Source organism: Marmota flaviventris, chromosome 10, assembly GCF_047511675.1.
Source record: "Marmota flaviventris isolate mMarFla1 chromosome 10, mMarFla1.hap1, whole genome shotgun sequence".
Classification (NCBI taxonomy): domain Eukaryota; kingdom Metazoa; phylum Chordata; class Mammalia; order Rodentia; family Sciuridae; genus Marmota; species Marmota flaviventris.
In genome coordinates, this window is record NC_092507.1 from 72,820,540 (window position 1) to 73,101,568 (window position 281,029).

The window sequence follows — 281,029 nt, forward strand, 5'->3', positions numbered from 1 at the left end:
CACCTTCAGCCTGTGTATGTCTTTTCTTATCATATGAGTCTCCTGAAGGCAGCATATTGTTGGATCTGTTTTTTTAATCCAGGTTACTAGCCTATGTCCTTGATTGGTGAATTTAAGCCATTAACATTTAAGGTTACTATTGAAATATGGTTTGTACTTCCAGTCATGTTTATTTATTTATTTATTTTAGTTTGGCTAGTTTTTCCTCTTTGGTTATTTTTCTCCCCCTTTACTGAGATACCTCCCACTGTTAGTTTTGGGCGCTATTTTTCAATTCCTCTTCTTGTAGTATTTTGCTCAAAATGCCTTGCAGTGCTGGTTTTCTGGCTGCAAATTCTTTTAACTTTTGTTTATCGTGAAATATTTTAATTTCATTGTCAAATCTGAAGCTTAATTTTGCTGGATACAGTATTCTTGGTTGGAATCCATTATTTTTCAGCGTTTGAAATACGTTGTTCCAGGATCTTCTCGCTTTCAACGTCTGTGATGAAAAATCAGCCGTTAACCTATTTGGTTTACCCCTGAATGTAATCTGCCTTCTTTGTCTCGTAGCTTTTAATATTCTCTCCTTGTTCTGTATGTTGGATATCTTCATAATTATGTATCTTGGAGTTGGTCTATTACGGTTTTGAATGTTTTGGGGTCCTGTAGGCTTCCAGGATTTGGTAATCCATTCCATCTTTCATATCTGGGAAGTTTTCTAGGATTATTTCATTTAATAGGTTGTCCATTCCTTTGGTTTGAACCTCTATACCTTCTTCTATTCCAATGACTCTCAAGTTTGGTTTTTTTATGACATCCCATATCTCTTGGATAGATTGCTCGTGAGTTTTAAGCATCCTTTCTGTGTTGACTATATTCTTTTCAAGTTGATAAACTTTGTCTTCAGTATCTGATGTTCTGACTTCTACTTGATCTAGTCTATTTGTAATATTCTCGTTTGAGTTTTTAGTTTGGTTTATGGTTTCCTGCATTTCTAGGATTACTGTTTGATTTTTTTTTTAAATCTCTATCTCCTGGTAGAGCTGGTTCTTTGCCATTTGAATTTGTGTATTTAATTCGTTTTCAAAATATACTTTCATTGCTTGGACTTGCTGTCTCATGTCTTCTCTAATATTCCATTCCATCTGAGTTAGGTATGCCTTGAGTTCTTTCTCTGTCCATTTTTCTGATGCCTCTAGGTCCTCCTGTAGATTTAAGTTGTCCTGCATTGTTTGTAATCCTTTTTTCCCTTGTTTTTTCATGTTGTTCACGTTACTTTCCAACTCTGTTTAACTGCTGTGTTTCTGCTTTCTCCTATAAATTTGTTTTGGTTTTGTATATCTCTGTTGTCTCTCCTTTGTGGTGGGAGACTATGCCTAGAAATGTTGGGCTTTATTGTACTTTAAAGCTGATTCATTCAATTCATAAAAGGCTTCCAGATTCTGTATGCATATAGTGATTTGTTGTTTGTTCTTAGGACTTTATGTTTAGGTTAGGTGCTATGATGGTATGCGGGTTAGTATGTCTTGGCTACTTTAGAAGATTGCTCTACTGAAGGGGAATACTAACAGGCAATTGGATCAGGGTGCTTGGTAGTAGCTAGGTATTTAGGAGCCCTATAGACAGCCTCGAAACCATTCACCTATTTGCATTTAGACAATTACACGTAATGGAAGACGTAATGCTTGGGATGAAAATTGGGGGGTAGGGGAAGGAAGGTGCTCTTAATAAGAAAGAAGGAGAGAGAGAGAGAGAGAGATTAGAGGAGAATGGAAAGAACAATAAAACTTGAAACGGGAAAGAAAGATAGAAGGAAAAGGGGAGAAAAGAACAAAGAGAGAAGAAAAAAGAAAGAAAGAAAGAAAAAATTGAAGTCTTAGAGATCCATTTTCTTCTCTTCCTGTACGTGGAGCTGTGCCCTCCGAGCCAAGCTTCTGCCCTCTATGTGCCGACAGCAATCCCTGTAAGGCGGCTCCTGGGAGTCTCTCAATCCTGTTAGTCCAGAGCCGTTTCACTTCTCAGGCCCCTCCCCCCTTTCCTCCTGCCATCCATCCAGCCAGGTCCTGTTCACCGGGGGCGGTTCCCCAAGGATCTGGTTACACTTGTAGCCCCACTGCGTGTCCTATTTCCCAAAGGACTGAGCACTCTCTCTGTCATTCATCTAAGCCCCAGTGCTGTGGTGCGGTGATCTGGGAACCAACAGTTTAATTTTTCCGGACCCCTTTGGTGGGCACGCCCCCGGAAACTGGTGGCTAAGACCTTAGGTGTCGCCACTGGTGGTAAGGGGAGTTGGGGATCGGGAATCCCCTCTGCTTCCCTACAGACACGCCCCTGGAGAGATTCCCGAGGTTTCCTGTCTGCTTGTATCTGGAGGGGGTGGGAGTCACACACCTGCTAAAGTGGATTCCGCTGGGAAGGCATTCCGTCGGCCGAACTCCGGTGACATCACCTCTCTGCTATGGCGGGCCCCAGGCTCCTTGCCGAGTGTCCGAAGGGAGGGGTGGGTCTGGTCTGTCTCTGGTTGGTTTTAGTTCCCGGTTCGCTATTTCATGAAGGCTTGGCTAGAGACCTCTTCCTAGAGTCCCTGCGCCGCTCCTGGTGAGCTGCGCCTCATAGGCTAGCCGGCCGCGGGCGGGCAGGTGACGGTCGCCGAGTCGCGCAGGCAGCGGCTGGCAGGTCTGGACCTCTGCGCCGCGTGGCGGAGATTCACTCGTCTGGGGCAAACTGTCACCTCCAAAAATCTTACTAATTCCCGGCCGGTCTCTCTTCAGTGGAATTTTGCTAGGAGTTTCTCAGCAGGTAGAATCTAAGTGTATCAATGTGTCTCTCTGACCCTGTTATTGAGGAGGTACTGAAAGTGCTGCCTCCCTGCCCGCCGCCATGTTGGATCTCTCTGGTCAGGTCTTTGAGTTGCAACAACAAAAAAGCTGGCTAAAACATTATGTAAAACAGTTTAAAATGCAGATGTAAGAACATTTAAATTGTTGAATACACAATGTGTGTTTTGTAGCTAATACATTCATGTGTGTACTTTGTTTTGCAAGAACAATGAAAACACAGCACAAAACTGCCTCAAATATCTTCATTTCACTTTTATGTTTATATTCTAACAATGCTCTCTACCTTTGGTTTACTGGTGGTGAGGAAGGGTTGACAGGAAAGAGAAAAATGGGTTGTTCTGTCTTTCTCCTTCCTTCTATGTCTTCATTGTTTAAAGTAGTTGGCTGACAGGGGATGGGGGCAGCGGGTAACACAAATAAGAAAAGATAGAGAGAACTCCTCAGTCATTTATGTTTCTTAGAATGCCACTGCATACTTTCTGTGCTTTAAGGAAGTTCTGTTTTGAGCTGGAAGCATGGCTTCTCTAGCTGGCAGGGAGCCTGCTTTCCCCATCCAGGACTGATATGCTTGCCTGTACTCACTCCAGGTCTCTCTGAACTCCCATGCATTGAGGGCTTACCTGAATTCTGTGCACATGCAGCATCTGAACCTACATACAAATGACACAACAAGGAACCGCAAACACGTAAACACGTAGCTCTAATTATGCCATGAGGCTTCCTTTATAAACTGAAAGTTCAGCAATTAAGTTATTAAAAATTTCCAGACAATACCTTCACTATAGATATAATTTCTTATCATTTAGCCTAAGTTCCATATGCAGGAATCCTTCATTTGCAGAAAAAATTTTACATTTAATGTTTCCATACACAAGAAACATTTTATGAAGTTCCAAATGAGGAAACACTTTATATTTCTCCGGATGTCCCTTGTACCTTTCTTATCTATTTAAGATAAAAACCACAAACCAGGAAATAAAGGGAAAACCCCACTGACTCACAGAAGGGACTGTTTCAACACAGCTATTAACTTCAGTACTGTGTGTCAATCAAATCTGCTAACAACATGCATGGTTGATTGCCTACCTTGTTTGTTTTGCTTTGTTTGTATGCTGGGTACTGTGTCAATGCAATTTGTTAATTTAGCATAACATAGTTTTCTAGTTTGTTTGTTTTGTTGCTCTGTTTTGTTTCTAGAGTGGATCAAAACTATGTGGAAACCCATGCATCAAATATGACTACCTAGTTGTGAATCAGTGGCCCTGAATAATAAGCAACCACAAAGGTAACCAAGAATAACAAACAGAAGATCCTATGGACTAGCAGTGATGTTAGTTCATTTGCTTTCTTCATCTGAGAGTAAGAATATCTTCTAGTCCTAATTTCTGTATGCTATGAACAATCTCAATGTTTAACAACTACAACAAAATTATATTACCCAATTAATTTATGTTTACTTTTCTAACTAACAAAGGTAGCTTTAGTGTAAATACTAGTTAGTGTGCTGAGGGACATGCTCTCACATGGACTATAAATGAGCACTGTCTTTCTAAAAAGCAATTTATAATGTTAACAGCCATAAAAACACTTACCCCTTCACATATAGTTTATGTCGAGATACATATCACAAAGAAATAACCAAATTGTTAATGAATATGTTCATAACATTATTTGGAAGATGCCAAATTGAAAATAATCTCAATATTTGACTATAATCATATATTTTGATGTGTTTGTGTGATGAAATTCTAATCAATCGTTTAAATGGGATTTATTAAATAATTTACTGACATAAAATGCTTTAAAATAAATATCCACTCACTAGTTATATAACATTAGGCAAGTTAACTTATTTCTCTGTGCTTGGCATAGAGGAAGCACTAAGTCAATATTCATCATCTCATCACTTCTTTCATCGTCTATCTCATCATTCTCATTCTGAAACAGTCTTTGGTGGATTTCTTTTAATATAATGTCCAATTTTTAAATGATTGAATATATAGTTTAGTCTTGATGGTTTAAGGAAAAGAGTGTGTGTGTGTGTGTGTGTGTGTGTGTGCGCGCATGCATGTGTACATATAAAATAATAGGTAATTAACATTTCTTTCTTTAAACTTTACAATGTTTTCCAATTTTTTTTTTACAAACAAGTATTATTTATTATCAGAACTTTTTAAAAAAATATTTATTTTTTAGTTGTAGTTGGACACAATACCTTTATTTATTTATTTTTATTGGTGCTGAGGATCGAACCCAGGGCCTAGCACATGCTAGGTGAGCACTCTACCACTGAGCCACAACCCCAGCCCAGAACAAATATTTTTACATAAAACAAAGAAAGAACCTACATAGTACAAAGGCCAAAACATGTTGAGAAACAGAAAATTTTTCTGATATTTTCTTTTAGAAAGATAGCCATAAAGACAGTTTCCAGACTAAATGACTTATCTGGAAAATTCAGTGACATTGTTTATTCCTTATTAATTCCAGACAATGAGGCTACCACACATTCATTTAAATGGTAACAAGGAGTAACAGATAGGCTGAATGCATTTCTCTGCCAACAGCAGACTGATGTTTGACAACCAGCATGCTTTTCGCCTAGGACAGTCTCAGACTTCAGAAAATCAGTCACTGAATTGTTTCAGAATTTGGTCTAGATTGAAAAAGTTGCAGCAAAACTGACTTGATATTGGTTCCTGGATAATCTGCAGTCTAGGTTGATCCTGAGTTCTTTCAAGGATTTACTTCTAAACAAGAAACAATTTAGCTGCTGTCCAGTAAATCTTTGGAGCAAAAAAGAGGGCACCTGGTTACTTAGTTCAAATGGATAGCTGTTACTTGGAAACAGTCCAAGCATGTATTCAGAAAACGAAAGGGAAATGTTTCAGCAAAGACGCCCAACAGTTAGCTATGTTCCTTTAAATTACTAGAGAAAATTACAGGTCATATAATAATTCAGCCAAGCTCAATGGCATTACGTTGATCTGTTCTTTGCAATATGGAACCTCTGTTTATCATTTCTTACTTTCCATGAAGTGTCCTGTAAGTCATGGATTCAATGGCACTCAAATGAGAAGAGGAGAATCAGTTGGGACTCACCTGGCAGGCCAACTTCCTTTTCAGGGTATTGGCAATTTCTTTCTGAAGTGACACAAAGTATTTGGTAGTTATGATCTTTAGATAGGGCAGGAAAAACTGGAGAAGACAGATGCATAATCTCTCCTTTATCACAGTGTAGAAGTCTGTTTCATTATCCAGAGAAACTCTCAATTCATTTTTCTTTGCATATAGATAAATACTCTGAGAATTCTTCTGTATTTAAAACTGATTAGCCTAACTAACTCTATCTTCCTCCATAAAAATATGTTAAATAAAGTTACATTAAAGAAACTATTCTCAAATCAGGAGACCTGGCATCTTGCCAAATCCTTATCATTGTCGGTTGAAGGTTTAAGAACCTAATGAGATTTTAATCTGAATCCCAAAAGTGATTTCAGATACTTTAATTTCTTACCCTTCCTCTGTCTTAAAAAAAATCACCTAAAAGGATTACATTAACCAAAAAGTAGCACTACAAGGAAAAAAATTATACTTTAATTCATTAATTATAAGTGGTATAAACAACTCTTTGTAAAAAGTCAATGTTCCTTTGTAACTGTCCTTTAATTCTTCGGAGTCTGTCATCAATCTTTGTTTTTGACTAGTAGCAAAGACACAATCTGATTTTTTAAAATTCCCATATGTAAAGAATATAAAGAGAATGACTGATTCTTGGAAATATTTCTTCCATTCAACCAAAGAACAAATTCCTTCCTGTCAATAAGAATTTTCTAGACTTTACCTGGAATGCACTGGAAGAGAAGATTGGTAAATATAAGAAACCTGTTACTAACTTGATACACAAGCAAATTATTCCCTTGTTCTTCCCAGGAAAAGCTTCCACATCAATGGGTACAGCCCTTAGTACAGATGAACCCGAGTCTCACATTTGCTGACTTGTTGACATTGGTCATTCTTATACAAGTCCAGAGGTGTATTGATACTGCCATGGGGCCTCCAGGTAGATTTCACAATCAATGTCCAACTGTGTAATCAACATCATCTGGGGAAAACATAGTGAGTGTGGGGCCTGAGGAAGAAGCAACTCATTGGTATAGAAATGAGGATTTCTAGGAGTCAGATGAGAGTGTGAGATAAAAGTAGGTGAATGGGTCATGAAAACGACAGAGGAAGTTGAAATGTCTGTTTCTTTGCATATGTGACTATCCCAGAGAAAATTAGTGACTATTTCTCTGTATAATTTCCTACAAGAAAACATTCCAAAACATTCTAGAATAGTTTGTTTTAAACACTTAAAAAGAACTTGCAACCATTTCCTTGCAATACTTCCTGATACAACCTAAAACCAGTCCTACAGCTTTGTATGAAATAATGAACAGCTGCTTCTTGGACTTTTATGTGCACACAAATCACCTGGGGGAACCAGTTAAAATACACATTCTAGATCCAGGGCCCCAAGATTATTCATTTTGAATGAGCCTCAGATAATTCTGAGGACCTCATCTAAGGAGCAAAGTTTGAAATCAACCCCATATTCATATCTGTGGCAATCTGACTCTTCTATCCATGCTTCAGTAGATTAACCTAGGGTAGGCACCTGAGGCAAGCAGATAAGAGTCTTATCCTGGTGACAGTTGATTCAGAGTGAGTATCTGACTCAGAACAGGCTTATCAGTGCTCTTCTCCAGGAATTTCTGAACAAGAACCAGGGAAGAAAATCAACGTCTCTCTGACAGCAAAGCAGTGTGGTGTGAAGTTCAGGTCTGGTCTCCATTGAAAGGGGAACCCCTAGGGTAAGGCCAATAGACCAAGAGATGGGCAGATACCTGGCTGTATTCATTCCCAGATTTTCCTAGTTCTCACTGAACTTGAGCTTAACAGGCAGGCTTGCCTTTGCAATACCATGTGAGACATGCCCAATACCCTTTATAGATGCATATACTTACTTGAGTTGGTTTTCTTGTATGTGCAATCAAGAGTGCTGCCTAAATACAATATTCACCCAATGTAATTAACATTTCAGAAAATAACTTCATTCCTTCTTGGAGCTAAATAAACTATGCACAAAATATTTCCTAAATTTTTGTTCCTTATCTCTTGTTCAGCATTTAGCAGTGTCCAGCACCAAGGACATGATATTTGTTGACAAGTTTATCCATCAAATATAATTTGTACTATATGGCAGGCACCATGCTGAAGACTGGTTTCGCTTGGTACCTGCTCTCCCAATGGCTTACAGTTTAGTAGGGGAGACTGACTAACAAGCAAAGTAATCTCACCCTATGTGATATATCACTGGAGCCAAAAGGAGAAAGCATTGTGGAGGAGGTGACACCTCATCTAAGTCTTGAAGGATACACAGAAAGAGAAGAAAGATATTTTAGTCAGAAAGAGCCAAGAAGGCATTAAAAGTGAAAGCTAGAATTTAGAAAAGTGTAAATATTTTGTCTCCAAGCATGAAGAGAAGGCAGGAAATTCAAGGGTAAGGAGACAATAGGGAAATAGCCAAGATACAAATCAAGACGATTTGAATAATATGTGATATATACAATGTGTAATGATAGCCAAAAGCAGCAACAAGACAAGATTATGTTTGAAAGATTGTGCTGCAGACTATATCGAGAGAAATCAAAATAGAGACAAAGTTCTGTTGAGACAGAGGAAAATCTTTAAGCTAGTGAGCTACTGTGCAAAGTTAAAACAAGGCAAAATAAATTTTCTCAGGGTCAACTAATTTTTGTCATTTTATTTCTTGTTACCAACATCCCACCTCTCTAACAATTTGTTTTACACATATATAATTTTGTAATTGCTATAACATTATTATTTTAAATGCCTTTATGAGCAATGTATTACTGCATCTTTTTAAAATCTTAGAGTCTCTATCTTACTAAATGTGACTTGAACCAATTCAAGGAAATATTTCTGCCATCTTATTTCACATTTTCTATTTATTGAATTACAGCTGGGCATAGTAATATACATCTTTAATCCCAACAACTTGGGAGGCTGAGGCAGGAAGATCTCAAGTCCAAGGCCAGCCTCAGCAACTTAAACCCTTTTCTCAAAATAAAAAGAGCTGGGGATGTGGCTCAGTGGTAAAGCTCCGCTAGGTTAAATCTTTAATACCAACACAAAACAAAACAACAACAACGAAATAAAGAACAACCCCCTCCCACACACAATTATGTGGATTTCCTTTCTGTTTCTTCTATTTCCTTTCTTTCCTAATTTCCATTGAACAGATTGAATTTTACTCTGCTGGTTTGAAAATCACACAATGTGATTTTATCCTTCTGGTGACTTCCTCAACTTATGATGTAATCTTATATTTATTATTCACTTATTTATTTTTGTTAAAACAGAATTCTAAAGCTCATCAATAGCCAATTTTCTCTTATCCTCTTATTTCCAATAAAAATGCTTTAATAGTCTCTTAGCTCTCTCTGGACTGTACTACCAATCTGCCTCATGTTGGTAGTTTTTAGAGTTTTAACAATTTATTTAAAAATTTATTGTCATATTTGTTCATTGATTATTTAGACAAAAAAATTACTGTTATTTACTGACATTTAAATTTTTATCACATCTTATTGATCCTTCTTAGATTTATTTTGTTGCTTTCTGGAGAATTTCCTCCAAGAGTGTTTTTTCATAGTGATTCAAGGGCTGGGGATTGAACCCAGAGCCTCAGGCCTACTGAGCACACACTCTACCACTGGCCTGGAATCCAGGTCCCAAAATACTTTTAGCATGTGTGTTAGGTCATATGAGGCTAAAATATCTGACTTATTTTTACTTAACCCTAATATTTAAGTGATAATTAAAGATGCTAGATCTCACTGTTTCTTCTTTCAACACTTCAAAAGTACTATTCCATTGCCTCTTGCAGCAAGGGTTGCTGCTGAGAAGTCCAGGCTGGACGTGAAGTTGGTCATCATCAGCTTACAAAGGACAATGGAAACATGAGCCAGAGTGAAATAAACAACTGCAACAAGAGAGGGAGGCAAGCAGGGAGCCAAGAATCAATTCTTGAGCAAAGCTGACCTTTAAGGAGGTGGTCAAGAGGGGGCATTGTGAACTGGACTGAAAAAATACAGCCAGAGATTTACAAAAGGTAAAAAGGAGGAAGCTGTGTATATGAGCAATCTGGAAGAAGGGTGCTAGCAGCTTAAAAGAAATAGATGTGAGTGGAATTCTGATTCATCCAAGAAGTCTAACTGCAAGAATTAATTAATTAATTAACTAATTAAGAATTTTTAAAATTTTGTATAGGGGTGAATATTATCAGTTAACCAATAATTGATAAGAATTAGTGAATGTGATCCTGATAAATTAATAGAACTTAAGAACTGAAAAGGAATTCAGGATCATCTACTCTAATACTTTCTTTTGCTACATCATATTATAGAAGCCCAGTGAGGTGGCAAAGTTAGACCCAGAATTCAGCTCTCCAGATTCCTAACCTAGTGGTCCCTCTTTTTTTTTCTAGTGACACTCAGTGAATTCTACATAATAAATAAATCAGTAAGCACTTGCTAAAAATTCTTAATTATAAAAGAGGGGAAACTATAAGGCATTACTAATACTTCCAAGCAACAGTGGGATATAAGCATACTGAGGATATAAAACATGTGTACCATATAAAAAAATGATAGTAGGTAACTTCAGGTTACATTCTTTCTGGAGGAGACAAGTATCCTTCATCTAGATCTCTGTTACCTTGGAAACTATCCTTCTTTCATGGTCCCCTCATTCTGGTCATCGTTGATTGCTTTAGGGATTGGCATTTGATCCAAATGAGACAATCTTGTTATCTCCCTCCCACCCAGTTGACTGTTAAAAGAAACTTTAAATAATAAAATTCAGTTCCTGTTATTGTCTCTGTTTATTGCCATATGGACAAGGTCAACCTTTATAAGAAGAATGAACATGCCTGAAAGAAGTAGAAACAAAGGAAGGAGAAAGAGTATTTATATGCCTGATTTGTATTGTTTCTGAAATTAACTGCATCTTAATCTGACCTTTCCCTGCTTCCCAACAAGTGAACACACTTTTTACTTTTCTTTTGATTCACTGAGTCAATAACTTCTACTCAATTTCTTGAATCAATTTTAATTTCTATTTGTTATAACCAAGAGGATTGATAAGTTAATGTGTGACTAGTGCAAATGAACAGGCCTGATAAAAGCACTCCAGTAATTTAGAAGAGACAGATTTCTTTGAACTAGGAGATTAAGGAAGATTTTATAGCCTTTCTTGGGGTGGGACAAAGACTAAGTCAGAATTTGGAGAGACAGGTAAGCAAACATCATGATAAAATGGAGAGATATTTAAACATGGAAAGTGAATGAACGCTATTATGGTTTGGATAGGAAGTGTCCCCTAAAGACTCATGTGTTATAGGCTTGGTCCCCAATGCAGCAATGTTCAGAGGTGGAGCTTTGGGAAAGTGATTGGATCAGGAAGGCTGTAACCTCACCAATGGATTAATCCATTGACAACTGAATGGATTCTGGGAGGCAATGGAAGCTGTAAGATGTGAGACTTGGATGAAGGAAGTATGTCACTGGGAATGTTATACTGCTGGCTTTGAAGACAGAGGAAGAAGCAATCAGCCAAGGAATTCAGTTTATCTTTAGAAATTAGAAGAGGCAAGGAAATGATTTTCCCCTGGATCCTCCAAACCAGTCCCAAGGACACTTTAGGCCAATGAAACCCATTTCTGACCTCCAGAATCATAAGATGATAAATTTGCATGATTCTAAGTTACAAAGTTATGATAAAAAGTTATGACAGAAAGAGGAGACAATACAGTGGGACACGAGTGACAATGTTATATCTCTCTCTGAATCATATTTAATTCTGGTTGTGAATGTGCAGACTTTGAGACCTGAGTCAAGATGCCATACATGTCCATTGCCAAGAATTTCACCTATCCAACTTTCAACACAGAGCCTGACTCATCGAAGGAACTAAATAAACATTTTTTTATAATCACACATATATACCACATTCTAGCCTAATTAATCCAGATCTCTGTTTCTGGAACCTTTTCCCAAAAAGTACACACACACATATTTATTTACATGCTTACTGATTTTGTAAATGTATGTGTGTGCTCATGTGTATAATTGGATAGACAGATAGATAAGGTCTCTTCTACCTAGATGTTCCTTTGATGTCTCAAACTCAGCTCATTTAAAACTGAATCACCAAATATGTTTCTTCCTCTCTCTTCTTACTGTTCTTCTTACTTTCTTCCTTGAATGGGTAGGGCTAGGGATTCCCAACATTCTACCTCCCTACGCAAACTATCAAGCTGAGAATCTGCATTTCTAACAAACCAACAGGTGAGGCTAAGGGATCTGGCCCATAGGCCGTCCTTTGAATAGCATGATGTACACAATCAGAAGGTCTAGCCAATTATATCCAAGTTGACATCTTATGGAGATTTGGGTCAAACTCTTGCTTTTCTAATGAAAGAACAGACATTGTTGGGGCCACCACATTCCTGTGGAATAGTATAGATATGGGGTCTGTGGCTGCAGCAGTCACCTTGTGATTGTGAGTAAAAGCCACCAATCCAAGGTTGATGGAGAAGAAATTTGGAAAGAAACTGTGTCTTTAGTGCAATCATTTTGCCACTGCACCAGCCCTGAACTGCCATGTATGGATAATAAATCAATATTTGAGTAAGCCACTATGAATTTGATTTTATAACTGAAAACACTCCTAATGAGTACATATAGGCCTTGGTACTAATATGTGAAATACAGACAAAAAAGCTAGCAAAATGGGGAGAAAGAAGAAGAGTAAAGGACCTGGGTAATCCAAACCAAGATAAGCTTCTTCAGGTAAATAAGAGCCTGTTATAGAATAGTGATCCCTAACTTAATATATATATATATATATATATATATATATATATATATATATATATATATATATAATTAATTTATTTATTTCACAGCAAATATTATTAATTTATTTATTTCACAGCAAAATTGAGAGGAATGTCTAGACATTTCTTATACATCCACTGCCTCAACACATGTATGGCCTCCCCATAAACAACATCCCTCACCAGAGTGGTATATTTGCTCCAATTGGTGACCTTCCATTGACACATCATTACCACCTGAAGACCACAGTTTACATTAGGACTCAGTCTTGATTTTGTACATTCTAGGGGTTTTAACAAACATATAATGCCATGTGTCTACCAGTATAGTATCATACACAGTAATTTCACAGCCTAAAAATCCTCTGTGCTCTGAACTATTCATCTCTTTCCTGAAATAACCCCTGAAAAATCTATGTAATATGTAATATATGTAATACCTCCACAATTTTGCCTCTTCCAGAATGTCAATGATTGGAATTATACAATGATTGGAATTACATCTAGTGATACAGTATGTATGTCGTTTGTCCTATAGTCCTTGGATATTCTCTTCTTTTTTTACCTTTTTTTTTGTTCATTTTCTTTTTGTTTGTTCTCTCTAGTTTTCAGACTTGGAGATTTGTATTGATATAGCCTTAAATTCAGAGATTCTTTCCTTAGCTGTGTCAAATCTACTTATAAATCCACCAAAGACATTCTATATTTTGGTTATACTGTTCTTGACCTCTAGCATAACATTTTTATCTTTTCTCAGAATTTCAATCTGATTACATTGCTCTTCTGTTAACACATGTTGTCTTCTTTATCCTCTAGATCTTTTAGCATAATAGTTGTTTTAAATTTCTGACCTGATAATTCCCATATTCCTGTCATATCCGGTTCTCATGCTTCTTCTGTCTTTTCAAATTGTTTTTTGCCTTTTATTATGCCTTGTAATTTTTTCTTGATAGATTGACATGATGTCCTGGATAAAAGGAACTAACATAAATAGGTGTTTAGAAACATAGTGGTGAGGTATATAGGGCGAGATGTTCTATAATCCAATGATTAGGCCTCAGTCTTTTAGAACCTATCTCTGACTCTAGATTGTGAATGTCACAAGTGTGTCTCAGCCTTTTTGTCCCCCACCATTGTTGGGACAGGATAGCTAGAGTGAGCTGAGTTGTGTATTTCCTTTCTCCATGTCAAAGGCTAGGCCTAACCTGAATTGGGTGTTGTCCTTTCTTCCTGACAGGCTAGGACAAGATTTCCAGCAGGGTAGGCTCTGGATAACTAGTTTCTCCAGAGGGCACACCTTATTAAGAAAAAGTGCTTTAGCATATTCCAAAATGGTGTTTCCCCTCCTCCTACTAGAAGCACCAGGTATTTACTGTAAGAACTTGGTCAGAGTCCCTAAGGCAAAATTTGCAAAAGTGTGGGTCAAACTCTGATTGGCTGACCCAGGAGTTTTTGATTGTCAGACTTAGCCATACTGAGCTTCCAGTACTTTGTCAATTACAGTTCAAGTTTTCCCACCTTGCCATCAGTTTGCAAGGTGTTTTGCACTCATCTCTGCTCCAGTAAGAAGACTCCCCGTGTGGCTTTCCCTATTTGGGACACCAGTTTACTCTGTGTTCTCCTCTGTCAGACAGAGCCAAGAAGAATTGTTGATTTTCTAGTCTATTCAGCATTCTGTTAACAACTGGCAACTTCCAAAGTCCTTGTATGCAGAATCATAACTGATGTCAATCTGTAGCTCTTTCAGAAACAATCTAGTAATTTTTCAATGTAAAAAAAAAGATGGTTATCTATTTCCCCAACTCATAATAGTAACAATTGGTATTCATTGAGCACTTACTACAGTGTTCTGTTTTATATTTAATTTGTTTATATTTTAAAACTCTTTGAAGCAGGATTTATAGTTCCCATTCTCTTGATGAGGAAACTGAAGCACTCAGACCCTGGAAAATAAGTTTGGGTTCCCAGCAGGTGGAAGAAGATGCCAGGCACAGTTGGGATAGTAGACATGCTTTATTCAGAGGTAGTAATAGTCCCCTAATTTCCAATGTTCTGTTACCCAGCCCTCTGAGTCTTTCCATAAGCCCCTTTTATATGCAGGCCAAAGAAAGCAAATTGCCATCAGGTTATATAAATGGGCACATGCTCACAGCAAATGTTTCTGACCTTAAGTACATATGCTGAATCAGGTGTTCATGACCTTGGCTACATACTAAAAATTTACCCTGCTGGAAGCCTCAGTAAGGGTGCCGAACTATAGCCATCTTGGGCCTGCCATACAGTAACTTAGATAAGTTTGCCTTTTTACTAAGTGATGGAAATGGAATTTGAACTCAGACCACACAACTTTAAATCCTGTACTCTCAACTGCTTTGTCTTATTGCTATCCTACAATATGAGAATTCTAGTATCTTTAACTTGGAAAAGGAGTCACACATGCATAGGCTAAACTCAATAAACTTGAGTCTCCCAGGTTCTCTTAATCCACAGGCTGGAAATCACTCTCTTTTATCCACTCTTGCCATAAACAGTTCCAGCTTCTCATCTCCATATTAGAAACATTTGAAAATTTAAAACCTCAATTTTAGGATCACACATTCGATATAGCTATAAATAACTATGAACATAAGCAATCACTACTTGGAAACAAACATGCTAATTATACAATTATTCTGAGTCATTTTAAAAACTACAGTGACTCTGCCCACGATAGCAATCAATCAGAGAAAGAAGCACTGCTCTTGCACTCATCAAAGGAAGTACTTGGGAATATATATTTTTGTTTTACAAATTTAATTTGGAGAAGTAGACCTATGGGCCATTTTCTAAATCTGTCATTTTGGTCCCTCTTTCAAGTACAATTCTGGTACTGTTCTTCTTTCATAAAAAAATAGAACAATAAAATACTTGATAAACTACCCAAATCCTGTCTACTCTTTATGACCCAGCTTAAATCATCATTTCTCAACTTTATCACCAGTTCTGACTCACCCAAGGAATCACTAGGGTGTGAATCCTTGTTCCATTCTCCTTGCTGTTATAGCTTTTTATTATGGTATTCATCAGTTTATATGATAGGTCTTTGTAGTCCAGATTCCTCCACCACATTGGAGATTTCTTAAGGGAAAGAACGTTTTATCTTCTTAGCTTATTGTAGAATATATGCTGCATAAATATTTAAGGGATTAGTCTAAAGCCCACATGACCTGTTATATATGTTTTCCTCAGACAAGAATTCTATTTCTTCTGAGTTACAAAACACTAGATCTTCTGGATCTGGAAAAAAATGTAAAATTGTGAGAATTTGGTTTTTTTTACACTGGAATTTTAATAATTTGTTTTTAATATTCTTCCTCAGATTGACGGTATGACCAAATATGAATTGGACTCCTTACCAGGAAAAATGATGTGTACTCAAGGAATGCAGAATAAGGGATAAAAGATGACTTTGTGTCAGACGAGAATTTCCATTTGGTTCTAACAACTACTGTCTGTATGACTTTAAGCAAGTTTTCTCATTTGTAAAATGAGAGATATTGTCCACTTCTGAGATTGTTTGAGGGATCAAATGAGTTAACACTTGCACAGTGCTTGGCATACATTAAATGCTTAATAAATGTCATTCTATATTTTAAAACTCAACACCCTATCTTAGGTTGAGGTCAGCAGAAGCAGACTTTGAGACAAGAATTTATGTATAGCAATTTACAAAGGAAGTTTTTAGGGGAAAAAATAGGGAGTTAGGGGAAAGGGCAGTAAAAAAGAAACAGTCAGGCAGAGATGTGATTACAAAGTCCTACTGAGGCTGATCCACAGGGGTCTCTGTCATACCTTAGAACTTGTTCTAATCTAAGAAAAGGCACTGAGATTTCCTATCCCTGCACTCTCTGGCATTGGTTAAGGACCACCTCTATGGAAGTAAGCTACTTCTAGCTCTCCACATGAAGTAATGTCAGTAGCCTGAGGGTTATTGTCCAAAGAAGAGTTGCAGGTGTGGACCCTTGGAAGAAAATGCATATTTAAGCAGGGAGAAGTACACAGGAACAGGAAAGAGGATACGAGGGGACTTGGGCAGAATACCATACCCCAAGGTATAACTGTCAGGCATAATGTAACTATTTAATAGATAGCATAGAGACAGATAAATGGGTTCAGATCCCATCTCCTCCACTTTCCTGGACAAACTTGGATAGTTCACTTAACATCTCTGAATCTTTGTTCCACCATTTACAGAAAAGGGTAGATGACACCTATGAAAACTAAATGAATTAATAATGTAAAGTGACTATCAGAGTATCTGACATACTCATGTAGGCTCAGTAAATATTAGTTCTCTCTATCCTTTCAAGATTCTTGATCTAGCCCAAGAATGGATTGGAGGGATCATGGTGAATAAATGAATTTGTAAATATTCACTCCTGGTATAAATTTCTTCAGACAAACTCTGTCTGAAAGCAAGTTTGTTCAAAGGTTATTTCTCCTATGACTTCTTCATTCTTTTGATTATATGAAGAAAAATTCTTTAAGACTCATGTGTCATAATATTTCTATTAGTATCCTCTAAGTTTACAATTTCTAAGAAGAAATGAATGTCCTGAACTCAGATACAGCAGGTGTAACAGAATTAGCAAATGAGAGTGACCAGGGAAAATCAGGAGGAGCTTTGCATCACTAACCAGCAGGAAGCCATGAGAGGAGATCACACTGGGCTAAAGGTCACAAGTCTCCAGTCTAAGTTTTGGTATTAAGTTAGTCATTCCTGGGACATCTGGGCTCTCAACTTCAAGTCAGTGTTTGCACTAGAAGCTCTCTCAGATAATTTCTAGTGCTAAAACTTTATCATGTGTCTTTTCAAAACCTCAACTCCTTACCTGAATCTAGGGGATTTCTCTGTAGAAAAATCCCTTTATGGTATAAATGATACAAGTTCAGGGAAGGGGAATGATAGCCTGGATTTCTCAGAAAAGTTCATAAGGGATTAGAACTTGAGCTGGTTATTGAAAAGAAATCAGCATTGCAAATATGGTTATGTTTGAGGACATATAGTGGAAAAAATTGTGAAAATAAAAAACATTAATATATCAGGAGCTATGACAGGAGGGTGAGGCTTACTATATGTAGTATTTTGAGATAATCATGGAAATATAACTTGGAAGCAGATTATGATGGGTTCTGAATAGCAAGTAAGGAATTGTGACAACCTAAAGTAATGATACGCTCTTGAAGAATTTGAAAAGCAAAGGTGGTATTGTACATGATACCACTGGATGATGTGTAAGATAGGTCAGAGCCATAAAATATTGCTGGCTAAGAAATCTTTTAGAAGGCTGCCACATTGCCCGGTTATACATGAAAAACCTTTGAAACTTGAGATTTTTGTACCATTCAGTTAATAATGTATAAAGATATTGGTTAACCAGAGCACACTCAACCAAAAGAGAGAGAAAATGCAATCACCTCCAACAGTCCATTCCCACAGAGAGAACCTACAGGAAGTTGGATTTCCTTTGTTTATGTAAGACTATGTGGCCCTTTGTAAGTGTAATCACCTCCCCTTGTATTTGAGGGTGAAAGTTTGGGAGGAACAGGAAAGAGCTAAACTATAGCTTTGTAGAATAGATAGAAAGTATTTGAAATGTAGCAATCTAAGAAATAAGAAGAGAATAAAGGGAGTAGGGGGAAATGGACAGTAAGAACGATGTGATTTCACATTGTTCCTTATGTTAGTGAATTGGGGCTTTAAACTGGCAAGAACAAAGCACAACCATTTTCTTTCAGAGTTTGGAACTAATTTGGAAATAGACCTAAGAGTCAGGCAAATGATCAAAACATTAATTGTATATATAGTAAACTTCAATTAACAAGTGTGGTTTGATCTAAAGCCACAGTTGGGGTTTCTAATGCTTTCCTCATGTCTGAAAATCACGAAGACACTTTCTTTACCACTCCAAAGGCATTGTCTGAAAGGCAGATGCTCATCTCACTATGTACAAAGGGAATCACACCTCATGCTAATTGTGCTCTGGTGAGATAAAGAAAAACTGGTTTCCAGATCTGCCTCTTGAAGGTGGACCCTGACCATGTATGTGCAACCCACAGAATCCAGAGCAGGAGATATACACTGAGGATGGACAGATCCAAATAGAAAGAGGAAGAAACTAAGTTTCCTAGATAAATTCCAGATTATTTATATCCCAGGTTCTGTATTAATGGTGAATAACTTATAATAACTGAAATCCATATCACTTTCAGAAAGTGTAGAAGGGTGAGTAACTAGGCTTTGCAAATAGAAGCTCTTCCCATTTTTAAAAACTAACAATCTCATAAATATGATTCCTTTAGGAGATGAAAATTGAAATCACAGACCACATGCCTACTTCAATAAAAATATAAATCTTTCTGTCATAATGAAAGAAAGTGGCTCTTACTCTCCTAGAATGTGACTGATCCATGATTTTAAAGTCCCATGACAGAAGATCCCTCTGTCACCATGATAATCAAAAGTTCTGACTCTCCCAGGAGAATTCAGTGTTGTTCATCTGAAAAAAAAAAAAAAAAAAAAAAAAACCTGGAATAGGATGTTAAAAACAAAACAAAAAAGAAAAACTAGCATCTCATTTTCTGTACTTGGCATTTCCATTCTCCCTTTGAGGAATATATAAGCAACTTCTCTGAAGATAAATGTAACATGGGAAAGTACCAATAAGTTTATTTTATGGCTATTGAAAAAAAAGTGTTATTGAGTCAATAAAATGTCTGTTAGAGATATAAAGGGAGTAGAAAATTATTAACACAGCAAAGGTAAGTTTTCCTAATATCTTGAATGTTCACCCAATCTGTCATTATTGTATCACAGAATCTGTTACTCACGGAAATCAGTTTCCCTTTTATTTTGTATTAACACACACTAGTTGTACATACTAATGGATTTCACTGTGATATTTCCATACATGCATATAGATTGCATTGAGCATACTGAAATCAATTAATTTAACATTTATACTGATTACCTTTTTGAGTTATGATCTGATAAATAAATAAAAATGTATTTTAAAGTTGAATCAATAGATTAGACATAAAAGATTTTTTCATAGGAAAATGTATAGTATTTATATTTAAAAAATAAAACATTTACCAATTTTGTAATGGTGTACTTATAAACTTAAAGATAATATTGAAGGTAAAATAAAAATGACCACAACCAAAACTAAATTTATGTATGATATTCAAGGACACTGGGAGGATTTTAGCAAAAATAATCTCAGCATTAAATGCACCAAACACCCCAAGTCTGGTGTAGAATTAGAAAATCAAAATTGAAATTCATCTTAAAAACTATGTGGAAACAAACGTTAAGTATATTAGTTGAATAAAAAAGACTGTCTACACTGGAACATGTTCTACTTGGGGGGATGTGCCTCCCCGCCAAGTAAAAAACTTGAGGGATGTGGCCAAAATAGTATTCAGTGTACTTATTTTAACATTTACTCCTAAATAACAATAAAATAAACAAATAAGCTAATTAATTAACTTGGGAAAGCAGCTAAAGAATTACAGAAATCATAAAGTAACAAGAGAAATAATTAATAATAAAAGAAAAATTAATGAAATGTAAGCACCACCAATAACAACCAAAACCTCCAAATTTTTCTTTTTAGATACATAATTTCTGGGATGAGCAAAGGCATGGGGAAAGCTTTCCTTACATTTTATAATTCACTGAATGCAGATAAATGTTCATCAATAATAGATTCTTAAATTATAGTTAATTTATATTACAAAATTGTGTTCAATGTTTAAAATTGTACATACAATTCTATATGTACAACCAGTGACCACCATTGCTACCATTGTGACAATGCTCCTATAACCATTGGTACTATTTTCCTAATATTTTCTTTAACTCTATTTATTTTAAAAGAAAATAAAAACAAACTTGATGTCATTTTACCAGAAGTATCTGTGGAAACACAAGTTTGATATGTTGGGTACATTTTTCTGTCACACATGAAAATGAATTGAAAAAAAAAATGACACTTTCAAAGCCCTTCCTTGACCCAGTCAGAACAAGAAAATCCAAGCCTCTCAAGTGATGCTAGCCAATCTGTTTACCTAAGTTGGATCTGGTTCTGACCCACTAAGCACAGTCCTTTATAACTTGTGAGGAGCTGGCCTCTGCCTGAATGCCTTCCTGAGCTGGGTCTGATGGAGACAGTGGGCTTGTAGCTAAACCAACCACTCGGGAATATGTAAGAAGTGGACTAGTCATGGAAAGGGATGCCTTGGGGGACACTGGAGCAGTTCCCCACTTCCCTCTCTACCAAGAGAATAGAACTCAGCCAGGGAGATGGATGGAAAATAAGTCAAGTCTAATTCAAAGTTTCCTGAAATATGAGGAACTAGTGGAAGGGGATTGTTAGAAATATTCGCCAGGCTGCACATGCTCAGAACCAGTGCTCAGAGGAAGAATTTTCCAACAGCTTTGACAAAGAAGTCTATCCCTTATGAACATATTACAAAGACCTTCCCAAATTTATTGAGGAGGTAATAGCACTTCCTCAATTTAACTAGATAATTCACCAAACACTGGAGAGGATCCAAGTGCCCCAGGTGTCTCCAGTGTTCCAAAGACCTTGGACAAGATTATGTTTAAGCATTGTGATGTGTTGTTATTTTTGGCTTTACTGATAGTCATTCAGGCAACCACTTAGCCGAAACAATTCCCTAAGCACCAATTCCATAGGCTCAGATTGTGCCTGAATTGCTTGAAGCAAGTTGAAAGAGAGGTGGGGAGTAATAAGAAGGCAGCTCAGGGAGGTTACCAGGGCAAGCCTGCATAGGATGTATTTGTTAACACCCTATCCTCTACCTACATCACAGTTTCCCTGAGGTTGCCACTGCAAGAGCTCTGGCCAGAATCTTCAACAACACAGTATATCTGTGAATGTAGAAATATCCTGCCAGATTCCCAAGGAGATAGAAGGACGGCACAGGAGCCACCTGAGAAGGCAAATTCTGGGCAATATGACAAAGCCCATATCTTGGGAATGTCACCAAGAATCCAACATTGTATCCTGTATACATTGTATCCTGTATCCAAACTTTGGAGGGTATTCTGATAGTAACATACAATAAAACTGTTGTGTAAATTGATGTCAAATATTTTCCCATACATGTATTCTCTCCTAGTCTATTTTCAGTCCTCTTTTGGGTTCTGATGTATCCTGGCTCTTTCAACTTCAGGATAAGACTTCTGGATTTATCATCATAACTCTGATTCTGACCCCTTTTCTCCTTTAAAAAAAACTTATTATAGTATTTGCCTTATAAAACCATATTGCCTCATTATGGAGTGACTAGATCCCTGGTACCTGGTATAAGAATGCTGGGTTTAGGTCCTGATTCTGAAATTACTTGGCTCTATGATCTTGGCAAGATTTAAACTCTATATGCCTCAGATTATCCATATATAAGATACTATTTGTATTTACATTAGAAAGTTGACTAAGGGAATGAATCTGTGCCTTGGTAAACAATGAATAAATGTTAATTATTAATGTTATTTATCTGCCAAAATAGTAACCAGCAAATTACCAGGTGTTTTTATATGTTTGGATTAGAACATTCTTTTCATTTTTACTGGAAAGGATTTTTTAGTTAATACTAATAACTGATTTTATCAAATCTTCAGTTTATAAAAGTCATTAATATCTTTAATTTGAGTTTCAAATCTATTTTATCTAATTTGGGGTTATTTAAATTTAATGCCTTAAATTTTCTTCCATTATTTACACCATTATTATTTAGATGATAAACAATCCAGATAATTCTGTTCCTCTGTAGCACTAAAGAGTAGCATTAACACTGCAGGGACTGCTCATTTTATTATGAGTTTTTATGAATATTCACATTCCACTTGACAGAATATATAGTTTATGTCTATATTTAGGAAATTAACCAAAATTAGGAAGAATAAAAATGTGTCTTAAGAGGAAAGTGTGCAGTGCACTTTGTAGAAAGATCTCATTTCTATTATGATTCTTTAAAAAAAAATTTTGTTAATTATTAATGGACCTTTATTCATTTATTTGTTTGTATTTGGTGCTTAGAATCGAACCCAGTGCCTCACTCATGCTAGGCAAGTGCACTACCACTGAGCCACAACCTCAGCCCCTCTATTATGATTCTTGATCACTCTGATAGTAACATACAATAAAACTGTTGTGTAAATTGATGTCAAATATTTCCCCATACATGTAATATTGACCTTTAAACAGTCAACATCCCACAGTAAGTCAACACTGATAATTTTTAGAGGTATATATAGATGGAGAGACACAAGATGAAAGAAACCTTTTGAAGAACCAGGGAGGAACAATGGGGTTATTCAGAGGTTTGGTCTCCCTCTTAGTCCTATTCCTGCTGCAGAGGTCAAACACTTCCCTTGTGAGGCTGAATGACAATGGTTATGAAGACCTGGTCATTGCTATAGATCCTGGTGTGCCAGAAGATGGAAAACTAATTGAACAACTAAAGGTAAGATAGATAGAATTTCTTCTGTTTGAATTATGGTAAAGAAAAAATGTTAATGGTGAATAATTGTTACAGAAACTCTGAATGCTCCATGAAGGTCAATAGCAGAAAGGTGCAGTGGGGAATGTTGGGATGTGCAGAGAAAGGTGGAGGTTCTAGACGGAGTTCTTCCCAATCTTACCACAACACCTACAATAAGGCACAGGGCCTCCCTGATCCTCAGTGTCCTCCTCTGTAAATCAGTAGTTGTACTTATCTCTTTTTAAATAAGTGTTTAACTCATGGTATGCTAGAGGAAAGAGCAGTAAATAAAAGAAAAAAAGCCCCTGGTCTCATGGAGTGTATATTTTTTTCAGAGATCTAATTAATAAAAATTAGTAATTTAGCAAGCAGGTCAGGTGTTAGCAGGTTGCTGTGGAATACACCAAATCCAGAAAGGGAGTTTAGAGTGTGGGTGGGACTGGAATCAGGGGAGAATTTTAGTTTCATGTATGATCATCATGGAAGACCTCAGTGATGAGGTGATGTGTCAACAGAGATGGAGGTAAGTGAGGGAAGAGTCCACTGACAACCTGTGAAATCGGCACAGCATGGAGGTGAGAGGATGCTTGCTGTGACCAAGGAAACCATATGGATGAACAGAGTTAAGCAAAGGGCTCTCTGAAGTTAGAGAGGAAGCAGGGCTCAGACCACAGGAAAGACTTTGGCATCTTCTCTGAGATGAGAATCCATGGAAGAGTTTGTCCAGAGGAGGTGTACACTCTCCTACATGTTCTGGGATGGCTCTGGCTGTGGTATGGAAGAAATGGAGAAAGGCTTGCACTTGTCACTCAATTGTGTATGAATGCTATTGTAGCATAGAGGTATAAAAGGACCCAGGTAGAAAGTTGTAGCAGGTGAGTAGTGATAGTGATGAGGACAATTAGACTGTGGTAAAGAGAGTTACTGTGTATGATTCTGAACATACTCTGAGGGCATCATAGACAATATTTCCTGATGGTTTAGATGTGTGTGAGTAGGGGAAAGTAAGAAAGAAATGTAAGAATCAAGGAAGGCTCTACACTTTTGCCTAAATACTTGGAAGGGTGGGAGTTTTATCAATTGGGAAGGGGTAAGTGGGAAAGTTGTTAGGAGATCTGGAGTTAGTTTAGAGTATTTTGAAATTAAAATGCTTATTAGACATCCAAGTTAAAGAGGCAGGAAACTGAAATTAGTATAAAAATTTGTGTGTATGTAAAAGTTTGAGGGTCCTCAGTGTGTAAATTAAATGAGTTACTGGGTGGGTGCAAACAGAAGAGAAAGTCTCCAGTACCCTGATTTTAAATGAAGGACTTTGATTTTCTAAAGTTTTTCTCAACCGTAAAATCTCACATAGTACAGAGATTGGGCTTACTGTGATGTGAGTTTTTCTCTGTACATGACATCTATATGTACTTATTCCTCGTATTTAATTTCCAGGACTGTGTCCTGATGCTACTTTTGAAGCCTTCTTTGGTGATTCTATGGTTGCTATTTATTGTTCATTCTCTATAAATTCTGTTACAGTTAGAGGTGTTTGCTTATTGGTACTTTTTGAATTCCAGAAAACGTAAATATTCTTTTTTATTAGGGAATATGGGTTAGACCAGATAGCACAGCTAATTATTAATGATAGGTTCTTAGTGTTCAGGGCTAATTGAGACTCCAACATAAATGCAATCCCTTGAAGCTGTACAATGCCCTACCCACACAATCAAACACAGCAACCCTGTTCAATATATAACTCAATTTGAACCAGTAAATACATTTTCTTCTTGTATGCAAAAAGAGCCATCACTTTGAGCAGAAGGTAGAAATCTATTGGGACCTAAGTATCATATCCCCGCAACCTTCACCCCCCCCCCCCAAAAAAAAAGGAGTTAAGCATCCTTAGAAAACACAGATAATTCTTTCATCTGAATTTTAAACATTTCTGAACTCAGAAATCAGTATTTGATAAACTGTTTTGTTGGGATAAAAATTTCTTAACCATGGTCCTCTATTGAACACCAAAATGGTAAATTCAATACCTTGCAGACAAGCCTAGATTTCACAATGTTTTTTGACATTTTCTCAGCCCTCAACAAAGTTCATACATTTATAGCAAGCAACTCTGTGAAACATATCCACATTACACAGAAAAATAAAACTGGGGTTCTGAAAAGATAAGTAGCTTTTCCCAGGTCATACTAAATACAATCAGAACTGAGATCCTGGTCATGAGCTTTGAAGACTGATAGATCTGGGTTTAAATTCTGACTTGAATAAAATGGCAAAAACCCAAACCCAAATACTCTTTCCTAAAAACTTATAAACCAATGTGGTCTTAAATCTATTCTTAGGGATACCTGAGATGTTCAATTTTCAACTTACTCTTTTCTGTGTTTTTAAATATTTCTTCTTAGTTTGAGAGTAATTACTTTTGCAAACACTGGTACTTTCATCGTCTGGATTCAACTAGGTTATTATAGGAACTCTGAGAAATAATGTAGAATATTATTAAGGAATATTATGGGGGGGTTTGCTTCCAAAAACTCAGTGTCCAATTATTAGTTATTCCAGGATACTCTGGGGATGACAGTCATCTAATAGAGTCTCTGACACCACTCTCAGACCTCAGAGCCCACCATTATCCAAGACACCCCACTTGGACTATTGAGACACCAATATAAATGCAATCCCTTGGAGATGTACAATGCCCTACACACACAATCATACACAGCAACCCTGTTCAATATATAACTCAATTTGAACCAGTAAATACATTTTCTTCTTGTATGCAAAGAGAGCCATCACTTTGAGCAGAAGGTAAAAATCTACTGGGACCTAAGTATCAACTCCCCCAATCCTCCATCCACTGCCAAAAAAAAAAAAAAAAGGAGAGAAAAAGGAGAGAAGCATCCTCAGGAAACACAGATAATTCTTTCATCGGAATTAAGTCAGCAAATCAACTCTGCAGCTCTCCAAAGCCAGTTTTCCTAATTCTCAGCTGGTCCACTGGGCCTTTAGTTCTCTGAATCCTGGCCTTCTGACTTACCATGGTTATGAACAAATAAGGTTACTGACTTCTTATAGTACCTGTGAGTCAGCACATTGGACTCTCTTACAGATAGCCAGGAAGAAGCCCTCAAATTCCTGAGGAACAGTTCTATTGTAGCTTTATGTTAAAGCAGAAATAATCACAGAGGAGCCTGTCTTGAAAAACAAACAACACTGATGACAGGGATATTTCAAACTGATGAAAAAGCTGACATTACCATTCATTACCCAGGATTTTGGAATTATTCAGGGTCTTGATCATGTAGAATAAAACACCTTAAATGTGTTTTACCCATCAATTTCTCCCACTAGAGAGTAAAGTCTGTGGAGAGACAACTTCTTTTATTAATCATTGTAACTTTGGGCTTCGTAACTTTGGGCTTAGTAACTTTATAACTAAACATTAGGTGAAATTATTTCAGGTTAATGGCAGAGCCACAATTTCACAATCAAAATTTTACCTCTACTATGGATTTTTCCATAACCCTACCCATTGACACCCAATCCTGTTACCTTCCCTATGGATAGGGTGGGGAAAGAATTCCTCCATGCAACTCTAACATCAGCCTGAGAATGTTTAAAAAGATCATTAAAACACGAAGAACAGAAATGATAATATTCCTATAGACTGTCCTCCTTAGCTTGCATCTATTAAAGCTGTTCTTGACTCAGATTTTTAGTAATGATATCAAGCAATTTTAGGGTTGCTTGTGGGCACAGTACTTTTAATTCATCCCATCTTTATGACAACCCTAAAGATAGGTATGTAGCAACGGTCCATTAAAGAGGTGAGGAAATTGAACTTCAGAACACTATATAAATCAACCAAGATCTGTGAACCAAAAAGTACTAACACCAGTACTGGGACCAAGAAAATTACCCCAAAGTCCATGTGCATATTCATATTAATCAGTTCCTTTACACAAAATGCATAAGCACTCGCCTTTTGGGGTAAGAGAAGAGAAGACTGAGAAGCCTTTCAATGTGTAGGACAAAGCATTAGTTTGAGTTTGAAAGGTTGCAGAAATGGAATGGTGTGGGTAATCATCAAGCAGGTGCTTTTGTGTTGACAGGTACTGGGGGAGATGTCAGAGATAAGCTCTGCTCTGTCAGTCCATTCTTGCTCAGCAATACTCACATATTGTTTTTCATTGAAATAGGACATGGTCACTACAGCATCTACCTACTTGTTTGAAGCCACACAGAAAAGATTTTTTTTCAAAAATGTTTCTATATTAATTCCTGAGAATTGGGAAAGAAGTCCTGAATACAAGAGGCCAAAACATGAGAGCTACGATCAGGTAAGTGTTGAAAACTTCTCTAAGAGAAAAAGAATATTTTCAGATGTTTCCCAGTTTTGCCACAAATTGATTGTTTCAGAGTCTAACTAAATATTGCCATTTGTGTTCTTCATGTTTTAATGATCTTTTGAAATATTCTCAGGCTGATGTTAGAGTTGCAGCACCAGCCCTCCCAGGCAGAGATGAACCCTACACCAGGCAGTTCACAGAATGTGGAGAGAAAGCAGAGTATATTCATTTCACCCCTGACTTCATACTGGGAAAAAAACAAAATGAATATGGACCATCAGGTAGGAAATTTGGCTTAAACATCTCATTTTAAACAAGCATCTCTGTTCCTGGGTTTAATGAACCAGCCTTGGAGCAGAAGTCTTTAGGTTCACATCCTGGCTCTTCTGTTTATTTGCTGTGTGTGAACTTAAACAAGTGACCACATACTGTGTGCTTATGTCTGGTGAAATGGTGAACAGTGGAGTTTTTGATCTTGTGGAAATATTATGAATATTAAAATAGAGAATTCATATAAATGTACAAAATACAGTAACAAGAATTTCTTCAGAAATTTGGACAGAGCACATAAAAAATTTTTTTTTTATGTCATACTTTTAAGATTTCGATTTTCCAGTTCTCTACATTTGGATATATATTTTTAAATTTATTTATTTATTCTAATTTGTTATACATGACAGCAGAATGCCTTTCAATTCATAGTACACATATAGAGCACAATTTTTCATGTCTCTGGTGGTACACAAAGTAGAGTCACAGCATTCTTGTCTTCATACATATACTTAGAGTAATGATGCCCATTTCATTCCAACATCTTTCCTTCTCTCATGCTTCCTCCGTTCTCCTCCCTCCCTTTTGCCCTATCTAAAGTTCCTCCATTCCTCCCATGCTACCCACTCCCACGCTACCCACTCCCACCCCCATTATGAATCAGCATCCACATATCAGAGAAAATATCGGCCTTTGTTTTGGGGGGATTGGCTTACTTCACTTAGTGTAATATTCTCCAGCGCTGTCCATTTACCTGCAAATGCCATAATTTTATTCTCTTTTAATGCTGAGTCATATTCCACTGTGTATATATACCACAGTTTCTTTATCCATTCGTCTATTGAAGGGCATCTAGGTTGGTTCCACAATTTAGCTATTGTCAATTGTGCTATTATAAACACTGATGTGGCTGTGTCCCTGTAGTATGCTGTTTTTAAGTTCTTTGGGTATAGACGGAGGAATGGAATAGCTGGGTCAAATGGTGGTTTCATTCCAAGTTTTCCAAGGAATCTCCATATTTCTTTCCATATTGGTTGTACCAATTTTCAGTCCCACCAGCAATGTATGAGTGGACCTTTCTCTCCACATCCTCACCAACACTTATTGTTTGTATTCTTAATAGCTGCCATTCTGACTGAATGAGATAAAATCTTAGTACATATATAGAGCACAATTTTGATTTGCATTTCTCTAATTGCTAGAGATGTTGAACATTTTTTTCATATATTTGTTGATTGTATATCATCTTCTGATCAGTTCCTTGGCCTATTTACTGATTGGGTTATTTGTGTTTTTTTGGTTTTAAGTTTTTTGGGTTCTTTGTATATCCCAGAAATTAGTGCTTTCTCTGATATGTGTGTGGTAAAAATTTGCTCCCATTCTGTAGACTTTCTGTTCACCTCACTGATTGTTTCTTTTGCTGAGAAGAAGTTTTTCAGTTTGAATCTGTCCCATTTATTTATTCTTGATATTATTTCTTGCACTATAGAAGTCTTATAAAGGAAGTGAGGGCCTAATCTGACATGATGAAGATTTGGGACTACTTTTACTTCTATTAGATGCAGGGTCTGTGGTTTAATTCCTAGGTTCTTGATCCACTTTGAGTTGTTTTGTGCGTGATGAGAGATAGGGGTTTAATTTCTTTTTGTTGCATATGGATTTCCAGTTTCCCCAGCATCATTTGTTGAAGAGGCTATCTTTTCTCCAATGTATGTTTTTGGCACCTTTGTCTAGCATGAGATAACTGTATTTATGTGGGTTTGTCTCTGTGTCCTCTATTTTGTACCATTGGTCTACAAATCTATTTTGGTACCATACCATGCTGTTTTTGTTAACATTGTTCTGTAATATAGTTTGAGGTCTGGCATAGTGATGACACCTACTTCACTCTTCTTGCCAAGGATTGCTTTAGCTATTCTGGGTCTCTTATTTTTTCAGATGAATTTCATGATTGCTTTTTCTATTCTATGAGGAATGTCATTGTGATTTTGATTGGGAGTGCATTAAATCTGTATAGTACTTTTGGTAGTATAGTAATTTTGACAATATTAATTCTACCTATTCAAGGACAAGGGAGATTTTCTATCTTCTAAGGTCCTCTTTAATTTCTTTCTTTAGTGTTCTGTAGTTTTCATTGTAGAGGTCTTTCACTTCTTTCATTAAGTTGATTTACATTTGTATATTAATCAATTACACATATGTTACTTGGAAACCTGATGTGTATCAAGCTGGAGAGAGCCATGATACCACTTACTGATCAAGAGAAAAATGTATAGGCTATTAGTTGATGATATTATCATTTAACTATTTGCTTGCACCAGATGAAACTGTCTATAGTTGATCATTTGGCCTATTAAAAATGGAAATTTCATCTAGTTCAATCTAAATGTTAAGATAATTTGTTCAGATGAATGAAATAAATTATTTTACAGGCAAAAATGAAAATTACTGTTAAAGGAGAGTCCAATTCATAGGTCACTATTCAATGAAAAGTTTTATGAAACCCGAAGACTCAGAATTGCCTTTCCCTCTCCTATTGCCTGTTCAGTGAGTGTTCATTAAGTCTTCATGTCTGCCAACACAGCTGCCTTAGTCATCAATATCTGGACCACTTTCCTACTCTAATTGTGAAAGCTCCATAATACTCTCCATCCCAATCTCATCTCTCTCCCATATGTTATCCTGACAAGAAGTGCCCTCTTTGGCCCTTCTAATCTTTCTCATCTTTCTAGATGTTCCTTCTTTCTACCCTGGCATGTCCAGCAAACCTAGTCACTTCAACCACCAGCACAAATAGCTCAATTCTCCAGCCACTCTTATCCTAATTTACATCTCCTATATTGTATGATCTTGCCTCTTTTTTGCTTCTATTACACGTTTCCCAGACTGTTTAAGTGTAACATTAATTGGCATCATTACAAACACACAGTTTCTAAGCTCAGTTATGCTCTCAAATCTATTTAACAATATTCTTACTTGGCTTTTCTCAGTTCCCTTTCTCATTTCCCATAGTAGCTGTTTTAAAGAATCCACCATTTTTCTCAAGATCTCTAGCCACTCCTCTCACTCCAATTTTCAGATGCCTTAATGAGCAACTGAAGTCTCTATTTTTTGTTTGGTCATTCAAACTCATGTCCACTTTCCACCTCCTCTATATAGTTGCAATACAAAAGAAAAACTTTTACAATTTTTACATCCAATTTACCCATTTCAGCTCTTGATCCTTCCTTATATCCTATAATCTAGACCTATTCCATTACTGACAGTCCTACCTATCCTGTCAGACAGTTCTTTGTTATGTAATTTGATATAAGTGTTTATAAAAAGGAAATTCACACTCTCTAAACCATCCTCTAAAAACAACAAGGCTTTTGGGAAAAAAGATTAGAAAGACAGCCCTCAAAATCTACATAATTTCATACCAACAACAGTAGTATAGTGTCTATAAAGATCATTTGGACTAGGCAGCAACTTGATAAGGCTAGAGGCTGCCATAGCAGATATTAAAAATGCTCATATGTACACATACACACACACACACACACACTCAGTAGAATTCTATTAGAAATGAGAGCAAAGTAGGCTGAAATGACATGATTTTAATGGTAATGGAATTTTAAGTCAGAAGGGCTGCTTTTTCAGGTGGGTGCGGGAAGCAGAGCAACCTGAGGAGGGTAGAAGTCAAATAGTGGACCTGTCTAAGAAGACAGTCACAGATGCAGGAAGTTTTAATTTTTAAAAAAATTCACCAAATGTCTTTAGTAGCACTTGATATGAGGGCTTTTCTCTCCCTTACTGAAGGTTATAATTCCATTCCCACTAACCAGGTCCTATTTTCCCACATCTCAAACAAGCAATTTTAAAGTTTAATGTGTAAAGAATAACTATTTCTCAATATTTTTATTACCACTTTCTCAAGAGTATTTTTAAACAAAATTCTCCTAATTACATCTCATGGCATCTTAATACAATAGTATTACTGTATGTCTGATTACATTGTTGGTAGAGTTAAAGTTTGAGGAGCCATAAGCCGTTGTACTATCGTTTTACTCATAAACTACCAATATCCAAATCTTCATTGACTTTGACCATAGCATATACTCCTTAAAAGTTTTGTTGATTTAACATATAGGACAATAAAAATACAATATACTATTTAACAATATACTCATTAAATGCCATAAGCTCTTTTTAGAAACAAAAATGTTAGGAGTTATGGAGATCCTCAATCTAAATATAATTTATAATGAGAAGACCTTAACATTTTTTAGATATAAAATTTGTCACTTGAATTATGATCATGCATTTGAAATATTTTCCTACAGGTAGACTGTTTGTCCATGAGTGGGCTCATCTCCGCTGGGGAGTGTTTGATGAGTACAATGAAGATCAACCTTACTATAGTGCTAAGTCAAAGAAAATTGAAGCAACAAGGCATGGCTATTTATATTCTCTTAGATGACCTCGGGCTTTTAACTAGTTGATTTTCCTATTTCACATTCTTTCAAATGATAACTATTTATTTTTGTCTCAATGAAAATACTAGATGCTACACTACAAAACTGCCTCTTTTTAAGGGAAATTTATCTTAGAGTAGTTGGTTGACTTTCTAAAATACACATAACTTTGATGGCAATTATTTGACTGATATTTTGATGTATTTTACACCTATCTACCATAACTTCTAGAACTCATTTAGACTAAGAGTGTACACTGCATAGATGGACTAACTACATGTTGATCAAAATTATTTCTATTGTATAAGTTTAAACAAAAATGAATACATACTGCTAAATGTGGGCTGAGCAAGAAAGAAAACACTCCAAGAAACCAACTAGTAACTTCTTGGAGATAAATAAAGGTTATTTTGGAATATCAGTGTAGCATGGTAGTTAATAATAGACTATTCTCTTGATTCTGAGATTAGGAGAACAAAGTGGCTGGGGGAATCCACTTAAAATTGAGTGTGTTATCAATGATTAATGTCCTGCTAGAGATAGGGTCTTGTAACACAAGTACAAACTGTTAATGACTAATTTGCCTCAAAATGAACTGTCACATATTTTTCAGGTGTTCCACAGGTATCACTGGCAAAAATAGAGTTTATAAGTGTCAAGGAGGCAGTTGTATAACTAGATCATGCAGAACTAATTCTACAACAAAATTGTATGAAAAGGACTGTCAATTCTTCCCTGATAAAGTTCAAACAGAAAAAGCATCCATAATGTTCATGCAAAGCATTGATTCTGTAAGTATGTCAATCATTATTTTCAGAATTTATAATCAAAGGGCATTTCTAGTTTTATTCATTTTTATTTTTATTATTTTGTGATGCTGGTGGTCAAACCCAAGGCCTTATACATGCTAACTGAGTACTCTATCCATTGAACTACATCCTGAGCCCCACATACCCTATTTTAATATATCTGTCCAGGTGACATAAGGATTAGATATATTAAGAAAGAATTCTTTGAACATTGGTTGACATATGTAAAGAACTCAGATAATGTTATCCGTTATCATTATCACTATTGTGGTAAAGCTACTTGATTCTCATTCATTATATTTTATTCAATAAAAGAATATTTTCAGGGTGTATTTTAAATTTCTTCCAGTTTTGTAGTTAGGCTTTTTTAGTGCAGGGTATAGTAAATTATTTTTTCATTTTATTAATCCTTTAGGTGTTGGAGTTCTGTAATGAAGAAAACCATAACCAAGAAGCTCCAAGTTTACAAAACATTAAGTGCAATTTTAGAAGTACCTGGGAGGTAATCAGCAATTCTGAGGATTTTAAAAACACCCCACCCATGGCAGCACCACCTCCTCCACCTGTGTTCTCATTGTTGAGGACCAGTGAAAGAATTCTGTGCTTAGTTCTTGATAAGTCTGGAAGCATGTCTGTAAGTTCATGGGTCCTTTTTTTCTCAATGTGGGCATGGAAGTAATTAAATGCTAATAACACACTGAACTCTACCTGTACCTGGGTTATTCTAAATCACATGGTGACATAAAACACCATCACTTCCTATAATCATGACCTCATTTGTTGCAGCAAAATATTGTAACCAAATCAAGATGTCAGTAAAGAACTAATCTGAGGATCTCTAGTTTTTTTTTTCCAGAAAATGGATGGGTTTTTCTAGAAACTGGAAAAGCTCTGAAATCCTTTAATCAAGCTTTATTTGAAAAGTTAGAGCTAGAGATTGAAAGATGAAATTATTTTTAACCATGGTCCTTGTACTGAAAATGCTTCAGAGATGTGAAGATAGAGTGGATTAGTAGATACTATACCCCATTCCAATTCAAAGAATAAAAGCTTTCAGCAGAATTCTGAACAGGCCTTTATTTTATTTGTATCAACTATACAAGTTACCTCTTTATGCTCAAAAACACAAAGAAAAATCATTATAAAGAGTATCTATCTAGAGGCAGCCATTCATTCCATTATATTTTGGTGAATGGAAAGCATTGTATTTGGCTCTGAGAATATATGTCCATGTTATCAGAAGTTCAGAGTCCAACATAAAAATTTTCTCTCCCTTTTCTCATTACCTGAACAAGTTATATTTATTCTACAAAATTGAGGCACTCACCCAGGAGATGCTCTGGGTTTATAGGCTGCTGTAGGCCTATCCGTTGATTCCCAACACTGCCCTATGCATACTTCTATTACTGTGTATTATATTGAAATCACACATGTCTTTTCCAACTAGCTTGGGAGTTCTTCTAGGAAGTGGAATCTTGTCTGAAGCACCTTCCCCCTTAGCTTATAACAGAGTTAATCACATAAGGTGATAAATAATAATTGTTGAAATTAATTGACTAAAACAAGAAGATGCAATGTGATAAAGCACCCAGAACATATGTTCTGCATATTTGAGGCAGAACAAAGCATGCTGAAGGACAGGAATAAAAGCTTCAGCAAATGGAATATGGGTGGTTATTGAAAAAGGGCAGAGAAAGACACAGATTAATGAAATAAACCACAATAACACACAGTTTCAGAGAGAGCAGCAAAGTGCTAGACAGTAGCCCATGAAGTGGTCAGGAAATGTCACTGAGGAGAGAAGAGGTTACCGATTGGCAGATGAATAGTCTCCCATAGACAGGTTTCTGGCAAATTCAGTGTTAATGTCAAAGCAAAATGGTGGAGAGCACTAAAATTGGGGGGTATAGTAGTTTTTTTCCTATAATTTGGTCAGGAAGTTCAGAGGGAAAGTTGGGTATGAGTTTGGAGGAGGAAGGATGGTGATGAGGGATGGAAAAAACAAATGTATATATCCTTGGAAATCCAATGCCAGGGAAGAAGGATGTAAGTACTGAAGGGTTACCAAAAAACCAATTCCAATTGATCCATTGTCAAAGAAGTGGTGGGAAAGGTTTGGAGAAAAGGAAAGGAGGGGGGTTAGGACTGGGCTTCTCGGTATTTAGCTTTAGCTCAAGGAAGTTTCACATTTTGGGTAGAATAGTCCCCAATGAATGGACCATTTCAGTTCCTGGGTGGAAGTCAAGATAGTTTGTTGGATTTGTGAATTCTGGGGTGTGATTTCATCCTAGGACAACAGGCACAGAGACTCCCAGGAGTAATTAGAGAGGCTCTGAAATGTGTATCATCACTAGCAACTCAATCAACCTCCCTAGCTTCCATCTCTAACTTGAATGTTTAGCTGCAGGAATCAGCTCTAGTTAAAAAAATATGAGCTCCTTACTCTACTGTATGAGTTCCATAATACACATAGTCATATTTTTCAATTTTACTAATTGAATAATTGCTTTCTTCAATACTACCAGTTAATATTGGTAGAGATTTCTTACCAATAAAGTTCATGCACTCATTTTGTATTATTAGCTATTATTTCATTTGAAAACCACTTGTTTGTTTTCTTATCCTTTTTTATTCAGACTTCCAGTCGCCTCAATCGAATGAATCAAGCAGCAAAATATTTCCTACTACAGACTGTTGAAAATGGATCCTGGGTAGGGATGGTTCACTTTGATAGTGTAGCCAGTGTTAAAAGTGAGCTAATCCAAATAAAAAGTAACAGTGAAAGAAACAAGCTCTTGGAGAGTTTACCTCCGCAAGCTTCTGGAGGAACTTCTATCTGCTCTGGAATTGAAGCTGCATTTCAGGTGAAAAGCATACCACAAATACATTTTGTTCTTTTTTGGTTATTTGTTTTCAGAATATTTTCATGTGAAGTGCTGCTGCATATATGTGCAGCCTAATTATGACATAATTAATCTTAGGAGACATAGGACCACAGAAAAAATTCTTTTGATTTTTAATGGATTGGCAAATCAATGAATAAAATGTGGGGGAATAAATAAGTATAAAAATGCCACTACTTTATACACCCAATAAGTCAGGGACTTTGCTTTTGTTACAATAGGAGAGTTGGTGCTAAATACGTCAGTTAAGTAAATAAAAAATGTGGCATATATACACAATGGAATACTACTCAGCAATAAAAGAGAATAAAATCATGGCATTTTCAGGTAAATGGATGGAGTTGGAGAAGATAATGCTAAGTGAAGTTAGCCAATCCGAAAAAAACAGATGCCGAACGTTTTCTCTGATATAAGGAGGCTGATTCATAGTGGGGTTGGAAGGAGTAGCATGGGAGGAATAGATGAACTCTAGATAGGACAAAGGGGTGGGAGGGGAAGGGAGGGTGTGTGGGGGTAGGAAAGGTGATGGAATGAGAAGTACATCATTACCCTAAGTACATGTATGAAGACACGAATAGTGTGAACATACTTTGTATACAACCAGAGATATGAAAAATTGTGCTCTATATGTATAATATGATCTATAATGCTTTCTGCTGTCATATACAACAAATTAGAATAAAAAAATTTAAAAATTGCAAGCAAAAAAGAGTATATGGACAGAAAAGTCATCAACTTTGGGGACAATGAAGCAAAATACTTGGTGTGATTCCACTTTAGGCCAATTCTCCTTTTTGTTTATGTGGCATTCGGACAGAGCAAAGTTACACCTATCTATTAAAGCAGACGGAGTATACTGACTATTAATCCTATCTAGTGTAAGCCTGGAAGTTAGGGTATGAACTTTCATGTCAGAGTACTGGCTTGGCCACTTACTAGCTTTGTAATCTTAGGCAAATGTTTTGGTCTCTATAAATTAGAGGACATGGGAATGCCAATCTCATAAGATCATTTTGAAGATGAAGTGAAGTTTTTCAGTTACATACTTATAATGATCTTTACTGTATTATAGAGTAAATTTTGTGCAAATTGTCATCTTTAACACAGCATTAGTATCAATTGTCACTTCCCTAATTAGAAACACTCTCTACTCCTTCACAGTCTATAAATTGTCTGAATTCCTCAGTCTGAAGTTTCTCCAAGTCTACAAACACTAAGATTGCCCTCTTTTATCTCCCAGCCTTTTTTCTCTGTTTTCCCCTCCTGATGCTCTATATCCCAAGAACTTACTGTGCACATTTTTCTCCAATCCTCACTGTATGCTAGCTGTCCCTGTACCTATAAACATGCAAATCCTCTACCTAAAATGCATCCTTCTTTCCCACATTGACATGTTAAAATTCTACTAGTTCTTCAAAATCTCTCTCCTTGTAGCTTTTTCTGCCCCTCACAACCCTATATAGTCTCTTTTATGAATTACATGGAATTTTAAGTGTAGATTTATCAAATGAAGGTCTGCATTCAAATCAATTGTCACTATTAGCTTTGTACCCTAAACATGATTCTTGACCTCTCTAGTCCTTCAGTTCCTCATTAGTAAAATGGGATAATTAAAGCCAGCACATAAGGTTGTTTATGTTTTCATTTATTCAACATGTATTTAATGTCTAGCTGGTATGGGCCAATCAAAGCTGCTTCCCTCTGTGGTATTTGCTGTATAGGGAACAGATTTTACCATATAGGTGAATACAAACAGTAATGCACATTATGGAGACAGTGTTGTGAAAGAACCCAACAAGGTGATTTTGAGTAACTGGGAAAGGAGGAATCACTGCAGAAAAAGAGGCCATTGAGGCTTTCCTAAAAAGTGACATATAAACTAAGACTTGAAAGATGATGTTTCAAATCCTTCAGTAGCATCTGTTGTGCTTAAAACAAATTACAACTCTCTTATATTTTTTGAAGCTTTGAATTATTTAGCCATCATCTAATTTTCCAACCATATTTCATACCTCCTCCTTTGCAATTCTCCAGTGCCACCAGATTCTATCATTTCTTAGAATAATCCAGTTTTTCCTCACCTCTTTCCAAGGAACTTTATGCTTTCCTTATATGTTAACCATTGGCTCCTTCTCATCTAATTTCCCTTTTGTCTTTTGGATCTTGGATGGTAATTGTGTTCTGAATTATGCTTGCAGGTGATTCAAAAGCTAAACCCCCAAATAGATGGATCTGAAATAGTGCTGCTGACAGATGGGGAGGACAAAACTACAGGGAGATGTGTTGATGCTGTGAAACAGAGTGGGGCCATCATTCATTTAATTGCTTTGGGGCCATCTGCTGAACAAGCAGTAATACAGATGAGCACTGAAACAGGTAAAACATGACCTGTACATTCTAGACCTTTAATATCAATGTATATAAAGAGGCTGACAACTCAACAACTTCTCTTAAACTCCTAGTTTGCAAGTCCTGGGCCAGGAGTTGGAAACCACAGTCAAACCAGACCCAATCTCTGTTCTCACAGTACTCAGAATTCAGTTGTATGGAGAGGCAAATAAAACTGCAAATTAGATCATAATCATATAATATTCCTTCATAACAGTAGGACTATCCAAGAATAAAATTCTGTGTGTGCAGAGGAAGCCATCAATTCTCCCAAGGTTGTAGAGTATAGGGGCAAGGAGGTCTCAGCAACTAGGTGACTTCTGAGCTAGACCTTGAACAAGGTATTAAATTTCCCTGGGAAGGAAAGAGGGTAAGAGAAGATAATCAGGCAATGAACCAAAAAAATCATGTTGGAGGACAATGTGATGGAAGCAATGATATTTCCTTGAGGAAGCAATGGTATTCCTGTGAGGCCAGAGCATAGGTGCCCATCTGTGAAGCAGGCTGTGAGGTAGGAAGCCACAACTGACATTAGCTCAGCCAAAAGATCCAAATAAGGAGAAATTTCTAGATAAATATTAACAATAGTAGCTGTTATTTTAGATACAAAGATGTGATGAAAACAGATTATGTTTCTAATATCTTCTAAACATAACAGAAAAAATATAATTCACAACATGAGTGCTAAATATTTTATCAAATTGGCTTTAATGGCACAAATATAAGCTTGCTGTTAGTTGTATAAACTCATCATTTTAAGGTGTTTCTGTTTTGTTTTGTTTGTTTTTGGTGTTTTGTTTGAGACAGATCTCTAAAGTTGCCGAGACTGGCTCCAAAATTGTAATTCTCCTGCTTCAGCCTCCCAAGTAGCTAGTTTTACAGGCCTGAGTTGCCATGCCCATCCAAAGTGCTTTTATAGCAAATGCAAAATTTAAATCACTTCCAAGTATTCCATTGAGTAGTAGTACCTTTTGAACTTGTCTTTACTGCTTACTTTTCTTCTATCTCCTGTCAATGATTGTCAGGATACCTTAGTACATAATATCTTTCTAATTTATATATTATCTTCTAATTTTCTGTTTGATCTACTCTGTCTGCAATATCTAAAAACCACTTTGATAGAACTATATCCTAAATAAAACTGAATAATTCCCCAAAAGGGTTGTGTAAAGACTGCAAGCTTAACCACGTGGAACTGTAACATTTTCTTTCATCATCCATGATTATTTGATGTATTTCAGGTAGCTGATATTTTGATGTTGAGGTATTAAAGTAGCTTCTGCTTCCTAGTTATATTTTTAAATTGGCATTTCAGAATTAAATCTTATAGCTATCTGACATTAGTCTATTTTAATAATATGTACTGAAACTGATTTTGTTTAAACTGTTACCTTATTAATCACTAAATGTACTTATTTTCTAGAAAGCAAACTAACTAATGCATTTACATTTTAGGAGGAAAACATATTTATGCTTCAGATATTGCTGAGAACAATGGCCTCATTGATGCTTTTGGGGCCCTTACATCAGAAAATGCTGATCCCACCCAGAAGTCATTTCAGGTCAGAGTTCCCACTACTGGGGCTTTTCTGCTTGCATTTACCATAACTGAAAAGAATTTGTAGTCTTAAGTTTTGAGTTCTATGTTTATCTCAAAGTAAATTTCTAATTAAAATCAAAACTTTTGCCAGAAATAGAAATTATCCTAGAAATAATCAACCCAATTGAGTGCTAAAATCAGAGGAAAATACCAGAAAAAAAAAAGAAAGAAAAAGAAAGAGCAGAATTGGGAAAAAAATATAATAAACCTTTGAGGAAAATGAAAAAAAAGAGTAAAATAAATGGTAAGAGAGCTTAGATTTTTTTTCATATTCCCATAGAATTTGGTTAAGAAATAATATTAAAACCTAATTACATACATTTTCCATCAAAGGACTTCATTTAAAAAAAGCAACCATTTTAGAATGAATGTATTTTTTAAAAAAACTCATGTTTTTAAGCTTTCCTTATCCTTCACTCTTATAAAATAAATTTAGACAAATGAATTCAAGTGCCTAATTTGGAAACATAAGAAGTGTATCTTGGAAATAAACAGGAGAAAGAAAGGGTGAAAGATCATTCTGTATCTACAAGGCTAGGGCTTCTCCCACCTTTTCAACCACATTTTTTTGCTGGCATTTTATTTTACTCACCTCTCTTCTGAACTCAACTCTTTTTCTCATCTATGTTACAATAGCACCATCATTTTTTGTAACTTAGATTCAAGAACTTTGATTAAGCAATTGTTCTTTAATTCAGATCCCATCTATGATGTCAACATAGGCTATTTCCATCAAAATCTTAAAAAAATTCTCTTCTTTCCAAAAGTCTATATCATACCTCCTTATGTCAAGACTTCCGTGTTCAGTTTTTCTATTCATCATGTTACTCTCTACATTAAAACTTATCATGATCACCTAGACATACCTATTTTCCAACAATAAGTAGAGCATAGATGCTGTAGCCTGTGGCTACATTTTGGTTTGGAGATTTTACAGCATAATAATACTTTCTTAAATCAAAGACATATTCACTTAACAGGAGATGAAGATTTTTATAACAATGATGCTTCAAGTAGAATCCACTCACTTTTATCAGCATGAGGGTGTGTTTTGTTGTGGAGTAAGTTGAAGTAGAGATGAGATTTCTTATTGTTCTGAAAAGGCTCTACTTAGGAAGCATGTAGTGAATGGATCAAGTTGGACCTTCTGAGACTTTATGTTACCTGAAATGAGCCAGGCCCAGAAAGACAAAAGTGTATGATCTTAAATAGTTGAACTCAGAGAAGCAAACAGTAGAATGATCATTATCAACAACTGGTAGAATGTAGGAATTGGAGAGATGTTAGACAAGGATACAACATTTCAGTTAAATAGAAATGAGTTCAAAAGATCTATCATACAAACATGATGATGATACTTAATAACATAAATGACATCCTCATTGAGAGGACTTCAGTCCTTTCACAAACACACACACACACAAAATGACAAGGATGTGAGGTAATGCTCATGTAAATTAGCTTGATTTAGCCCTTCCATAATGTGTACACTTTTCAAAACATCATGTTGTACATGATAAACTTATACAATTTTTGTCACTTTAAAAAATAGTAATTAAGCAAAAGAGGGCTCTCCTAGACTATGTGCTACCCACAAAGACTTGAATAGCTTCTTAAAAGTTCCTCCTTGAGATGGTCCTACATTTTACTTGGTCTTGTCTCAAGATTCCATCCTGTACACATCAGTTTCCCCTTTTGTGTTTGCTGTCCAAAGCTTCACTCTCTATCCTGTATGAAAAACTATTTCAAGATTTCAGATCAGGAAAATATCCATGAGAGCATTTCCCCAATGATTTATGGTCCTTATTTGTAAAGCTCTCACTCTCTGTCAAATGCTCGAATGATCCATAAACATCATTTCTTGGATCATCATGAAAATGGGTAAACTAAGGGTAATCAAACATGCATGCACACAAACACACACACATACATACCCCCAATAGTCCTTCGCTGTCTATAGTACCCTTTAATAGTAAAGACTAGTATGGAACTGGGAAAAAAATAATCACTTCCTGTCCCCAACTGTAATTTCATTCTCCTGATCTACAGCTCTTTTATATCCTGTTTTTCTCTCAGATCCTCTATTTCCACACATTCTAGCTAACAACTGCTACATATCAATGAGTTTCAGAAAGATCCCAAGAGTAAGGTGGCCATATATAAGATTGTATTTAGATGAGAAATTGAGACTGATCTTTAAAAGAAAAAGAATAAAATTATTCTATTCTACAATCATTGATTTTTAAAATATATCTAAACAGCTCGAAAGTAAGGGATTAACCCTGGACAATGATCTCTGGATGAATGACACTGTAATAATCGATAGCACTGTGGGAAAGGAAACATTCTTTCTTGTCACATGGGAAAAACAGCCTCCCAGTATTTCTCTCTGGAATCCCAGTGGGACACTGACAGAAGCTTTCACACGGGACACTCTTTCCAAAATGGCCTATCTCAGCATTCCAGGAACTGCACAGGTAAGTAATCAGTTTTTAGACTTCCTCTGAATTTTTGAAAGCTGAAAATAAATTGTTTAATGTCATAAGTGTGAGTATTTATGATCATATCATCTACAAAATTATTTTGTGATTCACTCTCCTTGACTTTGTGACCCTAAAGACTATAGTAGGTAGCAGGAAAATGAAATACAGAACTCTTGCATCAGGAGAAAGTCTAACAAGAACTCTCAGGAAAAACTATGGGAAGACTCTGTGCAGTTAGTGTGCAGACTGCTGTTGAGGTCAATGAATAAGACCAAAGGCAGACTGTCCAGTAATTACTTTTTCCAGATGAGGATGTCATAAAATACAGACACCATACATGACAATAATCAGAGTACCTGCCTGAACCCCAACTCACACCATTTTAAAACCTCAAGCCATCAAAACCCTGTTTATCATACTTCATACTTCTAAAGATTTATTGTAGATTTGAATAATAGAAACCAGAATATGATTTTACTCTGGAAACTTACTATCTTTCCACTGGAAATTTTAGGTGGGCACGTGGACTTACAGTCTTCAGGCCAAAGCAAACACAGAAATACTAACCATGACAGTAACCTCTCGGGCAGCAAATTCTTCTGTGCCTCCAATCACAGTGAATGCTAAAATGAACAAAGACACAAACAGCTTCCCCAGCCCAATGATCGTCTATGCACAAGTTCTCCAAGGGTATCTCCCCATTCTTGGAGCCAGTGTGACTGCGATCATTGAATCAAACAGTGGAAACACACAAGTTTTGGAACTTTTGGACAATGGTGCAGGTAATTCACTGGTTTTATGAATAAGCCTATATTTTCAAAACTCAGGATATGGTAAGGGTCCTGTGTCAAAATGGGGCAGTAAGATAGATACCCAAGGAATGGAGAAATAGCAGAACCTGCAGGGAATTCTATCAGATAAAACCTGTAATCAATGTTGACAATAAATGTTATTTGTTGTTATTATTATTGGCCATCACCATTTAAGTAGATCTCATTCAGACAGTTGAGGACAGCATCAGCAATGCCAGGCAAGTGTTTCATAGGGGAACATCATCAAGAAAGTCTGCTTAGAGACGGTTAAGCACAAGCAGTCAGATGAGATCTAGTGGTACTACCTGGGCCCCTGGTAGGAAAAGGGAGAGAAGCAAGAGTAACTGCCAACAACTGAAAAAAAAATGACAGAGTTTTGAGAGCTGAGGTGCAGGGGCAGCAGGAGCTACCTGAAGAAAGGAGGGCTCCTCACTGGGGCATCAGATACCAGGTGTTACAAGTAGGAAAGAAGGAACTGTGCTGGCTTCTGATAAGAGGTCAGTGAGCAAGGAAAGAAGCAATTTGATTCACATCTGAATTATTACAGATTTGAATCAGTACCTTCCACAATGTAATTTATTCACTTTTTTGATAATACTGTCTTCAACTAGAGTTGGCTAATTATTCTTACGTGCAACTCAATTCCTTCTTCAGGGACCACTGTCCTTTGCTTTTTCTTTCCCTTTCCACAAAACTATCTGCAGTATATAAAACCTATCTATATCTTGTTTGATTTCTTAGCATTTTATCAGATGAATATTTAGCTAATTGGGAAGTATCTAGTTTGAAATGCCTTCACTTAAGAAGACATTGGTGATTAACAATGGCTTAGTGTAGGCATTCTCAAACTTTAGCATACAGGGAATCATCTGGAGAGTTTGATTAAAATATGGAATGCCAAGGCCCTTCCCTAGGTAGTATGAGAAATTTACATGTCTAAATATCTTTACACTTATAGAGATACAGATAATGGTGGTTCAGGGACCTCACTTAGTACCCTCTGAATTAGAATTTATACTCCACAAGATACATGTTTTGCAATATAACAGGTGCCAGGAATGCTAGTGTTATCAAGAAGTATACTTATGATATAGTGTTCCTGAAATCCTCCAATTTTTATTCCAATAGCAGATGGGATTTTTCTATGTCAGAACAGAAAATTAATGGATCAGCAAAGACCAGAGAAAAGAAAAAGGAAGAGTTGTTGAAGATAAAGCAAAACAAATAATTGTACTTGGCTTGAGTGAGAATTAGATGCTACACAAAGTCACTTTTTTTCCTATTGTGGACATTTTTTTTATTTAAATACAAGGATGACATATGACTAGATAAATTAATATGACCAGATAAATTAAGGTGAAAACAAAGCAAATGGCAGAGAAATGATAAGAGTAGTACCATAAAATATATTTAAACTGATAAATGATAAAAATATGAGGTATTTATATTTATTATACATACACAAATTTAAATGTGTGTATATGTGGTATATGGATATAAAGGTACAAAAATAACTTGAGTATCAATTCAACAATATTTTGAGCTGACAGAGTATAATGGAAATATTCTCCAGAAGGTCAAACCCTAAATATGAAGCTTGGTTGAGAGGACATGTTATAGAGGCCACAGCTTGTTGTTTTGGAAAATGCATGAATTTCTCTTTGTATTTACAATCATTTATTTCTTCATTTCTATGATAAGGTGCTGATTCTTTCAAAGATGACGGGGTCTACTCCAGGTACTTTACATCTTATTCAGAAAATGGCAGATATAACTTAAAAGTGCGGGCTCACGGAGGAACAGACTCTGCCAGACGAAGCTTGCGGCACCCACTGAATAGAGCTGCCTATATACCAGGCTGGGTGGTAGATGGTGAGTAGCTCATGGTGTCTGAATTCATGCATAGATAGAAGAACAATATTGGGGGTTTGGTATAATTGAGGCTTCAAACATCTTACAACTCAAAATATAGCTTTTCCCACTTCTAGAATAAAGTTCTTAGCTAATTGTCTCCAAATTAATCTAGGCTTTAGAATAATGCCTGGCAACTGGTAAACACTTAAAAACTGTTAGCTAGCATTATGTCAGTTTGAGAAACCTTCATGATATCAATAAAAATATGCCAAATTTTTAGCTCAGGACATGAAAACAAATCAATATGTTATGAGCCTAAGTATAAGCAGAATTTATCCCTCAGATTACATGTGCTATTAAAAATAAACATTTATTTGTAATGGTGTTTTCTGGTTTGTTTGCTTTTAAACTGCTTTTATATTTTAAAAGTTAATATGCACATTATAGGAAACAGAAAAACACAAGCAAAGAACAAAGTCATGGAGTCACAAGTAGCTTAGCTGGACATGTCCTTTCAGAACCTGCATGTCCATATACAACATCTCATTTTGTGGGATTGAAATCATAGTGTGAATCAGGCTTTTCTGTGTATCATGAATATTCACCAGTTTAAAATCCCTAAGCTACATGAGTATTTTTGATAACCAAGAATACACTACGGCAATACCTTCTGTTAGAAAAAAATTGCAATCCTGCCTTTCCTGGGACAAAATTTTCACTCAAGGCAGAAATGATAACAGGTCTCTAGATAAATATATTGGCAAAGTTACAACTACAATAATCCATTCCTTTAATGCTCAATTTAAAATGAGACATAAAGCAACAGAATACACCAAGCATGTTTCTCAGAAGGTTCACTGTCAGATTTCTACTACTAAAATACTAGCAAGAAAGCATGTTCCCAGTGAATTGAAGTATTCCTACAGTACAGCCAGAAGTTGTACACACATCAGTAGCTCACATCAAAATGAAAATCAGTGTTTGCTCCCATGATAGTGGAATGCATTACAATTCTTATTATACATATACACTACGATTTTTCATATCTCTGATTGTATATAATTTATGTTCACAATAATTCGTGTTTTCATACATGAACTTTGAATAATGATGTCCATCACATTTCACCATCCTTGATAACCCCTGAACCCTCCCTTCCTCTCCCAGCCCTCTGTCCTATCTAGAGTTTATCTATTCCTCCGATGCTCCCCCTCCCTACCCCACTATGAATCAGCCTCCTTATATAAGAGAAAACATTTGGTATTTGTTCTTTTTAGGATTGGCTAACTTCACTTAGCATTATCTTTTCCAGCGTAATCTATTGACCTGCAAGTGCCCTGATTTTTTCTCCTTTATTGCTGAGTAATTTCCATTGTGTATATATGCCACATTTTTTCTATCCATTCATCTATTGAAGGGCATCTAGGTTGGTTCCACAGTTTAGCTATTATGAATTGTGCTGCTATAAGCATTGATGTGGCTGTGTCCCTGTAGTATGCTGTTTTTAAATCCTTTGAGTATAGACCAAGGAGAGGGATAGCTGGGTCAAATGATGGTTCCATTCCTAGTTTTCCAAGGAATCTCCATACTGCTTTCCATATTGGCTGCACCAATTTGCAGTCCCACAAGCAACGTATGAGTGTGCCTTTTTCCCCACATCCTTGCCAACACTTATTGTTGTTTGTCTTCACAATAGCTGCCATTCTGACAAGAGTGAGCTGATATCTTAGAGTGGTTTTGATTTGCATTTCTCTAATTGCTAGAGATGATGAACATTTTCTCATATATTTGTTGATTGATTGTATATCCTCTTCTGAGAAGTGTCTATTCATGTCCTTGGCCCATTTATTGATTGGGTTATTTGTTTCTTGGTGTTTAAATTTTGAGTTCTTTATATACCCTAGAGATTAGTGCTCTATCTGATGTGTGAGGGGTAAAAATTTGCTCGTAAGATGTAGGCTCTCTGTTCACCTCACAGATTGTTTATTTTGCTGACAAGAAACTTTTTAGTTTGAATCCATCCTATTTATTGATTCTTGGTTTTAATTCTTGTGCTATAGGAGTCTTATTAAGGAAGTTGGGGCCAATTCCCACACGATGGAGATTAGGGCCTACTTTTTCTTCTATTAGACACAGGATCTCTGGTTGTATTCCTAGGTCCTTGATTCACTTTGAGTTGAGTTTTGAATATGGTGAGAGATAGGAGTTTAATTTCATTTTGATGCATATGGATTTCCAGTTTTCCCAGTACAATTTGTTGAAGAGACTATCTTTTCTCCAATGCATGTTTTTTGGTGCCTTTGTCTAATATAAGTTAATTGTGATTTTTGTGGGTTGGTCTCTGTGTCCTCTATTCTGTACCATTGGTCTACCAGTCTGTTTTGGTGCTAATACCATGCTATTTTAGTTACTATTGCTCTGTAGTAGAGTTTAAGGTCTGGTACAATGATGCCACCTGCTTCACTCTTCCTGCTAAGGATTGCTTTAGCTATTCAGGGTCTCTTATTTTTCCAGATGAATTTCATGATTGCTTCTTCTATTTCTATGAGGAATGCCATTGGGATTTTGATTGGAAGTGCATTAAATTTGTATAGTGCTTTTGGAAGTATGGTCATTTTGATAATATTAATCCTGCCTATCCAAGAGCAAGGTAGATCTTTCCATCTTCTAAGGTATTCTTTGATTTCGTTCCTTAGGGTTCTGTAGTTTTCATTGTATTGATCTTTCACCTCTTTTGTTAAGTTGATTCCCAAGGGTTTGTTTTCTGTTTTTTTTTTTTTTGCAGCTGTTGTAAATGAGGTAGTTTTCCTCATTTCCCTCTCAGAGGATTTGTCACTGATATACAGAAATGCCTTTGATTTATGGGTGTTGATTTTGTATTCTGCTATTTTGCTGAATTCATTTACTAGTTCATGAAGTTTTCTGGTGGAACTTTTGGGGTCTTCTAGGTATAGAATTATATCATCAGCAAATAGTGCCAGTTTAAGTTCTTTCCCTATACATATCCCTTTAATTTCTTTCATCTGTCTCATTGCTCTGGCCAGTGTTTCAAGAACTATGTTAAATAGAAGTGATGAAAGAGGGCATCCCTGTCTTGTTCCAGTTTTTAGAAGGAGTGCCTTCATTTTTCTCCATTTAGAATGATGGCCTGGGGCTTAGTGTAGATAGATAGCCTTTAGGATGTCTAGTTGTAAATTCTTTTAACTTTTGTTTATCAGGGAAGGTTTTTATTTCATTGTCAAATCTAAAGCTTAATTTTGCTGGTTACAAGATTCTTGGTTGGCATCCATTTTCTTTCTGAACTTGATCTATGTTGTTCCAGGATCTTTTAGCTCTTAGGGTCCAGGTTAAAAAATCTGCACATAACCTGATTGGATTTCCCCTGTATGTAATCTGATTCCTTTCTCTCATGGTTTTAAGTTTCTCTCTTTAATCTGTATGTTAGGCATTTTCATTATAATGTGCCTTGGTGTGGATCTGTTGTGATTTTGTACATTTGGTGTCCTGTACGCCTCTTGAATTTGGTTTTCCAATTTATTTTTCATGTTTGGAAAATTTTCTGATAGTACTTCATTGAATAGATTGTTCATTCCTTTTGTTTGGAACTCTATGCCTTCCTCTATCCCAATAATTCTTAAATTTGGTCTTTTTATGCTATCCCATATTTCTTGAATGTTCTGCTCATGGTTTCTTACCATTTTCATTGTGCAGTCTACATTCTTTTTCAAGATTATATAGTTTGTCTTCATTGTCTGGGGTCCTGTCTTCCAAGTGGTCTAATCTGGTGGTAATGCTTGCAATTGAGCTTTTAATTTGGTTTATAGTTTCTTTCATTTCAAGGATTTCTGTTTGGTTTTTCTTTAGAACCTCTATCTCCCTATTGAAGTAAACTTTTGCTTCCTGAATTTGTTTATGTAACTCTTTGTCAAAATGATCTTTTGCTGCTCATATTTGCTCTCTTATATCATCCTTTAATTCACAGAACATTTTAATTATGTGCAGCCTGAACTCCTTCGCTGTAATTTCATCTGTTGTTCTGGCCATGGATTCTAACAATGTGGTATCTTGATTTGTTTGGGGCAGTTTTTTCCCTTGTCTTTCCATGTTGCTCGGGTATCTTCCTTTCCAGCTCTGTGGATCTGAGGCATTCCCATGTTTACCCTATAGGCTTGTAGTGCCCTGTAGGGTTCCAATACCTCACCTTTGAGGGGAAGGACAATGTTAACAGATCCCAATATAAACAAAATACCACCTGGTTATCTGATGTTCTAAACTGGTAGTTGCCGCAACTAAAGATGGTTATGGAGGCCCAGCAGAATGCATTTCAATTTATAGTACACATATAGAGCACAATTTTTTATGTCTCTTATTGTATACAATGTAGAGTCACACCATTCGTGTCTTCATATGTGTACTTAGGATAATGATGTCTATCTCATTCCAACATCTTTCCTACCCCCAAAACTCCTCCCTCTTCTCCCTCCCCTTTGCCCTATCTAGAGTTCCTCCATACTTCCCATGCTCCCCCATCCATCCCCATTATGGATCAGCAACTACATATCAGAGAAAGTATTTAGACTTTGGCTTACTTCACTTAGCATAATATTCTCCAATTCCATCATTTACCTGCAAATGCCATGATTTTATTCTCTTTTAATGTGGAGTAATAATCCATTGTGTATATATACCACATTTTCTTTATCCTTCATCTACTGAAGGGCATATAGGTTGGTTCCACAATTTAGCTATTGTCAATTGTGCTGCTTTAAACATTGATGTGGCTGCTTCACTGTAGTATGCTGTTTGGGGGTATAGACCAAGGAGTGGAATTGCTGTGTCAAATGGTGGTTCCATTCTAAGTTTTCCAAGGAATCTCCATACTGTTTTTCATATTGGCTGCACCAATTTTCAGTCCCACTGGCAATGTGTGAGTGTGCCTTTTCCCCCAGATCCTTTACAACATATATTGTTGTTTGTATTCTTAATAGCTGCCATTCTGACTGGAGTGAGATGAAATCTTAGGGTAGCTTTGATTTTCATTTCTCTAATTGCTAGAGATATTGAACATTTTTTCATATATTTGTTGATTGATTCTATATCATCTTCTGAGAAGTGTCTGTTCAGTTCTTTGGACCATTTACTGATTGGGGTTTTTGTTTTGTTTTGTTTTGGTGTTAATATTTTTGAGTTCTTTATATATCCTAGAGATTATATAATCTATCTGATCTATCTGATGTGTGTGTGGTAAAAATTTGCTCCCAAAATGTAGGCTGTCTATTCACCTCACTGATTGTTTCTTTTGCTGAAAAGAAGCTTTTAAGTTTGAATCCATCCCATTTATTGATTCTTGATTTTATTTTTTGCACTACAGGAGTCTTACTAAGGAAGTTGGGACCTAATCCAATATGATGGAGATTTGGGCTTACTTTTTCTTCTGTTAGGCACAGGGTCTCTGGTTTTATTCCTAGGTCCTTGATTCACTTTGAGTTGAGTTTTGTGCAAGGTGAGAGATTGGGGCTTAATTTCATTTGGCTGCATAAGGATTTCCAGTTTTCCCAGCACCATTTGTTGAAGAGGCTATCTTTTCTCCAATGTATGTTTTTGGCACCTTTGTCTAATATGAGATAATTGTATTTATGTGGGTTTCTCTGTGTCCTCTATTCTCTACCACTGGTCTACAAGTCTATTTCGGTAAAAACAATCCTTCCTATGAGTTTTAACACAAAGTGTATTCAGAGTGTTATTTAACTAACTGTCCTTTTGTCATTAATGTTTTCATTAAATCAAAAGAAAAAATGTGTACAACAAGGTGATGATAAGCATGAAGAATTTATTCTTTGCTAACTTTGCTTTGCATAGTTACTTATCTTGTGACTTTTAGGGGCTGTTTCTTAGCAATTAGAATACCATCATAAATATTATTCCTTAGCACTTGCAGCGTGGAGTGGTTGGAAGGAAACTGGATTTTCCCAGGTATATTCCAGCCTGAAGATAATTTGAGAAATAAAGCAACACTTTTTTAAAGGCATATATTGAATTATTGAATTATTATATAGCTTTATTCTTGTTTAGTGTAGTCCTCATTTTAGAACAATTTTTTATCCTAAAGGATACTAAAACGTGAATTATCCCAGCAATTGGTGCTTATGATTCTGTCAGAAGACTTAGTAAAAATTTGACTATACATATGAAGAGGGGAAAAACCAGTGGGATGAAGAAGGTGATTTGTTTGCTAACTTTGAACTAGTGAATTTTTAATGCAGGGGTAATTGAAGTGAACCCACCAAGACCCGAAACTAATGAGGATACTCAGACAATATTGGAGAATTTCAGCAGAACAGCATCTGGAGGTGCATTTGTGGTATCAAATGTTCCAGGCCCTACAAATGCTCCCTTGCCTGACCTGTTCCCTCCAAGTCAAATCACAGACCTTGATGCCACATCTGAGCGGGATCAGATCAACCTAACATGGACAGCGCCAGGAGATAATTTTGATGTCGGAACAGGTAAGCATAAAGTATCATGTGGTTTCAACTTAAGTTAAAGGTGCTCATTGCAAAAGCAAGGGTGTATGGGCAGGTTAGGGAAGAACAGTTTTTGACTGACAGCTCACTGAACTTTTAATTTTATAATCTGATATTTTTCAATCAATCAAACAGGAGATATTTTAACATGGTTAAAATATAGTAGCATTTGGCAGAGCTTAAAAGTCAGAATTCAGGTTTATTTAAAAAGCAGTAACTTTTTTGTGAGTATATACTATGCATAAGTAAACAACATTTTTGAGAGTAAATGGAAAGAAATTTATATGGTATCTATGCTACAGTTACTAAACTGCCTGTAACTCTTTTCTTAGTTCGACGGTATATCATAAGAATAAGTGGAAGTATCATTGATCTAAGAGACAATTTTGATGATGCACTTCAAGTGAACACTACCGATCTATCACCAAAAGAGGCGAACTCCAAGGAAACCTTTGCATTTAAACCAGGAAACATCTCAGAAGAAAACATAACCCATATATTCATTGCCATTCAAAGTGTAGACAAAAGCAATTTGACATCAAAAGTATCCAATATTGCACAAGTGGCTTTGTTTATCCCTCAAGCAGATCCTGGTCCTGATGAAGGCCAACCAAATCCTAATCCTGGTGAAAGTCATCCTAATCCTAATTCTGGAGTAAATATTTCTACAGTGGTGCTATCAGTGGTGGGGTGTGTTGTGGTTGTTAGTATTATTTTAAGTACCACTATTTGTATCTTAAAGAAGAGAAACTATTCAAAAAGACCTACAACTGAGTTTTAAAAAAACAAAAACATATAAGTAAAGGATATTTTTTAAATTCTAAATTCAGCCTGTATGAATTTACACTTATAAAAGATAAGTTTAAGAGGTCTCAAAAGAATACTATGATTAAATATAAACATGCATGAATTTGTGAAAAACTGTCAATACTAAAGTTAATACTTTTATTCAATCATTTGATTTTTCATATGTAGTGATAAATAAAGACCTTTTTCTTATTGATGCCCCAGCTGTGTATTATTTTTCTGATGCAAAATGTTCAGAAATAATATTTTCAAATTTCCTGACAAAGTTAAATTTGTCAATTTAAGTAGTTTTTTAATAATTACAAAAAATCAAATAAATGATATTTGTGGAAATTCACTGGTTTTGGTGCCATTGGTATAAACTGATGGCATTATACCTAAAAGCTCCACTATAGCACTGAAATATCTATAATCATATTTGTTGCAATTCATGATATATGGAATGTAGCAGTTAAAAAAATCAGATACCACCTGTCAAACAATAGTTTTTTTCTGATTTCAGTTCAATATAAACATACGCGTCTTTTTCCTTAAAAAGCCATACCTACCCATGTATTGTTTCTTTCATCATAGGAATTATTGAAGCTACTGTGTATTGATTGTTTTCAGAGAAAAAAACTAAAATATGTAAAAAAACAATTTCATTCATAACTCAGAGTCACAAGGTCCCAAAAACAACTGTAGGGGAAGAAAACTTTACTAAGGGCTCATGGTTTCAGAGGTCCCAGTCCATGACAGCAGGCTCCATTCTCTGGGGCTCAAAATGAGGCAGAACATCATGGTGGAGTGTGTGGCAAAGGGAAGTGACTCACATGGGTCAGGAAGTAGAGAGAGAGGTCTCCACTTGCCAGATACAAATATATACCCCAAAGCCATACACCCCAATTCCCACCACCTCCAGCTTCACCCTACCATTTCAGTTTCCACTCAGATAATCCCTATCAGGGGATTAATTCACTAATTTTTTAAGACTTTCACAACCCAATTATTTCTCCTCTGAACCTTCTTGCATTCTCTCACTTGTGAATGTTTTGGGGACCTCACATCCAAACCATAACAAGAATTGTGTTGTTGAGGAAGAACAAATATTGCAGTCTTACTCCTTCTTGCAGGTTAGCACCTGTTCAACTACTGCTAATAGGTAGAGAGATATAGGTCAATGTGGAGAACATAGAAAAGGCCTGTTACACTTTGGAATTTTACAAAGAGGGGAATGAAGGCCTGAGATTCTGGGTTAGCAATAGTGATACTACTGTATCAGACTTTCTCAGTATCCTTCCCACCCAGCCACCCCATACCTCTGAAGGCAAAGCTTATTGGCATGGTTATTTCCCTTTGTGATGCTACAGTACAATAACTAGGCACAGGCAGATCCCTATATTGGGCTATTCCCATCAAGATCTAGCTCTGAATTAGTTCTATTACCAGATCTCTATAAGTAACTAGTTGTTAATTAGTTAGAATTAGATAACCAAATGATTGTTATTATTATGGTCAGGACAGGTAAATAACTTATGTTTCCCAGTATGAAATGAAAACAAGAGGCCTCTGTTTAAAAATTATTGAGAATTTCAAGACAACAGCAAAATTTCAAGCAATGACAAAAACAATGAAACCAAGTTCAAAGCCCTGCTGAGCACAAAGCTCTGAACAAATGCATGGACCCCATACCCACAAAGCCACCCTTACCTATGCTGCAGGAAAAACTAGTAACAGCACCAGTTGTGTAGGGACTCCGTATGGTCCATTAAAACCACAAAGTACCCTCCATGGTCTCATAGTAGGTCTCGTTAATCAAGAAAAAGTATCAGATTTGGGTAGAGACACGTAGACCCATCACCTCTGATTAGGAATCTAGAAACAGAAAGTAAATCTAAGTTTCCAAGTAACGAAAAGAGTCAGCCCTATGTGGGAAGGAACAGCTACTGTACCAACTTCAGAGAATCAGCTCTCTGAAGGGTTCCTGAATAGAAAAAAAAACCTGTCGCAGCAGTCATCCAAGTGGATGATGCCCTGGAGTTAGCCAGTCACAGTGTCACAAGTTAAATACCCGCCCTCAGAGATTTACACAAGCCTCTAGATGTTTTTCCATTTGTAATCACTAGACTTCAAGAATAACCAGCAAACAAATCTTCCATTTAATCCCAGTCAACCAACATAATCATGGAGAAAATATAATTATTGTTTTAAGCTACTAAATTTTGGCATAATTTAGTCCATAGCACTAGATTAGCAAAACAGCCAATTCCTGTTATTAGTCCAGATTCCATTAGGGAAACAGAACCAATATGAATACTACAGAGCAAAGAACTTCTCACCAGTTTTACCCCAGAATCACATAGTTTCTGCCAGATGCAGTTTCGATACATCCAAGTTGCCTGAGCTAAGCCTGTACAATCACAGAAATATGCGATCATGCCACATGGTGTAATCACAAGGAATTTCCTCATGTGGTAGTGAGTGGTCCTTGTCCTCAGCCTAGTAATTTTAATAGGCAGAAAGCTGAAAGCTATGAGCTCTTGTGACATGGTGACACTCACTCCACATTGGTGGCACTGATTACAGACTTCTGGCCCAATCCCCTATTGTACTGCAGAGTCATGTGTCATTGTCTATGTATTTACTTTAATCCAATCTTGTACATCTTCTGTAATGCTTGTTTGTTGGTTCAGTAAGGAGCCCAAGTAAAAACAATTTCAGATGAATTGAAGTTGCCATTTTCATACACTAATAGATGTATTTTGAGATTGAATAGGGAGGAAGAGCTGTCCCTTGACTTATCCCCACACCCAACAACAACAACAAAAGGCTAGGAAGGACTTCTGAAGACAACTGAGATTTTCCAAGACTGTGGGGTCATAGGCAGAACAGGAAGCAAGCACAAAGGAGCAAGTGATTGTTGTGATTAATGCTGAGAAATGGACAGTGAATTTAGCAACACAAAGTGATCAGTGAACTTAATAAATGCAATTCTCACAAAGAAATAATGAAGAGAGTAAAGAGAATCTTGACTGTGAAGTACAGTATAGAGAAGTGGAAATTAGAAGAATTTGTATGTTTGAAGCCAAGAGAGGCTTTATTTGTAGAGTAATTGTTACATTCTATTATAAGTATTATATAACTATTATATATTTTAAACCTTGTACATATGAAATGGAAAAAAGTTTTTAAAAATTTAAAAGAACACTTTGGATTCAGACTTACAATATTGTAATCTGCAAACTGGGACAATTGAGCCTACCTCCAAGTATTTTGTGGATTCCATTAAATAATGGCAGATTTTGAGTCCTGTTCCTATATGTACCTAGTGCTGAATTCATGGCAGCTCTCATGTTTAGAACTTGCTAACTCTGAAGCTCAAGGATCTTAGCATTGAGGACTATCTGCCCATCTTAGCCCAACTGACCTATTTATCAGACATTCAGCACTAAGTGCTGAAGTAGAGAGGCGAATGAAAATAGAGCCTCAGAATGGAAGGAAAAAAATTAAAAGCCATTTTTAAAAAAATTATAAGGCAAAGTAATAATAATAAAAATGATGATTCTAAACATTCTCCACTAACAGTTGTTCCTTCTTAATTAATGAGTGTTTCATCCTTCCAAGTATTTAGACAAAAGTTTAGATTTACTTTCCTTCCAAATTCCCCAATCCCACACCCATCTATACCATCAGGAACTATTGTCCATGATACCCTCAGACTATGTTCAGAATTACACACATTAACTATCTTTTCCACAATATCTCTGTCCTTGTCACCATCACTGCTCACCTGCCACAGCTTCCTACTTGGGTCCTTCTATACCTCTGTGATACATCAGAATTTACACAGTATGGGTGACAAGTGCCAATCCTCCACCATTTCCACCACACCATATTCAGAGCTATCTCAGAACATTTAGGAGAATGCACAACTCCTCTGCTCAAACTTTCTTGTGGATTCACATCTCAGAATAGCTACCGAAGTCTTTCCAGTGGTCTGGGCTCTGTTTTGCCTCCAGTTTCAGCTAGTCACACCCTTCCTCCTATTCATCCACAATTTTTCCTTGGTCATTACAAGCATGCTGTCACCTCCATGCGGTGCACAATTTACAGATTGTTAGTGGGTTCTTCCCTCACTCATCTTGGTTTCTCAGATTTAAAGTGGGCAAGGGATCTGATTAGGCATTTCTCAAAGAAAAACAATGGGATGGTGGAAGATGGAAGAGTAGACAGTAGCAACAGTTCTTGTAGCTCCAAGGACAGGGGATTCAAACATCCACAACACTGCTTCTCTGGGTAGTAAGTGAAAGAGATTTCACTAAAACTCAATAGCCGACAGCCAGAGTGCCTTAGAGACATAAATTTGGGGATCATTAAACAAGGAAAAAGTGACAAAAGTAGGAATGAAAAGATTTGGAGTTAATTTAGGGCATTTTGAAATTTAGACACTATTGGACATCCAAGTAGAGGATGCAGGAAACTGAATTTATGGTTAAAATTTGTGTGTAGGTAAAAATTTGAAAGTCCTCAATGTAAAGGATACAAGTCCACTAGCTGAGTACAAACGAAGAGAAAGACCAGGATCTTAAATGAAAGACTCTAATTTTCCAAACTTACTCTCAACCATAAAATACAAGACAATACAGAGATTGGACTTACAGTAATGTGAGTTGTTTCTCTGTACCTGACTTCTACATGTACTCATTTCTTTTATTCAATTTCCCGATGATATAAAAGATGATATATGAACTGATGCTCACTTTTGAACTTTTTGATTCCAAGGCTACTATTTATTGTTCATTCCCTATAAATTTTCTTGCAGCATACAGGTGTTTGTTTATCAGTACCTTATGGATTCTAGAAAAGATAATATTCCTTTAACTTGAAAATATGGGTTCAAAGAGCAGATAGCACAACCAAATTTTAATGATCAGTTCTTAGTATACAAAGCTAAGCATTCAATTTTAAACATTTCTGAACTAAGAAATTAGTATTTGCTAAAATTCTTTGATGAGGTAAAAAGTTTCTTAATATGGTCCTCTTTTGAAAACTAAAAGGTAAATTAAATTCCTTGTAGACATGTCTAGATTTCACATTGGTTCTTGACATTTTCTTAGCTCTTTACAAATTTCTTACTTTTATATTATCAGATAACTTAGTAAAATACTATTATCCACATTACACAGGAAAAGAAAACTGGGGTTCTGAAAAGATAGATGATCTTTCTCAGGTTACACTAAATACAATCAGAACTGAGATCTTTCTCATGAGCTTTGAAGACTGATGGACTTTGTTTTGAGTTCTGACTTGAATAAGAAGGCCAAAACCCGAACCAAAATATTCTTTCCTAAAAACGTATGAACCAAAGTGGTTTTAAACCTATTCTTAGAGATACCTGAGATGTTCAATTTTCAAGTTTCCTTTTTCTATGTTTTAATATTTATTCTTGGTTTGAGAGTAATTACTTCTGCAAACACTGAAATTGTCATCTTCTTCATCCAACTAGGTTATTATAGGAACTCTGAGAAAGAATTTAGAAGAAATATTATGGATATCCTGCTTCCAAATCTTAGGGAACAATTATTAGCTATTCCAAGACATCCCAGGGGGTGGCAGTCATCTAAGGGTCTCTGGAACCCCTCCTCACCACTATCCAAGACAGTCCACTTGGACCATTGAGACTCCAACATAAATGCAATCCCTTGGAGCTGTACAACGCTTTACCCACACAATCACACACAGCAACCCTGTTCAATACACAACTCCATTTGAACCATCAAATACACTTCCTTCTTGTGACTATTTCTCTGTAAAATTTCCTCCAAAAAACATTCTAAAACTTCCTAGAATAGTTTGTTTTAAACACTGCAACCATTTCCTTGTAAAACTTCCTGATGCAACTTAAAACCAGTGCTACAGCTTTGGATGAAATAAAGAACACCTGCTTCAGATTAAAGTGTCCTGTCCTGTACCATAAAAATGCTTTAATAGTGTCTTATCTCTCTATGGACTATACCACCAATCTGCCTCATGTTGGTAGTTTTTAGAGTTTAAGCAATTCATTATACATTTGTTGTCATGCTTATTTAGACAAAAAAAAATTACTGTTATTTACTGACATTTAATTTTTTATTACATCTTATTGATCCTTCTTAGAGTTATTTTGTTGCTTGCTGGAGAATTTCCTCCAAGAGTGCTTTTTTGGAGTGGTGCCGGGACTGGGGATTGAACCCAGAGCCTCAGGCATACTGAGCACACACTCTACCACCTGGCTGCAATCCAGGTCCCAAAGTACATTTAGCATGTGTGTTTGGTCATATGAGGCCTAAAATATCTGACTTATTTTTATTTCACCCTAATATTTAAGTGATAATTAAAGATGCTAGATTTCACTGTTTCTTCTTTCAACACTTCAGAAGTATTATTCCATTGCCTCTTACAGCAAGGGTTGCTGCTGAGAAGTCCAGGCTGGACATAAAATTGGTCATCATCAGCATACAGAGATAGTGGAAGCAGGATCCAGAGTGAGATAAGCAACTGGAATAGAGAGGGAGGCAAGAAGGGAGCCAAGAATCAACTCTTGAGAAGACCTGACCTTTAAGGAGGTGGTCAAGAGGAGGCATTGTGGACTATACTGAAAAAATACAGTCAGAGATTTATAAATATAATAGAGAACATGTCGCAAAAACCAAGAGAGGAGACATTTTCAAAAAAATAAGAAATTATCAACAATATCAGGTATTACAAGGAGGTCAAGTAAGATAAGTACACTAAATTATTCATTGCTTGAAACAATATATCCAGGTCATTGGGTTTTTCCTTTAAAGATGAGAAAAATCTGTATTATTTTCAAATGCTGATAAGAGGAGTAGGAAGCCAGGAGAGAAGAAGCTACAAAAACTTAAATTAAAATTAAAAAAAGAGAGAGAGAACAGTGCATCTTCTAAATACTAGAAGACAATGTTGGAGAATACAGAGAGAGATTAACTGTTAAAAATGTAATATGTGGTGTTCCTGAGGCTTGAGAATAGAAATGGTCCAAATGAAGACACATTTGTAGATGTGAAGGCAAGAATTTGATGAAATTCACATCTAGGTGTTTCTATTTTCCTTGTGAAACATCAAGAATCAATTTTGCTGATAGGTAAGGAATGAGGAGAGTTGATAGCATGAGTAGCACTGTAACTTTAATAATACCAGTAAACAGCTCAGTAGCAATGTGCATCCCTTCAGATTAGACCAACGTATGGAAATGTTTGCCTAGAACATAAATGGATTTCATGTATTCCCAGGAACTACAAACCAGACTAGACTAAGAGAAGAAATGGTGCTTCAATTACCCTTGAAAGTTATTTAACAGAAATGTAATGCTTCAAATGCAGGTTTAAGAACCAATTACATTTTCCTTTTAATGTTATGAGAAAAGTTATTAGATGAGGCACTGTTTTTTTTTTTCTCAGAAAAATTTTGGTTTCAACTCTGATTTTCATAATTCTAAGTCCTATAATTAAGGCAAAAATCAGTTAATAAAGTTTAAAAAGTTAAAGAATGATGAGGAGCAAAATGTTAGTCCTTCTATTTCTATGCTACTGCAACAAAGTACCAAAAACTGCATGGAAAAAATTTATAGACTCAGTTTTGGAGACTAGCATTCAAGATTAAGGTGTCTGCAGAATGGTCCCTTCTGGGTGCCATGAAGGAGAATCTGTTCTACACCCATCTAGTGGTTCTCCAGCAATATTTGCCACTGCTTGACTTGTAGACACAACATCCAATCTCTCATTTTTATAATGTTCTGGTGTTCCCCCTGTTTGGGGATCTATATCTAATTTTCCCCTTTGTATAAGGACACCAGTCACATTGGAATAGGGAGCCACCCTAGGCCAGTATGATTTCATCTTAACTAGTTACATTTGCAATGGCTCTTTTCCAAGTAAGGCAATATTCTGAGTTACTAAGAGTTGGACTACAGCCTGTGAATTTGGGGAAAACATGGTTAACCCAGACAGTACATTTTCAAACTTCCAAAGAGGTTTCCAAAGACCTTTTTCAAACAGTCCCTTTCAAAATTTTTCAGATTGTGAAAAGTCACCTATGGGATTTCAAACTTTCAATCTATGATTATTATCTTTGTTTTTGTTTCTACTTTTCCTCTGCTAATAGGAAGAAGGCAAAGGTAGAAAGGAGGAAGCTAAGTATATGAACAACCTAGAAGAAGGGTGCTGGCAGCCTGAAAGAAATAGGTGTGAGTAGAATTCCAGTCTATCCAAGAAGTCTAGCTGCAATTTAAGAATCAAAAATTTTTTTTTGTTTGGGGGTCAAAATTATCAGTTAACCAATAATTGATAAGAATTAGTGAATGTGATCCTGATAAAAATTAATAGAACTTAAGAACTGAAAAAGAATTTAAGGATAATCTATTCTAATACCCTCTTTTGCTACACTCACAAGCACACACACATTTATTTACATGCTTATTTATTTTGTAAGTGGATATGTGTGTAAGTATATAAGTGTATACATGGATAGATAGAGAGAGAGAGATTATAGATAGACAAATAGATAAACAGGTCTCTTCTACCTACATGTCCCTTTGATGACTCAAATTCAGCTCATTCAAAACTGAATCAATAAATATGGTTCTTCCTCCCTCTTCCTAATCTGGTCTTCTTACTTTCTTCCTTGAATGAGTAGGGCTAGGGAGTCCCAACATTCTACCTCCCTAGGAAAACTATAAAGCTGAGAGTCCTCTCATGGCTTTCTTCACCCTCAGTCACAAAGTTCTAGAGAATATGTACTGTAATGACCTATAAAATTCATAGCTCTCCTTTCTATCCCCATCAACACCCCTTAGTTTGGGTGTTATGTTCTTTTGTCTGGATTAGAGCAAACCCTTCCCTCTGTTTGCTCTCTAGTCAGCACCATCAGAAGCTTGTCCCCTCAGCCCCTGCCCAGTGCATCCTCTATCTCCTGGCAGAGTTACATCTATCATACACTCTGATCAGGTTGTAACATTTATTAAAAGATTTCCAACTCTTTATGAAGTCAATGCCACAGTTTTCTCCATAGTTGACTCCATAGTCTAATCCTCACAGGATGGCATTTCAGGTCATTCATATAAGATCCCAAAGACTAGAATAGTAGTCACTGCAATCCAAGCATCTGACACAGTGTCAGGAAGGCAAATTACTAAACTAAATATCTCACAATAAACTTATCTATTATTCTAGTCACATCTTGGACCATTCCTCACCTCATTCATTACAACCTGAAAATACTACACGAATGATTGCTCCTCAGATAGTCCATGCTACTTCACCTCCATGGCTATCACACTGCTCTGTCAGGAATGCCTGTTCCCTCCCTCCCACTGTTTCATGGCAAATTTATTTATCTATCACATTCCTGTTGAGGTATTACTTCTTCTAACCACCTACCCACTTGGCCCCCAAACTCTTCTTTCTTTAATAGTTCTGAACCTCATTTTCCTCAACTGTAAAGTAATAACATTTCTTTATATGTGTCATATAATCTCCTGATCATTGAGGATTCAGTAGTGGGGAAAAAAGAAGACAAAATCGCTACCTTATATCCTTCTACTACTATTGCCTTGTAAGTGGCTAAGGCTGATCCTTGCTAGATTTAATAAACATTTACTAGATCCAAGCACTGTTTTCATATTTTTATGATATGAACTCATTTAATCCTCACAACAAGTCTATGAGAATGGAATCATTATTACCTGAATTTTATAAATGAGAAAAGTGAAGCACAAACATATCTATCAACTTGCTTAGGATCATAGTACTAGTGAAAGTAATTAAGCCAGGATAGAACATGCATTCTCAACTACAGTGATATATATATTTCTGCTATGTGTTAGTCAGGTTTCTATTGCTGTGACAAATTCTTCCGGTAGAAGAAGATGCTAGGCACAGTTGGGATAGTAGACATGCTTTGAAGAGGTTGCAGTAGACCCCAAGCCCCCAGTTTTCAACCATCCAGCCTTCTGAGTCTTTCCATAAGCCTTTTTTATATGCAGGCCAAAGAAGGCACATTGCCATCAAGTTACATATGTGAGCACATGCTCACACGCAAATGTTTCCGACCTTGAGTACATATGCCGAACCAGGTGTTCATGACCTTAGCAATATATTGAAATGTAACCTCAGTAAGAGGGCCTAAATATAGCCATCTTGGGCCTGCCCTTACAGTAACTTAAATAACTTTGTTCATTTACTAAGTGATGGGGATGGGATTTGAACTCAGACAGCACAACTTTAAACCCTGTACCCTCAACTGTTTTGTCTTGTTGCTATCCTACAACATAAGAATTCTAGTATCTTTAGCTTGGAAAAGGAGTCACATATGCATATGAATTTGGATACCAATCTCAATAAACTTGACTTTCTCAGGTTCTCTTAAACCACTGGGCTGGAAATCACTTTCCTTTATCCATGTTGCCATTAACATCTTCAATTTCTCACCTCCATATTAGAAACTTTTGAAAATTTAAAACATCAATTTTAGGATCACCCATTAGATATAGCTATGAATAACTATGAACATAAGCAATCATTACTTGGAAGCAAACATGTTAATTGTAAAATAATTAATTCTCAGTCATTTTAAAGACTACAGTGACTCTGCCCACTCTAGCAATCAATCAGAGAAAGAAGCACTGCTCTTGCACCTATCAAAGGAAATACTTTGGAATATAGATTTTTTTGTGTTGCAATTTTAGTTAGCAGAAGTAGAGATATAGGCCATTTTCTAATTCCATCATTTTGGTCTCTCTTTCAAGTAAAATTTGGGTATTGTTCTTCTTTTATAATAGAATAAAATAGAATGATAAAACACTTAATAAAATAAAATGTTAAAATCCTGTCCACTCTTTATAACCCAGCTTAAATCATCATATCTCAACTTTATCACTAGCTCTGACTCATCCAAGGAATCACTGGGGTGTGAATCTTTGTTCCATTTTCCTTGCTGTTATATATTTTTATTATGGTATTCATCAGTTTATATGATAGGTCTTCATAGTCCAGATCCCTCTAGTAAATTGCAGATTTCTTAAGGGAAAGAACTTTTTATCTTCTGAGCTTATTGCAGAACATACTCTCCATAATTACTCAAGGGTTTAGTCTAAAGCCCACATGACCTCTTATATATATTTTCCTCAGACAAGAATTCTATTTCTTCCTAGTAACAGAATTCTAGATCTTCTGGATTAGGGAAAGAAAATTATAAAATTTTGATAATTTGGTTTTTATACTGGAATTTTAATAATTTGTTTTTAATATTCTTCCTAAGATAGAGGGTTTGACTAAATATGAATTGGAATCCTTACCAGGGTAAATAATGTGTCCTCAAGGAATGCAGCACAAAGGATAAAAGATGACTTTGAGTCAGACTAGGATTTTTATTTGGTTCTGACAACTACTGTCTGTATGACTTTGAGTAAGTTTTCTCATTTGTATCATGAGAGATGGTGTCTACTTCTGTAGTTGTTTGAGAGATCAGATGAGTTAAAACTTGCAATGTCACATGGTGATTGGCATACAATAAGGGCTTAATAAATATTATTTTATTTCTTAGAAAATGACACCCTATCTTAGATTGGGGTCACTAGAGGCAGGCTCTGAGATAAGGATTTATGTATAAACAATTTACAAATGAAGTTTTCAGGGAAAAATTAGGGAGTTGTAGGAAAGGGCAGTAAAAAAGAAACAGTCAATTAGAGATGTGATTACAAAGTCCTACTGATCCACAGGGATCTCTGTCACACCTTAGAACTTGTCCCAACCCACAGGAAAGGCACTGAGATTTCATATTCCAGCACTCTCTGGCATTGGTTAGGGACCACCTTCATGGAATTAAGCTACCTCTGGTTCTCCACATGAAGCAATGTCAGTAGCCTGAGGGTCATCATACAAAGAAGAGCTGCAGGTATGGATCTTTGGAAGCAAAAGCATATTTAAGCACAGAGAAGGAGCACACAGGAACAAGAAAGAGGATATGAAAGAACTTGTGGGGAACACCATACCCCAAGGTATAACCAACTGGACATAATATAACTAGCCATAGCATGGCATAGGGACAGAAAAACAGGTTTAGATCCCATCTCCTCCACTTTCCTGGATATACAAACTTGGATAGTTGACTCAATATCTCTGAGTCTGTGTCTCACCATTTATAGATAGGGGAATAATTAATGAAAACTAAATAAATTAATAATATAAAGTAACTATGGAAGTATTTGACATACTCAGGTAGGCTCAGTAAATATTAGTTCTCTCTAATCCTTGCAAGATTCTTAATCTATCCCAAGAATGGATTATAGTGATCATGGTGGATAAATGAATTTGTAAGGTACTCACTCCTGGTGTAAATTTCTTCAGACAAACTCTGTTTAAAGCAAGTTTGTTCAAAGGATATTTCTCCTTAAGACTTCTTCATTCTTTTGATTATTTGAAGAGAAATTCTTTAATACACACATGTTACAATATTTCTACAGCATCTGCTAAGTTTATAGTTTCTAAGAAGAAATGAATGCCCTGAACTAAGGGTTCAGGAGGTATACAAATAGAAGGAGCAAAAGAGCAGCCAGGGAGAGTCAGGAGGGGCCGGCACAGCAATGACCAGCAGGAAGCCATGAGAGGAAACCACACTGGGCTAAAAGTCACATATCTCCAGTCTAAGTTTTGCTATTCAGTCAGACACTTCCTTGGACATCAGGATTCTCAATTCCAAGTCAGTGTTTGCCCTAGATGCCTCTATGGTGGTTTATAGTTCTAAAACTGTATCATGTGACTTTTCAAAACCTCAAATCCTTATCCAAAATCTCGAGGATTTCCTCTGTGGAAAAATTCCTTTATGGTACAAAGGGTACAGAAGTTTAAGGAAGGGAAATTACAGCCTAGATTGCTCAGAAAAACTTCATAGGGAAGTAGAACTTGAGCTGGATATGGAGAAGAAAGCAGAATTACAAACATGGGTGTGTACAATGACATTACAGTGGGAAATTTTTTAAAAATTCACAAAACATGAACATACCAGGAGGTTTAATGACAGGAGGGTAAGGTTTATTATATGTAGTATTCAGAAATAAACCTGGAAATTATAAGTTGGGGCCAGATTGTAATGGGTTCGGATAGCATGTAAGGGATTGTGACAACCTAAAGTAATGATATGTTCTTGAAGAATCTGACAAAGGAAAGGTGGCATTGTACACAATACCACTAGGTGATATGTAAGATAAGTCAGAGCCAGAAATTACTGCTAACTAAAAAATCTTTGATAAGTCTGCCAAATTGCCTAGTTATAAATGAAAACTCTTTGAAAGTTGAGGTTTTTGTACCATTTCGTTAATACCAACAGAGAGAGGAAAAAATGGAATTACCTCCAATAGTCCATCCCCTCGTAGAGAACCTACAGGAAGATGGGTTTCTTTTGTTTTATGTAAGACTATACAGCTCTTTATAAACATAATTACCTCCCATTGATGGATTTGGAGGGTGAAAATTTGGGAGGAAAGGTAAGAGCTAACATATAGCTTTGTAGGTTAGAAGAAAAGTAATTGGAGTTCCAGGAATTTATCAATCCAAGAAAGAAGAAAAGGATAAAGGAAAGAGAGGGGGGAAATGGACACTAAGAATAATTTGATTTCACATTGTTCCCTGTTTTGGTGTATTGGAGCTTTCAACTAGCAAGAACAAAGCACAGCCATTTTCTTTCAGAGTTTGGAACTAATTTGGAAATAGACATAGGGGTCAGGCAGATGATCAAAACAGTAGTTGTACATATGGTGAAATTAGACTAAAATTGTGTGGTATGATCTAAAGCAACACTTGGGATTTCTTTTTTCTTTGTAATCTTTTAATTTGTTTTAATTAGTTATACATTCTATATATACATTCTATATATAGAATGCATTTATGCACTTTGATATATCATACATAGATGGAATATAATTTCTCACGTTTCTGAGTGTACATGTTGCAGAATAATATTGGTCATGTAGTCACATATATACATACAGTAATAATGTCTGTTTCATTCTACTATCTTTCCTATCCCCACATCCCCTCCCCTTCCCTCCCATCACTTCCCTCTACCGAATCTAAAGTAATGCTATTCTTCCCTAGTGTCCCTCACCTTGTTGTGAATTAATATCTGCATATTAGAGAAAATATTCAGCCTTTGGTTTTATGGGATTGGCTTATTTCACTTAGCATGATATTCTCCAACTCCAACCATTTACTGGCAAATGCCTATAATTTCACTCTTCTTTAAAGCTGAGTAATAGTTCATTGGGTATATATACCACACTTTCTTTATCCACTCATCTATTGAGGGAAACCTAGGTTGGTTCCATAGTCTAGCTATTGTTAATTGAGGTGCTATAAACATTGATGTGGCTGTGTCACTATAGTATGTTGATTTTAAGTCCTTTGGGTATAAACCAAGGAGTGGGATAGCTGGGTCAAGGGGTGGTTCCATTCCCAATTTTCTGAAGAATCTCCATACTGCTTTCCATATTGGTTGCACCAATTTGCAGTCCCACCAGCAATGTATGAGTGTGCCTTTTCCCCCACATCCTCACCAACATTTATTGTTGTTTGTCTTTATAATAGCTGCCATTCTTATTGGAGTGAGATGATATCTTAGAGTACTTTTGATTTTCATTTCTCTAATTGTTAGAGATGTTGAATACTTTTTCATATATTTTTGATTAATTGTATTTCTTCTTCTGTGAAGTGTTGTTCAGTTCCTTAGCCCATTTATTGATTGAGTTTTTTAGGTTATTTTGGTGTTAAGTTTTCTGAGTTCTTTATATATCCTAGAGATTAATGCTTTACCAGAGGTGCATGTGGTAAAGATTTTCTCCCAATCTGTAGGCTCTCTCCTTACATTATTAATTATTTTTTTGCTAAGAAGAAGCCTTTTAATTTGAATCCATCCCATTTATTGATTCTTGATTTTACCTCTTGTGCTTTAGGAGTCTTATTAAGGAATTCATATCCTAGGAATTAGGAAAACTACTCCATTCACAATAGCCTCAAAAAAAATATCTGGGAATCAATCTAACAAAAGAGGTGAAAGACCTCTACAAGGAAAACTACAGAACACTAAAGAAAGAAATTGAAGGAAACCTCAGAAGATGGAAAGATTTCCCATGTTCCTGGATAGGCAGAATTAACATTGTTGAAATGGCCATACTACCCAACGCATTATACAGATTTAATGCAACTCCTATTAAAATCCTAATGACATTCTTCATAGAAATAGAAAAGGCAATCATGAAATTTATTTGGAAAAATAAGAGATCCAGAATAGCTAAAGAAATCCTTAGCAAGAAAAATGAAGCAGGAGGCATCACAATATCAGAGCTTAAACTATACTACAGAGATATAGTAACCAAAATGGCATGGTTTTGGCACCAAAATAGACTTGTAGACCAATGGTACAGAATAGAGGACACAGAAACTAACCCACATAAGCACGGTTATCTCATACTAGACAAGGGTGCCAAAAACACTTATTGGAGAAAAGATGGCATATTCAACAAATGGTGCTGGCAAAACTGGAAATCCATATGTACAAAAATGAAATTAAACCTCTATCTCTCAACCTGCACAAAAATCAACTCAAGTGAATCAAAGACTTAGGCACCAGAACAAAGACTCTGTGGCTAAAAGAAGAAAAAATAGGCCCAGATCTTCACCAGAGTTGGGATTTCTAATACTTCTTCTCATGTCTGGAAATCATAAAGACACTCCCATTATGACTCCAAAGATATAGTCTGATTGGAAGGTGCTTATCTGACTAGGTACAAAGGGAATCATACCTTACATTAATTGGACTCTAGTGGGGAGAGAAACTGGTTTCCAGATCTGCCTCTTTAAAGACAGGACAGGACTCTGACCATGTGTGCTCAGCCCAAGGAATTTTGGAGCAGAAGGCACACATTGAGAATGGACAGATTCAAATGGAAAGAGGAAGAAACCAAGCTTCATAGATAAATTCTAGCCCACTAATATCCCAGGTTCTGTGTTAAAGGTAACTTATAATAACTAAAATCCAGTATCACCTTCAGAAAATGTATAAAAGGAGTAACTCGGCTTTGCAAAAGGAACCTCTTCCCATTTTTTAAAGCTAGCAATCTCACAAATACGAGTTCTTCCAGGAAATGAAAAGTGAAATCATAGACCACATACCTACCTCAATAATAATATAAATCTTCCTGTCATAATGAAAGAAAGTGATTTTTACTCTCCTAGCATGTGACTGATCAATGATTTTAATCTCATGACAGAGGACCTTCTGTCGCCATGATAATCAAAAGTATTTACACTCCCTGGAGAATTCAGTGTTCATCTGAAGCCCCAGAGAAGAACCTGGAATAGGAGGTCAAAAATAAAAAGAGAACAAAAAAGTAGCACCCCACTTTCTGTATTTTCTGGCATTTTCATTATCCCTATGAAGAATATATAAGGAAATTCTCTCAAGATAAATTTAACATGGGAAAGTCCAAATATGTTTCTTTTATGGTTCTTGTTTAAGAAAAAGTGTTATTGAGACAATAAAATGTCTGTTTGATCTACAAAGAGAGTAGAAGAGAGAATTATTAACACAGTAAAGGTATGTTCTCCTAAGATATTAAATGTTCATCCAATCTGTCAGTACTCTATGACAGAATCTTTTATCCACCAAAATTAGTTTTTCTTTCTTTTTAAATTAACATACATTAATTGTACATATTAATGGGACTCACTGTAATATTTCCATACATGCATATAGATTGCCTTGATTACATTGAAATCAATTATTAATTTAACTATATGTATTATTTCCTTTTTGAGTTATGATCTGATAACTAAATTGAAAAAAATATTTTGAAGTTGAATAGATTATATATAACAAAAGTTTTATATAGGAAAAATGTTCAGTAATTATATTTGAAAAATTAAACATTTACCAATTTTGTAACTTGTACTTATAAACCTAAACATACTATTAAGGGTAAAATAAAGATGAGCTCAACCAAATCTAAATATGTACATGATATTCCAGGACCCTGGGAAAATTTTAGCAAAATAGGCTCAACATTAAATGTACCAAATACCCCAAATCTGGTGTAGAATTAGAGAGGAAATCAAAACTTAAATTCATCTTATAAACTATGTAGAAACAAATGTTAAGTGTATCAGTGAACAAAAGAGACTATCGACACTGGAATACACTGTGCTAAAACTTGTGGAATGTGGCCAAAATAGTACTCAAGGTATTTGTTTAAAACTTATTCCTAAACAACAATAAAACAAACACAAATAAATTAGTTAAGTAATTAAATTGGGAAAGCAGCTAGAGAATTACATTATAAATCAAAAAGTAACAAAAGCAATGACTAATAAAGAAGAAATTAATGAAATGTAAACAACACCAATAACAACCAAAAGCTACAAAAATAATTTTAAATATACAATTCCTAGGACTTGTAAAGGCATGGGGAAAGCTTTTCTTACATTTATGATCCCCTGAATTGTAAACATGAATACAGATAAATGTTCATTATTAATGGAATTTGTAAATCATAATTAATCCATATTATAAAATTACATATTCAATGTTTAAAAAATAGAAGATGATTGCATGTGTACCATGATGAACTAACATCATGCCTACACATGCCAACCTCAGGCATACTCTTGGATCCACTACACTATTTCCCTAATATTTTCTTTTCTTGTTTTTTATTAGTTGCTCAAAACATTACAATTATCTTGACATATCATATATCATACATTTGATTCAAATGGGGTATGAATTCTTATTTTTCCCACGTGTACAGATTGCAGGATCACATTGGTTATTGATATACAGCCACATTTATACATACTGCCATACTAGTGTCTGTTGTATTCTGCTGCCCTTCCTATCCCCTTCCTATCCCCCCTCCCTTCCACTCTCCTCCCATCACCTAATATTTTCTTTAAATAAACATCCTTTAAAAGAAAAACACAGGAAGGACTGGCTGCAACAAAAGGAAGAAGTCCTCTCACTCCGGGCCTATGCTGTCTTCTATGGTTTACCAGTGTTCCCCCAGTGAGTTATCCAGTGACTGGTGTGTCTCTTCCTCCAGGACCTCATGGCAGAGGTGAAGGTGAAGGTGCAGCTTCCCCAGTGTGGATCCAGTCAAAATAGAAAACAGGGTTATAGAACGATGCCAATTTCCTCATGGAATCACTGACCAAGTAATTCAAAATGAAATGCCTCATATAGAAACCCAATAGCAGGCAGTGGCCATCCATAGACTGTTGTCCATGGGTCAGTTGAATCTCTTAAGGAGAAATACAGGCCCCCTTTCTTTCTTTCTTTTTCTTTTCTTTTTTTTTTTTAATTAGTTCTAATCAGTTATACATGACAGTAGAAAGCTCTTCCATTCATTGTACACAAACAGAATAGAACTTTTGTTTCTCTGGTTGTACATGAAGTAGAATCACACCATTCGTGCAATCATACCTATGCCTAGGATAATGATGTCCATCACATTTTACCATATTTCCTAATCCCTTACCTCTGCTCCTCCCCTTTGCCCATCCAAAGTTCATCCCAGTGGAACTTTGTTCCACTGTGCCCCACCCATTATGGCTTAGCATCTGCTTATCAGAAAAAAAACATTCAGCCCTGGTTTTGGGGGATAGGCTAACTTTGCTTAGCATGATGTTCTCCAACTCCATCCATTTATCTGCAAATGCCATAATTTTATTCTCTTTTAATGTTGAATAATATCCCACAGTTTCTTTATCCATTCATCTAAGGGCATCTAAGTTGGTTCCACAGTTTAGCAATTATGAATTGTGCTGCTATAAACATTGAAGTGGCTACACCACCAAATATGCTGTTTTTAAGTCCTTTGGGTATAGAATATAAGCCTTTTATACAGAATAAAAAACTCTTAGAATGCTGGTAAAATAAAGGGCTCAGACAACCAAGAAAAACTACTATATGAAATTATAGAGGATGCAGGAAATAAAGGAATATGGAGCAGAGATATTTGATATAAAAGTAACTTATCATTAACAGAAATCAACAAAATTCTAAAGAATTCAGAAAGTAAAAAGCTTATCAAAGTTCTTAAGTCTGTAGCAGCCTCCAAAAAAGAAAGTATATATGCTCTGTAATCTGAGCCAGACCAGTCTGTGACTGGTAGAGCCTGGTACACTGATCAGGATTTTGAATCTGAATTTGTACAAGTGCTTAAGAGTGTTTCAAATTCCTACAAACCAAGGCAGAAACATCATGAGAAAGCAAACAGAATCCAGTGATACAAAGAAATAGTTCATTTCCTTCATTATATGAAGTATGGAAATCTATCTGCGAACTGGGAATCAGTAAGGTAGAATTGTCCATGAAGAACATTGAAACGAGCTTAAATACACTTATTTATGATGAGTAAAGTAGATAAGACTTTTATTGCTACAAAAGAAGGCACAGTTGACAGCGTAGACAGACATATGAAACTGTACAGGGCAGTCAATCCAATCATCCCACCCATGGGTTTAATCCGATGACCCTGCAGGCTCTGCCGGGTTTTTGATGACTGCCACGAAGGTGGTGAGATTTCATCATCTAACTGTATTTACATGACAGAATGGCTCAAATTTTGATGCAGAGTGATGAACTTTACTGGCATGCAAATGAAATTGCGTGGAGAGCATTTTAATTCATGATGGAATATCAAATTTCCTTGAAAGCAGATTCACAGTAATGGATACAGACTTGCTGCTGTGAAAACTTTTTTTTTAATCTATGAAGACTAAATTTATATTGGTAGAGTGGCCATCAGAATATGAAACAGATGAGGTTAGTACTGAAATCTATTCTTCAATAAATAAAATACTTTGAAGCCCTGGAGGAAAAAGAAACCAACAAACCCATATTTGCCAAGTACCATGGCTAGAGCACAAATATGTTCATTTTAAAGTTATTGATTAAGGTCTTCATTGAAATTTTTTTTTATGTCTGCCTCATTACCACCATCTTTGTTTTCTGTTTTCTCAGCGGTTTCATTGAGAAGAAATTAAAAGTGGTGAAGACAAGAACAGCATAAGAGTGAATGAAAATTTAAGGAAACATTAAGTGAGGGAGAGTAGAACATTCCTTTTTTACACAATATTGATTCCTTCCTGTATCAGTAATATTCTTTGGAAGGATTATGCTAATGTACCTCAAAACAAAGGATAAATATTGTCGAGGATATTTCAGTGTGTAAATATTATCATTTTCATCATAAAAGGAATATTTTCACTGTTCTTTTGTTAAAGCCTTACAAGCTTCATTCATTGACTCAAGTGTATTTTTCACCACAATTTCCTTGAATTCTTATATAATGTCTAAAATGTTTGTGTGTTTAAATCCTTCCACTCCCACAGATTCAGATGTTAAAATACAACCCACAATGTAATAGTATTTGAGGCTTTTGGAAGGTGATAGTTTAAGGGTGGAGTACTCATGAATGGAATTTGTGCCCTTTTAAAAGAATCCAGAGAGCTCTATTGCACCTTCTGTGGTGTCAGTACACAGGGAGAAGAAAACCATCTGTGAACCAGGAAGTAGTCCTTGCCAGACACCAAATCTGCCAGTGCCTTCATCTTGAACATCCCAGGCTAAAGAATTGTGAGAAATAAATTTGTTGTTGATAAAACACCAGTCCATAGTATTCTGTATAGCACACAGAAGGGACTAAGACAATGTGTATCCATTTAACTAAAATTAAAACTGAACAAACCAAAAAAGAAAACAACAAACTTGGTGTCATTCTACCAGTAGTATCTGGGGAAATACAAGTTTTATATGTTGGATACATTTTTCTGTCATACACAAGAATGAAGCCATAACACATGACTGTTTCAAGGTCTTCCTTGATCCAATCAGGGCAAGGAAACCCAGCCCTCTCCAATGTTGCAATTGAGCCTGTTTACCTAAGTTGTATCTGGTTTACACCCACTAAGCACAGTCCTTTCTAACTTGTGAGGAGCTGGCCTCTGCTGGAATGAGACAATGGGCTTGTAGCTGGACCAGTCACCTGGGAGTGTGTCAGAAGTGGATCAGTCATGAACAAGAATGTGTCAGAGGGCCCTGGAGCAGCTCCCCACTTCCTTCTGTACCAAGAGAGTAGAAATTCAGCCAGGGAGATGAGTCGAAAATAAGTCAAGTCCAATTCAAAGATTCCTGAGATAAAAGGAATTTGTGGAAGTGGACTGTTGTAAGTATTCACTAGGCTTCATATGCTCTGTTCCAGACTTGAAGGGAGATTTTCCAAACAGCTTTGGCAAATGGAAAATATCTCCCTTCGTTTTTATTACAAAGACCTTCTCAACTTTATTGAAGGGTAATAGCACCTTCTCAAATGAACTAGATAATCTACCAAACAGAGAGGATCCACATCCCCCAGGCATCTCCAATGTTTCAAAGACCTTGGACAAACTTCTATTTAGACATGGGGATGTGTTGTTATTGTTGGCTTAAGTGATATCATTTACTAATTCAGTCAATCCACTGGTCAAAACAATTCCCAAGCACCAACTCCATCGGCTCAGAACATGTCTGGTTTGCTTGAAGCAAGTTAAGAGAGAGGTAGGGAGTAAAAGGAAGGCAGCTCAGGAGGAACACAGGCAAGGCCATGTCATATGTATTTGTTATTAACCCTTCTACTTATATCACAGTTTCCCTGGGGCTGCTGCAACAGGGCCATCCAGAAACTTTCACAGCAGAGTAATTCTATGAATGTAGAACTATCCAGCAGTATTCCAAGGGGATGGAACAAGGGCATGGGAGCTACCTGAGAAGGCAAAGCCAGGGCACACATGACAAAGCCTCTATCTTGGAAATGTGGCCAAGAATCCAACATTGAATACTCACATTCATGAAGGTGTTCTTTGCTAGTCTATTTTCAGTCCTCTTTTGGGTTCTAATATGTTTGGCTCCTTCTACTTTAGGACAAGACTTCGGGATTTATTATTGAAACTCCTAACCTGACCTCTTTTCTCCTTTAAAAAAACTTATTGTATTATTTGCCTTATAAAACCACATTGCCTCATTATGGAGTGATTTGATCCCTGGTACCTGGTATAACAATGCCGGGTTTAAATCCTGATTCTGAAATTCCCTGGCTGTGTGATCTTCACAAGTTTTAAACTCTATATGCCTCAGATCTCCATACTATAAGTATTTACATTAGAGAGTTGCCATGAGGACTAAGGGAATGAATCTGTGCCTTGGTAAACAATGAATAAATGTTAACTATTTGTCTTTCAAAATAGTAACCAGCAAAGTACCAGGTCTTTTTTTATATGCTAGGATCAAAATTAATTCTTTTCATTCTTTACTGGACAAGATTTTAAAATTTCATGCTAATAACTTCATTTAATCAAATCTTTAATTTATAAAAGTAATTAAGCAACCCTGGTTTCAATCCCTGGTATCAGGAAAAAAAGTCTTTAAGATCTTCAATTTGGGTTTTAAGTCTATTTTACCTAATTTGGGATCATTTACATTTAATGATCTTACATTTTATTCCATTATTTACATCATTTATTCCTAGATGATAAATGGCTCAGATAATTCAGTTGCTCTGTAGCACTGAAGAGCAGTGTTAGCACTCTGGGAATTGCTTGTTTTATTATGAGTTTTTATGAATTTTCATCCTCCACTCTACAGAAGATATAGTCTATGTCTATATTTAGGAAATTAACCAAAATTAGGAAGAATAAAAATGTGCCTTAAGAGGAAAATGTGCAGTACACTTTATAGAAAGACCTGATTTCTATATTATGATTCTTGATCACTTTTACAGTAACATACAATAAAAGTGTTGTGTAAATTAAAGTCAAATGCTTTCCCATATATGTAATATTGACCTTTAAACAGTCAACATCCATAATTTTTAGAGGTATATATAGACAGAGAGAGACAGGGTGAAAGAAGCCTTTTGAATAACCAGAAAGGAACAATGAGGTTATTCAGAGGTTTGGTCTCCCTCTTAGTCCTATTTCTGCTGCAGAGGTCAAACACTTCCCTTGTGAGGCTGAATGACAATGGTTATGAAGACCTGGTCATTGCTATAGATCCTGGTGTGCCAGAAGATGGAAAACTAATTGAACAAATAAAGGTAAGATAGATGTGATATCTTCTGTTTTAATTATGGAAAAGAAAAAATGTTAATTAAAGTTAATAACTATCATGGAAACTCTGAAATCTCCAGAAAGTTTAAAAGCAGCATGGTGCAGTGGGGAAAATGTTGGAATGGGCAGAGGGAAGTAGAGGTTCTAGATGGGGTTCTAGCCCACCTCACCACAGTACGAACAATATGGCATTGGGCCCCCTGATCCTCAGTTTCCTCATCTGGAAATTAGTATTTGAACTTATCTGTTCTTTGGTAAGTTATTTATTGAATGCTTATGGCATGCTAGAGGAGAAAGCAGTGATTTAAATTTTAAAAAGCCTTTGGTCTCATGGAGTGTATGTTTTTTTTTTCAGAGATCTAATTAATAAAAATGAGTAAATCAGCAGGTCAGATGTTAGCAGGTTGCTGTGGAATACACCAAATCAGGAAAGAGAGTTCAGAGTATGGGTGGGAGTAGAATAAGGGGAGAATATTAGTGTCATGTAGGATAGTCAGGGAAGACCTCTCTGATCAGTTGACATCTCAAGGAGACAAACATGAGTGAAAGGAGAGCCCACTGACAATCTGTGGGATGGGCACAGCATGGAGATGACAGCATTCTTCCTGTGACCAAGGAAATGACATGGATGAAGAGGAGGAAGAGTGAGTTTAGCTGAAGTTGAAGAGGAAGCAGAGCACACACCACTGGAAAGCCTTTGGCTTCTACTCTGAGTATCTATTAAGGAGTTTGTTAGGGGAGGTGTGCACTGTACTTCATGTTCTAGGATTGTTCCAACAGTGCTGTGGAGGAAATGGTGAAGGGTTGGCACTTGTTGCTCATTGCCGCAGTCTGGCTGGGCACAAAATCACGAGCCACCACACAGCTGGTAGATTCAAACAGCAATTCTTTATTCCCGAACTCACACCAGCCGTCTACAATCACGTTCTGGGGAAATCCATGTTCTCTGCCCAAATCCACCTCCACTGGGCTTCTGTCTCCCAAAAAATACTGTCTGAATCCCGTGAGAACTCAAGGGGAACTCAGGCAGCAGGATACGCCCTATTCCCAGCAGGAATAATCTTAAACCTTAAACCTGGAACCTAAACTGGGAACGCCCTAAACCCGATTATCTTAAACCGGGAACACCCTAATCCGCCTTGGTCCTTGAGCAAGGTCACCTACATTCAATGTCACTGCAACATGGGGTACGCTGGCAAGGAAATTGTCATACCTACTTGGCTAATGGCTCCCAGCATCTCCCCCCTTCTGATTAATTAAACAACAAGCAATGTGGCTTAAGGACCTTGCCTGGTAGGTTGTCCAATTCAACATATGGTTCTTACCCGTCATCGGAAAACTGACCTTTAGGCGTCAGCCTCCTGTCTTAGGTTGATACCACTGCAATTGAATCATACCCGTCACTGACTACCTGTCCAGCATACAGCCATACTTGTGGATAGGTCTATGCACCAGTGGGGGGGTGAGGTTCTTTGCCTCACCTCTGTTGGCCCCCAAATTTGGCCTTGGTGCCAGTGGGGGAGTGAGGTTAATGTGGCTTAAGGACCGTGCCTGGTAGGTTGTCCAATTCAACATATGGTTCTTACCCGTCATCGGAAAACTGACCTTTAGGCGTCAGCCTCCTGTCTTAGGTTGATACCACTGCAATTGAATCATACCCGTCACTGACTACCTATCCAGCATACAGCCATTGGCCCCCAAATTTTAGACCATCACTAGCAGAAGGGAGGAGGATACAGAAATGCCACAACACCAAGCCAATTGATGGCTCCTTGGGAAAAATTGCATCACTGGTGACACCATCAGCAAAGATATGCCAGCACTACCACAATTAACATGGGGTGCGCTGGCAAGGAAATAAAAATTGCATCACTGGTGACACCATCAGCAAAGATATGCCAGCATTACCACAATTCGCTGCACCAAACGATAGTTACATAGTCCAGGCAAGTTCTGCAAGCAGTTCAAAGCGGAGGAATCTATTAATATGTCCATTTTCTCCCAAAATCCGTTTCCTCCCAAAGTAAGTTAACTCCTTGATTGAGCATTACTTGTTGAGTTATATTCATTGATGCATCAGTTTATACAGTTTACTGTGATAGCTATCATAGAAGCTGTAGTTTGGTTTTATCTTTGTCTTCACCGGCACTGGGATGAAGATAGGAATTCTGGCAATGATGCTAAAGAGACATTATCCTGAAAAGAATTATTAAATATAATGAAAAGGAAAGGTGAAAGTAAACAAACAGATCTGTTAACCACCTTTAAAAACAATCCTTAACAGCTGTTTACCTAATTTAAATTAAACCATTTAAATCACGTGAATAAAAAAAATAATAATAATTCGGATCCATTTTTTCATGAGCGCTCCTCATATAAGAAATATGGACATACGCACATACAGACATACAACACAAAACACAAGAGTGCACACAAACGTACAACACATAAGAAAATAGTAAAGGCCTTGTAGCTTTACCTGGGTGAAATCTCCATTGCAATGTTTAAAAACTCCTCAGTCAAAAAATAAAACTGATCAGAAAAACATTAACCTAGGTTTGTATGAGCTCAAAAAATTAAAATAGAACCTTATGATGTGGAAAATGCAATAATAAAATAGCTATTGAAAAAAGCATCCTGGTTGATCACTGTCGCAGATGTAAGAATGGCCAAGCTGGAGTTCTGGATATCAGCTGTTATGGATTTGAGTCAAATCATCTTCTTTTCGATCCATAGAAATTGTTTTAGTTAATCTCTCTGGAATCCAAATCGGCTGCTGTTCTCCCTGTGGAAAAACACAAACAGACACCCGACTCCAGACAATCACTGGGTCAGGACCTTTCCATTGTCCTGTTAGAATATCTTTCCAAAGTACTTTAGGCTTATGTACATTTTTTGGATACATGTGTCTTTCCGCAGCACTAAGTCCTGATGAATCCAAATTTTAATTTTAAATTTTAAAAGTTTAGAGTAAAAAGGGTTATCTTTTATATCTTTGGGGGATATATACCCCTTTCCAATTCCCTCTTTTTGCTTTAATAAGTATATGTCTGTATCTAATAGTTGTCTTAGCTTTTTGTATTTTCTATCTGAAATACCTTTACTTGACATTTTCAACCATTTTCTATCTTATTTCTATCTTCTAGTTTTTTTTTCTAAGGTTTGTATATTTACCCTTAGTTGCTTATTTTCCTCCTAGTTTTTTTTTCTTCCTATTTTGTGGGTTTAAAATTATTGTCTTCCTACATCTTTTTTATCTTCCTACATCTTTTCTATCTTTTTTCTTTTTAACTTTATATACTTCTGTCTTTAAAGTTTTTCACTTCAAATTTTTAATCTTCTTTATCTAAGTATCTTTTATCCTATTATCTTCCCATTTTTTTTATGTAATGCCTTTACGATTAACTAGGCTTCGAATGACGCAATCTTTCCTCCATCATGAAGGCATTTTAACCACCTTCAATTTAGCCTTTTAAAGCCTTTTGCAACTTACTTAGACATTTTACCACTTTTTACTTTACCACACAAAGATTTTCACTCATCTAGAAACATTTCTTTTTCTTTTAACCTTCCATATTAAAATATACTTCCACATCTTGAATCTTTTTATATCTCTTTTTTCTTTTTTCCGCCATGAATGTATCTCGACCACCTTCAATTTAACCTTTTAAAGCCTTTTAATTATCATCTATACTGTACTTTTAAATGTACTTTTTCACCACCTACAACTTCACTCTTTTAAACGAGGCTTAGATTCTGTTTAAATCGCTTTAATGTTAGTTTACATGGCTGCCCTTCAACCAAAGGCTTTTTTTTTTAAACTCCATTGAGAAGCTTTGTCTCAATCTGCCATGTACAAATATCTTTTTCTTCTTTCTTCCTTTCTCAAGCTTTTAAATTAAGTCTAGTTTCCTCAAAATCTTTTTAAATGGCATTTTACAACTTTTTACTTTACCACACAGAGATTATCTCATCTAGAAACATTTCTTTTTCTTTTAACCTTCCATATTAAAATATATTCCCACATCTTGAATCTTTTTATATCTCTTTTTTAACTGTTAACCCTTTTTATAAATTTACGTTCTGAAACAACTCTTATAAAATTTCTGATTTAGACAAATTACTCCACTTTAATAAGATGAAAGACTTTCATGTTTTTTATGATACTATAATGCAATATTAAACCTTTTTCCATTTACCAATTTATGAAAACACACATAATGTTTAAATATATTACCTTATGGAACTTAATAAGTAAAGAGTACTTGATTTCATATTTAGTGGTTGATATTTTAACACTTTAGCTTTGTAAATTAATCAGATGTCTGTAAAAACCAAGATCTTAGACAAGTGTAGTAAACAGAACTAGCCATCTCTTTCTTGTTGAAGAAAAATCCTTCTACAGGATACCATGATGGTCTCATTAATATACTTAATAACTCATCTTTAAAAAGCCATGGGCTACATTTTTGTATTGTATCAACATATGTCCTAACTGTTCTTGGTCTTACTGGGGTGCCTCTTTCCTCTAACAATTTTTCTTCCTCGGAGGCGAACAACTTCAAACCTTGAGTCAACCATTTTCCCCAGTTTGCCTGAGAAAGTTCTAGGAACAGGCAACTTGAAATAAAAACAAAATAAATCAAAACAGGAACACATTGTTTTTTTTGAAATGGTCACCCATTCTTTTGCTCTTCCTCAGGGACGAGCAATTTCACTTACCTCCAAGCTTCAGAAGTTCCCCGCACGGGACGCCAAATGCCGCAGTCTGGCTGGGCACAAATGCCGCAGTCTGGATGGGCACAAAATCACGAGCCACCACACACCTTGTAGATTCAAACAGCAATTCTTTATTCCCGAACTCACACCAGCCGTCTACAATCACGTTCTGGGGAAATCCACGTTCTCTGCCCAAATCCACCTCCACTGGGCTTCTGTCTCCCAAAAAATACTGTCTGAATCCAGTGAGAACTCAAGGGGAACTCAGGCAGCAGGATACGCCCTATTCCCAGCAGGAATAATCTTAAACCTTAAACCTGGAACCTAAACCGGGAACGCCCTAAACCCGATTATCTTAAACCGGGAACACCCTAATCCGCCTTGGTCCTTGAGCAAGGTCACCTACATTCAATGTCACTGCAACATGGAGTACGCTGGCAAGGAAATTGTCATACCTACTTGGCTAATGGCTCCCAGCAGCTCAGCCTGTATGAATGCTGTTGCAACACAGGAGTACAGGTATAAAGCTGTGGCAGGTGAGCAGTAATTGTGACAAGGACAGTGGTATTGTGGTAGAGATAGTTAGTATGTGTGATTCTGAACATGTTCTGAGGGTATCATGGACAATACTTCCTGATGATTTAGATGGGTGTGTGATAGGGGAAGGTAATAATCAAGACAGGACCTAAACTTTTGCGTAAACACTTGGAATGATTATATTCTCATCAATTGAGAAGGGTACAACTGTGAGTAAGGAAGTTTGGCAGTTTGGAGATCTGGAGTTAGTTTAAGGGTTTTGAAATTAAGATGCTTATTAGATATCCAAGTAGAGAAGACAAGAAACTGAATCTAGGATGACAATTTGTGTGTAGGTAAAAATTTAAGATTCATCAATCAGTGTGTGATGATTTGAATGCATGAGGTAAGTGCAAACAGAGAAGAGAAAGGCATCAAGACCCTGATTTTCCAGTTTCTCTGAACCATAAAAATCCCACATAATGCAGAGATTTGGGCTTACAGTGATGTGAGTTGTTTCGATCTATCTGACATCTACATATACTCATTCCTTATATTCAATTTCCACAACTGTGTTGGGATGTTCACTTTTGAAGCCTTCATTGGTGATTCTGTGGCTGCTATTTATTATTTATTCCTATAAATTCTGTTGCAACATAGAGGTCTTTGCTTATTGTACCCTTTGAATTCCAAAAAAGATAAATATTCCTTTTGCTAAAAAGTATGGGTTATAAGAGCAGATAGCACATCTAATTCTTAATGATAGTTTCTTAGTGTTCAGGGCTAATAGATCAATTGTAAACATTTCTGAACTCAGAAATCAATATTTGATAAAATGTTTTGTTGGAGTAAAGAGTGTCTTAACATGGTCTTTTATGAACACTAAAAGTGTAAATTCAATCCTTGCACACATGCCCAAGCCTAGATATCACAATATTTCTTGGTATTTCCTCAGCCCTCAACGAATTTCTTACATTTATAACTTATAATGGTATAAAATACTATCATTCACATTACACAGAAAGAGAAATCTGGGGTTCTGAAAAGATAGATGACTCTTCCCAGGTCATATAAAATAAACTCGGAATTGAAATCCTGCTCATGAGCTTTAAATGCTGATAGACCTGGGTTTTAGTTCTGGCTTGAATAAGAGGGCAAAAACCCACACCAAAATATTCTTTCCCAGACTGTTTTCCTGAGCTTGCATCCATTAAAGCTTTTCTTGACTCAGATTTTTAGTACTGATATCAAGCAGCTTTAGGGCTGCTTATGGACAGAGTACTTTCTAATTCATCTAATCTTTATGACAACCGTCAAAATAGGTGTGTAGCAGTGATTCATTGAAGAGGTGAGGAAACTGAACTTCAGAACATTATATAAATCAACCAAGATCTGTGAACCAGAAAGAACTAACGACCAGTACTGAGACAAAGAAAATTAACCCAAAGTTCATGTGTATATTCATATTAATCAGTTCCTCTAAACACCAACAAAAGCAATTGTCTTTTGGGGTAAGAGAACAGAAGACTGATAAGCCTTTCAATATGTAGGACAAAGCATTAGTTTGAGTTTGACAGGTTGCAGAATGGTGGGCAATCATCAGGCAAGTGCTTTTGTGTTGACAGGTACCAGGGGGAGATGTCAGAGATGAACTCTGCTCAGCAATACTCACATATTGTTTTTCTTTAAAATAGGACATGGTCACTACAGCATCTACCTACTTGTTTGAAGCCACACAGAAAAGATTTTTTTTCAAAAATGTTTCTATATTAATTCCTGAGAATTGGGAAGGAAGTCCTGAATACAAGAGGCCAAAACATGAGAGCTATGAACAAGTGAGTGTCAAAATCTTCTCTAACAAAAACAAAGTATATTTTCAGATGCTTCTCAGGTTTGCCACAACTTGTCTCAGAGTCTTTCTAATTAAATATTATCATTTCTGTTCTTCTTATTTTAATGATCTTTTGAAACATTCTCAGGCTGATGTTAGAGTTGCAGCACCAGCCCTCCCAGGCAGAGATGAACCCTACACCAGGCAGTTCACAGAATGTGGAGAGAAAGCAGAATACATTCATTTCACCCCTGACTTTGTACTGGGAAAAAAACAAAATGAATACGGACCATCAGGTATGAAATTTGGCTAAAACCACTCATTTTAAGTAAGCATTTCTGTTCCCAGTTTTAGTGGACAGATCTTGGAGCCAAAGTCTCTAGTTTCAAATCCTGGCTCCTCTGTTTTTTGTTGTTGTTGTTGTTGTTGTTGTTAGGTGTGATGTTAAACAAGTGACCCACCCTTTCTGTGCTTATTCCTGACAAAATGGTGACTAGATGAGTTTCTACCTTGTAGAATTTTTGTGAACCACAATCTAGAGAATCCATGTAAAGGTATACAATATAGTGTCAGTAATGTTTCAGAAATTTTGACACCAGAATTAATAAATGTTTTCTAAGGCATACTTTTTAGATTTCAGTTTTCTAGTTCTCCATATCTGTTAATCAATCACATGTAAGTTCCATAAAAACCAGATGGGGAACAAGCTGGAGAGAGCCATGATGCCAGTTACTGATCAAGAGAAAAAGTCATAGGCTATTATTTGCTGATATTATTATTTAAACTACTTGCTTATATCAAATGAAATTGTTTGTAGTTGATCATTTGGGCCTATTAAAATGGAAATTTCATCTAATTCAAAATAATGTTAAGATTATTTATTCAGATGAATGAAAGCAATTATTTTCCAGACAAAAATGAAAATCACTATTAAAGGAGATTCCAGTTCACATGTCACTATTCAGTAAAAACTTTCATGCAACCCCATACCCTATAATTGCCTCTCCCATTGCCTGTTCAGTGAAAGTTCATTAGTCTCTGTTTCTGCCAACACAGCCAGAGATAGTTATCAATACCTGGACCAATTTCTCTCTCCAACCTTGAAAGCTCCATCATCCCCTCCATCCCAATCTTACCTCTCTTCCACACATTATCCTGACAAAAATTGCTCTCCTTGGTTCCCCAAAATGTCACACCACCCTAAGTGCAATTTCTTTCTACCCTGACATGTCCAGCAAATCTAGTCACTTGAGCCACAAATACAAATAGCTCAATTCCCCATCCACTCTTATCCTTAACTTCCATCTCCTGCACTATATGCTCTTGTCTGTCTCTTTTTGGCTCCTGTTACCTGTTTCCCGACTGTTTAAGGAATACATAACACTAACTGGCATCATTACAAACACACAGTTTCTAAGCTCAGTTATGTTTTCAAATCTATTTAACATTATTCTTACTTGGTTCTTCTCAGTTACCTTTCTTATTTCCCATAGTAGCTATTTCAAAACTTCTACCATTTTTCTTAAGATCTCTAGTCACTCTCCTCATCTATTATCAGAGGCCCAGAGTGAGAAAACTGAAGCCACTACCTTTTTTGTTTTATAATCCAAATTCATGTCCACTTTTACCTCCTCTACCTATACTGGTCATAGAAAAGACTTCCAATTTTCCCCATCTCGGATCTTGATCCTTCATCATATCCCATAACTTAGACCTATTCTATTACTGACAGTCCCACCCTTCCTTTTAGACAGGAGTTTGTTATGTCATTTGATGTATGTATTTATAAAAAGAAAATTCACATTCTCCAAACCTTGCCCTAAAAACAACAGGCTTTTGGAAAAATAGGATGAAGAAGAGAGGCCTCAAAATCTACTTATTTTCATACCAACCACAATGGTAATATGGTATCTAGACAGATCATTGGGACCTACCAGGCAGCAACTCAGTATGGCTGGAGGATGCCCTAGCAGATATTAAAAGTACACATGTGTGTGTGTGTATATATATATATATATATATATATATATATATATATATATATATATACACATACATATACACACACACACACACACACAGTAAAATTTCTGTTAGAATTGAGAACAATGCAGGCTGAAATGACATGATTTCAATGGCAATAAAATCCTAAGTCAGAAGGGCTGGTTTTCAAGTGTGGATGGGAGATAGAGCAACCTGAGGAGGGCAGAAGGCTGCGGGTGGAACTTTCTAGAAGATAATCACAGATGAAGGGAATTTTAAATTTTCTTAGTAGAGGATAGTAAAGGTAGCAGAATACAACAGTTACTAATAGGGCATTATGTAAAAATGTGGATGTGTAACCGATGTGATTCTGCAATCTGTATTTGGGGTAAAATTGGGAGTTCATAACCAACTTGAATCTATTGTATGAAATATGATATGTCAATAGCTTTATAATGTTTTGAACAACCAATAAAAAAAATAAATTAATAAAAAAATAAAATAAAATTTACCAAAATCCTATAGTAGTACTTGATATGAGGGTTTTCCCCTCCACTGAAGGTTATAATTCCACTCCTACTAATCAGGTCTCATTTGCCCAGAAAATCATAAAATTTTAAATTTTAAAGATGATTGCATAAGCAATAACATAGAGATATTGTTAAAATCTAGACTTTGACTTAATAGGTTTAGTAGGTTTAGAGTGAGATTCTGCATTTCCAGCAAGCTCCCCAGTGATGTTGATGCTGCTGGTTCAGGACCATATTTTGAGGTCTATATTTTTCATTTTTTAGGTCCTTAATATTTTGAGGTCTTTATTTATTAAATACCCAATATTGCATTCAATGTATATAAATAAAAATAATAATTATTTTATATAATTAATGCTTACATATATCATAAATGTATCAGTTTATTTTGACACCCCCAAAATTCTCTGTGGTCTATAATACTGTTTCCCAGTCTCTTCATTACCACTCTCTTAAGAGATTTTTAGACAGATTTTCCTGATTATATCGAATGGTATCTTAATACAATAATTATTATATATCTGATTGTATTGTTGGTGGAGTTGAAGTTTAGAGAACCATAAATCATTATATTATGTAATGTCTTTTGCTCTCAAGCTACCAAACCCCAAATATTTGTCTACTTTGATGATAGCATATGCTCCATAAATGTTTCATTGATTTAACATGTTGTGGAATAAAAAGATAATATACTATTTAACAGTATAGTCATTTAATACCATGGGGTTTTTAGAAACAAAAATGTTAGGAGTTATGAATATCTTCAATCAAGATATATGTTGTAATGGAAAGATCTTCTTAAAATTTTTGAGATACAAAAATTTTCACCTGAATTATCATCATGCATTTGAAATAATTTCCTACAGGTAGATTGTTTGTCCATGAGTGGGCTCATCTCCGCTGGGGAGTGTTTGATGAGTACAACGAACAGAAGCCTTTCTACAGCGGCAAATCAAAGAAAATTGAAGCAACAAGGCATGGATATTTATATTCTCCTAATGACCTCAGGCTTTTAACTGTTTTTTTTTTTTTACTTCTTTCAAATCACAATTATTCATTTTTGTCTCAATGCAAATAATAGGCGCTATATTACAGAACTGCCTCTTTTTAGGGAAATTTATCTTAATGCAGTTGGTTTTCTATTTAAAATACACATAACTTTCATGGCAATTATTTGATTGGCATTTGGCATTTTGGTGTATTTTACACCTGTCTACCACAATGGCCAGAACTCATTTAGACTAAAATTGTACATTACATAGTTGGACTAACTACAAAATTGATCAAAATTATTTCTGTTTGTATAAAAGTAAACAAAGATGGTTAAGTACTTCTAAGTGTGGGCTGAATAAGAAACCAAATGCTCTAAGAAGCCAATTAGTAACTTCTTGGAAACTAATAGAGGTCATTTTAGAATGTCAATCTAGCATCATAGTTAATAAAAGACTGTCCTCTGGATTCTAAGATTAAGAAAACAAAGTGGTTGGGGAATCCACTTAAAATTGGGTGCCCAATCAATGATACATGTCCACCTGGGGAGAGGAACTTGTCACACAAGTGCAAACAGTAATAACTAAATTGCCTCAAAATTAACTGTCACATATTTTTCAGGTGTTCCACAGGTATCACTGGCAAAAATAGAGTTTATAAGTGTCAAGGAGGCAGTTGTATAACTAGATCATGCAGAACTAATTCTACAACAAAATTGTATGAAAAGGACTGTCAATTTTTCCCTAATAAAGTTCAAACAGAAAAAGCATCCATAATGTTCATGCAAAGCATTGATTCTGTAAGTATGCCAATCATGATTTTCAGAATTTATAATCAAAGGGCATTTCTAGTTTTATTCATTTTTATTTTTATTATTTTGTGGTGCTGGGTGTCAAACCCAAGGCCTTATGCATGTTAGATGAGCACTCTATCCATTGAACTACATTCCCTGCCCCACATACCCTATTTTAAATTATCTGTCCAGGTGAAGTAAGGCTTAAATATAATAACATAGAGTTCTTTGAACATTGGCTGGTGCATGGTAAGCACACAAAAAGTGTAATCTGTTATCACTATCACTATTGTGGTAAAATTACTTGATTCTCATTAATTACATTTTATTCAGTAAAAGTATATTTGCAGAACATATTTTAAATTTTTTCCAATTTTATACTTAGGCTTTTTTAGTACAGGGGATAACAAATTATTTTTCATTTTATTAATCTTTTAGGTGTTGGAGTTTTGTAATGCAGAAAACCATAACCAAGAAGCTCCAAGTTTACAAAACATTAAGTGCAATTTTAGAAGTACATGGGAGGTAATCAGCAATTCTGAGGATTTTAAAAACACTACACCCATGGCAGCACCACCTCCTCCACCTGTGTTCTCATTGTTGAGGATCAATGAAAGAATTCTGTGCTTAGTTCTTGATAAGTCTGGAAGCATGTCTGTAAGTTCATGGGTCCATTTTTTATGAAGGGTGGGAATGGAAATAATTGAATGCTAAGAACACACTGAACTCTACCTGTACCTGGGTTATTGTAAATCACATGGTGACATAAAATACCATCACTTCCTGTGATCATGAGATCAAGGTGTAGCAAAAAAATATTGTAGCAAAAGATGATATCAGCAGAGTTAAGAAGACCTAACCTAAGGATCTCCTTCTTTGTCCCACAGAAAATGGATGGTTACTAGGAGAAGATGTAGGACTTTAGTTGGAAAATTAAAACTAGACATTGAAATACAAAGTTGTTTTTAATTATGGTCCTTGTACTGAAAATGCTTAAGAGACATGCAGATAGAGTGGGTTAGCGGATGCTAAACCCCATTCCAGTTCAAGGAACAAAAACAATCAGCAGAATTCCTAACATGGCTTTCTCATATTTATACCAACTGTACAAGTGACCTCTTTATGCTTAAAGACACACACACACACACACACACACACACACACACACACGATATATAGCTAGATGCAGCCATTCATTCCATTATATTTTGGTGAATGGAAATCATTCTGTTAGGCTCATGTCCATGTCATTCAGATGTTCAGAGTCCAATACACAATTTTCTATCCCTTTTCTCACTACCTGAATGACTTATATTATTCTACAAAATTTGGGAGAGGCACTCACCCATAGATGGGCTAGGTTTATAACATGCTGTAGGTTCTTCTGATCCTAACACTGCCCTGTGCTTATGTCCATTACTATGCATTAAATGGAAACTACACATGTCTTTCCCAACTAGCCTGGGAGCTCTTCTAGGAAGTGGAAATTTATTTGATGCACCTTTTTATCCGATGGCCTAGAACAGAGTTTATCACGTAGGGACAGTCAATAAAAATTTGTTGAAATGTATGGACTACTAACAAGCAGATGCAATGTGATAAAGCACCCAGAGGATGACACATTTGAAGCAGAACAGAGCATGCATGCTGCAGGCCAGGAATAAAAACTTCAGCAAATAGGGAAAGGGTAGCTATTAAAAGGGCAGAGAAAGATACGATTAATGAGATGAACCACAGTAACACAGAGTTCCAGAGAAAGCAGCAAAATGCTATACAGCAACCCATAAAGTGAACAGTAAATGTCACTGAGGAAAGAAAATGCTCCTGATTGGCAGCTGAGGAGTCTTCCCGAGACAGGGTGTTGGCAGATCCAGGGTTAAAGGCAAAGTAAAGCAGCAAAGTGGTGGAGAGTACTCAAATATGGGGGTATAGAAGTTTTTCCCTGTAACTTGTTCAGGAAGTTCAGAGAGAAACTTGGTTGTGGTTGTGGAGAGGAACCCTCTGAGTGTGGTGAGGAGGGATGGAGAGGACAAATTATGAAGAAGTATACATCCTCAAAAACCCAATACCAGGAAGAGGGATGTGAGTCCTGAAGTGTTACCAAAGAACCAATTCAAATTAATCCATAGCTGGAGAAGTGGTGGGGAAGGTTAGGAGAAGAGGAAAGGAGGGAGGGAGGGACTGGGCTTCTCAGCATTTACTGCAGCTCAAGTAAGTTTTGCATTTTGGGAAGACTAATCCCCAGTAGTTGAACCATTTGAGTTCTGGGTGGAGGTCAAGATAGTCTGGTTGGATTGAGAGTTCTGGGATGTGATTTCATCCAAGGACAACAGGCACAGAGGCTCCCAGGAGGAATTAGAGAGGCTCTAAAATGTGTATCATCATTTGCAACTCAATCTCCTCCCTAGCTTCCACCTCTAACTTGGGTGGTTAGCAGCAGTAATCAGTTCAAGTTGAAAAATATGTGCTCCTTAATATACTGTATGTGTTCCATAACACACATAACCATATTTTTCAATTTTACAAATTAATAATTGCTTTCTTCAACAATACCAATTAATATTTATAGAAATTTCTTATCAGTAAGGTTTATCCACTCATTTTGTGTGATCTGCTATTATATTCCAGATGAAAACCACTTGTTGTTTTCTTGTCTTTTTTTTTTTTAATTCAGCTTTATAATCGCCTCAATCGAATGAATCAAGCAGCAAAATATTTCCTACTACAGACTGTTGAAAATGGATCCTGGGTAGGGATGGTTCACTTTGATAGTGCAGCCAGTGTTAAAAGTGAGCTAATCCAAATAAAAAGTGACAGCGAAAAAAACAAGCTCTTGGAGAGCTTACCTACTGTAGCTCTTGGAGGAACTTCCATCTGCTCTGGAATTGCAGCTGCATTTCAGGTAAAACACATATTTACAAATATGTATTTTTTCTTTTTTGTTAGTTTTTAGGACATTTTAATACAAAGTGCTTCTACACATGCTTTCTGCCTAATTTTAACATAATTTATCCTAAGAGGCACAGAATATACAAAAAAAAATTCAGTTCATTTTTAAATGAATCAGTGAATCAATGAATAAATATAGGGAAATAAATAAGTATAAAAATGTCATTACATTGTATGTCCAAGAAGGCCAGATATTTTGCTCTTGTTCGCATAGAAGAGTTGGTGAGAAATAAATGTCAGTTAAGTAAATAATAGTGTGTGGGCACAAAAGCCATCAACTTTGGGAGCAGTGAAGAAAATTACTTGGTGTGATTCCACTTTTGCCAGTTCTCCTTTTAGTTTATGTGGCATTCAGACAGGGCAAACTGATGCCTATCTATTAAGTAGGGACTATTAATCCTATCTAGTGTAAGCCATGTGAGTCAGGGCATGACCTTTCGCATCCGAGTACTGGCTCTGTTTATTAGCTTTGTAACCTTAGGCAAACTTCTTGGTCTCTATGGATTCCATATGCCTTATCTATACAATAGAGGACAGAGGAATGCCTACTCATAGGATTATTATGAAGATGATGTGAACTTATACAGTTATATACTTGGAATGATCTTTGCTGTATTATAGAGTAAATTTTATCCAAATGGTCATATTGAACACATCATTAATATCAACTGTCATTTTTCTTTTGTTTAGAAACCCTCCCTATCTCCTCACAGTCTATAAAATTAAGTCCAAATTCCTCAGTCTGAAGTTACTCCAAAGTCTCCTGAGGCTAAGATTACCCTCTTCTATTTTCCAGCCTTTTTCTCAGTTCTCCACTCCTGATGCTCTATGCCCCAAGAACTTAATGTGCACATTGCTCTCCAAGCCCCCTGTGTGCTAGCAGTCCCTGTACCTATCCACATGCAATTTCTCTACCTAAAATGCTTCCTTCTTTCCCATCTTGACATGTTAAAATTCTACTAGGTCTTCAAAATCCTCTCTCTTTTTAGCTTTTACTGCCCCTCCACCACCCTATAGAGTCTCTTTTATGAATTACATGGCCTTTTAAGTGTAGGTTTATAAAATGAAGACCTGCATCTAAATCTCAAATGCCACTATTAGCTTTGTGACACTAAACATGATTGACCTCTGAGTCCTTGAGTTCCTCCTTTGTAAAATGTGATAATGAAAGCCAGCACATAAGGTAGTTCATGTTTTCATTTATTCAACATGTATTTAATGTCTAGCTGGTATGGGCCAATCAAAGCTGCTTGTCTCTATCGTGTTTGCTGTGGTGTTTGCAAACAGATATTACCTCTAGGTGAATACAAACAGTAATGCACATTATGGAGACAGTGTTGCAAAATAACCTAGCAGTGTGCTATGATTCTGAGTAACTGGGAAAGGAGGGAATCACTTCAGAAAAAGAGCCGACTGAGGCCTTCCTTAAAAAGTGACATCTAAACTAAGACTTGAAAGATGAGAAGAAGCCAATGGTTTATGTCGAAAAAAGAGCACAAAGTTCCTTGGGAAGAGTTGGATAAAAACTGGATTATTCCAAGAAATGGTAAAAGCTGGTGGCACTGGAGAATAGCAAGTGAGGGGGTATGAAATGTGGTTGAAAAATTAAATGATGGCTAAGCATTCAAAACTTCAAAAATATATAAGAATTGTAATTTGTTTTAAGTACAACAGACAGCTACTAGGGCTTCTGCCAGAATCTGATTATCAATTTATGTTTTAGGAAGGTGATCTGGTTGCCCCACGTAAAACCAAGTGTAGGGAGCAAGAATGGTAATAGGCAGACAGTTCAGGAGATTGGGCTTCATAAATTACATACTGTGTAAAACATCAATGTTCAATAAATGGCAACTCTGTAATATGTCATCTCTCTTAAACTACAGAGTACTCTGTTATAGTATTTGTTGTATTTTTTCTTACTCATGTCTACATTTTCTCAGTCTCAAGACACAAAACTCAGTAGGGATTATTAAATTGAATTTAATTATTTCCATGAATGTAGGAACTATGTAGTTCCTACTGAATTTCCACACAGTGGCTGACCCATGGCAAGTGCTCAGTAAGTAATACAAAAGATGAAGATGTAGAGAACGATGTAGATGTAGAGAGATGAAGGATAGAGAACGCTACTTCATCTTTGGGTCTTTGTTTTGACTTTGTGTGGGGGATATGATTTTGGAATGCTGTACAGATGTCATAAGTGTATAAAAGTCTTCCTCTTCAGTTGATTTCAATGTATGTCAGAGAATATTTCCCATGTATTAAAATATATATAAGTTGTTTTGCCTCAAGCCACAGGCAAATTGTAATATGGGTGGTAATTTTTCCCCTGATACCAGTTCTATTAGGGATTTCTATATTCTCAAACTTTTTCTGTACACATGTCTCTACTCCTTGAGCAAAGAAGCCACTGATAATCTGACATTTTTTTCCCTTGCTGGCTGGACTCAGTTTTCCAAAATGGTGCTCAAAGAAGCCACTACTAATTAAAACTGACAGAGAAGTTGAAATAGAATTGCTCTCCCAGGCTAAGTTCTCTTTTTCCTCTACCACAACCATCTAGATTCAGAATTCTAAGGTTCAAACTGCTAGACTTGTAGGAAAGCAATTCAATTGCAAATAGAAATCAACAAATATAGTTCATGTTGTCTTTGAATACCACTAATATGGTTAGATCTGTGCCAGTTACTATTAAAAGTAAAATAAAGTTATACAAGATCCCTAGCTCTGCCATGCTTAGAATTTAACATATCTTTTAAAAAAATATGATAAGAGTTTTCTAATTTGAAATCAAGACTTTTATTTTGAGTGCACTCTTTTTTTTCATTTGTTCATTTCAGTTATATAAAATATTAGGGTTCTTTTTGACAAAATTATACAAGGATGATATATAATCTGCTCCTAATTAGTCCCCAGTATTTTCCTTTTTCCTCCCCCCTGTTCCCTTTAGTGAGGTAGATTCTTAATGCATTTATCTGAATATACAACAGACATTATACACTGAATTTTGTTGCAAGATAGTCCAGTCAAAGAAAGCAGTAAATATTACTTCCATATTACACAGTTAAATTTTAGGTGTCTGGTTGACTTTAATTTCCCAGGCTGAGACACCACTGCCATTTGGTCCAGGCAGCATTTTCCAATGTCAGATAGCTTTAGGTTTTAACTCTGAAATGCCAATTTAAAAATGGTATCAGAAGGTATTATATTTGAATAAATATTCTCTTCAATGGGCAGGGGTCAGGAGGCAGGAAAAGGTAATGTTTAAATTTCCCCAGGGATTGTTGATTTCTATGATTTTATAAGAAACTATCTCCTCTATTCTTCACACTATTGTTTATTCCTCTATTTTTTTTTCTAATTTCCCTTTGGTCTTTTGGATCTTGGATGGTAATTGTGTTCTGAATTATGCTTGCAGGTGATTCAAAAGCTAAACCCCCAAATAGATGGATCTGAAATAGTGCTGCTGACTGATGGGGAGGACAGAACTACAGGGAGCTGTGCTGATGCTGTGAAACAGAGTGGGGCCGTCATTCATTTAATTGCTTTGGGGCCAAATGCTGACTCTGCAGTAACAGAGATGAGCATTGAAACAGGTAAAACATGATCTGTACATTCTAGACCTTTAATACCAATGTATATAAAGAAGCTGACAATTCAACAACTTCTCTTGAGCACCTGGTTTTCAGGTGCTGGGCGAAGAGTTGAAAACCCCAGTCAAACCAGATGCAATCTGTGTTCTAACAGTACTCAGAATTCAGTTGTCTGGAGTGGGAAATGAAACTGCAAATCAGATCACATAAGATGATAACATTCCTTGACAACATGCGAAATATCAAAGAATAAATCTCTATGTGAGAAAAGAAAGCCATCAGTTCTCCCAAGGTTGTAGAGAATAAGGGCAAGGAGGTCTGAGCAACGAGGAGATTTCTTTGCTGGGCCTTGAACAAGGTGTTAAATTTCTCCAGGAAGGAAAAAGGGAAATAATCAGGCCATGAGCAAAAAAAAAATCATTGTGGAGTGACAATGTGAGGCAATCTATGGAAACAGTGGTATTCCTGCTGTGAGGTGCTTATTTGTGAAGCAGGCCGTGAGGTGGGAGGCCATGTTGGACAGAAGCTCAGCCAAAATATCCAAATAATAGATATTAACTATGGTAGCTGTTATTTTAGGCACACAGATGAATGATTCAGATTAAATGTTTCTAATGCCTTCTAAATAGCAGACAAAACATAATTCATGAGTACAAATTACCAAAATGGCTTTAATGTCACAAATATAAATGTGCTTGTAGTTGTACAGACTCATCATTTTAAAGTGTTTCTGTTTTGTTTTTGTTGTTTTGTTTTGTTTGAGACAGGGTCGCTTAAGTTGCCAATGCTGGCTTCAAATTTATAATTCTCCTGCATCAGCCTACCAAGTAGCTAGGATTACAGGCCTGAGTTGCCATGCCCATTCAAAGGGCTTTTATAGCAAATGTCTAATTTAAATATTTTCCAAGTAGTACTTTTTAAACTTGACTCCACTGCTTACTTTTCTTCTATCGACTGTCAATGATTGTCAGGGTACTGCAGCATCTTTCTAATATCTTTGTAATTTGTATATTATCATTCTAATTTGCTGTTTGATCTATACTTTGTAAAATCTAAAAACCGCTTTTTTTTAGAATTATATCCTATATAAAAGTGAATAATTCCCCAAAAGCCTGTGTAAAGACTGCAAGCTTAGCCACATGGAATTGTCACATCTTCTTTCATAGTCCATAATTATTTGATGTATTTCGGGTAGCTGAGATTTTGATGTTGAGATATTAAAATAGCTTCTGATACCATTTTTAAATTGGCATTTCAGAGTTAAAACCTACAGCTATCTGACATTGGTCTATTTTACTAATATATTCTGAAACTGATTTTATTTAAACTGTTACCTTATTAACCACTAATATGTACTTATTTTCTAGAAAGTAAACTGATTAATGCATTTATATTTTAGGAGGAAAGCATGTTTTTGCTTCAGATGAAGCCGTGAACAATGGCCTCATTGATGCTTTTGGTGCCCTTACATCAAAAAATGCTGATCCCACCCAGAAGTCACTTCAGGTCAGAGTTGCCACTCTTGGGGTTTTTGTGTTTGCATTTACCATAACTGAGCAGAAGAATTTGGTAGTCTTAAGTTTTGAGTTCTATATTTATCTCAAAGTAAACTTTTAATTAAAATCAAAACTTCTGCCAGAAATAGAAATTATTCTTTAGCTATAACCAAATTAAGTGCTAAAATGAGAGTAAAATAAATGGTGAGATAGCTAAGATTGTTTTTCATATTCCCATAGAATTTGATTAAGGGATAATGTTAAAATCAAATTACATCCATTTTCTTTTTTTTATTTGTATTTTTTGTATTTTATTTATTTTTTTATTGGTTGTTCAAAACATTACATAGCTCTTGACATATCATATTTCATACTTTAGATTCAAGTGGGTTATGAACTCCCATTTTTACCCCAAATACAGATTGCAGAATCACATTGGTTACACATCCACATTTTTACATAATGCCATATTAGTGACTGTTGTATTCTGCTACCTTTCCCATCCTCTACTATCCCCCCTCTCCTCCCCTCCCATCTTCTCTCTCTACCCCATCTGCTATAATTTAATTCTCTCCCTTGTTTTTTTTTCCCCTTTCCCCTCACAACCTCTTATATGTAATTTTGTATAACAATGAGGGTCTCCTTCCATTTCCGTGCAATTTCCCTTTCCTCTCCCTTTCCCTTCCACCTCATGTCTCTGTTCAATGTTAATCTTTTCCTCCTGCTCTTCCTCCCTGCTCTGTTCCTAGTTGCTCTCATTATATCAAAGAAGACATTTGGCATTTGTTCTTTAGGGATTGGCTAGCTTCACTTAGCATAATCTGCTCTACTGCCATCCATTTCCCTGCAAATTCTATGATTTTGTCATTTTTTAGTGCTGCGTAATACTCCATTGTGTATAAATGCCACATTTTTTAATCCATTCATCTATTGAAGGGCATCTGGGTTGGTTCCACAGTCTAGCTATTGTGAATTGTGCTGCTATGAACATCGATGTGGCAGTATCCCTGTAGTACGCTCTTTTAAGGTCTTCAGGGAATAGTCCGAGAAGGGCAATAGCTGGGTCAAATGGTGGTTCCATTCCCAGCTTTCCCAGGAATCTCCATACTGCTTTCCAAATTGGCCGCACCAATTTGCAGTCCCACCAGCAATGTACAAGAGTACCCCTTTCCCCACATCCTCGCCAGCACTTGTTGTTGTTTGACTTCATAATGGCTGCCAATCTTACTGGAGTGAGATGGTATCTTAGGGTGGTTTTGATTTGCATTTCTCTGACTGCTAGAGATGGTGAGCATTTTTTCATGTACTTGTTGATTGATTGTATGTCCTCCTCTGAGAAGTGTCTGTTCAGGTCCTTGGCCCATTTGTTGATTGGGTTATTTGTTATCTTATTGTTTAATTTTTTGAGTTCTTTGTATACTCTGGATATTAGGGCTCTATCTGAAGTGTGAGGGGTAAAAATTTGTTCCCAGGATGTAGGCTCTTCTACATCCATTTTCTTCATCTAAATTAAAGCAACCATTTTGAATGAAAAACAACAAAAAAACCTCACCATATTTCCAAGCTTTCTTTACACTTCATTGTTACAAAATAAATTTAGACAAATGAACTCAACTGCCTAATTTGGAAATGGAAGAAATGTATCTTGGAAATAAATACGAGAAAGAAGGGTGAATGATTATTGTATCTACAAGGCTAGGGCTTCTCCCATATTTTCAACCACACTTTTCACTGGCATTTTATTTTACTCACCTCTCCTCTGAACTCAACTCTTTTTCTCATCTATATCACAATGACAGGATCATTTTCTGCAACTTAAATTCAAGAACTTTGATTAAGCTCTGGTTCTTCAATTCAGATCCCATGTACAATGTCAACAAAGCCTGTTTCCATCAAAATATATTTTTTAAAAAATCTGTTTATCTTCTTCCCAAAAGTCTATGTCATGCATCCTTATGTCAAGACTCCTGTGTTCAGTTTTTCTATTCATCAAATCACTATATACATTAAAACTTAGCATGATCACCTGGACAGACCTATTTTCCAACAATAAAGAGAGCATAGAAGGAGAGCCTGTGGCTTAGAATATGTACATATTGGTTTGGAGATTTAACTCAATAATAATAAACTAAAGATATATTTACTTAACAGGAGATGGAGATTTTTATAACAATGATTTTCAAAGTAGCAATCTGCTCACTTTTATTAGCATGAAGGTATTTTGGGTTATGGAGTAAGTGGAAATATAAATGAGATTTCTTATTCTACAGAGAATGCTTCACCTAGGAAGCATGTAGTGAGTGAATTAAGTTGGATATTCTGTGACATTATGTTACCTGAAATAAGCCAGGCCCAGAAAGACAAAAGTGCATGATTTTACACAGTTGAACTCAGAGAAACAAAGAGTATAATGATGATTACAAGCGGCTGGTAGGATGTTGGGCTTGGAGAGATATTAGACAAGGATACAACATTTCTGTTAGATGGGAGAAATGAGATCAAGATATCTATCATACAAACATGGTGTTGATAGTTAATAACATGCATTATTTCCTTGAAAATTGTTCAGCATGAAATTAAGTCCTTTCACCATAAAAAAATGACAAGGATGTGAGGTAATACTCATATAAATTAACTTGATTTAGCCCATCTATAACATGTATACTTTTCAAAACACCATGTTGTATATGATAAATTTATACCATTTTTGTCACTTTAAAAAATAATAATAAAGCAAAAGAGTTGAATCTCCTAGACTAAGTGCTATCCACAGAGATTTTAATAATTTCTTTAAAGTTTCTCTCTGAGAAGATCCTATCTTTTATTGGTCTTTTCTCAGAATTCCATCCTGTACACATTAGTTTCCTCTTTTGTATTTACTGTCCAGAGCTTCACTCTCTATCCTGTGAAAAACTATTTCAAGATTCCAAATCAGGGAAATGTATCCATGAGAGCTTTTCCCCAGTTATATGGTCCTTATTTATAAAGCTCTAATGACACATAAACATTATACTTTGGATCATCATGAAGAGGGGGAAACTGAGGATAACCACACACATACACAAAAACACAAACACATACACACCCCCAATAGTCCATCTCTGTCCATAGCACCTGTTAATACTAAAGACTGGCATGGGTGTTTATCCAAAAAACTGAAAAAAAAAATAATAATGAGTTCATGCCCCCCAACAGTACATGGCTCTTTTATATGCTGTTCTTCCCTCAGACCCTCTTATTTCCACATTTTCTAGCTGACAACTGCTACATACCAATGAGCTTTCAGAAAGAGTCCAAGTATAAGGTGGCATGCCATATAAAACATCGTATTCATATGAGAAATTGAGATTGATCTTTAAAAGAAAAAAAATAAAATTATTCTATTCTACAGTCATTGATTTTTAAAATGTATCTAAACAGCTCGAAAGTAAGGGATTGACCCTGAACAATGATACCTGGATGAATGACACTGTAATAATTGATAGCACTGTGGGAAAGGACACATTCTTTCTCATCACGTGGGAAAAACAGCCTCCCAGTATTTCACTCTGGAATCCCAATGGGACACTGACAGAAGCTTTCACACAGGACACTCTTTCCAAAATGGCTTATCTCCGCATTCCAGGAACTGCACAGGTAAGTGATCAGCTTTAAGACATTCTCTGAATTTAAAAGCTGAAAATTCATTGTTTAATGTCATAAATGTGAGTATTGATGATTATATCATCTACAAAATTATTTTATCATACACTCTCTTAGACTTTGTGATCCTAAAGACTGTGGTGGATAGCTGGAAAAAGAAATAAAGAACTCTTGTATCAGGAGAAAATCTAACAAGAACCCTCACGAAAAACTATGGGAAGACTCTGTAGTTAGTGTGAAGATTGCTGTTGAGGTCAATGAATAAGACCAAAAGCAGACTGTCCAGTAATTACTTTTTCCAGATGAGATGTCACAAAATACAGACACCATACATGACAATAATGACAGTACCTGCCTGAACCTTAACTCACACCATTTTAAAACCTCAAAACCATCAAAAACCTGTGGATCATACTTCACACTTCTAAGATTTATTGTAGATTTGCATGGTGGGAACCAGGATATCATTTAACTCTGGAAACTTACTATCTTTCCACTGGAAATTTTAGGTGGGCACGTGGACTTACAGTCTTCAGGCCAAAGCAAACACAGAAATACTAACCATGACAGTAACCTCTCAGGCAGCAAATTCTTCTGTGCCTCCAATCACAGTGAATGCTAAAATGAACAAAGACACAAACAGCTTCCCCAGCCCAATGATCGTCTATGCACAAGTTCTCCAAGGGTATCTTCCCATTCTTGGAGCCAGTGTGACTGCAATCATTGAATCAAACAGTGGAAAAACACAAGTTTTGGAACTTTTGGACAATGGTGCAGGTAATTCACTGGTTTTATGAATAAGCCTATATTTTCAAAACTCAGGATATGGTAAGGGTCCTGTGTCAAAATGGGGCAGTAAGATAGATACCCAAGGGATGGGGAAATAGCAGGATCAGTAGGGAATTCTACCAGATAAAACCTACAATCAATGATGTTGACAATAAACGTTATTTGTTGTCATTATTATTGTTTGTCATTGGTCAGCCAATGATTGTCACCATTTAAGTAGATCTCATTCAGGCAGTTGAGGATAGCATCAGCAATGCTGGGCCAGTGTTTCATAGGGGAACATCACCAAGAAAGTCTGCTCAGAGACAGTTAAGCACAAGCAGCCAGATGAGATCTAGTGGTACTACCTGGGCCCCTGGTAGGAAAAGGGAAAGAAACAAGAGAACTCCCAACAACTGAAAAAATGACATGAGAGCTAAGACCCAGGGGCAGCAGGAGCTACTTGAAAAAAGGAGGGCTCCTCGCTGGGGCATCAGATACCAGTTGTTACAAATAGGAAAAAAGGAACTGTGCTGGCTTCTGGGTAAGAGGTCAGTAAGCAAGGAAATAAACAATTTGATTCACATCTTAATTGTTACAAATTTGAATCAGTACCTTCCACAATGTAATTTATTCACTCTTTTGATAACACTGTCTTCAACTAGAGTTGGCTAATTATCCTTACATGCAACTCAATTCCTTCTTTAGGCATAATGATATTTACACAACTGTCCTTTGCCTTTTCTTTCCCTTTCCATAAACCCATCTGCACTATATTAAACTTACCTGCATCTTGTTTGATTTCTTTGCATTTTACCAGATGAATATTTAGCTAATTGGAAAGTAACTAGTTTGAAATGTCTTCAACTAAAAAGGCATTGGTGATTAAGAATGGCTCAATGAAGGCATTCTCAAACTTTAGTGTACAAGGGAATCATCTAGAGAGTTTGGTAAAATATTGAATGCTGAGGCCCTTCCAAAGTAGTATGAGAAATTTACATGTCTAAAAATCTCTAGATTTTTAGAGATACAGATATTGGTGGTTCAAGGACTTCACTGTAATACACTGTTTTAGAATTTTAAACTATGGGAAATTGTTTGGCAATTGAACAGGTAATGCCAATGCTTATCAAGAAGTATACATATGATATAATATCCCACAAATCCTCCAATTTTTTTTCTAATAGCAGATGAGATTTTCCTCTGTCAGACCAGAAAGTTAATGGATCAGAAGAATAAAGGCTGGAGAAACGAAAAAGAAAGAGTTGTTGAAGATAAAGCAAAACAAGTAATGTAGTCAACTAGAGTGAGAAATAGATTCTATACAAAGTCACTATTTTTTCCTAGTGGGGACCTTTTTTGATTTAAACACAGGGATGACATAATATGACTAGATAAATTAAGGTAAAATTGAAGCAATTGGCAGAGAAATGGTAAAAGCACTATAAAATATATGTAAATAGATTAAGGACAGGAATATGAGGTATTTGTTTACATATACAAATATAAATGTGTTGTATATGTGCTATATGGATATAAAGATATCAAAACAACTCTAGTATCAATTCAACCCTAGTATCAATATATTGAGCTGACAGAGCATAATAGAACTAGTCTCCAGAAGGTCAAACCCTAAATATGAAGCTTGGTCTAGGGGGCATGTTATAGAGGCCAAAGCTTGTTGTATTAGAAAATGCATGAATTTATCTTTGTATTTACAATAATTTATTTCTTCATTTCTATGATAAGGTGCTGATTCTTTCAAAGATGACGGGGTCTACTCCAGGTATTTTACATCTTATTCAGAAAATGGCAGATATAACTTAAAAGTGCGGGCTCACGGAGGAACAGACTCTGCCAGGCGAAGCTTGCAGTACCCACTGAATAGAGCTGCCTATATACCAGGCTGGGTGGTAGATGGTGAGTAGCTCATGGCATCTGAATTCATGTATAGATTGAATAATATTTGGGATTTGGTATAATTGAGGCTTCAAACATCTTACAACTCAAAATATAGCTTTTCCCACTTCTGGAATGAAGTTCTTGGCTAATTGCCTTCAAATTGATCTAAGCTTTAGAATAATGCCTAGCACCTAGTAAACATTTAAAAACTGTTAGCTAGTATTAGATCAGTTTGAGAAAACTTCATGATATCAACAAAAATATGCCGAATTTTCAGCTCAGGACATAAAAACAAATCAATATGTTATGAGCCTAAGTATAAGCAGAATTTATCCTTCAGATTACATGTGCTATTAAAAATAAACATTTATTTGTAATGTTGTTTTCTGTTTGTTTGCCTTTAAAGTATCTTTTATATTTTAAAAGTTAATATGCACATTAGAGGAAACAGAAAAACACAAGGAAAGAACAAAGTCATGGAGTCACAAGTAGCTTAGCTGGACATGTCCTTTCAGAACCTGCATGTCCATATATAACATCTCATTTTGTGTGGTTGAAATCATAGTGTGAATTGGGTTTTTCTTTGCATCATAAATATTCACCAGTTCAAAATGCCAAAGCTACATGAGCATTTTTGATAATCAAGAATACTATACTACAGCAATACCTTCTGTTAGAAAAAAAATCGTAATCCTGCCTTTCCTGCGACAAAATTTTCACTCAAGGCAGAAATGGCAACAGGTCTCTAGATAGATATATTAGCAAAGTTTCAACTACAATAATGTATTCCTTTAATTCTCAATTAAAATGAGACTTAAAGCAACACAATACACCAAGCATAATGTTTCTCAGAAGGTTCTCTATCAGATTTCTACTACTAAAATACTAGCAAGAGAACATGTCCCCAGTGAATTTAATTATTCCTACAGTACAGCCAGAAGATGCACACACATCAGTAGCTCACATCAAAATGTAAATCTTTCAGTGTTTGCTCCCATGTTTACTTATGTGCTTCCTTCTGCCCCTCTGCTGCTAGCCTAAGGAATAAGTCCTGAAAAACATTGCTCAGAGATAAAAATAATTTCATGTCCAAGATGCATCTTTCCTATCAATTGTACCAAAAAGATATTTACAAGTTGGCTAATTCACTAGGTTTAATTTTTATGATATACTATCACCTTGGGCATCTAGAAAATTTAGATGTTATGAAATTTATGAAATAAAGTATGAACTTTGTACACAATAAGCACAAGTACATTACAAAAAAAAATGCACATATAGATTTATGATTATGATCTAAAACAGACTTCCAGATATGGAGATGCTAGCAAATAGTCATTCCCCTTACCCTTCCTCCTATCCCTTTTCAGTGACTAAGTACAGGACTACCACTAGGTTTAAGAGGTAAGCAAACAAAGGTCACTCCCAGAAGATAGTTCTTCCTTAAAGAATAATAATAATAATAACAAAAGGATAATCACATAGAGATTATTTTGCTACTTCTAATATAATTTTTGGTATTAGGACTTATCCTTTAATACCCGGAAATATTAACTAAATTATACATTTAACAGTAGCTAGAGAATCTGAACTAATATAAGGGGAACAGAAGAATTCTTGCTCCATACTTTCTTCTCTCTCCACCCCGCACCCAGTGAACAGTCAACACACTCTCCAAAACATCAAGTTTAATAACTCCATTCCCCTAAATTCCAACCATTCCTATACAGTAACAAAAAATATATAAAGGGCATTATTTCAGCCCTCTACTTTTGCCATAGGTTTTGTACTTTTAAACATCCAGAAAGACTAGATGTTTCCAATAAAGTACTTAAGTTTCCCACGAAACATACACTAGCACTGAATCAACCACACACACTTATTTAACACAGGCTAGACTTTAAAGCAAAGGAACAGAAATGAGAAAAAAAAGACCTTTTTTTTTTTTAAAGGTTAGAATGTGAAAGTGACTTCCAAACAGGAACATTATGGCCTGGAACCTCTCTCCTCATCTCTTATCAAGGCAGGGGTCAGATATATGCATCTGTAATGCTTAAAGAGAACTCTAATGATTTCAATTCCTAAGGGGTTTTAAGAACAATCCTTCCTATGAATTTTAACACAAAGTGTACTCAGGATGTTAGTTAACTAACCATACTTTTGTCATATACTGGAATGCTTTTTTTAAGTCAAAAGAAGAAATGTGTAGAGCAAGGTGATGATAAGCATGAAGAATGCATTCTTTGCTAACTTTCCCTTGCATAGTCACTTCTCTTGTGACTTTCAGGGGCTTTTTCTTAGCAATTAGAGTACAATAAGTATTATTCCATAGCACTTGCAGCATGGAGTGGTTGGGAGGAAACTGGTTTTTCCCAAGGTATATTCCAGCCTGAAGATAATTTGAAATGTAAAGCAAACTTTTTTGAAGGTATATATTGAATTTGTAGATAACATTATTCTCATGTGACAGTCTTTACTCCAAAGCAATTTATTATCCAGTTTTATCCTAAAGGAAACTAAAAGATGAATTATCCCACCAATTGGCACTTATGATTGTGTCACAGGCCTTACTAAAAATTTGACTATACACATGAAGAAAAAAAGGGAAAGACTAGTGGGATGAAGAAGGTGATTTATTTGCTCACTTTAAACTAGAAAATTTTTAATGCAGGCAAAATTGAACAGAATACAACAAGACCTGAAACTACTGAGGATACTCAGACAATATTGGAGAATTTCAGCCGAACAGCATCTGGAGGTGCATTTGTGGTATCACAAGTTCCAGACACTACAAATGTTCCCTTGCCTGACCTGTTCCCTCCAAGTCAAATCACAGACCTTGATGCCACATCTGAGGGGGATCAGATCAATCTAACATGGACTGCGCCAGGAGATAATTTTGATGTCGGAACAGGTAAGCATAAAGTATCATGTGGTTTCAACTTAAGTTAAAGGTGCTCATTGCAAAAGCAAGGGTGTATGGGCAGGTTAGGAAAGAACAGTTTTTGACTGACAGCTCACTGAACTTTTAATTTTATAATCTGATATTTTTTAATCAATCAAACGAGATATTTTAACATGGTTTTACTTCTCATGCAAAGATAGTAACATTTGGCAGAGCTTAAAAGTCAGAATTCAGGTTTATTTAAAAAGCAGTAACTTTTTTTGTGAGTATATACCATGCATAAGTAAACAACATTTTTGAGAGTAAATGGAAAGAAATTTGTATGGTATCTATGCTACAGTTATTAAACTGCCTGTAATTCTTTTCTTAGTTCGACAGTATATCATAAGAATAAGTGGAAGTATCATTGATCTAAGAGACAATTTTGATGATGCACTTCAAGTGAACACTACCGACCTATCACCAAAAGAGGCGAACTCCAAGGAAACCTTTGCATTTAAACCAGGAAACATCTCAGAAGAAAACATAACCCACATATTCATTGCCATTCAAAGTGTAGACAAAAGCAATTTGACATCAAAAGTATCCAATATTGGACAAGTGGCTTTGTTTATCCCTCAAGCAGATCCTGGTCCTGATGAAAGCCAACCAAATCCTAATCCTGGTGAAAGTCATCCTAATCATGATTCTGGAGTTAATATTTCTACTGTGGTCTGTCAGTGGTGGGGTCTATTGTGCTTGTTGTGGTTGTTAGTATTATTTTAAGTACCACTATTTGTATCTTAAAGAAGAGAAACTCTTCAAGAAGACCTAGAACAGAGTTTTAAAAACAAAAGCAATATAAGTAAAGGATACTTCTGAATTTTTAAATCCATCCTGTGTGATTATAAACTTATAAAAGATATTTAAGAGGTCTAGAAAGGATATTGTGATCAAATATAAACATGCATGAGTTTGTGAAAAACTACCAATACTAAAGTTCAATAGTTTTATTTACTCATTTAATTTATCATAAGTAGTGATAAATAAAGACTTTTTTCATGTTGTCGCCCCAGTTGTGTATTATTTTTCTAATTCAAAACTTTCAGAAATATTTTCAAATTTTATGAAGAAGTTAAAATTATCAATTTAAGTATTTAAAGTACAAAAAGTAAATAAATGATAATTGTGAAAATTGGTTGGTTTGGTGCCATTGGTATAAATTGATGGCATCATACTCACCTAAAAGCTCTACTATAGCACTGAAATTTCTACAATCATGTTTGTTGCAATTTATGAAATATGGAAGGTACTGGTAATAAAAAAAAAATCAGATACCACCTATCTAACCATAGTTTTTCCTAATTTAGTTCGATTTAAAAATATACCTCTTTGGGACTGGGGCTCAGTAGTAGCGCACTTGTTGGCATGTGTGAGGCACTGGCTTCAATTCTCAGCACCACATATAAATAAATGAAATAAAAGTCTATCAACAACTAGAAAAAATTAATATATATTTTTTTTTTAATTAACTACCACTATTTGTATCATATATATATATATATATATATATATATATATATATATATATATATATTTTTTTTTTTTTTCCTTAAAAAGCCATGCCTACCCATGTACTATTTCTTTTTTCATAGGAATTATTGAAGCTACTGTATATTGACTTTGTTTTCAGAAAAAGAAAATAAAATACATTAAAAACATTTTCATTCATCACTCAGAGTCACAGCCTAGGAGTTGAAAACATATTGATGAATAAAACCAATGAAAGTGACAATGTAGGCTGAGAAGGGCAGGTTCCACATATTCAGAAGCCTATCATGAGTCCACATTTACAAGAATAGTTTCCTTATCGCCCAACTGATGTTTTTCTCACATTGCACATTGAGTTTTACTGCCATAATTCGGCAACCAGAGGAACTTGAGAGAAACTAAGGTCATATCCATTCATTTACATCCTTATCTCACATAGCTTTGGCAAGAATTATTTGCTGATGTGGAAGCTAACTAAAATGAAAGTCATATAAGCTGAATCCAGGAGTCACTCCTAACAATCTTTGAACATCAACTAGACTTTCTGACCTGGCATAATTTATTTGGTCTGATTAACAAGGATGACAAAAGAAGGGCCTTTGATTTAAATTGGGTACAAAAGATCAAGGGAGGATAAAATAGGCAGAAGTCTCCTGATTACTGAAAAGGTTTGATTTACTCTAATGGCATTAAGAGGAAAATGAGTTGTGCAGCAGGGCACATGGGAACTGTTTTAGTCAGCTTTTTTGCCCATGTGATGCAAGGACCCAACCAGAACAACTGTAGCTGAGGAAAAGTTTATTTAGGGCATCACAGTTTCAGATGTCTCAGTCCCTGGGCAGCAGGCTCCATTCTTCAGGGCTCAAGGTGAGGCTGAACATTGAGGCTGAGTGTGTGGCAGAGGGAATCAAAGAGCAGTCTCCAGTTGCCAGATACAAATATATACCCAAAGCCACACCCCCAATTCCTACCTCCCCCACCCACACCCTATCACTTCAGTTACCACTCAGTTAATCCCTATCAGGAGATTAATTCACTGATTGGGTTATGATTCTCAAAAGCCAACCATTTCTCCTCTGAACCTTCTTGCATGTCTTGTCTCACATGTAAGCTTTTGGGGATCACCTCACATCCAAACCATAACAGGAGCTATGCCGTTGAGAAAGAACAGCTATTGCACTGGGAATTCTTCTGGAAGGTTAGCATCTATTCAACCAGTTCTAATGACTAGGGAGATACAGGTCAATGTGGAGAAAATGTAGGAAAGGAGTGTTGGACCCCTGGACTTTTAGAAAGAGAGGAATGAAGGTCTGATATTCTGTGTTAGAAATTGTGATATTATGTAATAATCAGACTTTTCCCATTTTCCTTCCTACCCAGCCACCTGATAGCTCTGAAGGCAAAGTCTATCAACATGGTTATTTCCCTCTCTAATATGACAGTACAATTACTAGGCTCAGGTGGGTCCTGTCCTGGGCTATTCCCTCCAAGATCAGGCTCTGATTTAGTTCTATTATCAGATCTGCTTAAGTAATGGGTTGTTAATTAGCAAGAATAAGAAAACAGAATGATTGTTGTTATTATTATAGTCAGGCCAGGAAAATAACTTATGTTTCCCAGTACAAAATAAAAACAAGAGGCCTCTGCTTAAAAATTATTGAGAATTTCAAGACAACAGCAAAATTTCAAGTAATGACAAAAACAGTGAAACCAAGTTCAGAGCCTTCTAAGCACAAAGCTCTAAACAACTGCATGGACCCCATACCCACAAAGCCAGCCCTACCTATGCTGCAGGAAAAACTAGCAATAGCACCAGTTGTGTAAGGTCTCTATATGATCCATTAAAACTATAAAGCACCCTTCATGATCTCATGGTTGGTCTCCATAATCAAGAAAAAGATTCAGATTTGGGTAGGGATCCATAGGCCCATCATCTCTGATTAGGAATCTAGAAAGAAAGTAAATCTAAGTTTCCCAGTAACGAAGACAGTCACCCCTATGTGAGAAGGAGCAGCTTCTGTACCAACCTCAGAGAATCAGCTATCTGAAGGGTTCCTGAATAGAAAAAACCTGTAGCAGTAGCCATCCAAGCGGATGATGCCCTGAAGCTGGCCAGTCACAGTGTTACAATATAAATACCTGCCCTCAGAGGACTGCACAAGCCTCTAGATGTTTTTCCATTTGTAGTCATTAAACTTCAAGAATAACCAGCAAATGAACCTCCCATTTATTTTTTATTTATATATGACAGCAGAATGCATTACAATTCTTATTACACATATAGAGCATAATTTTTCATATCTCTGGTTGTATGCATAGTACATTCACACCAATTCATGTCTTTGGAAAATAATGCCCATCACATTCCACCAAAATTTATAACCCTATGCCCCCACCCTTCCCCTACAAGCCCTCTGCCCTATCTAGAGTTTGTCTATTCCTCCCATGCTCATGCTCCCTATCCCACTATGAATCAGCCTCATTATATCAAAGAAAACATTTCGGCATTTGTTATTTTGGGATTGGCTAACTTCGCTTAGCATTATCTTCTCCAACTCTATCCATTTACCTGCAAATGTGATGATTTTATTCTCTTTTATTGCTGAGTAATATTCCATTGTGTATATATGCCACATTTTTTTAATCCATTCACCTATTGAAGGGCATCTAGGTTGGTTCCACAGTTTAGCTATTGTGAATTGTGCTGCTATAAACATTGATGTGGCTGTGTCCCTGTAGTGTGTTGTTTTTAAGTCCTTTGGGTATAGACTGAGGAGAGGGCTAGTTGGATCAAATGGTGGCTCCATTCCAAATTTTCCAAGAAATCTCCATACTGCTTTCCATATTGGCTGCACCAATTTGCATTCCCGCCAGCAGTGTATGAGTGTACCTTTTCCCCCACATCCTCGCCAACATTTATTGTTATTTGTATACATAATAGCTGCCATTCTTACTGGAGTGAGATGAAACCTTAGAGTGGTTTTGATTTCCATTTCTCTAATTGCTAGTGATGATGAACATTTTCTCATATATTTGTTGATTGATTGTATATCATCTTCTGAGAAGTGTGTGTTCAGGTCCTTGGCCCATTTATTAATTGGGCTATTTGGGTTTTTATGTTTGTTTGTATTTTGTTTTGGTGCTTAGCTTTTTGAGTTATTTATATATCCTAGGATTAGTGCTCTATCTGATGTGTGAGGACTAAAGATTTGCTCCTAAGATGTAGGCTCTCTATTCACCTCAAAGATTGTTTCTTTTGTTGAGAAGAAACTTTTTAGTTTGAGTCCATCCCATTTATTGATTCTTGGTTTTAATTCTTGCACAATAGGAGTCTTATTAAGGAAGTTGGGGCCTAATCCCATATGACGGAGATTAGGGGCTACTTTTTCTTCTATTAGATGCAGGGTCTCTGGTTGTATTCCTAAGTCCTTGGTCCATTTTGAGTTGAGTTTGTCTATTATGAGAGATAGTGATTTAATTTCATTTTGTTGCATATGGATTTCCAGTTTTCTCCGCACCATTTGTTGAAGAGGCTATCTTTTCTTCAGTGCTTGTTTTTGGCACCTTTGTCTAATATAAGATAATTGTAATTTTGTGAGTTAGTCTCTGTGTCCTCTATTCTGTACCATTGGTCTACCAGTCTAATTTGGTGCCAATAACATGCTGTTTCTGTTATTATTGCTCTGTAGTATAGTTTAAGATCTGGTATAGTGATGCCACCTGCTTCACTCTTGCTGCTAGGAATTGCTTTATCTATTCTGGGTCTCTTATTTTTCCAGATGAATTTCATGATTGCTTTTTCTATTTCTATGAGGAATGCCACTGGGATTTTGATCAGAATTGCATTAAATCTCCATAGTGCTTTTGGTAGTATGATTGTTTTGATAATATTAATTCTGCCTATCCAAGAGCAAGGTAGATCTTTCCATCTTCTAAGGTCTTCTTTGATTTCTCTTTTTAGGGTTCTGTAATTTTCATTATATAGATCTTTCACCTCTTTCATTAAGGTGATTCCCAAGTTTTTTTTTTTTTTTTTGAGGCTATTGTAAATGGGATAGTTTTCCTCATTTCCCTATCTGAGGATTTGTCACTGATATACAGAAATGCCTTTGATTTATGGGTGTTGATTTTATATCCTACTACTTTGCTGAATTCAGTTACTAGTTCCTGAAGTTTTCTGGTAGAACTTTTAGGGTCTTCTAGGTATAGAATCATATCATCAGCAAATAGTGCCAATTTGAGTTCTTTATCTATGTGTATCCCATTAATTTCTTTTGTCGGTCTAATTGCTCTGGCTACTGTTTCAATAACTATGTTAAATAGAAGTGGTGAAAGAGGGCATTCCTGGCTTGTTCCAGGTTTTAGAGGGAATGCCTTCAATTTTTCTTCATTTAGAATGATGTTGGCCTGGGGCTTAGCATAGATAGCCTTTATTATGTTGAGATATGTTCCTGTTATCCTTAGTTTTTCTAGTGTTTTGAACATAAAGGGGTGCTGTATTTTGTTAAATGCTTTTTCTGCATCTATTGACATGATCATATGATTCTTATCTTTAAGTCTATTGGTATGATGATTTACATTTATTGATTTCCATTTGTTGAACCAACCTTGCATTCCTGGGATGAATCCCACTTGATGGTGGTGCACAGTCTTTTATATGTCTTTGTATTTGATTTGCCAGAATTTTATTGAGAATTTTTTGCATCTATGTTCATTTGAAGTTTTCTTTTTTTGATGTGTCTTTGCCTGGTTTTGGAATCAGAGTGATATTGGCCTCATAGGATGAGTTTGGAAGTGCTGCCTCTTTTTCTATTTCCTGAAATAAATTGAAGAGTGTTGGTATTAGTTCTTCTTTAAAGGTCTTGTAGTACTCAGCTGTGTATCTGTCTCGTCCTGGGCTTTTCTTGGTTGGTAGACTTTTGATGGTGTCTTCTATTTCATCACTTGAAATTGATTTGTTTAAATTGTGTATATCACCCTGATTCAATTTGGGCAAATCATATGACTCTAGAAATTTTTCAATGCCTTTGATATTTTCTATTTTATTAGAGTACAAGTTTTCAAAATAATTTCTAATTATTGTCTATATTTCTGTAGTGTCTGTTGTGATATTTCCTTTTTAATCATGTATGTTAGTGATTTGAGTTTTCTCTCACCTTCTCTTCCTTAGCATGACTAAGGGTCTGTCAATTTTATTCTGTCAATTTTTTCATTGTTTCTTTTGTTTCTATTTCATTGATTTCAGCTCTGATTTTAATTATTTCCTGTCTTCTGCTGCTTTTGGTGTTGATTTGTTCTTCTTTTTCTATGGCTTTGAAATGTAATGTTAAGTCATTTATTTGTTGACTTTTTCTTCTTTTAAGGAATGAACTCCATACAATGAACTTTCCTCTTAGAACTGCTTTTATAATGTCCCAGAGATTTCAATATATTGTATCTGTGTTCTCATTCACATCTAAAAATTTTTTAATCTCCTCCCTGATATCTTCTGTAACCCATTGTTCATTCCAGTAGCATATTATTTAGTCTCCAGGTGTTGGAGTGGATTTTATTTCTTATTTACCATTGATTTTTAATTTAATTCCATTATGATCTGATAGAATGAAGGGTAGTATATTTACTTTTTTATATTTGCTAAGAGTTGCTTTGTGGCATAGTATATGGTCTATTTTAGAGAAGGATCCATGTGATGCTGAGAAAAAAAGTGTATTCATTCATTAAAGGATGAAATATTCTGTACATGTCAGTTAAGTCTATGTTATTGATTGTATTATTGAGTTCTATAGTTTCTTTGTTCAGTTTTTGTTTGGAAGATCTAGTCAGTGGTGAAAGAGGTGTGTTAAATTTCCCCAAAATTATTGTGTTGTGTGTGGTCTATTTGACTCTTGAACTTGAGAAGAGTTTGTTTGATGAACAAAGCTGCTCCATTGTTTGAGGCATATACGTTTATAACTATTAAGTCTTGTTGGTGTATGGTTCACTTGAGCAGTATGTAGTGTCCTTCTTTATCCTTTTTGATTGACTTTATTTGAAGTCTACTTTATTTGATATGAGAAAAATCCTTGCTTGCTTCCACAGTCCATGTGAGTTGTATGATTTTTCCCAACCCTTCACCTTCAGTCAATGGATGTCTCTTTCTATGAGATGAGTCTCTGGTAGGCAGCATATCAGTGGGTCTTTTTTTTTTTTTAATCCAATATGCTAGTCTATGTCTTTTGATTGCTGAGTGTAGGTCATTAACATTCAGGGTTATTATTGAGACATGATTTGTATTCCCGGCCATTTTTGCTTATCTTGGTACTTAACGGAACTTGGTTTCTCCTCTAATTAGATTTTCCTTTAGTGTAATCCCTCCCTCTGCTGATTTTCATCATTGTTTTTCATTTTCTCTTCTTGGAATATTTTGCTGAGGATGTTCTGTAGTACAGGCTTTTGGAGTGGGTGGATCTGTGCTGCTGGGCTTGACCTCCCTCTTTAGTCTGTTGGTTGGAAGGGGCAGTCCTGTACCAGAGGCTATGCTCTGGTGGGTGTCTGCCCCACCCAGGGGTGTACCGGGCCTACTGTGCACCTGAGATGGACACAGGCTGGTGTGGGTGGATCCGGGCCACCAGGCTTGACCTCCCCAGTAGTCTGCTGGCTGGAAGGAGTGATCCTCCACCAGAGGCTAGGGTCTGGCGGGTGACTGCCCTACTCGGGGAGGGATGAACCGGGCTTCCTGTGAGCCTGGGTCCTACGCAGGCTGGTGTGGATGGTTCTGGGCCACCAGGCTTGACCTCCCTGTGGTAGTCTACTGGTCAAAAGGGGCGGTCCTGCACCAGAGGCTAGGCTCTGGTGGGTGTCTGCCCCGCATGCTGTGCGCCTGGGACCTGCACAGGCTGGTGTGAGTGGATCTGATGAACCTCCCATTTAAACCCAGTCAATAACCAGAATCATGAAGAAAATACAATTATTGTTTTAAGCTACTAAATTTTGGCATAATTTAGTCCACAGCACCAGATTAGCATAATAGCCAATTCCTTTTATTAGTCCAGATTCCATGGGGAAAACAGAACCACTATGAATACTACAGAGCATAGAACTTCTCACCAGTTCTACCCCAGAATCACAGTTTCTGCCAGATGCAGTTTCGATACATCCCAGTTGCCTGAGCTAAGCCTGTACAATCACAGAAATATGCAATTATGCCACATGGTGGAATCACAAGGAATTTCCTCATGTGGTAGTGAGTGGTCCTTGTCCACAACCTAGTAATTTTAATAGGCAGAAAGCTGGAAGCTATGAGCTCTTGTGACATGGTGACACTCATTCCACACTGGTGGCACTGATTACAGATTTCTGGCCCAATCCCCTATTGTACTGCAGAGTCATGTGTCATTGTCTATGTATTCATTTTAATCTCAATCTTGTAAATCTTCTATAATGCTTGTTTGTTGGTTCAGTAAGGAGCCTAAGGAAAAACAATTTCAGATGAATTGAAGTTGCCATTTTCATACACTAATAGATATATTTTGAGATTGAATAGGGAGGAAGAGCTGTCCCTTGACTTATCCCCACACCCAACAAAAACAACAAATGGCTAGAAAGGACTTCTGAAGACAACTGCGATTTTTCAAGAGTGTGGGGTCATAGGCAGAACAGGAAGCAAGCACAAAAGAGCAAGTGACTGTTGCGATTAATGCTGAGAAATGGACAGTGAATTTAGCAACACAAAGTGATCAGTGAACTTAATAAATGCAATTCTCACAAAGAAATAATAAAGAGAGTAAACAAAGATTCTTTCAGAATCTTGACTGTGAAGTACAGTATAAAGAAGTGGAAATTAGAAGAATTAGTATGTTTGAAGCTAAGAGAGGCTTTATTTGTAGAGTAATTGTTAAATTCTATTATAAGTATTATAGAACTATTTTATATTTTAAACCTTGTACATATGACACTAAAAATGTTTTTAAAAATTTAAAAGAACACTTTGGATTCAGACTTACAGTATTGTAATCTGCAAACTGGGACAATTGTGCCAACCTCCAAGTATTTTGTGGATTCCATTAAATAATGGCAGAGTTTAGGCCCTGTTCCTATATGTACCTAGTGCTGAATTCATGGCAGCTCTCATGTTTAGAACGTTTGTCTTACTAACTCTGAAGTTCAGGGAACTTAGCACTGAGGACTATCTGCCCATCAGTGAACTGACATATTGAATCCTGCTATTTTACCAGACTAAGTGCTATGGTAGAGAGGTAAATTAAAATAGAGCTTCAGATGGAAGAAAAAAATTAAAAGCCACATGGAAGAAATGGAAAGAAAGACTGTTGACAGTTGGGTACAGACGGGGAACATATATTCTCATTGACTTTTTTGTCCGCTGCAATGTAAACAGTCCCTTAATTTTGAATCATTTCTTTTTTGTTGTTGTTGTATTTTGGAATTTTTTTCTTAGCATGCTGAATAATTCATGGATATTTATACATATACATATTTGTTTCTGTTTTTTCATTTCTTGCATTTGAAGTTAGTCATTTTTCCTTGCTCTGCCGAGGGTTAGGGTATTTGATTAGTGTATTTTGATTTTGTGTTGTATTGTCTTTTTCAAAATTCTGTTCCTCTTGTCTCTCTTTCTCCCTCTTCTCTTGCTAACAGTCAAGTTCTATTGTTCTTTTCTTATTCTTCTTTTAATTTTTTACTTTTATTTCTCCCTCATCCCTCCACCTAATTTTCATGTTCTACATCACTTTTGCACTTTCCACATTCGCCTATTGAAATTTCGAACTTTTTTCTGCCCTCCCATGCCTTCATCATTCCTCTTAATTAACTCTATTCTTAACATCTTAGTGCTAATTGGTGTATATGATGCCAGACCACACCAGTAAGGCTGTAGTTCTAAGTAATACTACAGAAGCCAGAGATAACACCTATGGTGTGCTTTTATGCCAGATATATAATACATGATCACTTACTGATGGAAATCAATGATCCTACCATTTCTGTTTATTGTGAAAATTAACATTATAGATGTCATAATAGGAACAAAGCACTTAGTTTATTGCTATGTATTGTTTACATAGGTTGCTGTATTACTTGGCTCCCCCTAAACTGTGAGGTACTAGAAACCAAAAGGGACACTATAAGTTTATAGTGTAGAAACTCTGCTGCTTCAGATACATTCAGATAGAGGGTAGACAGACAAACAATATTAAAAAGCAAGGGAACAAACCATTTCAAACAACCCAAAATACTCCTACATTATGGAGACAGAGGGCTTGTAGCTAGACCAGCCACTCGGGAATATGTGAAAAGTGGACTAGTCATGAGCAGGGATGCCTCTGAGGGCACTGGAGCAGCTCCCCACATCCCTCTCTACCAGGGAGATGGATGGAGCATAGGTGAAGTCCAATTCCAAGTTTCCTGTGATATGAGGAATCAGTAGAAGGGGCCTATTATAAGTATTCACCAGGCTTCATATGCTCAGGGCCGGTGCTCGGAGGGAGATTTCTCCATCAACTTTGGCAAAGAGGAAGTCTCTCCCTTCCAAACATATTACAAAGACTTTCTCACATTTATTGAGAAGGAAATAGTACCTCCTCAAATAAATTAATCCACTAAACATTGGAGAGAATTCAAGTCCTCCAGGTGTCTCCAGTGTTTTAAAGACCTTGGATAAGCTTCTGTTGAGGCATTGTGATGTGTTGTTATTTTGGGCTTATATGATAAGTCATTTAGTAATTCAGTCAATCCACTGGTGGAAACAATTTCCTAAGCACCAACTCCTGAGGCTCAGAATGAACCTGGTTTGCTTGAAGTAAGTTGAGAGAGATTTGTGGAATAATTGGAAGGCAGCTCAGGAAAGGACCAGGGAAAGAATGCATAAGATGTATTTGTTAATACCCCATCCTCTACCTACTTCAAAGTTTCCCTGGAGTTGCCACTGCAACAGCTCTGACCAGAATCTTCTACAACACAGTAATTCTATGAATGTAAAATTATCCTGCCAGATTCCCAAGGGGATGGAAGGAGGGCACAGGAGCCACCTGAGAAGTAAAAGTCTGGGCATACATGACAAAGCCTCTATCTTGGGAATGTGACCAACAATCCAACATAGTATCCTGTATCTGAACTATTGAAGGTAGTCTATTTCAGTCTTTTTGCGGGTTCTGATATATTCTAGCTCCTTCTACTTTAGGACAAGACTTCTGGATTTATCATCATAACTCCTAACCTGACCTCTTTTCTCCTATTTAAAAAAAAAATTACTGTATTATTTGCCTCATAAAACTACATTGCCTCATTATGGAGTGATTAATGGTATAAGAATGCCAGGTTTAGATCCTGCTTCTGAAATTCACTGGCTGTGTGATCTTAACAAGTTTTAAACTCTATACGCCTCAGATTCTCCATACATAAGATAGTGTATATATTTACTTTAGAGAATTGTCATGAGGATGAAGAGAATGAATCTGCACCTTTGGTAAAGAATAAATAAATATTTATAATTAATATTATTTTCCCTGTAATTAAGTAATCAGCAAAGTACCAGGTCTTTTTTGTATGCTTGGATCAAAACAAATTCTTTTCATTCTTTACTGGACAGGATTTTTAAATTTCATGCTAATAACTTGACTTTATCAAATCTTTAATTATAAAAGTCTTTATAATTAAAATTTAAGTTCTTTAATTTGGATTTCAAATGTATTTTACTAATTTGTGGTTATTTATATTTAGTGATCTTATATTTTCTTCCATTATTTACACTATTATTCCTTGATGATAAATAACCTAAATAATTCAGTTGCTCTGTAATACTGAAGAGCAGCATTAGTATTTCAGTGTCTGCTCCTTTTACTGAAAATTTTTATGAATTTTCACACTCCACTCCACATAAAATATAGTCTATGTCTATATTTAAGAAATTAACCAAAATTAGGGAGAATAAAAATATATCTTAAAGGAAAATTGGCAGTGCACTTTATAGAAAGATCTGATTTCTATTATGATTCTTGATCACTTTTACAGTAACATACAATAAAACTGTTGCGTAAACTGATGTCAAATATTTTCCCATATATGTAATATTGACCTTTAAACAGTCAACATCCCACAGTAAGTCAACACTGATAATTTTTAGAGGTATATATAGATGGAGAGACACAAGATGAAAGAAACCTTTTGAAGAACCAGGGAGGAACAATGGGGTTATTCAGAGGTTTGGTCTCCCTCTTAGTCCTATTCCTGCTGCAGAGGTCAAACACTTCCCTTGTGAGGCTGAATGACAATGGTTATGAAGACCTGGTCATTGCTATAGATCCTGGTGTGCCAGAAGATGGAAAACTAATTGAACAACTAAAGGTAAGATAGATGGAATTTCTTCTGTTTGAATTATGGAAAAGAAAAAATGTTAATGGTGAATAATTGTTACAGAAACTCTGAATGCTCCATGAAGGTCAAAAGCAGTATGGTGCAGTGGGGAATGTTGGGATGTGCAGAGAAAGGTGGAGGTTCTAGATGGGGTTCTTCCCAATCTTACCACAACACCTACAATAAGGCACAGGGCCTCCCTGATCCTCAGTGTCCTCCTCTGTAAATCAGTAGTTGTACTTATCTCTTTTTAAATAAGTGTTTAACTCATGGTATGCTAGAGGAAAGAGCAGTGAATGAAAGGAAAAGGCCCCTGGTCTCATGGAGTGTGTATTCTTTTCTGAGATCTAATTAATAAAAATGAGTAAATCAGCAGGTCAGATGTTAGCAGGTTGCTGTGGAATACACCAAATCAGAAGAGGGAGTACAGAGTGTGGATGGGACTAGAATCAGGGGAGCATGTTAGTTTCATGTATGATCATCATAGAAGACTTCAGCGATGAGGTGGCATCTCAGCAGAGATGGAGGTGAGTGAGGGAAGAGCCCACTGACAACCTGTGGATTGGGCACAGCATGGAGGTGACAGTATGCTTGCTGTGACCAAGGAAAAGATGTGGATGAACAGGAGGAAGGGTGTAGCTAGCTGAAACTGGAGATGAAACAGAGCCCAGACCACTGGAAAGACTCTGGTAACTACTCTGAGATGTGAATCAACAGGAAAGTTTGAGCAGAGGAGTTGGCATTCTCCTAAATGTTCTAAGATAGCTCTGACTGTAGGGTGATGGAAATGGTGGAGGATTGGCACTTGTCACTCATCCTGTGTAAATTCTGATATATCACAGAGGTATAGAAGGACCCAAGTAGGAAGCTGTGGCAGGTGATCAGTGATGGTGACAAGGAAAGAGATATTGTGATAGAGATAGTTAATGTGTGTGATTCTGAACATAGTCTGAGTGTAAAATGTACAATATTTCCTGATGGTTTAGATGAGTGTGGGATAGGGGAATTTAGGAAGGAAAGTAATACTCAAGAAAGGTTCTAGACTTTCGTCTAAACACTAGGAAGGATGAACTATCATCAATTAGGAAGGAACAACTGTTAGTGGAGAATGGTCAGCAATGGGGAGATCTGGAGTTAGTTTAGGGCATTGTGAAATTAAGATGCTTATCAGACATCCAAGTGGAGAAGGCAGGAAACTGAATTTATGGTTAAAATTTGTGTGCAGCTAAAAATTTGAGAGTCCTCAATGTGTAAAGGATATGAATCCACTAGCTGAGTGCAAACAGAAGAGACAGATCCTAATCTTAAATGAAGAATAGCAATTTTCTAAACTTTCTATCAACCATAAAATACCACATAATATAGAGATTGGGCTTACAGGTGATGTGAGTTGTTTCTCTCTTTCTCTGACTTCTACATGTACTCATTCCTTGTATTCATTTCCAGGACTGTGTCCTCATTTTCATCTTTAAAAGTCTTCTTTGGTGATTCCGTGGCTACTATTTATTGTTCATTCCCTATAAATTTTGTTGCAGCATACAGGTGTTTGTTTATTGGTACCTGGTGAATTCCAGAAAAGATAAAAATTCCTTTTAGTTGAAAATATGGGTTGGAAGAGCAGATAGCACAAGTAAACCTTAATTGTAAGGTCTTAGTGTACAGAGCTAAACTGTACATTCAATTTTAAACATTTCTGAACTAAGAAATCAGTATTTGATAGAATGCTTTGATGAGTTTAAAAAGTTTCTTAACATGGTCCTCTTTTGAAAACTAAATGGTAAATTAAAGTCCTTGCAGACATGCCTAGATTTCACAATGGTTCTTGCCTTTTCTTAGCTTTCTACAAAGTTCTTATTTTTATATCATCCAGTAACTGAGTGAAATACTATCATCCACATTACACAGAAAAGAAATCTGGTGTTCAGAAAAGATAGAAAATTTTTCCCAGGTCACACTAAATATAATCTGAACTGAGATCCTGCTCATGAGCTTTGAAGACTGATAGACCTGTTTTTGAGTTCTGGCTTGAATAGGATGGCAAAAACTCAAACCAACATGTTCTTTCCTAAAATCTTATAAACCAATGTGGTCTTAAACCCATTATTATGGATATTTGAGATGTTCAATTTTCAAGTTTCCTTTTTCTGTGTTTTAATATTTATTCTTGGTATGAGAGTAATTACTTCTGCAAACACGAGATTATTGTAGGAACTCTGAGAAAGAATTTAGAAGGAATATTATGGGGCTCCTGCTTCCAAATCTTAGGGAACAATTACGAGCTAGTTCAGGATACCCCAAGGGGTGGCAAGTGTTCCCCTCCATAACCTCAGAGTCCACCACTATTCAAAACAGCCCACTTGGGCCATTGAAACTCCAAAGTAAACACAATCCCTTAGAGCTATGTAATTCCTGACTCACACAATCATACACAGCAATGCTGTTCAATCCATAACTCAATTTGAACCAACAAATATACTTTCTTCCCATATGAAAAGAGAACCATCATTTGAACAGAATGTGACAACCTGCTGAGACCTAAATATCACACCACCCACTAAAAAAGCGGGGTGGGGGTGGGGCAACAAATGCAGAGAAGCATCCTTAGGAAACACAGACAATTCTTTCATCTGAATTAGGTCAGCACCTACTCTTCAGCTCTCCAAAGCCTGTTTTCCTAATTCTCAGCCAGTCCACTGGGCCTTCAGTTCTCTGAACTCTGGCCTTCTGACTGATCCTATGGTTCTGAAACAATCAGGTTGCTGACTTCTTACAGTACATGTGAATCAACACATTGGACTCTCTTACATAAGAAAGCCAGGAAGGAGCCCTTGAATTCCTGAACAACAGTTCTTTTGTAGGCTTATGGTAAAGGAGGATGAATCACAGAGGAACCTGTCCTGAAAAAAATGACAGTGAGAATGGGGGTCCTTAGAGCTGATAAAGAAGTTGCCATTACCATTCATTACTCAGGATTTTACAATTATTCAGGGGCTTGGTCATGTCGAATTAATCACCATAAATGCGTTTTACCCATTGATTTCCCCTCTGTGGAGAGGCAATTTGTCTTATTAAGCATTGTAAATTTGGGATCATGTTACTAAATATTAGGTGATATTATTTTCAGGTTGGTGGAAGAACCATAGTTCCACAATCAAAAATTTACCACTACTATGGGTTTCTCTGTAACCCCATCCATTGACACCCAACCATGTTGCTTCCCCATGGATACGGTAGGGAAGGAAACCTGCCCCATACCAATTCCTACAGACTGTCCTCCTCAGCTTCATCCGTTAAAGATGTTCTTGTCTCGGATTTTTAGTAATGATATCAAACAGTTTAAGACTGCTTATGGGCAGAATATTTTCTAATTCATCCCATCTTTATGACAACCATCAAGATAGGTGTGTAGCAAAGGTTCGTTAAAGAGATGAGGTAATTAAACTTCAGAGTATTACATAAATCAACCCAAACCTGTGAACCAGAAAGTACTAACAACAGTACTGAGACAAAGAAAATTACTCTAAAGTCCAGGTGCATATTCAAATTAATCATTTCCTCTAAATACCAAGCATAAGCAATTGTCTTTTGGGGTAAGAGAATAGAAGACTGAGAACACTTTCAATGTATAGGACAAAGCATTAGTCTGAGTTTGACAGGTTGCAGAAATGGGACAGTGGTTAGAGACAATGTTCATCGGACAAGTGCTTTTGTGTTGAAAGGTACAAGAGAGGGATGTCAAAGATAAGTCCTGCTCTGTCAGTCCATTCTTGCTCAGCAATACTCACATATTGTTTTTCTTTGAAATAGGACATGGTCACTACAGCATCTACCTATTTATTTGAAGCCACACAGAAAAGACTTTTTTTCAAAAATGTTTCTATATTAATTCCTAAGAATTGGGAAGGAAGTCCTGAATACAAGAGGCCAAAACATGAGAGCTATGAACAAGTAAGTGTCAAAATCTTCTCTAACAAAAACAAAGTATATTTTCAGATGCTTCCCAATTTTACCACAAATTGATTGTTCCAGAGTCTTTCTAACTAAATATTGTCATTTGTGTTCTTCATGTTTTAATGATCTTTTGAAACATTCTCAGGCTGATGTTAGAGTTGCAGCACCAGCCCTCCCAGGCAGAGATGAACCCTACACCAGGCAGTTCACAGAATGTGGAGAGAAAGCAGAGTACATTCATTTCACCCCTGACTTTGTACTGGGAAAAAAACAAAATGAATACGGACCATCAGGTATGAAATTTGGCTAAAACCACTCATTTTAAGTAAGCATTTCTGTTCCCAGCTTTAGTGGACAGATCTTGGAGCCAAAGTCTTTGGGTTCAAATCCTGGCTCCTCTGTCTTTTGTTTTTGTTTTTTGCCAGGTGTATGTTAAACAAGTGACCCACCCTGTCTGTGCTTATTCCTGGCAAAATGGTGACCAGTTGAGTTTCTACCTTATAGAATTTTTGTGAACCACAATCTAGATAATCCATGTAAAGTTATACAATCTAGTGTCGATATGTTTCAGAAATTTTGACAGCAGAATTAACAAATGTTTTCTAAGGCACAGTTTTTAGATTTCAGTTTTCTAGTTCTCCACATCTGTTAACCAATCACATGTAAATTCCATGAAAACCAGATGGAGAGAACCATGATGCCAGTTACTGATCAAGAGAAAATTTCTTTTTTTTTATTGGTTGTTCAAAACATTACAAAGCTCTTGACATATCATCTTTCATACATTTGATTCAAGTGGGTTATGAACTCCCATTTTTACCCCAAATACAGATTGCAGAATCACATCGGTTACACATCCACATTTTTACATAATGCCATATTAGTGACTGTTGTATTCTGCTACCTTTCCCATCCTCTACTATCCCCCTCTCCCCTCCCCTCCCATCTTCTCTCTCTACCCCATCTGCTGTAATTCAATTCTTTCCCTTGTTTTTTTTCCCCTTTCCCCTCACAACCTCTTATATGTAATTTTGTATAACAATGAGGGTCTCCTTCCATTTCCATGCAATTTCCCTTCTCTCCCCCTTTCCCTCCCACTTCTCGTCTCTGTTTAATGTTAATCTTTTCCTCATGTTCTTCCTCCCTGCTCTGTTCTTAGTTGCTCTCCTTATATCAAAGAAGACATTTGGCATTTGTTTTTTAGGGATTGGCTAGCTTCACTTAGCATAATCTGCTCTAATGCCATCCATTTCCCTGCAAATTCTATGATTTTGTCATTTTTTAGTGCTGCATAATACTCCATTGTGTATAAATGCCACATTTTTTTTATCCATTCATCTATTGAAGGGCATCTAGGTTGGTTCCACAGTCTAGCTATTGTGAATTGTGCTGCTATGAACATCGATATGGCAGTATCCCTATGGTACGCTCTTTTAAGGTCTTCAGGGAATAGTCCGAGAAGGGCAATAGCTGGGTCAAATGTTGGTTCCATTCCCAGCTTTCCCAGGAATCTCCATACTGCTTTCCCAATTGGCCGCACCAATTTGCAGTCCCACCAGCAATGTACAAGTGTACCCTTTTCCCCACATCCTCGCCAGCACTTGTTGTTGTTTGACTTCATAATGGCTGCCAATCTTACTGGAGTGAGATGGTATCTTAGGGTGGTTTTGATTTGCATTTCTCTGACTGTTAGAGATGGTGAGCATTTTTTCATGTACTTGTTGATTGATTGTATGTCCTCCTCTGAGAAGTGTCTGTTCAGGTCCTTGGCCCATTTGTTGATTGGGTTATTTGTTATCTTATTGTTTAATTTTTTTGAGTTCTTTGTATACTCTGGATATTAGGGCTCTATCTGAAGTGTGAGGAGTAAAGATTTGTTCCCAGGATGTAGGCTCCCTATTTACCTCTCTTATTGTTTCTGTTGCTTAGAAAAAACTTTTTAGTTTAAGTAAGTCCCATTTGTTTATTTCAAGAGAAAATTTCATAGGCTATTAGTTGCTGAAATTATTTAAACTACTTGCTTGTATCAAATGAAATTGTTTATAGTTAATCATTTGGGCCTATTAAAATGGAAATTTCATCTAATTCAATCTAAATGTTAAGATTATTTATCCAGATGAATGAAAGCAATTATTTTCCAGACAAAAATGAAAATCACTATTAAATGAGAGTTCAGTTCTCATGTCACTCTTCAGTGAAAACTTTCATGTAACCCCATACCCTATAATTGCCTCTCCCATTGCCTGTTCAGTGAAAGTTCATTAGTCTCTGTTTCTGCCAACACAGCCAGAGATAGTTATCAATACCTGGACCAGTTCCTCTGTCCAACCTTGAAAGCTCTATCATCCCCTCCATCCCAATCTTACCTCTCTTCCACACATTATCCTGACAAGAATTGCTCTCATTGGTTCCCCAAAATATCACACCATCGTAAGTGTAATTTCTTTCTACCCTGACATGTTCAGCAAATCTAGTCACTTGAGCCACAAATACAAATAGCTCAATCCCCCAGCCACTCTTATCCTTAACTATATGCTCTTGTCTGTCTCTTTTTGGCTTCTGTTACCTGTTTCCCAGACTGTTTAAGGAATACATAACACTAACTGGCATCATTACAAACACACAGTTTCTAAGCTCAGTTATGCTCTCAAGTCTATTTAACAGTATTCTTACTTGGCTCTTCTCAGTTACCTTTCTCATTTCCCATAGTAGCTATTTCAAAGCTTCTACCATTTTTGTCAAGAATCTCTAGCCACTCTCCTTACTCCCATCAATTATCAGACGCCTGGAGTAAACAAACTCATTGAAGCCACTAACTGCCGTTTGTTAATTAATTTTTTATTTATATATGATAAATCACTACCTTTTTTGTTTTATCACCCAAATTCATGTCCACCTTATACTGGTCATAGAAAAGACTTCCAATTTTTACATCCAGTGTCCCCATCTCAGTTCTTGATCTTTCCTCATATCCCATAATTTAGATCTATTCTATTATTGACAGTTCCACCCTTCCTCTTAGACAGGAGTTTTTTATGTCATTTGATGTATGTGTTTGTAAAAGAAAATTCACATTCTCCAAACCTTGCCCTAAAAACAACAAGGCTTTTGGAAAAATAGGATGAGGAAGAGAGCCTTCAAAATCTACATAATTTCATTAACAACTACGAAAGTATAGTGTATAGAAAGATCATTTGGACCAACCAGGCAGCAACTAACTCAGTATGGCTGGTGGCTGCCACACAGATATTGAAAGTGCAAATGTGTATACACACACATGGGGAAGAAGAGAGAGAGAGAGAGAGAGAGAGAGAGAGAGAGAGAGAGAGAGAGAGAGAGAGAGAAATTCTATTAGAAATAAGAACAATGAAAGCTGAAATGACACATGTCACTGGCAATGGAATCCTAAGTCAGAAGGACTGTTTTTAAGGTGTGGATGGTACGTAGAGCAACTTGAGGAGGGTAGAAGGCTGAGGGTGGAATTTTTTAGAAGATAGTCACAGATGCAGGGAGTTTTAAATTTTCTTAAAATTCACCAAAATCCTGTAGTAGGACTTGATATGAGGGCTTTTCCCTCCCACACTGAAGGTTATAATTCTACTCCCACGAGCCAGGTCTCATTTCCCCAGAAAATCATAAAGTTTTAAATTTTAAAGTTTATTGCATAAACAATAATTTAGGGATATTGTTAAAATCCAGACTTTGATTTAGTAGGTTTAGTAGAATGAGTAGAATGAGATTCTGCTTTTCCAACAAGCTCCCCAGTGATGTTGATGCTACTGGTCCAGAACCATATTTTGAGGTCTATACTTTTCATTTTGTAGGTCCTTAATTTTTTGAGGTTTTATTTTTTAAATACTCAATATTTCATTTAATGTATATAAATAAAAATAATAATTGTTTTATATAATTAGTGCTTACATGTATCATAAATGTATCACTTCACTTTGACACCCCCAGAATTCTCTGTGGTCTATAATACTGTTTCCAAGTTTTTTCATTACCACTCTCTCAAGAGCATTTTTAGACAAAATTTCCAGATTATATCATATGGTATCTTAATACAAACTAATTATCATATATCTGATTGTACTGTTGGTAGAGTTGAAGTTTAGAGAACCATAAATCATTACATTATGTAATATCTTTTGCTCCCAAGCTACCAAACCCCAAATATTTGTCTACTTTGATGATAGCATATGCTCCATAGATGCTTCATTGATTTAACATGTTGTAGAATAAAAAGATAATATACTATTTAACAGTATAGTCATTTAATACCACTGGGTCTTTTATAAACAAAAATATTAGGAGTTATGGAAATCCTCAATAAAAATATATGTTGTAATGGAAAGATCTTCTTAAAATTTTTGAGATACAAAATTTTTCACCTGAATTATCATCATGCATTTGAAATAATTTCCTACAGGTAGATTGTTTGTCCATGAGTGGGCTCATCTCCGCTGGGGAGTGTTTGATGAGTACAATGAAGAGAAGCCTTTCTACAACAGCACATCAAAGAAAATTGAAGCAACAAGGCATGGATACTTATATTCTCCTAATGACCTCAGACTTTTAACTGGTTTTTTCCTTCTTTCAAACCACAATTATTCATTTTTTCTCATTTTTGCAAATAACAGGTGCTATATTACAGAACTGACTCTTTTTATGGAAATATATCTTAGTGCAGTTGGTTTTCTATTTAAAATACACATAATAACTTTGATGGCAATTATTTGATTGGCATTTTGGTGTATTTTACACCTGTCTACCACAATGGCCAGAACTCATTTAAACTAAAATTGTACACTACATAGTGGACTAACTACAAAATTGATCAAAATTATTTCTGTTTGTATAAAGTAAACAAAAGTACTGCTAAATGTGGGCTAAATAAGAAACCAAATGCTCTAAGAAGCCAATTAGTGGGGTAAAAATGGGAGCTCATAACCCACTTGAATCAAAGTGTGAAATATGATATATCAAGAACTATGTAATGTTTTGAACAGCCAACAATAAAAAATTAAAAAAAAAAAAGAAGCCAATTAGTAACTTCTTGGAAATGAATAGAGGTCATTTTAGAATGTCAATCTAGCATCACAGTTAATTAAAGACTATCTGCTTGATTCTAAGATCAAGAAAATAAAGTGGTTGGGGAATCCACTTAAAACTGGGTGCCCAATCAATGATACATGTCCACCTGGGGAGAGGAACTTGTCACACAAGTGCAAACAGTAATAACTAAAATGCCTCAAAATTAACTGTCACATATTTTTCAGGTGTTCCACAGGTATCACTGGCAAAAATAGAGTTTATAAGTGTCAAGGAGGCAGTTGTACAGAGAACTTATGCAAAATTAATTCTACAACAAAATTGTATGGAAAGGACTGTCAATTCTTCCCTAATAAAGTTCAAACAGAAAAAGCATCCATAATGTTCATGCAAAGCATTGATTCTGTAAGTATGCCAATCATGATTTTCAGAATTTATAATCAAAGGGCATTTCTAGTTTTATTCATTTTTATTTTTATTATTTTGTGGTGCTGGGTGTCAAACCCAAGGCCTTATGCATGTTAGATGAGCACACTATCCATTGAACTACATTCCCTGCCCCACATACCCTATTTTAAATTATCTGTCCAGGTGAAGTAAGGCTTAAATATAATAACATAGAGTTCTTTGAACATTGGCTGGTGCATGGTAAGCACACAAATAGTATAACCTGTTATCATTATCACTATTGTGGTAAAACTACTTGATTCACATTAGTTACATTTTATTCAGTAAAAGTGTATTTGCAGAACATATTTTAAATTTTTTCCAGTTTTGAAATTAGACTTTTTTAGTGCATATAATAATAGTAAATTATTTTTTTATTTCATTAATCTTTTAGGTGTTGGAGTTCTGTAATGCAGAAAACCATAACCAAGAAGCTCCAAGTTTACAAAACATTAAGTGCAATTTTAGAAGTACCTGGGAGGTAATCAGCAATTCTGAGGATTTTAAAAACACTACACCCATGGCAGCACCACCTCCTCCACCTGTGTTCTCATTGTTGAGGATCAGTGAAAGAATTCTGTGCTTAGTTCTTGATAAGTCTGGAAGCATGTCTGTAAGTTTATGGATCCATATTTTCTCAATGTGGGAATGGAAATAATCAAATGCTAAGAACACACTGAACTTTATCTGTACCTGGGTTGCTCTAAATCACATAGTAACATAAAATACCATCACTTCCTGTAATCATGAGCTCATGATGTTGCAACATTATTGTAGCAAAAGAAAGATGACAAAAGAGTTAAGAATATTCTAATAACCTAATAACATAAGAATATCCATTTTTCCCCAGAAAATGGATGTTTACTAGGGGAAGATATAAGGCTTTAGCTGGAAAATTAAAACTAGACATTGAAATATGAAGTTGTTTTAAACCATGGTCCTTGTACTGAAAATGCTTGAGACATGGAGATAGAGTGGGTTAGTGGTTGCTAAACCCCATTCCAGTTCAAGGAACAAAAACAATCAGCAGAATTCTGAACACGGCTTTATCTTATTTGTATCAACTGTGCAAATGACCTCTTTATACTTGAAGACACACACAAAAAGCATCATATAGGAGTGAGGGCCTGCTTCCTTCTCTGCCTGCAGTTGGCTTCCACCTGGCCTATGTGTGCTGCTTCCTGGGAGCCCAGCTTTTCCTCTGGTACTTCTCTCCCTCTGGCTGCCTGATTCTCTTCCACAACCAGTAGCTCATTTAGGCCCCTTTTCACCCTGCCAGCATACCACAGGGGCCTTGATTGCCGCTCATTCAGATTGAGTTTGCTGTTGTCCTGACCTGCTGGGCTGTTTCCACTCGTAGGAGTGTATAGGGCACTTGTGACCAGTCCAAGTTGAGACCCTTTTGTTTTGCCATGGTTATGTGTTCTCTAGTCCTACAGGAGTTCTGTGAAGCAGGCCATCTAGTTCTAATAGTTGCAAAATTTACTTGAGCTGCAGTAAATGCTGGGATAGACTAGTCCCCGGTAGATGTACCATTTGAGCTCTGGGTAGAGGTCCAGATAGTCTGGTTAGGCTATCTAGTACTAATAGTTCTCCTGGGGCAATAAAATGTATTATCATGTGGGGAAAAAAAGAATATATAGCTGTAGCCATTCATTCCATGATCATTTGGTGAATAGAAAGCATTGTATTGGACTCCGAGAATATATGTCCATGTCCTTCAGAAATTGAGAGTCCAATAGAAAAAATTTGTCTCATTACCTGGATTACTCATATTTATTCTACAAAATTTGGGAGAAGCACTCACTCAGGAGATGGGCTGGATTTATTGGCTGTTATATGCTCTTCTGATTGCAACACTGCCTGTGAATACGTCTGTTTACTATATATTATATTGAAACTAATGTGTAATGTGTCTTTCCCAACTAGCTTGGGAGCTCTTCTAGGAAGTAGAACCTTATCTGATGCATCTTTGTATCCCCATGGCCTAGAACAGAGTTTATCATGTAGGGTTAGTCAATAAAAAAATTGTCGAAATGAATGGACTATTAATAAGCAAATGCAATGTTATAAAGCACCCAGAGGACAGCAAGTTTGAAGCAGATAGAGCATGCATGCTGCAGGCCAGGAATAAAAACTTCAGCAAATAGGGAAAGGGTGGCTATTAAAAAAGGGCAGAGAAAGATACAGATTAATGAAATGAACCACAATAACACAGAGTTCCAGAAAGAGAGCAGCAAAATGCTATACAGCAGCCCATAAAGTGACCAGAAAATGTCACTGAGAAAAGAAGAAGCTCCTGATTGGCAGCTGAGGAGTCTTCCCTAAACAGGGTGCTGGCAGATACAGGGTTAAAGTCAAAGCAAAGAAACAAAGTGGTGTAGAATACTCAAATATTGGGGTGTAGAAGTTTTTCCCTGTAATTTGTTCAGGAAGTTCAGAGAGAAACTTGGGTGTGGTTGTGGAGAGGAACCCTCTGAGTGTGGTGAGGAGGGATGGAGAGGACAAATTATGAAGAAGTATACATCCTCAAAAACCCAATACCAGGAAGAGGGATGTGAGTCCTGAAGTGTTACCAAAGAACCAATTCAAATTAATCCATAGATGAATAAGTGGTGGGGAAGGTTAAGAGAAAGGGAAAGGAGGGAGGGAGGGACTGGGCTTCTCAGCATTTACTGCAGCTCAAGTAAGTTTTGCATTTTGGGAAGACTAGTCCCTAGTAGATGGACCATTTGAGCTCTGGGTGGAGGTCGAGATAGTCTGGTTGGATTGGGAGTTCTGGGGTGTGATTTCATCCTAGGACAAGAGGCACAGAGGCTCCCAGGAGGAATCTGAGAGGCTATAAAATGTGTATCTTCACTTGCAACTCAATCTCCTCCCTAGCTTCCACCTCTAACTTGGGTGGTTAGCAGCAGGAATCATTCCTAATTGAAAAATCTAAGCTCCTTACTATTCTGTATGTGTTCCTTAACAGACATAACCATATTTTTTAATTTCACCAATTAAATAATTGCTTTCTTCAACAATACCAATTAATAGTTATAGAAATTTCTTACCAATAAAGTTTATCCACTCATTTTGTGGGATCTGCTATTATATTCTATATGAAAACCACTTGATTGTTTTCTTGTCTTTTTTCAGTTCTCCTCTCAGAGTTCTACTCGCCTCGATCGAATGAATCAAGCAGCAAAATATTTCCTACTACAGACTGTTGAAAATGGATCCTGGGTAGGGATGGTTCACTTTGATAGTGCAGCCAGTGTTAAAAGTGAGCTAATCCAAATAAAAAGTGACAGCGAAAAAAACAAGCTCTTGGGGAGGTTACCTACTGTAGCTCTTGGAGGAACTTCCATCTGCTCTGGAATTACAACTGCATTTCAGGTGAAAAACATACTGCAAATATAGTTTTTCCTTTTTTCTTTGTTTATTTTCAGCATGTTTTACCACAAAATGCTGCTGCACATACATTTTGCCTAGTTTTAACATAATTTATTCTAAAAGGCACAGAACACACAGAAAAAAATCCACTTGGTTTTTAATGGATCAGTGAATCAATGAATAAAATATAAGGAAAAAAATAAGTATAAAAATGCCACTACATTATATGACCAATAAGACCAGAGATTTTGCTCTTGTTTGCATAGAAGAGTTGGTGTTAAATAAATGTCAATTAAGTAAATAATAGTTTGTGGGCACAAAAGCCATCAACTTTGGGGACAATGAAGCAAATTACCTGGTATGATTCCTCTTTGGGCCAGTTCTCCTTTTAGTTTATGTGGCATTCAGACAGGGCAAACTGATGCTTATTTATTAAAGCAGATGGAATAGGGACTATTAATCCTATCTAGTGTAAGTATCAGAGTACTGGCTCTGTTTATTAGCTTTGTAACCTGAGGCAAACTTTTTGCGTCTATGGATTCTATATGCCTTATCTAAACAATAGAGGACAGAGGAATGCCTACTCATAGGATTATTATGAAAATGATGTGAACTTATATAGTTACATACTTAGAATGATCTTTGCTGTATTATAGAGTAAATTTTATCCAAATGGTCATATTGAACACATCATTAATGTCAATTGGGTCATTTTCCTTCTTAGAAACCCTCTTCATCCCCTCACAATCTAAAAAATTTAATCTGAATTCCTCAGTCTGAAAATACTCCATAGTCTCCTGAGGCTAAGACTGCCCTCTTCTATCTCCCAACCTTTTTCTCAGTTCTCCACTCCTGATGCTCTATGCCCCACAAACTTATAGTGCACATTTTTCTCCAAGCCCCCTGTATGCTAGCTGTCCCTGTACCTATGCACATGCAATTTCTCTACCTAAAACGGTTTCTTCTTTCTCATCTTGACATGTTAAAATTCTATTTCTTCAAAATCGTCTCTCTTTTTAGCTTTTACTGCCCCTACACAGCCCTATAGAGTCTCTTTTATGAATTACATGGCTTTTTAAGTATAGGTTTATCAAATAAAGGTCTGCATTCAAATCACAATTGTCACTATTAGCTTTGTGACACTAAGCATGATTCTCGACTCTTCTAATCCTTGATTTCCTCCTTAGTAAAATGGGATAATGAAAGCCAGCACATAAGGTTGTTCATGTTTTCATTTATTTAACATGCATTTAATGTCTAGCTGCTTCCCTCTGTGGTGTTTGCTATATCCATGGGGAACAGATTTTACCATATAGGTGAATACAAACAGTAATGCACATTATGGAGACAGTGTTGTGAAAGAACTCAACAGGGTGATATGATTTTGAGTAACTAGGAAAGGAGGGAATCACTTCAGAAAAAGAGGCCATTGAAGCCTTCCCTAAAAGTGACATCTAAAGTAAGATTTGAAGGATAAGAAAGAGCCAATGGTTCATGTAGAATGGAGAGTACAAAGTTCTTTAGATAGAGTTGGAGAAAAATGGATTATCGCAAGAAATGGTAGAAGCTGGTGGCACTGGAGAATAGCAAATGAGGGGGTATGAAATGTGGTTGGAAAATTAGATTATGGCTAAACTCAAAGCTTCAAAAGTATGAGAGATTTTTACATTTTTTTTTTTTTACAATAACAAACAGCTACTGAAGAGCTTGAAACATCAGAATCTGGTTATCAATTTATGTTTTATGAAGGTGACCTGTTGCCCCATGTAAAACCACGTGTAGGGAGCAAGAGTGGTAATGTGGAGACAGTTTGGGAGCTTGGGCTTGAAATTACATAAATTACATAACATATAAAACATAGTTAACACATATTTAATGTTCAGTTAAAGGGATATCTCTAATATTTTGTCATCTTTCTTGAACTACAGAGTACTCTGTTGAACATATTTGTTGTGTTTATCTTACTCTTCTTTACATCTCCTCAGTATCAGCAACTCTGTAAATATTATTGAATTGAATTGAATTTTTTCTATGAATGCAGGAGCAATAGTTCCTATTGAATTCCAGCATAGTGGCTGACCCACTGCAAATGCTCAGTGAATATACTAATTTAAAAAAGGAGAGATGAAGAAGAGAGAATGTTACTTCATCTTTGGATCTTCATTTTGCATTTACTTGTGAGGGAGTAGTGTGTTATGAATGCAGTATAAATACCATAAATGTATATAGCCTCCTCTATTCTTCAGTTTCATTTCAATGCATATCTGAGTATATTTTTCATATATTACAATATGTATAAGTCTCTTTGACTCAGAATCTGAACAAATCGTAATGAGGGTGGTGATTTTTCCCCTTGATATGAACTTTATTAGGGATTCTACATTCTAAAACCTATTCTATAAATCTATGCATACCTCCACTCCATGAACAAGAAAGCCACTGATAACCTGACTTTTTTTTCTTGAAGTCTACTCTCAGTTTCCCAAAATGGTGCTCAAAGAGGCCACCACTAATTAAAGCTGTCACAGAAGTTGAAATATAATAGTTATCCCAGGCTAAGTTCTCTTTATCCTCTTACACAGCCATCTACATTTAGAGCTCCAAGGTTCAAACTGTTGGACTTTTAGGAAAGCAATTCAGTTGCAAATAAAAATCAACAATTATTATTCATGATGTCTTTTGAATACCACTAATATGTTTAGTTCTATGCCAGTTACTATTAAGAGTAAAATAAAGTTATACAGCGTCCCTAACCTCAACATGCTTATAATTGAACATATCTTTTTGAAAAGTACGCTAAGAGTTTTCTAATTTGAAATTAAGACTCTTTATTTTGAGTGGACACTATTTTTCAAATTAGTTCATTTTATTTTTTTTTTTTTTTTTTTTTATTGGTTGTTAAAAACATTATAAAGCTCTTGACATATCATATTTCATACATTAGATTCAAGTTGGTTATGAACTCCCAATTTTACCCCAAATACAGATTGCAGAGTCACATCCGTTACACATCCACATTTTTACATAATGCCATATTAGTAACTGTTGTATTCTGCTACCTTTCCTATCCTCTACTATCCCCCCTCCCCTCCCCTCCCATCTTCTCCCTCTACCCCATCTACTGTAATTCATTTCTCTACTTGTTTATTTTCCCATTCCCCTCACAACCTCTTATATGTAGTTTTGTATAACAATGAGGGTCTCCCTCCATTACCATGCAATTTCCCTTTTCTCTCCCTTTCCATCCCACCTCATCTATCTGTTTAATGTTAATCTTTTCTTCCTGCTCTTCCTCCCTGCTCTGTTCTTAGTTGCTCTCATTATATCAAAGAAGACATTTGGTATTTGTTTTTTAGGGATTGGCTAGCTTCACTAAGCATAATCTGCTCTAGTGCCATCCATTTCCCTGCAAATTCTATGATTTTGTCATTTTTTAGTGCTGCGTAATACTCCATGGTGTATAAATGCCACATTTTTTTTATCCATTCATCTATTGAAGGGCATCTGGGTTGGTTCCACAGTCTAGCAATTGTGAATTGTGCTGCTATGAACATCGATGTAGCAGTATCCCTGTAGTACGCTCTTCTAAGGTCTTCGGGGAAAAGTCCAAGAAGGGCAATAGCTGGGTCAAATGGTGGTTCCATTCCCAGCTTTCCCAGGAATCTCCATACTGATTTCCAGATTGGCCGCACCAGTTTGCAGTCCCACCAGCAATGTACAAGGGTACCCTTTTCCCCACATCCTCTCCAGCACTTGTTGTTGTTTGACTTCATAGTGGCTGCCAATCTTACTGGAGTGAGATGGTATCTTAGGGTGGTTTTGATTTGCATTTCTCTGACTGCTAGAGATGGTGAGCATTTTTTCATGTACTTGTTGATTGATTGTATGTCCTCCTCTGAGAAGTTTCTGTTCAGGTCTTTGGCCCATTTGTTGATTGGGTTATTTGTTTTCTTATTGTTTAATTTTTTGAGTTCTTTGTATACTCTGGATATTAGGGCTCTATCTGAAGTGTGAGGAGTAAAAATTTGTTCCCATGATGTAGGCTCCCTATTTACCTCTTTTATTGTTTCTCTTGCTGAGAGAAAACTTTTCAGTTTAAGTAAGTCCCATTTGTTGATTTTTGTTATCAACTTTTGTGCTATGGGTGTCCTATTAAGGAATTTGGAGCCCGACCCTACAATATGTAGATCGGAGCCAACTTTTTCTTCTATCAGACACAGAGTCTCTGATTTGATATCTAGCTCCTTGATCCACTTTGAGTTAACTTTTGTGCATGGCGAAAGGAGGGGATTCAGTTTCATTTTGTTGCATATGGATTTCCAGTTTTCCCAGCACCATTTGTTAGGGTTCTTTTTGACAAAATTATATGAGGATGAAATAAAATTTGCTCCAATTTAGACTCTAGTACTTCCTGTTTGTTCCCTCTGTTCCCTTTCTTGAGGTGGATTCTTAATGTATCCATCTGTATATACAATCGGCACTATACACTAAAGGTTTCATGTAGGATAGTCAGTCAAAGAAAGCAGAAAAATATCACTTCTATATTCCACAATTATATTGTAGGTGTCTAGTTGACCTGAATTTTCCAGGCTGAGATACCACTGTCATTTGGTCCAGGCAGGATTTTCCAAAGCCCTTCTCCCGGCTACCTACATTTGAGTAAATATTCTCTTCAATAGGCAGGGATGGAGGTGGGGCAGGAAAAGGTAATGTTTAAATTTCCCCAGGGATTGTTGATTTCAGATTCTATGATTTTAAAAGAGACTAACACCTCTATTCCTTACACTATCATTTATTCATCTGAATTTTTCTCTAATTTCCCATTGGTCTTTTGGATCTAGGATGGTAATTGTGGTCTGAATTATGCTTGCAGGTGATTAAAAAGCTAAACCCCCAAATAGATGGATCTGAAATAGTGCTGCTGACAGATGGGGAGGACAGAACTACAGGGAGATGTACTGATGCTGTGAAACAGAGTGGGGCCATCATTCATTTAATTGCTTTGGGGCCAGATGCTGAAAAAGCAGTAATACAGATGAGCAATGAAACAGGTAAAACATGATCTGAAAATTCTAGACCTTTAATACTAATGTATATAAAGAGGCTGACAATTCAACAACTTCTCTTGAGCACCTGGTTTGCAGATGCTGAGCCAAGAGTTGAAAATCCCAGTCAAACCAGATGCAATCTCTGTTCTAACTCAGAATCCTGTTGCGTGGAAAGGCAAATGACACTACAAATCAGATCACATAAGCTGATAACATTCCTTGACAACATGAGAAATAACAAAGAATAAATTTCTATGTGGGAAAAAGCCATAAGTTCGCCTAAGGTTGTAGAGAATAAGGGCAAGGAGGTCTGAACAATGAAGTGACTTCTTTGCTGGTGCTTGAACAAGGGTTAGAGAAGATAATCAGGCCATGAGCAAAAAAAAAAAAAAAATCATGTTTGAATGATAATGTGAGACAATGTGATGGAAGCAATAGTGTTCCTGTAAGGTCAGAGCATAGGTGCCCCTCTGTGAGGTGGGAGGTCATGACTAACAGCAGCTCAGCCAAAATATCCAAATAACAATAAAGTTTCTAGATAAATATTAACTAGGTAGCTATTATTTTAGATACACAGATATGATGTAAATAAATTACATGTTTTAATGCCTTCTAAAAATAGCGAAGAAAACATAATTCATGAGTACCATTTTATCAAATTGGTTTTAATGACACCAAATATAAACCTGCTTTTAGTTGTACAAACTCATTGTTTTCCGGTGTTTTGTTTTGTTTGTTTTTGGTGTTTTATTTTGTTTTGAGACAGAATTGCTTAAGTTGCCAAGGCTGGGCTCAAAATTGTAATTTTCCTACCTCAGATTCCCAAGTAGATGGGATTAGAGGCCTTTGCTACCATGAATGTTCAAAGTGCTTTTATAGCCATTGTAAAATTTATTCCTCTTCCAAATATTCCATTCAGTAGCACTACTTTTTAGGATTTGTCCCGACTGCTTACTATTCTATCTCTGGTTAGTTATTACCAGGATACATCAATATCTTTCTAATTTATTTACTATCTTTCTAATTGACTAATTCTGATATAATGTTTGTAAATCTAAAAAACAACTTAATTACAACTATATCTTAAATAAAAGTAAAAATTACCCTAAAGGGGTATGTAAAGTCTGTGAGCTTCACCATGTGGAATTGTAACATCTTCTTTCATAGTCTTTGATTATTTGATGTATTTCAGCTAGCTGAGATTTTGATTTAGAGGTATTAAAGTTGCTTATGCTTCCTCGTGATAACATTTTTAAATTAGCACTTCAGAGTTAAATCTTATAGCTATTTGACATTGGTCTGTTTAAATAATACATACTGAAACTGTGATTTTATTTAAAATATTATATTATTAATCACTAAAATTTACTTATTTTCAAGAAAGCAAACTAGCTAATGCATTTATATTTTAGGAGGAAAGCATGTTTTTGCTTCAGATGAAGCCGTGAACAATGGCCTCATTGATGCTTTTGGTGCCCTTACATCAGAAAATGCTGATCCCACCCAGAAGTCACTTCAGGTCAGAGTTGCCACTCTTGGGATTTTTGTGTTTGCATTTACTATAACTGAGCAGAAGAATTTGGTAGTCTTAAGTTTTGAGTTCTATATTTATCTCAAAGTGAATTTTTAATTAAAATCAAAACTTCTGCCATAGATAGAAATATACTTTAGCTATAACAAAATTAAGTGCTAAGATAAGAGTAAAATAAATGGTGAGATAGCTAAGATTGTTTTTTCATATTCCCATATAATTTGGTTAAGGGATAATGTTAAAACCTAATCACATCCATTTTCCACCAAAAGACTTCACCCAAAATAAAGCAACCATTTTGAATGAAAAACTAAAACAAAACTCATGTTTCCAAGCTTTCCTTACACTTCACTGTTATAAAATAAATTTAGACACATGAACTCAAGCACCTAATTTGCAAATAGAAGAAATATATCTTGGAAATAAACACAAGAAAGAAAGGCTAGGGATTCTCCTATCTCTTCAACCACATTTTTCGCTGGGATTTTATTTTACTCACCTCTCTTCTGAACTCAACTTTTTTATCATCTATATCACAATAGCACCATTATTTTCTCATTTCTCACTTCTCCCATCTAACAGAAATGTTGTGTCCTTGTCTAACATATCTCCAAGTCCTACATCCTACCAGCTGCTTGTAATTATCATTATACTATTTGCTTCTGAGTTCAACTGTTTAAGATCATGCACATTTGTCTTTCTGGGCCTGGCTTGTTTCAGGTAACATAATGTCACAGAAGATCCAACTTGATCCACTCACTACATGTTTCCACATTTAGATACTTAGATTCAAGAAGTTTGATTAAGCTTTGGTTCTTTAATTCAGATCCCATGTACAATGTCCACATAGCCTGTTCCCATCAAAATGTTTTTTAAAATATCTGTTTCTCTTCTTTCTCCATTTACAAAAGTCTATTTCATACCTCCTTATATCAAGACTTCTGTGTTCCGTTTTCCTATTCATCAAGTCACTGTCTATATTAAAACTTACCATGATCACCCAGACAGACCTATTTTCCAACAATAAGAAGAGCATAGATGCTATCGCCTATGGCTTAGAATATGTACATACTGGTTTGGAGATTTAACTCAATAGTAATACTTTCTTAAATCAAAGACATATTCACTTAACAGGAGATGAAGACTTTTATAACAATGATGCTTCAAAGTAGAATTCACTTACTTTTATCAGCATGAGGGTATTTTGGGTTGTGGAGTAAGCTAAAGTAGAAATGGGATTTCTTGTTGTTCTAAGAAGGCTCCACCTAGGAAACATGTAATGAGTGGATCAAGTTGGATCTTCTGTGACATTATGTTACCTGAAACAAGCCAGGCCCAGAAAGACAAAAGTTCATGATCTTACACAGTTGAACTCAGAGAAGCAAATAGTATAATGATGATTATAAGCGGCTGGTAGGATGTTGGACTCAGACAGATGTTAGACAAGAATACAACATTTCTGTTAGATGGGAGTAATGAGCTCAAGAGATCTATCATACAAATATGGTGATGATAGTTAATAACATGTATTTTATCCTTCAAAATTGTTCAAAATGGAATTAAGCTCTTTCAACGAATACACACACACATACACACACACACACACACAAACAAAATGACAAGGATGTGAGGTGATGCTCATGTAAATTAGCTTGATTTAGCCTTTCTATAATGTGTACACTTTTCAAAACTTCATGTTGTATATGATAAATTTATACCATTTTGTCACTTTAAAAAATAATAATTAAAGCAAAAGAGTTGGCTCTCCTAGACTAAGTGCTATCCACAGAGATTTAAATAATTTCTTTAAAGTTTCTTTCTGAGAAGATCCTATGCTTTATTGTTTTTTTCTCAGGATTCCATCCTGTACACATTAGTTTCCCCTATTGTATTTACCCTCCAGAGCTTCATTCTCTATCCTGTGTGAAAAACTATTTCAAGATTCCCGATGAGGAAAATATATCCATGAGAGCTTTTTTTCTAATGATTTATGCTCCATATTTATAAAGCCCTCACTCTCTCTGTCAAATACTCTAATGACACATAAACATTATATCTTGTATCATCATGTAGATGGGGAATTGAGGATAATCACACACATGCACAAACATTCATACACATATACACCCCCAATAGTCCATCTCTGTCCATAGTACCCATTAATACTAACGACTGGCATGGGTGTTTATCCAAAAAAAATGAAAAAAAAATTAATTGGTTCATGCTCCCAACTGTAAATTCATTCTCCTGCTCTATAGCTCTTTTATACCCTATTCTTTTCTCAGACCCTCTATTTTCAACATTCTAGCTAACAACTTCTACGTACCAATGATCTTTCAGAAAGATCCCAAGTCTAAGGTGGCATGCCATGTATAAGATTGTATTCAGATGAAAAATAATGGATGATCTTTAAAAGAAAAAAATAAAATTATTCTATTCTATAGTCATTAATTTTTAAAATATATCTAAACAGCTGGAAAGTAAGGGATTAACCCTGAACAATGATACCTGGATGAATGACACTGTAATAATTGATAGCACTGTGGGAAAGGACACATTCTTTCTCGTCACGTGGGAAAAACAGCCTCCCAGTATTTCACTCTGGAATCCCAATGGGACACTGACAGAAGCTTTCACACGGGACACTCTTTCTAAAATGGCCTATCTCAGCATTCCAGGAACTGCACAGGTAAGTGATCAGCTTTTAGACATTCTCTGAATTTTTGAAAGCTGAAATTGTTTTATGTCATTCTCTGAATTTTTGAAAGCTGAAATAAATTGTTTTATGTCATAAATGTATTGATGATTATATCATCGACAAAATTAATTTGCCATGCAGTCTCCTTGCCTTTGTAATCCTAAAGATCGTGGTGAATGGCAGAAAAAATAAATAAAGAACTCTTACTTCAGGAGAAAAATCTAACAAAAACTTTCAGGTAAAACTATGGGAAGACACTATGCAGTTAGTGTACAGATCGCTGTTAAGGTCAATGAATAAGGGCAAAGGCAGACTACACTATCCGGTAATTATTTTTTTCAGATGAGATGTCACACAATATAGACACCATGCATGACAATAATCAGAGTACCTGCCTGAACCTTAACTCTCACCATTTTAAAACCTCAAACCACCAAAAACCTGTTCATCATACTCACACTTCTAAGATTTATTGTAGATTTGCATAGTGGGAATCAGGATACCATTTGACTCTGGAAACTTATTATCTTTCCACTGGAAATTTTAGGTGGGCACTTGGACTTACAGTCTTCAGGCCAAAGCAAACCCAGAAACACTAACCATGACAGTAACTTCTCGGGCAGCAAATTCTTCTGTGCCTCCAATCACAGTGAATGCTAAAATGAACAAAGACACAAACAGCTTCCCCAGCCCGATGATCGTTTATGCACAAGTTCTCCAAGGGTATCTCCCCATTCTTGGAGCCAGTGTGACTGCGATCATTGAATCAAACAGTGGAAAAACACAAGTTTTGGAACTTTTGGACAATGGTGCAGGTAATTCACAGGTTTTATGAATAAGCCTATATTTCATAACTCAGGATATGGTAAGGGTCCCTGTGGCATCATAGGTCAGTAAGACAGAATCCTATGGAATGAAGGAACAGCAGGAAATTGTATCAGATAAAGCCTACAATCAAAATGTTGACAACAGATGTTATTTGTTGTTATTATTATTGTTTGTCATTGGTTTATCAACCAATATCTGTCATCATTTAAGTAGATCTCATTCAGAAGGTTGAGGACATCGTCAAGAAAGTGTGCTCAGGGAGGGTGAAGCACAAGCAGCCAAATGAGATCTAGTGGTAGAACCTGGGCTCCTGGTAGGAAAAATTCCCAAGAGCTGGGAAAAAAAGTCAATCTTTAGAGCCAAGGCCCAGGGGTTATCAGAGTTACCACAAAGAGGAGGGCTCACCACTGGGGCATCAGATACCAGGTCTTAAGGACAGAAAACAGGGAACTTGCGAGTCATTTTCTGTCTCCCTGGTTCATATCGGTGTGTGGTGCTTATAGATCCTTTCCAGAGTCTGGATGGTCCTAGACAACAGAACCTTCTGGTAAGAGGTCAGTGAGCAAGGAAATAAGCAATTTGATACACATCTGAATTATTACAGTTTGTATCAGTACCTCTCACAATGTAATTTTCAGTCCTTTGATAATACTGTATTCAACTAGAATTGGCAAATTATTCTGACATGCAACTCAATTCCTTCTTCAGGCATGACAATATTTACACCACTGTCCTTTGCTTTTTCTTTCCCTTTCCACAAAACTATCTGCAGTATATAAAACCTATCTATATCTTGTTTGATTTCTTAGCATTTTATCAGATGAATATTTAGCTAATGGGGAAGTATCTAGTTTGAAATGCCTTCGCCTAAGAAGACATTGGTGATTAACAATGGCTTAGTGTAGGCATTCTCAAATTTTAGCATACAGGGAATAATCTGGAGAGTTTGATTACAATATGGAATGCCAAGGCCCTTCCCTAGGTAGTATGAGAAATTTACATGTCTAAATATCTTTACACTTATAGAGATACAGATAGTGGTGGTTCAAGGACTTCACTTCATACCCTCTGATTTAGAATTTATAGCCCACAAGATATGTGTTTTGCAATATAACAGATGACAGGAATGCTAGTGTTATCAAGAAGTATACTTATGAAATAGTGTTCCTGAAATCCTCCAATTTTTATTCCAAAAGCAGATGGGATTTTTCTGTGTCAGAACAGAAAATTAATGGATCAGAAAAGACCAGAGAAAAGAAAAAGAAAGAGTTGTTGAAGATAAAGCAAAACAAGTAATAGTAGTTGGCTTGAGTGAGAATTAGATCCTGTACTAAGTCATTTTTTTTTCCTACTATGGACATTTCTTGATTTAAATACAGAGATGACATATGACTAGATTAATTAATATGACTAGATAAATTAAGGTGAAAGCAAAGCAAATGGCAGAGAAATGGTAAGAGTAGTACCATAAAATATATTTAAATTGATAAATGATAAAAATATGAGGTATTTATGTTTATTATACATACACAAATATAAATGTGTGTATATGTGGTATATGGATATAAAGGTATAAAAATAACTTGAGTCTCAATTCAACAATATTTTGATCTGACAGAGCATAATGGAAATATTCTCCAAAAGGTCAAACCCTAAATATGAAGCCTGGTGGAGAGGACATGTTATAGAGGCCACAGCTTGTTGTTTGGGAAAATGCATGAATTTCTCTTTGTATTTACAATCATTTATTTCTTCATTTCTATGATAAGGTGCTGATTCTTTCAAAGATGACGGGGTCTACTCCAGGTATTTTACATCTTATTCAGAAAATGGCAGATATAACTTAAAAGTGCGGGCTCACAGAGGAACAGACTCTGTCAGACGAAGCTTGCGGCACCCACTGAATAGAGCTGCCTATATACCAGGCTGGGTGGTAGACGGTGAGTAGCTCATGGCAGCTGAATTCATGCATAGAATGAATGAATAATATTTGGGGTTTGATATAATTGAGGCTTCAAACATCTTACAACTCACAATATAGCTTTTCCCACTTCTGGAATGAAGTTCTTAGCTAATTCTCTCCAAATTAATCTAGGCTTTGAAATAATGCCTGGCGCCTAGTAAGCACTTAAAAACTGTTAGCTAGAATTATGTTAGTTTGGGAAACCTTCATGATATCCACAAAATATGCCAAATTTTCAGGTCAGGAAATGAAAACAAATCAATATGTTATGAGCCTAAGTATAAGCAGAATTTATCCTTCAGATTACAAGTGCTATTAAAAATAAACATTTATTTGTAATGGTGTTTCCTGGTTTGTTAGCTTTTAAACTGCTTTTATATTTTAAAATTTAATATGCACATTATAGGAAACAGAAAAACACAAGCAAAGAACAAAGTCGTGGAGTCACAAGTAGCTTAGCTGGACATGTCCTTTCAGAACCTGCATGTCCATATACAACATCTCATTTTGTGTGATTGAAATCATAGTGTGAATCAGGCTTTTCTGTGTATCATGAATATTCACCAGTTCAAAATCCCAAAGCTACATGAGCATTTTTGATAACCAAGAATACACTACAGCAATACATTCTGTTAGAAAAAAAAATTGCAATCCTGCCTTTCCTGGGACAAAATTTTCACTGAAGACAGCAATGGCAACAGGTCTCTAGATAGATATATTAGCAAAGTTACAACTACAATAATGTATTCCCTTACTGCTCAATTTAAAATGAGATATAAAGCAACAGAATACACCAAGCATAATTTGTCTCAGAAGGTTCACTATCAGATTTCTACTACTAAAATACAGGCAAGAGAGCATGTTCCCAGTGAATTGAAGTATTCCTACAGTACAGCCAGAAGATGCACACACATCAGTAGCTCACATCAAAATGAAAATCAGTGATTGCTCCCATAACAGCAGAATGCATTACAATTCTTATTAAACATATACAGCACAATTTTTCATATCTCTGATTGTATATAAATTATGCTCACACCAATTCATGTTTTCATACATGTACTTTGAATAATGATGTCCATCACATTTCACCATCCTTGATAACCTCCTGACCCCTCCCTTCCCTTCCCACCCCTCTGCTCTATCTAGAGTTTACCTGTTCCTCCCATGCTCCCCCTCCCTACCCCACTATGAGTCAGCCTTCTTATATAAGAGAAAATATTTGGTATTTGTTCTTTTTAGGATTGGCTAACTTCACTTAGCATTATCTTCTCCAGCGTCATCTATTGACCTGCAAGTGCCATGATTTTTTCTCCTTTATTGCTGAGTAATATTCCATTGTGTATATATGCCACATTTTTTCTATCCATTCATCTATTGAAGGGCATCTAGGTTGGTTCCACAGTTTAGCTATTATGAATTGTGCTGCTATAAGCATTGATGTGGCTGTGTCCCTATAGTATGCTGTTTTTAAGTCCTTTGAGTATAGACCGAGGAGAGGGATAGCTGGGTCAAATGGTGGTTCCATTCCCAGTTTTCCAAGGAATCTCCATACTGCTTTTCATATTGGCTGCACCAATTTGCAGTCCCACCAGCAATGTATAAGTGCCTTTTTCCCCACATCCTCGCCAACACTTATTGTTGTTTGTCTTCATAATAGCTGCCATTCTGACAAGAGTGAGCTGATATCTTAGAGTGGTTTTGATTTGCATTTCTCTAATTGCTAGAGATGATGAACATTTTCTCATATATTTGTTGATTGATTGTATATCCTCTTCTGAGAAGTGTCTATTCATGTCCTTGGCCCATTTATTGATTGGGTTATTTGTTTTTTGGTGTTTAACTTTTTGAGTTCTTTATATACCCTAGAGATTAGTGCTAATGTGTGAGGGGTAAAAATTTGCTCCTAAGATGTAGGCTCTCTGTTCACCTCACAGATTGTTTATTTTGCTGACAAGAAACTTTTTAGTTTGAATCCATCCCATTTATTGATTCTTGCTTTTAATTCTTGTGCTATAGGAGTCTTATTAAGGAAGTTGGGGCCAATTCCCCCATGATGGAGATTAGGGCCTACTTTTTCTTCTATTAGATATAGGGTCTCTGGTCATATTCCTAGGTCCTTGATTCACTTTGAGTTGAGTTTTGAATATGGTGAGAGATAGCAGTTTAATTTCATTTTGATACATATGGATTTCCAGTTTTCCCAGTACAATTTGTTGAAGAGACTATCTTTTCTCCAATGCATGTTTTTGGTGCCTTTGTCTAATATAAGATAATTGTAATTTTGTGGGTTGGTCTCTGTGTCCTCTATTCTGCACCACTGGTCTACCAGTCTGTTTTGATGCCAATACCATACTGTTTTAGTTACTATTGCTCTGTAGTAGAGTTTAAGGTCTGGTATAGTGATGCTACCTGCTTCACTCTTCCTGCTAAGGATTGCTTTAGCTATTCATGGTCTCTTATTTTTCCAGATGAATTTCATGATTGCTTCTTCTATTTCTATGAGTAATGCCATAGGGATTTTTATTGGAAGTGCATTAAATCTGTATAGTACTTTTGGTAGTATGGTCATTTTGATAATATTAATTCTGCCAATCCAAGAGCAAGATAGGTCTTTCCATTTTCTAAGGTTTTCTTTGATTTCTTTCCTTAGGGTTCTGTAGTTTTCATTGTATTGACCTTTCACCTCTTTTGTTAAGTTGATTCCCAAGTTTTTTTGATTTTTGTTTGTTTGTTTGTTTTTGCGGCTGTTGTAAATGGGGTAGTTTTCTTCTCAGAGGATTTGTCACTGATAAACAGAAATGCCTTTGATTTATGGGTGTTAATTTTGTATTTTGCTACTTTGCTGAATTCATTTACAATTTCTTGAAGTTTTCTGGTGGAGCTTTTGGGGTCTTCTAGGTATAGAATCATATCATCAGCAAATAGTGCTAATTTAAGTTCTTTCCCTATACATATCCCTTTAATTTCTTTCATCTGTCTCATTGCTCTGTCCATTGATTCAATAACTATGTTAAATAGAAGTGGTGAAAAAGGGCATTCTTGTCTTTTTCCAGTTTTTAGAGGGAATGTCTTCAATTTTTCTCCATTTAGAATGATGTTGGCCTGGGGCTTAGCATAAGTAGCCTTGAGGATGTCTAGTTGTAAATTCTTTTAACTTTTGTTAATCAGGGAAGGTTTTTATTTCAATCTCAAATTTAAAGCTTAATTTTGCTGGTTACAAGATTCTTGGTTGGCATCCATTTTCTTTCAGAACTTGATCTATGTTGTTCCAGAATCTTTTAGCTTTTAGGGTCCAGGTTAAAAAATCTGCACATAACCTGATTGGTTTTCCCCTGAATGTAATCTGATTCCTTTCTCTCATGGCTTTTAAGATTCTCTCTTTATTCTGTATGTTAGGCATTTTCATTATAATGTGCCTTGGTGTGGATCTGTTGTAATTTTGTACATTTGGTGGCCTGTAAGCCTCTTGAATTTGGTTTTCCAAATTATTTTTCATATTTGGAAAATTTTCTGATAGTACTTCATTGAATAGATTGTTCATTCCTTTGCTTTGGAACTCTATGACTTCCTCTATCCCAATAATTCTTAAATTTGGTCTTTTTATGCTATCCCATATTTCTTGAATGTTCTGCTCATGGTTTCTTACCATTTTCATTGTGCAGTCTACATTCTTTTTCAAGATTATATAGTTTGTCTTCATTGTCTGGGGTCCTGTCTTCCAAGTGGTCTAATGTGTTGGTGATGCTTTCAATTGAGCTTTTAATTTGGTTTATAGTTTCTTTTTTTATTTTATTGGTTGTTCAAAACATTACAAAGCTCTTGATATATCATATTTCATACATTTGATTCAAGTGGGTTATGAGCTCCCACCCCGTAGTTTCTTTCATTTCGAGGATTTCTGTTTGGTTTTTCTTTAGAACCTCTATCTCCCTATTGAAGTAAACTTTTGCTTCCTGAATTTGTTTATGTAACTCTTTGTCAAATGATCTTTTGCTACTCATATTTGCTCTCTTATATCATCCTTTAATTGACAGAACATTTAAATTATGTGCAGCCTGAACTCCTTCGCTGTAATTTCATCTGTTGTTCTGGCCATGGATTCTAACAATGTGGTATCTTGATTTGTTTGGGGCACTTTTTTCCCTTGTCTTTCCATGTTGCTCGGGTATCTTCCTTTCCAGCTCTGTGGATCTGAGGCATTCCCATGTTTACCCTATAGGCTTGTAGTGCCCCTGCAGGGTTCCAATACCTCACCTTTGAGGGGAAGGACAATGTTAACAGATCCCAATATAAACAAAATACCACCTGGTTATCTGATGTTCTAAACAGGTAGTAGCCCCAACTAAAGATGGTTATGGAGGTCTAGCAGAATGCACTTCAATTTATAGTACACATATAGAGCATAATTTTTTATGTCTCTTATTGTATACAAAGTAGAGTCACACCATTTGTGTCTTCATATGTGTACTTAGGATAATGATGTCTATCTCATTCCACCATCTTTCCTACCCCCAAAACTTCTCCCTCCTCTCCCTCCCCTTTGCCCTATCTAGAGTTCCTCCATACTTCCCATGCTTCTCCATCCATCACCATTATGGATCAGCATCTACATATCAGAGAAAATATTCAGATTTTGGCTTACTTCACTTAGCATAATATTCTCCAATTCCATCATTTACCTGCAAATGCCATGATTTTATTCTCTTTTAATGTAATATTCCATTGTGTATATATACCACATTTTCTTTATTCATTCATCTACTGAAGGGCATATAGGTTAGTTCCACAATTTAGCTATTGTGAATTGTGCTGCTATAAACATTGATGTGTCTGCTTCACTGTAGGATGCTGTTTTGGGATATAGACCAAGGAGTGGGATTGCTGTGTCAAATGGTGGTTCCATTCTAAGTTTTCCAAGGAATCTCCATATTGCTTTCCATATTGTCTGCACCAATTTTCAGTCCCACTGGCAATGTGTGAGTGTGCCTTTTCCCCCACATCCTTGACAACATATATTGTTGTTTGTATTCTTAATATCTGCCATTCTGACTGGAGTGAGATGAAATCTTAGAGTAGTTTTGATTTTAATTTCTCTAATTGCTAGAGATGTTAACATTTTTTCACATATTTGTTGATTGATTCTATATCATCTTCTGAGAAGTGTCTGTTCAGTTCCTTGGACCATTTACTGATTGGGGTTTTGTTTTGTTTGGGTGTTAATATTTTTGAGTTCTTTATATATCCTAGAAATTAGTGCTCTATCTGATATGTGTGTGGTAAAAATTTGCTCCCAAAATGTAGGCTCTCTATTCACATCACTGATTGTTTCTTTTGCTGAGAAGAAGCTTTTAAATTTGAATCCATCCCATTTATTGATTCTTGATTTTATTTTTTGCACTACAGGAGTCATATTAAAGAAGTTGGGATTTAATCCAGTATGATGGAGATTTGGGCCTACTTTTTCTTCTGTTAGGCACAGGGTCTCTGGTTTTATTCCTAGGTCTTTGATCCACTTTGAGTTGAGTTTTGTGCATGGTGTGAGATTGGAGCTTAATTTCAATTGGCTGCATAAGGATTTCCAGTTTTCCCATCACCATTTGTTGAAGAGGCTATCTTTTCTTCAATGTATATTTTTGGCACCTTTGTCTAATATGAGATAATTTTATTTATGTGGGTTTCTCTGTGTCCTCTATTCTCTACCATTGGTCTACAAGTCTATTTTGTTAAGAACAATCCTTCCTGTGAATTTTAACACAAAGTGTATTCAGAGTGTTATTTAACTAACTGTCCTTTTGTCATACACTGAAATGTTTTCATTAAATCAAAAGAAAAAATGTGTACAGCAAGGTGATGATAAGAATGAAGAATGCATTCTTTGCTAACTTTGCTTTGCATAGTTACTTCTCTTGTGACTTTTAGGGGCTGTTTCTTAGCAATTAGAATACCATCATAAATATTATTCCTTAGCACTTGCAGCGTGGAGTAGTTGAAAGGAAACTGGCTTTTCCCCAGGTATATTCCAGCCTGAAGATAATTTGAGAAATAAAGCAACATTTTTTAAAGGCATATATTGAATTATTGAATTATTATATACCTTTATTCTTGTTTAGTGTAGTCCTCATTTTAGAGCAATTTGTTATCCCATTTTATCCTAAAGGATACTAAAACGTGAATTATCCCAGCAATTGGTGCTTATGATTGTGTCAGAAGACTTAGTAACAATTTGACTATACATATGAAGAGGGGAAAAACCAATGGGATGAAGAAGGTGATTTGTTTGCTAACTTTGAACTAGTGAATTTTTAATGCAGGGGTAATTGAAGTGAACCCGCCAAGACCCGAAACTAATGAGGATACTCAGACAATATTGGAGAATTTCAGCCGAACAGCATCTGGAGGTGCATTTGTGGTATCACAAGTTCCAGACACTACAAATGCTCCCTTGCCTGACCTGTTCCCTCCAAGTCAAATCACAGACCTTGATGCCACATCTGAGGGGGATCAGATCAACCTAACATGGACTGCGCCAGGAGATAATTTTGATGTTGGAACAGGTAAGCATAAAGTATCATGTGGTTTCAACTTAAGTTGAAGGTGCTCATTGCAAAAGCAAGGGTGTATGGGCAGGTTAGGGAAGAACAGTTTTTGACTGACAGCTCACTGAACTTTTAATTTTATAATCTGATATTTTTTAATCAATCAAACAGGAGATATTTTAACATGGTTTTACTTCTTATGCATTTGGCGGAGCTTAAAAGTCAGAATTCAGGTTTCTTTAAAAAGCAGTAATGTTTTTTATGTGAGTATACACTATGCATAAGTAAACAACATTTTTGAGAGTAAATGGAAAGAAATTTACTATGGTATCTATGCTACAGTTACTAAACTGCCTGTAACTCTTTTCTTAGTCCAAGAGTATATCATAAGAATAAGTGGAAGTATCATTGATCTAAGAGACAATTTTGATGATGCACTTCAAGTGAACACTACCGACCTATCACCAAAAGAGGCGAACTCCAAGGAAACCTTTGCATTTAAACCAGGAAACATCTCAGAAGAAAACATAACCCACATATTCATTGCCATTCAAAGTGTAGACAAAAGCAATTTGACTTCAAAAGTATCCAATATTGCACAAGTGGCTTTGTTTATCCCTAAAGCAGATCCTGGTCCTGATGAAGGCCAATCAAATCCTAATCCTGGTGAAAGTCATCCTAATCATGATTCTGGAGTTACTATTTCTACAGTGGTGCTATCAGTGGTGGGGTCTGTTGTGGTTGTTAGTATTATTTTAAGTACCACTATTTGTATCTTAAAGAAGAGAAACTCTTCAAGAAGACCTAGAACAGAGTTTTAAAAAACAAAAGCAATATGAGTAAGGATACTTCTGAAGTTTTAAATTTATCCTGAGTGATAATAAACTATTAAAGATAACTTTAAGATGCCTGGAAAGGATAGTTTGATTAAATATAAACTGCCAATACTAACGTTTAATAATTTTATTCACTAAATTTATCATAAATTGGGATGAATAAAGACCTTTTTTATATTAACCTCCAGTTGTGTACTATTTTTTGTAATGCAAAACTTTCAGAAATAATATTGTCAAATTTCATGAAGAAGTTAAAATTGTCAATTTAATCAGTGAAAACACAAGTGCAAAAACCAAATAAATGATATTTGTGGAAAATGACCTTGGTTTGGGTGCCATTCATATAAATTAATGGCATTATATTCACCTAAAAGCTCTGCTATAGCAGTACAATTGCTAAGATCAGGTTTGCTATAATTCATGAATATGGAATCTACCAGTAAAAAAAAAAAGAAAATCAGAACCACCTGTCAACCATAGTTTTTCCTGATTTCAGTTCAATATAAATATATACCTCTTTTTGCTTAAAAAGCCATACCTACCCATGTACTATTTGTTTCATCATAGGAATTATTGAAGCTACAGTGTATTGATTTTTTTTCAGAAAGAAAATAAAATACATTAAAAACATTTTCATTCATTACTCAGAGTCACAGCCTAGGAGTTGAAGTCATATTGATGAATAAAACCAATAAAAGTGACAATGTAAGCTAAGAGCAGGTTCACATATTCATAAGCCTGTCATGACAAGTTTACAAGAACAGTTTCCTTCCAACTGATGATTTTCTAACTTTGCACTTTGAGTTTTACTGCCATAAGGAAATGGAGAGAAACTAAACCTTATCCACTCATTTACATCCTTATCTCATGTGGCTTTGGCAGGAGTTATTTGCTGATATGGAAGTTAACTAAAATGAAATTCTTATAAGCTGAGTCCATGGGTCACTTCTAACAATATTTGAACATGGACTAGACTTTCTGACCTGGCATAATTTATTTGGTCTGATTAGCAAGGTTGACAAAAACGGGCCTTTGGTTTAAATTGGAAGTCACAAAAGATTAGGGGAGAAGGAAATAAGCTGAAATGTCCTGATTACTGAGAAGGTTTGATTTGCTTTAATGGCATTAAGAGGAAAATGAGTCATGGAGCAGGGCATTTGGGAACTGTGCTGTTCAGGCAGAAGTTCTATTGGCACATTTAGTTTTTCTAGAAGGTTAGCACCTGTTCAGCCAGAGCTAATGGCTAAGCAGATATAAGTCAATGTGAAGAAAGTGTAGGAAAGGGGTGTTTAGACACCTGGCCTTTTACCAAGAAGGGAATAAAGGCCTGAGATTCTGTGTTGGCAATAGTGATACTATGTAATACTCAGACTTTCCCTGTGCCCTTTCCACCCAGTCACCCCAGAGTTCTGAAGGCAAAGCCTATCAGCATAGTTATTTCCCTCTCTGATGCTACAATACAATTACTAAGCTCAGGTGGGTCCCTATATTGGGTATTCTCTCCAACATCAGGCTCAGACTTAGTTTTACTACCAGATCTGCATAAGTAGCTAGTTGTTAATTAGTAAGAATAAGGAAAGTAAATGATTGTTATTACTGCAGTCAGGACAGGCTACATAATCTGTTTCCCAGTACGAAACGGAAACAAGAGGCCTCTGTTTAAAATTATTGAGAATTTCAAGACAACAGCAAAATTTCAAGCAATGACAAAAACAATGAAACCAAGTTCAAAGCCCTGCTGAGCACAAAGCTCTGGACAACTGCATGGACCCCATGCCTACAAAGCCAGCCCTACCTATGCTGCAGGAAAAACTAGCAATAGCACCAGTTGTGTAGGGTCTCTGTATGGCCCATTAAAACCACAAAGCACCCTTTATGGTCTCATGGTTGGTCTCAATAATCAAGAAAAAGTATCAGATTTGGGTAGGGACACATAGATCCATAACCTCTGACTGGGAATCTAGAAACAGACAGTAAATCTGTTTCCCAGTAAGGAAGAGAGTCGGCCCTATGTGGGAAGGAACAGCTTCTGTACCAACCTCAGAGAATCAGCTGTGTGAAGGGTTCCTGATAGAAAAAAACCTGCAGCAGCAGCCATCCAAGTGGATGATGCCCTGGAGTTGGCCAGTCACACTGTCACAAGCTAAACACCTGCCCTCAGAGGACTGCTCTGAGCATCCAGTTCCCACTTGTCTTTCCATATCCTTCCCTCCAATAGTAAATACTTGTGTTCATCTCTTCAACATCCATTCTCCCTATTTCAGGTAAAAATCAGTCATTTTCCATGCTAGACTTCTTGGCAAGCCCTTTTCTGCATCCCCAGTCTTCCCCTCTGACCTTCACCCCCTATTTCTGATGCCCAAAATGGCTTCTTCCCTTGGGTTGGGATTATTTCTACCTTGTCTTTCCACATAGTCCTAACTCTTACCTAGACTACCACATCATACAACTGTACAGAATTCTATAACACCTTAGATGAATCTCATCCTTGGAGTTTTACAGTTCACAGTCTCTGCATTCTCATGTGGTGACCCTCCCCGTTAGATCTTACATATGAAAAAATACATATTTTGGCTTCATATCCATCTATAAAGCTTGAAGTTGTCCTACTTCATTTTAGTAAAAATGCATCTGTTTATGTAACATGTTACAAATGATTATTTGGTTTATTATTCATTCCAGTACCTTATTTTCTTTAATAATCTATGTGATAATCAGCACATTGGTTCCTGTACATTTGTCCCCAGTAGGAACACAATCAAAGTTCTAAACACTGTATGTCTTGCTATCTTTTGTCAGCTTATCTTTAGGAAATAAGGGAATGCCTTTTACAAGAAGATTTTGTAAGAGCCTATAGAAAAGACTGAACAGTAGGAGTTTGGTGGCATGAATGCAGATCCATAACTTACTCCATATTTTGAAACTCTAGTAGTAAGTAGCAGCTATACAAACATTATAGGTTTCTCCAAACGATCATCCATCCACAGTCTCTCAAATGTAGACCTATATAGACCCTTGATTAAGCATCCTTCCTAGAAGTAAAACAGGACTTTCCAGATTCTTGAGAATCTTATATCAGGAATAATGCTCTCACAAAAAGCCCACTGTTGAGTATGTGTTCTACACTCAACATCTTCACCACATCTGTGATGAATGTTACATATATACACACATGCAATTTTAACCAAAACTAGACATATGGGTTTAGAAATATGATTTAGTGAGCTATTTGAACAGAAGCTTATCAATTTTTGTGAGAAAAGAGTACAATTCTAAAAATTCATTCTCTTTATCCATACCTTCTTCTGGATTTCCATCTCAGTAAAAGAAATGTACCTCACTACCCAGTCACTCAAATCAGATTTGAGAAGTCCTCTTTAATTCTTATCTCTTGTCCCACTTCAGCAACACTGCCACAGTCAATTTCCCTCTACTGCTGGAAAATATTGTCCCTACCTGGTCTCTGTCTTCAGCCATGTTCCACGTTGAACCCAGAGTAATCTGAGGAAAACTAGCAAAGTTCCCATGTGGACTTGTTGATAATATCTAATTAAATTGACATGTATCTGTGGCAGACACATTGCCTGTTTTATTCATCACATTTATCCAAGTTTTCTGATGAATCTCCATTCTGCTTTCCATAGTGGTTGCACCAATTTGCAGTCCCACCAGGAATATATGAGGGTACCTTTTTCTCCACATCTTCACCAACACTTATTATTGCTTGTATTCTTGATAATTGGAAGAATGAATTTTAAACACAAGACCCAACTCTATGTTGTTTGTAAGACACTCATCTTATGGCAATGATAGCCACAAACTGAAAGTAAAAGGATGGAAATTGATATACCATGTGAATGAAACCACAAAACAAGCAGGATTAGCTACTTTTATACCTTACAAAGCAGAATTCAAGTCAAAATTAACCACAAGAGAAAAATAAGATCACTTCTTAGTGGTAAAGAGAACAATCCCGCATAAAGCTATGATAGTAAATATTTATGCCTCAAATGTTATTATTGCTTTAGAATCATACATAGTAATTGTATGAATTTGGTAGTTCCTATTTTATGTAAAATTTGAGGCATAAATATTTACTATCATAAATATTTACTATCATAAATATTTACGTATTTATATATAAAGTGACATGGAAGAGGGGAGGGAGGATAAGAATAAAAATGAGGAGGCAAAAGGGAGAGGATCGTAAATTTGTTGGGATGAACTCAATTACTATGTATGATTCTAAAGCAATCACCTCACATAGGCCCCAGTAAAATAATAGTGGGTAATTTCAATACACCTCTCTCACCAACAGATGGGTCATCCATACATAAACCAGTAAGTCTCTTTAGACCAAAACAATTTTATGAATCAAATGGACTTAACAGACATCTACGTAATATTTCATCCAACAAAAACTGAATATTCTTATATGTTCTTAGTTGCTTGTGGAACTTTCTCCAAACTAGCTTGAATTTTAGGCTACAAAGCAACTCTTAGTGAATACCAAAAAAAAAGATATGATTTCTTGCATTTTATCACATCATAATGAAATGAAACTGGAAAAAAAAATACCAAGAAACCCTACAGAAAATATAAACAGATGGATATTGAACAATACCCATTTGATGGTTCTGGGTAATCTGAATAACTATATGTAGAAAAATAAAATTAGACCCCTATCTCTCATCCTGAATAAAACTTAAATGAAAATGGATCAAAGACTTAGGAATTATAGAAGAAACTTTATAACTTCTTAAAGAAAACAGGGTCAATACTCCATCATATAGGTGCTGGCACTGACTTTCTCAAAAAAAAACCCCAAAATGCCTACATAAGAAAATCAGGAAGATTCTAAATAAACAAACTAGTGATGCATCTCAAAGCCCTTGAAAAAAGAAGAACAAATCAATTTCAAAACCAGTAGAAGGAAGAAAATAATTAATATAATAGACAAAATCAATAAAATTGAGGATTAAGAAAACAAAGAATTGATAAAATGAAGAGTTGGTTCTTTGAAAAATAAAAATGGTTGTTAAGCCTTAGACCTACCAGCCAAAAGAAACAGACAGAAGACCCAAATTAATAAAATTAAGAGATGAAAAAGAAGAAATCACCAAAGAAATCCAGAGGATCATTAGGGACTATTTTGAAAACTTATATTCCAGTAAATTGGAAAACCTAAAAGAAATGGATACATTTCTAGACACATATGATCTACCAAAATTGAATAAAGAGGACATGAAAAATCTAAACAGGCCAATAACTAGCAATGAGATAGAAACAATAATAAAAAGCCATACAACAAAGAAAAGCCCAGGACCAAATATATTCTCAATGGAATTCTATCAGACTATTAAAGAAGAACTAATGCCAGAGCTCCTCAAATTGTTCCATGAAATGAAAATTTCATTCTATGAAGTCAATATCATACTCTTATCAAAACTAGATAAGAGCACATAAAGGAAAGAAAATTACAGACCAATAAATAAATAGATGTATTGTGTCCATCTACAACCAAAATACATTTTTAAAAAATTAAAATAAAATAAACTACCTAGGAATAAATCTAACCAATGAGGTGAAACACCTCTACACTGAAAATTATAGATTTATCTCTGATACACTTAGATTCAAAAATCCTTAGTAAAATATTAGCAAATAATATCAACAACATATTAAGAAGATTATATATTAGGACTAAGTTGGTTCTATCCCAGGGACTTCAAGGATGACTTAACATGCATAAATGAATAAATTTAATCTATCATATAAATAGAATTAAGGATATCAATAGATGCAAAGAATACCTTCAACAAAATTCAGCACCTATTTAAAATCAAAACATAAAGAAGCTAAGGATGGAAGAAACCTACTTCAATATCAAAAAGCTTACATATGAAAAACCCAAAGTCAACATCATAATGAATGGGGAAAAACTAAAAGTACTTTCTTTAAAATCTGAAACAAGACAAGAATGTTTACTCTACTCTTACCACTCATATTTAAAATAGTGCTAAAAATTCTAGCCAGAGCAATTAGGCATGATAAGGAAACAAAAGGGATAAAAATAGGATAGGAAGAAGTCAAAGTATCACTGTAGATGACATAATCCTATACCTAAAAGATCCAAAAAAGCTCCACCAAAATAATACAAGAGCTAATAAGCAAATTCATGAAAGTAACAAGTTACAAAATCAATAAACAAAAATGAATAACTTTCCTATACACTGATAATGAATCTGTTAAGAAAGAAATCAGGAAAATAATCCCATTCACAATAGCTTCAAAAAATAAAACAGGGGGATGGGATTGTGGCTCAGTTGTAGAATGCTCGCCTATCATGTGTGAGGCACTGGGTTTGATCCTCAGCACCATATATAAATAAGTAAATACATATGTGTCCATCTACAACTAAAAGACATTAAAAAATAAAAATAAAATAAACTACTTAGGACTAAATCTAACCAATGAGATGAAACACCTCTACAACGAAAATTATAGAATACTGAAGAAAGAAATTGAAGACAAGAAGATGAAAAGACCTTTCATTCTCATAGATAGGCACAGAATTAATATTGTTAAAATGGCCATATTACCAAAAGCAAAATACTGATCCAATGGAATCCCTATCAAAATATCAATGAGGGGCTGGGGTTGTGGCTCAGTAGTAGAGCGCTCGCCTAGCATATGCGAAGCCCTGGGTTCGATCCTCAGCACCACATAAAAATAAAGAAAGATATTTTTTAAAAAAATCAATGATATTCTTCACAGCACTAAAAAAGCATTCTTCAAAATCCTTTTAAAAGAATAAAGGACCCAGAATAGTCAAACTAATTCTAAGCTGATAAAACAATGCTGGAGGCATAACAATACCTGACTTCAATCTATACTACACAGAATAGTAACAAAAACTGCATAGTACTGGCATAAAAATAGACACATAGATCAATGGTACAGAATAAAAGACACAGAAATAATGTACTTAGAAGCAGTCTTTGACAAAGGTACCAAAAACACATTGGAGAAAAAGACAATCTTAAACAAATGATCCTAGGAAATATGGTTAATCAAATGTTGAAGAACGAGACTAGACCCTTATCTCTCACCCTGCACAAACATCAATTCAAAATTGATCACAGATGTAGGAATTATACTATGCAATTTATAGAAAACATAGAGTTGACATTTCAACATACAGGCAACAACTTTCAAAGCTCAGAAAATAATGGCATGCTAATAAATGAATGGCATCAAATTCAGAAGCTTCTGAACAGCAAAGGAAATAATTAAAAATATGAAGAGAGAATAAGAAAAAAATCTTTGCAAGCTATTCATTTGACAAATCATTAATATCCAGAATATGTAAAGAACTCAAAAACTTAACAAAAAATCAAATAGGGCTGGGGTGTGGCTCAGAGGTAGAGCGCTGACCTAGCATGGGTGGGGCACTGGGTTCAATCCTCAGCACCACATAAAAATAAAATAAAGATATTGTGTCCACCTATAACTAAAAAATAAATATTTTTTAATTCAAATAACTCAATTAATAAATGAGTTTATGAACTAAATAGAATGAATACAAATGGCCAAAAAAATATGAAAAAATGTTCAACATCATTAGCAATTAAAGAAATGTAAATAAAAACTATTCTGAGATTTCATCTCAATCCAGTCAGAATGGCAGCTATCAAGAATACAAACAATAATAAATACTGGAGACAATGTGAAGAAAAAGGAACACTTTTACACTGTTGGTAGGATTGTAAATTAGTACAATGAATATTGAAATCAGTATGAAGATTCCTCAAAAGACTAGGAATGAAACTATGATATGAATTAGCTATTCTACTCTTCAGTATTTATCCTAAAAAATAAAAGTTAACATACTATAGCAGTACATGTATACCCATGTTCAGAGCAGCATGATTCACAATAGTCAAACTATGGAACCAGCCTAAGTGTGCATCAGTAGATGAGCAGAAAAAGAAAATGTGGTGTATATATACACAATAGAGTTTTATTCAGCCATAAGTAAAACTGAAATTTTGTCATTTGCAGGAAAATGGATGCAACTTGAGAGAATTGTGCTAAGCAAAATCCAGAAGGATAAGGGGTTGCATATTTTCTCTCATATATGAAAGCTACAGAGGAAAAAGTAAAAGAAAGATAGAGGGTGTCTCATAAAAATTGAAGGAAGATCAGAAAAGTAAATAAAAAGGACCCAGGGAGAGGGAGAAGAAAGGGAAAGGAAAAACATTTGGAAATGATATTGGCTAAATTATATTATTATATTGTGTGCACATACAAATATGTAACAACCATTATTTACAACTATAATACACCAATTAAAAACTATGAAAAATAAAAAGAATTTGTTAAATGATCTGCTGTTCAAAGGAAACGAGTTTAAGAGAGCCCCAACAGAATGGGAGAAAGTATTTGCCAGTTGCACTTCTAACAGGGAATTAATGTCCAGAATGCATAAAGAACTCAAAAAACTTAACATCCTGGGCAAAAGAATTAAAAAGACATTTCTCAAAAGAAGAAATACAAATGGCCAACAAATATGTGGGGGGAAAAAGTGTTCAACATCCCTAGCAATCAAGGATATGCAAATCAATTCTACACTAATATTTCATATTACTTCAGTTAGAATGCAATTATCAAGAACACAAATAATAAATGCTGGCAAGGATGTGGGGGAAAGGTACATACTCACACATTATAAGTGAAACTGCAAATTAGTATAACTACTCTGGAAAGCAGCATGGAGATGCCTCAAAAAATTAAATGGAACCACCATATGACTCAGCTATGCTACTATTCGGCATTTATCCAATTGAACTAAAATAGCATACTATAATGACACAGCCACATCAATGCAACTTTATAGCAGTGCAACTCACAATAGTCAAGTATAGAACCAGCCCAGGTATCTTTCAATAGAAAAAATGGATTAATGAAGTGTGGCATATATACATAATGGAGTTTTACTTTGCCATAAAGAAAAATGAAATTATGACATTTGCCAGTAAATTGATAGAACTAGAGAACATCATACTAAGTGAAATAAGCCAGACTCAGGAAGTCAAGGGTCAAATATTTTCTCTCCTATTCAGAAGCTAGAGAAAAGTAAGGAAAAATTGTGGGGGAAGGAGTATTCTGAGGATAAAAGGAAGACCAATAGAGTATAAGAAGGAAATTGAGTGATAGGGAGGAGGAATGGGAAAAGGAAGAAAATGTGGAATGAATGTGACAAAAATACTCTATGTTCATGTTTTAGCCAGTTTTTTAATGATTGTGATGAAAATATATGACCAGAACAATTATGGAGAGTGTAAAGTTTATTTGGTACTCATGGTTTCATAGGTCTCAAACCATAGATAGCCAATTCCATTGCTTTGGGCCAGAGGTGAGGCTGAATATCATGTCAAAAAGGTGTGGAGGAGAAAAGCAGCTTAGTACTTAGAACCAGGAAACAGAGAAAGACTTCTCTGCTCAATACAGACGAAACGTAAGTCCCAAAGGCATACCCTTAGTAACCTACATCTTTAGCTATACCCTACCTGCCTACAGTTACCATCCAGTTAATCCCTATCAGAAGACTAATGCACTGATTAGGTTGAAGCTCTCATAATCCAATCACGTCATTTGTAAACTATCTTGCATTGTCCCACACATGAGCTTTTCAGGAACACTTTATAGCTAAACCATAACTTTTGACCCCTTTCCCCCCAAAGCTCATGCCCATCTCACAAAACAAAATAGTCCATTTTCAAGCATCCCTACAGTCTTAACAACTCTAGCCTTATCAAAAATACAAGTTTCCGGGCTGGGGATGTGGCTCAAGTGGTAGAGTGCTTGCCTGGCATGCGTGTGGCCCAGGTTCAATCCTCAGCACCACATACAAACAAAGATGTAGTGTCCGTCGAAAACCAGAAAATAAATATTAAAAAATTCTCTCTCTCTCTCTCTCTCTCTCTCTCTCTCTAACTCTCTCTTTAAAAAAAAAAAAAAAAAAAAAAAAAACTACAAGTTTCCTCTGAGACTCAAGGCAAACTCTCAGTATGATCCTCCATAAAAATCAAAAGCAATTTACATATGTCTTCTACATGAAGACCCAGAGTAAACGTATCCATTGAAAAGGAAGAAATAGAGGCATAGAAAAGGGGATGGAAGCAAAGCAAGACCAAAATTTCAGTGGGGCAAACAAGTTCCATAGGACCACGTCCAGTGTCTGGAGCACAAGGCGTCATGCTATTCTTTTCAAAGGGCTTATATAGGTCCACCCCTATTGCCTTGCTGGTTTTAGCCCACATGGCCTCTCTCTTGGCTTATCTGTACTCTATTTCTCCAGATTTCCTCAGCACATGTTTTGCACTACTGGCATTTCTTAATTTGAGGGTCTCCACAGCAGCTTCAGGTTCCTTCTCACATTTTCACATATTGCCCCCTCCTGGGCTGCCTGCAGGGACTCCAACCCTGCTGCACTTTGATTGGCTTCCTAGGCCTTCTTTTGAAATCTCAGTGGAAGCCTTCATTACCTTCTAGCTCCCGTATCCTGTAATCCTGCAGAACTAGTATCATATTGTTTATGTCAACGTCTGCTGCCATCTCTAGCAGTAGACAAACCTCCTGGAACCAGGGCTCCAGTAGCCTCTGAGTGCCTGGGTGGCTGAACTGATGAAACAACTTCCTGCCCATCCTCCCTCATGCAAGTAGGGTACCCCAGTGGTATTTTCTCAAAGGAATTTTTACTTTTACATCCTTGTGACTCAGATGGGTGTGATCTTGCCAATTCCTCAGATGCCCTCAAGCCATCCTGGTGTCTTTGGGTAAAGTATTTAGAATCACCTTAGTGATTATAAAGTCTTCAACGACTACAAAGTACTTAGCCCTAGTTTTACACTTATCTAGCTGAACTTCAAGTTGTTCAAATCTTTCTGCTCTGCTTTCTGCTCCTGCTCATCACAGTAAACTTTGCTAAAAGCTGTCAGCAAAACTCATGCAACTACCTGAATGCTGTGCTTCCTAGAAACTTCTTTTCTCAGATTAATTAGTCTATCAGGTTTAAAGTCAGCCCCACAGAAAGTTTTAAGACTTTAAGAGAGAACATTTTCTTAGGGAAAATGTAGACAACTTCTTTGCTAAAATGTAACCTGAATGGCCTCTAGTCCAATTTCCAACAGAGACCTCTTCCTCCTCTGAAACTTCACAAACCCAGTCTACTGTCCACAGTTCTGTCAGCATCTTGGACTTTTTTTTTTTGTATCAAGGATTAAATCCAGGGGTGTTTAACCTCTGAGCCCCATCCCAACTCTGTTTTTATGTTTTATTTTGAGACAGGCTTTCACTAATTTTATCAGAGGTTGGCTTTGAATTTGTGATCTTCCTGTCTCAGCCTGCCAAGCCGATGGGATTACAAGCATGCACCAGAACAACCAGCTCATCGTGGACTTCTGAACTCCCACAGGAATCATCCATTAAGTTCCACTTACAACAATCTAAAACTTTTCCTGTGTGCATCCCTAAATGTCTCAAAATTTCTCCCACAAATTCCAAAAAGATCCAAAAGTTATGAACCACATGGTCACGTTAGTTACAGCAACGACCCCACTCCTGGTACTCATTTCTGATTTAGTCAGTTTTTTATTGTTGTGAACAATTTTAGAGGATGAAAAGTTTACTCAGGACTCACAGTTTCAGAGGTCTAAGTTCATAGATGGCCAACTCCATTGTTTTGGGTCCTATGTGCATCAAATCATGACAGAAAGGTGTTGAGGAGGAAACAGTGTCATACTTGGAACCAGGAAACAGAGACTTCTCTGCTCAACAAGAACAAATATAAATCCCAAAGACACACCTTCAGAGACCACATCTTCAGCTACACTCTACCTGCCTACAGTTACCACCCAGGTAATCCCTATCAGAGGATTAATGTACTGATTAGGTTAAAACTATCATAACCCAATCATTTCACCTTTAGCCTTTCTTGCATTGTCTCACACATGAGCTTTTTGGGCACACCACAAATCCAAACTATAACAATACATGTATAAATATACCACAGTTAATCCCACCTTCATGTTTATATTTATAATGCACCAATTAATAATGAATAAATAAAGAATACTTGTGGAAAAAATACCAGTGCAATAAAAGAAAGGGAATAGTGGGAAGGGAAGAAGGATGAGTTAGGAGATGGTCAATAGACAGAAATGGAATAAATTAAGTTCCATAAATGTATAATAATATCAAAGTAAACCCAACTATTATGTATAACTATAATACATAATAAATGCATTTTTAAATGTTCTAAAAGAAAAGAAAAAAATAACTGCTTTTGAGTAATTAAAGTATATATTCAATGGTCAGTGGACATTCCCTGATCACATGATGATTCCTACCATTCTGCCAGCCCTCTACAAATCCCTTGTATCTGTGTCTTCTCATATCTTTATATTCTCAACCTTGTGTAGCATTCTGATTTTATTTTATGGAAGAAAAATTGGGTCAGAGAGGTTAATGGCTTGATGACCACCAAACACAGTTCAAGTTTGTTATGGTTTGAATAAGTGTTTTAAAGGCTTTGAGGCACTATTGGCACTATTGAGAGGTAGTAAATCCTTTAAAATGTTAGTCCTAGTGGGAGGTCTTTAGGTTATTGGAGGCTTACCCTTAAAAAGGGGATACTGAGACCCTGGCCCCTCCTCATTCTCTCTTTTGCTTCCCAGACATAGAGTAAGAGGTTTTATCCATTAAGAACTACTACCATGGGGCTGGGGATATAGCTCAGTAGGTAGGGTGCTTGCCTCACATGCACAAGGCTCTGGGTTCAATCTCCAGCATCATAAAATTAAAAAAAAAAAAAAGAACTACCATGATGTACTGTCTCACCATAGGACCAAAAGCAATGGAGCCAACTGTTCATAGACTGAAACATTCAAAACTGTAAGCCAAAACAAACCTTTTCTCTTATTTAAAAGTTAATTATCTCAGGTATTTGTTAGAGTACAAAGAAGCTAACATAGAGCAAAGATGAAGACATTGTATAATGGTAAAACACATGTGCTTTACCAAACAAAAAGACTGAGTTTATATCCTGGCTTTGATAAAATGTCAAAATGATTCTGTGTAAATTGGCGAACCAATTTTTGGTCTTTACTTTTAGGAATACTATCTTATTAAATTGAAAGTTATAATAAATTGGCTCAAGTTATGATCTGAAATATTTAATTTTAATTTTTCTTATTTCTTGAATTTATGTTTCTCAGTGGTTTGAGAGTATTTACTTTTTGAAATGTTGTTATCTTAATCACCTTTATTAGTATGGCCATTTTAACAATACTATTTCTACCTATCCAAGAATGGGGGGTCTTTCATCTTCTAAGCTCTTCTTCAATTTCTTTTTTTATTTTTCTATAGTTTTTAATGTAGACTTCTTCACCTAATTTGTTAGATTGATTCCCAAACACTGGGGGTTATTTTTTTTTAGGCTAGTATGATTGGGGTACCTTTCCTAATTTCTTCTTCAACAGATCCATCATTGGAATATACAAATTGATTTGGGGGTATTGATTTTTGTATCCTGCTACTTTGTTGAATTCATTTATGAGTTTTAGAAGTTTTCTGGTGGAGTTTTTTTTTTTGATCTTCTATAGGATCATGTCATTGGCAGAAATAATTTGAGCTCTTCTTTTCCTATTTGTATCCCTTTAATTTCCTTCTCTTGCCTAATTGCTCTGGCTAGAGATTCAAGGACTATGTTGAATAGGAATAATGAAAGTTGTCTTTTGTGTCTGTTTCCTGCTTTTAGAGGGAATGTGCTCAGTTATTCTCAATTCAGAATGATGTTGGCTTTGCGTTTGTTGTGTATAGCATTTACAATGTTGAGGTATGTTCCTTCTAACCCTAATTTTTCTAGTGTTTTAAATACAAATGGATGTTGAATTTTGTCAAATGCTTTTTCTGCATCTATTGAAATAATCATATGATTCTTGTCTATAAGTCTATTGATGTGATGAATTAAATTTATTGATTTGTTGATATATTGATATGTTGAACCAACTTTGCATCCCTGGGATGAAACCCACTTGACCATGATGTATTATCTTTTTAATGTTTTTGTATGTAATTTGCCAGTATTTTATTGAGAATTTTTGCACCTATGTTCATCAGTGATATTGGTCTGAAGTATTCTTGATGTGTCTTTGGTTTTGATATCAAGGTGATACTAACCTCATAGAATGAGTCTGGAAGGGTTCTCTCCTTTTTTATTTCATGGAATAATTTGAATGGAATTGATGTAAGTTCTTCTTTGAAGGTCTGGTAGAACTTGGCTTAGAATCCATCTGGTCCTGGGCTTTTCTTTATTGATAGCTTTTGATGATTTCCTCAATTTCATTTTCTGAAGTTGATCTGTTTAAATTGTTTATATCCTCCTGGATCAATTTGGGTAGGTCATGTTTCTAGGAATGTGTTGAAGTCATCAAGATTTTTCTAGTTTATTGAAGTATAATTTTCAAGTTTCTGGTAATTTCTTTATTTCAATAGTATCTGCATTGATATTTCCTTTTTCATCAGACATTCTAATAGCTTGAGTTTTCCCTCTTTCTTTCCATTAGCTTGGCTAAGGGTATATCAAATCAATTTTGTTAATTTTCTCAAAACTATTTTTTCCATTGATTTTTTTAATTTTTAATTTTTTATTTGTTTTTTTAGTTATACATGAGAATAGAATATTTTTAATTATTTTTTTTATTTTATGAGACAGTGTAATGCATTAAAATTCTTATAACATATATAGAGCACAATTTTTCATATCTCTGGTTGTATACAAAATATATTCACACCAATTCGTGTCTTCATACATGTACTTTGAATAATGATGTCCATCACATTTCACCATCCTTGATAACCCCCTGACCTTTCCCTTTCCCTCCCATCCCTCTGCCCTATCTAGAGTTCATCTATTCCTCCCATGTTCCCTCTCCCTATCCCATTATGAATCAGCCTCCTTATATCAGAGAAAACATTCAGCATTTGGTTTTTGGGGATTGGCTAACTTCACTTAGCATTATCTTCTCTAACTCTATTCATTTACCTGCAATTCTCTTTTATTGCTGAATAATATTCCATTGTGCATATATGCCACATTTTTTATCCATTCATCTATTAAAGAGCATCTAGATTGGTTCCACAATTTAGCTATTGTGAATTGTGCTGCTATAAGTATTGATATGGCTGTGTCCCTGAAGTGTGCTGTTTTTAAGCCCTTTGGGTATAGACCAAGGAGTGGTATAGCTGGGTCAAATAGTAGTTCCATTTCAATTTTTTCAACGAATCTCCATACTGCTTTCCATATTCGCTGCACCAATTTGCAGCCCCACCAGCAATGTATGAGTGTGCCTTTCTCCCACATCCTCACCAACACTTATTGTTGTTTGTCTTCATAATAGCTGCCATTCTGACTGGAGTAAGATGAAATATTAGAGTAGTTTTGATTTGCATTTCTCTAGTTGCTAGTGATGATGAACATTTTTTCATATATTTGTTGATTGATTGTATATCATCTTCTGATGATATACAGGTCCTTGGCCCATTTATTGATTAGGTTTGTGTGTGTGTGTGTGTGTGTGCTTAGCTTTTTGAACTCAGTAGAATATTTGTAAAAAAAAAAAAAAGACTTTTCTAGTTGTAAATGTATCTTTTATTATTTATTTATATGTGGTGTTGAGGATTGAACCCACATATGCCAGGTAAGCACTCTACCACTGAGCCACAACTCAGTGAATTTTGACATTTCATATATATATGGAGTATAAATTCCCATTTTTGTGGTTGTACATGATGAAGAGACCCTATGATCATTTATTCACATTTGAACAATGGAAAGTTATATCCAATTTATTCTATTGTCTTTCCATCCCTATTCCCCTTTATTTGCCCTCCATTTGGCCATGTCCAATCCAGTGAACCTCCTCTTCTCCTCCCCTGCCTGTTGTGAGTCAGCATCTACATATCAGAGAGAACATTTGGCCTTTGTTTTGCGGGGGTTGGCTTATTTCATTTAGCATGATAGACTCCAGTTCCATTCATTTACTGGAAAATGCCATAATTTTGTTCTTCTCTAAGACTGAATAATATTCCATTGTGTATACGTACCACATTTTCCTTATCCATTTATCTATGAAGGGCACATATGTTGGTTCCATAGCTTATCTATTGTGAATTGAGCTGCTATAAATACTAAGGTGGCCATACCACTGTAGTATGCTGATTTTAAGTCCTTTGGATATATGCCAAAGAGTGGGATAACTGGGTCAAATGGTGGTTTCATTACAAGTTTTTAATTTTTTTAATCTCAGTTATATTTATTTTGTCTCTGATTTTAATTATCTTCTGTTTTCTACTGACTTTCATGTTGGTTTATTCTTTTTCTAGGACTTTGAGATGTGATGTTAGCTTATTCATTTGTTATCTTTCTATTCTTATAATGTATGAGTTGAACACTATGAACTTTCCTCTTAGAACACCCTTTATAGTGTCTCAGAGATTTTGATATGTTGTATTATTATTCTCATTTGCCTCTAAGTATTGTTTTATTCTACCTCTGATTTCTTCTGTTATCCTTTCCATCATTCAAAAGTATATTATTTAGTCTACAGGTGTTAGAGTGGTTTCTATTCTTTACCTTATCATTGATTTCTAATTTCATTCCATGATGATCTGATAGAATGAAAGCTATTATCTCATATCTCTATTTTGTTTATTTGCTAAGATTTTCTTTGTGGCCTAAAACATGTCTATTTTCAAAAATGTCCCATGTGCTACTGAGAAGAAAGTGTATTCAGGCATTTATGGATGAAATATTATATATATATATATATATATATATATATATATATATATATATATATATATAAAGTCTAAATTATTAATTGTATTTTTTAGTTTTGTAGCATCTCTGTTTAGTTTTTGTATGTATGACCTATTTAGCAATGTATGAGGCATGTTAAAGTCACCTAGTATTATTGTGTTGTGGCCTATTTTATTCTTAATATCGAGAAGGGTTTGTTTGATCTATGTAGACACTCCATTGTTTGAGGCATTAATATTTACAATTACTTTTCTTAAGCAGTATAAAATGACCTTTTTTGTCTCTTCTGATTAATTTTGGCTTGAAGTCTACTTTATCTGGTATGAGAATAGTAAGATGTTGTTTTTGAGATCCATGTAAATGGTATATTTATTTTTTCCCATTCTTGCACCTTCAGTCTGTGATCCAGAAACAATTTTGAGAAGGAATCTACAAGGAACAGTCTAGGAATTCTGCTTGGAAACCCTCATTAGCCAACTACCTAGCCCCAGAGGATCAGTCATCTAATTAAAGGACTTGCAAAATAAATCCTGACATGAGAACATATCATTTCAGTGATTTCAAAGTAAATGGCATCCCTTGGACTTGTACAGTGCACAACCAGAACAATCATGTATTATCAATTGTTCCCTTCTCATCCAAACCTCAGTTCAAACCACCAAATACATCTTTAGTATATAACATACAGACAGTATTGCTTCAAAAAAAAAGTGATAATCTATTGAGACATAAGCATCTTTAAATGTCTAAAAAAGGAGAGGGATCCTTAGGAACAGAACTCTTTCATCTGCATTAAGCCAGCAGTGAAATGACTGCTATTGGAATTCCTGTTGTGATTTTCTCAGATCCCAGCCAATGCTGTCAGTCTTCAGGCCCCTTAACTCTAGCTTCTGACTGATCCCATGACTGTGAACTCAATTAAACTATTTTCTCACTTCATCAGTAACAATATTTAGCATACTAGACCCTCTTCAAGAAAATAGACAAGTAAGCCTTAAAATTCCTGAAGAACGATCTACTGTGGGCTTCATTAGGTCAAAAAGCCTCATGGAAGAAAAGGACTACAATGAAGAAAATAGCACTACAGACTGAGGTTGCTAGCAAGATGAAGAGATTGACTCCATCATCCAGCATCTTCTCAACAATTCAGTGGGTTTGATTATGTAGAAGTGATCAACATAAGAATTTTTCACCACTAGATCGTAAGCTGTATTCTGGGACTATTAACCTTATACATCATTTATCCTCAGGCTTCCAAACACTAGAATATAAAGTGATAGAATTTTTGAAGTTGTTTTGCAGAATAACAAGGTTACCAGTCATGTGATTTTTTCAATCACTCATCCTCCAACCCCAGACTCCAAATCCAGCTTCTTCTCTGTTGTCATTATGTAACTCAGAGACTTCTTTGTCCAAATGATACAGACTGTCCTCTTTAGCTTACATCAACTAATGTTTTTCTCTTTGAAGGTTTTTTGAAAATGATAATGCTATTGATCAATTTCATTGAATATGTGCACAGTACTTTATAATTTATTCTATGATTTAATTAACCATAGATTAAAAATAGTCCATTTATGTAACAAGGGAACTAAACCTCAGAGCAGTTATATAAATCAGCCAAGATTTAATAGGCAGAAAATATTAAGTCAGGGTTAGAACCAACTCTAGATGACCCTAGAGTCTATGTCTTTTATCTTATTGCCAGGTACTTGCCTTTGATAAAGGATGTAGAAGACTGGGAAGCTTTTCAACATGCAGGATGAAGTGGTAGATTGTGACTGATGGGCGAAAGAGTTGGAATGGTTGGCAGAGACACTCCTCATCAGGCAGTTACTTTTGTAATGACAACAAAAGATAGGAATGCCTGAGATAAGCCCTGCTCCATCAGTCCATTCTCACTTAGTCATTCTCACATATTTTTTTCTTTGATAATAGGACATGGTCACTATAGCAACTACTTACTTGCCTGAAGTGACTGAAAAAAGATTTTCTTTCAAAAATGTTTCTATATGAATTCCTGAGAATTGGGAAAGAAGTTCTGAATACAGGAGGCTGAAAACATGACAGCTACAAACATGTATCAATATCTTCTCTGAAAAAAAAAAAAGAATGCTTTTTTTTTCAGAGAAAAAAGAATTCTAATGCTTCTCAGTTTTGCCACAAATTGATTGCATCAGAGTCTTTCTAACTAAATATTAAATTTTCTGTTCTGATGTTTTAATGATCTTTTTAAACATTCTTAAGTTCATTTTGGAGTTACAGCACCAGTCCTCCTCCCAGACAGAGATGAACCCGACACCAGGCAGTTCACAAACTATGGAAAGAAAGCAGAACACATTCATTTCACCCTCAACTATGTACTTGGAAAAATACAAAATGAGTATGGGCCATCAAGTAGGAAATGTGGTTTAGATATCTCATTTTAACAAACATCTCCGTTCACAGTTTTAAGTGCATACACTTTTCAAAACATGCTGTACATGATAAATTGATACAATTTTTGTCACTTTAAAACAAAAATTAATTAAGCAAAAAAGTTGGCTCTTCTAGACTAAATGCTAACCACAGAGATTTAAATATCTTCTTTAAAGTTCCCTTCCAAGAAGTCCCTATCTTTTACTTTGTCTTTTCTCAGGATTCCATTCAGCACATGTCAGTTTGCAATTTTGTTGAATCTATTTAGTGTCCAGAGCTTCACTCTCTATCCTGTATGAAAAATTATTTCAAGATTCTAGATCAAGAAAATATCCATGAGAGCTTTTCCAATGATTTACTGGTCCTTATTTCTAAGGCCCTTGCTCTCTCTATTCAAATATTCTAGTCACTCATGAGCAGTATCTTTTGGATATCATCATGAAGATGAGTAAACTGAGGGTAATACACCAACACACACACATACACACACACACACACACACACCAGTTCTTCTTTGTCGATTCTTGCCCATGTCCAGTGCAGACGATGGAATTGGGATCCCTCTTTGTGGAGTGGGCTGGCTGTGGAATAAAAGCTAATAAAGATAAAACAGCAAAAAAAAAAAAAAAAAAAAAAAACACAGTACTTGGGAAGTAATTTTGAAAAGCGGGGGCAGGTCGGCTCTTTGACCTTAGGGATTGAGCTTCCACTCTGGAAAGAGATATCAATGGAGCCTACACTTGCTTTATTTTATGGGGGGACATCAAAGGTTTCCAATGGAATGTTTTTTGCCAAATAAGGTAGGAGGTGGACTGTCCAGTTCCCAATGGGTTACGCCCAACTCCAGAGCCACAAGAGTTGTCTCACTAGTAAAGCAAAGACAGAGATCTCATGCCTTGGGTGGTCTGGTATGCATGAAAAAGCCAGGATATTTCCCAAGGAAAAATCCTAAGTCCCCATGGCTCAGTATTGAGTAAAGACCCCTCAAGTAGCTCATGAGTGGCTTTCCCACAGTCTTATAGCACCCTTTAATACTAAAGACTGGCATGGGTATTTACCCAGAAAACTAAAATAATAATAATAATAATAATAGAATCATGCCCTCAACTATAAATCCATTCTTGCAACCTAAGGCTCCTATCATACCCTGTTTTTCTCTAAGACCCTCTATTTCCACACTTTCCAACTGACAACTGCTGCATCCCAAAGAGCTTTCAGAAAGATCTCAAGTCTAAGGTGTTATGCCATATATTATTTTCAGATCAGAAACTGCAAAATTGCAAATAATCTTTAAAAGAAAAATAACAGAATTATTATATTCTACAGTCATTAGTATTTAAACAACATTTAAACAGCTAAAAAGTGAGGTATTAACCCTGAGCAATGATTTCTGGATGAATGACACTGTAATAATTGATAGCACTGTGGAAAAGGACACATTCTTCTTGTCATATGGGACACACTCCCAGTATTTCTCCATGGAATCCCAACAGAATACTAAGGTAAGCTTTCACACAGGACACTGTTTCAAAAATGACCTAAGTATTTCAAGAAGAGGATGAGTAAGCAATCGACTTGTAAACTTTTTAAAAATTTTGTCAGAAAATAAAAATAAATTGTTAATGTCATACATGTGATTTTCAAATGTCTATGTTGCAATAATTATATTCACAATTATTTTTCATATGTCATCCTAAGAATTTTATGAGAGGAGAAAAAAAACAGAACTTAAGTGGGAGTAAGAAAAAAAATAAAATAAAATGGTAAAATACAAGTTGCCCAAAGAGTTTTAAAGAGTAAATGTGGAGAGAATCGTTTGAACTGGCACACACTTTGCTAAAATTTCCTTCCTAATTAATCCCAATTAGAACCATGAAATGTTACTCTTAAAAGAGTAAGACCTAAAAAGAGTAAGACCTAAACATTGGCACCTTTCAAGATATGCATTTCCAACCAGAAATTTCACCAGGTGTATACACTATGCATGACATTAGTTGAGGTTATATAACTGAATTTGCCTTAGTTCTCATTATGGGATATTATAAAATGCCTCAAAAATCTGTTTGGAATATTACTCAGCTTTAAAGAAAAGTAAAATTATGGAATTTGCCAGTAAATAGTTGGAGTTGAAGAATATCATGCTAATCAAAATAAGCCAATCCCACGAAACCAAAGGCCAGAAAGTTTTCTCTAATATGTGAATGCTAATTCACAATAAGTGTGGGGCACTAGGGAAGAATAGCATTGCCTTAGATTAGGTAGAGGGAAGTGATGGGAGGGGAGGAGAGGCAATGTGGAAATAGGAAAGAGTAGAATGAAGCAGACATCATTACTGTATGTATATATGTGACTGCATGACCAATATGATTCTGCAACATGTACACTCAGAAAAATGAGAAATTATATCCCATCTATGTATGATATATCAAAGTGCATAAATGCATACTGTCATGTATAACTAATTAACATGAATTAAAAAATTTAAATAACAATGTCTAAACACACACCATAAAAAAAGGAACAAAAGTAAATTTAGATAGTGAAAAATACAATGTATTTTGGTCATTTAGTTTTCATAAACAGAATGAAGTCGACATAAAAAAAGAGTCAGTAAAAACAAACATTATTTACAGGAATATTAGAGAGGAAAAAGGAAAAAAATGTTTAAAAAACTGACCAAAACCTCAAGGAACTGTGGGACATACCAAAAGATCTAAGATTAGTGAGTTTAACTCCAATTAAGTATAGAAGTTTAAATATGCATATTGTAATCCTCATAGTAACCACTAAAACAAAACAAAACAAAAAGATATAACCAAAAAGTCAATAGATAAAATAATATGATTTTTTTAAAAAGCCAAATCATCCATTAGAAGGCAGAAAAGGGAGAAAGGGAACAAACCAACCAGGAAAAAAAAAAAGCATAAAAAATATTAGTACTCTTGAAATCCAGCCATATCGATAATTACATTAAGTGTTAATCAGGCAACATAAAATACTACTTGCAAGTCAAATCCAGCCTGCTACCTGTTCTTATAAATAAAATTTTATTGGGACACACACACAAAAAAAATCTATTTGGTCCCTCAGAAGATTTTTTTTTCAAATTGCATAAGGAAAACAGAAAATAGCTTCATAGCAGAAACATATCATATTGCCACTGAAACTATTAAGTAACAGTCTTAAAGCAAAAGCAAACCCAGAAATACTGTGATAGTAACTTCACATGCAACAAATTCTTCTGTGCTTTCCAATTGCAGCAAATGCTAATTTGAACAAAGACACAGTTTCACCAGCCCAGTGATCACCATCATCAAAAGAGTCCAGATAAGGAGGGTGAAGCACAAGCAGACAGATGGGATTAACCCAGGCCTCTGGAAGAAAAAGGGTGAGAAACAAGAGTAACTCCCAACAGCTAGAACAAAGACTGAGTCTTGAGAGCCAAAGCCAGTCAGAGCTGCTGCAAGAGAGAGGGCACATGGCTGGGATATCAAATACAAGATCTTAATGTAGGAAACAAGGAACTATGCCAGCCATCTCTGTCTCCCCTTCTTTGTATGGGTTTGTAGTGCTTAAAAACCTATTTCCAGAATCTGTATTGTTCTCTGAACTGAACCTTCTTGTAAGAGGTAATTGAGCAAGAAAATAAGCAATTACACACAACTGAATTCTAACAGATTTCTATCAGTACCTTTCCCAATATAATTTACTCTGTCATTTTATAATACTGTCTAAAACTAGAGTTGGCAAATTGTTCCTAGGTGCACCTCAATATCTTCTTTCGGTATAAGAATATTTCCACAACTATCCTTTGGTTTTTTTCCCTTTCCATAAAACCATCTATACCACATTAACTTATCTCTCTTACTTCATTCCTTAGCATTTTACCAGATGAATATTTAGCTAATCGGGAAATAGCTAGTTTGAAATGCCTTTACCTCAGAAAGCATTACTGATTAACAATGGCTTAGAGCAGGCATTCTCAAACTTCAGTGTTAAAGGGAATCATCAGGAGAGTTTGTTAAAACACAGAATGCTGAGGCCCTTCCCATGGTAGTCTGAGAGATTTACATGTATAAACATCTCTAGATTTTTAGAGAAACCGGTATACTGGTCCAAGGACCTCATTTTAATTCCTTTAGTTAAAATGTAAAGCCTCCTTGGAAATGTGTTTTGCAATTTCAAAGGTGACTCCAAAACTAGTGTTATCGAGAAGCTCTTTATAAACATAATCACTTCCCGATGATGGGTTTGAATGTGTAAGTTGGGGATGAACATGAAAGAGTTGAAGTACGGTTTTGTAGAATAAATAAAAGTTATTTGGGGTTCCAGGAATTTAGCAATCCAAGAAAAAAGAACAGAATAAAGGAAAGAGGGTGATGGACACTAAGAAAGAAAGGGTCAACAAGCCATTTTTAATGGTGGGGTGTATCAAAAATGTAAAAATATGTGATTTCACATTGTTCCTTGTGTTGGTGTATTTGGTTTTGGTTCACTGTATTGCTTTAATCTGGCAAAAACAAAGCACAGCCATCTTCTTTCAGAGTCTGGAACTAATTTGGAAATAGACATAGGAGTCATGACCGAAACATTAGTTGTATATATAGTGAAGTTCAACTAACAAGTGTGGTTTGATCTAAAGCCACAGTTGGGATATCTAATGCTTTTCCTCATATCTGGAAATCAGACAAATCCTCCTTTTATTACCCCAAAGATATTGTCTGAAAGACAGATGCTCATCTCACTAGGTACAAAGGGAATCACAGCTCACATTAATTAGAATCTGATGGTAGGGAAAGAAAAACTGGTTTCCAGATCTGCCTTTTCTTCAAAAGGACAGTACCCTGACCATGTGTGCTCAGCCCAAGGAATCCAGAGCAGAATGCACACACTGAGGATGGGAAGATCAAAAAGAAGGAGGAAGAAACTAAACTTCCTAGATAAATTTCAACCCATTTATATCCCAGGTTCTGCGCTAATGGCGAGTAACTTATAATAACTGAAATCTAGTATCACCTTCAGAAAATGTGTAAGGGTGAGCAACTAGGCTTTGCAAAAAGAAACTCTTCCCATTTTTTCTTAGAAATATGATTCCTTTAGGAACAGAAATGAAATAATAGACCACATGCCTACCTAAATAATAATATAAATATTCCTATCATAATGAAAGAAAGTGGCTATTACTCTTCTAACATGTGACTGACCCATGATTTTAAAATCCTATGACAAAAGATCCTTCTATTATCATGGTAGTCAGTTCTGACTCGACTTGGAGAATTCAGTGTTGTTCATCTGAAGACCCAGAAAGCCTGGAATGGGATGGTAAAAAGAAAAAAAAAAGACAGAAAATTAGCACTCCATTTTATGTACTTGGCATTTTCATTCTCCCTCTGAGTAATAAGTAAGGAACTTCTCTCATGATAAATTTAACATGGAAAAGTACAAATACGTTTATTTTGTGACTCTTGAAAAAAAGTTATTGAGTCAATAAAATGTCTGTTAGAGCTACAAAGGGAGTAGAAGAGAGAATTATTAACCCAGTAAAGATAAGTTCTCCTAAGATCTTAAATGTTAACCCAAAATGTCAATACTGTATGACAGAACCAAAATCAGTTTTCAATTCTTTATAAATTCACACACATTAATTATACATATTAATGGGATTCACTGTGATATTTCCATATACACACAAAGATTACATTAATCATATGAAAACAATTATTAATTTAACTTTATATATTGATTTCCTTTTTGAGTTATGATCTGAAAACTAAGTCTAATATAACCATACTTGAAGTTGAAAGATTATGCATAATAAAGGTTTTATTTAAGAATAGTGCATAGTAATTATATTTGAAAAAAATGAAACATTTACCAATTTTGCATTTTTGCACTTATAAACTTAAAGATACTATTAAAAGTGATATAAAAATTTGTACAAATAAATCTGAAATTTGTGTATGATATTCAAGGACACAGGAAGGATTGTAGCAAAATAATCTCAGCATTAAATACATCAAATACCCCAATCTGGTGTAGAATTAGAGAGGAAATAAAAATTGAAATTCACCTTAAAAACTCTGTGGAAACAAATGTTAAGTATATAGGTTGAATAAAAGAGACTATTGACACTGCTATACTAAAACTTGTAGGATGTGGCCAAAAATAGTAGTCAGTGTACTTGTTTTAACCTTATTTCTAAACAACAATAAAACAAACAAAAATAAATTAGCTAAGCAATTAACTTGGTAAAGCAGCTAGAGAATTGTATTAGAAACCAAAAAGTAACAAAATAAATGACTAATAATAAAAGAAGAAATTAATGAAATGCAAGTGATACCAATAACAACCAAAAGCTGCTAAATAATCTTAAATGTAATTCCTAGGACTAGTAAAGGTATGGGAAAAGTTTCCTTACATTTTATAATCCCCTGAACTGGAAACCTGAATGCAGAGAAATATTCATCAATAATGGAATTCTTCAATTATAGTTAAACTATATTGTAAAATTGTTTTCAACATTTAAGAAAACGGAGATGATTGTATTTGTACCACCATGGACTAAGTCATGCATACACATTGCCAACCTCAGGCACACTCCTGTACCCACGGTACAATTTCTCTATTATTATCTTTAAATCAATTCACTTTAAGAGAAAAAAAAAACAAACTTGATGTCATTTTATCTGTGGAAACACAAGTTTGATATGTTAGATACATTTTTTTTGTCATGCATGAAAATGAATCCCCAACAAATGACATTTTCAAAACTCTTCTTTGTCCCAGTCATAGCAAGGAGACCCAGGCCTCTCCAATGTATAAGATTGTATAAGTTATCTTTCTTCCAAGTGATCTAGTCTATGTTATGCTTTCTATTGAGTTTTTTATTTTATTTTATCCTTCATTTCAAAGATTCCTGACTGGTTGTTTTTCAGAGTCTCTACCTCTCTCTTGAAGTAATCTTTTGCTACCTGTATTTGCTCTCTTATCTCATTGTTGGAATGATCAATTTTTGCCTGTATTTGCTCATTTAGGTCATTCTTTAATTCACAGATCATTTTAATTATGAACTTTCTGAACTCCTTCTCTGACATTTCATCAACTTCACTGTCTGTGGGTTCTGTTATTATAGTGTCCTGGTTTGTTTGGGGCACTTTCCTCCCTTGTTTTTTTATGTTGTCTATGTGTCTTCCTTTCTTGCAGTGTGGATCTAAGATAGTGCATTTTCTTTCCTATATTCCATGCAGATTGTCTCACTTTGATGTTAGGCTTCCAGACCCTCCTGGTGTCCCTCAATGAATGCTACTACATCCTGTATCTGGGTCCTGTGCAAGTTAGTGTGGGTGATCTAGGCTTCTGGGCTTGACCTCCCTCTATGGTCTGCTGGTCAGAAGGGGTGGTCCTTCATCAGAGGCTAGACTCTGGTGGGTGTCTGCCCTGCCAGGGGAGGAGTGGACAGGGCCTGCTGTGAGCCTGGGACCCGTACAGGTTGGTGTGGGTGGATCTGGGCCAGGGCTTGACCTCCTGAGATGAGATTTTCATTTCTAATAAGCTCCCAGGAGATGTTCATCCTGATGATTCAAAATGATATTTTGAGTAGCAAGGACAAAATGAAAAAACATGAACTCTACATAATACTGATATTTTCACCTGTTTTCAGATCTCATGTGGTAAATTTACAATACAAAAGCATACTTCAAAACAGAACAGACTATATTTCTGACCTCTCCTTTTTTTTATCTCCATTTTCTCAGAAGTTTTGTTCTTTTGCTGTTGTTTTTTCCAGGGGTGGGAGGCGGGGGGCTGGCTGGTTGGTTTTGGTTTTGGGTTTTGTTGTTGTTGTTGGTACTACGTATTTAACCCAGGGTTGCTTTGCCACTGAGATACATCTCCAGCCCCTTTTTATTTTTTATTTTGAGACAAGGTCTAAGTTGCTAAGGGTCTTACTAAGTTGCTGAGGCTGGGTTTGAACTTGTGATCCTCCTGCCTCAGCTTCCCAAGTCCTTAGGGTTATAGGCATGGGCCACTGCACCCAGATCCTGAGAAGTTTTTACTTATCATGGCTAATGCAAAATTCCCCTCACTTGTTTTCCTTCCTGCAACTTACACTGTTGATTTATTTATATCCTTCCATCCACTGAGTTCTTTAGGGAAAAAAAAGTTTGAATTTTCTCATCTCTAAGCAGTTCCAAGCCAAGGACTGTATCTTACTCATCTTCCTATTTTCTGGTGCCTAGTGCCATGCTAAATATAAAGTTAATAATAATAGTAATTGTTACATAATGCAGGTTAACGATGTATTAAATTTTGAATGAATCATTTTATTTCCACATCACTGTAATTATATATAATCTATAGTAGTGCTTATCCATCTTTTTATCATCTTTACTCATGTAATTGAACCTTCTTATGCAATTTTTCCTAATGTCCCTTATGACATTTTACTGTCCCAGAAACACTATATAACTGTTTACACTGTTAGCTTGGGACTTAGGATCCTGAGACTCACATCATTGTAATATCTGACTTTTTACCCCCAAGAACAAATTTTGCCCCATTAAAAACATTACTATTCCCTTGAGAATGCATTTTAGCATAAGAAATTGTGGCATAGAAAAGTAATTTGTTCAAGAACACAATTAAAAGTGGGCAATAAAATTTGGATAAATAAAATAATAAATGAATAATTAGGTGGATAGATATAAAGATGAATAATGCAAAAAGAATGTTGCCTTTCCTGACCTGAACAAACTTACAAACTATGTTGTAGATGTTAGTCTCTCCTAATATATAGCTACAAATGCCTGAAGAACAATCTTTTGGGGTCCATGAAAATACTCAAAAAAATGTTTTCTTTATCAAACTTGTGTAATTAAAAAATAGTGATATGCTGTATTTTGTAATAAACTGTAATGTCATATGATATATTATTTAAAAAACATTAAATGTTGACAGTTAAATATTTAACAGGAAAAATTGTCACCTGATATAACTGTATATTTGAAAATGTTTTCCCACAGGTAGAGTGTTGGTTCATGAGTGGGCCCATCTCCGCTGGGGAGTATTTGATGAGTACAATGAAGAGAAGCCTTATTACTTCTCCAAGTCAAAAAAAATTGAAGCAACAAGGCATGGATACTCAAATTCTTTGATGACCTGAGGTTTTTAACTGGTCTTATTTTCCTTTCTTTGACTTTTTTCAAATGACATTCATGTTTGCCCCAATATTTAATAATTGAAGTTTTTATTTCTTAAAATAACTTTTATATATATATATATATATATATATATATATATGTGTGTGTGTGTGTGTGTGTGTGTGTGTGTGTATAATTGATGTTTTCATTTCCTAAAATAACTTATATATATAAATAAAAACATCAATTAATGTATGTGTATATATACAGAATCTACAAATCTCATATACATACATAAGTGTATTATTGTGTGTGTGTCTGTGTATATATAGTTTAAAGCAGCTGATTGTCTAATTAAAGTTCACATAACTTCCAGAGCATTTGTAGACAATTTGACATATTTTACACCTCTCTACCATAGCTGTCAGAACTCAGACTGAAGTTATGCACTAGATAGATAGACTTACCATATGTTGGGAGATCAAAGTTATTCCTATTATATAAGAATAAATAAAAATGGTTAAGTACTGCTAAATGTGGACTGAGTTAGAAACCAAACAGCTTTAAGGAGCCAAATAGGAACTTCTTAGGTATTTATAAAGGTCATTTTAGAACTTCAACCTAGCATCATAGGTAATAATAGACTATCCTCTTGATTCTTATATTGAAAGAGCAAAATGATTGGGGGAATCCTCTTAAAATTGGGTGCCATTAACTTCATGAATGTCATATGTCTTCCTGGGGCTAGGGATTTATCATAATGAACAAACTGAAAGGTACAGGATTTCAACAAAGACCTTTCCTCTACTCCATTGCATCAGTTTTCAGGGGAATATTTTTAAAAGTATTGCATTGATTACATTTGTTTATGTCATATTCCTCCTAAATATCTAGTTCCTACTGCAGAATATTCATCATGATTGTTCACACAGATCCACCAAGTTTTGGGCAATGGAAGCATACATATTAGGATACTCACTAAATGACAATGAAATCCAGTCATCATTTCCAATTTGAACTGGAGCCTATGGAAAAGATGAGATACAGTTACATCCCAGTATATTTGCTATAATCACTATCACTTGTGGCTGATTCCATGCAATAAACATGTGTCTAAAATGCCTCCATAATTTTTATTGTATCATCCTTCTTGACAGCACCTCACTGTCTTCTCACAGTCACATTTCCCTTTGGATAAAAATTCTCCTTGAATAATCGAAACACTTGTGGCTATGTCATGACATATCCCTCTGGAGAAGTCTCTTTTAAAAAGAAATCTACAAATAACTTAAAATTAAGGTGATATCCAGAGTGATTGGTTTTCTAATTCCCTCATCCAGGTGCCTGACTTACCAACATAAGGCCAGCAGGAAAGAGATCTGGGAGAGGGGAACTTCTAGCCATTAGTGCAAACAAGACAGCAGCAACTAATCCCATAAAGAACTCAGCCATTTCATCTATCAAGAAGTCCTACCAAAAATTTCCCTCTGCAATATCTGGAAAATAGATAATTGCTTTGATAGGAACTTTTAATTCTTTAAAGCAAAATAGGATGTATACAGTATACAATAAGAAGAAAAACTATGATCATCATAAATACAACCTGTAAAGATTTTTTTAAGCTAATGACTAAATTGCCTCAAAGATTAATTGTCAAATATTCTCAGGTGTTCCACAGGTATCACCGGCAGAAATAGAGTTTATAAGTGTCAAGGAGGCAGTTGTGTAAATATACCATGTAGAATTAATTATACAACAAAATTGTATGAAAAGAACTGTCAATTCTTACCTGATAAAATTCAAACAGAAAAAAGCATCCATAATGTTTACGCAAAGTATCGATTCTGTAAGTATGCCAATACCTAAAATATTATAAGAATTTATAATCAAAGAACATATATTTTAAAAACATCTCTACAGGTGAACTAAGGGATTAAATGTATTAGTATTAATAAAAAGCTCTTTTAACATTGATGGGCACATGGTAAGCTCTTGGTTTTAGTTATTATCATTATAATTATTGAAAATGTGCCTTATAATTTTTATTGAATAAGTCATATTTTATTCAAAAAACAAAATTGCCTAAGAGATTGACATTTGGTTGATTTACAGATTTTCAAATGCATAAAATATTTTTTCATTATATTAACCTCCCAGGTTGTTGAATTCTGTAATGCAAAAAACCATAACCAAGAAGCTCCAAGCCTACACAATATAAAGTGCAATTTCAGAAGTACATGGGAAGTAATCAGCAATTCTGAGGATTTTAAAAACACCATACCTATGGTGGCACTGCCCCCTCCACCTGCCTTCTCATTGCTGAGGATCAGTGAAAGAATTGTGTGTTTAGTTCTTGATAAGTCTGAAAACATGAAGGTAAGTTTCATAAGATTGAATAGATAAGAACCCTCTGAGCTCTTCCTGTACATGGGTTATTCTAAATTGCACAATGACAAAAAGTGACACTACTTTTTGTAGTAAGGACCTCAAGAAGGACAGTGAAATATTTTATTGAAGGAAAGTTGCCAACAGAGTTAAACAAGCCAAACTGAAGTATCCTTTTGTTCCAGAAAAGGGTGAAGTCTTAGTATTAAGACTTTTAGGCCCTTAGTAATGCTTTAATTTAGAGACTCAGAATTATAGATTGAAATATGGAAATATTTTCTTTGCTTTTTTATCTACTGGAAATAATTGAAAGACATGAAAATAAAGTGGATTAGGGGCTGCCGAACTCTATAATTCAGATCAAGGAACAAGATAAATAAGAATTCTTAATGCAGCTTTATCTGATGTGTACCACCTATATAAATGATTTATGTTCAGAAAACCAAGTAAAATTCATCACCATGAAAAATAAATGGCAATATCCAACCAGTAATTTCTACATTCAGTAAATAGTAGGTATTTGTGCTAGACTTTAAGAATAGAGATCCATGTACTTGAGGAGTGTCTAGTTGAATACATAACATTTTCTTACTCTTTCTTTTTTAGCAGGTTAACTCAGACTCATCCTTCAAAATTTGGTAAAGGTACCTATGTTCTCCAGGAGTAGATGGACTAAGGGTCCTTCTGATGGTCTCCATATATTATTTTGATATCAGACACAACATCTCTCCTAAGACTATGTTTTAGTCACTTTTGTTTTCATGGCTTTGACCAAAAGACCTAACAAGAACAATTAGCTAAGGAAAAGTTTATCTGGGATTCATGGTACAGAGGTTCAGTCCATAGATAGCTGGTTCCATGACTGTGGGCCAGAGGTCAGGCAGAATACCATGACAGAAGGGCACAGTGGAGGAGAGCAGCTCATCACATGGCAACAGGAAGAAGAGAAGGAGCTCTGCTCACTAGGGACAAAATATAAAACCAAAGTCACACCCCCAGTGACCTACCTCCTCTAGCCATATCTACCTGCCTATAGTTACTGCTCAATTAATCCATATCTGTGATTAATGCACTGATTAGGATAAGGCTCTCAATAAACCAATCATTTCACCTCTGAAAATTCTTACACTGTCTCATACATGAGCTTTGGGGGGATACTTCATATCTAAACCATAATAGACTGGGAACTTCTCTAGGACTTGGATTCATGTCTTATTTATATTTTTATCCTCATTCCCCAGAATAGATTAAATGCCTTTCCCTAATACATTGGGAGCTTCATGAGAAATCAAAACTTTTTATGATGCATCTTTGCATCCCTATGGCCTTAGAGCAGACTTTATCACATATGGATAATCAATAAATAATTGTTGAAATGAATGGATTACAAACAAACAGATGCAATATGATGAAATACCCGGTAGGATGGCATAGTTGAGGCAGAATAGAGAATGCTAAAGATCAAAAATACATTCTTCACCAAATGGGGAAGGTATGTTTGAAAGTTATACACACACACACACACACACACACACACACACACATTTTTTTCCAGAGACAAGAACTGAGTCTCTCTGGATTCATTTGAATCTCTGTTAAGTTTTGCCTTTGGAGTAATTTAGTCCCCAACTGATGAAAAGACTTCAGTCTCTGACTGAGGTCCATCCACCACAGCATGAATTGATTCTGTGAGCTCTAGGGCAGTTTTATTTTTAACCAACTGGCACCAAGACTTTAAGGAGTAATAATAGAGTCTCTACAATGTGCATTATCAGTCCCCAATTTCAATCCATTCCTCATTCTCTCCCCATAACTAATTTGGTTGCTTAGTGACCAAGAATCATCTCTAGTTAAAGAGAGATGAGCTCCTTCATAACTACACATGTTCTGTAATATATATAACACTATTTTTCTATTTTATAAATTGTAAAAAATTATAATTGCTTCCTTTAATAAGACCAGTTACCATTTATAGAAAAGTCTTATCAACATATTTTGTGGGTCTGTTGTTATACTTTAGTCAAAACTATTTGGTTCTTTTTCCTGTGGTTTATTATTTAGGATTCTAACCGGCTAAATCGAATGAATCAAGCAGCCAAATATTTCCTGCTTCAAACCATTAAAAATGGTTCCTGGGTAGGAATAGTTGAGTATGATATCACTGCCCAAGTCAAAAGTCAGCTAGTTCAAATAATAAGTGACAATGAAAGAAGAAAGCTCTTAGAGAGTTTACCTACAGAAGCTTCAGGAGGAATTTCCATCTGCTCTGGAATTGAAGCTGCATTTCAGGTGAAAATTTTCTCTCAAAAATAGTTAGACTTCTTTAATTTGTAAGGAAATTTCTGTTAATTGCTACTGCACATACTTTCTGCTGTTTTTAACATAATTAAAAGCACAGCACTAAGCCCATAGAAACAAACTCAAATAATTTTTAAATGAATAATTTACTCAATGAATAAAATGTTGGGTGAATAAATGGATAAAAATTCACTTTGTGTATTGTGTCTGTCTTGTTATCATGCAAAAATCAGTGCTAAATAAATGGTTGTTAAATGAATGTTCTAAGGCAGCAAAAGTCACCAATTTTTAGGGCAACAAACAAATTACCTTGTATAACAATACTTTGGGCCAAGAATGTCCACAATATAGGATTATTATGAAGTTTAAATGAAATGATACATTTACATATTTAGAACCGTAATGCTATACTCTCAAGTAATATATGATGTATAATAGCTGCTATTATGAATCTCACTTTTATACAAATGGTCATCTTGCACTTATAATCAATATCAGTGTCATTTTCCTTCTTAGAAATCCTCTCTGTCCCCTCAGTCTATAAAATTAAATCTGAATTTGTCTGCCTGATGTTATTCGGAGCCTTCCAGCTTCTTTTACCTTCCCAGCCTTCTTCTCAGTTCTTCCCTTCTCCTCTATGCTCCAAAAATTTACTGCACGTATTGTACTCCAAGCCCACCAAGTGCTAGTTGCCCCATACTTTCGCTCATGCAATTTCTCTGCCAAAATGTTTTTTCTTTCCTGTCTTTGCATGTTATAATTCTACCAGTTCTTCAAAATCTTCTCTCCTTCTTGTAGCTTTGCTTGCTACTCCTACCCTATAGAATCTCACACCCTTTTCTGAATTGCATGACATTCTAGTGTATGTTTCCAACATGAAATGCTAGGTTTAAATTCTAATTATATTAAGTGCAATTCTTCACCTTCTGGTCCTCAATTGTCTCTTTTTTAAAATTTAATTTAATTTTTTATTAAATTAATTATTTATTCTAATTTGTTATACATGATGGCAGAATGTAATTCATTTCATATTGCACATATAAAGAACAATTTTTCAAGTCACTGATTGTACACAAAGTATTTTCACACCATTCATGTCTTCATACATGTACTTAGGGTAATGATGTCTAACACATTCCACCATCATTCCTATCCCCTTGCTCCCTTCTTTCCCCTCTATCCCCTTTGCCCTATCTAAAGTTCCTCCATTCCTCTCATGCTCCCCACCCCCATGGCCATTCGTTATAAACTTTTAAACTTTCGGAACAATAAAAAGTGAGAATATTGTGAATTTCTAGTCCATTTATTCTAATAAAGTAAGAATATTTAAATTTAAAGAACATCTGTGAATACACAGCACTGACAGATATATAGGGTTTCTTTCTCAGAATGTTTAGTTTAAGAAATAACATCAAAACCTAACAATGTCAAATTTTCATTCCTAAAGTTAGACCTTTTTACAAAGATATAATATCCATTATTCTAAGAATTTGCTAGAAAATCTCCTACTTCCAAGTCTTCCACCCACCCCACCCCTTGCCAACTGTGAAATAGATTCAAAGTCATAAAACTGAACTCAACAATTTAGGTTGGAAATGGAGAGAATATCTCTTGAAAAATAAATTAAGCAGGAATGAGTCAATAATCATTACTTATCTATGATCATAGTTCTTTCTTTTGACTCTTCAAACATTTTTCCAAGTGGATTTTTTGTTGTTTTTTTATGCTTTTGTTAGTGCATTATAGTTATATCTAGTTGAGATTATTTTGACATAATCATACATGTATGAAATTTAATTTGCTCCATTTCAGTCCCCAGACTTCCTCTTTCCCTCTCTTTCTTCCTACCCTTATTCCCCTTCCTCTACTCTTCTACTTGTCTTCCTTATGTTTATTAATCTATTTATTTTTAATTGGCGCTTTATAGATATACAAACAGGTAGAATTCACTGTAGTATATTTATACATACACGTAGCATAATTTCCTTCCCTCCCCCTTCTAGCCTCCTTCCACTCCACTTGTCTTCCCTCTATTCTTATGTCTTCTGATGATTTTTCCCTTATTTTGCTCTAGCTTCCACATTTGAGAGAAAACATTTGACTCTTGATTTTCTGAGTCTCAATAGTATTACTATTGTTACTTAGACTCAAAATCTGTGAGTAATCCTGACTCTTCTTTATTCATGTACATGATGTGTACAAATGTCAACAAAGATTGTTTCCTTCAAAATGTTTTACAAAAATCAATTTATTGCCATATTTAGCACAATATTCTCCAGTTACATATATTTACCAGAAAATATAATAATTTCATTCTTCTTTATGGCTGAGTAAAACTTCATTGTGTGTGTGTGTGTGTGTGTGTGTGTGTGTGTGTGTGTATAAAATATTTTAATCCATTCACCTATTGAAGAACCTGAGCTGGTTGCATAACTTTGCTATTATGTGGTGCACTGCTATAAATATTGATGTGACTATATCACTATACTATACTCTTTTAGTTCTTTTGGATAAATACCAAGGAATGGGTTAGCTGGATTATATGGTGGTGCCATTCCTAGTTTTTTAAGGAATCTCAATACTGCTTTTCAGAGAGGTGCTAATTTGCAGTCCCACCAACAATATATCAATGTGTACCTTTTCCCCAACATCCTTTCCAGTACTTATAGTATTTGTATTCTTGATAATTATGATTTTGACTGGAATGAGATGAAATCTCAATGAAGTTTTGATTTGCATTTCCCTGATTGTTAGGGAAGTTGAACATGTTTACATATGTTTGTTGGTCATTTGTATTTCTTCTTTTGAGAAATACCTATTTAGTTCTTTTGCCCATTTATTGATTAGGTTATCTGGTTTCTTGGTATTAAGTTTTTTGAGTTCTTTAAGTATTCTGAATATTAATCCCCTGTCAAAGGAGTAGCTGTCAAAGATTTTGCTCACATTCTGTAGGCTTTCTCTTCATGCTTTTAATCATTCCCTTTGCTATACAGAGCTTTTAAATTTAATGCCATCCCACTTATTTATTTTTGGTTTTATTTCTTGAGCTCCAGGAGTCTTATTTGGGAAGTAAGTACCTGCACAATATGTTGGAGTATTAACCCTATATTTTCTTCTAGCAGTCCAACTGGCTTTTTATTTTATACCTTCTCCTGAATTCAATTCATTTTCCCAACATCTGGATCTCAATAGTATTACTGTTGTTACTTAGACTCAAAATCTTTGAGTAGCCTTGACTCTTCTTTGTTCATGTACATGATGTGTACAAATGTCAACAAAGATTGTTTCCTTCAAAATGTTTTACAAAAATCGATTTCTTGCCATATTTACTCTTACCAAGTCTATATCATATCACTTTATATCAAAACTAATGTATCCCATCTTTTAGTTCGTCAAATTACAGCCTATATTAATAAACCTATTTTCTTCCTCTCAACAATGAAGAGCAGATATCCTAGGATGCAGACTTTGAATAGGCACAGATTGATTTGAAAATCTGTCTGTAAATTTAGCTGAAACCTGTTCTACAAATTGGTTTAGAGATGTACCTGGCTGTCAAGAGAGGTAAAACTGAAGGAGAATACAGGACATTCTGAGCTTTTCAACTGGTCTAACTAAAGAATGATGATAACATATAAGTTGGTGAGAACTTGTACTTGAATGATGGCAGGTGATATATGGAAGGAAAGCTGCACTCCACACTCCACTGGGTTATCTTCCCTAAGTACTACTATAGAGCCAGAGCTCTTCCTTTATTAGTAATTTCTGATAAAAGCCTAAAAGGTATTCACATTCATATTTAACTTGATAATACTTTGTCCACTCAAGGACTTAATAGAAGACTGAGATTTTAATCAGATCATTGATGTTTGAATGGTAGAATTCTCTTACTTCCTTCAGAAATGGAGTCAAGGTGGGTTTAGGACTAAATTGGAATAGAAGTGGTACTTCCCACTGTTCCTGAAATGACACCATTCTAGGAAACATCTTCTTGGTCATAAAGTTGAATTTTCTGACTAAGGATTATCTGCAAAGTTTCTAAAAACTTTTTCTTCAAAGCTCCTCTCAGAGAAATTCCATCTCATTTTCTTGCCTCTCAGGATTCCAACTTTCATAGACATCAGCTTGCCCTATTTGTTTGTTCTCTTCCTGGACATATTTTTTACTCAGGGACTACTCACTCTATTGTCTGTGAAAAAAATTAAACTCTCACATGGAGAAAAAACCATGGTGAAATTGTCCCAGTTATATGCTAATATTCCTTTTTGTGTTGAGGTCCCCCTGACTATCTCTACTTAAATATTCTATCCAGCTTGGTGCAGTGGTGCACACCTATAATACCAGCAGCTCAGTATACTGAAGTAGGAAGAACTCAAGTTCAAAGTCATCCTCAGCAATTTAGCAAGGCCCTAACCTGTTAGCAAGACCCTGACTCAAAATAAACAATAACAAAGGGCTGGGGATGTGCATCAGTGGTTAAGTGCCCTGGGTCCAATCCCCAGTACCAAAAAAATAAAATAATAATTACTCTATTCACCAATATGTATTTTATTCTTTTAAATATCTTTATTTTATTTTTATGTGGTGCCAAGAATTGAACACAGTGCCTCACACACGCTGGGCAAGTGCGCTACCACTTGAGCCACATCTCCAGCCCCTGTATTTTCTTTTAGGTCATGAAGATATACAAACAAGGGTTGGTGCAAACACACACAAGTACACCCCCTACAGTTAATTATGTTCTATTGTTACACCATCCTTAAATGCTAAAGCCTTGGGTGGGTATTTGCCATGACAACTATGAAATAATAATAGGGCTATACTTCCAACTGCATAACCCAGTCTCTGCTCTAAGACTTTCAATGCACTCTATTCTTTACTCAGACCCCATATTTCTGTGCTTTCTGACAATTCTCACATCCCAATCAGCTTTAGAAAGATCATGAATCTATGGTTGTATGTAATATGTAAGTTTGCTCTCAGGCCAAAAAGTAAGAATCATCTTAAAAAGAATATAATATTCTCTTCTGCAATCATTATTTTTTTTAAATTAATTTAAACAGCTTGAAAGTAAGGGATTAGCACTGAACAACAATCCCTGGATGAATGGTTCTCTAGTAATTGATAGCACAGTGGGAAAAGACTCATTCTTTTTCATCACATGGGATAATCAGCCTCCTACTATTTCTCTCTGGGATCCTAATGGAACACTGATGAGAAGTTTCATAGTGGACAGTCATTCCAAAATGGCCTATCTCAGTATTCCAGGAAATGCACGGGTAAGCAATCAGCTTCTATATTTCTTTCAAAAAAATTTCAGAACATAAAAACAAATTCTTTAATGCTATAAATGTAATTTTTAAATGTCTGTGTGCCAATAATGATATCATGTTCAAAATTATGGTAAAATAGAATGTTATTTCCATCTATGTGTGATCCTAAGAATTTTATGGAAGGAGAAAAAAAAAGAACTTAAGTAGGAGTAAGAAGAAAAAAGCGGTGGGGAGAGGGGGGACATAAAATATAAGTTACCTTTAAAAAGTTTTGAAGAGTAAATGTAAGAGATCTTTTGAACACGGCATACACATTGCTAAAATTTCCTTCCTAATTAACTCCAATTAAAATGCAATGTATAAGGCTGGGGTTGTGGCTCAGCGGTAGAGCGCTTGCCTAACACGTGTGAGGCACTGGGTTCATTCCTCAGCACCACATAAAAATAAATAAATAAAGATATTGTGTCCATATACAACTTAAAAATTTTTTAAAAAAAAGAATGCAATGCATAGGTTCAAGCCAAATAATAAAGACCTAAATATAGACCACCTTTCAAACTATGTATTTCCAACCAGAAATTTCACCAGATGTAGACACTATTCATGACATTAATCAAGATTCTATAAATGAATTGCCTTAGTTCTTATCATGGGATATCATGAAATCCCTCAAAAGTCTGTTTGGTTTCTCTTACAAGATTTTTTTTCAAGTTGCATAATGGAAACACAGAAAATGGCTTGCCAACAGAAACTTATTATATTTCCATGAAAATTTTAGGTGGGCATTTGGACTTACAGTCTTCGGGCCAAAGCAAACCCAGAAACACTAACAATGACAGTAACTTCTCAGGCAGCAAATTCTTCTGTGCCTCCAATCACAGTGAATGCTAAAATGAACAAAGACACAAACAGTTTCCCCAGCCCTATGATCATTTATGCACAAGTTCTACAAGGATATGTCCCCATTATTGGAGCCAGTGTGACTGCTTTTATTGAATCAAACAGTGGAAAAACACAAGTTTTGGAACTTTTGGACAATGGTGCAGGTGATTCACAGACTTTTATGAATAAGCTTATATTGTTATAACCCAGGATATAGTAAGGGGCTCTGTGGTAGCCTGGGGCAGAAAGACAGGTACCCAAAGAATAGCAGAACCAGCAGGAAATTCTATAAGGTAAAACCTACAAAGTGCAAGTGTCTTGCGAATGCTAACCACTCAATAAATGTTATTTATTGTCATCTTTATTGCTTGTCACTAGAGAGCCCATTGTCTCTCACCAGTTAAGAAGGTCTCTTTCAGGAGAGCAAGGATAGAATCAATATACACATTTGCTTCTTAGGGGGAGCATCATCAAAAGAGTCTGGCCAAGGAGGATGAAGCCAAGCAGTCAGATGGGATTAACCCAGGCCCTTGGGAGGAAAAGGGAGAGAAGAGTAATTCCCATAGCTGGAAGAAAGCATGCATTTCTGAAAACAATTCAGAGAAAAGCAGATGCTCCTGGACTAAGGATATCACTTCAGGATCTCTGAGTTAGAGTATAAAACCCCCTGGAAAATGAATTGGGAATTTAATGAGGAACTCCAATGCTGGTAATAATCTAGATGTATACTTATAACACAGTATTCTTGAGTCCCCTAGATATTCATTCTAAAAGTAAATGGGATTTTTCCACTGACAGACCAGAGAGCTAATGAATCAAGAAAGCAAGAACCATGGATTAAAAAATATATAAAGTGGAAGCTAAGTCTAAATAGATACTTGGTAGTTGATGAGGATAAGAACTCAATACTAAGCAAAGATACATCTTTAGTAAGGCCTTTTGAATTGAACAGAGATGGCATAATTAATGTTTATATAAAGCTAAAATTAGGCCATTTAGCTGGGAAAACAATAAGAAGGATAATAGGATAATCTCAATATAATATGTTAAGGGCCAGAGGTATTTATCATACATACATGCACATATGTATGAGGTACTCATCATACACATGTGAGGTATTTATTGTATATATATTAAATAACATGAATTTATAATGCCATAAGTAATATGAAATATATCCACAAATCTATATATTTCATAATTCTTCAAAACTATCAACACAAGATATTATGCTCTACCAAAGCATAATGGAAATATTCTCTATTTTGGAGACGGTAGCCCTATATGCTTGGCTTAGAAAATAATAAATTTCTCTTTTTTTCAATAATAACTTCTTCCTTCTTTCTATAATAAGGTGCTGATTCTTACAAGGATGATGGGGTATACTCCAGGTACTTCACAGCTTATGAAGAAAATGGAATATATAGCTTAAAAGTATAGGCTTATGGAGGAACAAATACTGCCATGAGAAGCTTAAAACACCCACTGAATACTGCTGCACGTCTCTCAGGCTGGGTAGTCAATGGTGAGTACTTCATTACCTCAGAAATCCAGTGCTGGTTTGAATAATATTTATGGGGTGATATGATTAAAGCTTTAAAGATTTTATAACTCAAAGTATAGTTATTTCTAAGTATATGGAAATACTTATTTGTTTGTTCTATGACCCATCATGGATACCAAACTTCATGGATGTTTAAGTCTCTTATTTCAATGTTATAGTATTTGCATAACACATACACATATTCCTGCACACTTTAAATTATTTCTAGATTACTTATAATACTTAATACCATTTAAATGCCATGTAAATAATTGATATACTATGTTACTTAGGGATAATGATAAGAAAAAGTCTGTACATATTCAGTACAAGGGTCAAACATAAATATTTTTAAAAACATAATTTTGATCCATCATTTGTTAAATCTTCCAACATGGAACCTGCAAAAATAAAGGGCCAACTATATAACTTCTCATATTTCTGTACTGATGATCTCAGTCATATTGAGATTTGCCTCCAAATTAATCTAAGACATAGCATAGTATCTGGTGTCTAGTAAGCATTCAGTAAATGTCAGATGTTATTATATTAATTTGGAGCACCTTACAAAGATCAACAATAATAAATCAAATTTTCAGCTCAGGCCAAAGGAAACAAGCCTATATGTCATGAAGTTAAATACAAGCCAGTAGCAAAATTCATCCCTCAGATTACATATGCTATAAAAGAAATGTTAATAAGAAAACAATTTATTAAATTAAAAGGAAAAAAATGTATGGTTTCACATAGTGATGAGGATTAAGAATACATTCTTAGTCGCCCACAGTAGCACACACCTGTGAATTACAGGTGGCGCAGGAGGCTGAGGCAGGAGGATTGCAAGTTCAAAGCCAGTCTCAGCAAAAGTGAGGCACTAAGCAACTCAGTAAGACCCTGTCTCTAAATAAAATACAAAATAGAACTGGAGATGTGGCTTAGTGGTTGAGTGCCCCAGAGTTTAAACCCCAGTATCAAAAAAAAAGAATATATTCTTAAATCAAAGGGAGATCAGTAGAGTAGAGTAAAAGGACTAAGGGAGGAAAAAGGGAAACACTAGGGAATGATATCAGCCAAATTATATTGTTATACTAAGTGCATGTATGAATATGTAACACAAATCCATCCCACCATTATGTGTAACTATAATGCACACAGTGAAAAAAGAAAAATTTGAGACCCAGCTATTGCCCTTCTCGGACTATTCCCTGAAGACCTTAAAAGAGCGTATTACAGGGATACTGCCACATCGATGTTCATAGCAGCACAATTCACAATTGCTAGACTGTGGAACCAACCCAGATGCCCTTCAATAGATGAATGGATAAAAAAAAAATGTGGCATTTATACACCATGGGGTATTACTCAGCACTAAAAAATGACAAAATCATGGAATTTGCAGGGAAATTGATGGCACTAGAGCAGATTATGCTTAGTGAAGCTAGCCAATCCCTAAAAAACAAATACCAAATGTCTTCTTTGATATAATGAGAGCAACTAAGAACAGAGCAGGGAGGAAGAGCAGGAAGAAAAGATTAACATTAAACAGAGACATGAGGTGGAAGGGAAAGGTAGAGAAAAGGGAAATTGCATGGAAATGGAAGGAGACCCTCATTGTTATACAAAATTACATATAAGAGGTTGTGAGGGGAATGGGAAAATAAACAAGGAGAGAAATGAATTACAGTAGATGGGGCAGAGAGGGAAGATGGGAGGGGAGGGGAGGGGGAATAGTAGAGGATAGGAAAGGTAGCAGAATACAACAGTTACTAATAGGGCATTATGTAAAAATGTGGATGTGTAACCAATGTGATTCTGCAATCTGTATTTGGGGTAAAAATGGGAGTTCATAACCCACTTGAATCTAATGTATGAAATATGATATGTCAAGAGCTTTGTAATGTTTTGAACAACCAATAAAAAAAAAGAAAAATTTGAAAAAAGTATACATTCTTGATGAATTGCTATCAGGGAAGACAGCAGAGTAGGCAGTGCCAGGAATCCATATCTCTACCTAGAGAATACTTGTACTGGCATAATTTGTCTAATATAATGAGTATGGAACTCTAGAATTTATTTGAATGCTTTCAGCTTCCTGGGGAAGATTTCAATTATACTTTGCAGGAAACTGAGGTTAATTTCAGCTCTTATTCTCATAGCAATTACTCTTTCCTTCTAGTTCCATGGCATATGGTCCATACTCTGGGGGTGGTTGAATGAGTCAGGGTGGGCAATAAAACCTTACCCTCACTACTAGCTAAATGTTCTTTCCGATTATGGAGAATAGAACAGAAGCAGCCCCTCCAGTTGAAGCAGTTTTCAAGGGACTTAAAAAGACAGATTGTTTTTTTCTCTGTCATTTTTCCCTATTACCACTTTTGGGATCCCAACACTTAAAGATTATGACATTCAAATGCAACCACATATGTAGGTAATTTAGAAAGTCACCATGCATGTCTAAGGAAAAACATAGGCTCACAAAAGAACAGAGAATCCTTAAGTTTACACCTCAGGCTCATTTATGTCATAAAGGAACTCTATGATTATTTCTTTAAAACAGAAAACTCTGAAAAAGGGTGAACTGATTTCCAGGATTATCACATATAATATTCAAATGTCTAGTTTCCAACAACAACAAAAATCACAATGTATATAATGAAACAGGAAAGTATGGCCCATCCAAAAAAAAAATTGATAAGGAATGTCCCTGAGGAAGACCAGGTGTAGATTGATTAGACAAAGACTTTGAAACAACCTTTTAAAAAGATGCTCAAAGAACTAAAGGAAGATGTGCACAGTCAAGGGGGAAAAAATGTGAACACAATGGCAATATCAATAGTTAAAAAATATAAATAGGACCCAAAAATAAATTCTAGAGCTGACAATTATAACTGAAATTAAAAATTTATTACACAGATTCTAAAGATTTCAGTGGGAAGAATGAAAAAACAGAGAACTTGAAGTTAAGAAAATTAAAACTATTTTATTTAAGGAACAGAAAGAAAAAGTTGCAGAAAAGTGAAAAGGGCTGAAAGGATCTGTGGAAGAACTCTTGTGGATCAATATGCACATAGTAATAGTCTCAGAAGAAAAAGAGTAGATAGAACAGGGCAGGGAGAATATCTGAAGGCTGAAAGAAGAAAACTGTCAACTGAAACCCTGTATCCAACAAAGCTATCCTTCAAAAATAAGAGAAAGTTGATTTTCTTGAATAAACAAAAGTTAAGGTATTAATTATCACTAGATCTGCCCTGCAAAAAAAAAAATTAAACAGAATTTCTCAGTTCAAAATGAAAAAATCAGGAAATATTCTCAAGCCAAATTAAGAAATAAAAATCTCTGAAAAAAAGAAAATACATGAGAAATTATCAAAGCTACTTTTGTTGTATTTTTGGTTTCTACAACATTTTTTATTTTCAACATGATTTAAGAAACTAATGAGTAAAAACAATTATTTGTCCATGTTTTTGGACACACAAGGCAATACAATTTATAACACCAGTACTTGAGAGGCGATGTGTACAGAACCGTATAAGAGCAGGGGTTTTATATCCCTTTGCAGTTAAGCTGGTATGATTTCAAATTAGAATGTTATTAATTTAGATTTTAAATATAATCTATGTTACAACAAAAAGGCTATAATATAAACATAAAAGAAAATAAGAATGAAATAAAATGTTTTACTACAAAAAAATCAATTAAACACAAAAAGAAGACAGTAATACAGGAAATTAGAGACCAAAAAAGCTATAAGGCATAAAGAACACAAATATAAATATAGCAAAAGTAAGGCCCTACTTATTAGTAATTACCTTAAATACAAATAGACTAAATTCTGTCATCAAAAGACAAAGATAAGAATTGTGATGTAGCTTAGTTATAGAGTGCTTGCCTAGCATATACAAGATCTGGGTTTTGATCCTTAGCAACACCCCCACACACACATACACAGACACACAGACACACACACACAAGACAGATTATAGCAGAATAGATTGTTTTAAATCCAAATATATAAAGGCTATAAGAGATTTACTTTTGATCCAAGGACAAAAATAGCTTGAAAGTGAAAAAGTATAAAAAGATACCCCAGGGCTGGGGTTTTGGCTCAGTGGTAGAGTGCTCTCGCCTAGCATGCATGAGGCACTGGGTTCGATCCTCAGTACCACATAAAAATAAAATAAAGATACTGTGTCCACCTAAAGCTAAAAAATACATATTCAAAAAAATACTCCATGAAACTAATAATCAAAAGAACTGGAATGCTATATTAATATAAGACAAAATAGATTTTTACATTTAAAAAGTTTATAAGAGACAAAGAAAGGCATTATATATTAATAAAAGGTTCATTTAACACAGCAAATGATATAGCCATTATAAACATATATCCACCTAGTAATATATCCTCAAACTATGAATACAAACTTCATAGAATTTAATACTAAAACAGAAGGTTCATCAATGATAATTTGAGACTTCAATTATTGAGACTTCAATAATGAGAGAACACGCAGAGAAAATATAAATAATGAAAAATAGGAATTTAACAACACAATAAATCAACAAAATCTGATAGATCTATATAGAACAATCTACTGAACAAGAAAAAAAAACAATTCTTAAGTGCACATACATTCAGAACTAAGAGGGAAACTTACAACTCTAAATGCTTACATTAAAAAAAGAATAAATATCTCAAGTCAACAGCCTAACATTTCAACTTCATGAATTAGGAAAAAGACAAACAAACAATTCAAATTTGGCAGAGATATAAAATAATACAGATCAGAATAGACAAAAATAAAATAGAAAAATGTAGAAAATCGATAAAATCAGAGTTATTTGAAAAGGTTAACAAATATGATGAAATTTTATCTTGATAAACTAAAAAAAGAGAGATAAATCACTAAAATCAAATATTAGAAATGAAAGTGAGAACACTATTACCAATTCTAGAGGAACACAAAGAACTAGAAGAAAGTATTAAAAAAATTGTAAATAATCACATTAAATGACTTAGATAAAATGAGAAATTTCTAGATACACAAACTCTACCAAGACTATAATGAAAAGAAATACAAAATCAGAATAGACCTCTAACTAGTAAGAAGAATGAATCCCAACAAAAAAAAAAGCCCTGAACCTGATAGCTTCACAGGTGAATTCCACAAAACATTTAAAGAACAACAATCCTCAACTTTCCCCCCTAAAATTGAAAAGGAGCAATTACTTCCAAATTCATCCTATAAAGCCAGCACTGATATCAAAGCCAAAAATATTACAAGAAAAAACATTGCATACTGTATCCCTATCTTAATCCATTTGAGCTACTATCATAAAAATAATCTAAACTGGGTAGTTTATATACAACAGAATTTTTTTTCTCATAGTTCCAGAGTCTTGGAAGTCCAAGATTAAGGCACCAGTAATTTAATGTCTGCTGAAAGCCCACTTCGTGGTTTATATCTGTATTCTAGCTGTAACCCCACAAAACAGAACGGGTAAGGACTCTCTCAACCTCCTTTATAAGTACACAAATTCCATTTATGAAGACTCTACCCTCATTACTTAATCACCTCCCAAAGGCTCCACCACCTAATATTACCACCAAAAGGGCTAGGATTGCAGAATATGAATTCTGGAGACAAACATTCAGATATTGCAACTCCTTATGAATACTGAAACAAAAGTCCCCAACAAAATATCAGAAAACAAAATTTAGTAGTATATTTTAAAGATTATATGCCATGACCTTGTGGGATTTATTTTTTGAGGGCAAGGATAGTCCAATAAAAATCAATTAGTATAGTATACCACATTATCAGAATAAGACAATGATTATTTCAATTGATGCAGAAAAAGAATTTGACAAAATTTAAGTCTTTCATGATAAAAATTCAACAAACTAGAAAAAAAGTAGCTCAACATAAAAAGCCCACATATGAAAAACCTAAAGTTAACATTATACTCAATGCTGAAAATCTAAAAGTTTGTCCTATAAGATCAGAAAATATTACAGGAATGCCACTCTTACCAGTTCTATTTGACAGTACCAATAGTCCTAGCCAAAGCAACTAGGCAAGAAAAAGAAATTAATAGTGCTAAATGTTCTCACAATTACAAAAAATGATAAAAGGTGATGGATATATAATTACCCTGACTTGACAATTACACAATGTATACATGTGTTAAAACATTATATTGTACTCAATAAATATGTACAATTATTATGTGACTGTAAAAGGGCAGTTATTGAATTATGTAACATTATTTCCATTCTAAGTACCCTTAATTACAAAACAATTCATTATTCGATTGTATCCTGCAATATCCTGGTCAGGATGCTAAAGATAGAATTCCCTTACCAAAGATTTTTGAATGCACAAAAACAAAGTCAATGAATCTCATAACTTTTGAAGAACAGTATCACCTATGCATAGGCAGTGTTTGAATTACCAAGTTAGCTATATAATTTGTGTGACATAGGATAGTAAAGGGGTAATCTGTAGTAGTCAAGAAAAGAATATCTGATCAATTAGATGTTATATATTCAAAAACATCAGGTGTAAGAATATTCTAGAAATCATTAAAAACAATACTGAGCAAATGATTTTTATAACCTTTATATAATACTTCTGGGTTACAGTTTCACAACACTTTTTTCTTTCTTGACCTTTGACTTTGTCACAAAACTTAGTAAAATGTGACATGTATATGAAGAAAAAGTAAAAGACCAGTGGAGAATTTCATTTGTTGAGTTTTAAAAGTACTAGTACTGTTCTGTTCCTTAAAAACCAGGAAATTTTTAACACAGGTAAAATTGAAGAGAATCTACCAAGTCCTGAAAATGATGAGGATACCCAAACATTTTTGGAGAGTTTCAGCAGAACAGCATCTGGAGGTGCATTTGTGGTATCCCAAGTTCCACAGCTTCCTTTGCCTGACCAGTTCCCACCAAGTCAAATCACAGACCTTGATGCCACATCTGAGGGGAATCAGATCAATCTAACATGGACAGCACCAGGAGATAATTTTGATGTTGGAAAAGGTAAGGATGAATGTTTTATGGTTATAAATGAAAGGTACTCATTGCAAAATTGAAGGTATAAAGGTGGAGGAGTGGGGAAGTTTTTAATTGATGATTTAACAAAGAATTAGTTTTATAATCTGATTCTTTGACTTAATCAAATGACACATGTTAACCTGGTCCAAACTTTTCTCACCAAAAAAAAAAAAAGTTAGCATTTGGCAAAGTTGTAAAAGTCAGAATTTAACAGCTATCAAAAGGTAAATAATGATGTAAATATAAGCATCTCTTTTCATGATTAGTCATTTTTGAAAGAATAAATAAAAAGGAATTTAAAATGGTATACTCTAGATCCTACAACATGCATAACTTTTTTTCTTAGTTCAACAGTATATCATAAGAATAAGTAGAAGTATTATGGATCTAAGAGACAATTTTGATGATGCGCTTCAAGTTAATACTACCAACCTGTTACCAAAAGAGGCCAACTCCAAGGAAACCTTCGCATTTAAACCAGGAAATATCTCAGAAGAAAATGCAACCCACATATTCATTGCCATTCAAAGTGTAGACTGCCGCAGTCTGGCTGGGCACAAAATCAAGAGCCACTCAAGCAGGAACAAAGTTTATTTTTTGAAACTGCCGCCAATGTCCGGTACTGCCCGGGAAGATTTTTTCCACCCACGCGGCCTCCTCTCGGACCCGCAGAGTACTAACCACTATACGATCACGGCCATCCTGGTTAATAACTGTCGCAGATGTAAGAATAGCCAAGCTGGAGATCTGGATATCAGCTGTTATGGATTTGAGTCGAATCATCTTCCTTTTGGTCTGTAGAAATTGTTTTAGTTAGTCTCTCTGGAATCCAAATCGGCTGCTGTTCTTCCTGTGGAAAAACACAAACAGAGCCCCGACTCCAGACTATCACTGGGTCAGGACCTTTCCATTGTCCTGTTAGAATATCTTTCCAAAGTACCTTAGGCTTATGTACATTTTTTGGATACAAATGTCTTTCCGCAGCACTAAGCCCTGATGAATCCAAATTTAAAAAGTTTAGAGTAAAAAGGGTTATTTTAAGTTTATCTTTGGGGGATATATACCCCTTTCCAGTAGACAAAAGCAATTTGATATCAAAAGTATCCAACATTGCACACGTAGCTTTGTTTATCCCCCAAGCAGATCCTGGTCCTGATGAAAGCCAACCAAACCCTGGAGTTAACATTTCTACCTTGATGTTGTCAGTGGTTGGATCTGTGGTAGTTGTTAGTATTATTTTAAGTACCACCATTTATATTTTAAAGAAGAAAAAAAATGCAAGTAGACCAAGGACTTGGTTTTAATATGATCAACAAAATTGAGGGATATCTGTGAATTTTTAAATTCTTCTTTGGATAATTAACTCATAAAAATAATTTTAAGAGGTCTAGAAAGAATACTTTAATTAAATATAAACATCCAAATATATTCAAAATACAGACTAAATCAACTTTAATAATTAATAATTGTATTTACTCATTTTATCATATATAGCGATGAATAAAAGAGCTTTTATATTATTGTTATCTGTTATGTTATTTTATACAAAAGTTTTTTGGAATTTATTTCAAACTTCATTGAAGTTAAAATTATATATTCATATAGTTGAAACAAATAGAAAAAAAGAACAATATATTTGGAAAAAAACAGATTTGGTCTCAGTTTATTGAGAATTATTAACATTATCACATCTAATATTGTGCTATAATAACTAAGGTTATGTTTACTGTGGTTTATATAAATTGAGAGTAAAAACATTGAAATCACTCACCATCTGTGATGTCATGTTTTCCTTATTTCATCTCAATATAAACAGATAATCTGTGCCTGTGTCCTTAAGAAGTAACACATCCCTAGATACTTTTTCTTTCATAGTGGGAAAGAATTAATGAAGCTACTTTATATTGCCCTTGTTTTCAGGTTTAAAAAATGAAAAATACTTTTAATACACACTATATCTTTTATCCTTTGAGTCACAGACTAAAGGAAAGAAACAGAATTCAAAACATCATCTTCTTAATTTCAAAAGAAAGTGTTCAAGGTACAGTTGTCTACCACATCCTGACAAGCCCAAAAATTATGAAAATGAGTCCAAGTTCCTTTCATTCTAAGTACAGAGAAAGTTATTGACAAACTATAAGTATATTATACATTTCATTTGAAAACAATGATTGCGTTTGCTGTGTAGCAAAGGGAATCTGGAGATACATAAAGGGAAATATTATCTGTGATAAGACTATGGGAATAGTCTACAGAAAGAAATGAGTTTAGCTTAGAGGAGAATGATGAGGAAAAGTGGGTACATTAAAAATAAATTAAGGGGAGCAGAGAAGATATGGTCATGTATGGAGAAAAAAGGAAAGCCAGTCAATGATGAATTTCAAGTTTCAAACTGAAAATACAGAAAAATGGAAGTGCTGTTTACTGAGAAGTGGAAAGACTCAGGGAGAAGAAATATCTATAAAGGTAACAGATAGCTGACCTTGGTGATAAGACATTTGAGGAACATGTGAATAAATATTAATCAGTATTGTTACACTGACCATTGGATCCCAAGGCCTAGGGCTCAACATCAGTTACTAATTGAAGATGTACGTTTCACTGCTGTTAGTATGTAGATGGCATTAAAAACAGTAATGAATGAGATCGATAACAAGAGCATGGAAATTAAGAAGAGCAGAGTTCAATGGCAAGATGTGGCCATGCATGCTGAGGCCCTAATGATGTAAACAAACTGGAACACAGATCATATAACTATGGCCCATCTGGGTGCTGAAAGAATTTCCCTTAAGTAGGTAGACTTTTAAGTCTAAGTTTACAAGTATATGGTTTCTTTGTTTGTTCAACTGGCAGTTTTCCCACTTTATATTGGAAACTTTACCACCAAAATTCAGCTCCCTGATTACCTGAAGAATAGTATCCTCTCATTTGCATCCTTATCTCAGGTACACTTGGCAGGAGTTATTTGCTGGTTTGGAAGTAAACCAAAATGTAAACTATGTCAGTTGAGTCTAGTATCACCCCTAACAATTTTCAATCACACTTATTAGCCTGGCATAATTAATTTATTATGAATTAATTTGCTTCCTTCTCTACTTCCCATTTAAATTGCAGATGTGGCAAGATGAGCCCTACCATTTAAATGGGAATGGAAAAAGAGCATGAGAAAATGAAAGTGGGAAACCTTTGATTACAGGGATGCTCTGATTTACTCTCATGATTCAGTGGAACATGAGGTCTGCATTTAGACATTTGGGGACTGGGCTGTTCAGACAGAAGGTCTATTAGCAATCATCGTTCCTCTAGTGGGCTAGTACCAGATAAGTCAGTGATGATGCCTAAGGCTATAGAAGTGAACATGAAGAAAATCTGGAAAAGAAATAAGTATAAGACAACTGGCCTTATGCCAAGAAGAGAATGAAGACCCAAAATTCTGTGTTGTCAATAGAAATATTATACAGCAGTCATATATTCCCTGTGTCCTTCCCACCTATCTACCCTATAACTCTGGAAGCAAAGCCTGCCAGCCTGATTATTTCCCTCCCAAATACTCCAGTACAATAAGTAGGCTCCACTAGATCCCAGTAGTTTGCTATCCCTTTCTAAGACACACCCTGAGTTAGCAACCCTATCTCCCATGAAACTCACCAAGCCCATAGCAAAAATCCTGGCATTTTCACAACATGACCTTCTCTTCATTTTCAGATTGTCCAGGAGTCCACAGAGTTCCTCTCAACATAAAACCTTTGCTATTTAAATTGAATAGAATTTAATAGTTATATGAATTTCATTTTGCCAAAATCAATTATGATGGACCAAATCTGAAAACAAAGAGTATTATGTATCCCAGCTTTCAAGCTTAGAAAATTTCCAGCTGCAACTTCTTACATTAAGTCAGAAATGCTGGGTCAGCCAAAATTGTAGTCCTATCCACCATTCCCACTGTTCTAAGAAACTCTCAATATAGAAGAAAACCAGAAGAGAGCAATTAGTTGGCATTAAAGGAAAGTGAGATGTTCTGAAAGTTCACTGCCAAGTACAGTGTGATTCTTAGGAGACCATGAAAGTCAAGAGATGGTAAACCTCTCAGCATGACTGGACCACTAGATGAACAGCATTTTTATACTGCTGAAACTAAAGAGATGGGTTTTCATGTATGTTTGGTACACCAAGGAGTGGAGAGTTTCTTATTTACAAAGTGGACACTGTGGAAGGTGGCTGGGCTTAATCCATTTGGGATAAGATGGGGAATTCAACAGAACATACACAATTATAGCTACCAGGAAATATTGAGGTTTTTCATGCTTATATTGTAGTGAGTTGAGATTGCTCAAGTAAACGTGTTTCATAGCAATCATATTCAACAATATCACTGCTTAAGTTTATGGTGACAAATCTACTGACATACAGACCTACTCTCTGGACACCAAACTCCTACTTGTCTTTCTACTTCCTTCCATTCTACAGAGAACTCTTTTGTTTTTACTTTCATCATCCATTCTCCCTCTTTCAAGGATCCTTCATTCTTCCTTTTTCCAATCTTTTCACATAATGACTTCTTGGCAAGTACTTGTCTTCATCTCACACCCTATGCTCCTTAACATCTACTGTACGCTTCTATTTCCCAGCAATACTTTTGTTCTGGTGCTTTATATCAGCCTGATTTCCCTATGTTTCTGTATTTTCCTCTCATATGACCCTCACTCTTATCTAGGGCTACCATATCACAGAACTCTAAAGGGATTTGTTCAAATCATACTCTTCATGAATAACCACTGGAGTTTTACAACACAATGTCTGCATCCTCCTGTGGCAGTCCTACTCTAACATAAGAAAAAATAAGTGTTCTTTGTGGATGATTTTATATTGTTCCTTGTGATAAGAAGTTGTTTTAAAGCCTTAGACCTGACAGCATAGTTTAATAAATAACGTCTCTTTATATGATAATAGTTGAAAATTAATTATATGATTTATGGTCCCAGTGCCCTATTTTCTTTGATAATCTATGTGATAATCAGCACATTAGGTGTTGGTACATTTAACCGCATTAGGATCATGAGCAAAGTCCTATAGGCTGTGTGTCCTGCTATCTGTTGTCACCTGATCTTCAGGAAATAAGGGAGTGCCTTTTACAAGTTGTTTTAGAGACCCAAGAGAAATGGACAGTAAGAGTCTGGTAGCATAAAATCAGAGCCATCATTTATTCCACAATTTGAAGTTGTAACTGGACTTGTAATTATCATCTATCAAAATGTTGTGGTTTTCTCCAAACCTGCATTGCAGTTTTTCAAATGTGTTTGCAGTCTCAATCAGGCCTTCTTTATAGTGCAAATCAGAACTCTCCAAATTCCAAAGAGTCTAGTGTCAGATAATGCTATCTGAAGAAAATAGGAAAGTCCACTATGGTCTGCCTGTTGCACCTCTAATCCTCACTTCATCCTCAGGAATATTACCTAATGCAATCCAAGCCAACATGTGCTTTCAAGATATATTTAGACCTAGGTTTGTGAGTTTGGGTCAATAAATAGTATAATTCTTATGAAACTAAGTTCGTTCTCTTCACCTTTATCTGCTGAATTTCTATTTTGGTGAAAGAAAAGTATCTCACCACCTAGTCATTTACACCTAACAAAAGGAAGGCCATCTCTTCAGCCTCCAATTTTATTACCCCTTAGATCAAAAATGTGAACAAGCTGTCTGTGACATCCCCTTCACCCTGACCTCTCTCCGCACCTACTCCTGCCACTTCAGTATACTACCTTAGTTCAGCCTTCCTTATCTTCTGGAAAAGACTCTCTGTATCATCAGTCTTTCCCCAAACCACATTCACCCCAAATTAATCTGAGCAAAACCTAAATAGCCCCCACACTGCTTTCAAGACAAAAGTCCTACTTCTCTAAGGGCTTTGCAACTCTGGGCCACACAATATCCCAAACACAGGGATCAATGGGACCCTAGAGAACAGGACACCAACCAGTGAACATTCTGCAAAAAGGAGAGTTATTAGAGAAGAAAATGTCCCTGATGCTTCCAACAAAAGCCATGCATGGTTAGCAAGACCCTGATCTATCCTGGAAGATTCCTCTAGAGAAACTAAGAGGCTTCTCACAAGTTCCCAAGAGTGACACCCTGAGGAAACTCAGCTGACACTTAACAATATATAGGAAAAAGGTCAATTGACCAGCTTGGTCTTAAACACCTGGCAAGAGAGTTACAGCCAAAGGACAGCCATACATGGGCATTCAAAAGGAAAAACAATAGTTTTTTTACTATAAGATGTATACTTCTGTCAGTCCCACCAAAAGTAAGTAAAGCCGGAAGCTATAAAGGAAAGTTTCTTAGACAGGAGTGCTTGATAACTATCAAAAGAGACTATCAGGCTAGATGTGGTGACACACACTTGTAATCCAAGTGGCTTGGGAGGCTGGGACAGGAGGATCCTAAGTTCAAAGCCAGCCTCAGCAACAGCACTAAGGCACTAAAGCACTAAGCAACTCAGTGATACCCTGTCTCTAAATAAAATACACAGGAGGCTGGGGATATAGCTCAGTGTTGAATGCCCCCTGAGCTCAATCCCTAGTACCAAAAACAAAAGAGAGAGGGACACTATTAGACTGCCATGCCACCCAACACTGACACCCAACCCAATGCCTCCATCCCGTCTCGGAATGTAGCCACCTCTGTCTTGGGACACCACCACCATCGCCACCATTGCCATCTAGAGAGGTGGCAGCCTCCATCTGGGGCACTAGCCAGGACCTGAAAGTCCAATTTCAAGGTGCCTGCAGGTTTGCCACCACCACCACCATCACCACATGCCCAATTCCATCTTGGGACATGAGCAAGGGCCTGGAACTCCATTATCAAGGTGCATGCAGGTTTGTTTACATGTGAGGTCTTCCTGCTAGGTGTGCTAATAGCTACCATCTTGCTGTTTCTTCACATGGTCTAATATGTGCTAATAGCTACCATCTTGCTGTATCTTCCTTTATGTGAGCACATTCCTGGTAGTGTGTCTAATTGTAAATTAAAATAACATTGAGATCTTAGGCCTGAAGCATGGCAGACTATAGAAACTGAAACCCAGATCCATGAGTTCATAGCTAGGTCTATGTGAGCCTGTCCAAGCCTAGCAATCCTATGGAAAGCTGGGCTCTCCCCAGTTCTGTGAGTCCTGAAGTAGAAAGGGCTGGCAACAATGGGTTAGAAGGTTAGAAGTGGGTGTGAGAGCATCTTGCTTTCGGCTCACCCAGCCAGCTGGTCCAGCATCCACCAGGTTCCCAGAGCGTACTTGGGCCAGCACTTGTGAGGCCCTGTCACCAGCCTAGTCCCTGACCCCCTCCCCAGTCTGACATCCAATGATCCCCTCGTCCCACAAGATCCAACACCCAATAGGGTACTCAAGCTCCCTAATTCCCAGTCTCCAAACCCCTCCCTAGCCACCAACCAGGCCCAGAACTCACAGTTATGTGGTCATCCCACAGCTCTCAGCATCTGGTCTTGATACAGAATAGCTCTCCATGACAGGTGCACAGGTCCCCAGCACTCAGCCCTCAGGACCGCTTGGGAGAGAAGTGCCTGACAGGGAATTCAAAATGGCAGGAGTAGGAGAGATTAAGTTTGGAGTCTAAGTCAGAAACCAGGAATTCTGGGGTCTGCAGGCAAGGTAAAGGGCTAAGATCAGGCTCCTACATCACACAAGTGGAACCCAGAGGAGATTCCAGGGGGTATAGTCTATCAATGTGGACTGGCAATTGCTATACCCCACCTCCAGGAGTTCTACCTCCAGGACTAGCCCTTCCACCTTAGCAACCCTCACCATCCTGAGGGTGGAGCTATCCTCAAACTCCAAACAACACCACCTATTGGCTGAGAAGGGAAGCTGAGAAACTCTTGAACTCCAACAGAAACAATTGTTCAACTTTCTATTGAGATGTTTTTCTTTTTTTCTTTTCTCTCTCTCACATTTCTACCATTTTTAAAACCAAATATTTTTCATGCATCAGTTTATTGAGGACTGGGACGTCTGAATAGTATATTACAGTTTTGTTGTGTATTCTCTTATTTTTACTTCTCTCTCTCTCTCTCTCTCTCTCTCTCTATATATATATATATATATATATATGTGTGTGTGTGTGTGTGTGTGTGTGTGTGTGTGTATACATACACACATATATATCCTCTCAATTACTTGTTCCCCTGGATTCTCTTTCTCTCTTTTCTCCTGCTAACAGCCAACCTCTATTGATTCCTCTTTCACTCTTCTTATAATCCTTTACTTCTATCTTATCTTCTCCTTCCTTATAAACATCACATCCAACACCACTTCTGTTCTCTCTTTGTCCATGATTAGAATTATAACCATTTTACAAACTTACTATTGATATTATAGACAATAATTGAAAACATCATTTGAGTTTATCATGTGACAAAACTGTAGATGTCTTAATAGGAAATATTTGGTTTAAGACTGTATATTATTTGCATTGGGCACTGTTAATATTGGTCTCCCTCTTAAAGGCAAGGTACTGAAAACCTTCAGGACCACTAAATCTATAGGGTAGAAACTATACTTCCTCAGATCCACACTGCTAGATGGGGAGACACACAAATAACATGAAAAAAAAAGGAAACAAAACACCCCAAACAAACCAAGATGCTCCAATTATAGAATCCATTGGCAACAGGGTAAAAGAAAGTTCAGGGGAGTTTAGAACTTACATTGTTAAACTGATCTACAATGTAAAGAATAATGTAAGGACTGAAATCAGACATAAATTTCAGGAGTTAAAGGATCACTTCAATAAAGCTATAGAGATTCTTAAAAGAAAGCAAACAGAAATCCACAAAATGAAGGAATCAATAAACCAAATAAAAAATTTAATGAAAAGTGTCACTAACAGGCTAGACCACTTTGAAGACAGAACCTCAGGCAATAAAGACAAAATATAGAATCTTGAAAATAAAATTGACCACACAGAGAAGATGGTAAGAAACTATGAACAGAACTTCCAAGAATTATGGGGTAAATTAAAAGGTCGACTTTAAGATTTATTGGGATAGATGAAGGTGTGGAGCTACAAACCAAAGGAATGTACAATCTTTTTGAGGAAATAATATCATAAATTTTCCCAAACCTAAATAATGAAATGGAAAATCAAATATAAGAGCTTACAGGACCTCTAATGTACAAAATTACAATAGACCCACACCAAGGCACATCATAATGAGAATGATTAACATGCAAAATAAGAATAGAATTTTTTAATTTTTTCAACAGAAATGAAGCACATCTTTTCATTTCTCTGATTATACATGATGTAGAGTCACACCATTCATGCAACCATACCCATACATAGGGGTAATAATGTCCATCTCATTCTACCATCTTCCCCCCATACACACCCTCTTCTTTCCCTCCCTTCCATACTCTCTCTCCCCTCTTCTCAATCCAAAATTTCCCCATTCTTCCCTTGCCCTGTGCCCATTATAGACCAGCATCCACTTATCAGAGAAAATATTTGGCCTTTGGTTTGAGGGGACTGGCTTACATCACTTAGCATGATATTCTCCAATTCCATCCATTTACCTGTAGATGCCATAATTTCATTCTTCTTTGAGGCTGAGTAGTATTCCATTGTGTATATATACCAAGTTTCTTTATCCATTCATCTATTGAAGGGCATCTAGGCTGTTTCCACAGGTCAGCTATTATGAACTGAGCTGCTATAAACTTTGAGGTGGCTGCACTGCTGTAGCATGCTGCTCTTAAGTATTTCGGGTATAGACCTAGGAGTGGGATAGCCGAGTCAAATTGTGGTTCCATTCCAAGTTTTCTAAGATATCTCCCTACTGCTTTCCAAAGTGGTTGTACCATTTTGCAATCTACCAGCAAAGAATCAACGTACCTTTTTCCCTAAACTCCCACCAGCACTCATTGTTGCTTGATTTTTTTGATATTTGCCATTCTGACTGGAGTGGGATAAATCAAAATGCATTTTGCTGTCATATATACCTAACTAAAAATTTAAAGAAAAATAATAACCTAGAATGTTAATGGCTTAAACTAATCAATCTAATTAATCAAAAGACATAGACTGGGAGATCGGATTAAAAGACCCAAAAATATGCTGCCTCCAAGAGACTCATCTCATAGGCAAAGACATCCTCTGACTGAGGGTGAAAGGATGGGGAAAAAAACATATCACTCATCTGGATCACATAAACAAGTAGGGGTTTTCATCCTCATATCAGAGAAAGTGGACTTCAAGCCAAAGCTAATAAGAAGGGACAAAAAAGGACATTTCATACTGCTTAAGCGAATGATACATCAGCAAGACATAAGAATTGCAAATATTTATGCCCCAAACAATGGAGCATCTATGTGCATCAAACAAACCCTCCTTGATTTCAAGAATCAAATAAACCACAACACAATAACACCGGGTGACTTTAACACACCTCTCTCACTACTGGATAGATCTTCCAGACAAAAACTAAACAAAGAAACTATAGAACTAATCAACACAATAATTTAGAATTAACGAATATAGATAGGATATTTCATCCATCAATGAACTAAAATGCTTTCTTCTCAGCAGCACATGGATCCTCCTCTAAAATATACCATATCTTAGGCCACAAAGTAACTCTAAGCAAATACAAAGTGTGGTGTGTGTGTGTGTGAGTGTGTGTGTGTGTATGTGTATATATATATATATATATATATATATATATATATATAGAGAGAGAGAGAGAGAGAGAGAGAGAGAGAGAGAGAAATACCCTGTATTATACCAGCTAATAATGGAGTAAAATTATAAATTAATGGTAAAATAAAAAATAGAAGCTACTATAATACCTGCAGACTAAATAATATGTTATTAAATAATAAATGAATAGAGGAAATCAGGGATGAAATTACAATTACTTAGATAAAAATGAGAACAATGATACAACATATCAAGACCTCTGAGACACTATAAAGGCAGTGCTAAGAGGAAAATTCATTGCATTGAGCTCATTCATTAAAAGAATAGAAAGCCAATTAATAAATGATCTAACATTACATCTCAAAGCCCTAGAAAAAGATGAACAAAGCAAACCCCAAAGCAGTAGGAGACAGAAAATAATTAAAATCATCTGAAATCAATAAAATTGAAACAATTGAAAAAACTAATGAAACAAAAATTTGATCCTTGAAAAAAACATTTAAAAAATTGGTAAACTCTTAGCCATGCTAACAAAGAGAGAGAGAACACTTAAATTACTAAAATATGTGGTGAAAAAGGAAATATCACAGCAGAGAAGACTGAAATACAGAAGATAATTAGAAACTATATTGAAAATTTACACTCCAATAAAATAGAAAATCTTGAAGACATCAACAAACTTCTGTAGATATATGACCTACCCAAACTGAATTAGTAGGGCATACACAATTTAAACAGATTGATTTCAAGCAATGAAATAGAAGGCATCATCAAAAGCCTACCAATCCAGAAAAACCCAGGACCAGATGGATTCTCAACAAAGATCTACCAGACCTTTAAAGAAGAATTAACATCAATACTCTTCAAAGTATTCCATGATATAGAAAAGGAGGGAACCCTTCCAAACTCATTCGGTGAGGCTAGTATTACTCTGGTACCAAACCAGACAAAGACACATCAAGGAAAAAAAAACTTCAGACAATATCCCTGATGAACACAGATACAAAAATTCTCAATAAAATACTGGCAAAATGCATACAAAATCATATTTAAAAGATGGTGCATCATGGCCAAGTGGGATTCCCAGGAATGCAGGATTAGTTCAACATGTGGAAATCAATAAACATAATGGATCACATTAATAGACTTAAAGACAAGTATCATACGATCAATAGATGCAGAAAAAGAATTTGACAAAATACAGCACTTCTATCCCTAGAAAAACTAGAGATAATAGAAATATACTTCAACATTGTAAAAGCTATCTATGCTAAGCCCCAGGACAACATCATTCTAAATGGAGAAAAATTGAAATCATTCCCTCTAAAAACTGGAACAAAACAAGCATGTTCTCTTTTACCACTTCTATTCAGCACTGTCCTTGAAACTGTAGCCAGAGCAATTAGAAGAAAGAAATTAAAGGGATAAAATAGGAAAAACAGAACTCAAACTATCATTATTTGCTATTGACATAGTTCTTTATTTAGAAAATCCAAAAAATAAATGAGGGCTGGGGATATGGCTCAAGCGGTAGCGCACTCGCCTGGCATGCGTGTGGCCCGGGTTCGATCCTCAGCACCACATACAACCAAAGATGTTGTGTCCGCCGAAAACTAAAAAATAAATATTAAAAATTCTCTCCCTCTCTCTCTCTCTCTTTAAAAAAATAAATAAATGAATTCAGCAAAGTAACAGAATATAAAATCAACACCTATTCCTATCTATCACTGTTTAATCCACTGAAAGAGAAATTAGGAAAACTACCCCATTCACAATAGGCTCAAAAAAAAAAATACTCAGGAATTAATCTAACAAAAGAGGTGAAAGACCTCTACAATGAAAACTACAGAACACTAAAGAAAGAAATTAAAGAAGACATTAGAAGGAAAGATCTCCCACGTTCTTGAGTAGGCAGAATTGAAATTGTCAAAATGGCCATACTACCAAACATGTAACACAGATTTAATACAATTCCTATTAAAATCCCAATGACATTCTTCATAGAACTAGAAAAAGCAATCATGAAATTCATTTGGAAAAATAAGAGACACAGAATAGCCAAAGCAATCCTTAGCAAGAAAAGTGAACCGGGAGGCAACACAGTATCAAATCTTAAACTATCCTCCAAAGCTGTAGTAACAAAAATGTCATGGTATTGGTACCAAAACAGACACCTAGACAGGTATTACAGAATAGAAGACACAGAGACAAATCCACATAAATACAGTTATCTCATATTAGACAAAGGCACCAAAAACATTCATTGGAGAAAGAATAGCCTCTTCAACAGATGGTGCTGGAAAACTAGAAATCCATATGTAGCAAAACAAAATTAAACCCCTATCCCTCACCCTGCATGAAACTCAACTCAAAGTGGATCAAAGACAGGCACTAGAATAAAGACCCTGGATTTAATAGAAGAAAAAGGAGGCCTAAATCTTCATGTCAGCTTAAAATTTGACTTCCTTAACAAGACTCCTAAAGTGCAATGAGTAAAATCAAGAATCAATAAATAGGATGGATTTAAATTTAAAAGCTTCTACTCAGCAAAGGAAATAATAATGCGAAGACAGAACCTACAGAATGGGAGCAAATCTTTACCACATGCACCTAAGATAGAGCACTAATCTCCAGGATATGTAAAAAAGCTCAAAAAACTTAACACCAAAAAAAAAAAAATCAATAAATGGGCTAAGAACAGACACTTCACAGAAGAAGAAATACAATAGATCAACAAATATGTGGGGAAAAAAAGTTCAACATCTCTAGCAATTAGAGAAATGCAAATCAAAACTATTCTAAGATTTCATTGCACTCCAGTTAGAATGGCAATTATCAAGAATATAAGCAACAATAAATATTGACAAGGATGTGGGGAAAAAGTAATCCAGACTTTGGGGATGATACTAGAGGATCTCAGAAATGACTATCTCCCAAATTAACAAGTGAATTACAACTCCAAACAGAGAACAGGTGGAATGTAGCCTTTGAATTACCTCTTTAAAAGTCCCTTGTTCCTGCTGATGGGCAGAATCACAATAAATGTTGGCAAGGATGTCAGGACTGCACATTGGTGCAACCACTATGGCAAACGGTATGGAGATTCCTCAGAAAACTTGGAATGGAACCACTATTTGACCCAGCTATCCCACTCCTTGGTTTATACCCAAAAGACTTAAAATCAGCATACTACAGTGATGCAGCCACATCAGTGTTTATAGCAGCTTAACTCACAATAGCTAAACTGTGGAACCAACCTAGCTGCCCTTCAACAGATGAATAGATAAAGAAACTGTGGTATATATACACAATGAAATATTACTCAGCCTTAAAGAATTATGAAATTAAGGCATTTGCCTAAGTGGGTGGATCTGGAGAACATCATGCTAAGCAAAATAAGCCAGTCCCCAAAAACCAAAGGCCAAATGTTTTCTCTGATACATGGATGCTTATTCAAAATAAGGGTCAGGGGACTAGAAAAGAATAGAGGTACTTTGGATTAGGTAGAGTGGAGTGAAGGAAGAGGAAGGGATATAAATGGAAAAAAAAAGAAGAATTTTGGATTTGAAAGGAAAGCGAGGAACTGGGAGACAGGCAAACAAGAAATGAAAGACAGAGACTAGGCAGAGATATACAGGAGAGTTTATTCATCAGAGCTGACAAGTAAGGACACATCTCTCCATAGACAAGAGAGGCAAAACAGGATTGATGTTCAGGACTTTTATGGGGCAGGCTCAAGGATTAGAGCCAGGTGGGTCCTAATGCAGGTGGTGAAGTGCTGGGTTGGTATGAGGGAGTAATGAGCTTTCCTCAGAACCTCCCTTGGGCAAGAAAGCAAAATTTTTCTTAAAATGGCAGCTGTTACTTAAGATGGCCATCCAGATGCTAAGCAAAGATTTCATATACTTTTTTTTTTCTATTGAGATAATCATGTGGTTTTTTTTGCCCTTTAATTGATATCCTGTGTCATGTTAATTGGTTTTTAGATCTTAAGTCAATCTCATATTCCTGGGATAAATCCAATTTGATCACAGCACATAGTTTTTATATTTAATAAAATAGTTAATATTTTGTTTTGCTAGTATTTTCTTGAGGATTTTCGCACCTACAGTCCCTGGGGTTTTCTTTCTTTTTGATATTGTCTTTGTCTGATTTCAGTATCAGGATAATCATACCTTCATGAAGTATATTATTTCTGGGGGTAGAGGGGGAGAGACCATCAGAGTCACGATCTTTTTTTTTTTTAAGTCCATTTGAGACTTACAAATCTTCCTAACCTCTTACAGTGATGAACTTGATCTGTTCTTCACTGATATGAGTTACTGTTTTCATGGTTTTCAGAGACTGGCTGAAATACTAATTGTTTTTGTTTGTGTGCTAATTGTTTACAAAAAATAATTCTGTGCTGTCTTGGTTTATTGTTGTCTTAGCATGATCCCTGCCCTATATATGCCTTGTCCAGTCACCTGCTATTAGCCACTGTGGACCTCTGAATTGCTCTAATACTGAATATCCTCAAGGACTCTGGATTAATTCCCCCAACTTTATGCTCTTTCAACAAGAAGCAGCTTGGAGATGTTGTCACCCATTTTTACATAAAAATGGAATGTAGAAATTGACAGTGGGGAAATGTAACAATGGTCCACTTTATGCTTTGAATATAGCTCTTCTCTGCCATTGCAACTTAGTATTTAAATGGGCATGTTTCTCTTCCTCTCTGGTCCTCCACTAATCTCTTCCCATCCCTAATCTCAGGAGAAATAAGATTACCTTTCATTCCCATTTAGGCAGATTTATTTGTCCTTGAGTACACACCCACCATAGAAACAAAGTAATCCGGACTTTGGGGATGGTACTAGAGGATCTCAGAAATGACTATCTCCCAAATTAACAAGTGAATTACAACTCCAGACAGAGAACAGGTGGAATGTAGCCTTTGAATTACCTCTTTAAAAGTCCCTTGTTCCTGCTAATGGGCAGGAATCACAGTCTCTAGGATAGGAGTCCCCTGTGTTTCTCCTTTGCTAGCAAAGCAATAAAACTTTTTCTGTTCTCTCAAAAAAAAAAATACATACATACATACATAAATGAAGTCCTAATTCTGAAAAGGCAGAGACTTTGCCTATTTTATTCATCAATTTTTGCAAGGCATCTACATATTTGTCAAAAGAATGAATGCTAACCAACACTTGGCTCTTGGCTCTTGCCTCTGCTTCCCTTTCTCTAATTGAACCATATCCTCTTGTTCTATAGCTTTAATTAGTGGGCTTTCAGTTTTGTCAAAGACCACACTGTGTTATAACTTTGTCAGAAAACCATCTCCATGATTCCTTCTCCACTTTTAACCCCACCCACTGCAGCCTCATTCCTCTATGCCACATCTACTGCCGGTCTTGGTTCCCTCTCCCCCCATTCAAACAAAGTGAACCACTTCCCCCTTTTGTTCATATACTTGCCCTCCCCAGCAATCCTCAACTATTCAGTAATTTCTTGGGGGGGAGGGGGGACTACATCCTGAGGAAAGTAAAAGAGAGAAAGGAAAGGACAGAGTATTAAACATTCTAACATACTCAGAAATACACAGATATATTCCTCTCCCTTTTTTTTCCCTCTACACCCAGTGAGTCACCAAATCCTATCTTTGCCAATTCTTAATATCTTAAAGAGCCTCTGCTTATCTCTTCTGGCCTTCTGCATTTCTTACCAGGATTCCTCACAAAACTCTTTTACAAATAGAGCCAGTTCTTACACACGTTGAAGGCACCCAGGTTCAAGGAGTGGGACCTGAAGTACCATCCAACTCCACTCTCAGGATCAGGGCACTATTAGAGAGCCTGTGTACCCGAAGGGACACAGTGTTCTAATTTACAAGTGTTTTTCTAATTCACACAAGACTTCAGTGCTAGCAACCCAGGCATATTCCAACCACTATTCACCTTGTATCCAGTCTTTCTAAAATGAAAAATCTGATCCTGTCACTCTTTAAAACCTTCTAATGACTCTCCTTTGCACTCAGAATAGTCTCATCCCCACAGTATAATTGATAATGAGTGCCCTTAAGTCCTTCTCCCGTCTCCCCTCTCCAGTCTCACATCTCCTCACATCACACACAGGGTTCCATCCCTATGACCTGGAAGGCATCTAGTTCTCTGAATGCCTTCCAGGAGCTCTCTCTCCAAGACTGGTAGGTGCTTATCATTCTCTATCAGTGCCCCCTCTCCAATATTTGTCCACATCCACACCAACACTCACCTGGGCAAGTCCTCCATAACTCCCCCATCTCCTGCCCCCACTGGCTTAAATTCCTCTAACCACACCTCATTCTCATCCCTGGAGTTTACTTTAACTGTTTGTATCATAATCGCCATTTATTTGTCTTTATTCCCTTCAGGAAATAAGAATCTTAAGGGCAGGAGACAATCCTTTATTCATCGTGATGCCTCAAAAACATCACTATGCTTTTAAGTAAATATTTGTTAAATTATAGCATGAAGTCCATCTTCTTCTAAGTATCAATTTTAATGAATCAGTCACAGGACTGACAAAAGGATCACAAATAGAAGCCAATAACAACCTGAAAATCATGGCATAAGCTACAGGAAGGAAATATGATATCTTTAGACATAAATGCTGAGTCATCCCATCTAAATTAAGGAAAACGTACCTTAAACTATATCCTCATTGTTACTACAATAACAAACTTTGATTTAATGTTTCCTCTTAATTAATCTCCCAACTAGCCTTCAGCCTGCATTTAGGTTGATTCAGATCTTAACATGAATTTTCTTTCATTTAATATGTTTGTTCAATTCCCACTTCCACCGTGACCCTTTACACATCTGCCCGTGACTTTGGTCTTTCAAATCACCTTCAAAGATATAAAGGCCAGACACATCCAAAAGCAGCCAAAAAACTTATTTCACTCTTGAGAAATTCAACCCCTCTATACATTGCTACATCCTATATAAACAATAGCACTGATCCACCCAGCATTCAAACCCAGAAGTCATCTTTTCTTTTGAAATTGCTGTTCCATCTACTTGATTTTTAATTACTAAATATTTTTCTTTCTTTTTTATTGGTTGTTCAAAACATTACAAAGCTCATGACAATCATCTTTCATACATTTGATTCAAGTGAGTTATGAACTCCCATTTTTACCCCAAATACAAAATGCAGAATCACATCAGTTACACATTCACATTTTTACATAATGCCATATTAGTGTCTGTTGTATTCTGCTGCCTTTCCTATCCCCTACTATCCCCCCTCCCCTCCCATCTTCCCTCTCTACCCCATCTGTTGTTGTTCAGTTCTCTCCCTTGTTTTTTTACCCCCCTTTCCCCTCACAACCTCTTATATGTGATTTCGTATAATGTTGAGGGTTTCCTTCCATTTCCATGCAATTTCCCTTCTCTCTCCCTTTCCCTCCTACCTCTCGTCTCTGTTTAATGTTAATCTTTTCCTCATGCTCTTCCTCCCTGCACAGTTCTTAGTTGCTCTCCTTAAATCAAAGAAGATATTTGGCATTTGTTTTATAAGGATTGGCTAGCTTCACTTAGCATAATCTGCTCTAATGTCATCCATTTCCCTGCAAATTCCATGATTTTGTCATTTTTTAGTGCTGCATAATACTCCATTGTGTATAAATGCCACTTTTTTTTTTTATCCATTCATCTATTGAAGGGCATCTAGGTTGGTTCCACAGTCTAGCTATTGTGAATTGTGCTGCTATAATCATTGATGTGGCAGTATCCCTATAGTATGCTCTTTTAAGGTCCTCAGGGAATAGTCCAAGAAGGGCGATAGCTGGGTCAAATGGTGGTTCCATTCCCAGTTTTCCCAGGAATCTCCATAATGCTTTCCATATTGGCCACACCAATTTGCAGTCCCACCAGCAATGTACAAGTGTACCCTTTTCCCCACATCCTCACCAGCACTTATTGTTGTTTGACTTCATAATGGCTGCCAATCTTACTGGAGTGAGATGGTATCTTACGGTGGTTTTGATTTGCATTTCTCTGACTGCTAGAGATGGTGAGCATTTTTTCATGTACTTGTTGATTGATTGTATGTCCTCCTCTGAGAAGTGTCTGTTCAGGTCCTTGGCCCATTTGTTGATTGGGTTATTTGTTATCTTATTGTTTAATTTTTTTGAGTTCTTTGTATATTCTGGAAATTAGGGCTCTATCTGAAGTGTGAGGAGTAAAGATGTTCCCAGGATGTTGGCTCCCTATTTACTTCTCTTATTGTTTCTCTTACTGAGAAAAAAACTTTTTAGTTTAAGTAAGTCCCATTTGTTTATTCTTGTTATTAACTCTTGGGCTATGGGCATCCTATTAAGGAATTTGGAGCCCGACCCACAATATGTAGATCGGAGCCAACTTTTTCTTCTATCAGGCGCAGAGTCTCTGATTTGATATCAAGCTCTTTGATCCATTTTGAGTTAACTTTTGTGCATGGCGAGAGAAAGGGGTTCAGCTTCATTTTGTTGCATATGGATTTCCAGTTTTCCCAGCACCATTTGTTGAAGATGCTATCCTTCCTCCTTTGCATGCTTTTAGCCCCTTTATCAAATATAAGAAAGTTGTAATTTTGTGGATTGGTCTCTGTGTCCTCTATTCTGTACCATTGGTCCACCTGCCTGTTTTGGTACCAGTACCATGCTGTTTTTGTTACTATTGCTCTGTAGTACAGTTTGAAATCTGGTATCACTATACCTCCAGATTCACACTTCCTGCTTAGAATTGCTTTTGCTATTCTGGGTCTTTTGTTTTTCCATATGAATTTCATGATTGCTTTAATATTTCTACAAGAAATGCCATTGGGATTTTGATTGGCATCGCATTAAACCTGTAGAGAACTTTGGGTAATATCGCCATTTTGATGATGTTAGTTCTGCCTATCCATGAAAAGGGTACATTTTTCCATATTCTAAGATCTTCTATCTCTCTCTTTAGGGTTCTGTAGTTTTCATTGTATAAAAATTCACCTCTTTTGTTAGGTTGATTCCCAAGTATTTTTTTTTTGAGGATATTGTGAATGGAGTGGTTTTCCTCATTTCCATTTCAAAAGTTTTGTTGCTGATATACAGGAATGCCTTTGATTTATGTGTGTTGATTTTATATCCTGCCACCTTGCTGAATTCATTTATTAACTCTAGCAGTTTCTTTGTAGACCCTTTTGGGTCTGTTAGATATATTATCATATCATCCACAAATAGCGATAATTTAAGTTCTTCTTTTCCTATTTTTATGCCTTTAATTTCTTTTGTCTGTCTAATTGCTCTGGCTAGTATTTCAAGAACTAAATTGAATAGAAGTGGTGAGAGAGGGCATCCCTGTCTAGTTCCAGATTATAGAGGGAATGCCTTCAGTTTTTCTCCATTTAGAATGATGCTAGCCTGAGGCTTAGCATATATAGCTTTTACAATGTTGAGGTAAGTTCCTGTTATCCCTAGTTTTTCTAGTGTTTTGAACATAAAGGGATGTTGTACTTTGTCGAATGCTTTTTCTGCGTCTATCGAGATGATCACATGGTTATTATCTTTAAGTCTATTGATGTGGTGAATAACATTTATTGATTTCCGTATATTGAACCAGCCTTGCATCCCAGGGATGAATCCTACTTGATCATGGTGCACAATTTTTTTGATATGCTTTTGTATTCGATTCGCCAGGATTTTATTGAGAATTTTTGCATCTAAGTTCATTAGAGATATTGGTCTGTAGTTTTCTTTCTTTGAAGTGTCTTTGTCTGGTTTCAGGATCAGGGTGATGTTGGCCTCATAGAATGAATTTGGAAGAGCTCCTTCTTTTTCTATTTCTTGAAATAGCTTGAAAAGTATTGGTATTAATTCTTCTTTGAAGGTTTTGTAAAACTCCACTGTATACCCATCTGGTCCAGGGCTTTTCTTGGTTGGTAGTCTTTTGATGGCTTCTTCTATTTCTTCCTTTGTTATTGGTCTGTTTAAATTGTGTGTGTCTTCCTGACTCAATCTGGGCAGATCATATGACTTAAGAAATTTATCGATATCTTCACTATCTTCTATTTTATTGGAATATAGGGTTTCAAAATACTTTCTAATTATCTTCTGTATTTCTGTAGTGTCTGTTGTGATATTGCCTTTTTCATCCTGTATGTTAGTAATTTGAGTTCTCTCTCTTCTTCTCTTCGTTAGCATGGCTAAGTGTCTGTCGATCTTATTTATTTTTTCAAAGAACCAACTTTTAGTTTTATCAATTTTTTCAATGTTTTTTTTTTGTTGTTGTTTCAATTTCGTTGATTTCCACTCTGATTTTAATTATTTCTTGTCTTCTACTACATTTGCTGTTGTTTTGCTCTTCCTTTTCTAGGGTTTTAAGATGTAACGTGAGTTCATTTATTTGTTGTTTTTTTCTTTTTTTGAGGAATGAACTCCAGGAAATGAATTTCCCTCTTAAAACTGCTTTCATTGTGTCCCATAGATTCCATTATGTTGTGTCTGTATTGTCGTTTATCTCTAAGAATTTTTTGATTTCCTCCTTTATGTCCTCTGTAACCCATTGATCATTCAGTAACATATTGTTCATTTTACAGGTGATGCAGGATTTTTCCTTCCTTCTTTTATCATTGATTTCCAGTTTCATTCCATTATGATCAGATATGGTGCATGGTATTATCTCCACAACTGTATATTTACTGAGAGTTGCCCTATGGCATAATATATGGTCTATCTTTGAGTAGGATCCATGTGCTGCTGAGAAGAACGTGTATCCACTTGATGATGGTTGATATATTCTATATACGTTGGTTAAGTCTAGGTTATTGATTGCGTTATTGAGTTCTATAGTTTCTTTATTTAGCTTTTCTCTAGAGGATCCGTCTAATGGCAAGAGCGGTGTGTTGAAGTCACCCATAATTATTGTGTTGTGGTCTATTTGACACTTGAACTTGAGGAGAGTTTGTTTTATGAACGTTACAGCACCATTGTTTGGTGCATACAAATTGATAATTGTTATGTCTTGATGGTGGATGGTTCCTTTTAACAGTATATAGTGTCCTTCTTTATCCCTTTTGATTAACTTAGGTTTGAAGTTGATTTTATTCAATATGAGTATGGCCACTCCTGCTTGCTTCCGAGGGCCATGTGAGTGGTATGATTTTTCCCAACCTTTCACCTTCAGCCTGTGTATGTCTTTACCTATCATATGAGTCTCCTGAAGGCAGCATATTGTTGGATTTGTTTTTTTAATCCAGGTTACTAGCCTATGTCTCTTGATTGGTGAATTTAAGCCATTAACATTTAAGGTTACTATTGAAATATGGTTTGTACTTCCAGTCATGTTTATTTATTTATTTATTTTAGTTTGGCTAGTTTTTCCTCTTTGGTTATTTTTCTCCCCCTTTACTGAGATACCTCCCACTGTTAGTTTTGGGCGCTATTTTTCAATTCCTCTTCTTGTAGTATTTTGCTCAAAATGCTTTGCAGTGCTGGTTTTCTGGCTGCGAATTCTTTTAGCTTTTGTTTATCGTGAAATATTTTAATTTCATTGTCAAATCTGAAGCTTAATTTTGCTGGATACAGTATTCTTGGTTGGAATCCATTATTTTTCAGGGTTTGAAATATGTTGTTCCAGGATCTTCTCGCTTTCAAAGTCTGTGATGAAAAATCAGTCGTTAACCTAATTGGTTTACCCCTAAATGTAATCTGCCTCCTTTCTCTCGTAGCTTTTAATATTCTCTCCTTGTTCTGTATGTTGGCTATCTTCATAATTATATGTCTTGGAGTTGGTCTATTATGGTTTTGAATGTTTGGGGTCCTGTAGGCTTCCAGGATTTGGCAATCCATTCCATCTTTCATATCTGGGAAGTTTTCTAGGATTATTTCATTTAATAGGTTGTCCATTCCTTTGGTTTGAACCTCTATACCTTCTTCTATCCCAATGACTCTCAAGTTTGGTTTTTTAATGAGATCCCATATCTCTTGGATAGATTGCTCGTGAGATTTAAGCATCTTTTCTGTGTTGACTATATTCTTTTCAAGTTGATAAACTTTGTCTTCCTTATGTGATGTTCTGACTTCCACTTGATCTAGTCTATTTGTAATATTCTCGTTAGAGTTTTTAATTTGATTTATGGTTTCCTGCATTTCTAGGATTACTGTTTTTTTTTTTTTAATATCTCCTTGTAAAGCTCGTTCTTTGCAGTTTGAATTTGTTTGTTTAATTCGTTTTCAAAATATACTTTCATTGCTTGGACTTGCTGTCTCATGTCTTCTCTAATATTCCGTTCCATCTGAGTTAGGTATGGCTTGAGTTCTTTCCCTGTCCATGTTTCTGATGCTTCTAGGTCCTCCTGTAGATTTAAGTTGTCCTGCATTGTTTGTAATCCTTTTTTCCCTTGTTTTTTCATGTTGTTCACGTTACTTTCCAGCTCTGTTTGACTGCTGTGTAACTGGTTTCTCCTATAAATTTGTTTTGGCTTTGTATATCTCTGTTGTCTCTCCTTTGTGGTGGGAGATTATGCCTAGAAATATTGGGCTTTATTGTACTTTAAAGCTGATTCATTCAATTCATAAAAGGCTTCCAGATTCTGTATGCATATAGTGATTTGTTGTTTGTTCTTAGGACTTTATGTTTAGGTTAGGTGCTATGATTGCATTAGGGTTAGTATGTCTTGGCTACTTTAGAAGATTGCTCTACTGAAGGGGGATACTAAAAGGCGATTGGATTAGGGTGTTGGTAGTAGCTAGGTATTTAGGAGCCCTATAGACAGCCTCGAGACATTCACCTATTTGCATTTAGACAATTACACGTAATGGAAGACGTAATGCTTGGGATGAAAGTTGGGGGGTAGGGGAAGGAAGGTGCCCTTAAAATGAAAGAAGGAGAGAGAGATAGATAGATTAGAGGAGAATGAAAGGAACAATAAAACTTGAAATGGGAAAGAAAGAAAGAAGGAAAAGGGGAGAAAAAAACAGAGAGAGAAGAAAAAAAAAGAAAAACAAATTGAAGTCTTAGAGATCCTCTTTCTTCTCTTCCAGTAGGCAGAGCTGTGCCCTCCAAGCCGAGCTTCTGCCCTCTATGTGCCGATAGCAAACCCTGTAAGGCAGTTCCTGGGAGTCTCTCAATCTTGTCAGTCCAGAGCCGTTTCACTTCTCCGGCCCCTCCCCCCTTCCTCCTGTCAGCCGGCCAGCCAGGTCCTGATCACCGGAAGCGGTTCCCCAAAGATCTAGTTACGCTTTCAGCCCCACCGCGCGTCCCATTTAAGCCCCAGTGCTGTGGTAAACTGGCGGCTAAGACCTTGGGAGTCGCCGCTGGTGATATGGGGGGTTGGGGGTCGGGAATCCCCTCTGCTTCCCTACAGACACGCCCCCGGAGAGATTCCTGAGGTTTCCTGGCTGCTTGTATCTGGATGGGGTAGGAGTCACACACCTGCTAAAGTGGCTTCTGCTGGGAAGGAATTCCATCAGTCGAACTCCGAACTCCGGTGACGTCACCTGTCTGCTATGGTGGGCCCCAGGCTCCTTGCCGGAGTGTCCGAAGGGAGGGGTCGGACTTGTCCGTCCCCGGTTGGCCTCAGCTCCCGGCTCCCTATTTCATGAAGGCTTGGCTAAAGACCTCTTCCTGCCAAGCTGCGTCTCGGAGGCTAGCCACCCAGTCACGATTGCTACGATTGCTACGGGCGGGCAGCCGCGCTGCGGCGTGCGGACAGCGTCTGGTGGGTCTGCACCTCTGCGTCTCGTGGCGGGGATTCACTCGTCTGGGGCAAACTGTCACTTCCAGAAATCCTAGTAACTCCCGGCCGGTCTCTCTTCAGTGGAATTTTGCTAGGAGATTCTCCACAGGTAGAATCTAAGCGTATTTATGCGTCTCTCTGACCCCAACACTGAGCGGGTACTGAGATCACTGCCTCTCCGCCTGCCGCCATGTTGGATCCCTAAATCTTTTTCTTCAGATCTCTTTTCATCTCTTCAGAGAGGCCTACCTGACAACCCAGTCACTATCATTTTTTTTTTCCTTTGTACATTTCTCAGTGGTGACTTGTTTTTCTTTTTTTGGTTCTTTTCAGTTATAAATAATAGTAGAATCCATTTTGATATAATTATACAAGCATGGAATATATCTTATTCTAAAAAATTAGAACCCCTGTCTTGTGGGTGTACATGATGGTGAAATTCACTGTGGTGTATCCATATATGTGCACAGAAAATTTATGTCAGATTCATTCCACAGTCTTTTTTTTTTTTTTTTTTTTTTTTACTATCCACCCCCCCCCCCTTCCTTTCATTTCCCTTTGTCTAATCCAATGAATTTCTATTCTTCTCCTCCCACCCTCTCTTACTCCGGGTTAATTTCCATATATCAGAAAAAACATTTGACCTTTGTTTTTTTGGGATTGCCTTATTGCACTTAGCATGATATTCTCCAGATCTATCCATTTACTGGCAAATGTTGTAAAGTCATTCTTCTTTGTGGCTGAGTAATACTCCATTGTGTATATATACAACATTTTCTTTATCCATTCTCTGTTGAAGGGCACCTAGGTTGGTTCCATAGTTTAGCTATTGGGAGTTATGCTCCTATAAATATTGATGTGGCTGTGTCACTATAGTATGCTAATTTTAAATCCTTTGAATATATATACCTAGGAGTGGTATAACCAGGTCAAATGATGGTTCCATTTCTAGATTTCTGAGGAATCTCTATAATGCTTTCCAGAGTGTTTGCACCAATTTGCATTCCCACCAGCAATGTATGAGTGTATACCCTTTTCCCCACACCCTCACCAACATTTATTGTTATTTGTATTCTTAATAATTGCCATTCTGACTGAAATGAGATGAAATCTCAGTGTAGTTTTAATTTGCATTTTTCTAAAATTGCTGGAGATCTTGAACAGTTTTTCATATATTTGTTGACCATTCATATTTCTTCTTTTTAACAGTTTCTGTTTGGTTCCTTTGCCCATTTATTGATTAGGTTATCAGTTTTTCTACTCTTTTTTCTGGAGCTTAGTATATACAAGGTTTGGTTATTTACTAGATGAATTTTTACAAGCCAAACACATCCATGTAATTAAGACCAATATTAAGAAAAGAACATTACCAGCATCCCAGATGTCCCCTTTACGCTCTCTTCCAGTCATCATCTCCCACAAAGATACCTATTATCTTGACTTCTAACAGCATAGACTGTTTCTGCCAGTTTGTGGGCTTTATCCAAGTGGAATCATCTAGAGTACATACTCTTGTCAATGGCTGCTTTCACTCAAATATATATGTGAGAGTCACTTATATCACTGTGTAGTGTTACATTTTGTTCATTCTCATTGAAGTACATTACAAACTTATTAAATTCAATGCTATACACTAACATTGAAATATAAACTCATGTTTAATATTCTTATATGCATGTAACAAAAATTTTTCAAGGAAATTTAGATCCATTCTAATTTTTCACTCTTTTAAAATGACATTCTCTATAAATCAATATTCTTATAGCAAAATCTTAGTTCATATCTTTTACTAGTTTTTTTAGGGAGAATTTCTAGAAGTGAATTTTCAGAGACAAGAACGTTTTTTTACTTTTTTAAAATTCACATTGGCAGTTTACTCTATAGAAAGTGTTAGCAACTCATTTTACTATTAACTGTATATGACAGTATTTTCCTCTTCAAATTCTCACCAAGTTGGATATTACTGTGCTTTTAAAATTTTTGTCACTTAATATTTAAAATATTTCATTGTGGTTTTTATTTTAAATTCTTTACTTACTAATGAACTTATAGTCTTCCATGTGTTTATTGACTGTTTTATTTATAAATGGCATTTATGTCTGATTCATCTTTCAGGTATAATATTCATCTTTTCCTTATGGATTCATTAGGCATAATTTGATTCTTTGTCTAATCAGGTTTTCTATGACTGGTTCTACTTTGATGATTTGTATTTGCAATATGAAATTTGCCTATTTCATTATGATATTTAAATGAATGCATACTTTGGAGGTTTTAATTTGTGTTTTTCTAATGACTGATTCATTTAGATTTTAAACTGGATTAGCAACATTTTAAAATTCTGCTCTGAATCTGACAGTGTTCGTAAGATTGAATTATATCTTTTTAAAAATTTTTTTTTAGTTGTTAATGGACATTTATTTATTTATTTACTTATTTATATATTGTGTTGAGAATTGAACCCAGTGCCTCACATATGCTAGGCAGGTGCTCTACCACTGAGTTACAGCCCCAGCCCCAGATTGAATTATATCTTGCATATATAATTAGAAAGGTTTCAACTGTTTATATACACACATAATACATTCATAATCAAATTTTATCTTTCATTTTATTTAATTTGGAACATTCAATATGGATTAGAGAGGAATAGGCCTGTTAAATATATCACTCACTTTGATTACCCTCTTTGATTCAGCTAATCTGAAGGACCATAAACTATTTTTGTGCCCAGAACTTCCAACACTGTCACTTCATTGACAGGAAGACCTTCTAACACAGTTCTGTGAAAAGGAAGACCTTCAACAAAGGTTTTTTTTTTCCTTAAAAAAAAAAAAAACACTTTTCTTTCTTTAAATAAAAAAAAGGAATACAAATCAGTAAATATCAGAAAAGGAGACTTACTACTGGCATAAATTAAAAATGGGAAAACTTTACAACCCAAGGCCAGGAAATGGAAGGATGTGAAATTTCAAAGATTTAAATTATTAGAATATCCTTCTAAGGCCATGAAATTAAAAGGCTGCAAATGATATACTTATTATTAAAGCTAGTCTTTTGAAGTTCCAGTTGTATTTATAGAACCACATTGTATGCACAAGTGAGACTCCATAAAGACTAAGATTTGCAAAATATATTACCATTGAATTTTCCCCCACTAAGAAAAGAGGAGAAAATGGGTTTCAATGTATGTTATGAAGAAATTTCTTAATTAAAAACAGATATTATGAACAAATTTCTTAGATTTTTATTGAAAATGAGATTATTTAAATTTGATAAGTAGAAGCTGAAATCAATTTTAGAGATTTTCTTTTTTTAATTTTTTATTTGTTCTTTTTACCTATAGATGACAGTAGAGTGTACTTTGACATACATACATGGAGTATAACTTTCCATTCTTGTACATGATGTGGAGTTTACTGGTCTTGTATTCATATATGAACATAGGAAACATATAACAAAGTTATATCTGATTCATTCTACTGTCTTTCCTACTCCTATCTCTCTCCCTTCCTTTCATTCCCCTTTGCATAATCCAATGAATTTCTATTATTCCCACCACCACCCCCTTATAATTTTGTGTTAGCCTCCACATATCAGAGAGAACATTCAGCCTCTGATTTTTTGGGATTGGCTTATTTCACTTAGCATGATAGTCTCCAGTTCCATCCATTTACCAGCAAATGCCATGAATTCATTCTTCTTTATGGCGGAATAATACTCCATTATTTATATATATACAACATTTTCTTTAACCATTCATCTGTTGAAGGGCACCTAAATTGATTTCATAGCTTAGCTATTGTAAATTGAGCTGCTATGAACATTGATATGGCTGCAACACTATAGTATGCTGATTTTAAGTCCTTTGGGTATATTCTGAGGAGTGAGATAACTGTATCAAATGGTGGTTTCTGAGGAATCTCCATATTGCTTTTTAGAGTGGTTGCACCAATTTACAGTTCCACCAGAAATGTATGAGTGTTCCTGTTTCCTCACGTCCTCACCAACATTTATTGTTAGTTATATAGAAAACATTTTCAAAGTACCAGTTTTTATTTTTTAGGTGGAAGCCTGACATTTACTTTTGCTTAAGGTAAGTGTTATGGGTAAAGTTACTTTTTATAAGAGTTTTATGAACAAATAAGTATCTATGAATCAATAAATAAACTAATAAGAACCAAAGATCCATGAATTTATTCATCAAACATTATTTGTATCCAATTTGTAATAAGCTGTAGCAACATTCTTTAAATTTAAAACACATATTCTGTGGTATTTTAAGGATCTACATGTAGAAAATATATATAAATTTCCTGGCATAAAATCTAGCAAATAGTAAATATTCAACAATGTAAGTTTTCCTTTCCAGTTTTCTTAAGCATAAAATTGCAAAAATAAATCTCTTCAAGAATAGTCATGGGAAATAAAAATAAAGTAGATACTGTAATTTATAAGCACCTGTCAAAATGATCACACCTAGTATGTGCTCAATCATTTTTTCCTGTCTTCATATCATTTCCTTTCTAATGTTTGCAGAGTATCTACTATGGTCCTGAGCTATAAGGATAAATGAGACAAATGTAATCCCCACTCTCTTAGAATTAATCTCAGACTGAAAAGAAGTGAAATTAATCAATTACAATTACAACTGAATTCTAAAAAGAGGAAGAGAAGAAGCCTTTGTTATCAATTGGCTTTTAACTCTGTTAATGCAGTGCCAGGCACTAAAAATACAAAAGTTCTCCATAGTTGTTTTAATTTGCTTTGAGAAATTAATAAGCCCATTTTCAGCATGTTTACAGATATCTCAATAAGGCCCTGACCACCCCTCAGTCTTTTCATTTGTGTAGTTTTTATCTTTCTTGGCTTTCAGAAAGAGGTAAATGTCTATTAATGACTATTTTGCTGTAGCAACATTCAAACTTCCTAAATCTGAATAATAAACGGTTCTTTACTTTAGTTCAAATATATGATAACATTAGCCATCTTGGTATACAGAACACGACCCTGTGAAGGAGAAATATTAACAAAAATGTCATCTGATTATTGTCATAGAAAAATACCTCACAGAATTATACAGGTGTAAGACAGTTGTTTACTTGCAGTTATTTTTGTATAAAGTTCCCTATCGTGTTTCCTTCACCCCCTTATTCCCCTCCTGCCTTTTCACCTCCCTTTTCACCTCTGATTAGTAAAGTCACTTCTTCAGGTTCAAGTGAACTAACAAATATTTTTTGAGTGCCTATTAGTTGCACAAAAATTTTATGTTTCAAATGCTCATTGCATGGGAGCAAAGTTCTTAGCCTTCTCACATTAGTCCATGAGAACAGACTTAATATAATTTATCATGCATGAGTAGTACCTGTTTGGCAAGCTTTAATGACTGAGAAAGGAGAATGATCACTTCATTTTGTGTAAGGGGTGTGGTGGGAAGGGAAGGCAGGTGAATGGAGGGAAAGGTTCCCCCTGAAGAAGAAGAAACTATAAAAGATTCTGAAAGAGGGAGTCTCAGCAGAGGCCTGGCAGGGTCAGTGCACTAGGCCAAAGAAGGCCAGTTAAGCAGATGAGAAAGGCCCAAGCAGTGGTGGACATGGCTAAGCCCCAAGGAATATAGCAGTGACTAGCAGAATAGTTCTTCTTTGGATCATTACTCCACATTATATCTTTGAAATGAGAAGTGATAAAATATAATAAAAGAGCCTCTGTATAAGAAGGTCACCAATCCTTCTGCTAGACGAGGAACCTACAACTTTTCACAGGAAACAAGGGTAATACTTGAGCTGCCAGTGATTTACCCCTTAGCCATGTTGATCCTTCCCAGTTTCCTTATGAATTACCACTTCTTCACTTACCTGTTTGCTTGTATATTTGTTTTTCCCAGGCACTTTGTACTTGTTGTTTTTCTGCTTGGAATATTATTTCCCTAGATATTCAAACTGCTAAGTTTCTTCATTATTTAAGCCTCAACTCAAATGTCACCTCTTGATAAGAACCTTGAAGATAGGGACTCCATCCAGCTTGCAATTTAGTGCATTTACAAAGCGTAGAATGATTCATACAGGCACTGGATAAATACTTGTTCATGAATTTCAAAAGTTTTTTAATGTTTAGATCAGTCATTCAATTATTTATAATTATAAAGTCTACAACACTTGTCTTTTAAATGTGTACCTACCAAATTTTGTGCGTTGTCCTCAGGGTATAAAGGTAAAAAGATTCTAACTAGACAATAACAACACAACAGGAATAGGAAAGTTCAACTCTCAAACCCCCATAGAAATACCAATTATAACAAACACCCATGGATAAGAATACCTTTATGAGGGCTTAAGGGTCCAACTGAAAGGTTTGAAAACCTCAGTGTAGAAAAAAAATCCAGGAATAGATGCATTAAAGTGTAAACCAGTATTACTTTACACATGTCACCCTTTTCCAAAGCAGCAGAGCTTAGTGCCAATAACATCTCTTTGCTGGTGGACTTTTCCCACAGGGGAAGAAAGTAAAGATGAAGTAAGCACCTAACTCCCCCCATTATGAGACAATGCCCAAAAGACCTACTTCTATCTCACTGAAGGGAAGAAGACTGAAGGGATCAGCACAGCTGAAACATTTGAGGAAAACTAGGAATGGGAAAATGAGGTAGTAACTCACAGAATTCCAAACTCAGAACAGCCCACAGACCCTATAGGCCACTTGCAGACTCTATCAGGAGTCTAACCCACAGACCACCCACACAAATAGCTGAAACACATCCTAGTATGCCACATACACCCTCACCATCATAAGCATCCCCACAATCTTTCCCAGATGGCATCCCACACTCTATCCTGTAGACAGTGCACGTGTTCCCCTATAGATGGCAAAAATTAGCCTCCACAAACAGCACATATATATCAGTAGAGGCTCAACTCTGCTGAATAGGAAGAAGATACACAATCTTGATCATTCAGGGTACTATATTAGAAGAAATAAATTAGAGGCTCTAAGAAACTGGCTTATTTTTGTGGGATCAAGAAAAGGCTCACGAGGGCTGGGGTTGTGACTCAGTGGTAGAGCACTTACCTGGCATGTGTGAAGTACTGGGTTTGATTCTCAGAACCACATATAAATAAATAAATAAAATAAAGTTTCATCAACAACTAAAAAAATATTTTTTAAAAAATATCAATCAATAAATGGGCCAAGGACCTGAACAGACACTTCTCAGAGGAGGACATACAATCAATCAACAAGTACATGAAAAAATGCTCAACATCTCTAGCAGTCAGAGAAATGCAAATCAAAACCACCCTAAGATACCATCTCACTCCAGTTAGATTGGCAGCCATTATGAAGTCAAACAACAACAAGTGCTGGCGAGGATGTGGGGAAAAGGGTACACTTGTACATTGCTGGTGGGACTGCAAATTGGTGCAGCCAATTTGGAAAGCAGTATGGAGATTTCTTGGAAAGCTGGGAATGGAGCCACCATTTGACCCAGCTATTCCCCTTCTCGGTCTATTCCCTAAAGACCTAAAAAGAGCATGCTACAGGGACACTGCTACATCGATGTTCATAGCAGCACAATTCACAATAGCTAGACTGTGGAACCAACCTAGATGCCCTTCAATGGATGAATGGATAAAAAAAAATGTGGCATTTATACACAATGGAGTATTACTCTGCATTAAAAAATTACAAAATCATAGAATTTACAGGGAAATGGATGGCATTAGAGCAGATTATGCTAAGTGAAGCTAGCCAATCCCTAAAAAACAAATGCCAAATGTCTTCTTTGATATAAGGAGAGTAACTAAGAACAGAGTAGGGTCGAAGAGCATGAGAAGAAGATTAACATTAAACAGGGATGAGAGGTGGGAGGGAAAGGGAGAGAGAAGGGAAAATGCATGGAAATGGAAGGAGACCCTCAGAGTTATACAAAAGTACATACAAGAGGAAGTGAGGGGAAGGGGAAAAATAATACAAGGGGGACAAACGAATGTCAGTAGAGGGGGCTGAGAGAGAAGAGGGGAGGGGAGGGGAGGGGAGGGGGGATAGTAGAGGATAGGAAAGGCAGCAGAATACAACAGACACTAGTATGGCAATATGTAAATCAATGGATGTGTAACTGATGTGATTCTGCAATCTGTATATGGGGTAAAAATGGGAGCTCATAACCCACTTGAATCAAATTGTGAAATATGATATATCAAGAACTATGTAATGTTTTGAACAGCCAACAATAAAAAATTAAAAAAAAAAAAGAAAAGAAAAGGCTCGCAATCCTAATCTTTACCCCCCCTAAGAAGGAACAAGAGTAGTAGAGTGGATATATCAGTAGAAAAGTTCTAAAACATCTCCAGATCTTTAGTCAATCTGAGTAGTGAAGGTATTTCTTCTCCAAAGCTACTCATCAAAGAATGGAGCATGTGACTGCTTCTTCAGATGAGAAATACAATGTAAGTATTCAAAGAACATGAAAAAAAAAATGACACCACCAAAGGAACAAATAAACCTCCATTGGCTGACCATAAGAAAATGGAGGTATATAAATTGCCTAACAAAGAATCCAAAACAATAGTATTAAAACTCAGAATACTAAAATAGAATACAAATATATAAATTATTGGTATCAGGGAAACCATGCATGAAAAAAATGAGACATTCAAAACAGAAACCATAAAAACAATCAAACAGAAATTTTGAAGCTGAAAAATACAATGACTTAAGTGAAAAATTACATAGAAAGCTCCCACATCAGAGTGAATCAAGTAACATAAAGATTCAGTAAACTCAAAGATAGAACATTTGAAATTTTCCACTCAATCAGAAAAAAAAGAAAAAGAAAAAAGAATTAAGAAAAACTACAAGATTTATAGGATATCACCAAGTAAACCAGTAAATGTATTATAAGAGTACCAAAAGAATCAGATGAGAAAGGTCAGAGGGAGAAAGGGCAGGAAGTTTTTTAAAGAAATGATGACAGATGAATTTCATGACTGCTTTTTCTATTTCTATGAGGAATGTCATTGGGATTTTGATTGGAATTACATTACATCTGTATAGTGCTTTTGGAAGTATGGTCATTTTGACAATATTAATTCTGCCTATCCAAGAACAAGGGATATCTTTCCATCTTCTAACATCTTCTTTAATTTCTTTCTTTAGCATTCTGTAGTTTTCATTGTAGAGGTCTTTGACTTCTTTTATTGATTCCCAAGTATTTTTTTTTTGAGGCTATTGTAAATGGGGTAGTTTTTCTTGTTTCTCTTTCAGAGGATTTATCACTGATATACAGAAATGCTTTGGGTTTCAAATGGGTGTTGATTTTTATCCTGCTACTTTGCTAAATTCATTTACTAGTTCTAGATGTTTTCTGGTGTAATTTTTTGACTCTTCTAGGTATAGAATCATAAAATCGGCAAATAGTGCTAATTTGAGTTCTTCTTTACTTATCCATATCCCTTTAATTTCTTTCATCTAAATGCTCTGGCCAGTGTTTCAAGAACTCTGTTAAATAGAAGTGGTGAAAGAGGACATCCCTGTCTTGTTCCAGTTTTTAGAGGGAATGCTTTCAATTTTTATCCATTTAGAATGATGTTGGCCTGGGGCTTAGCATAAATAGCTTTTACAATGCTGAAATATGTTTGCTGTTATCCCTAGTTTTTCTAGTGTTTTGAACAAGAAGGGGTGCTGTATTTTGTCAATGCTTTTTCTGCATCTATTGAGATGATCATATGATTCTTATCTTTAAGAGTATTGATGTGATGAATTACATTGATTGATTTCCGTATGTTGAACCACCCTTGCATCCCTGAGATGAACCCCACTTGATTGTGGTGTACTATCTTTTTGGTATGTTTTTGTGTTAAATTTGCCAGAATTTTATTGAGAATGTTTGCATCTATGTTCATTAGAGATATTGGTCTGAAGTTTTCTTTGATATGTCTTTGCCTGGTTTTGGAATCAGGGTGATATTGGCCTCATAAAATGAGTTTGGAAGTACTCCCTCTTTTTCTATTTCCTGGGATAAATTGGAGAGTATTGGTATTAGTTCTTCTTTAAAGGTTTTGTAGAACTTGGCTATGTATCCATCTGGTCCTGGGCTTTTCTTGGTTAGTAGGCTTCTGATGGTATTTTCTATTTTGTCACTTGAAATTGATCTGTTTAAATTGGATATATTATCTTGATTCAATTTGGGCAAATCATATGACTCTAGAAATTTGTCAATGCCAAGAGACACTGCATCTATTAGAAGCAAAAGTAGGCCCAAATCTCCATCATTTCAGATTAGGCCCCATCTTCCTTAATAAGTCTACTATAGTGCAAGAATTAATATTAAGAATCAATAAATGGGATGGATTCAAACTAAAAGCTTCTTCTCAGCAAAAGAAACAATCAGTGAGGTGAATGGAGAGCCTATAGTATGGAAACAAATTTTTACCACATGCATTTTGGATAGAGCACTAATTTTTAGTATATATCAAAAACTCAAAAATCTTAACACAAAAAAAAACAAATAACCCAATCAATAAATGGGCCAAGGAAATGAACAGACACTTCTCAGAAGAAGATATATAATCAATCAACAAATATATGAAAAAAATGTTCAACATCTCTAGGAATTAGAGAAATGCAAATCAAAACTACTCTAATATTTCATCTTACTCCAGTCAGAATGGCAGCTATTAAGAATACAAACAACAATAAGTGTTGTCGAGGATGTGGGGGAAAAGGCACAAACATTGCTGGTGGGACTGCAAATTGGTGCAGCCAATATGGAAAGCAGTATGGAGAATCCTTGGAAAACTTGGAATGGAACCACCATTTGACCCAGCTATCCCACTCCTTGGTCTATACCCAAAGGATTTAAAAACAGCATACTATAGGGACACAGCCACATCAATGTTTATAGCAGCACAATTCACAATAGCTAAACTGTGGAACCAACCTAGATGCCCTTCAGTAGATGAATGGATAATGAAAATGTGGTATATGTATATAATGGAATATTATTCAGCATTAAAAGATAATAAAATCATGGCATTTGCAGGTAAATGAATGGAGTTGGAGAATATAATACTAAGTGAAGTTAGCCAATCTCAAAAACCCAAATGCTGAATTATTTCTTTGATTCAAAGCATGGGAAGATTAGATTAACTCTAGATAGGGCAAAGGGGAAAAGGGGAGGGAAGGGTAAGACGTTGACAGTGGGGTAGGAAAGACAGTGGAATGAGATGGACATCATTACCCTAAGTAAATATATGAAGACACGAATGGTGTGACTCTACTTTGTGTACAACTAGAGATATGAAAAATTGTGCTCTATATGTATAATATGAATTGTAATGCATTCTGCTGTCATATATAACAAATTAAAATTTAAAAATGAAAAAAAAGAAATAATGACAGAAAACTCCTCTAATTTGGGGGAGGAAATGAATATCCAGATCAATTAATCCCAAAGAACTCCTAATATGTTGAGTGTAAAGAAGTTCTTACCAAGTTACATTATAATCAAGTTTTCAAAAATCAATGATAAAGATATATCACTATTCAGAAAACTCATAAAACTATTAGTGGTTTCTCAGCAGAAATCTCACAAACCAGGAAAGTAGGATGATGTAGCACTGAAATAAAAAGCTGTCAACCAAGAAAACTTTACCTGATGAAACTGTTCTTCAGGAATGAAGTAGAGATAAAGATGTTCACAAACAAATGAAAGCTAAGGCAATTCATTGCCATTAGACTTGTCTTTACAAAAAAAAAATGTGTTAATGGGAGTTCTTCAAGTTGAAATGAAAGAATACTAATTAGCAACAGAAAAACATATAAGAGTACAAAATTCACTAGTATAGGTAAGTATACTATCAAATTCAGAAAACTATTATGATAGTGATGGTGCATAAGTCACTTTTAACTCTGACATAAGGTTTTTTTAAGTATTAAAATATAGTTACAATCGTTTCTTAGTAGATACACATTAAAAGGCTTAAGTTGTGATATCAATAAATAAAATGTGTGGAAGATGAAAGTAAAATTATTAGTTTTTTTTCTTTTAAATGTGGCTGAAGTTGTTTAATCCTTAAAATAGACTTTTATAACAAAGTTTTTTAATGTAAGCAATCTCATGGTATTCACACAAAAAAACTGTAGTAGGCACACAAAAGAGGAAAAGAAAACTTTAAAGATATCACTATAAAAATATCATCAAATCACAAAAGAATATAGCAAGAGTGGAAAAAAAGAAACAGAGCAACTGTAAAACAGAAAATAATTAACAAAATGGTAATAGTTAAGTCCTTATCTATCAATAATTATTTTAAAGTAAGTACATTAAATTACCTAGTCAGAAGATGTAGATCAGCTGAATGTATAAAAAAATCAGGATCCAATTATATACAAGGTAAAATAAGAGACTCCCTTTAATGTTAAGGAAATATATAAGTTGAACATTAAGGAATTAAACAAAATATTCCATGCAAATGATAACTCTTATAAGAGAGCAGGATTGAGGTTCTAATCTATATGTAGTGGTATTTTGCTGTTGTTAAATATGCAATTCTTTAACAATATATAATGTTGAGCTTTTTATGCTTATTTGACATCTGTGTATCTTCTTTCATTCATGAGGTGGCTGGTAAGATATTTTGCCTATTTTTTTTTTTCGGGTTGTTTGCTTTCTAATTACTGACTTTTAAGAGTTCTTTGTGTATCTTGAGTAAAGTCTTTTACAGATTGAAAAAAGAGAGAGAGAGCAGGATTGGCTGTACTTTCATCAGACAAATAAATTTGAAGTCAAAAACTGTAAAAAGAGACAAAAATGTTATATAATAAAAAGGATTCCATTCATCAAAAAGATAGCAACTATAAATATATATTTGCATCCAACATCAGCAAACCTAAATATGCATAGCAAATATTAGCAAACTGAAGGGAGAAATGAATAGCAATATAATAATAATAGGGATATTTAATACCACATTCAACAATGGATAGACCATCCAGGCAGAAAAATAATAAAAGAAAAATTAGATTTGAACACTTTAAGTCAAATAGACATAACAGACCTATACAGAACATTCCATCCAAGAGCAATCATCTCCTCCTCCTCCTCTTACTCCTCCTCTTCCTCCTCCTTCTTCTTCTTTTAGAATTTCTAGTTTGATAACTGCTCTTTACTCATGTAAAAGGGAATAAACTTTTTCATCTTAGCAGATTGTGGAACTGCCATCCAGTATGTACTTAAGCCATGCCCATTTATCTTTCCATTCAAGAAGATTCCATATCCCTAGGAGCACTACATCCTCTTATGAAAGTTCAGTTATTATGTAAAGAACTTTGAGGAATTAAATTTTACTGTGTTTCCTTTTTGGGATTTAGCATTTTTTAAATGCTAAAGCTAGGACATATAAATGTCTTCTAAACAAAACTGTCTCGCAAGGTTTTTCCTTCTTTGAGAATTCCTGTCAATGAATTTCATTCTTGCTGCTCACAACTCCAACCTTAGAAATTAATTGAAAAACTAGATACTCCAGCAAAAAAGCCTTCACAATGAATCTTAAAAAAAAAAAAAAAAAGTTCAATTATTGGGAAGGAGTGGGTTAACCCCTCTGCCACCTAGATTGTCTAATTTTTCTGTCTTAGTAGCTGGATATGAAATATTGTTCAATTGTGTAAATAACCACAGAGGAGAGATTAAGGATTTGTAATTAAATAGAATTTAGAGTTCCTTTATGGTAAAAATAGGAGTCAAATGATCCAAAAGTCATATATGTAAAACTAGAAATATGCATTTTTCTTCAAAGAGTATTTTTGGCTTTAATTCTCAAAAGGGTTCTGTGACCCCAAAAGATTAAGAACCATTGAAATAATTTCTTCCTGTGCTACTTGGTCACCATCAATTGTTTATTATAAAACTGAAAGGATTACACACATATGAGTTACTTATTTGTTCCTCTAAAACTTTAGTGATTTTTCCAAATAAGCAATTCCATAAAACAATATCAAACTTTCAACCTAAAATTCAGATGTAAAATTTCAGCCTAAAATTCAAGGTAAAGAGTCAACATGATGAGGAAGGCCTATGTTACATTCAAACTTTAGTCTTTGAAAGAGAAGACGTAGAAGAGCCTAGGTTAACACACACAAAAAAAAATTTTTTTTAAAAAAACTATGCCAATAGTCATAAAATGTGGCAATTTCACCTCCAACAAGAATGAAATGTTTACAATCAGGCGAAATATTTATAAAGGTAGCTTGTGTTCAAGAACATAACGCAGCGGAGCACAACAGACACTAGTATGGCAATATGTAAATCAATGGATGTGTAACTGATGTGATTCTGCAATCTGTGTATGGGGTGAAGGTGGGAGTTCATAACCCACTTGAATCAAAGTGTGGAATATGATATGTCAAGAAATTTGTAATGTTTTGAACAACCAACAATAAAAAATTAAAAAAAAATAAAAAATAAAAAATAGAAATCCAAAAAAAAAAGAACATAACGCTTTGGGTGATTACAAAAGTTTCTCATCTTTGGGTGAAACTTCATAAGCCTTTAGAGATGACACAATTACTCCACAGGTATTTGTTCTGAACAACTACTGCTGGCTTTTCATGATCTCAAACCCCAAGTCAGATTCCACTGTGTCTAAGGGTAGACAGTTGATTCAAGCTTAACCCTTACTGTTTTAGTTTGGATTACTGCAAACACACCTAGGGATTAGAGTGAATGCCTGGCAAGGTGTAACTGCAGAGATAAACAATGTCAATAATTCTGTGGCACGGTTTCTTCAAGGTCCCTGAAAGTTCATGTGCGGAATGTCTGGCAGTGTCTTTTATATGCTTTAGTGTTGCTGTATTTCTGAAGGAGCTCTTGGGCCTGTTGCAACATTTCTTGGATCACACAGCAGGACACTGGGACCTGATATGAAGCAGGATGAGGCAGTAGTCCTGCACATTTAGGAAGGGCCATATCTTAAATACTCTCAGGAAATTTAGCCATTATTTCATTTGTCTCTGTAAGGCTTTTGGCTCATTCAGGCAAAGAGACTCTCTCATTTTTTTCTTCTTTACATGGGCTCTGAGGACTAGCAAGGTCCTCTTCTTTCTGTTCAGGTTAATTCTTATCAGGATCATTGGTTGTGCATTTACAGAGCTGACTCTTCTGGTGTTGTCGGGTCATTTCAGGCAAAGTCTCTTGGACTTCAGCAATAGTTCTTCATGAGTTCTGGAAACTGGCATGCTTTTCTGAAAAGAGCTCCTTACAAGCACTCAGCATTTGCTTACTTTCTTCTGTGAGTCTCAGTTGTAGTCCTGCAGGTCTGCTTGGGCTTTGGGTGAGAAGCAGCTTCAGGGTCAGTCTTTTCAGCCCTGGCACTGTCCACCTACTCAATAGAGAATATCTTCCTGTGACCAGCCCTTACCCAGTCACTGGACTCAGGGCAAGGCCTGGAGAGAGAGACCACCAGATTTCATACAGACACCCATATATTTAAAAAGGCCTCCAAACTTTTGAAAGCTGATATGGCTGGGGATTTATGGCCACCCAGTTTGTCTCTTAGGTATTCACAGCCATCAGGGAGAAAGGCCGAATAGATATCTTGCATGATGGTGAAGTTCCCAGAGTCATAGCTCTGAACCACAAGCTGAAGCAATGCTTTCATGGCCTCATCCCAGGAGGCTACCTGTTGACTTAACATTGTCAAGGTCAAGTCATGGCAAATGAGAAGCAGGAGTTGTTTGGAGGGAGTGTTATTTGTAGCAGATGGATACTGGATGTTTAATAGCTTCTGAAACACTGCCTGATACTGCTCTGGAGTGTCAAGGCTGAAGATGCTCTTCCACCCTGCAGTCACTCTCTATATAAAGGACTCTTGTATGCCTGTGGCCCAAAAGTGGTAAAATTAGGAGCTTCTGCCTTCTAGAAACTGCTTTTCCTCCAGATGCCTTCATAGTAGCTCAAGCAGGCAACACCAGTCTCTGACTCTGTAGACTTTCAGGCAGCTGCAAGTCTTCCTGAGTTCTCACCCAATTCTTGGCTAGAAGCAGCTCTTGAGTACATCTGAAAGCCAGAGAAGCAGACAACCCATTTTCTCCTACAATTGCAGACAGCTCTGCAGCCATCCTAAGTGATGCTGCATCTCCCTTTTTGGCCAAAACTTTGGTGGCATCATAAGGGGGAGTAGCTCCTAAATAGCATTTGGCTGCTATGGCATAATGGCCATCTCTTTCTAGATGGATCCCCAGATGAGATACTGGTCCTTCAGGATCGGATCCTCTGGGTATAACCAGGCATTGGCAACTGCAATAGCTTCCCTGTAAAAATGGTTTGACTTGAGCAGCTCCACAGCTTCATACACTTTGTGAAAGTAGATGAGAGGCAGCCTTGATACTGATCCTGAAAACACAACTGTTTGGCAAAGGCTTCTACAGCCCATAGCATACATGGTAGCAAGCTGTTGGTGCCATAGCCACAGATTTTTTTTTCAGCTCCCTTCTTTCTGTACTGTTTGGAAAATACCCTTTAGATCTCCTTTCCAAAGCATGAACTGGTGAAATAACTCTGGGTGGCCATTTTTCAAGTTTCAATCATTCCTTCAGTTTCAATCATTCTATACAAGGCAGCCCTACCTGTGAAAATCCCCAGGTGAAATCTTTCCTCAAGATCTGCAGACACATCCTCATTTAGCTCTTTGCAGGGCTTTGCAGTTGCTAGTACCAAATAGTCCTGATAAATCTCCTCTTTAGACCTGTAGCCTAGGCTTGAGCTCAGAGGAAGCATGAAACAAGTTTTCTCTTTTTGATTAAGGCTTCTGGCTTCTTTTAGGTGGCTCCTTTTTCAGGAAAGAGATTTCTGTCATTAACCATGACTTGACTTTTTAAAGCATGAGGAAACTGGAGTACTAATAACTGGTTCTTTAGAAACCATTGAAGAGAGGCCACAAGGTGACTCTGGCTCCTGTGCTTCCTTCATCCCTTCTTGGTCTGACAGGCCATTCTAACAGATCCTGAGTTCTCCTTTGTGCTCCTTTCTTAGCTCCTGTCAAGTGACTCTTGCTTTATAGGCACTCACAAGATGAGCTTTTTCTTCTTTTTGGACTTTGGCTTCGGTTGAGAGAGCCATTTTTTCTCTAATTCAATACTTTTTTGGTCATGAAGAGGCCAAGAATGAGCTTGCATGGAAGTCGGCCATTTGTACACACAGAAGTCACCTCCCCCTGAGTAAATGCAATCTGGAGCCAATAAGGACTATGCCACACAAACAGGCTTTTACTGGAGAACATCCCATACTGGTATGATATCCCATACCATCACAGAAAGCAGACACTAGCCTTCCATCATGATGTAGGCCCCATGCCAGACTAGTAATCTTAGCTGTATGTCCTGAGAGGGCCTAGTAGGCTCTATAATGGTCACTAGAGATTCAAGATTGCTCTCTAGGACAGTTTTCAGATTGTTCACATAAAATGACCACATTGTTGGAGACAGACTATCAGAGAGCTTGGCTACACCTGGCTGCCATGATCATGATACCAGGAAATGATATTCACAAGCTTGTGACTATGTTGGATGGTCCAGATCAGTCTCAGGTTGGGAACCTGAAATATTTCTATTGATCCATCTTCATTGTCAAGGGCTAGGGATATAGTTCAGTTGGTAGAGTACTTGCCTTGCATGCACAAGGCCCAGGGTTCAATCCCCAGCACCACACACACAAAAAAAGCAGTCTTCCATCTTCATTGCCAAGAGCCATGATTTTGCCATCTGCTTTCCAGCTGATTTCTGTGTATACAGCAATCTGTATTTTGATGGAATTGACTCCCTGATGAGTTTATTGATATCAAAGGCTCCTCCACTCAGCTTTCAGGGCTTATGCTATAGAACAATCCCTTCGCCTCCATAGGTGTATAAAGTGAGGGAAGGTCTGTCCTTCTCCTCTGAGTAACATTGGGGGTGCTTGTTGTCCCCAAGCTAATGTGTATACAGTCTTCTTATGATATGTTCTATAAATTTGTGGATGTTTATTAGAGTAAATGTCACTTTTCTGTCATCAGTTCCAACAGCTAAGTAACTTTCCTTGTTTGAGTGCCAGCACAGCACTGTAACGTTGGACTTGACACCCTGCCAAAAGTTTTTCACATCACAGTTATTCTTTATGGAGAGTATATTCCATACATGGATCATGCCATGCCCAGTGCCTATGGCCAAACAGCCCACATCCAAATGAGAGAAAGTCAGGCTGTAGGGAAACCCACCAAGGGAAAGCAGGGTCCAGCATCACTCCAGAGTGGCCAGGTCCCGACATTTTACATTTCTATCCATTGATATGGAAAGAAGCAGCTGTTTGTCATCCTCAGTTTACAAAGGACATAAATTAAATGAAATTCTAGAATGAGTCTGTCCTTCTGATGAAGTGAGAAAGAGGATATATTTCTGACTCCAAGACTGAGTGAGCAGTTCACCTCAGCAGCAGTTCACCTCAAAACCAACTTGTCACCAGGTGCATTGGCTGATCCCTAGGCCAGCAGAGTGTCAACCACAGGCATTCTTTGACAGTTGGATCTATACCCTGTCCTCTTCTCGTCAGAAAGGGAAGTTTCAAAATCATCACTCCTCTGTCTTGAGAGCAGTTGCAAAATGTGGCCTTGAAGTGTACTTCAAACCTGTGAATAACTTCTCCTTTCTTATGAATGTAAATTATAACCACTATGCCATCCTTGTAGCAGATAGCGACTAAAGCTTCATGATGACATGAACAAGTATGACAGAAAGTTGCCCTTGGTTCTACAAAGAGGTGCTGGCTGTCATTTCTGTTAAACCAGTAACAGAAAACTACTCCTTTTTCATCCCGGGATACTATTAAATCCTTTACTCAAGGAGACCAATGCAATGTTAATTTGGTATACTGATGTAGTGCGTGAAAATCCAAGATTTTCACGGTCCCATCATTGGAGCTGGTGGCACAGAGGTTGTATTGACCAGGATGATGAGAAAATGTGAAGCCAGAGACTCTTTCAGTGTGTCCCACCAACTCTCCTATGATTCTAAACATGGGAATCCCCAGGGTCATGCCTGCTCTTGAGCCCATGTGCCCAAGGAAGATGGAGGTCCAGGCCATGAAACCAAAGAGGCCCCCAGCACTGCATCACTGCAGTGGGTGCCTGCCAGTTAAGGGAGGGAGGCAGTGTCCACAGTTTCTGCCCCAGAATCAATGGCAACAAGGCTGAAGGAAGCAGCCACAAGGATGGATCATTGGGAGCTCCTGAATACATTATTTTCAAATATACCTGGCGTATTCCCCAAGATAGAACATATGTTAGACTACAATGGCAGTTTTAACACATTTAAGAGGACTGAAATTATATCAAATACCTTTTCTGACCACAACAGTATGAAACTGGAAATCAATAACTGGAGGAAAACTGGAAAATTCAAAAATATATGGAATTTCAATACCACAATGCTAAACAACCAATGGTTGAAAAAAATCAAAAGGTGTTTTAATTAGCTTTTGCATTGCTGTGACCAAAATACCTGACAAGAACAAGTTAGAGGAGGAAAGGTTTATTTGGGAGTCCACAGATTCACAGTTCTCTGTTTATAGAGATTGCCAACTCTATTGCTCTGGGCCCAGGGTGTAGCAGCTCATCATGAGGGAAAGACATAGCAGAGGAAAACAGCTCAGTTCATGGTGGGGTCAGAAGAAGCCCTAGGAATAAAAACTCTTCCAGGGCCCACCCCCAGGGACCTATCTCCTCCAGTCATGCCTACCCGCCTACAGTTAGCACCTCATCAGTCCATTCAAACTAGGATGAACCAATTAGATTACAGTTCTCATAAACTAATCATTTTACCTCTGAATATGAGGACATTTTACCTCCTACACTATGAGGACACCTCATATTAAAACTATAATAAAAGGTAAATATATAGATACATAGATATATATAATATAATAAGTGTGGGGAGTGTGTGTCTTAAGATGAATAAAAATAGAAACAGAATAGACCAAAACTTGTGGTATATAGCAAAAGCAATTCTAAAAGAGATTAAAAACAAAGAAAGAAAGAAAGAGCTCAAGTAAAGGACCTAACATTATGCATAAAGGAACTAGACAAAGAATAATAAGTCCAAAATTAGCAAAAGTATGAAAATAGTAAAGATTGGAGCAGAAATAAGTAAAATAGAGACTCAAAAAAAAAAAGAGATCAAGAGTTGGTTTTTTAAAAGGTAAACAAAATTGACAAATGCTTAGTAAAACTAAGAAAATAAGAGAGAAGACTCAAATAAATAAAACCATACATGAAAGACGAGACATTACAACTGATACTGCGAAAACACAAAAGATCTACAAAGGATTACCATGGACAATAAATGCCAACAAACTGGATAACTTAGAACAAATGAATAAATTCCTAAAAGCACACCTATTGAGCCTGAATTATTTAAGAAAAATAAAATAGCTGAAAAGACCAATAGCAAGTAAGGAGATGGAATCATTAATCAAAAGCCTTCTAACAAAAAAAAGTTCAGTAGGAAGCTTTGCAAGGTTATGGATATGTCTATGATTTTAAAGGTGAAGATGGTTTTATGATTAAATACTTATCCCAAACTCATCAAGTTGCAGACATTAGATGTGCACGGCTATTAATAATAATTATATCTCAATAAAGCAGTTTTATATTTTTTAAAAAAGATTCTATATAATGGAGGCACACAACTTTAAGTATTCAATCACAACAAGAAAAATCATTGAACAAATTTAATATATAAGTTGGGATAAACATTTGGTTTTAAAGGAAGTTTCCATCATCTGCTTGGGACTTTTGATCTTGATAATAAGCTTGATGATATGGAAAGGATTAAATAATAATCATCTGAACTTAGGTGATATATAAGTTTAAAAAAAATCATAATCCAAGACCAGTGCTAATGGCAACACCAACAAATTAAAGAAAATAATTGGTCAAAAGTTAAAATCAACAACTGGTTGGCATATCTTTTTCACTAAGACATAGTGTGTAACATAACAAATTTCATATTGAAAAGAGATATTTTGCATATGAGATATGTATTAAACATCCCAATTTTAAGAAATAATTTCAAATTTCAATATTGTCCAAGTCAGATATACCAAAAGCTATGAGAGTTACATATATTCACTGAAAATAATATTTATGATTTAATTTTAAACACTGCTTTAAAGTGTGTTACATAAGTCACTAAAGTAAGAGACTGAAAAAGACCTTAGCATATGGAAAGATCTCCCATGTTCTTGGAGAGGCAAAATTAATGTTGTAAAAATATTAATGTCCATACTACCAAAAGTGCTATACAGATTTAACACAATTCCTATTAAAATTCCAATGATGTTCTTCATAGAAATAGAAAATACCGTGATGAAATTCATTTGGCAAAATATGAGCCCCAGAATAGCCAAAGTAATTCTTAATGAGAAAAGTGAAGCAGGAGGCATCACAATCGCAGACCTTAAATTATACCACAGAACTATAGTAACAAAAACAGCATGGTATTGGCACCAAAACAGACATGAAGACCAATTGAACAGAATAGAAAACACAAGACAAACCCATATACATAATTATCTCATACTAGACAAAGGTGCCTTAAACATACATTGGAGAAAAGATAGTCTCTTCAACAAATGGTACTGGGAAAACTGGAAATCTATATGTAGCAAAATGAAATTAAACCCCTATCTCTCACCATGCATAAAAATCAACTCAAAGTGGATCAAGGACCTAGGCATTAGACCAGAGATCCTGCACCTACTAGAAGAAAATATAGGCCCAACACTCCATCATTTCGGCTTAGAAAATGACTTCCTCAACAAGATTCCTAAAGTGCAAGAAGTAAAATCAAGAATCAATAAATGAGATGGTAAGAAACTAAAAACCTTCTTCACAGCAAAGGAAACAATCAAGAATGTAGATATCCTACATAATGGGAGAAAATGTTTACCCTCCTGCACCTCAGAGCATTAATCCAGGATATATAAAGAACTCAAAAAACTTAACACCAAAGATATAAGTAACACAATCAATAAAGGGACTAAGGAACTGAACAGACACTTCACAGAAGAAATACAAATGATCAAAAAAATATATGAAAAATGTTCAACATCTCTAGCAATTAGAGAGATGCAAATTAAACTACATTCATATTCTACCTCATTCCAGTCAGAATGACAATTATCAAGAATACAAGTAAACAATAAATGTTAGTAAGGATGTAGGGTGAAATGGACACTCATACATTGCTGTTGGGACTACAAATTGGTGCAACCACAATGGAAAGCAATATGGAGAGTCCTCAGAAATTGGAATGGAACCACCATTTAACCTAGCTATCTCACTTCTTGGCATATATCCAAAGTAGTTAAAACCAGCAGCCACATCAATTTTTATAGCAGCTCCATTCACAATTGTTAAGCTCTGGAGCCAACCTAGGTGCCCTTAAACAGATGAGTGGATCAAGAAAATGTGGTATATATACACAATGTAGTATTACTCAGCCATAAAAAAGAATGACTTTATGACTTTTGCCAGTAAATGCATGGAACTGGAGACTATCATGCTAAGTGAAATAAGCCAATCCCCAAACCAAAGGTCAAATATTCTCTTTGATATGCCAATGCTAACATACAACAAGGCAGGGAAGGAAAGAATGGAAGTTCAGTAGATTAAACAAAGGGGAATGAAGGAAAGAGAGGGAGAATGGGAATGGGAAAGACAATAGAATGAATCTGACATAACTTTCCTATGTTCATATGTGAAAATATCACCAGTGAAACTTCACATCATATACCACAGGAATGGGATCCTAATTAGAATAAGTTAAACTCCATATATGTATAATATGTCAAAATACACTCTACTGTCATATATATCTAACAAAAACAAATAAAACAAAAAATAATTTAAAATGTTTTATGTAACATATTTATTATGAAAAATGTGGATAATATAGAAAAGAATTAAAGAATAAAATAATAGTAAATTGTAATACCAATAAACAAAGGAAAAATGCTAAAGAGTTTTATTTTTCCCAGATATTTTCTATCCATGTATAAATATTAAAATCAAATTCTAAATTCAGTTTTCATAAACAACCTTCAGAAACTTGACTCTGTAATATTCTTGATAGATATAATTTGTTACCTATCTTCCTAATAATAAATATGTATATTGTTCAGAATTTTTTATTTTAAAATAATATTGTCATAAATATAGTTGTACTAAATATATAACCTTGTATATTACCTTAAAATAGATCCATGGGCATGAGATTGCTGAATCAAATATAATTTTAAAAATAATCACATACCATGTATTTTCATCTTGCTTTCCCAAAAGGATATACCAATTTTACCCTTCCACTAGAAAGGAATGATAATAGCCACCTCATTGCTCATTCACAAATATTTTTTAATTACCTTTAATGTCAGTCAATTACATAATATCTATACATAAAAACTTATTGTAATATTAATGTAAAATTTGTGAATTTTTTAAACCAAAACTATACTAAAGATTGTCTTTGTTACTATATGAATAAAGCAGTATTATTAAAATATAAGCAATATTTCAATGAGAAAGATTAGTTTATAATCAATAGAATTAAAAAATTGATTAAAATCATTCATACCACACCTTGTGCAATATCTTGCACATAGCAGGTATTCACAAAAGTCTATTAGATGTATGGTTGTTGACAAAATTTTAATTCATTGATTAGTGAAGAAGTAACTCCTAAAATAATAGTGCTTCCATATTGGGGACCCTAGCAACCATTGGATCTAACACTTTCACTGACAAGATATAGACACAGAACCCCAGAGAGTTTAGTAAATTAACAAATTTCACTCATCCATGTTTTCAGAAAACTTAAGTCACAAAATTCACTTTCTAAAACTACTATAACAGTAAAACAGGTGTGTTGTTAGATCCTTGTTAACCAAGTACTAAAAAAGTTGGGCATTACTCGCAAAAGAACAAGCAGAAATGTTGTTCACTCATTATTCCCTTAGAAGTTACCATGTTCCTTTAGAAGCTACTATATTCTCACATGATCCAGCCTCTCTACCTACAATTGATTGATCAGTCTGAGTTCTGAAACTCATTACCCCAATGCTTGTCAATAGTTAAATAGCTGAGCTTGGGGCATCTCTGTTTAAAGTTAGGTCAAGCAAGTCTTTCCTCTAAAATTATTTTAACTATTTCCATGAAGTAAACCCAAAGATTTAAAACTTAAGCGCCATTGGTCTATATGTTAACTTCACATAGCAGAAATCTGTTTTAAGAAAAAAGTGGTGTCAAAGCAGTAGTGCACTCAGATAGCTTTACTCACAACCATAAATTCTTCTAAGAAATTCTTCATCTAGGACTTCAAAGATCTATAAATAAAGTTCCAAAGAAAATAAGCAAGTGAAAGTCAAACATCTCTAAACATAAAGGAAACAAGCCACCATGGGTGAGATCCAACAACAACAAAAAAATACATAAGAAGAGTTACAAAATGTTACTATTGGCTGGGTGCGATCCAGAAGCTGAGGCAGGAGCGTTCAAAGCCAGCCTCAGCAACAGTGAGGCACTAAGCAACTCAGTGAGATCCTGTCCCTAAATAAAATACAAAATAGCTGGGAATTTGGCTCAGTGGTTGAGTGCCCCTGAGTTCAATCCCCAATACCTGCCCCCAAAAATGTTACTATTAGAGATATTAAACACAGGATACAGACTAAGAATGCTTACAGTTGTTTTTTAATTTAACAAAATTAATTTTTATTGCTTCATCATGCCAGTCTTAATTGAAATAGACATTTTATACTTCTAGTGCTTGGTAGTGAAGAATCCAATGACTATACGTAAGTACACTTTAGGGTCACTGTTTAGACTCATGCTAAGGTGCCATCTTTTGCATCATCATCATCAAATGTCAACACACTAACCAAATGTTCTTTCTGATAAGTGGATGCTTATCCATAATGGGGGGTGGGGACCCTGGGAAAAATGCAGAAGTTTTGATTGGGCAAAGTGGGGAGAGGAGCAGGTATGGGGGCAGGAAAGATGGTGGAATGAGATGGACATCATTACCCTAGGTATATGTATGACTGCACAAACGGTGCAATGCTACATCACGTACAACCATAGAAATGAAAAGTTGTGCTGCCATTGTATACAATGAATCAAAATGCATTGTGCTGTCATATATACCTAATTAAAATAAATTAATTAATTTAAAAATGTCAACACACTAAAAAATGCAAACTTTTTAACATGATAATTAAAATAGTTTTGAACTTTCAGAGGGGATTTAGGAGGGCTTCAGGGAGCTGCAAACTACACTTTGAAGACCATGAACTTGGACTAATCTGGATTTACACTTGAGCTTGCAATGGGAACAACTATCCTTTTAATCATATACGAATTGAGGATGGCTGAAAAATATAAAGTTTTTAGCAAGAAGGGCAGGCGAGTAGATATTAAGGCAATTTACATGGTGTGCTACTGAATTTAGAAGTTAACAAAGTTTGCTTGAGATAATGTTAAGTACAAAATTCTTGAGAATTATACAATAATCAATCATAGCATTCTCTAAGTTGAAACAATGCTTAGTGTTGTATAAAGAACAAGCAGAAAATCAATCAGCATAATCACTCATGTCCAGCATCTTCACTAGATCATAAGCACCTTGAGAAGGTAATGACCATAACTAAAACAATACTATTATAACCCTGCATGGCAGAGCCCCTGACATATTTTAAATGTTCATTAAGTTTACTGAATGAATGAACAGATTAATAAAAATGGAGAGAATATTCTCAAATTCAGGGTATGATTATTGGCAGCAAATAGAATGATGTTTCAAAGATGATGATATAACAGAAGAAGCAAAGAAAAAGAGTCATTAAAGGCAATTCTGAAGGAGTATTTACAAGGAAATTAAATTGCCAATTCACTGTATTCTTCAGTTTCAAGTTTTTTTAACAGCTAATTCCAGCTTTATCTCTATAGGAATTAAATATGACATCTAAGAATGACTGCACTGAGGCATAAATGGGTGTGTGCAGTTGTGCTGTCTCATTCTTCTAAATCAGTGAATCACATCCATTGGTGAGCTCTTAATATTCCCTTCTTTAGATTCCATATTACAAAGAATGTCATTTACTTTTAACTGATCTTCATTTGTCTCTTTGAAAGGCAGTGTAACTGTGTAAAAACTGATTTGCTATTGCATCAATACTTGAACCCTTCCCAGCTTACAACTTTCCACCCAGAAAAAAATATCTTTTAGGAAGAAGAGGCACTAGCAAAAGAATTTTAAAAATCAGTTTTAATAAAGATCACTTTAAAAACTCTTAGATATTAAATTTCTGAAATTTTGTGGCAATATGATTTTTATGCTTGTCCACTTCTATTTCAGATACAATTTAATAATGACTTCTTGAAAGGTTTTTTTGCCTCCAAATTATCAAAAATGAATAATTAAGTTCTGAAAGACTTGTATCTAATTCTTAATTCTTAAGGCAAATCAGCCAAATAAAATTCCATCATTCAGCCTAAAATTGAAACAAAATAGAAATTCCTCTCATACAAAATCAATCGTAGAAATCCACATTTTGAATCTTCTACTGACAACTACTGTTTATAATAAAAAGAAACTACTTTCAAAATAATTTTTAAGATTAATATCCATTTATCATCCTTTTGAAAGTGTTATATGTCACACGTTTAAAAAAATATAGACTCTGAAACTGATTGACCTGAGTTTTCAATATTGTAGTTGTCCTTTTCTGAAAAATATAATCTACAGCAAATTAATTTCTCCACTAAGAAACGGCCTACCACCATATCTTTCCTGACTCTCTCTTCATACAGAAAGTATTCCCCAACTTTTGGCTTGCTGCAGCTGTGTTTGTAACTCATAGAACTTTTCTATTTTTGTTTTAATCTTCTTATACTCTAATCTAATCTGTGCAACAAGTTCTTCAAGTTCTTTGGAGGCAATGCCTATGTTTTCCTCATTTCTGTTCTTGCTACAGAGCAGAACACTGGGCCTGGCACATAGAAGCCACAAAACCTTTCTGTATGAGCTAAAAGAAATAAGAAAAAGCAAGGAATAAACATTTATTGGGGGTCTACAATACACTAGTATTTACAATACGTGTTTTCACACATGCTATTTCACTCAACCTTCACAATATTCCTTCTCAACAAGTATTACTATCCTTGTTTTCTGGTTAAGGAAATTGAAGTTGAGAGAGGTTAAACTCACAAAAACACTTTTCCCTCCAAGGTGTTTACAATCTAATTTGGAGATGTACTGTGTATATTAATAACAAAACAATGTAATGGGAATGTAATATAATGTTTCAAGTAAGTTCAAAGGAAAAATTAGTTCTAGTGGGAATGATTTGGGATGATTTTACCAATGAGGCCAAACCTAGATATTGTCAATAGATGGAGATACAGAACATTCCCAAAATCTTAAAGAAACTTTCTAACAGGCAGTTCCTCCTCTAGTCTCAGGGACTTCTCATTCCCCAGTTAAACACTGGAAGGTTACATAAACTTTTACAAAATAAACCAATGAAAACAGAATTTAATTAGAAAAACAAGCTTTGTATTTGTACCATACAATGTTTAATAATAGTGTATAACATTTATTGAAGACTTATTAGATATCAGAAGTCTTGTGTGAAGGGCTTTTCATAGGTTGTCTAAGAACTAAATGTTCTTCCAACATCCCACAATTATTCTGATTTCACAGAAAAGAAACTAGGCTTGAAAAAACAGTCTTAAAATTCTTACAAAGAATCATATTTCTATTTAAATGACTAAAGCAAGAGTTGGGCTTAGTTCATCAGATTCCAGAGCAAGCTCACAATGGTATATGTACAACTATTTCAAACCAAGGAACATTTGTGTTAACTCCCATAAAGAAATCTTAACTGAAGCATACGGACTTCTCAAGTTACACAAGGATCTAAAGCATTCAATGTTATTTGAAAATTGAATAAACAAGTAACTATCACAGAAGGTAATAAAAAAAATTTTCCCCTTGACCTATAGTTGTTGCCAAACACTGTGTTTGTATCACTCCCATCTAAAGAAAGAATATAAACCCTTACTTTCCTGCCACTCCCACTTCAGCATTTTTTAATACAAACCTTTTTCATGTGCTCTTTTATTATGTTCAATTTATTGAGTTCATTTCCTCACCCCTCCAGAGACTGTCTTTCCGTAAACGGATCCAGAGACTGACTTCTCTAATAGTATTTGATGGTAATGATGATTGCAATGATATCCACCCACCACTAAGAGGAGTACTACACAAACAATCTAAAAGAATGTCATAATCCAATGAATGCCTACTTAATGCCTTAGCTGTTTTAGAAAGCATGATGAATATGTTCAGCATAATCTCAACTGCCACTTAACAACTAAATCTTTAGGATGAATAAGATGAGGAAGTTCACCAAGAAATTTTTGAATTTTACTCTATTATGTCATGCAAATATGTTGGTCTGGATTCAAATTTCTGAGCTAAGCAGACACATAAATACCACCTTACATTTCCATAAGGGCTATTATAGCTCCTGCAAAAAATGGTGTTCAGGCTGAAGCTTATTCTGTTCTTAGTATTGCACTTTTTGCCTAAGGTGAAAAGCTCAATGGTAAGTTTGAATAACAATGGATATGAAGATATTGTCATTGCAATTAATCCCAGTGTACCAGAAAATGAAACACTCATTCAAAGAATAAAGGTAAGAGAAAATTTTATTATCCACATATTTTTGTTTCAGTGACTATCTTTACCTAGACATACATAACACTCACACAGTTATAGCTTCCCAAAGTTGCTTGACAGTGTTCATCATTTATGTAGTATTTATCTAAACTTTCAAGATTAATATCTGCTAGTTTTATGTTTTTATTATATATTAATATAATTCCCTTAATGGATTATTGAAAGACTGAATTACTAAAGATTTTTTCAACTAATAAAGCTAACAGAAAAACTTAAGAGAAAGTAGAGAAATGTCCTCATAACTTGTCTTCAAAAATTACTTTTATCAAGTTTAAAAAACTAATCTACACTTAAACTGAAGAGGCTCGCTATCTTACATTATTTCCCGGTTATTTATATTTGTTTACCTCTGGAAAATATAACATAAAAATGTTATGTACTTTATGTTAAAGAAAATATTTTTAAAATTGATTTATCTTCCTGATTTAATCTGTATTAGTATAACAAAAAACATTTTATATATGACATTTTAATATCTGCTATCTTCCTTGATCCTCTCAATATCCCAGTGAGGAGGTCAAGAATTGGGATTATGACTCTTGTATAAATCAGAGAAATTAGGTGATTTGAACAGACATACGTAAGTGGCAAAAGTAAATATTGCTGTTTGATAAAACTTCAGTATTTTTTTTTCCATGCTGGGAATTGAACCCAGGGTCTTGTGCATGCTAGGCAAGCACTCTACCAACTGAGCCACATCCCCAGCCCAAAACTTTTAGTCTTTTATGAGAAAATTCAAAATAAATCTAGCAAGTTTTAATTAACAAGTATAATAATCTTTAAACTTTAAACAAACTTTAAACTCCCAATTTACTTAAACAACCCAATCAGAAGAACCCATTTGATTAAATAAGCAACTTATCAACTAGCTCCCAGTCTTAATCACCTTTGTATCTCACCCAGCACCCTCATTTCCATCTTCAACTCATAATGCTCCATGGCAGTTGTGGACAAGTGAAAAACAGTTGGCTTTGGGAGTCATATGAAAATAAGTTTATAGACTAGAGAGATGTAATAAAATTCAGCCTATTCTTCAGTGATAGTCTTTAAACTATCTGAGGAAAAGGAGTTTACATTTGCTTCTTCTAGTTTGTATGCCTATTTTTATGCTTATTTCACTGCAAAATTGTTACCATGAGGTACTTTTTATCAGGAAATGGTAACTGAAGCTTCTACATACCTGTTTCATGCCACGGAAAGAAGAGTTTATTTCAGGAATGTAAGCATCTTAATTCCAGTTACCTGGGAGTCAAAATCTGAGTACTTAATGCCAAAGCAAGAATCATATGACCAGGTAGGCTATTTTGTGTAGTTCTTAAAGTGCTTTCTGTGGTTTTTTAAAAATTCATACTTACAACTTTTGTAATTGCTAACTTAGTAATTAAATTAGAAGTAACTTTTCTTAGTGTAGACGAAAATTCCTTGCTTTTAAAATCCCCTTAGAATTTGCTTCCATTTTTTTTTTTTATTATTATTTGTTTGTTTGTTTGCTTGCTTGCTTTTCAGGCAGATGTCATAGTTGCTGATCCTTACCTGAAATATGGAGATGATCCCTATACTCTTCAATACGGACAGTGTGGAGAGAAAGGACAATATATACATTTCACTCCAAACTTCCTGTTGACTGATAATATGTCTATCTATGGGCCTCGAGGTAGGGATATTTATTTTATATTTATGTTCTTACTTCCAATGGGGGGAAAAACACATAAAATGTGATTAAGAGAATTTTTAAAGATTTTTAAGAAAAAAAAATAGGTATTAAGTTATACTTTTGTTTGGAAATATGCAAGTTATATTTAACCTATTTCTTTTGTGTGATGGGTTTAATAATAAAATGAGTTGTGGGCTGGGATTGTGGCATGATGGTACAGCACTTGCTTAGGACATGCGAGGCCCTGGGTTCAATCCTCAGCACCACATAAAAATAAATAAATAAAATAAAGATATTGTTTCCAATTACAACTAAAAAATAAATATTTTTAAAAATAAATAAATAAAATGAGTTGTTTATTGGTGCTAACCCATTTCAACTTTTTTGACCTAAAGAAAAGTGTTAATTTCTAGAGGATCTTGACTCAGTTAGGTTGGTAAATAGGGAGAGATTTAAAATATAAGGAAACTGTATGAAAATATTAGAAATATAAATTTATAAGTGGCAATATTCTCTCATAGGCAAAGTATTTGTCCATGAGTGGGCCCATCTCCGGTGGGGAGTGTTTGATGAGTATAATGTGGACCAGCCATTCTATATTTCCAGAAAGAACACTATTGAAGCAACAAGGTATCACTGTATTGAACAACTTCAGTTTCAAAACTTTTCACTTAATGATTTTCCAATTTTTTACACTACACAAACAAAGACTATCTCTCAAGTGGTTGAATTTTCATATGGTAAATTACAATTTCCAACCTGCACCATTATGAATGTATACAATTATGTCTGGGGAGTCCATCTGGGAATCAAGATCAATCAGGAACTGGGAATCATTTCACCACTCACAGAACTGTACTAATGTGTGTTACTGGCAAAAGAGAAAGAAAAAAAAACCAAACCCTAAGAGATCAGAGAATTAGAATTCAACTCTACCCACTTTTTTGTTCAACTCGATTCATAATTTTTTAAGATGAAATCTGCTTCATGGAGGTAAGTTAAGCTGCTACAATTTCATGGTAAATATATTTTAGTTTTCATTTGAGGAAACTAGATATATTTTACAAGAGTAAGTGAGTAAATCTGTTTTTTTAAGAAATATAATTCTGGGGGTGGATAGAAACAGGTCCTATATATAAATAGATAAGATGTTTAAGCTTTTTTAAAAAAAATCAAGCATATGCAGTACTTAAAAGAGTACTGAATAACTACAAAAATCAATGTAATAAAAAAATAAATCTTTGAGAGAAAAAATGTATTAAAGAGGGGCGCTAGAAGAAACGGCTCTCCCTGGTGCTCTGTATTTGTTCACCTGTTCTTCACTGAGCTGCCTGGAATCTTTCACACAGACCAAGTGAGTGCTCAGCCCAGAACACTCATGCCTCCCACCCTCATTTCACAAAACTCCTAACTTGTCCTAAAATACCTATTGATCTGGTGACCTGCATGGAAAAGGAAAAAAAAAATACCTATTGATCCTTTAAATGCTTCTCTAAATGCCTTTCCTTTCCTTCCATTTGAGGTTATATGACCTAGGGAGAGGTCCCACAGCAATATGTCTTTAACACTTACATCACATAGCAATTGTCCATGTAACTTGATTTTCCTCACTACACTTCAAGATCCTTGAGGACAGTGACTTTTGTTTTTAATCCCCTATCCTTGGGTCTGCTAAAAAGGCAAAGCAAAACAAATAATCAAAAAGTAAATTTTTATAAATTAATAAAAATGAGTTTCCTTATAATCAGTTATTCAAAAAGATATAAAAGTAAAAACAAATATCTAAAACAACACTTATTGAGCTCTTATGTGTGACAGGCACATTAAGGCAGTGGATTCTTATCATGTTTAAGTTCAACTTTCAGACTAACTCTAGAGCTAATTCTCTTGGAAGATATTACTCACCATCTCCTTTAATGCTTGAAAAACAAACAAGGACTAATTTCATGAAATTTAAGAATAACATAAAATGAGAATACACTACATATAAGCAGATTCTATAGAAGCTTCTCTCCTTTCTCTCTCTCTCTCTCTCTCTCTCTCTCTCTCTCTCACACACACACACACACACACACACTCCCTGCCAGTGACTTGATAGTTATTTTCATCATGCAAATGAAATAGTTTGAATGCACATGCATCTGCATGCAGGGTTTATTTTTTATTTCTTCCTTCAGTCTAGGCTATTATTTCTCAAAACGTAAATTACCAAGTGCTAGAAATATGAAACTTGTGTACCACACATGCAAACTGAAAGGACCTTAAACATAATGTTGATTTTCCCCTCCCCACTAAGAACCAATTCCTTTGTATCTTTTAACTCATTTAATTTTCAAATATCTCTGTAAATTAGGAATTGTCATCTTTAGCCCAAAGTCACAAATATAATAGATTTATTGATAACAATAGTGAAGAATGAATGTTTAATAAACATATACTGAAATAAACATATACTGTTTAATAAACATATACTGAAAACACTGTTTTTATTGAAATCTATGGTAAATAGGGATAGAACGTTGTGCCTACTTTTGTCAAAATGATATGTTTGGTGCATGATCAATAGCAGTAGTCACTGAAAGTAAGATTTTAGGATGTTGGTCTTTATTCCTGATTTGCTTAGTCTTCATATATAAATGTAATCTATTTCATCATAGGTGTTCCACTCATATTACTGGTATGAATGTGGTTTTCAATGAATGCAAGGGAGGCAGCTGTATAACAAGGCAATGCAGACGTGACTCAAAAACGGGGCTGTATGAAGCAAAATGTACATTTATCCCAAACAAATCTCAGACTGCAAGAGACTCCATAATGTTCATGCAAAATCTCAACTCTGTAAGTATAGAACCCCTAGGAAAAAGTTAACTGGGGAGATGAATTTTTACTATGAAACTATGTCTACCAATAGGAAGGAAGAAATTATACAGGCAATTAAATAGAGGTCATTTCCTCCAGCTTTTCGGGATGTATCTGGAAAATTTTCCCATCCTCTCCTTATTAACCTGTTTCATTTATTCACAAGTAGCACTATACTGTTCTCATTGGAGTCGCATAATAAATCCCTAGGGCATCCTTCCCTCATTAACTTCTGTGAACTGTGTCAAGAGCTACAACCTTACTTTTAATTCCTTTTCTAAGAATTAGCTATACTACTTTTCTAAAGTAATTCATAATGCAGCTTTGGAAAGGATTGACATTCTAGATTTCCCATTATCTTCCTATTAAGGCATACAAAGCTATTGCAAAGTGATATTATGAAAACACACACATATGGCTCTATCACCACAGAAAAGATACAAGAGCAAGTTCACTGGAGTCAGATAGGCTTGTTATAAAAACCCAGCCTATAAGTTTCAAGCTTTGTCACTGTGGGCAAACTGCTAAATCTGAGATTTAGTACTTTCATCTCTTAAATAGGAATTAAAACATCTACTTCACATTGTCATTGTTAGGCTTGCAAGAGATAACATAAAGTATTAGCTCAGAGCTTAGCACAAGGGAAGTCAAAATAAATTCAAATTTTTAATTTTTAAAGCATGTAAAAAATTTGAGAAAGAGTTAGTTATCTCTTTCCCTGGATAATTAAGCCCAATCTTTGTTTTCTTCTTTTTTACTTTTTTATTTTTAATTCACACATCATAATTAATTTTTATTCACATATAATGACATCCTGAACAGTGTGATATTTTGATACATGTATATAATGTGTAATGATCAAATTAGAGTAATTAATTTTCCCACCACCTCAAATATTTATCCTTTTTTCTGTAGCAAGAATATCCAAAATCCTGCCTAGCTATTTTGAACTATAGAATAAATTATTGTTTATAATAGTTGCCCTACTGAGCTATAGAATATTAGAACTTATTTCTTAGAACTTTAATTTTATAGCAGTCACCCAACCTCTTCCTTTCTTCCTTCCCCCTATTCTTCTCAGTCTGTTCTAGATTCTGCTTCTATGAGATCAACTCTTAGCTTCTACATATGAAATTATAAAGTATTTGTTTTTCTGTGTCTGGGTATTTCACTTAATACAATATCCTTCAGAGTCATCCATGTTGCTGAAAATGACAGGATTTCATTCTTTTTATTGCAGAAAAATATTCTATTGTACATATATACACCATATTTTCTTACCATTTATCCATTGATGAACACTTAAGTTGATTCTATATTTTAGGTATTGTGAATAGTGCTACGATAAACAAGACTGCATATGTCTCTTTAATCTATTAATTTAATTTCCTTCAGATATATACCCAATGGTAGAATTGCAGAATAATATGATAGTTCTCTTTTTAATTTTTAAAGGAACCTCCTCATTGTTGTCTATATTGACTATGCTAATTTACATTTCCACCAACAGTATATAAGAGCTCCTCTCTTTTCTAAGCATCTTATCAGCATTTGTTTTTGTCTTTTTATTATAGCAATTCTAAATAGAGTGTGAGGATATTACATCATAGTTTTGATTTGCATTTCCATGATTATCAATGATGTCAAGCATTTTCTTCTTATATCTATTGGCCATTGTATGTCTTCTTCTGAGAAATAGCTATACAGATCATTTGCCCACTTTTTAATTGGATTATTTGTGTTTTTGCTGTTGAGTTCCCTATAAATTCTGGATATTAATACCTTGTCAGATGGACAGTTTGTAAATATTTTCTCCTGTTCTGAATGTTCTCTCTTGATTCCACTGATTATTTCCTTTGTTGTGTAGCCTGATCTTAATTAATGCAAACTTATTGTAGCTACCTAATGAGTTTCTACACATGCAAAAATATTTTAAAATACAAAACATATGAAAGTTATCAAAAACAACATATCAAAATAAAGTACACAACCTCTAAATAGTAAGGCCACCTTATTTAAAGAAGCAGATTTTCATATACGAAATAACTAGCAACATACTTCTGTAGGCAAGTTTATAAAGATCTATTGGTTCTGAAAAAATTAATTATTTTCTTCTTTTTGAATTGCAGAGGATGAAACCTAGGGCCTTGCCCATGCTGGGCAAGCACTCAATCACTGAGCCACCTCCTTCATCCCATAAATTTAAAATTATTTTGGTGCATAGGGCATTAATTTTGAAAGGCTTGAGTAAAATATAGGCTTGATATTTTCTTCTAAAATGCTTACACTAACCCAAATTTTAAATAAAAATTGGTTTCCAGCTTAATAAAGCTCCCTCCTGAAGATATTTCACACAAGTAGGGAAGTTTACTTGTATCTGCTAATCAACAAAGGCTAGCCAAGAAGTTCTACATCTAAATAGATTTTTTTTTAAATGTGACACAAGAGGATGATCAGAGTATGTACTACCTGTTCCAAATGATACATTCCAAAATTAACTGATTATCAGGAGATTTATGGCATCTACCCAAAACTTAAATAATAATAAATGAGATTATGTAGCTGAAATATGGAGAGTAATTACATAAGATATGGCTCAGAGATAAATGTTTTAGTGATACATCTTGTCCAGAATAACACTAACTTCCAATTACTATGTCACAGACCAAATATATTGCATAAAATTTGTATCCAGGGCATAAAGTAAGACCCAGGAGAGATATGGTATGAAATATTGAAAATTCAACTTCATGACTTCCTTTCCATAATCTTTATTATTCCTACTTCAAGCCCAGAACTCTATTAGGAGCTAGAAATGCAGAAATAATTAAAGATAAGCTGTCCTTGAGGAATTCAGTTTAGTAAGAAGTGTACAGATACAAGAAAAATACATACAACACAAAGTAAGAAGAGATATGAACCAAATGTTATAAAAGTAGCAAACATTTCCAACTGGAGATCCAAAACTGGTTTCTGAAGATATGTGTTTTGAGCTGGGATTTGAAAAGAATAAGTATGAATTTTCCAGAGCAGGAAGGGAAAGAATATTCTATTCAAAAAAAGAGATTTACAAAAGCAAAGAGTGGAATAAGGCAAGGGTTGCACAAGTTGCACATTGCCTAAATTAAAGAATTTAACATTGACTAGAACAAATCTCAGGCACATAGTGTTAAGGAACTTAAGAAGTGCCTTTTTCTAATTGTACAGAATTACCATTCAAGTTAGTAGAGAACGTGGTGAAAGTTTCTGGCATATTTTAGGGGGACAGAATGAAGTCCTATTGTAAAAGCAAAGGATACATAGTAAGAGTCAGAAAATTAGTCAAAATTAGGTTGAAGCAAGAAATGAAGTCCTACAAAGCTAAGATGTTTGGGTTTTGTCCTCTCAGTTTTGGACTGGTGATGTTATCAGCTTAATTCTTTAAGGAACACAGTTCTAATTGTGAAGAATAGGATGGCATGAGATGAGAGGAAGTGAGGCAGGGAGACCAGTTGGGAAGCCAAGGCAATAGGAAGGTAAGAGACTTGAATAAAGACAGTGGCAATGGTAAAGGAAAGGTCTGACAGGAATTTCACAACAGCTAAAACTGATCATAAACCACTGCTTTAATTGCAAACTATAAGTTTCTCCCATCTAATATAACCCCACTTGGGAGATGTAAATCAGAGCCATGTCAGAAACTAATTTAAATTTTTAAATTATCTTAAAATTTAAATAAAAGGCATTCAATGTTAATAATTTAGTTCTTCTAAAAATGAGTTTACAAATAGAGTGTTTGCATTGAGAGGACATTAAAATAATGACACTATTAAACGTAGTTCTTAGATGCTAAGGCTGCAAGATGATTTCCTACCTGAATATGGCACTAGTATATGAGAACTTTTTTTAAGTTACTAAGTCTTCAAAACTTGGAGGATTTTTACAGATTCTACAATACTGAAACTTCCATTGGAAGAGTTATTGGATTCAATTCCCCATTTTCTATTAAAAGACAAATAATTATATTCCTCATTTCTCCCTATACCTTCATTGTTTTTTAGTGGTATTATTTTATTCTGTCAAAACGTACCAGAGTCAATAAAAATTCAAATTGTTACAATATCTGTCCTCAAGTTTTTCACTCAACTGTGACAATGTGGAATATACTTAGACAATTATACAAGACCATTTCCTCTATTCCACTTTTAAGAAACAGTTCAAAATTACCACAAACTAACACTCTCTCTTTTTCTTTAAACTTAAGACTTGAGCCCCACAAAATCTGGAAGGGAAAGTAAGAAGCTAACAAGCAGGTGTGCAAGCTGCCATCATCTTCCACTGACATTATCTACTTATATCTAAAAGAATTACCAAAAACTTTACCAGTGTATGTTGATGGCTTCACCTTGCTTCCAACCCTTCAAGTATGCAAAATGGATATCAGAATATTTTATTATGAAGAAATCTCTCACTGTCAAAAAATAAAATCTATGGAGGATGTATATGTCAGCTAACTGCATATTTGGAAAGGAATGTCATATTTCACAAGTTATTGCAATATTGTCTCCTAATTGGTTTCTTTCCAGGTAACTGAATTTTGCACAGCAAAAACACACAACATAGAAGCTCCAAACCTACAAAACAAAATGTGCAATCACAAAAGTACATGGGATGTAATCAAGGAATCTGATGATTTTCAGAATGCATCTCCCATGACAGGAACAAATCTACCACCTCATCCTACATTTTCATTGCTCAAATCCAAACATCGAGTAGTCTGTTTGGTACTTGATAAATCTGGAAGCATGAATACAGTAAGACAGTTTTTGCTAACTTTTAAATACTTTATAGAAATATAATTTAATCTTAGTTTTAGTATGCTAAAATATGTATATATGTTCTTATAAATTTTAGCACAATGATTTTATATAAATAAGTACTAGAAGATAATGTTAAAAATTGTTAAATTAAGGTTAGTAGATTGTGAATAATTTTTTATTTCTTAACCTTTAATTCTAACCAAATATAAATTTCCACCATTTAACATGTCACTCTAGTAAAAACTTCAATTTATTTAATGTGAGTATATTTTATATAATGTTTTATAATCTGCTTTTTTTAACATAATATACCTTAAACATTCCACATATAGAATATGTTTCCAGGAGTTTTTTGGTTTTTGAGGTTTTTGGTTTTTGCTTTTTGTTTTGTTTTGGCAGTACTGGGGATTAAACTTAGAGCTTCACACACACTGAGCTATATCCCTAGACCTTCATGACATAATATTTAATGGTTGTGTTATACACACAAACACACATATACATATATACATAAACATAAAACAGAAATTTAAACAATTCCATATTGTTGGATATTTTAGAGACTTTCAACTTACTATAAAAAACACATTGCAATGTACATCTTCATATATACTTTTAAATTATTTCCTTTAAAAAATTCCCAAATTTAAAATTTTAACAAAATGTATCGATTTTTAAGGCTTTTACAAGTGTAACAATTGATTTTTTAAGATTTTAATAAAATAAAGGACTTAAATTTTAAAATATATCAATTTTTATCATGATCTATGGCCCATAAAAGACTCTGTCTTTCAATAATCTGTCAAAATTTTTAAAAATTCAGTTAATATATCTTTTTCTTACAGGTAGACCATCTTGTCTCAACTCGTCTCCTTCGAATGAATCAAGCAGCAGAACTGTACTTAATTCAAATTATTGAAAAGGGATCTATGGTTGGAATGGTCACATTTGATAGTACTGCTGAGATCCAAAATAAGCTAACAAAAGTAATTAATGATAACACTTACCTAAAGCTCACTGCAAATCTGCCTAAAATTGCTAGTGGAGGAACTTCAATTTGCAATGGCCTCAAAGCTGGATTCCAGGTAAAATTATTTTTAATTTAATATCATTTGCCATTTACTATTGTTTTTAATTTTTCCATTTATCTTTGAACAAGGGTCATGTGTTCATGAGTTCCTCGTTTAATAACATTCTGGGGGTGGGGATATAGCTCAGTTAGTAGAGTGCTTGCCTTGCATGCACAAGGCCCTGGGTTCAATACCCAACACCACCAAAATAAATAAATAGCATTCTGACACCATTGTGGTAAATCTCTCATGGGCAGTTTCACCAACAACCTCCTGAAGTACTAAGTGACAGTGGATAGGTAGGGGGAAAGAAATCCAGTGGGCACAGCCAAATCTCTGACATGCTCATAATACAATTCTCTATGAGTAGAAAATAATATCATTGGGAGATTGTGGAAGAGAGAAATTAATAACACATTTATATTATGGATAAAGAAAACCCTATTCGTCAATTTAAACTGACATTTAAAAATCAGAGATGAGTCGCTCCACAGGCAGTATAGGACCAAATCTAATGAATATCAGGTGGAAGTTTAATAAAAACAAAAGTGTGAACTCAAAAAATTAGGTACAATTTTAAAAAACAATAAATAAATAAGAGGAATACTAGCAGGGTAAAGGAAGGGGAGGTAGGAGAAAAGAGGAGGTAAGGGAAAGTGGAATTACTTTTGAAATACAGTAAATTATATTACATACATATATAAATATGTCAAAATGAACCCCACTATTAGGTATAATACACTAATAAAAACACTTTTAAAAAAAACAGGTGCACCTTTTGAGTAGTATACCACATTGCCTCTAGTATCATTTGAATTTCTTCCAACCTAAGTTAGCTTCCACTTAAGCCTACTTATTGTCATGTTGTAAGTGACAAGGACAAAAACCTACTGCCCTCACTGATTCCTGTACCTTAGTTAAAGTGGTAGTGCTACTCTTTTCAAGGCCACTAATTAATCCCATCTCTTAACTTCCCTTATGGTACCTATTCATCCTAAAGCACATTAGCTTAAAAAGCTTGGAATCCTGGCTTTATTATTTTATTAACTAAATGATCTTGAGTAAATAACTGACCTAAGAAAATCTGTTTCCTCAACCTAGGTCATGTGGGTATAAGTAGGGCCTAACTTATTTATTTGTGGGAATTTTGTAAGATAAATAAATGCTGAAAAAAGGCTTGCTATTATGAAAATTATCATGATTCTTGTTATATATGTCTATTTATTCTAAAATATGACAGGTTTTATATATTTTGGGAATGTGACAGAATGTTCATGCATACTGGTCTGTATGTTTTTTCTTAATATATTTTTGCATGTTTCTTATGACAGTTTAATCACAAAGTCTATTGCTGATATATTATGCCAAATCACATTCAAAGTTTTAAAAGTTCTTCTTTATTTACATGCTGAAATCATATCAATACATAAAATCAATTTTACATAACAAAATCAAAACAATAGTAGCTATATTTTTTACTATATATTACCTATTTAAATGCTTTGCATGCATGATTTTATATCCTTATTATTACTTTCTGAGTTGGGAATATTATTATGCCCATTCTGCACATAAAGAAACTGAGGCGCAGAGTAATCAAACCTTTCTCAGTGTCTTACAGTCAATAATTACCAGATATACGATTCGAAACCTGGTCTTTCTGACTCTAGAGCCTGTAAACTTAATCCTTACACTAAGCTGTTTATAGAACTCATGTGTGTGTGTGTGTTTGTGTGTGTGTGTGTGTGCATGTGTTAAGTCTTGAGAAAGTCTAAACAGTAATTACTCTAATAAGCAAATGGCAGAGCCAGAATTTGCTTTCAAGGTATCTAATACCAGTGCCAGTGTTCTTAGCTAATACTCTTGGTAGAAATAAGCAAAAGATGAAAAAAAAATAAGCCCCATGCAGTGGTGAATGCCTGCAATCCTAGGGATTCAAGAGACTGAGGGAGAAGGATCACAAGTTCAAAGCAGCCTCAGCAATTTAGTGAGACCCTGTCTAAAAGGGGCTGGAGATGTGGCTCTCAGTGGTTAAGCGCCCCTGTGTTCAATCCCTGGTACCAAAAAAAAAAAAAAAAAGATGAAAAAATATTTGTGATATTTGATGAATCTATAAACATCCTTCCTCGTGGCAAATCAAAAATTTTTTTCTGAGAAATCCTAAGATTCTATAGTAATAATCGAATAAAATGCACTAAAAAGGCATATACTACATCATTCAATCTTGCTTACCCACCATTTATAATGATTTTACAGATGCTACTTAATCTGCAGCCTGCCAGAGCTGCCTGGATCATTAGCCTCTATCCCAAGTATCTCCTCAGATAATAATAACAATGGCTAGCATTCACTGAGTATTTACTATGTTCCAGAAATTCTTCTAAGTGCTTTATTCTTCCTTTCTGGGATAGCAGGAGTATGTATATTAGAGAGTTAGAAGTGTTGAGACTAGCTTAAAAATCTATTCATTACATCATTTCCATATACCACTCATTCTGGAACAATAATATAAAAAATTTCCTTTGGCTTACTCTGATGTATAAGACTAAAGCCTTCTCTAAGAGTAGAAAACAGGTTTATTCTTAATTTAAATGTATTCAGAAATGACATTCTATAATTTAAAATCTGGCTTTCACTACCAGGCAATTACCTACAGTAACCTGAGTACCTTTGGTGCTGAAATCATATTACTAACAGATGGGGAAGATGATGCAATAAGCTCATGCTTTGAGGACATCAAACAGAGTGGTGTAATCATCCACACCATTGCTCTAGGACCTTCTGCTGCCAAAGAGCTGGAGACTCTGTCAAATATGACAGGTAAACCTTTGGAATATTGTTTGGATAGAAAATAAATTTCTAATCTCTCCCATGTCAAAGGCTCCTTCTCCCTAAACAGTAAAACTACTCAAAAATTTACCATCTTAAAATTAATCTTTGTCCCTTCCTTGTCCATCAAATTAAGCTCTTCTTCCCCTCCTCTAGTTCTTCATATATCAGCTTCTCAAATTATTCAATATTTGCTGTCTTCATTTATTCCTCACCTACTTTCTGTCACTACCACTGTCTTCTCTATGGCTATTCAACTGCAAGTCCAAAATTGTTGCTCAATTCCAAAATACCATTAAGTCCCACAGCAAAAATTTAGAAATTCCCATTTTATAAATGAAGAAATAGTAACCTAGGGACTACAAATGATTTGCCCAAGGACACAGTCCTGATTACTGATTGAGGCCTGTTTTCATTATCCCACCCTGCTCCCACCTCACCAAATCCTGCTAAATCTGTTTGGAATATTTCTGGTTTTCCCCTTTTTAGTTAGTCCTGCTACTACATTCTAATAAAAACCCTGCCAACCTCCTGCTTAGGCTAACTCAATAATATTCCAGCTGGCCTTTCTTCCATTTATTAATTCAATAAATATGCATTGTCACATTTTTTTAGCAGTCACTGTGTTAATTCTTGCCCTCTCCAACTATTCTTTCCTGACTCTTCACACCAAGTAATCTCTCTTCCTTAAATCCTATATTATTTACTTCTGCAATTAATCAGTTTTTACTTAATTCTAAACTGTCATTCTCTGATTGTTTCAGTATGTTTTGGGGCCAACTAGAAAATAAGCAACTGGTTCATATAAACTATATTAGATTTCATTTTACAACATTATTTAGTGCTTAGGCCAGCTTTACTAATGTGGTATATAGCTACATTTGACAATAAATTGATATAAAAACAATAAAACTTGACTTTATTTAAATTTTCCTTCATTCTAACTTATTTGAGTAAGGTTTTAGTTATTGTAGGATTACAGTTGGAACACTTATACACTGAAAATTTCATAAATTTATTGGAAATTCATCTTTTATAAGTTTAAGAAGAAATATAAAATTGATTTTAAAGTATACTGATGACAGCAGAATAACAAATATGATTTACCCATTTAAAATTCCATTTAGGAGGACTTCGTTTTTATGCCAATAAAGACATAAATGGCCTCATAGATGCATTCAGTAGAATTTCATCTAGAAGTGGTAACATCTCTCAACAGGCTCTTCAGGTTGGTATACTAAGAAAAGTCTTTGCTTTCTCACAGCTGTAATAAATTTCTGTTGTCCTAATTATTTACTTTTCTTTCTCTAATAACAAATCTTTTGCTTAAAATTTTATCAGGTATATGGAAGAAAAATATCTTTACTGTGTTTGCTTCTCCATGACACTTACAGTCAATCTATTCCATTCTTCTATTCTTTATAATTACATATGCTTTTATTTGGAAAATTCTTTCATTTTTAATTATTTTAATTGAAATCTTTTGTGTATTTTGTGCTAGGGATGGAACCCAGGGCCTCATGCATGCTAAGCAAGTACTGTACCATTGTGCCACATACCCACTCCTTAGTTGAAATATTAAAACCAAATTTAAAATTACTTTGAACTGAATAAACTTTGAAATGTCATTACCTATAATAACAAATGGATTTTATGTGTCTCTTTTAATTATGTAACAGTTGGAAAGTAAAGCCTTGAATATTACAAGAAGGGAATGGATAAATGGTACAGTTCCCGTGGACAGTACAATTGGAAATGACACTTTCTTTGTTGTCACCTGGACAATACGAAAGCCAGAAATTATTCTTCAGGATCCAAAAGGGAAAATATATAAAACCTCGGATTTCAAAGATGATAAACTAAATATTCATTCTGCCCGACTTCGAATACCAGACATTGCAGAGGTACATCTTTTATCTTCATCATGTTTTATTAATCAAATTCTTTTTGTTTTGCATTTTTTAATTTGCTCTTTTTAGATATCCATGACAGTAGACTGTATTTTGACATATCATACATACATGAAGTATAACTTCCCTTTCTTGTGGTTGTACATGATGTGGGGTTACACTAGTCATGTATTCATATATGAACATAGGAAAGTTACATTCAATTCATTCTACTGTCTTTCCTATTCCCATCTCCCCTCTCTTCCCCCCACCATTCCCCTCTGTCTACTCCAGTGAACTTCTGTTCTTCCCTTCCCCCCTCCCTATTATGTATTACATTTGCATATCAGAGAGAATATTCAGCCTTTAGTTTTTGGATTGCCTTATTTCACTTAGCATGGTATTTTCCAGTTCTATCCATTTACCAGCAAATTCCATAATTTCATTCCTTGTGGCTACCCCATTGTGTATATATAACACATTTTCTTTTTCATTTATCTGTTGAAGTGCACCTAGGTTGGTTCCATAGCTTAGCTATTGTGAATTGAGCTGCTATAAACACTGATGTGACTGCATCACTGTAGTATGCTGATTTTAAGTCCTTTGGTTACATCCCGAGGAGTGGGATAGCTGGGTCAAATAGTAGTTCCATTCCAAGTTTTCTGAGAAATCTTCATACTGCATTCCAGAGTGGGTGCACCAATTTGCAGTTCCACGAGCAGCTTATGAATGTACCTTTTTCACCACAATCTCGCCAACATTTATTGTTACTTGTATCCTTTTTTTTTAATTTGTTATAATAGATTCATATGTGTACAGAATATGATTACAATACTGGTATGACTCTGCACCATGTACAGCCAGAGAAATGAGAAGTTGTGCTCCATTTGTGTACAATGTGTCAAAGTGCATTCTACTGTCATGTATAACTAATCAGAACAAATTTTAAAAAATAGAAGGGAGGGGCTGGGGTTGTGGCTCAGTGATAGAGTGCTCGCCTAGCATGTGTGAGGCACTGGGTTTGATGCATGAGGCACTGGGTTCGATCCTTGGCACCACATAAAAATAAAATAAAGGTTATGTGTCCACCTACAACTAAAAAACAAATATTTTTAAAAAATAGAAGGGAGACAAGTCAAATAGAAGAGTGGATTGTGGGGAGGGAAAGAGGAGGCACTGGAAAATGAAATTGATCAAATTATACTGTTTTATTAATCAATTTCTATGTTAAAAAATAAAGACAATATATTATATGCTGTCAATACTAAAACAGTGACAGATCATCTGTCATAAAAGAGTCAAATAGAATAATTAGGGATGCATACTCATACTATTTGCTAGTTTATAAAATCAGATATTAAAAATCCTTATTATTACTCTTTAAATTTCTAAATAATTTCACATCTCAAACAAAGAAAAGGAAATCATTACCAAAACTCTCAAGGAAACTTTCTTTTTCAGACAGGCACTTGGACCTACAGCCTTCTAAATAATCATCCCAACTCTCAATTGCTAACAGTGACAATGACCACTCGAGCAAGAAGTCCTGCCACACTCCCAATAATTGCAACTGCTCACATGAATCAAAACACAGCACATTACCCTAGTCCAATGATTGTTTATGCTCGAGTCAGTCAAGGGTTTCTGCCTGTTCTGGGAGTCAATGTAACAGCCATTATAGAAACTCAAGATGGACAACAAGTAACATTGGAGCTCTGGGACAATGGTATAGGTAATAGAAATCTGCATTAACTTCCATTGAACTTGAAATTCTCCTATTGGATTCCATGACTTAGAAGTCAATATTTCCCGTGTATGCTTATGAATCATATTTTAAAGAAAATTAATTTTAAATTGTAATTGTCAGTAATCTTGACAAAGCACAGGCATAAGCACATTTATCTTCTTAAAATTTCATGAACAGTTTTACTTTACCTCTGGAATTTAAGAATGCAATTATTCTCCATTTTCATTAGTGTTTCACATATTCTTTCTCTAGCATATTTTCCTTATTTTGATTAGCTTCTTTTATGAATTAGCTAATATTAATTGAATACCTACCATGAATTATACTTTTCCCAAAATCACCAGGTTACCAAATGGCCAAGCCAAGCTTTGAACCAAAACATTCTGATTCCAGGGTTCACGTACTTAAAATACTGTGCTAAATTACCTCCCAAATTGCTGACATCAATAGTGCTCATTAATGGTAGTAATTGTCATTTTTTTTACTTTACTGAATAATTAATTATTATATTTCAATATCAAGGTGCTGATACTGTGAAAAATGATGGCATCTACTCAAGGTACTTTACAGATTACCATGGAAATGGTAGATACAGTTTAAAAGTACATGTTCAGGCAAGAAAAAACACAGCTAGACTAAGTTTAAGACAACAACCCAACAAGGCTCTGTATATACCTGGCTATGTTGAAAATGGTAAGTATCATTAAAATAGAAATGTGTCACTTGTTTACCTAAATTTCAAATGGCAAACATTGAACATATAATGTACTCTGAAAAACCTAAGTACATAACTATGTAATCATCTGTATATTCAACACACTGAGCAAGCAAAGATGAATAAAACAGGAGCTACAAAGATAAATAAAATAATCCTTATCCTCAAAGATTTTGAGTCAAATAATGGAGAAAGATAAGTTAAAAGATAGTTTTAACATACCATGTCTCCTTCTTCATGTCAAAATAATATTAAAACAAATTTTTTTCCACTAAAAGCTGTTACTTTTTCAAAATCTGCTATCAAACAACATTAATCCTCTATAGTTGCAAGATCAGCTTACAAGATAAAGAATAGACATGGCAAAATGAAAAGTTTTTAAATTACTTTTTTTTTATTGGGGGGGTGGTAGGTAAAATTATACTGAACCCACTCAGACCTGAAGTCAAAGATGATGTGGCAGAATCCAAAATGGAAGAGTTCAGCAGACTAACTTCTGGAGGGTCGTTTACTGTGTTAGGAGTGCCACCCAAAGGTAATCAAACTCATGTGTTCCCACCTGGTAAAATTGAAGACCTTGAGGCTGAGTTTAAAGGAGATCATATTCAACTTTTATGGACTGCTCCCGGCAATGTTCTTGATAAAGGAAAAGGTAAGTTTGATACTAATAAAATATACTAAAGAAATACCATTGGCTTTAATTTACTGAAAATTTCCTAATGTCCCATTTACAAATAATATTTATGGAGTGTCTACTATAGGCCAGTATTCATTTATTTTCAAATGTGAGAACTGAAGCTCCAAGAAATAAAGAACTAGCCCAGGTCACTTCTATAATATTTAGAAACAGAATTCTAAACCCCTCTTGTCAGATTCTGTTGTGCCAAAAACTCCCTCTCACAATTGGAACCATCTTGAAATTAGTTTGAGAAGATTGAGCAAACAGTTTTCTATTAAATTCTTTTCCCCCAAACAAGGGAAAATTTTTTAAAGTATTTCCATACTTGCACAATTTTATTTATTTACTGATAATTTTGTTGAGTTTTCAAACACTATTAAATTCCAAGAAACAGTCTCAACTTTCAATATTTAATCGAATACAGAAGACACACAGTTAGACAGATAATTTCATACAGTGAAATAAGAGAGAGGTTATTATAAACACAGAACGATATGGCATCTCTTTGGTGGACTACAAACGTCCAGTTGACATTAGGATCACAGAGTATATATATTTAAAAGGCATACCAGAGGCGTCTATCTCTGACCTGAGTCTTGAATAATGAAACTTGCAGACCAAGTTAGGTGAAGATGACCCATTGACAGATGCTCATGTGCAAAGAAACTCACTAGTTCAGGAGATTTGGCCATGGAATTTGAATAAAGTTCAAGACCGAAATATCTCATTTACTCAAATTCCTAATAATAAATTGCCCTAATTTCAAAAAGTTTATATCACTTCTATCTTTGCTTTACACTTAGCTAAATTCAATCAGTATTTATTGAATATCTGCCATATTCCAGTATTATATAGACTAGTAGATTTTTACATGACAAAGTGAATCTTGCTATTTCCCCTGTACAGTGAGAAAATGAAAGCAATATATGATGTTGATAAACATTCTATCTCAAGGTCTGTAGGTGCTGAAACACCAGGTAGTCAGTAACTCTTTCTCTTGGGTTTCAATAAAATGCTTACTATATTAAGGTTCTCAAAATAAAAGATGCTTTTTAATCTTATACCAACTTATACAGCATTTTTAAAGCTGTATTTCTTTTTTAGAAATATTATACCAGGGAACAGAATCTTTCACAAGTCAGAGAAAATATAATACAACCACAAATAGATATTTTGTACTTCAATGTTGAAAACTCAACTGTGACAGCTTCTAAAATATATTATTTTCTCATAATGATTGTTAAACATATGGCAAAATCAAATAAAATTAAAATACTAATACTTGCACTAAAAAAGTCACAAATGAAATTACCTAACCAAATATTTAGTTCAAAATTCAATTCAGTAAAGACCAAACCTTCAGTAAGATTGTGTCTTAATAAATGTCCCTCATGCTTATTATAGGAACTAGAATTAGAAGTAATGCATTACTTATAGACACTGAGATCCATAAGAGAAAGTGCCTAAATTGGTGGGATCTAATCTCCCTCTTTTCTTGTGACATACAGGAAGAGGTAAAAGTAACCATCAAATATTACCTTCAGACATTACAAAAGTAAGGTAGTAGCAGTATCCTAAAGAATAAATGAAGGCTGGGAATGTAGCTCAGTTGCTAGAGTGCTTGCCTCACATGCATCAAGGCCCAGGGTTCAATCCCCAGCACCACAAAAATAAAATAAATAAATGAACATCTATATAATCTCAAATGAGGCACTTAAACCCAATGGGACAAAACTACATACCTGTCAAATATGTAAATTAGACCAGATGATCTCAAAATTACTAAAACATGTAGATATAATTCTAGTATTTTATGATACTCTACTTCAATCATTTCAAGTGTCAACAACTGTAATGTTGGACAATAAGTAATTAAGGTGACCAAATACATGCCCATTACAGTATCAGATGCCTTAGATAATACAAAAGAAGTATAAAAAATAGTCTTTGAGCCAGGCACAGTGGTGTATGCCTGTTGTCCCAGTTACTTGGAAGGCTCAAAAAGCAGGATCACTTGAACCCAGAAGTTTAATGTCAGCCTGGGCAACACTCTGATTCAAAAAAGAAAAAGAAAACCTTTGACTTTCGATAACAGGACCTCACCTGAATGAAAAATTGAACCCGAGCCAGGCATGGTAGCACATGCCTGTAATTCCAGCGGCTTGGGAGGCTGAGATAGGAGGATAGCAAGTTCAAAGCCAGCCTCAGTAACAACGAGGCACTAAGTAACTCAGTGAAACTCTGTCTCTAAATAAAATACAAAAATAGGGCTGGGGATGTGGCTTAGTGCCCCTGAGTTCAATCCCTGGTACCAAAAAAAAAAAAAAAAAAAAGAAAGAAAGTAAGAAAATTGAACTTCCACATAACAATCTGGAAAACTCCATTCCATGTAATATGAGTTCATGGGAGACAATCATCAGGGTGCATGAAGTATTTGACCAAGACTTCATGAGAACTTGGTCCTCGGTTGGACCTTAAAAAAAAATGAGTATAAATTGCATATAGCAAGAGAGAAGCACACTGCAGGAAGAGAAGGAACCTTCACACTACATGATCAAGGTCAAGAAAGCAAAACTTCACAATGGAATAGCAGAATTAAAGTAAGGGATTGGTACCTAGATCCACCTTAATGGAACATGGGATTTGTGTAAATGGTAGAATGACTCAATTAGGCCTATCTATGGAGAAATTATTAAATAGAAGGTTTGAATGGAAAAAAACTGAATCAGTTATATTCTTCATACACTTGAAATATCTTCAATATTTCCTGAAAACATAAAGTCTTCACTTCAGAAAAGGGTATTTGATGTTTTACTCTCGTGTTTCAGAATGTTGGAAGATATTTTTATATCAATTACTGGTGTATATCTAAAAGCAGTGTGGCATGAAACATTTACACAGGCATCTTCTTTCCTTTTCTTTAATAATTATAATAGCTAATGAATGTTTGAATTCATTAATGTTTATTAAATTATGCTAAACACTTTTCATGCATTATCATTTACCATTCTCACCACTAGAATTATTGAATAACTATTTTACAGGTGGAGACAAGAAAGGTTATTTTTTTTTCTTGTTGTTATTACACAGTTTGAGAATAGAAGAATTCTGGTCCTAATCAAGGTCTGCCTAGTTTCTGAGCACATATTTAGTTAGTACAAATCTCTACCTTATTTTGCTCTTTGTCCTTGTCTCTCTTTCCTTCTCTATCTTCTTTCTTACTCCCAATATTCCCTCTCTTAAGAAATAACATAAATGCAAGGTACTAAAGGTCTTTAATGTATTTGAACATTATTGTATTTCTTGTTCTAAATTAAAAAGTGGATTCAGTTCTATATATTTCTCTTTTAAAAAAGAAATTTAGATTCTGGTTCTGTAAGTAGTATATGATAATGAATTAAATTTTTCTGTGACTAGATAACTATACCTAAAAAAACTTTACATATATTTGTCCTTAAATAACCAGATAAAAAATGTATCTAAGGGTCCAGGGTTGTGGCTCAGTAGTAGAGCACTTGCCTAGCATGCATGAGGCACTGGGTTTGATCCCTAGCACCACATAAAAATAAAAACAAATAAAATAAAGGTATTGTGTCCATCTACAACTAAAAAAAAATTATATATATATATGATTTCCACAACTAAAACCTACTGTGAATTTTTGATAGCTCCTAAACGTAAGGTAGTGCGACGGCAGTAAAGCATCCTGGTGATTTTAACAGACATGTGTTTGTTTTTCAGCTAAGAGCTACAATATAAGAATAAGTAAATGTTTCCTGGATCTCCAAAAAGATTTCGATATTGCTGCTTCAGTAAATACTTCTGCTCTAATACCTAAGGAGGCTGGCTCAAAAGAAATTTTTGAATTTAAACCAGAATATTTTAAAATAGAAAATGGCACCAAGTTCTATATTGCAATTCAAGCTATCAACGAAGCCAATCTCACTTCAGAGGTTTCTAACATTGTACAAGCAACCAAGTTTATTCCTCCAAAGGAAACTAGCATCCCAGCTTTGGGTACCAATATCTCTGCAATCAGTTTAACAGTTTTGGGATTAGCTGCAATTTTATCTGTATTTTAAACTAAAAATTTGTTCTAACTAAAATTCAATGTTACATATACTTGGTAAACATCTATTTAGAAGTAATTTACTAAACTATACAAAATTCTTTGTAGTATATATATATATGTATAAAAATTATAAATTTCTTAATTATTTGAGTTAATACCAATCAAGTTACTAAATGTACATCAAAATTAATAATTCCTATCTTCAAACAATCCATCCAATATTTTTTAATATTAAAGAAAATACATATTTATAATTATGGGCTTCATAAGAAATATTTTCAGAGTATGCACAGATTTATATAGTATATTAACAAAATCAAAATTTTTACAAGTTATTTAAAAAATATTTATGTATACACAGTAGTATAGAATTTTTTAGAACGATGTATATATGCTTGATTATGAGTGAATACTTCATGTTTACATAAACTGTAATCCAAAATGACTATAAAGATAATTTTTCAATGATAAATGATCCAAAGTCAGCCTGGGAAACACTCTGATTCAAAAGAGAAAAAGAAATCCTTTGACCTTAGGAGGTAAAATTTACTTTCTTTTCATTGATTAAAAGTAGTGTATCAAAGTTTCAGCCTTAAGCATGAAATAACTGGCAACAGTACTATTTCATATAAATTGTGGAACATCATAATAAAGTTATATTTTTATTCTGAGGTCCTAAAAGTATTACCAAGATGGTTCACTAGGACAGGAAATTTTTTATGCTTAGCATCCAGAATGGTACTTGATATGTAGTAGATATTCAATAATACTTGTTAAATAAGCTAATGAATATTTTCATCCTCTCAAAAGAAATACAAATTTGACCCTATTACATCAAAAATGCTCATATAATATCAATGCACATAGTTATTTGTTGTGAGGACTTCATGTAATTTGCTAGCCACTTAACATTGTCTGAGCCAATATATAAAGTTCATAAAATTAATTGTATATCACCTCAATGGAATTTATAAGCTAATAATATAAATTAAGCTATTAATATTGCAATGGTGGGATTTTTCTGAGGGGGAGAGAGAGAGAGTTTTATATCAAAGGAAAATCCTTTGTTTATGGGCAAAATTTCAAAAAGCTTTCAAATACATACAAAGAAGAAGTTATATAAAAATCATAAAATATTAGCAAACCAAACCCCTAAGAAAATATAAAAAATAATAATATATCATGACCAAGTTGAATTTATCCCAAAAATCAAAGACAACTTAATATTAGAAAATCATGGGGCTGGGGTTGTGGCTCAGCGGTAGAATGCTCACCTAGCATGTGTGAGGCCCTGAGTTCGATCCTCAGCACCACATATAAATAAATAAATAAAATAAAGTTGTTGTGTCAACTTACAACTAAAAAAAAAGATTTTAAAAAAAGTTAAAAGATTACTATATTTTACCAAATTAACAGATTATAAAGGAAAATTAGATTATCATCTAAATACACATAGAAAAGTATATTATAATTCAACCATCATTCTTCATTCAAAATGAAATTTTTGAAAATTATTAGGCTAATATTTTAACCTTAAAGTCCAAACTCTGATCATTTGAAAATAAAGAAAAAGGGCATTAAATCTTCAGGTAGAGATAAGAAATTAGACATCAAAAAGTAATAATTCTAAATTCCAGGAAAATAAAAAAATTCTATCGATGTTATATGAAAGCTTATAGATTATAAAATTATGAAATCCTATAGAATCAGGAAATGGTAAATTTATGTTCCTATACTTGACCAGTATACTGAATGATAGAGCTTTAGCAGGTACTGTAAAAAGCAAAGTTCCCATGCAATAAGGAAAAAAAAGGAATAGAAGATATAATAATTGAAAAAAATATTAATTTTTGCAGGTGACATAAAAATACAATAGAATAAAAAATTTAAACAAAACTAAACTGAAAAGCTGCCAGACACAAAATAAATTATAAAAAAAATCAATAGCACCCAGTCATTACTTTCATCTTTAAAACAAGAAAAAAGGTGTACTGAAAATCACCAATTCTTCTTAGATCTATCAGAGAACTGAAATCACACTGCAATCTGCTACCAGAAAATTGGAGAGACAGGCAAATACAGAAAATCGTAGATTATCAGGAACAGAAACCTGCCAGTGAAAATACCAGTAGAAACTGGTATGATGAAACTGTAAATGATGAATTGCAAGCAACTCTGAGTGGATAAGCTTGAGAGTTAAAACATGTCTAGGAGCCTCACCACATTCTTAGAGTGAGCACTAAGGAAAAATGAGAGACTTTCAGGAAGGAAGGAAGAATAATAACAATTTGGAGATATGCCTAGAGAATTCTGTTCACCTTAACAAAAGCCTGTCCTCAACGAAGCCTAACTGCCTTAGGTTAGTTGGTTAGTTAGTGCCTAACCAAGTTGGAGTAGGGAAAATACTCAACTCCAGTCTCTTATATTCTTCCATATGAAAGAGGAAAATACCCAATTTAAGAGTCCTCTAGTATTCCTTCTCATCAAAGGGGAATAAAAGGCTGAAAAGCACTTGTGAAAGTCACAGCCCTGGAGAGACAAGCACACTAAAAGACTGAGACCTAGGTTTAGGACTACATGATAGTCCTCCACACACAACATACCACTACATTAATAGGCTGCTATATATGAAAAGGAGACTATGGATGAAAGAACTAGAAACCTAAAACCCAATCTAAGACAGTGCCTCTAAGGAAACTCAAAGATAACCAGGGAGTTAACAAAAGTACCCTAAAGAAAATTTTTGACACCTAAAGCTACGGCAAACAATAAACACAATCTAACTTCTAGCCAGGTAATATAAAACCTCACACCAATAGCCTGTTTACCACAGTTCATTTTACCTAAAACATCATGTCTGACTTTTGATGAAAAATTGCAAGGCATATTAAAGAAAAAAATCTGAAGAGAAAGTGGGAGAAAAAGGACATTATGACCAGATTGAGATATAATGAAAAATTTGGAATTATCAAACCAAGAAGTTAAGTAACTGTGGTCAATGTGAGAAAACTTCTAATGGAAAAGGGGACCATATGCAAGAATGAGACATGGGTAATAGTAAGAACGAGAGACACAGAAATCCTAAGAGAGAATCAAAAATGCTATAAATATAAAATATTGTAACAGTAATGAAAAATGCCTTTGGTGAGCTAATCAGTAGACATAACACAGCTGAAAAATAATTACTAGCTTTAATATATATCAGTATAAACTTCTAAAACTGAAAAAAAGGAGAAAAAAACAAACTGAAAAGAATTTTCAGGAACTGTGGAATGATTACAAAAATGTATAACATACATGAAATGGGAATAAGAAGAAGAAAGGAACACAATAAATATTTAAAGTAATAATACCTAAAAATTTTCCCAAGTGAATGAAAGACATTAAACCATGGATCCAAGTAACTCAAAGAACACCAAGCACAATAAAGAACTATAAATAGGTATATCACATTAAAACTTGAGAAAGTAAAGATAAAGACAAGGTCTTGAAAAAATATAAATTAAAAAAATATTACCTATAGAAAAATAAGGACAAGAATTACATCAGACTCTCTTCAGGAACCATGGAAGCAAAAAGAGAATGAATTAGACATTTTTCCCACATTTTTTAATTGGTACATTATAGTTGTACATAATGATGGAATTCGTTGTTATATATTTGTATATGCACATGATATTGAAGTGAACTCTTAAAATGCTGAAAGACAGCCCAGTGTTGTGGCATATGGCTGTAATTCCAGTGATGCCAAGGGCTGAAGAAGGAAGATTTCAAACTAGAGGCCAGCTTCAGCAACTTAGGGATACTCTCAGTGATTTAGTGAGACCTTATCTCAAAATAAAAAATAAAAAGGAATGGGGATGTAGTTCAGTGGTAAAGCACCCCTGTGTTTAATCTCCAGTACCAATAAATTTTTTTAATGGTTGAAAGAAAAACCACCATCAAATTCTGTTCCCAGAGGGGAGGGGATGGGGGATAGTAGAGGATAGGAAAGGCAGCAGAATACAACAGACACTAGTATAGCAATATGTAAAACAGTGGATGTGTAACCGATGTGATGCTGCAATCTGTATACGGGGTAAAAATGGGAGTTCATAACCCACTTGAATCAAAGTGTGAAATATGATATGTCAAGAACTATGTAATGTTTTGAACAACCAACAATAAAAATTAAAGGAAAAAAAATAAAAAATAAAAGATAATAAATTTAAAAAAAATCTGTTCCCAGAAAAATTCAAAAGTAAAAGAGAAATAGAAAATTTTTTAGAAAAACAATCAAGGAAATTTTTCTCTGGAAGACCTGCTTTGTAAGAAATGTGGTAGCATCCTTCAAGATATACCCCCATGACTCTTGCCTCCTGGTATATATACCATTGTATGAACCTTATTCTCAGTTCACAGGTCTTCAGATCAAGTAGAACTTTACTTGAGAAATTACACCCAAGGAGCCTCATCTGCCCCTAAACATAATTTATATGAGAATCTATACTTCAATCTAATGCTATAATGGAATGAAACTTTGGGAAGCCTTGTTAGAAGGATAAGTAGATTATATATGTGGGAAGAACAGTAATTACTGGTAGCCAGAGGACTGACTGAGATAACCAGCCTCCAAGAGGGCCCCCCCAATCACACTTACTTACTTATATAGTCCTCTACCACAGTTAGGTAAGATTATTTGTACAACTAGGTTATTTCAGGAATGTTGGAGTGTGACTTCCAAGGCTAGGTTATAAATGGCATTGCAGCCTCTACCTTACTCACTTACTCTAGGAAATGTCAGCTGCCATGTTGTGAGAATACTAGTTTCTCTATCAAAAGATTCATGTGGTAAGAAGTGATGACACTGCAATGGCCAGTGTCATTTTGCCAGCCATGTGAGTGAGCATCTTGGAGAAGGATCTTCCAGCTCCAGTCAGGCCATCAAATGACTGTAGACCCAACTGACATCTTTACTGCAATCACATGAGAGACCTCAACTCAGCACAAGGAAGCTAAGGTGCATCTGAATTCCTGACTCACAAAAGTTGAGAGATAATAAATGTTGTTTTAAGCCACTAAGTCATGGCATAATTTGTTATCTATTGCTACATAACTAAATTATCTAATAATCTAAATTATATGAAATAAAGGTTTATAAACATTGATCTAATTTTGAAGAAGATTAGTAAATCTTAGCTATAACAGAATACCTGAGGCTGAGAAATTTATAAAAGATAAAGGTTTATTTTGACTCATAGTCCAAAAATTAGGCAGCCACATCTACTGAGGTTTCAGGCTGCCTCAACTCTTGACAGAAATACAGATAGATGGAAAACAGAAGAGAAAGAGGTTGTATGTGGAAGAAATAAAACATGAGGACAGCCTTATTTATGACTACCCACTCTCACAATAACTAATCCAGACCTGAAAGAGTGATAACCCACTCTGGTAAGAAAGGAATTGATCCCTCTTAATGATCTAATCACCTCTTAAAGGTCCCACCTACCAACACCACCATAGTGGCAAATTTCAACTTAGGTTTCAAAGAAGGCAAACCATATTTAAACCACAGCAAAAGCCCAATGGCAAATAACTGTAGAAACAAAGGAAATGCACTATTAATTAGAGGAAACATCAATTGCAATAATACCTTAACATTCATCAGGTTGATAAAAATTAAAATACAAATAATACCAACTGGAGGTGAGAAAATGAAAAAATAATGATTCTTATCTTCTATTGTCAGAAGTATAACTGAAACAACATTATGGGGAAAAAAATAGTGGTATTTAATGAATTCAATATACACCCTACCTTGGCCTCCCAACAATCACATACTCAGACATAAGTATCAGAGAAACCAGCACACAAATCAAAAGCCAACTTTACATGAGGATATTTATGATAATGTTATTTTGTAGTTACAGAAATTTGAAAGCAACTTTAGGTGTCAATCACTAGAACAGAAAAGTTAATAAAATGGATGCTTAATTTGAAATATTATAATCCAGTTAGAAACAATACAGTAGATGTGTATACCATAATAAAATAGATATTAAAAATATAGTGCTCCATTTTAAAAGCAGGAAACAAAGTAAGATCTGTAAAAACAACTTTTTTATAATATACACAAAACTTATGTATATTTTACACACACACACAGACATACAAATTATTTTACCAGAATATATAACAAATGTGTTAAAGTAAAAGCTTTTGAATTTAAGAGACAGGGAATAGAATATAGATAGTAAAAATAAAAATATAGTACAATAGGAGGCCAAGGATCAATGATGATAGAGTATTATCCATTGAGAAGAATTATTCACTCAGTTCTATACCTGAATTTCAAATGAAAGAAACAAAAACAAAAACTACTACTAATAATAAGGAAACCTATCAATGAAATTCACCATATTAACAGATTAAGAAATAAAGTAATGAGTATAAAAGAGGAAAGACATTTGATATTTTGAACTACCCATTCATGATTTTTTTCCCTAGAACTAGAGCGTGAACATGGGGCCTGACGCATGTTAGGCAAGCACCTTCACTGAGCCATATTTCTAACTGAAAATTTCCTTTCTATTTTGTTTTGAGACAAGATCTTGCTAAATTGCCTAGGCTGTACTCAAACCAGTAATCCTCCTACTTGGAGATTCCCAAGTAGCTGGGACTACAAAACGGCACCACAGTACCTAGTTTAATTAGCCTGAAAGTTGTTTTTGTTTTGTTTTGTTTGTGTGTGTGTGTTTTGTTTTTGTTTTTAACAGTGCTGAGGATCAAATCTAGGGCCTTATGCATGCTAAACAAGTGTTCTACAGAATAAGCTACTCCTCCAGATCAATCCATGATTTTTTTAAGAAAAGAAAAACTTATCATACTGGGATATTTAAAGGAATTTTAATCAGATTACCAAGACAATACTATACCAAGCATTATAATATCAAGGAAACATTAGAAGATTTCCCATTAAAGTTAAGTATTCCACAAGATGCGGGGAGCACTATTATTAATCTGTATTACACTGATGGCCTTAACCAATATAAAAAGATTAGATAATAAATCAAAAGTATGACTATTATAGAGTAACAAATCCAATTAGTTGGAAGCCATAATTATCTTCATAGAAAATACTAAAAGATGCAACCAAACAATATGAATATGAAAATTTCCATGTATGAAACTTAATAGTGTCCTTATTTATAAGTAAGTCTTTTAGAAATTGTAATTTTTTAATATTTATTTTTTAGTTTTAAGTGGACACAATACCTTTATTTTATATTTATGTGGTACTAAGGATGGAACTCAGTGCCTCAAGCATATTAGGCAACCACTCTACCACTGAGCCACAACCCCAGCCCAGAAATTATAATTTATAAAATTCACATTCACTTAGGAACAAAACATAAAGTACCTAAAAAAAAAAGATCTAACTCAAAATGCATAATTGATAGAGAAAAACTATGAAATATCACTGAAGACCATTCAAAAAGATCTGAAGGACAAACGTATCATATTCATATATTAAAATACCCAATATGTTTTAAACCATAATGTTTTAGCCTTTTGAAATTTTTTAAGTATTTGAATTTTGATTATTAATACATATGAGAGCATAATAAAAAATAATTTAAGGACTGGACTAGTGACTCTGTGATAGAGCACTTGCCTAGCATGTGTGAAGCACTGGGTTCAATTCTCAGCACCACATACAAATAAATAAAATATAGGTCCATTGACAACTAAAAAATATTTTTTAAAAAATAATTTACAGGCTAGAGTTGTAGCTCAGTGATACAGCACTTGCCTCAAACTTGTGAGGCACTGGGTTCAATTCCCAGCACCACACATAAATAAGCAAATAAAATAAAGGTCCATCAACACTAAAAAAAATATTTTTTAAAATAATAATAGTAATAATTTAAATAACACACAAGTTTGTGACAGTAAGAAGCAGGTATTTTCCAGACCAAAAAAAAAGAGGGGAAAAAAAACATATCAACAACTCAACAACAAAGAAATGGGCAAAAGCACACCAACAATCAATTTTATAGAGGAAAAATTAAA

General features: G+C 35.4%; 4 protein-coding genes and 3 pseudogenes across 4 annotated transcripts; 6 read left to right on the forward strand and 1 right to left on the reverse strand.

Annotated features, from left to right (window-relative positions):
* Positions 1 to 23,166: 23,166 nt before the first annotated feature.
* LOC114092561 (calcium-activated chloride channel regulator 4) lies at positions 23,167 to 52,570 on the forward strand. Its single transcript, XM_027935106.2, has 14 exons — positions 23,167 to 23,325; positions 27,540 to 27,680; positions 27,823 to 27,970; positions 32,285 to 32,393; positions 33,030 to 33,207; positions 33,641 to 33,859; positions 35,862 to 36,089; positions 38,327 to 38,504; positions 39,972 to 40,078; positions 42,378 to 42,593; positions 43,114 to 43,381; positions 45,113 to 45,283; positions 51,529 to 51,771; positions 52,122 to 52,570. The coding sequence occupies exons 1-14, from the start codon at positions 23,167 to 23,169 to the stop codon at positions 52,568 to 52,570; spliced, it is 2,814 nt and encodes a 937-aa protein (XP_027790907.2).
* An 18,159-nt stretch (positions 52,571 to 70,729) lies between these two features.
* Positions 70,730 to 72,251, forward strand: LOC114092526 (DNA-directed RNA polymerase III subunit RPC6-like; annotated as a pseudogene).
* A 3,344-nt stretch (positions 72,252 to 75,595) lies between these two features.
* Positions 75,596 to 105,149, forward strand: LOC114082669 (calcium-activated chloride channel regulator 4-like). Its single transcript, XM_071618007.1, has 14 exons — positions 75,596 to 75,754; positions 82,697 to 82,837; positions 82,982 to 83,129; positions 86,213 to 86,321; positions 86,958 to 87,135; positions 87,568 to 87,786; positions 89,804 to 90,031; positions 93,497 to 93,674; positions 95,071 to 95,177; positions 98,588 to 98,803; positions 99,319 to 99,586; positions 101,327 to 101,497; positions 104,151 to 104,393; positions 104,755 to 105,149. Exons 1-14 carry the CDS (start codon positions 75,596 to 75,598, stop codon positions 105,147 to 105,149), a joined length of 2,760 nt encoding a protein of 919 aa, XP_071474108.1.
* Positions 105,150 to 117,092: 11,943 nt separating this feature from the next.
* LOC114082670 (calcium-activated chloride channel regulator 4-like) lies at positions 117,093 to 149,516 on the forward strand. Its single transcript, XM_071618610.1, has 14 exons — positions 117,093 to 117,251; positions 121,068 to 121,208; positions 121,357 to 121,504; positions 125,641 to 125,749; positions 126,491 to 126,668; positions 127,105 to 127,323; positions 129,864 to 130,091; positions 134,962 to 135,139; positions 136,549 to 136,655; positions 139,141 to 139,356; positions 139,913 to 140,180; positions 141,963 to 142,133; positions 148,471 to 148,713; positions 149,068 to 149,516. The coding sequence occupies exons 1-14, from the start codon at positions 117,093 to 117,095 to the stop codon at positions 149,514 to 149,516; spliced, it is 2,814 nt and encodes a 937-aa protein (XP_071474711.1).
* Positions 149,517 to 168,357: 18,841 nt separating this feature from the next.
* LOC114092562 (calcium-activated chloride channel regulator 4-like) lies at positions 168,358 to 221,966 on the forward strand (annotated as a pseudogene).
* A 14,674-nt stretch (positions 221,967 to 236,640) lies between these two features.
* On the reverse strand, positions 236,641 to 241,105 carry LOC114092505 (gem-associated protein 5 pseudogene; annotated as a pseudogene).
* A 9,356-nt stretch (positions 241,106 to 250,461) lies between these two features.
* Positions 250,462 to 272,987, forward strand: LOC114092503 (calcium-activated chloride channel regulator 1-like). The gene is made up of 14 exons (XM_027935065.1): positions 250,462 to 250,620; positions 251,818 to 251,958; positions 252,171 to 252,318; positions 252,840 to 252,948; positions 254,976 to 255,156; positions 259,743 to 259,970; positions 260,822 to 261,061; positions 263,689 to 263,866; positions 265,003 to 265,103; positions 265,555 to 265,779; positions 267,226 to 267,496; positions 268,034 to 268,204; positions 268,639 to 268,878; positions 272,647 to 272,987. Exons 1-14 carry the CDS (start codon positions 250,462 to 250,464, stop codon positions 272,985 to 272,987), a joined length of 2,733 nt encoding a protein of 910 aa, XP_027790866.1.
* The last annotated feature ends 8,042 nt before the right edge of the window (positions 272,988 to 281,029 follow it).

What these genes read in the sequence shown, in the direction of transcription:
- LOC114092561 (XM_027935106.2), top strand. Translation starts at nt 23,167, where the DNA reads ATGGGGTTATTCAGAGGTTTGGTCTCCCTCTTAGTCCTATTCCTGCTG. An exon ending in ATAAGTCTGGAAGCATGTCT is followed by an intron (nt 33,860 to 35,861) that starts GTAAGTTCATGG and finishes TTTTTTATTCAG; the next exon opens with ACTTCCAGTCGCCTCAATCG. An exon ending in GAATTGAAGCTGCATTTCAG is followed by an intron (nt 36,090 to 38,326) that starts GTGAAAAGCATA and finishes TTATGCTTGCAG; the next exon opens with GTGATTCAAAAGCTAAACCC.
- LOC114092503 (XM_027935065.1), top strand. Translation starts at nt 250,462, where the DNA reads ATGGTGTTCAGGCTGAAGCTTATTCTGTTCTTAGTATTGCACTTTTTG. An exon ending in GCCTCAAAGCTGGATTCCAG is followed by an intron (nt 261,062 to 263,688) that starts GTAAAATTATTT and finishes TTTCACTACCAG; the next exon opens with GCAATTACCTACAGTAACCT. An exon ending in GCTCTGGGACAATGGTATAG is followed by an intron (nt 267,497 to 268,033) that starts GTAATAGAAATC and finishes TTCAATATCAAG; the next exon opens with GTGCTGATACTGTGAAAAAT.
- LOC114082670 (XM_071618610.1), top strand. Translation starts at nt 117,093, where the DNA reads ATGGGGTTATTCAGAGGTTTGGTCTCCCTCTTAGTCCTATTCCTGCTG. An exon ending in AAGAAAATTGAAGCAACAAG is followed by an intron (nt 125,750 to 126,490) that starts GCATGGATACTT and finishes CATATTTTTCAG; the next exon opens with GTGTTCCACAGGTATCACTG. An exon ending in TCATGCAAAGCATTGATTCT is followed by an intron (nt 126,669 to 127,104) that starts GTAAGTATGCCA and finishes TTAATCTTTTAG; the next exon opens with GTGTTGGAGTTCTGTAATGC.
- LOC114082669 (XM_071618007.1), top strand. Translation starts at nt 75,596, where the DNA reads ATGAGGTTATTCAGAGGTTTGGTCTCCCTCTTAGTCCTATTTCTGCTG. An exon ending in AACTAATTGAACAAATAAAG is followed by an intron (nt 75,755 to 82,696) that starts GTAAGATAGATG and finishes TCTTTAAAATAG; the next exon opens with GACATGGTCACTACAGCATC. An exon ending in AAATGAATACGGACCATCAG is followed by an intron (nt 83,130 to 86,212) that starts GTATGAAATTTG and finishes AATTTCCTACAG; the next exon opens with GTAGATTGTTTGTCCATGAG.